Source organism: Ochotona princeps, chromosome 21 (assembly GCF_030435755.1).
Source record: "Ochotona princeps isolate mOchPri1 chromosome 21, mOchPri1.hap1, whole genome shotgun sequence".
In the NCBI taxonomy this organism is placed as follows: Eukaryota; Metazoa; Chordata; class Mammalia; order Lagomorpha; family Ochotonidae; genus Ochotona; species Ochotona princeps.
Genome location: NC_080852.1, coordinates 31,130,096 through 31,418,453, shown reverse-complemented (window position 1 = coordinate 31,418,453; position 288,358 = coordinate 31,130,096). Strand labels below are relative to the sequence as shown.

General features: G+C 44.9%; 1 long non-coding RNA gene and 1 pseudogene across 2 annotated transcripts; both read left to right on the top strand.

Moving 5' to 3' along the window:
• The first annotated feature begins 99,323 nt into the window (after positions 1 to 99,323).
• On the top strand, positions 99,324 to 284,494 carry LOC131482830 (uncharacterized). 2 transcript variants are annotated; one of them, XR_009247334.1, is made up of 6 exons: positions 99,324 to 99,501; positions 111,263 to 111,427; positions 199,107 to 199,168; positions 211,376 to 211,505; positions 281,157 to 281,244; positions 284,410 to 284,494. It is a non-coding gene; the product is annotated as an uncharacterized LOC131482830 (long non-coding RNA). The 2 variants fall into 2 exon arrangements; XR_009247333.1 differs by lacking the exon at positions 99,324 to 99,501 and having other exon boundaries at positions 111,097 to 111,427.
• Positions 129,161 to 130,372, top strand: LOC131482829 (small nuclear ribonucleoprotein E-like; annotated as a pseudogene).
• Positions 284,495 to 288,358: the final 3,864 nt, after the last annotated feature.

The window sequence follows — 288,358 nt, the reverse complement described above, 5'->3', positions numbered from 1 at the left end:
TTATTTGTCCAGTCTTTTGATACGCTAAGCTGTTGTAATTGGAGAGAATATAATAAACAACCATTACATTGCTGTTAGAAGTGTCAGGACCAGTGTAACCTGTAACTCTCTAATAATTAATGAAGATCAGCTGCAACTACAAAGTCATGTAGTGCCCTCAGTCAACTTCATCCAGATCCAGAACCACCCCTAAGGGTCTGTAGGTTTTCAAGCTGGCTGCTTTCGAGATGGGTGATTACTTGGGGTCTTTGATCATTTCCATTAGAGAACAGTGGCTGAATCTCAAATTGGTTCATGGGAAGGCTTTTAACAGTTTAAGGGAAGGTCTTAAAGGAAGATCCAATTGTTGACACCCTAGAAGGGCAGGGGTTTATATAGTCCACAGGCTGTATAAGGTATGTGAGATATTTGGTTTAGTCCTACCAAAGCAACTGCAGGTGGGACTCGAAATTCAATAAATCTATAGTAGGCCTGTTTTTTTTAAAGTTGATACTGTAGTATGGCCTTAAAATGATGTTATGAATATCCAAATGGTCCTTGGCAGAAAAAGTATCCTGTGCTCCTGCTGGTTAGGACTGTGCAGCTTTGGGTAGGGTAGGACCTGTGGTAGGACTTACCTGAGGTGGGATCTGTGCACTGCTCTGTGCTCCTTGCTCCATTCCAGATCAACTACTCAGAGCTGTGGACGTCCTAAGCCAGGCTTTCTTCTCCATACTGGGCTGAAATTGCTGAAACTTGGTGTCTCCACCCCAACTCCCCAATGGGAGAAATAGTGGGAGGAAGGAAGTACTTGGCTGAGCTGCCCCATGCTTGCTAGGGAAGGGAGTGGGTGTGGTGGGCCCGCCAGCTCTTCGAAACGCTGCCTTCTTTTCTAAGAGCCTTCCCTGAGGAAGACCAGTAAACTAACAACAAAAGACACCAGTCAAACCATATGGGGCTATTTACAGGCCAGAGGGAAACTTTCTGGGTGGAAAACAGGAGGACGGCAGTGGAAACTTGACCCATTAGCCCCTCCTGCAGAACTCAGTTTGCAGCACTTCTCACATCCTCCACCCAGCCTTCTAGCTCCATCCAGCTGCCCTGGAGCTTGGCCCCCACCCACCCTGTTCGCCAGATGAACTGCCCTGTCTGTGCATTGACTCGGGCAGGGCCTCTTGGGGATAGAGCTGTGTTTGTCTCCACTGTGTTGAACTTGGCAGGTGCAGGCACATCTCATTCCAAGTCAAACCGCCACCTTTCAGAAGGGAGGGCTGGGCCTGGAATCCCAGGCTTGGGATGGGCCTTGCACACAACCACAGGGAAATGAAAATTGTCCTTCTGCACTGTTTGTGCCAGGTCTACCACTGAGCATGACTGGGAAGGGAGAAAAAAATCAGCCAGACATTCAGGGATGGAGGTAACTTGAGGAGCCTGGAGGGCTGTGGGTATCAAGATGAGGGCTGTGGCATCATGGCCAGGGTTCAAGCATTCTGGGGAAGCAACTGTGGCTTTGGGCAAATGAATGTTTGTTACTCTGACTGATGCCACCTGGGTACACAGCTGAGTGTAAGAGTCAGCGCTAGAATGAGTTCTTGTTTCCCAAGTGCCAGCCTGCCACGCAAAACATTCTGGAAAGACTTTTTGTTTCCATGGCTCTCCCAGCCTTCATGGAATGTGTTGCTGAAGGACTGGAGAGGGCATTGTACAGTTACAGGGACAGAGAGAGCTCCAGCCTCAGGTTCTTAACCTCAGGATCAGGGCCGGAATGAGATCCCTTGCCCACCTGTGTTCATGACGCCCTGGCAGCTCGAAGAGGTCCAGATGTCAGCTGCGTCACATACTGGGCTGTGTGACTGAAGCCAGGAAGTGAGCCATGATCTGCTCACCCAGGAAGCAGGGAGATTGTCTGTCACACAGTGTCGTGAAAGTTCAAGGAGAGGAACTGTGCTGACTTGGCAGACATTTCAGCTCTCCCTTGTTCCGATGTCACAGTAGTTCCACATAGAGTTGATTTCTTGTTTTAGCTTTTTAATAGTCCCAAGAGGTAGGAAGAAGGGTGATGGGAAAGTAATTGCATGTGAAGTTTGGAGGACTGTGCCAATGGAAATGATGGTATTGGCAGACCCGTATCTGGCATGGAGAAATTGATCCCAGCAGTTTTTATTCCCAAGTTGGGTATAGTTTTGCTTTGTCTGGTGAACTTACTGTGACACACAGAACTCCAATTTAGGCAGACAAGGGTGTACATTTTCCAAGACCCTCCAGGACCATCAAGGATGAGTAATCTGGCTTGGAAAAGCAATTCGTCTTTCTATCAGTGCTGTCCAATAAGAACAGAATGTGAACTACATATGTGTTTTAAATTTTCTTGTGACTAAATGGGAAAACATTAAAAATTAAAGCATACAGTTTTAACTATCATATGTGAAAAATATTACTATTTCAACACATGACCAACATAAAAATTATTAATGAGATTCTTTATATTTTTAAATACTAAGTCCTTGAGCTACAGTGTGTGTATTTCACACTTGATAGCATATTTCAATTCCAAGCTAAAAATCATCATTGGAAAATTTTGACATGTAGGTTGGTTTTCACAAACTATGGTTGCCAAAATAGACTCATATATTCAGGTGGTTCCAAATATGCTTAAAAAGTTTCCAATAATGAGTCAGAGTCTTGCTTTTTAAATATGAATTTAAATTAATTACAAAAGAATGAAATGGAACCTTGAACTCGTCAGTTGCAGGAGCCACATTTCAAGTGCAAATACGTGGGCAACCAGGATGGAGTACCTGGCTACCAACTTCATCCGCAACCCTGACTGTTGTGGCCATTTGGAGAGGGAACCAGCAAGCAGATGGAATCTCTTTCTCTCCCTTCTCTCTCCTCCTCTTCTCTCTGCCTTTTAAATAAATAAATAGATAAATAAATAAATAGATACTTTTAGGTAGTGTGATTTCTGTTCTCTCTACTGAACAATGACTGATAAAAACAAGGAATATAAGATCAGGAACACAAAAATTTCTGTTTACCTGTATGCATCCGTACTCTCTCTCACCTGTTAAATTTACAAAAATGAACAGGATCAGTAATGTTCAATGTTGGTGATAATTCGGGAAAAACATACACCTACTCTTGCGTTTCATATTGTGCAGGTTTTTGGAACAGTGTTTGACATTATCTTTTCATATTCAAAATAGATGCATAATTTGCTTAAGCAATTCTATTTCATGGCATGTAGTCAATAGAAGGACTAGCCCCTAGGTGTACAGGCATGCTTTTACATGAGACTCATTGCTACCCTGACTAGAGTGGCATAATGACAGTGCATGATTTATCAAATGATTATTGAAACTATTAATATTTTGGGGGACTGGCATAATGGCTCCATAGGCTAATCCTCCCCTTGCCAAGTGCCTGCATCCAGTATTGGCACTGGTTCGTGTCCCAGCTGTTCCATTTTCCATCCAGCTTCCTGGTTATGGCGTGGGAAAACCATGGAAGATGGCTCTCATGTGAGAGACATGGAAGAAGCTCCCAGGTCCTGACGTTGGGTCAACTCAGTTTTGGCCATTGCAGTCATTAAAGGAGTAAACCAGCAGATGGGAAATCTTTCCCTCCATATCTCCTCTCTGTATGTCTGTCCTTCCAATAAAAAGAGATGAATATTAAGAAATAAACTACTGCATATTTATCACATAAATAGGATTTGTCTATCTGAATTGACTGGGAAGATGTGAAAGACATGGTTGATTATAAACATCAACCTGTTCAACAATGTTGTTGGTATAACCAGTACTTTGAAACACATGTAAGACAAACAATATAAATTCTGGTATGTTACACAACAGCCTCTTTTTTTTTTAAAGATTTATTTACTTTTATTGCAAAGTCAGATATACAGAGAAGAGGAGAGACAGAGAGGAAGATCTTCCGTCCAATGATTCACTCCCCAAATGACCACAACGGCCGGTTCTGTGCCAATCCGAAGCCAGGAGCCAGGAACTTCTTCCAGGTCTCCCACGAGGGTACAGGGTCCCAAGGCCTTGGGCCATCCTCTACTGCTTTCCCAGGCCACAAGCAGGGAGCTGGATGGGAAGTGGAGCCGGGATATGAACTGGCACCCATATGGAATCTTGGTGTGGATGCAAGGCGAGGATTTTAGCCACTAGGCTGCTGCACCGGGCCCTATGGTACATCTTGATTTCGGATACTATTAGTCTTTTACTTTGATATTTGAAAATAGTGTTTTGGTTATTCTGTTCTGTGTTTTGAGGGTTTTTGGGGCACATTCATATAAATTTAACCAGTTTGTCAATATCCACAAAATACTCTTTTGGGGTTAAATTATAGCTATGAGACAAGTTGAACAGAAGTGGCATCTTGTCAGTATTTAGCCTTCCTATCCACATGTGGAATCTCTTTAGTTTTTCATTTTTGAACAGACTTTTTAGTTTTACTTACATGGATCTTGTCTATATTCTATTAAAATAGTGTTTTAAAATATAGAAATGTTTAGAGTCACTAAACCATGCCACTGTGTCCCCTTTTGTCTTAGTCCAGATATAAATCGGAAATGCAAAAAATACACCAAGTAGAACATGTTAGAGGGAAAATAAAACAGGACATTTTTTAAAATCGCAAGAGATGACTTTGCTCAATCCTAATGAAAGGTGTCTGGTCACTTAGAAGAGAAAATTTAAGATTTGTTTATTTTTTCTTGGGAAGGCAGACTTAGAGAAGGAGATAGAAAAAGAAAGATCTCGTGTTTGCTGTTTCACTCCCCAAGTGGCTGCAGCAGCTGGAGCTGAGCTGAACTGAAACCAGGAGCCAGGAGCTTCTTCAGAATCTCCCTACATGGGCACAGGGTCCCAAGGCTTTGGGCCGTCTTATACTGCCTTCCCAGGCCACAAGCAGGGAGCTGGAAGGGAAGTGGAGCAGCTGGGACAGGAACCTGTACCCACATGGAATCCTGGCACATGCAAGGTGAGGATTTAGCCACTGAGCCATCACAGTGGGCCCTGGTGAAATTTTTAATGTTCTAGGAAAATATGCTTTACCAGGATTAATTTGAGAAAAGACAAAATCTTAATAAATTCAAAAAAAGAAATGGAAAATTTGTCAAAGAACTGCCTTCCAAAATGCACCAAGTTCAGATGGTTTCAAGAGAGAATATCCCAAGCATTTCCAGAAGAAAGCCTTTTAGTGCCATTAAAACTATTTTCAGGCCTAGAAAAAGGAGAAAAATCTTCTGTATTATTTTCACAAAGCAAGTACAATATTGATGCCAGTCTCCACATGGTTGCACACCAAAAAAAAGAAAGTCACCAATTCCGTTTTTAGTCATCCAAAGACTTCCTAAAGAAATCTAAGAACATACTGATAGTAAAACTGACACATCCAAGTATAGTCTAGCCCAACAGTACCTGTAGAATTGAATAAGGGCAATGATTTAATAGACGAGTTTACTAATAGGAAATCTTTTTTTTTTTTAATAGAATTTACCTGGAAAATCAGAACTTCACAAAGTTTTAACATGTGCTTTATTAGCCAGTATTTTTAGTTGAGATATGTACTGATGAGACATGTTAGCAGTGTTGGACCTTAGAGCTTCTAAAAGTCTTAATTAGGTTTTAATTTTAGTGAGAAGTTAAGTAGCACTTCAGATTGTGTTGTGCGGGGCTTCTGGGCTCTGGTCCTTGACATCTCTGAGCGCAAGTAATACTGGAGGCTGAGCATGTGAGACAAACCCGACTCAAGGTCCCTGGTGCCCAAGGACTCTGCCTTCCAGTAAGAGTAATCACAGCATTCACTTACCCAGTTGAGGCCTTCAGCACTGTTGAGTCTGGGCTCATCATGGAACTCAAAGAAAACTGTGCCCTGCCTCTCGGGGGGAAATTCTGCAGTGACCAGCCCATAAAAATGACAACTAGTTCCTAGAACACTTAAAATGATAGTTTTTAGATGTCACCAAAGAGCGAGTTGATCTAGAAACGGAGGAAGGAAGGATGGGAAATGGAGCAGCCAGGACACAAACTGGTATCTATAGGGGATGCTGGTGCTTGCAAGCAGAGGATTGGCTAGTTGAGCCACTGCACAAAGCTTCTCTTTAACTCACTGTTTCATGCAATGAATCTGTTGGTTGCTGGTGAGTAGTTTGCTGCAATTGCTGCTGCTCACTGAGGCTGCTTTCTTGGGAACTGCTAGCAGCTGCCTCACACCATGCCAGACTGGCCGGGCCCATTGTGAGAGTTCCCTGTTGGGTGCATGCACTAACCTGTCACTCACAGAAGGGCTGGGCAGAGAGAACACAGACAGATCCGTGTGTGTGTGTGTGTGTGTGTGTGTGTACCCTGCACCAGTGAGTCCTGGGCTATGAATTTGAGTTTCTACCTATTAGCATGCAAGTCATTAACATAAGAAAGTGTAGAAAGTGAGGGGCAGGAGAATGTATTTTTCTGGAAAGTCTACTCTCATGTGAACTTTGTGGAAATCCAGCTCAGAGACAGAGCCCTGGAAGTCACGGAAGCAGCAGCGTGGCAGGCTCTGGTGGCTGTTACCTCTCCCTCCCTGCAGCCACCTGTTCACTCTGGCACAGCCCTCCTGGTCTGGAAGCTTCTCTTTAACTTTTGCAGATATGGGAAGCTTCTCACAGCAAAAATAAACTTTAAAAAAAAAAGATTTATTATTTTTATTGGAAAGTCACATTCACAGAGAGAAGGAGAGCCAGAAAGATCCTCCATCCGCTAGTTCACTCTCCAAGTGGCCTCAACGGCCCAGCTGAAGGTCTGAGGCCAGGATCCAAGAGCATCTTCCAGGTCTCCCACGCTGGTGGCAGGGTCCCTAGGCTTTGGACTGTCCTCTACTGTTGTACCAGGCCACAGGCAGGGAGCTGGATGGGAAGTAGAGCAGCTAAGACACAAAGCAGCACCCACGTGGGACGCAGGTGCTTGAGGGAGATTATTCAATGCAGCTTGGCCTATTTTCTCATTTTAAAGACTGACAGCTTTGTAATTGGGAAATGATGATCTCATTATGGTTTTGTTTCCTGCACCTTTGCTACAGTGGAGTTGAATAGCTTTTTCTATATGCTTATAGTGATCATTTGTATTCATTCTTCTATGATTTAATTCCATATTTCCTTTGCTCTTTTTCTATTGGTGTAATAATATTTTAAGAAAAATTTATGAGTTTTACATGACTTAAATGGCAACCCTTGCTTTAATATTTGTTTTCATATTTCTTTCCCAATTTACAATTTCCTTTTTTGTTATTGTTGGGTCTGATGAATATTTTTAATTTCATGTAGTTAAATCTTTTAAACTGTAATCTTGTGTTTATTCATAAGAATCTTTTTCTCCATTAAGAAGTAACTTGACATTCTTTTTTTATCAAGATTTTATATATATATATATTTTAAAGATTTATTCATTTTTATTGCAAAGTCATATGTACAGAAAGGAGAGACAGAGAGGAAGATCTTCCATCTGATGATTCACTCCCCAAGTGGCCACAATGGCCAGAGCTGAGCTGATCTGAAGGAGCCCGGAGATCCTCCAGGTCTCCCATGCAGAGTGCCGGGTCCCAAGGCCTTGGGCCGTCTTGACTGCTTTCCCAGGCCACAAGCAGGGAGCTGGATGGGAAGCGGGGCTGCCGGGATTAGAACCAGCGCCCAGATGGGATCCTGGTGCATGCAAGGCGAGGACTTTTCTGGGCTACTGCGTTGAGCCCATATTTATTTATTCTTATCGGAAAAGTCAAAGATACAGAGAGGAGGAGGGTCAAACAGGAAGATCTTCCATCTGCTGGTTCACTCCCTAAGTGGACGCAGCATTAGAGATGAGCTAATCTGAAGCCAGAAGCCACGAGCCAGGAGCTTCTGGATCTCCCATGAGGGTGCTGGGTCCCAAGGCCTTGGGCCATCCTCTGCTGCCTTCCCAGGCCGCAGGCAGGGAGCTGGGTGGGAAGTGGAGCAGCTGGAATATGAACCAGTGCCCATATGGGATCTTGGTGCATGAAGGGCGGGGACTTTAGCCATTAGGCTACCGCACAGGTCCCAAGATTTTATATTTTAAAAAAATATTTAGACAGAGGCTGGAATTGTGGTGCACCAGCTTAAGCTGCCTCCTGCAACACCAGCATCCTGTTTGAGTCCTTGTTGCTCCAAAGTTGTATCCTACCAAGCTTCACAGGGGTTATCCTTGTGGATGACTGTTCAAGGGGTCACAATCTGCAGCAATGAGAAACTGTGTCCTGGGACCCTGTCTAATACTCTGTATGCAGTATTAGGAAGGCTGACTCCTATGTGACCAGTCAAACCCCTGGATTCTTGGCCAATCCAGTTTGGGTGGATGGGAAAACCTGTGGGGGGCTATACTGACCTTTTCTGGCTGTTCTGGTAATGAATCAGAGAAAGTAGAGCTTTTACGGAGCCATTCAAACCGGTTAAGCCTGCAGAAACAGACCAAAACTAATTAAACCAGTTAAGCAAGATGGGGAATGGTTACCCCTCCCAAATCTGGTTCTTTCCAGACATCAAGATGTATTACCTCTTCAAAAATCATTCCTAAAATGACTTTACTTCTGGCAACATCATTACGTTTACCTGGTTCTTTTGGACTTTACCAACTCTTTCTTAGGGACGTGCATCTTTTGAAACATCCCAGGTGTGTTTCCTATGCTCACTGTATTTGAGAACCTCTGAGCAGTGCTGGAATGGCTAAAAGGAATCCGCACCCGTTTTTTTCTATCACAGAAACAATTGTGATACTATGAGAGCCCTTCTCTTGTTTCCCTGTATGGGGTGGAGCCGGAGCCATGTGCACTGCTGTCCGGCTGTCTACCTTGCCATCAGTGAATCCCTGTGAAATGAACTGTACGCAAGGCTTCCCCCAGAAAGCAAAGACTGGGCGGAGAGGAGAGATGTGCTTGGTCACTGCGGCATTGGTGCAAGCACAGCAGTTAGGAGCTGAGTTACGCACTGGTGGGCGTAGACCACTCCAGTTTTCCTCTGTTGGGACTTGCACAGGCCAGCTTTGGGACTGGTGCCAGGCTTCCACAGGTAACCAGTGGACGTGTGGAGCCTACAAGATGGTAGAGATTCCGGGTGGGATATTGGACACACTACCTTTTTCAAAAAAGTTGCTGGAAAAAATCCCCCCACCCTCCGAAGCTGAGAGAAGATGACGTTTCATTTATGGTTGCTTTCCAATTACTTGATTTTTGTTTGATGCAAAATTCTCCTCTAGGTAGGCACAGAGCGATCACCAACTAGCAAATGCTGCCGACACCTCCCCACCTTCACTTTACATCAGCCCATGCTTCCGGCATGGCCTCAGGAACAGTTCACCGCAGATTGGGCCCCCTGCATCCCAGAAAAGGTGGAGACTGAGTCCTGGTTCCCTTAGGGAGTGGTCACTACAGGTGCCACTTCTCCCCCACAGCAGTGCCTCTTCCTCTGTGTGCTTGTGTATCTGTTTTCGTAGGCTTCTCATGGCGTGACTTTGTTAGCTGAGGAAACTAAGAGCGGAGCTTGAATTCACAGGGTTAGTGCTGATGCCTGTCGGAGAAGGACCGGCCGGTCGCACAGCTTAGCACGTCAGCCTTGGATACAGGAGCAGGGCAGCATCAGCAGCTTCAGGCCGCACCGATCGATAATGATATGTGCTTGCTCGTAATTTTCGGTTTCCAACTAGCCACACACATACAAAATAGCAGGTGAAACCAGTTTTAACCAACTTCAATAATATAAAATATATAAAAATATTAAAAAATATTTTTACCTTGCTTTGAATTTTCAGTTTATGCTTGAGTTAATTGAAATAATAGGAAGAGACTCCAGTGGTTTGTGGAAGGTGGGATCAAAATATTATTTTATTTTGGTACAAAAAACTTTCAAAATCCATGCTCGTGAGGGGTCTTTTGCAAAATCATGGAAAATATATATTATGGTAAAACTGCATGGATTTTAAGATTTCTTGCCTCCAAATAAATATTTTTTAATTTCATTTTCCAAAGTGGTCCTGTTCCATCACAGTAACCATAGAAGTGCCAGGGCTCAGTGTTTGCAAGGCAAGTGGCTGTTACGCCATGGAATGTGGTCACAGCCTCCACTGCGAGCAGGGTCTTAACACAGCTGCACAGGGAGCTTCCTCATGACCGCCTTGTCTTCTCCTTGAAGAACCTGTCTCTAGAGCTTTCCGTTTCCCTTTGACCTCCTGGTCCCTCCGACTTCCTCCAACCTCCTTTGCTTCTCCCCATTCCCACTGGGCTTCCTGCAATACCTTCTTAGACCGGAAGGAGGAGGAGAAATGGCCTTTGCAGGAAGGTGTAAATGAGGCTTCCAACCCAAATCTCCTTCCCAAATTACCCTATAATTCTTGGAAGGAATTCTGCTGCAGTTTTTCCTTTATCCGGGATATCATCTTCAAGGACTTAGCTTGCAGACGGAGAAATCTGAGCTCCTTCCCCACCCTCCTAAACCCAGGCTGCAGGACCCGGTCATCACAGCTCCTGCTAGTGATTTTTTTAAGCAGCTGCCACAGACGCAGCCTCTCGAGATGATGTCAGATTCAGTCTCCCGATACCCGGAATCCCCGAAATGACCCAGCAATGAGGCTGTCATCATCCTGTTCACATGGAGTGACAGGTGAGGCCAGGGTGGGGAAGTGGTCTGTCTGACTAGGGCTGTGGGCTGTCAGTGTGCCAGCTCAGCCCAACCCCTCAGCTGCCTGGTAGCTGGGGGCAGTGGCCTTAGCAGCAAAGCTGTAGAGACAGGCGGGGTGTGGGTGGCTCCCAGGGAGCTGTAAACCCACCAGATGTCCACAGCAAAGTGCGTGCCACATGCCAAGGGCTGCAACCACTGCTCCCGTTAAGATTCAGTGTTCTGTCTGTGGCTGGTGGAAATGACCCCTCAAATGGTCTGCTCTGTTTCCCATGACGGCTCACTTTGTTGTTGATACCCTCTTATTTCTTTAAAACGGAGATGTAATTAAAGGTCTACACGTTCATGAATTTTGACACTTGCTACTTACTGCCACCTAATTAATCTCAATGGTTATCAATCATTCCATGTCTCTTACCTTTATGCCTCCTTCCAGATAATGTGTCCTGCAGGGGCAGCAACTATTCTTTTTTTTTTTTTTTTTTAAGATTCATTTACTTATTTGAAAAGCAGAGAGGAGAGAGAAGGAGAGTAAGCAAGAGACAGAGTGTCCATCTGCTGGTTACTCTCCAAATGTCTGCCATGGCTGGGACTGGGCTATGCTAACACCAGGAGCCAGGAACTCCATCCGGGCCCCAGTATTTTGATCTTCACCTGCCACCTTCCTAGACATACTAGCAGACACTGGATTAGACACAGAGCATCCAAGGTTCCAACTGGTGCTCTGACAGGGATGCAGGCGCCCCAAGCAACGAGTGAATCAGCTGTGCTGCACCACCAGTCCCAGGCAATGATCCTAACTGTATCCCTGGAGGCTCGTATGCCTTTGTTTGAACTTCATGAAAAGGAATCCTATAGGATGCATTCTTTTCTGTTTGACTTCTGCCCAACATTGTGTTTTAAGAGTGTTTCATGTTATATGAGTAGTTTATTTTTTTTCTTTTGTGACTGAGTGGTATTTCATTAGCAGAAATGTTTTGGTGTATCTTTTTCATTCTTTTGTTGGTGGCTGTTTGGATAATTTCCAGTGCTTTGTCTATTTTAATCGAAGCAGCTGTCTTTTGGGGGACAAAATGCCATCATTCCTTCATAGGGTTCATGCCCAGGAATGTGGTCCATAGGATAGGTGTGGGTTTAAATTCATTAGAAACCGTTGGCTTTCCGAAGTGGTTGTACTTACCTGTAGCATTGTGGTTCCTGATCAGGCAGCTGGCAGGTTCCCCCAGCAACCTGATGATAGTAGCCTGACGGATTGCTTGTTCACTCCAATCTGGATGCAGATCAGCCTAATCCCATCTTGAACCAGCTTAAACCAGGGGACATCGTTGGCAAACAGGCCATGGTGTGAGGCCAAGGGTGTCTGGAGCTTCAGGGTGGCTGCTGAGAGCAGCACAAGGGCACAAAGGGCCGACACAGCCTCTGACTTGACTTTGAATGACATGAGGCCACACAGCGCATCTGAAGAAAATATTAACTCCTTCTGTTTAGTTGTTCCAATGCTTCTCACACACGCAGTGGGAAATTTCACTGTTCTCAGTCACAATGCATAGAGGAATAATATTTGAAATTTTAGCTGAAGTTTCTTTATTCTTGCTACTTCATTTGACTCTATAATCAATTCCTCTAGTAGCGTTAGCCCAGGAGCCAAGGCGTGTCTCCGTGGGAGGTATGGGCCATGTGGAGACTGAAGCAAGCCAGTCCTCAGTTCTGAATTTTGATGATTCTGGTGGAGGCAATGACTTTGTGAGAGAAAACTTTTGAAATTCTAGATTATTTGCATAGCAGAAGTGTAAATAGTAATTTCTGGAGGAGTGCGTCAAGCACTCCTCTATGCAGGAGGCAGCGAGCTTCGTGAGAGCCGTAGGAGGAGGAGAGCGAGTGCAGAAGAGCCAGGCGCTAGAGAGAAGTGTGCGGTGAGCTCTGGGCATGGTGCTGATCTGGGGAGCACCCCGGGGGGTGGGGCCGGAGCATTTGTTTTGAATCTTGATTTTCACCTGCGACTGGGCAATTTGTCTGTTTCTGCACTTGCTAAACTGTAAGATGGAGATAATAATAATAATAATAATAATAATAAATTTTGTTGTTTTTATAAGAAGATGTGAAAAGGGTCTGGCGTGGTAGCCTAGTGGCTAAGTGCTTGCCTTGCATATGCCGGAATTCCATATAGTCGCTGGTTCTAATCTTGGCAGTCCTGCTTTCCATTCAGCTTGTGTTCTGTTAAAGCAGTGGAGGACAGCCCAAAGCCTTGGGACCCTGCACCCTGCACCCTGCATGGGAGACCCAGAAGAAGCTACTGGCTCCTGGTTTCGGATAGGCGAAGCTCTGGCCATTGTGACCACTTGGGGAGTGAATCATTGGATGGAAGATCTTCCTCTCTGTCTCTCCTCCTCTCTGTATATCTGACTTGCAATAAAAGTATAAATAAATCTTTAAAAAAAAGATGTTGAAAATGCTTACAGCAGAGACTGTAATATAACACCTAGCAAATTCTATTATTGATATCTGATAGGAGAAAAATTGATACAGACTTTCATTTTGCCTTTACTCTTTTTTTTTTTAACTTGAGAGGCAGAGCAAGAGAGAGAAAAGGAGGGAGGGAGAGAGGGAGAGAGAGAGAGAGAGAGAGAGAGAGAGAGAGAGAGAGAGAGAGAGAGAGAGAGAGAGAGAGAGAGAAAGAAAGAGAGATTACATCTGCTGATTCACTCCTCAGATTACCACAAAGTCTGGGGCTGGACCAGATCCTGGTCTCCCACACTGGAGGCAGCACGCCCAATCACTTAAGCCATCACTGCTCCCTCCCAGCGTGTGTATTAGAGATTTAGTTTTATTGAAAAGGCAGGTCAGGTTTACAGAGAGGAGAGACAGAAAGATCTTCCATCCGTTGATTCATTCTCCAAACAGCCACAATGGTGGGACCTGAGCCAATATGAAGCCAGGAGCTTTTTCCTTTTATCCCAAATGGGTATAGAGTCACAAACCTGTGGGCAATCTACTACTGATTTCTCAGACCATAAACAGGGTGCTGGATGGGAAGTGGAGCAGCTGGGACAGGAACCCATATGGGATCTTACCACTTGTAAGGTGAGGATTTAGCCATTGAGCCATTGTGCTGGGCCCTCAATATGTGCATTAGCAGGAACTGTGTGGCAGGAGCCAGAGCCAGGAAATTAACCCAGGCACTCTGATGTGGGATCCAGGCATTTTAATTCTCTGATCATTTTTACTTATTAGTATAATCCCTAATGTCTACCATTTTTTCTACATCTTTTCAATCATGTACAATTCATACCTTTCACATTTGAGTTTAATGTGTAAGTAAATACTATTAATTGTATTAAAAAACTCTTTAATTACATAAAGAAACTTCCAGAATATGGCACTTCTTAAAAGCTCTGAGTGTACCACATTGAAATCCAAAATCTGTAAATGATACTTGACATATCTTGTAGAAATTCTAAACTTACATGAAGTCAAAGATATAATCTGATTCTTAGAAGCAGTTGCAAGCCACCTTTCAGCACCCCGACTCTTCCCATGTTAAGAAACCTAGTGCCCAACCATGTGCAGCCATGTGCAGGCCCAGTGGTTTGAGAAAGTATGGAGAAATGTTCCCTCAATGAGACTTGGTGGAAGCACACTTTCAGGAGATTTCCACAAGCACAACATTCATCTAGGTGATTTTAAAAGGATTGGCTTCACGCTGACTTGAAATTGCAATTACAGTTGAGTCTAGTGTGCACTCAAGTGGAAAGGAGAGATGTGGCTTATAGGACAATCCCCAGGGTTTATGTAGAGTGTCCATGCCGCCCTTAATAGCAATGCCATTCTTTTCTGCCCCAATCTCATATATCCGTTTTGGTTGCCATAGTAACTCTCATGGCCAAGTGCCCAATTGAACAAGTCTGCACAGCACTAGGCTCTTCTCTTGTGCTTCTGTATGGTCTGAGATGGATCAAGGAGTGGCCTAAAGCTAGGGGAAGTTGGGAGGACACCCAAAAGAGACCAGACTGACCGACTGTGGGACACCTGTCTTTGGGAATGACTTATCAGCAAAGGGACAAATTGCATGTGGAGGTCCTCTGGGGGGCTCCAAGAGGTGGGCATGGCTCTGGGCAGAGCCCCAGGTGCTTGAACCCAAATGCCCACCTGCCATCCGGGGTGCTTTGTGCCGCGTGGCTTCTGTGGAGCATGAGCTGAATGGAAAGTTTTCATCTATTCCTTTTCAAACAAAATGAAACAGAAAGTCTCTAGCAAGATTCCTGGCAGCAGTAGTTTCTTGTCATCATTTTGTCTGCCAGCTGCCTGTTGCTGATTTGAACCAATATTCAGCCATGAATTCCCTCCACATCCATTGTGTGAATTAGATGCTCAGAGGGATGGGCACAAAATCTAGCTGGGAGATCGTGCCTGAGGCTTGCTGATGTCAAGAGGCCTGTTTAGGGGTGGATTGTCAACATCTTCCAAGAAAAGAGTCATCCTCGCTCCAAGGGTGACAAGGAGAGCTCTGTTAGTTTCACAGAGTCCTTTCCTACAGCAGCTTCTCATCTGAACCTGTGAACATGTTGGCAAGGGCAAGGAAGGTCTTGGGCATATTTGACAGAGGAGCCATACAAACCTTGCACTGAAGCCTAAATGTATAGCATTTGTTAGAACACTGAAAAATAGATGAAGCAAGCCTTCTGTCCAAGAGAATAGAAAAATAGCAAGATCAATCCAAAGAGTAAAAAAATAGGCTGCATATCTTGTCTCTAGTATGAATACCAGCTAAGAGACTTTTGACCAAGTTAATTTACTTCTTAAAACCTCAGTTCCTTCCATTGTAAAATGGATGTTATAATAAAAATGCCTACCCTTCACACAATTAGTGAAATAATAAAATGAGATACTGTATGCAAAATACTTTGCAAGTAACATAAAATATTCTTGTTAGGGATGTTTGTTGACATAAAAAGGCAAAGAATATACTTATAATCTGCATTAAAAAAAATCTGCTCCAAGAACCACCAAAAAAAAATCTCTTCTATATCCGTATCCTCAATAGATAATGAAAAGAGCTAGGTGGAAGGCTCCTCCCACACAGCAATTTAACTCCTCAGATTTTAGCACAGGTTTGCTGAGTATCTCACTGTACTGCATGATTAGCTGTGCTTTTTATAAAAAAAAACAAGTTTTTTTCTCCACATACAAATCAATTTTTATCAGCCCCAATGAAAATTTATCAGATTTCTGCCCTTCTTTTGTATTTTGCTTTCTTTTCTTTGTATTTCTTGTCTTCCTCTTCCTTCTTGTCTTCTAATTCCAAGCAGTTTGTGTTCCATGTGCAATTTAAAATACTGCAATGATTACAAAGCATAAAGATGGTCCCCCGGGTCCTTGCGTAGGCATCAAACGTTAAAGCAAGCTGAAGATTCAGAGGATCCTGAGACCGAACGGCCTGACCTGAATGCCGGCCCCATGTCACTCTCGTGTGGTCTGGGAGGAGTGTGTGTAATCCCCTCTGAACATTACTTATTTGCAAACCAGTGACAGCTGCAACATACCTCTCTAAAAGTGGCTGACATTAAAACCGTGTTCATGGAGCTGGGATTGTGGAGCAGTGCATTAAGCCACCGTCATTGATACAAACATTTCATATGAGTGCCGGTTGGAGTCTTGCTGCTCTGCTCTGATCCAGTTCCCTGCTAATGTGCCTGGAAAAGCAGCCGGAGATGGCCCAAGTGCTCTTGAGTCCCTGACACCCACATGAGAGACTTGCTAGCAGTTCAGGTTCCTGGTTTCACCCTGGCCAACCCCAGGTGAATGACCATTGCAGGAATGAATCAACAGATGCAGCCCTTTCTCTCTCTCTCTCTCTCTCTCTCTCTCTCTCTCTCTCTCTCGGTGTATTCTCTCTGTCTTCTCTGCAGCCATGCCTTAAAATAAACCAAAAATAAGTAAATAAAACCTGTTCTTGCTAGGTTGGTGACAAAGCTCCCTCTAAGAGCTCATAAAATGGAATTCAAAGATAAAATCAGTTTGTTGCAAAATATTTTGAAATCTATTCATACTTTTTAAATAATCTGTATTTTTCATGAACTGTTTGACGACTCCTCATCTTCCCATGGCAGGAGGTGTCACTGAGGTCTTGGGTTAAGTTGCCTGAACCAGAAGGCTGCTGTGATGCGGAGGGTGTTAGACACCACAGCGAACGACAGGACTTACTACACCCCTCTGCATCAAACCACGTGGGCGTTTGTTTGCCTACTACTCTTCCATTCCTCCTCAGCCTTAATTAAAAACCCAATTTCTGCATTACCATAACAATAAACGAAACAGCAACTGATTTGTTTCGCCAAATTAATTCTTCTTTGGGGAACATTATTTATCAGAGCAGCAGACAGAGCTTTAAAAATGGAAACATCTTTGCAAGATGTATGCCAGATTTAGAAAAATGATGTGATTAATATCTCAACGCTTGAAGACCTCTTGGGAAGCTGCTCACGGCTGTGTCCCCGACACCCAGGGCAATAGTGGCGCAGGCGCTCTGAGTTATTGCTTATGGGACGGATGAGTGCACATAGGATCACCAAGATCCACCTTTCTGTGGAGTTCAGCAGTTGCTTACGCAGAGTGCTTGTAAGCAGGAGCAAGAATCTAATTTGTTTTGACATTCCATTAGTTGTTTCATGTATTTTCTCCTGCCAGTAATTAAGAAAGAACAGGTTTTTCCTTTTTTATGCACAAGCAATGTCAACAAACTCATCTTACATCATTCCATCTGCTGGCAATGAACTGCTTCTGGAAAGTTAAAATCAGGATCTCCAATGCAGACCCTGAAGTCTTTCTTTTTTTCAAAGGAAATAGGACTGTAACACTTAAGAAGGAACATGCAAGAAATGATGAACTCACTAAATATTTAAAATTTAATTTCTAATTTATTTGAGAGAGAGAGAGACAGGCAGAGTTTACTTCCATTGGTTCAATCCTCAAACTCCTGTAGTGGCTGGAGCTGTGACAGAGCAAAGCTAAGTACTTGGAACCCAGTTCAGGTCTGCTCTGTGAGTTGAAGGTACCTGACCACTGGAGCCGTCACTGCTGCCTGCCAGAGTCTACGTCAGTTGGAAGTTGGAGTCAGGAACTGGAGCTGGGTATTGAACCCAGGTACTCCAAGTGGGAACTGGGCCTCTTAACCATTAGGCTAAATTCTTACCCCTCAGATAGATATTTTGCTGGTTCAGGGCAGCCTTCCATATATCCTTCTTATCTTTTTAAGAATCAAAAAACTTTACCCTGGCCTTGAAGTTGTACCCATAGTAAGGAAGAATCAGCAATATCTTTCCCAAGATACTGTAAGAATCTCCCAATTTCATCTTCCCTTCTCGTTTTTATGTATTTTAAGGTTTATTTCAAACAATTATTAGATGGAAATGAGGGAAAATTGTACACCATCAATGAAGAACAATTTGCAACTTAGAAATTAGCTTCTACTCAATTTCTTTTATTAGCCACACCCTCCAGAGGGGAAGGAACGAGGGTGGGTGGCAGTGGGACAGTTACAGTGCCTCTTTATGTTGTCTTTGCTGGGTGAATTCAGTAACTCTTATATTTTTGCGATTAGATGTTTCTGTGCTGAAAATTGCTGCTACCAGTTATGTTTGGGCCTTTGTTTCAGGTACTCTTAGGATGTGGTTTAGAAACTATTTCGAGTCCTCATGGGATAATTTAGCATCTAGCACCTGATCACCCAAACCATGTGCTCTGCAGTTCTGTGTTGAAGAATTACAGACTTTCAGTGTCATGAGTTAAACAAGAAATAAGTAAAAAGCTCTCAGAAATCATTGACTGCAATGGCATCTGGACTGGGTATATCAGACCAGACTGTATGGTGGGAATGACAGTTTATAGGCGGATAATGTTGGAAACCCTGCTGATACCCTGGAGCTCTGACCAGCACCTACTGGTGTGCCCCTTTCATACCCCATCTGGGAGCTGCAAGAGCTGGGACTTTGTGCTCCTCCGGAGTGAACCTTAGCCTAGCTCTGGCTGGGGCAGCTCCAAGGTGTGACCCACACTCCAGGGCTCCCCGGAGATGAGGTCGAGGCCAGCCTCTAAGGGTTTCTGCTAGGGATTGACCGTCCTTGGTTTCACGAGCTTCCTTGTGAGTCTCTGCTGTGGGAACGTTTCCTTCATATCTTCCTGGCACACACACTTTTCCATTTCAGGGTCCCTGCTGGGGAACCCTGGCCAAGATGGGGGCCTGACATTAAAAAAGGTGGAGATGCCACAAATTGAGTGTGGGAAAGAAGTTTGCAGGCTCCTATTGTGTCTGGGTGTCTTATTTTCTCCTTTTTCAGCTTCTTACTTTCTCTTCTAGACATGAAAATCAAGGCCGTGGTGGTGGAGCGCAAGTCAGTGGGGAAGAGTGAGCTTTGTTAAGGTTCAGAGTAGAAAGTGCTTGTCCTGGCCCAGGGGGAAAAAAACAACTGGGTCACAGCAGCTCCATTTTTTCAAGTCAGGCCCCTCCCTGCCGTCGTTGGGCTGGATTCTGCAAAAGAGGCCCTGAAATGGAGAAGCGTGGTTGCCAGTGAGAAATGAAGGGACTGCTCCCTGGAGATACTTCTAAAGACGCTGAGGAGTCAGCCAGACCAGCAGGGGAAGGGCACCAAGGAAGGTGTGATCCCAAGCAGCGTCACGCGGAGCTTGGTCTCCGTCTAAGCTCCAGGAAGTTTGCTCATGGTAACAGATGCTTCCAGTCCTGAAGCCATGTCACTCCTTCGAGCCTGAAGGGCAGATCAGCTTCCCTGGTGGTCCCTGACACCCTGATGCCTCCCCGCCCTCTGGCCCCTTTCCTCTCTCCATCTGAGAGCTGGCGTGGCCACAGACATTGCTGGCCCAAACACCCAGAGAAAGTAGAGATGCTAGGGAAGTGAATTTTCCAAGATTGGTCCTCAGCGTGTGCAAGTTCGGAGCTAGTGGGTGGCTCTCCCAGCCATTCCACTCCTTGGTGGCTCAGTATGGAAGACTGCGTTCTACACTGTTTCTCAGAAGGCTCCTGGCTGGATTCAATTCCAGGTACCCAAGTGTCAACCTGCTCTTTCCATCACCCATTCTATGCTTTTCCTCTTTCTTGCTTCTTTTCTGTATTCCTTCTCTATGTGTTCCCATTGATTAATTCCCAAACAAACTGCTTTCACCCAAGTCTTTATTTCATGGCTGGTTTGTGGTGGGAGTCAAAGAAGGCATTTACTTTAGAAATAACAGACAAACAAACAAACCTAGCCAGAGTCTTAAATCAGGGCTCATGTTGTAGAAAAAAAATGTTGTCAAGGGGGAGTGCACCTGTGTGTGCGCCTGGAGATCAGTATGTTTTCAGACAACCTAGCCAGGGCCTGGACAGTCTTGGTTTGGTCAGGAGGAGGTTGTGTTGGTTGACCTAAAGGCAGCAGAGCTGAGCTTGATGCTATCAGCACATGGCTGAGCACCAATGTTCACTGTGGAGCTGGTGATAAGCTCTGGGTGCTCTGCACTGAGCAGAATTGGAGAAGCAAGGAGAGGTCACTGGTGGCTCCATGAATCTCAGGATGTTGGCTTTTCAAAAGGGTGGTCACTGGATGACCACCTCCCGGAGAGGAAATGACGTGAGCACTGGAGCTGGGACAGGGTGGTTCATGCCTGCAGAACAGAGTCGCTAAGGCTTTGCCTGCTGAGTCTGGCTGCATGACCTCATACAGGGAGGGAAAGCCCTTTGGCTGTGGGTGTCAGAAAACTTTGCAGATTGATATCAAACTGTTGCACAACCAGTTGGACCAATGAAAATGGCGCTTGTGTCACTGATCCAAAGGCCCTGTCAGTTTGCCCTGTTTAACCCCACTCCTGCTCCAACTGCAATGGGATCAGTTTCCAAAGAAAGTCCAGCATTGTTCACAGACAGTGGGAGAATTCAGGTGAGCTAAGGCCTTCCAGGTACACAGGAGACTGCCAGTTTCTCCTCTACCACGTTTGGTGTGGTTGCAGGCATGCATTCAGATCACATGATTTTGCCTCTCTCTGTCTGAGCCTGCACTTGGAGCTGGGAACATAAAATAGGAGAGAAGCAGGGGGACGGTGTAGCATAGGGGAGATCCAGATGTCTGAAATTGCTGTTTTCCCATTTGATATGTATATGTAAGGGTGAGGGGACAGAATGGGAGTGGTGAGAGGAAGAAAGAGAAGTGGTGGGGCCTTCCTGCTCTAACGGTAATACTTATTGCTCTCATTTGCAGAGCATTAATTATGGACCTGAAACCGTCTGGAGGGCTTGTCTGGCATTATTTCCCTTAATCCTCATAACAACCCTCTGTGGTGGATATTATCTTGCTTTTACAGAAATGAGAACCAAGGCTTAGCTAGAAAGAGATGCAACTGGGGTTTGAGCTTAGACCCATTTAAACACCAATATACACAGACCTGCAGCAGGCAGTGTTTCTGCCAAACCCTTCAGGCTAAGCCCTCACACAGCATATGACCCATCTCCCCATCTTCAAGCAGAAGCCGAGGGCCAAGTCATAACCTGCCTAACAGATTAAAAAAGAGGGGATTGTCTTTCCAAAGGAGGCCCCAATGTGTGCAGCAGTCCCCATCAACGGAGAGTTTGCTGCCCTGCAGACTGAGTACAAGTGAATTTCTGTTTCTGTGGGATTTCATTTCTCTCAGTTCTCTCACTTACTGAAAGCCATGAGTATGATTCACAGTCAGGGCTCTCCTTTGAGAAGCATAGAACCCTTCACCATGTCTCCAAACCTCCCCTGCAGATCCCACACCCCATTTCACAGATGGGAGAAAGGGAAGCGCAGAGTCGACTCAGCTGATGGCAGTGAACGCAAGCAAACCTGGGCTCTGCCTGAGCACCCCCTGCTGCCTGCCGTCCCCGAGCCAAGTGTTGCACAGGAAGATGCCTCATTTGGAAAGGTTCCTGGAGAGTCTGCACGGCCACGTAGAACAGCTGCCTACTCCTATTAAGCTCCTCAAGAAGTGATTTTCCTGGTGCCCACAGGGCATTTGTTTCTTCCTGGCTCCACACATCTTCCAGCTACTGGCATTTCCAGACAGCATTGAGGAGAAGCCAGGATAAAGCTTGCTCCCAGGCAGCCCATTGGCACTTCCCATGCTTACCTACAGGAAAAATCAAACCTCCAGGGGCCTCGTGTGGACCAGCCAAGAATTCTGATGGATCTCATGCCTGGGAGCATTGCAGGAGTACAACTGGTGCCTGGAATGATTGTGTGGCACAGAAGCTGCTCCCCGAGAGTCGGTTTACATCCTCACTGGCTTGCTGTGCCCCAGGCAGCCAGAAGTGCTAGAAACACTGGGAAGGCTCAGTGGAAATCCCCTCACCAGCGTGCACCTTGTTGGTTGCATCCCATTGAATAAGGGGCCAGTTTGGGGGTAGGGATAGACTTTGTGAATAATGCCACCTTCTATGCTGGAAACCGAATCTGCTCTAGCACTAGAGCTGGCCGGGATGGGTCTCATTAGTGCTTAAAGGAAGCTGAGTAATCTACTTCAAGTCAGGGTAACTCTTCTGGTTGTAGACCTTGCCATTCTTTTGAGCTGCAATGGCATGCCTACCCAGGTGTGGAACATCTTGGTACTTCGTAGCCTCACTCGCCAGGACATGTGCACATATGCCATGTGTTCTTGTGTTGTGTGTGTACTTACATCCTCAGCCTCATCCCATAGTAGAGTCCGTGTACAACAGAGGCATATAGAGTAAGATGGTGAAACATTGCCTAGGATAAAAATTCAGGTCTAGGGAATATAAATGCCATCTCCTTATTTTTTTTCCTGGTTTGTGACCTCTAAAAGTAAGCTTTAACATATACTTTTGGATCATGAGAGTATTGATGAAGCAAGTGGAAAGGTCACCAAGATCTGGTAAGAAGCACTTGGGTATGTGAGGGAATTGAGTCCAAACAATGCTGATGACGAAGCTCTCCACCTGGGTGCTGGACCTGTTCCTCCGATCTGAACTTTGCAGAGTAGTAAGGAAAAGGAGTCCATCATATTGCTTAGTACCATCAAGAGCACAACGTATCTGTTTCTCAGAGAAGTAGAGATGTTAGAACCTGGCTGTAAAAGAAATTTCTTAGAGATTCTAGAGAGGCCTTCCATTGTTAGCGGGGGTCAGAACATAAGACAGTGGAAACAAGGTCATCCCTCTGGTGGCCGAGTTGTGCTCAGAGCTGTCCGAAGCCCTGGAGAAAGTCTGGTTTGCATCCCTGAAAGCCTCTTGTTCTAAAGGTTCCGGGCAGAGGTTCTCAGCAGAGCTAGCAGGTGGAGGCGATGCTCCTCAAGAAGGGCCTGGAGGACTCAGGATGGAAGGACACTTCTGAACACAGTGGCCACCACCATGGGCTGCTGTTGCTTTGTGCCCAAAGCAGGAATACCACTGGGGCAAGAAGGAGGTGGGCTGCATCGCAGGAACTAGTTCAGTTGCTAGGCGAAAACCCTAGCAGCATCCCAAAATGGAGTGATTGGAACAGGGATAGAAGCCACAGCAGCCTCCTCTCTGCCACATCTTCACCACACTGCTGGGTGAGGGATTGCACAGCAGGTCTTGTCTTTCCTGGTGCCGGAGGCAATTCTGCTAGAGCAAGGCTCCAGAGTGACCTCAGAGCAGCAGCAGACAGCATCCTCTTCCCCTCCCATCTGACCTGAGGACTGTCAGTCTCAGTGGACAATGGTCCCTCTGGGGAGGGCATGCTTGCCTAAGGGGCCGAGTCCAGAGCCAGACTAGGAACTCTAAAGCTAAGAGGGGACTGGGAATGAAAACTGTCTGTTCCTTCCCACGTGGACAGTCCATAGACAGTCACAGCCATGCCAGTCGACAGCCACCAGGGGGCAGGAGTGGGGGTTGTTCACAGGGAAGTAGTGTAGGTCATCTGTTAAGAGACCCAATGAGAGAAGTGACAAGAGCAGGAGTAGAATGAATGTAACACATAGAATCATTTAAAATCAGTAGAAATGTATTCTCAGGGAGATCAGGAAGTAGGAATAAATAGCCACGAAGGAAACGAATTAGAGGTAATAGATATGAAAAGGATGATTGTTAAAGAAGGCATTGGACGGATTGGTTGGACAATGTTGGGGACTGAAAGAATGAATTGGTGACAGGGACGTTCAAGTGACTCATTTTACAGAAAGAATTAGAAAGAGGGCTGGGGAGCGTTGGAGAGAACAGTGTGGAAGTCAGAAGTGTTGCTTGAAAAAAAGATTTATTTATTTACTTGACAGAGAGAGAATGCTCCTGTCTGTGGACACACGCATGCATGCACACACGCACACACACACCCTTCTAGACACATCAGACTGACATTTTAAATACATCAAAGACTAGAAGTTGCTAGAGACAGAAAGCAGGTCCCTGCAAAAGCATGAGCTTTAAATAGACAAATGGGCCCTCTCACCTATTCCCTGGAATGCAGGAGGACAATGGAGCCAGAGCTGCAAAGTTTATGAAGAGCTAAATTATCATTTGAATGTGAATAGAACAAAAAGACTGAGATGCTGGGTCCCAGAGCCCTGCTAGATAAAGTCCTTTTCAGAATAGACCTGAGATGGCTCCAGAGGAAACAAGGAGGGGTGTGTGTGTGTGTGGTGGGGGTGGCTAGAGTGAACAAATAACTTGGCATAGCTTATTATTGCCTCTGGAAGCAATCACCTGAAGGCCTACATGCAGCACTGTGGGCTGAAAAACCTCAGCCCACATCAACACTGTGCTCTCAGAGCTGGTCTGTCTGCCCTGTGAAGACTCATTGAGAAGACAGCCACATGTGAACCAGGCCTGGGCCCTCACCAGATGCAGGTGCCTTGATTTTTAACTTCAAGGTCTCCCAAACTGCAGGAAGTAAATGTTTGCTGTTTGAGCCACGGTTACCCATCTGCTGTCCCTGGTGGGACCATCCCCTAACAGCAGCAGTGCCATTCCCCATTCCTGAGTGGAGTTGGTTCCTAGCCGTGTTCCCTAAGTAAGAGATCCTCCAGGACAAATCCTCTTGAAGGACTGGGTAAGTCTCTCTTCTAACTAAGTGGACACACTTTCTCTTCTTGCGTGAGAGCCAGGCCACCCTCTGCTCATCTCTGTTTTGGTTCCCAAGAAGGCTTGGGGCCAAGGAACCATGTCTCACCATGGCTTCATTTTTCTGTACAATTATCTTCTCTCTGTGTCTCAGGTCCTTCTCTTCTCTTTGTTCCTGGACTTCCCTTGTGGAAATAGCTCTCTCACCTGTCTCTGGAAGACATTTGTTGGGAGGCAGAGCTACGCTGACAGTAAAGTGGCTAGGAACTAGGTGGCAGGGTGCACGTGATGTAGCCATGTGGTGCTGGGTGGGTCAGCTCTCTTCCCTGGGATCCTGCACTTAGAAGAAAAGGAGACACTGATAGCAAGGTCGCATGGGTAATCTGAGACCGTGCAAGAAAGGGACTTGCCACAGCGTCTGCAGTGTACGAGGTGCTCCGCGAGTCTTGGTATTTACATCAAGCATGTATTCATTTTCTGTCTCATAGTTTATTTTCCCCTGTGATGACACTAGGATTCTCAAAGAAAATGGTCTGGGCCGTATTTTAGAGAAACATGCACACACACAAAGCACAACAATATTTCAAAGAGTTGATGGAATAAATGGAATTAAAAGATGTTTATGTTGGTGTCAAAAATTTTGGGATCTATGAATATGTTTTTTATCATATGTATCTTCCACGAAATTGTCACAATATCCTCATGAATAAACGCACACTCTATACATGCATTGAAATATTTGATATATGCAAAGTGAGCAAATTTCCTTTAATTTGCAATGCATATTTAGGAACATATTGATACTTCCCATACCCTACCCACCCTCCTCCTTCTTTCCTTTTTACAGTGGCATACTTTCAGTTCACCACACAATCACGGGTTTAACACTCCATTAGGTAAAGAATTTAGTAACTAGCTAGTTGGAAAAAAAAAAAAAAAGAAACCCTACCATTCCTCAAAAGACAAAGGCTACACACACACACAATTTATTTATTTATTTATTTATTTATTTATTTATTTATTTATTTATTTATTTATTGTGTGTGTGTGTGTGGTGGTGGTGGTGGTGGGGACAGGAGCTGGGCTGGCCCCCATGCTTTATGGAAAGGGTTACAAGGACGTATGGGCTGCAGAGATGAGCAGAGCAGTAAGTTCAAAGGTGAGAAGGCAGGCACCTGCAGCTTTGAAGCACAGGACAGTCCACCCAGCAAATGTTCCCTCTCCGCTTGCCAAGCAAGGTTTGCTCAAACATATGGAGACTGCAGTTGGCTGTGTGGCCTGCTTCATGGCCAGTAACTCCTGGCAAGGCCAGACTGGCCTTCAAATTGTGCCAGTTTGACTACCGAATGTCAGCTTGAGGTGCCGCAGGCATCTCCCAGTCTAGCGTGTGCAAGCCTCCCCAGGCCTTGACACCTGTCTGCGAGGCAGATGCTTTTGGCACAGGCATGGGGATGGGGATATTGTTAGTGCTCCCCTAGGCAGTGTTTCCTTGGAGTGGAGATACAGGTGTCCTCGAGAGAGTCTCCATAACCGGACAATTGGCGGCAGTTTGGAGAAAACCAAGGACCATATTGTGAAACCCAGGACAGTGCTGGGAAGGCAGCAGGTGGTTGTAAATAGAATTTGAATGAGTGGAGAGAACGTCATAGAATCTTCTGTTCTTAGCAAGTCTGTCCCATGTGGAGGTCAAGGAGAATCACCACGCTTGCCACTGCTGTGGGGTTGCGGGGGTGCTCCTTTAGCTCCCAGAATCTCTGTTTTCTTTGCAGAACTGCTGTGGGAGCCCTCCTCCCCGAATCCCCCCCCCCACCAGGAAGCACTGCCCCCTCCACTCCCTCATGGCAGCACTTGGGGGTGGACTTGCTGATGAAGGGAAGCAGAGCTCTTTCAGGCCACGATGGTGTGACGTAGACTATAGCCAAGGCTGGATTTGCTTGAGACCAGATGTGTTTGACCCTTCCCCTTTCTTGCCCCACTTGCCTCCCTCGTGTGCATCCTTGGGAGCCCCTCTCAGGCCCTGCTTCTAGGAAAACCCACTGAATCCGCCCTTCCAAGAAACTCCTGCTCTCACCCTGAACTCAGAAATGCTGAGCTGGGAAGGGGCTTTGGAACTCAAAGAGAAAACTGAGGCTCAGGGTTGGGGAGGGACATGAGCCTGGGCTGACTATGTGTACTTGGACATTTGTCCGTTAGTTGGGGCATGGGAGTTCTCACTCAGGCTCTGAAACACATACCTTGGGACTCAGGGCTTGATCTGACCTCATCTCCTTGCTTGGCCCAGGAGGCTCCAACTTCTGTACCAGACAGCCAGAGGGACCCTGTTCAGAGTGAAGTGCCACTGCAGTCAGCACTGTATGCCCACCAACAGGGCTGTTTCTGCTTCTGTTATAACCTCAAGGAGGGAGCCAGGGCCGTCATGGGGCTAACAGCCGTGGGGCTTCATGCTGGAGACTGAGGGGCACCTAGGAGTCCTCTACCTTCCTTTCTCCCTCATTAGTCAAATCTAATTTCCAAGTCCAAGTGTTGTTGCCATCACTGCCCACTGTGGCCTCCTTTCCAGGGTGGTCCCCTTAGTGCCCCAGTCTAGCTAAAGTGTTGCAGGCTCTGAAATCTTCCAGGGCAAATGCAGAAGAGGCTGAAACAAAGTCGCTCTATGTCCCATCACAAGGAATGGGGCACTCTTCACCACGGGACCTGTGACCATGACCCTGTCTGGGTAGAGGGTCTTTGCGGATGTAATTCAGATGTCAGTGAAGATGAGGTCATAAGTGTACTGAAGTCGGGCAGAGTGTTAATCCAGGGTGACTGGTGTCCTTGCAAGAGAGAAGCAGAGAGCTGGGATATAGCTGCCTATGAAGGGATGCCAGGGACACTACCAGAGCCTGGGGATTGGTGGGCACAGCATTTGCAGAGTCTTGAGAATGCTGGTTTCTAACTCAGTACTTTGTTACAGCAGCCATAGGAAGTTATAGCAGGGCTTTCTGGAACTCCAGGTGTCCATGTGTCCCATTAGTCCATACAGAATCAAGACAGTTTACGTTAGCTAACTGACAGTAGAAAAATCCATTAGCCATTGGTTCTACCGTGAATTCCTGGCAAACAAATGTGATGTAGACTTTTTAGAATGAGAACCTAAGAATGAGTCTAGTTCTTACTTCTCCCCATGGGAGTGTTCTTGGTTTTGTTGTGATTGTAGAGGAGAAAAGCAGCGATGGAATGCTGTTTTTGAGCTGTAAATCTGGGCTGTACTACCCCCAGTTAAGAGACTTTGAACAAAACCCTTTACTCTCTGGCCCGCCCTTCTCATTTATAAAATGGGGATTGGATGAGGCATGCTTGTCTACCTTGTTCATTCTGGGCTTGTTTCACTCTGGACTCTGAACCTGGTGTTATTACTTTCTTAGGCCTAACAGGGATACTCCCCTAAACCCCGTATTTTCTAGTCTATCTGAAACAGCTCCTGTCGTGGTTAGGGTTGATGGGATTTGTAGGTGAGAAAAGTCAGACAGATCCCTAGAAGCCTTGAGTTGGTTTCCGAGTACCCATTCTTTTCCTCCCCACTTTGTGTTTTGCTATGGACTTCAGCTCCTTGTATGAGCAGCCTCTCCAGCTAGCTTGCACTTGTGCCTCAATGAAAGACCCTTCAGGGATCCCACACTGCCTGCCACAACCCCTCCTTTTGACCTCTCCCTGCTCTTTGAATTTTATGTAAAGACTTATTGCCTAGTATGCTTGTTAAAATTGATTTAAAACTTTTTCAAGATGATTTGTAAAAATTGTACTTGCTCCAACTAAAGAAGTAATGTCAAGTGACACAAGGCATTCTTATTCTCATTTCTACCTGCTTGCTCCCCATCTCTCCCTTGCATAATAACCTCACTTCCTCACTACTACCTCATGTGAGCTTCATCGCAGTGTAGCAAATTCCATGTTTTAACTAGTGACCTGCTTCCCAGAAAACAAACAAACAAACAAACAAACAAACCTACTATATTTCTCAGCTTCCAGGCAACTCCATATGTCTTTCCTTCTGGATTCTGGCCAATGGAATTGTCTGTCATGGGGGACTTTTCAACAGCCTCTTTTAAACATCCATCCTATTCTTTACATCCTCTTGCCTCCTCAAACAGCCCATGCACAAGCAGTTATCTTGGACCCTGAAGACATGGGCCATACCTTGAGAACAAAGTCCAGAATACAGGAGGAAGAGCCATTTCATAGGACAGTGGAAATGATGACTGGGGAGCTTGTGTCCCTGATGACTTTATGGAGTAACCATATGAAGAAATGAGCCTCTACCATATTGAAGTTGTAATCTCCGTTACTTGCACCCAGACTGACTCTACCTGATAATAAAATTGCCGACCTTGGTATTTCCTTCCATGTATTTCTCCAGACCATGTAAACTGCACAAATACACATTTATACGTGAGATTTTGTTGTCCACTGTTTTAAAAATGGAGTCAGTAATGTCTCTGCTTCTAGTCCTTCTTGAATATGCTTTGATATTGAGGTATATTTAATAGTGAACACAAAGAAAAAATAAGATAAAAATTTGAAGTAAACTTGAAATCATCAACAGGTGACGAGTTGAAATTAATTGTGGCACATTTATACTTTGGAGTATTCTATTTAGATGAGTCAATCGTATCTATATTTATTGATCCTTTAAAGCTTATCTCCCTTGATAAAAAATTGTTTGACCGTTAAGTCTGTAAAAAACTCATCAATTTCCTTTTTTACCCAGAATAACAGGAAGCCCAAAGCTATATTACTACCCAATTCTACTAACTCTTTTTCTTAGTAAGTGAAACAATGATTTTCTTTTTTTTAACCATACAATGCCCACTCTCTTTCTTATCTTTATTGCAGTCTTCACTAACAACTGTATGTACTTTTACCGTAAGTTCTTTCATGTTTTTTGTGGCAGTAGGTGGGACACAAACTATAAGTTAATAATTAATTTTGTCCTTTTTTTTTTCCTGATTCAAGATCTTCAAAACAAGTGCAAAGTAGAATGGGATGTGAGCCTAGGGAGTAGATTGGCTTGCAGCCTTGGGCACCCTTTACCGGGTTCGTCTGTAGCTCAGGAATAGCAGGCACAGTTTCGACTCTTGGATATAGCCAGTCCCGCGGAGTGGTAGTTCTCTACGACAGGATGGAATGTGTACACAAGAGAAGCTTTTAGAAATGCCAGCTGGCCTCACCTGTGGGTCTCCTTTGTATCCAGGCTCTTACCTTGCAGAATGCCATGGTGTAGAAGGCTGACCAGTGGATGAACCACACAGTTTTCAGCCTGCTTCTTGTCCTTTTCTACTTCTTTCTTGTCCTCTTCCATATCCAGGGGCTCCTCCTGCAATTGCACTCAAGATTCAGAAGCAGTTATTGCTCTTGAGTTCTGGCCCCAGAGAGGGTAGTTCTTGGCTTGAATAGGCAGAACTATCTGCTCCTTTGGTTCACATGAACAAAGCACTTGCCAGTTCTCTGGTTGGGTAAAATTTATGGATCAGCAGAGCACCTGAACTTCTGTGTTGACTAAGTCTCCCCCTACCTCTTACCCACTCAAGCTGATGTATGCTTTTCCTAACATCAAGACAGTTGAGTTTGGAGACCTAGTCTTGCTTCTTATTTTCAAAAGGTAAAGATTTAGACCAGACCCTAGAAAAATAAGCAAAGGCTGACAGGAACAAACAAACAAACAAACATTAACACCCTCCAAAACCAAAACAAACAAAAAACCCACATGTGATCAACCAAGGCACGTGTTTGTCTAGTTTAAACTTTTTGTTAAAAAAAAACTTTCTAGTTTAAATTTTTTGAAGAGAGATATGTTTGGCTCCTGGGAAGAAATGAATTTCATCAGCAGGTCTGTTTTCATGGAGGAAAAAAAGATGGATTGAGATAAAAGAAAAGGATCTTAATAGACTGATAGAGTGTTGCAAATGCTTGAATAGTTGGTCAGAGAGCTATCAGGGCTTGAACATTAGCAGTTGCTAACTTGATATGTGACCCAGAGTAAACCACTTCCCATGTAGGCTTCCCTCTGCCCAAAAGTGTACTAGGAGGGTCTCTTGGGACCATTTTGACTTGAATCCTGCTGGGTTGTGAGTAAGCTGGACCTGTTTCAAAATGTAAGGGATCTGGGCAGAGTTCCCAAGTCTGTGAGCTGAGCCATCACTGCTTCTTTTGAGGTTGCTGTACAGATGATTCCTTGGATCTTTCACTGTGGGATCGGCCCAGCTGCCCCTAAGCCGATCCCACAGTGAAAGTCTTGCACAGCAGCTTGAGCTTGTGGGTCAATAAGGAGAAAGAGGCATCATCTTTTTCTATCAGTAATCTGTGTAGGCAGTACTTAGGGCAGAGAACCAGGCAAGTATTTTGAAAGCAGGGTGATATAGGAGCTATCAAGGTATGACAGAGGGGGAGCTGAGAATGCTTAAGCTGTGGTAGGAGATGGTTCAGATTATTAGGTGCTATGCCTTCAATGGACAGGAGATTGGAAGAGAGAGCAAGCAGCATGTTCCGTCTTGGGGTTTTTTGTTTTATGTGGCAGGTCTTGGCTCTTGATGAGATAATTAGGCAAAAGAACTCATCAAGGGGATGGAACTATAGCCAGCCTCATATCACAAAAGTTGACTAAGAAGGATGCCCCTGCTACTGTTAAATGACCTCTGGGTTCTGGATACTGTTCCCATCATCATCAGAAGGAAACATTCTCTCCGCCTCTACTTTGGGTCACAAATTTCCAATTCAGTGTCTGATGTGACCAAGATTAACCCAGCTAGCTGTGCACTACTACATGGTTTGTTGAGTGTATACTGTGGTTAGAGGCAAAATTGATGAAGAAGACCCTAAATAAATAATGGGATAATTACAAACTCCTCTCCTCAAAAGTGAAAAGAACCTACAGTTACTTAATAAGGTTAAATTATTAACATGAAGATCTCAAATCTTCTCAAGGGGAAAAAATGAAGAAAACTCAAAGGAAAAAAAATTGAAGAAGACCTAAGATATAAAACAAGGAAAGGTGATTTTAAGGATCCTTAAGTTTATATATATTAGTGAGTCTTTAAAGATTAAGGCATGAATTCAATCAGCACTTGGTTCGAAGAATGTGAACAAACCTGGTGTCCAGCATAGGTGTCTAGACTAGCAGTTAGGTACCAGTTATGGCCTCCATCTTATCCTACATGTTAGTTAACTGCATTTAATTCCTTATTCTGGCTCTGGATACTAGCTAGCTTCCTATCAATACAGACCTTAGGAGACAGCCACCCACGTGGGAAGCTTGGATTGAATTCCTGGCTCCCAGCTTTGGTCCCATGTCAATGAGAGAGGTTATTGTTGAGTGGATGAATAGGAATGATGGTTCAAATCCTTTGTCCTTCTCTTGGAGTGCTGGCTCAGGAAGGTTTGGCCCTCCCACAATTTATTGAAATGCATTTTGAGGATGTGCTAGCACCCTGGCCCTCCACACCATGATATGAGAAGAAGTGAGACAATAGGTATGCGCGGCAGCATAAAATTTCATGTAGGGGAAATCTCAAGAGTGTCACACAATTACATAAAGTACCTTGAGCTTTCATTGGGTAAGCACGATAACGGCATAGTCTTTACAGAGACAAGGGCTGTGCCAACCGACTGCTACAAATTCAGAACCTTGGTCCTTGCTTTTCTGCTACTTTTCTGTTAAGTGCCATTGCACTGGGATTCCAAGTGCAGAGTGTCCCCACTGGAAGGGAGCCCTGAGTGTTACATAGGAGTGCACGTCCTGGGGTCATGGGTGTTGAGATTTTGCAGCCAACAGCAGCAGAAACAATGAGCACAGATGCACTAGACCCAGTTCTTTCAAAAACATGACACAGAAAGGCAGCAGAGGACAAAGGGATTTTGTTGGCCTACAACCCTGAAAAGTCTAGACTGAAGATTGATTACCAAGTACAAGTGGATCCAGGCATGGATATCTCTAGGAAGCTGCCAACTGCCAAAGGAGAGCTCCTCCTTAATTCCTAGACAGGCCCTCCTTCATGGTGACCCCTGGAAGCTTCAGACTTTTATCCTTCCCACTCCAAGCTCGCCATGAAGAAAGTGGCTCTTTCCCGGTTGCCTTAACAAACATCCCTGGATAAACTCTGATCGGATGTTTCACGTGATGTGCTTATCTCTGAGCTGATCACTACACCAGTGTGATCAAATTAGACTCATCTGGGACCAGGTGGACCTTGGTATCCCAAATCATTGGTAAACAGAATGGGAAGGCATGGAATTTCCAAGGAAAATGGAAACCATGTCTGCCCAATGGGGGTCTGACTGGAAAAGAACTGGTGGATTCCCTCCATATCAGTTTTTCTGAAGCTGATCCCCTGACATCAGCTTCAGAAACTTCTGCTTCCTTCATACCTGAAATCCCAGAATGCCCTTCTCTGTACCCTGGGGAATCCAGCCCAAGCTTACCTTTTATGCTAAGAATCTCAAAGCTCAACCAGCAGAAAGTGGTCATTGCCAGCCCATTCAGAAAAGGGTGGGAGTTAGAACAATTGAGTCTGCCCTAATGCATCATTCTACTCCAAATGAAAAGATTAAGCAGCTTATTATTTTAATTGCATAACCCATTAAAAGAAAATTTTTAGTCTTATAGTTCCCTTTGATTGAGACTAGTGCCTCATTAATGCTCGATACACCTGCCAAGGAAGCGAAGGAAAGTGGTGAGCCTGGTGCCTGCGGACCAGTGGCCTGGGGGCCTCGTCTAGAAGGTCCGTCCTGGAGACCCTGAGGGCATTCAGTGCACACTGCCTGGCACTCCGGGGCAGGAGCCTTCTTGCAGAGAAGCACTGGGCAGGAGCCACAAATGTCATCATCATGCTTTTTCAGAGTCTGGCTCAGCACTGAACATTTTCACTGGCTGTGCTTGAGTGTGGGTATCTTGGACTTAACAGTGAGATTGCAGGGCTTTTCTGGATAAAGAGCCAGGGGATTTTCAACACAGGTGAGCTGTTGGAAATCTGTCAGTTGGGATATGCAGGAAGGGCAGAGTTCACCCGGCTGTGAATGCAAGAGTCGCTGTGCTCCAGGTGTTTTTGGTGCCCCGGTATTCCATTGTTCTTTCCACCTTTCAATCAAAAGACATTGTGACTTTCCACAGAGATACACAGTTCCTTGGGTGTTGCTATGCTATGAACAGGATTTGGCTCCCTAACTCCGGCAGAAATTTAAACCCCTGCGTTACAAGCTAATGGTGTTGAGAAGGCAGAAATTCAATCCATTGATGGTGTCTAGGGAGTGGGCCTGGTGGGAGGTGCATATATCATTGAAGGTGCCGTCGAAGCGTAGTTCTGCAGGTAAGGGTAGTTCTGTAGGGCCTGCTCTTTCTGCTTTCTGGCTCACCATGAAATCCTTCTTTTAATTTGGCTCTTCCCTTTATCACGATGCCATCCTCCTCATACACACGAACAAGTGGGGATGTCATCTTAGACTTGAACCTCCAAAATGTTGAGCTAAATAAGCTTTCTCTCTTATAACATTAAGTATTGTTCAGGCATTTAATGGTAGTGTTGAAAAACTGGTGAATATAAGAGATGGGTTTGGCTCTCTGGGTGCCCCCCTCCCCCCAGCACCCTCTGTTTCCATGTGCTGTGTGGCCTTTTAGTGAGCACCTGGTACTGAAAGCATTCTCTGTGTACCGTGTGAGACATGTGCACAAACTCCTGGATAGTTAACCACCCCCTGGAGCAGTCTCCAGCCAATGAGAGACGAGAATTGTAAGATGGATAGCCAACTCTTCTTCCCTCAGTGAGACCACTAGGAAGAATGTCCATCACTGCTGTTTTTAAAGTGTGGCTCCAGGATTAGCAGTAGCGGCCCATGAGAAATTGGCAAAAATGTAGGATCCATCCACTGTGGACACAACAAATCTGAAACTCTGAGGTTGGGGCCTCGACAGTCTAGGGTGGAATTTGCCTTCCAGAGGATTCTGATGTGCACACATAACTCGTAACTAGAGAAGCTGTTCCTCACAGCCTCCAAGAACTTCCGCTCTGTCTTGGGTGCTTAGGTGATGACCTGCTCACTGCTGTGCCCTGTTTGGTGCCTCCTTTAACAATGCCTGCTGAGATCATCTTCCAACTAAAGTGGTTGCCTTGGAGTAGCTCCTCTGTGTGTATGAAGGACCCCCAAACATACTTGAGGTTTTTCTTTTCCTTTTTGTAACTGCAGGTGGTTCCGAGAACAAAGTGGGATGATGTAAAGTCATGGCAAACACCTTAGGCTCTTCCAGGCTTAGCTTTCTAACCGCAAAGCTGAATTCTCTGGGCTCAGGAGTGAGAGGATGTGTGGGAGTAGTGTCCAGTGTTCGTTCTCCCTCGGCACATCCATTAGTGTCTGGAACCTGAATGATTGCCAGTGAAGCAGGCAAACCCCCCTCCCTAATGTGTTTCTGCGCCCTTCAGTTTCCCAGAAACCATGAACTGGCTCAGAGGAAAGGAACGAGTTATTTGTCACTCATCATCAAGTTTCAAATGAGAATTATGAGAAAGTAAGTGCAGGAGGGCACAGCCGGCCCTCGGAGGGCGGAGATCTCTATCACATGAGCTGGACTCTTTTAAGGACTTCCGGAAGAGGATTGTTGGTTGCAGGTACAGTGTACACCTAGGTCCACCTCCTAGAGGACACATACCCAGCCGAACAGTCCTTTGCAAAAGCAGGGCACAAGCGCCTCAGGCAACGCAGTGGCACAGGCCTCCAGTTCCACATCACAGGAAGTCTGCGCTTGAGCTTCCAGACGTAGGCAGCTCAGCAGTGATGACAGGGCTGGGGCAGCCACTGAAGGACCTGGAGCCGGAGGACAGTGAGAATGTGAGGAGCTGGCAGTTACCAAGCTCAGTGCCAGCTAAAGCTTCTGCTACCCAGTGATGGCAGGGACAAAAACAGTAAGGACTGAGTCTGTATTTTGGAGGAAAATTGATGAGACTTTCAGCTAATAAGTGGATTAAGTTGTAACAATTTACAGTATTTATGTATATGTTATATATATGCTCATGTGTGTTCACATATACACACATTTGTACCTGTGTTTTTATATGCCAGACACTACTGCTATCTGCAGTAGCCAGGAAGACGTACAACCCTCATCGACTAGTGTGGAAACTGAGCATGCTAACCACAGTGCAAGTGCGCAGAGTGGACACTCAATAAACAAAACGTAAAAACCCAGGGGTGCTCTTTAGCAGGGGCTCCTTAAAATATGTCAGAGGTGACCCCTGCAGTGGCAGAGAGGCAGCCACATGAATGCAGGGAGGAGAACAAATGTCCCAGACACATGGGTTTAGGAGTTTCGAGAATTCCCATGAGCAGAGTCTGAGCTCTTGGTCCATCTGCCAGGGCCTCTGTGGTCAGCTTTGTATGCTCTGTTCACAGAGACAGGGATATAAGGGATACTCTGAACTGTGCATCTGGGACGTTGGACCCAGAACTTTGCATTTCAAATGCGGTATCAGTCTGTTTTGGGGAAATAAAGTTCCTGGTGTTAGGTTAATGGACATTGCTGTCAAAACTGAGAAGATGATTTGCCTGCAGCTCCTCAAGCATCATGGCCCCTGAGCCCCTGCAGATACATCCATGATTCTCATCCATACACCAGCGTGAATCTGCTGATCCCCACCAAAGCACCATACCAGCACCCACGTGTGGCCGTGCCACTAAAAAATGCACCGGGGTCACCAAACCACACACATTGCTTCCTTTAGGCAAGAACAACAGAGATTCTCCTTCAGTTTGCCCATACCAATCATATGGAAGAGTTGAATCAGGTGCCACAAAACGGATAGACTCCACATTTGCAGCCATGCAAGCATCACCCTTTAAAAAAAAAGATTTACTTATTTTTATTGGAAAGGCAGATATATAGAGAGGAGGAGAGACAGAGAGGAAGATCTTCTGTCTGATGGTTCACTCCCCAAGCGGCCGCAATGGCTTGAGCAGAGCAAATCCGAAGCCAGGAGCACCTTCCAGGTCTCCCACGTGGGTGCAGGGTCCTAAGGTTTTGGGCCGTCCTCGACTGCTTTCCCAGGCCACAAGCAGGGAGCTGGATGGGAAGTAGAGCCACTGGGATACATGATCAGCCTTCTTGGACCTGCAGGTCATATGTTTTCTAGTACACCTTGATGACCTCTGTGAATGAATCTGATTGGGCTGAAATGCTTTACTCAAGCCTCCTAACTACACAAACTAGATTCCTGTTGATGATACAGGCAGTCACCCTTCAGTGTGCATCAGCCAACAGCTGCCTCCCTGGAGATGCGCACATGCAGCCAGCGAGAACTTTGACTTTGTTCTCGGTTCACAGTGATGCTCCCCGTGGTTCCTCTGGGTTCCAGGTCTGTCTTGGAGCTTTTCATCCAGAAGTCTCCTTCTTGCCCATTCTTCAACTTTTCTACTCCAATTAGGTCCATTGCAACATTTCTCTCATGAACAGTCACCACTCCCATCCTTGAGTTTCCAGTTCTGTTATCTAGATCCCTAGGGTTCAGTTTCCCACATGCACAGGTGACTTACATACCAAACTCAAAAAATCAGTTTCTAAAGTCATTCTGCCATTTCACCTATCCCTCCAGAGTTCACCAATAGTGTCTTCCCTGTTTCCTGGAAAACAGAAGAGTCACAGCTCAAGGGCCTTGAAACCTCTAAAATCACTACTCAACTCGGTAAAATTTTCCATAGGGTTCCATGACCTAGAGTCTCCATGGAACCCTGTACTTTCTTGTCAAGAGCAAGCTACAAGGCGTTTACTGGCAAGCTGGGTTTGGCCCTTGCTTCTGTGACTAACACTCTCCAAAGCTTACACGGGTCCCTTCATCAACTCTGGCATGCTGTTCATGCCTTTGCAAAATAAGTCATGTCAGGATTGGTTGTGATTTTTTTTTTTGGTTATTTTCTATAGCATTTCTCTCCCTCCCCTCCAACCCTGACACATAAAATTCTGTTTCTCTTCACTTAATGTATCTGGATTTTATGTGAGACTTTATTCAAAAAAGAATCCCACTGCTGATAAGAACGGAAAAAACACCGGGTTTGTTGTTGCCTCCAGCTCTAACAAATAATTTAAGACTTTGTAAAAGATTTCTTTCAAAACCAAGCACCATCGTTATGATTGATAGAAAGAAGCACTTGGCTGTCAAGCATCCTACAGCTTTCTTTATAGATGCTGTTTTGGGAATTCACCAGTGGGTGAACCTTTGGAAACTGTAGCAGCAGATAAAGTCACAGACACCATGCATGAACGATGCAACATTTTTCAGCCTTTGCATTCATTCATTTGCTTCAGTTCTTCTTGTCCTCAGTGTTAAGTTGAACAGAGAGCATCTGAAAAGCCTGTATAATGTGCATAACACAGAAAAGCAGAGGTGCTTAGGTGAAACTGCACCAGCATTTAAACCAGGGACCTTGTACATCCTCCAGAATCCAAATGCACGTACTGTCAGCTGTGTGTGTATGCACAACTCCCACAGCAACTCTCCTGGGGTGGAGGGTATTTGTGTGTGTGTGTGTGTGTGTGTGTGTATGAGAGAGAGAGAGAGAGAGAGAGAGAGAGAGAGAGAGAGAGAGAGAGAGAGAGAGAGTAAGTACAAAGGCACTGAGAGACAGAAAAACATCCATAGAGAGATAGAGTTTGAGAGAAACAGACCTGAATCAAATCTGTGGACATGATGATAGATGCAGTTAGAGGGGGAAATAGAAAACAGAAAGAGAGAACAAAGAGGGGCAGTCAGCCTAAAGATAATTTATCAGCCTTAACTTAAAAGGACCCTGTTAGAGTCCAGAGGTGTATTAACAGAACATAATGTGTGGGGCTTGTGTAGGTAGTGATTATTCAAGCTACAGGATCAGATCATGGACTCAATCAAGGAAGTTTGAACACTGGCTTGATAGCACTAAGGAAATATTTCTCACTTCTGAGTGTGTTAATGGGATTGTGATTATGTGTTATAGAGCCTTATCTTGCAGAGACACCTTCTGAACTATTTATGACTGAACTGATATGGCTTCTAGGTTTACTTCAGAAATAGCGCAGGGAGGAGGGGGTGGGAAGCTTGTTGGAGGATGACTTAAGCTGGGTGATGGACGTGTGAAGCTTCCTCATATGGTCCCACGACTTGTGTGTTTGTTTGAAACTTTCCATAATAAGAAGTTAAAAAAAAAGTTTGTTGGATGCCTTCCAGGAGTCGGGCACTCTGAGGGGGAAAGGAGATAGGGCGAAGGAGGCAGAGAGAAACAAACGTGGAGATGGAGGGATGGAGACAAAGGCGGATATAGACAGGAATCCAGAGAGCTAAAGGAAGAGGGAGAGAGGAGGAGAAGGAAAACAGAGGGGTGAGTGCTTGCAAAAGGTAGTTTGCTTCCAAATGATACTGGAATACTAAGAAATATTCTAGCATTATTTGTGTATTTTTAATCTAGTTCATGTAATAGCTTGAACGCCACCAGCCCTGGCAGCAGCTCAACTCTTAGTGAAGAGTCGCTGTTAACTTGCAGGTTAGATTCCTGCAAGTCCTTTGGCAGCTCAAACTCAGGTCTACTCAGCTGCTCCGTGGCTCCGCACACACCTCTGCCTCTTACGCTGACCTCTGTGCTGCCTTTGCTGGGCACTTTCATCTGTCGCTTTCATGGGTTGGTGGGACTTCTGTGAGTCGCCGCTCTCACTTTTAGTGTTTGCACTTGTGCATGAAAAGTCTCTGCATCTTTCCCTCATGCTGGTCACTGTGGCCTGTCCTAGACAAGGTCAGACCTGTTGGTCTTTGCTGGCTCTGTCAGGTTTTGGTTTCATGTTGTTCTATAGCCACCATCATGGCCAGAGAATGCCTAACAGTCTGTGGCAACATGGAGAAGGAGGTGTCTCTGCACTTAGCTCCAAGGGAAGACCAAGAAGAATGGGAACTGCGCTGCCCCCGCTCCAGGGCCTCCCTAGTCACTGTTCACCAGACCTTCTGCTTCCACTTCCAGTCACAGCACCCTGCCTTCCAGGACATGCGTGAATCCGTGGGCTTCGGTGGGGCAGATCCCAGACACAGCCTGCACTGTGCTCACCAGCACTTCCTCCTCATAACCAAGGTCAAGCGTTGCCTGCCTTTTAGGTGGTGTATTGGGGTTCTCCAGAGGCAAAAAACCAAGAGGATAAATGAAGATGCTTCAAAACATCAGTGGAGAAATGGAATCAAACAATGAGTTTATTTTGATCAAAAATTGTTTGAATCAATGCACATTTTTTCATGATATGCATTTTTCAGGAGCTTGGTAGAGACTCCTGGTATACATGGATATACAGAATATCTTCTGCATATTGACATTCCAAATGAGCTTTCTTTTTTTTTTTTTTATTGGGGCATTGTGCAATTTTGGAGGCTACAAAGTTTCACAATCTGCTCTCTGTAGGTTGGAAGCCCAGGAAAAGTCAGCCATGCAACTCCTGTCCAGCTCCAAAGGCTGAAAGCAGGGCAGCCAAGGGTGTCATTCCCACAGTTCTAGAACCAGGAACTCTGACCAGCAGAGCTCTGTACCCCTGAAGACATTTTGTAATGCGTGGATGTGGCTTCCATCCTGGCAGTTCTTTTAAGACTGAGAAGCCTGCAGACTCTATAGACTCTCCCATTCCATTCCATGACTATGTTTGTTTAACTGGGGAGAAGAAGTACAGGGTGTCACTAACTCTTAAGGTCCCATAGCAGGGATGGGGACACTTCTGCCAAGGACCATTTGGATATTTATATCGTCATTTATGGGCCATCCAAAACAATCAACTTAAAAATCAGCTTGCAGGTGGAAAAGGCTGTTGGCCTTCATCCCTGAAGTTCTATCTGTGGTTGCCTTGTCAGGGTCAAACTGAAGGATTTTGTGGGTTCTATGGTGTCCTAAGGCTTGCCTACTCAAAGTGTAGGCCATAGGCCCGTGGGATCAGCACTCCTTGTTAGGCCTCTAGATGTCAGGTGCTGCTCAGATCTGCTGAGTCAGGGCTTACTTTTATCTGTTTATTCACTTACTAACAAGATCTCACATCAGAGTTTGAGAGGTATTGTTAGGATGTCAGGCGCTGCTCAGATCTGCTGAGTCAGGGCATTTATTTAATTATTTATTTATTTACAAGATCTCATTTCAGAGTTTGAGAAGTGTTAAGGCAGTGGTTTCCAAATGTGGCTGTACACTGGAACCATCTGGCGAGCTGCCTTTTTTTTTTTTTTTTAATATATATACCAGCATCTGACCCTACCTCCTGGAGATTCTACTTTCTTGGTCTGGAGGTGACTTGGATAAAGGAGCACTCAAGACCCCAGGGTGATCCCAGTGTGTAGCTGAAGATGAGAACCACTGGTTTCGGGAATGGGCTGACTTGCACTGTGGCTGCTCTGATTGGAGGAGTGGCCAGTGGTGAGTGTCCACTCATTCAGCATGCTGGGGCTGACTGTCTCCCCAGCACTCAGGAGCCATTCCCCCATCCTTGCCTTCTGGCACGAGGAAACAGAGACCTCTTTTTTGTATCAAAAGGGGCTTATCTGCCCTCATTTTAGAAGAGACAGGAGCTGGGGGAGCAAAAATTTCCGGTTGAAGTGCTTTCATTGCCTCAAGGCTGGGTAGCCAGTTCATCTGAAGGTCAGAGGCATTTGAGTACCTTTCCTGAAGGATGGAAAAACCATATAAAAGAGTTAGACTTGGGCTGCTGCCCGGCCTTGCTCTTATGGGAAAACAAGAAGCGTCAGGGCAGATGAAGCACAAGGAGGGGTGTTGCTGACCTTCCTGGCATCCTACAGCTGTGATGGGCAGTGCATGGTTGCACTGGTACAGCGATTATGGGTGGTCTTCTTCCTGCTCCCTTCCAGGGCCTGGCCACCCCCTGGCATCCCTGTAGGGGCACTGGGAATTCACCCATTGTGGAGGCTCCTCCTTAAGGCGGTTTCCTGTGGGCAGTTATTTTGGGAACAGGAACTCAGATGTTTGGGTAGCCAAGGGTCTTTAGGCAGGCGGAATAGAGGGCAGGGCCAGCAATACTGCAGTGGCCCCCATCCCAGGCGGGCAGCCTGCGTAGCCTCTGCTCCTGGCACAAAGACACTGTCACGTGGCCTCTGGGGCTGTGAGTTGAAAGAGCTTCCATTGTCCACTCCAGCCTTAGGTTTCAGGGAACCTGCCACTGGGAGCACTTTTTTTTTTTTAAGGCAACTGTTATTAAGACCAACAGCATTTTCCATTCCGGAAGGGGGTGGGGGAGGGTCTACACATGTCCATGAACCAACAGACTTTTCCAAGTTTGTTTTTCTGACACGTTGGAAACCACACAGTTCAGAGAAAATTCGTCTCACATGCTACAGCCTGCTTTCCCGGAACGTGTCCAGAGACTGCTGTGTCAATGTTGCCAAGCTCAGCGAGCCCCTCTCTCCACGGGATGGTGTGATTTGCCAAGGGAAAAAACAAAACAAAACAAAACAAAACAAAACAAAAAACTCAACCCAGGCCCTCTGGGGGCACAGGGGAGGTGGATTGTATGCACAGTTCAAAGGGAGGGTGGGCTTCCAATTGGACAAGGCACTTGCCTGATTACACAGTTGTCACTGACCCCGCCAAAGGCCACCGCTGCCTCCCCTCAGGTTCCCAGTTCCCAAACCAAGCGTTTGTATGCTCAGCTACTGAACCGCTTGCTCTTAAAGCACCCGAGGTGGGTGTGGAGAGGAAGAGGGGAGGTCAGGCTGAGGATGTTTCAAAGGCTTTCTAATCAATGCTGCCTTGAGGCAGTTTGGCAGGAGAGGAAAGGACTTTGGCATCACCAAGACCAGTATGTAAATCCCCATGCAGAGATCCAAGTGTAACCGCCCCCCGCCCCAGGCAACTGCTAGCACACTAGATGTGTTTTCCTAAGGGGAGGGTGAGAGCTCCCTTCTTACAGACATGTCCTATGGAGAGGAAGGATAAGGGTGGTGAAGATGCCTACTGCAGGGTGGGTGGGGACATGACACATGCTCACTGATGGGACCAGCATTGGGGCACAGCAGGCTAAGCCACCTGCTTGTGGCATTGGCATCCTATATTGGAGCTCCATTTTGATTTCTTGATACTCCGCTTCCAATCTAGCTCCTTGCTGAAGTGGCTATGAGGGCAGTAGAGGATGACCTAAGTGTTTGGGCCCCTGAAATTCAAATGGGAGAGCAGGATAGTGTTCCTGGCTCCTAGCCTTAGTTCCTAGCTTTAGCCTGACCCAGTCCCAGCTGCTGCAGCTACTTGGGGGGGTGAACCAGTAAGTGGATGCTTCCTAGTATGTGTTCACTGTTTATAGTGGATGTAGGACCTGTAGTCCCCTCCATACCGCTACATGGCTGGAGCAATCTGCTCCCCACCTACCTTGCCAGCTCCTCGCCACCCACCCAGATGAAACTACTGTAATCAGAAACTTCCAGAAGAAAAGGCCTTGCTCTTGCCTGACAGTTGTTGTCAAATCTCATGAAGAACCCTTATTTTGTGCTCCTCCCTCTGGTGGATGATGATGTTATCACCTTCTGTGTGACTAAAGTGGAATGCATGACCCTTTCCCCTTGACGTTTCTACTCTGCTTTCCTCCATGCAGGCCAAGAGAAGGTCTGGTTTTGATGTATGGCACCTCTTCACATCAGGTCTGTGTCATTTCGCACTCGGAGTTGTGTTCTTCAGTAGCATTGAAGTCAGAGGTCTTGGCTGTTCATGCTGGGACATCCCTGCTGTAGGGTGCAACCTTCGTTTTAGTTTGCAGTCTCTCAGGAAAGGGGGTTTAATTACCATTTCACATGTCAATCTGCCACAATTACATCATTTTAAGGTTAATTGGTTCTCTCTTAAGGAGTCCACTAAGACATTGGCGATCATCTTTTGGGATCTTTTGGGGTGACTTTGGGTATTCTGCTTCAGAACACTGAACCTCAATTTTCCAAGTCTGGTAAGGCAAACCCTTCCAGTTCTAAACCTCTAACCCATGTGCCTGAGATTCTGGGCAAGCTTCTGCGTGTTGAGTGCTGACGTTCATGTACAGAGAGTCCCCATCGGACTCCGATTTCTCTGGTATTATAGGGAAGGTCTGCTATAGATTAAATATAATCCATTGATAATCCAGCCCTCTCCCCCCTTAGCCTTTGGTTTTGATCTTGAGTATTAGAGTAGTGAACAAGCTACAAAATTGACCAATTTGAATTCCACCTGTCCCTTCCCCTCTATCCTCTCAAAGACATGCTAATTTCATCTGTAATGTGGCCAAAGGGCAGACAGTAGAAGGGAGGAGAAGCCAGAGGCATGAAAAATCCTCAAACTGGATCATCCGCCTACTGGATAAAGGAGGTCTGCCTGAACAGAATGTCCAATGAACACTCGCCTTTTCTCGAGCCAGCCCTGTCCCTGTGCCACAAGAGTTATAATCTCCATAGCAAAATGCATTAAGCCATTGAGTTCCTTAGACACATTCCACCATTCCTATACAATTTACAGACACACCGATTTTTTTTTCCAATTCAGAAACTGGTTAATTGTCATCTGGAAATGGCAATAAATTTAAACCATTTTACCAAAGTGGCAATCTAAGGATCGCAGACTCATATCTTCTGCCAACCATATAAATAAAAGCAAATAGAATCTTGCATAACATTTTCCATGATTGCCTCTTAATTACAGATATCCTTATATGAATACCCTTCAGTGTTAATTCATCCAATTTGTAAATGTTAGTGAAATCCCACATGACTTCCGTTGGCCTCCTTTTATAACCATGATGAGTTTTTAGGGTATTGGAGTTCTTTTCTTTACCAACAGTTATCCTCCAGTGAGTTCAGCATAGTCCTTAAGAAAGACACCACTGTTCTGGATTCACTCTGTCAGGCTGTAGTGGCCAAGACTGCTTTGGGTTCTGCACAGTCTCCTGTTTGTCCAGATGCTTGGTCCAGTTGGCCAGTGTAGCTGTGTACTTCCTCTTCATTTCAATCCACTAAGCCTGCTTCATATCTAAGCTCTTACTTATTCTGTTCTCTCCATGTGGCAATGGTTACTCAATGATTGTTATTGAAGACCAACTATTGGCAAGAACAAGTATCAAGAGGGTCTAGAATTGTTTTATGGGATGACTTCATTTTCCATGGCTGCATAACAGATTACTACAACCTGAACTGTTTAAAATAACGCCTAGGGACCAGTGCTGTCATGTAGTGGGTAGAGCTGCTGCCTGCAGCACCTGCATACATCGTGAGCTCTGTTAAGACCCAAACCAGAGTGCTGAGATTCAAGGGCTGGCTCTTCTTCTTTTTCTTTTCTAAAAGATTTTTAAAGATTTAGTATTTTTATTGGAAAGGCAGATTTACAGGAAAGAAGGAAAGATGGAGAGGAAGATCTTTCATCCACTGATTCACTCCCTAAGTGGCCACAACAGACATAGCTGAGTCGATCTGAAGCCAGAAGCCAAGAGGCAGGAGCATCTTCCGGGTCTCCCACATGGGTGCAGGGTCCCAAAGACTTGGACCGTCCTCCTCTGCTTTCCCAGGCCATAAGCAGGGAGCTGGGTGGGAAGTGGAACAGCCAGGACATGAGCCATTGCCAGTGTGTCATCCCAGTACTTGCAAGAGGATGTATTATCCAGTTGAGCCATCATGTCGGTCCCCTGGCTCTGCTTCTAACTCCAGCTTCCTGCTAATGTGAGTTTTGAGAGGCAGCAGGTGTTGGATGAAGTATTGCTTGGTCCCTGCCATGCACATGGGAGACCTGGATTGAGTTTTGGTCTCCTGGCTTTGGGCTGGCTCAGCTCTGACTGCTGCAAGCACTGGAAAAGTAAACCAGTGGTTAGATCTCTCTGTGTCTGCCTATCTTTCCTTCCTTCTCTGTCTCTATTCTCTCCAAATGAAATGAAAATAAAACAGAATAGCATATGTTGTATTGCTTTTCTGTAGGTCAGAAGTCTCAGTGCATGTTGCTTGGGTCTGCTTCTCAGGGTCTCCCATGCAAGATGTTCTTATCTGGAGGTTCCCGGGAACAAGACCAAGCCTATTGAGGTTGTGGGTAGAATTCCATTCACTGTGGCTGTGATTCTCGCTGGCTCTGGAGGAGGATTTTCTCCAGCTCCTACAGGCCGCCTCCTCTACATGCCAGAGGGACCCTCCTATCCCCCGCTTCAAGTCAGCGCTGGAGACTGCATGAGTTCCTTCTTATACCCCAGTCTCTCGCTTCCTCTGATCTCCAGACTCCAAGTTAAAGGGCTCGTTCCCTTAGGTCAGGCTCACTTGAATAATTTTTCTTTCTGAGCTGTGACACAATACAACCTAAACAGAGGGTGAAATCTCATCTTGACAAAGGAGTACATAGTATGGGTGGAAATCCAGAACATGTTAGAATTCTGCTTGCCATAGTTGGTTTCTCATTCCTCTCTTTAAGACCATATTGCCTAAATTCTACCTTGACGGGTATTGGGTACAACCTTTTCTGACCCTGTTGTGAGATCTGGGGTTGCTGGGCATCAGGCCCTCAGGAATATACTCTAGCCTTGGGCACGGGTGTCTAGCGCAGAGGTGTGCTGGGAGGTCCAACCAAGGGGTCATTTGAAATTGTGGATGCCTTCTCTGTGTGTCTGGAAAGAAGCCACTGCTAGCCTTTTGCACGTAAGTTTTTCTGTCCTTTGTGTTTAACCATTTTCTATGCATGTGGTGATGCAAACATACACATACATATATAGATCCTACATCAGCACAATTGACTAGCACATATATATGTGTGTATATGTACATGACACACACATATCCTTAAATAAAGTGAAAATCACACACACTGTTTATTGTCTAGTGCTTATATCATTTTCTCATATCATGTTAAATCCATCTTATTTATTATCTTTACCCAAATATATGGACTCTGGGGTCAGACTCCCCAAGTTCTTACTAGCTCTAGAACAGTTGATACAACCCTTCTGGCCCTTATATTCTCATCTGTAAAACAGAAATAATAATTTTTGTGGGAATTAAATGAGTCTGTAAAGAAAGTATGGCATTAGTAATGGGTAAACAGTAGGAATTTAGGTTATTTTATTTGTTTTAATTGTTCACTTTTTAGTGCTCACTCTTCTATACTAGATATTCTTTGTCAGTGAAGTTTGTCAGTCACGACTCCCTCTACCCTTACCTTCGGTCTGTGTTGGAGAGGTTACCATTGACAATAGGATAGAATAAATGAAACCAAGACTGGAATGTCCCCGTTTTCTGTGTAATTTGCCACTAGCCACCTAGAGATGAAACAAATGAAGGATGAAAAACTCGGAGTTACTGTTGTTTGGGGAATAGTGAGTTTATTTATTTTTTGCATATATAGACATATACATATATATATATGTATATACTGTTTTATGAATGAACTCTTTAAGTTCTAACTTCTTATCAGTGGGAACTAATTTAACCCCAACAGTTATCTGTTACTATTATTATTGCTGTTATGTAAGTCCTGATTGATGGGCATGCAGTTCATGTCTCATTTGTCATGTTTGTGACTAAGCCTGCGGAGAGTGTTCTTGGACTAACTTTTGTACATATCTGATGTTCTCCATGGAACACATTGCTAAAAGCAGAGCCCTGAGACTAAGGGAGGCGTTCTGTGTATATTGCAAGACATGTGTGCCCAGCCCCACCACCAATGGACGCATGGTTACTACACTGAAAGATGAGGTGGACATATATAAAAGATGAATCTTCCAGGTCTTGTTAGAACTCAGGTGTCACAGTCACTCATGTAGTGTCACAAATAATCTATTAAGGTTAACATTAAAGTCTGCAAATGTTGAGAATGATTTTCTTTTTGAGACAAATGTGCATGGATTCCATTCTTTTCTTAAACCAAAGAGAGTTACAGCTGTACGACCATGGATTTCTTTTGTAATTAAGAAGAAGCACAATGAAGGTTATGTTTCTACAAGGGCCCATGTGTAGGGATTATCCCTAGTCAGTAGAGGAGAAATACCTTCTTCATAGTCCAAAGGTTCTTAGAGACAAGGTCATTCCTAGGTTGTGAGTGAGGGAAGCTGAGGTGGTTAAAATGATATAGTTTCAATACTACCATTAAAACAACAGCAAAAATTCAGTGGGTGTTTGGTCTCATGACTGAATTGTTGACTGAGATTCCCCATCCTATAGTGGAGTGCTTGAGTTCAGTTTCTGGGTGTGGCTTTTGATTTCCGCTTCTGGGAGACAGTAGTAATGGTTCAACTGGTTGTGTTCCTGCTGCTCATGCAAGGAACTTGGATTGAGTTTCTTGTTTCCAGCTTCATCCTGACTCAGTCTTAGCCTTTGTTGGCATTTGGGTAGTGAACCAGTGGGATGGGTTTTCTCTCTTGCTCTCTCTCTCTCTCTCTCTTTCTTGCTTTGTTTTTTCTATCTTTGCCTCAAATAGAAAAAAATGTGTTCTTCTGAGAGAGGAACATCATGGCTGGAGGGACGGAAAGATATCATGAAACTGAGAAATGATGTTTACATTGGAAGCTGGTTTTGTCGTAACTCCAATAAGTATGCTTGTAGCCTATGTAGGGGCAAAGAGCATGAATGCTTGGGCTGATCAAGAGAGGGAGCTGGTTCACAGGTAGAAGGCTGTGGGATGGCATTCTGAAGTATTTTGAGCAATGCTTTCAAGAGAGTGCAGGAGCAGGCTGCATAGAGGGTGAAGATCAGATCAGGCCCAGGTTGAGAAAGACAAGGATGGGGGGCATAAAGGTCTCAACCTCACAAAAGAAAAAAAAGAGTGAGTGTAATGAGGTGCACTCAAATTGTAGATGACTGATGTGCTTAGAAATGGATATAATCAAGGTTCAAATTGCATAGGTCTTAGCATAGACAGGGATTGTGGCATCGATTTGATGCATATGCCATGCATCAAATAAGACAGGAACATCTGTGACTTAAACTATCAGCCAAAACACAGTATAGTTGGGAGGATGGCATCCTTTAGAATAAGTTGTGAGTGGGCAGGTCAAGCTTGGGTGTTCCCACCACCTGCTGAATGAACAGTTTTGGCAATGTGGGTGGTTAGCCTTGACTTCTTAAAGGCAGCGTTTCATTGTAAGACACTTCTATGTGCTAACAATCAGGCTGAACCCAAGCTTTGCTTTCTGCCCTTTTCACCAGTGGGTCCCAGTTCTGTGCCTTCGGACAGAGGCAGTGGTGCTTGCATGCCCCGTACCATGCAGAGACACTGATGAGGAGCAAGCTTTGATATCTGCGTGGTGGCCTTTCTTCATGAGCCCCAAGAGCCTGACTGAACCTGTTCCTTGCCATGTGACTGGCTGCTCACACATGTTGTCAGTGCTGAGGTCCTGGCTCAGATAATGAAGCTAAGAGACAGGGAATCACCTGTCAAGGAATAGAGAGTTGTTTTTGAGTCTTTTCAAGAGGCAGCTGCAAAACAGAAAACGTAATTAGACAGGAAATTTCAATATCCCTAAAGCCTAAACAGCTCATTGAGGCCATAGTGGATACACTTAATCCCCCTCCCCCCCTTTATATAATAAGTGCAGAACTAGTCAAAATAAACATAGCCTCAAGAGCCAAAAATAATTTCTTAAGCAATTTTAACTACATTATCCCATTTAAAGTTTTTTACAACCCTGCAGGACAGATTGCATTGTTTCCATTTTGTTAGGAGTGGGGAGGGGGATTGACCCCCCAGAAGAATGAAATAATCAACTCACTCACTCTAAAACAGGAAGCTCAGCCTCATTCTGGCCCAGCTGGATGCTAGTGTCTATCTACTATGTGTGGAGGAGTTTGAGGGGGAGCCCTGGAGGAGACCTAGGGACAGGGACCTTATTCACACAGATGTGTGTGATTGATTCGGTTGGACATGATCTGTGGCAAGGGCTGTGCTGCAGAGTCCAGGAAGTGGGGTTCCTTGTGCCATCTATTATGGGCTGGGGATACCCTGCCTTTCTCCCTGCCTTGCTGCCTTTGATGCCGGTGGCTATCCCTAGAGACAAGAGAAAAAGGCCTTTGTGTTCTTGACTGGGGAGTAATGAAGTGGCCGTGAGTGCTAGGGGGCTCCTCAAACTATAGCATAGGATGGAATACTGCTGGCTTCTGAGGACATGAGGATTTGAATTGGTAGAGACCTGAAAAGGATTTTGTTCCCACCTCCTTTCCACTGTTGAGACTATATTGCCAACCCTACCCCAGTCCCACTGTCCCCATGCTCGTCTTCTCTGTTTAGGGTCTAAGGAGGTGTTAGCTCACACCTCCTGTGTGAATGGCTGTGAGCTCTGGAGAAATATTGCTCCCACACTGACTCCTGTAGCTCCTCTGCCTCAACTCTCTGAAAGGCACAGAGCAAGGCCTTGGGTTCTCCACCCCACCCCACCCCACCCCACCCCACCCCAGGCAGCCTGGGAAGAGCAGGAGGGCATTGTTCCACCTAGTTTGCCTCATGAACAGCTGGAAAGGTACCTGTATCTGGCACTGGAGCTTCGCTAGTAACATGCACGTACCCAGGGAATTATAGTCCACAGGCTTCCAAGGTCCTTTGCTGCAATTTCAGGAGGTCTGGGCTGTCCTTCCAGATCTGGAAATAACTGATTGACATCTTGAGAACTCATTATTGAAACCCAGTGTTTGCATTTAACCCTCAGTCTTCCCTTCATCCCTTAAAATTATTAGAGAGAAGGCTTTGTTTTGCTTTTGTTGTTGTTGTTGGCTTGTTTTAATTTTTTCTTATCTTCCTAGGAAGGTCTTCCTCAAAATCATTCAAGTGTCGAATGTATCACTTAGACTATACAAGATCAGTTGTGGTGATGGTTCCTCACTCAAAGTTAGAATTTGGATCTTTGAATATTTGAGACAGGCAAAATAATGGCTCCCTAGAGAGGTTCACATAATAATCTTCTACATCTGCAAATCTGTCACCTCATATGGCAAAAAAAAGACTTTGCAATTGGGATTAAGTTGAGGATCTTGAGATGGGGCAATTATCTTGAATTATCTGGATGGATCCAATGCAGTCATAAGAAGGCTAATCATCCAATGCACTCTTCTCTGCCAGTGTGTCAGAGAGAGACATAGAGGGAATGAAGAGAGAGAAAGAGAGAGAGAGAGAGAGAGGGGGAGAGAGAGAGAGAGAGAGAGATGTGAATATGCAGCACTAGGGGTTTTAAGATAGGGGAAGGGCCCAAGTACTGCATTATGTAGGCAGCCTTAAGAAGCAATTAGAGGCAAGGAAATAGATTCTCAATCAAGCCTCCAGCAGGAACACAACTTGCCTGTGTCTTCAGTTTAGCCCAGGAAGACCTCTGATCTATGAATCTGTAAGATAATATATTTGCATTTGTTTTTAAGCCAATAAATCCATGGGCTATTATGGAAACCAATGCAATGTATGACATGGTTCAGATTGCTTGGTCCATACCTAGAGCTGTCATAAACAAATGTCGCATATGGATGTGTTTCTTTGGTTGGGTTTTTGACAAGCAGATCCTGGAACAGATTAGAGGGCAAGTTTTTTTTGTTTTGTTTTGTTTTGTTTTGTTTTGTTTTTTTGTAGAGACATAAACAAGCAAGGCAGGGAGATAGAAAAAGTGTGAGCAAATTACCACTGTAGACTTGGGGGATGAGTCTGGCTGGAGATCTTTGGGAAGCTGTGGAATTGGCCCAGGAAGTGTTCTACTTGAAGGGCAGGGAAGATGGGATTAAAGTCTGTTATTAACTGATGTTTGCCCTAGGGAGCTCCCAGAATGTCTAGACTGTTCCCACATGAACTGATCCAAGTCCTCAAGCCAAGAGTCGCAGGTGCTCGGACTGCAAGATAATAATGTGTGTGTTAGGGCAATATGGTGCATCCTCTAGCATTCCTTAGAGCTGATTTCATTGAAGGCTCTGCCTTCCACAAGATAGGCTGCTTCCATTCCTTAGGATCATGGAGTCCTTGCAGAGTCAGTGTGAATCAATAGTTTTGGTTCTTCTTTTTCTCATCAGACCTAAGGAATAACTGGATGATGCAGATTAAAAATAACTGGGTCTAGCAACCAATGAGGAAAAGGGAGTTTTTAAAACTAAACTTTAGCCTTTGATGGCAGAGGAGGGTCCTACTTGGGCTGACAGAAGAAACAGAATTGTGAAAGAAAGGAGAGACAGATGGTGAGCAGTTGCTTGCTCCACCAAGAGGGAGTTAGACTGGGTTTTGACAGAGGGATGGAGGGAGGAGGGGAAGAAGGAAGGGGAAAAAAATCCCAGGGGAACTCAGAGCAAGCAAAAAAGAGAAGAGGAGTTTCGTAAGGTTAAACATGCAAGTATATTAAATAACTTATCAGAAACACAGCTAGGGAGGCATTGTGTTCAAATGAATAGCAAAAGCATTCACTGTAAACAAGATGGTGCAGAAACTCATGGATTCAACTGGAGAAACATAGTGCAGAATACTCCAGTGGGGCTAAAAGGTGGAAAAAACCATTTGTTCTGCAGTAGGGATTTAGTGATGGGTTAGGGGCTGGAGTGTTAGCTCTCCACGCTTCTGCACCAGCCCCGCTGCAGCAATGGAGCGTGTTTCCAAAGTACCCTGCTGGCAGCTTCAACTTCCATCAAGGCAGAGCATTGTTGAGAGGAGAAAAATGATTTTGGATTGATCCTAACAGCCAGGAAAAAACCTGTGGGTGAAATGAAAGAAGTCAAAGCTTGGCATGAAGTCACCATCCTTCCCTGTGTTCCATAACCCAAGTGAAAGGGGTCCTGGACTTCAGAAGTAAGATGTTTACACAAGATGACCAGAGGATCTGAGTGGTGCTCTGCCACAAGAAAGGATGGAGAGTAGCTGTGAGATCATTGCAATCTGAGACTAAAGCATTTGCAAAGAGAAATGTCTGCGTTCCAATATTTTGCTCTAGGGGACAGAGAAGACAGAAGGACAGGGTAGTCAGGATTAGGATGAAAATGCAGCAAGGGTTAGTAGGGCTTCAGGGAACCCTTGACTATTCAGATACTGAAAATAATCATCATGAGTGGATATGTATCGTAATGCTATATTCCAATCATTGCACCAAAAAACATATTTTTCTATTTGATCTTCATTGCAGTTCTGTCAGATAGGAAAAGGAAATGGAATCTGATAGTAACTAAGTCACTCATCAGAGAGTGAGTCAAACAAAAAAACTATTTACCAGTGAGGAGAACTTGAGCTGGTCCAGCCACCATTCTGAGAGCTGCCGATTCCCGCCTCTGCTTTGCCCTGGATGATGGATTCTGGTCAATTCCCAACGTGCTCTGCCTCTGGCCTGGTGTGGGCTAGCTTTTTATGATTGATCCTAATGTGTTTTGCCAAAACCCAGGAGACACAGAGAAGGAATTTTAACGGTGAACACTCAGAATTATTTCAAAGAATTAGATTTCCTAGGCAAGGGTTAACTGAGATTCATGCACAGGCTGAGGCACCTTCCAGGCAGCTTCCTGGGGTGATGTGTGGTGGAGTGTGGGTCATCCCCAGCCTCGCATGAGGTCACAGGATTGCAGAACCCAGTGCTTGGAGCGCCCACACTGACTAGGTCGCTCCGGCCTGTAATAAGGCAGGCCTGGAGTACGGGGCCTTCCCTGCAGGGCCCCATCTGAGAAGGCTAATCATCGTCTCCTCATGCGCCTGGATTGCACCACCGGGGCCTCGTTGTGTGTCCACTGCTGTGGCCAGCCCGCCTTGCCCACGCCTGCCCCTCGCCCTCCTTTTCAGTGTAAGCTGCTTTGTGAAGCCCCTGAATGTCTCCCATTTGCGGGCCTATGGAGAGAGTTTATCCTGTTTGTAAAGGTGCATGTGAATATGTCACACAGTCTTTTTCTATTTTCTATCGTTTCCAGGATTTGGCTTAGGCAGGGCAGTGCATGATGTTTGGGTAGTCACTGAAATCAGAAGCCATTGCTTAATGACTGCTGCTGAAAATGACAAAGCCTCCGACAGAATCTTCTCAGGAAAACAAAGTGATTTTCTTTTCAGCTCTCGCTCAAAAGGCACACAGAGCGGTTTATGCTCATTGCCAGTGTGACAGCTCACCTTCCCTCTGTGCAGAGACCCACGCCAGTGCCTTCCCAGGTCTGAGACAGCAAGGGCAGGCACAAGTACTTCTTCAGACACTTCCCAGGCCTGTGGCAAACTTTCCTTTGGAAAAATCTCAGGGGAAGATTTGGAGTATCTCCCAGAACAACTGCTTATAGAGTATCTGGTGAGATTATACTAGCTGGAGGCTGCAAAAAAACCAAAACAAACAAACAAACAAACAAAAAAACTATGAGCTGATTTTGGTGATTATCTGTTTAGATTCTTTTTAAATTTAGATTTCGAAATCCACAATTTTTCCACACACTCAATTTGATCAAAACTCACTCTATGTTTTCATATTTCGTTACTTCTTTCTCCTTCCTTTTTTCCCTCCCTCGTTTCTTGTCTTTGCAAGAAAAAAAAGTAGAGAATTAAATTGAACCTTTTAATCTTATTTTACTATCAAGAGTATTTTACGAATTGGTCAGGAAATAATATCCAAATGTGTTTTACAACTAGTAGAACTAGAAAGATTCCCAACGTCCCATTTTATGTTTTGACACAAACCTCAGGAGATTTCTTTTTCTGTAAGACAAAACAACCTTGGAGAGTCAAATTCTCCAGAACCATCCGTGAAGACATTCGAAATACTGCAGGGAGGCTCACAACTGTGAGTAGACAAGGTTACTGTTTGATCCCTGGATCTAAGGTTCTTGATGAACCAGCCTCCTTTCTAAACTTATCTCCCATTTTTTTCTCTTATCCTCACTTTTCCTCATTTACTTCTTTATTCTCTCTAAGCATCTCTCTCTCTCTCTCACACACACACACACAATTCAAAGAACAATTCTAAAAAAAAAAAAAGAACAATTCTACAAATTAGCACTATATATACATCATATTAACCTTATTTATTTCAGAAATTAGCTGAATTTCACAAAGATTTCCAAGCTATTTTCCTTGGTGGTGAGGCTAGAGTTGACAGATAAGACCACGGTTAATGATGCTTGTTTGTATTTTCAAAAAGTATTGTTCATCTGAAATGCAGTTTTCACTGGGCATCCTTGTGTTTGCTGAAATCTGGGAATAGCAATAGGAGTTGTGAATCAGCCAGGATCTTGCCAGAAAAAGAGTTGACATCTAAATTGGATCTTTTGAAGAGGGTTCCAGAAAAGAAAATTATGGGCAAAGTTGAGGAAAATCAGAAGAAACTATGGGGGAGGATATAGTTCTTGGAGTTAGGAGTAGAAAAGTACAGTTACTCCCTAGAAGGGGACAAAAAGAGATAGAGGTTCCCAGGAGCCACTGGCAGGGAGCTTCAGAAACAACTGGACAGTGACTTCGGGGTGAGAGAAGGAACTCAATGAGGCCTCGAGGTGGGAGAACCCACAGATGCGGTGAATGAGAGCGGCTGCCTGGGGCTGAGGGCTTGAGGAGACAAGTAAAGACTGGATCTAAAGAGGCAAATGGAAAATGTCCAGCACCAGACACCTTAGTGGCTCTGGGCCTTTAGATGATGTGGATCTAGCGCAGAGTTAGGCCACAGCAGTCTGCGGGGCAGACACTTCCCTGTCCCGTGCCTGCTTGGAATGGGTCCAGTGGATAAACTGAGGCCAGGTGTGCAGTAGCACCAGTAAGAGGGAAATTGCCTCTTCCAAGGTTCTCTTTTCTTGAATTTACCTTTCCTTTCTTCTCTCAGGTGTAGTACTGAGTGAAAGTTTAAGAAAACATCCCTGGGAGTCCTGTATTTTGGTGCAATGAGCTAAGCCATGAATTATGATACTGGCATCCCATATGAGAGTGCTTGTTTGAGTTGCTCTATTTCCAATCTGTCTCCCTTATAATGTTACTGGGAAAGCAGCAAAAGATGGTACAAGTGTTTGGGTTCCTATCACCCATAGGACTTGAAGGAGTTCCTGGATCCTGGCTTCAGCCTAGCTCAGCGCTTGTTTTTGCAATCATGTGGGGAAGCAGCAGGTGAAATATTATCCTTTTCTTTTTCTGTCTCTCAGTCTACCTTTCAAATAAATAATGTAACTCTGAAAATGAGAAAGCCTTTTGGTGGACATAAAAGGGTACTTCAATAAATATATGCAAAAGTGGAATTGAAAGGCCTTCATTTTGTTGTGAAAAAATCTGAAATTCATGCACTCCTTTTTCATGATACATGTTGTCCGTGAACTTTTTGACGACCCCACCTATGCAATGAATTTCAAAAAAAAATTTTTTTTTGAATTTCAAAAATTTTATTACACCAAAATAAATTACCTTTTGAATTCAGTTTTTCCACAGACTTTCTGAAGTCCACTCCTGTCAGGCAGTAGTCTCTGGAGGGGCAGAACCAACAGGGTACATGGATGTGAGGAGGCTGGCAAGTTCAAAGTCAACAGGGCGGGCTGCAGCTGGAGGCTGAAAAAGAGCTGATGCTGAAGTTCAGGCCTGCAGGTGTCTTGTTCAGGAGAAGAGAGTCTTCCATTCTATTCAAGCTGTCACTACTGCATGAGGTCCCGCAGAAGCATGGAGGGTCATCTGCTTTACTCAGTTCCATGGATTCAAGTGTTGCTCTCATCTAAAGACATCTTTTCTGAAACAGACAAAATATTGTTTAACCAAATATGTGAGTGCTGTTGCCCAGGCTGAAGTGACACATAATCATCATATCCCTTGGCCAGTAACACAAGATTGTCATCATCACTCTATAGCTGAGCCACTAACATTGAATTCATTCTACAATGATTTGGGGACCAAAGCAATAAGAACTTTTCATTTTCCACACCCTGGCCATGCCCGAGGAACTTGCATTAGGTACCAGCAAGAAATTCCGTGACTGTCAGTGAAGGTAAAGCATGAGTCTGGTTGAAGGCCAGAGTGTATGAATAGTGTACGTATGTTACTAGTGCCAGGACATCTTGTTTGATTAAATGTTCAGTCTCTTTTTCAAAGCAAGAGTTCCATTGATTGATTTCAGGGTACTGGTAAAGTCATCATGGGAGGCTTTACACGGAGGAGTGAAGTGTTGCAGGAAGATCTTTCTGAGGGTGTGATAGAACAAGGTTGTAGCAATGATGATTAACAGCCTGGAGATCAGCTGGGGGCCTATTGCACCTGTCCAGAGAATGGAAGATCTCAACTGGGCCAGACCTTGTAGAGTTGGTGAGGAGCCAAGGGCTCTGACCTCGTAGAGTGGTGGCCATGAATCTGAACTCACAGATCTCAAGTTTCAGGGAGAATAATTGACCAAGGGCTCTGTGGTGCTGCTCTAAGGTCCGGCATCACATTTCAGTTGAAATGGTGCTCTCCACGGACTGCCTTCAGCCGATTACTGAGGATGGCAGTAACACGAAGACGGGAATGTTGCTGGGAAACCCTGAGCTCCACTGACCATGGGGTGGAGCCACACAGTCCCACTTCCCTCTCTTGTTTCTTCACTAGGGGTCAGCGCAGCAGGATCTGATAGTGTCCATAACCTTCCCTGCCTTTCCTTCTATTTTCTCTCTTAGGTATTTTCCCTTAATAAACACTCTTGGAGTCGGCATTTGGTGCAGTGTCATGAGCTGCTTACATAACACTGCCACATCCCACCACTCTGTTTCTAATCCAGTTTCCTACTGATACGCATCCTGGGAGGCAGAAGGTGACGGCTCAAGTACTTGAGTGCTTCCACTCATATACATGGAAACCAGAATGAAGTGTCAGGTTCCTGGCTGCCATCTGCTGCTGTGGGCATCTGAGAAATGAAAAATTCTTGCCTGTTCTGTCTCACCATGATGTCTGTGTTTCGGAGAAAACAGACTCACGCAAGAAACAGTTTCAAGCAGATTTTAAAAATGAAATTGATAAAGGAATGAAAGGAAGGCATGAGATGACTGCATGTCTCATGTTTCGACTGGCCACAGGTGGGGTGGTAGCCTTCACAGAGCTGGAGAGCTTAGGTGACGGGCAGCATTTAGTCTTGAGGTCTTCTTTTTTATCTCTCCAATCTGTGTGACAATCAGCAACATCTTCCTTTGCTTCTAAAACATATAAAGGTGTTGCTGCTCCTGGCTTATTCCTCTCCCACAGTGCAGGAACCAGAGCCCCGCTGCCTTTGGTTATTTAGTCTTTGCTCTTCAGGTGCATTCTTCCTCATACTCTTCCTCCAACGCAATCCTATAGATCCATCCACGCTTTTGTGCTTGCTCTGTTCTCAGCCTGGAAGGCTGACTCGCACATCCTCTTTATCTTTTTAAAATAGATAATATTTAAAATTTTAGTTTTCATTACTTTTGAGCAGATCCAACATGATCTGTAGATAACGATTCTAAGAGCGTCATGATATTTCTTTCCTCACACTTCTGTGCTTTGTTCAGGTTGTCTTTTTTTTTTTCCTACAAAGTGCCCATGTGAGAAAATAGGAAAGCCAGGGATTCCAGTCACAAGGTGGTCATTCAAACTCTGGCTCTGCCCGGAAGAAGTGGCTGCGGTGGTTTTAGAGCAGACAGCATGGGGACAGCATGGTCTTGGGCAAGCTGTTCTGCTGTGCACCCCATTGTCTTAATCCTAAAGTGAGAATGTCAGGCAGCCGCCTCGTGGGTCTTTAGAGGAGGAACTAGGTCTTTGATAAATAGCTGCAATCAAGAGCTGATAGATTGGGGCAATAATTCGTTGCATTATTAATTATGGATGTTAGTGTGACTGTGTTAGCTCTGTTGGTACACTAAATGGGTTAGCCAATAGAAATTTATTTTGTCATAGTTCTGAAGGCTGGAAGTTCAAGATCAAGGTGCTGGCACCATCAGTTTCTCCTGAGGCTTCCTTCCTTGGCTTTTAAATGGCCACCTTCTTGCTGTGTCCTCTCCTGGCCTTTCTCCTGTCCACATGTAGAGAGAGAACTCTCAGGTCTCCTCTCATAACGTCACTGCCCTGTTGGGACCCACACTGTCCTTTACCTTAATTACTCCCTTGAAGTCCACAGCTCCAAATACACTCACACTGGAGATTAGGGCTTCAACATACACGTTTGGAGGGAACACAATTCATTCCATACCAGTGATTTTCAGTGGCACCTATAGGCAGTAGGCACCTTGGGCAGTCTTTGAAAGATTAGGTAACCCTGATAATGATAGAGAAAACGTAAACAGCAAAATTACAATAGTTTTTAAAAAATGAGTAGAATAGGATCTCTCAGTTCTCTAGTTCTCATATTTAAAAAACATTGATATGATGCAACTCTTCCATACTGTTTGTTCACAACTTGGAAGTAATAACAAAACCTCTAAACAAAGGAACTTTTAAAAATGAAATCCAAAAGAAAAGAATGCAGACTATAATTAAAACAAAAAGACTAATTAGATGATGTGGCCACATTTATGGAATGGGCCCCATACTTTATCAAATGAGAATCACTACTCCTAAATTCTCTGATTAATAAAGAGACAAAATGAAAATAAATGAGTGCCTGATTCTTTTCAGTAAATCCTATGAAGAACATCAAATGGAGAAAAGAAATTCATGATGATAAAGTATGGAAATTAATTCATTGGAAAGTTATATAACTGATAAATACCTTTAAAGCCTAATTCCAAGGGGACTAGGGGAGCAGTGAAAACACTGTAACAGTGTAAATGACTTAGCATCGTAAATGATTTAAGAAGAGAACACAAACTCATGAAATTATAAATGAATACATTTTTAATATTTATTTATTTGTTTGAACACTAGAGTGACAGAGATGGAGACACAGAGAGATCATTCATAAGCTGGTTCACACCCCAGTGCCGGAAACAGCTGAGGTTGCATCAGGATACGCTGGGAGCCAGGAACTCCATCAAAGTCTTCTGTGTAGTGATGGGAACTCAAGGACATCAGCAAGTCACACTAAGGTGACGCTGGATCAAAAGCAGAGGTGAGACTCAAAGCAGGTACTGATACATATATTTGCAAGTAGCAGCTTAACACACTGGGTCACAATGTCTGCCCAGGGATTATTTCCAAATAAAAATGATCCCAAAGCTAGTTAGAAAATTTGTGACTCTAAATCCACATTTAAATCTATTTATTCATGGAGATGTTAGAATTCTTTCCCAGCGTGTAAATAAGTTGCAATGGATTTATCTGTTCTGTTCATGGGTTTTTAGATTTTTTCCTGTGTTTTTACTATACAAATAATATCACAATGAGAGTTGTTGCACACACATCTTGTGTACATGTGTAAGAGTTCTTCATGAGCACTTATTCTCAAAGTGTGGTCCCTGGATGATCGACATTAACCTGGGAACTGTGTTAACAAGGTAAGTTGTCAGGTTCCAGCACAGGTTACTGACTTAGAAACTGGTTGAGGCTCAGGCCTCATGTTAGCCAGCATTCAAGGTGAGCCTGGTGTCTGTTCCAGTTTATGAAGCATTGCTCTGGTGTCAAAACTCAGATGTGGGATTGTGAACTAAACAATCAAGTGCAACTGGTTTTTAGGATATAGCTAGTATAGTCTTTATTTATTTGTTTATTTAGAAAAAGAGACAGAGAGGAAGAGGGCTGCCATCCACTGGATCCTTCGCTAAATGGTGGCAATGACTGAGGCTGGACCAGCATCAGAGCCAGGAGCTGGGAATACAAACTCAGGTCTCCCACACTGGTGGCAGAAATTAAATAACTTGAGCCATTTCTTCTGCTTCTAAGGGTGTGCACCAGCAGAAAACTCAAGTCAGTAGCAGCTTTGGGAATCAATCCATGTACTCCCAATCTACCTAAGGGTTATACCAATTTACATGTGTATCAGCTGTGCAATAGGATTCTTGATCACCTGGAGTCTTGCAAACAATTGTTATTGAGAAATTTAATGGGGGAAATTGCACTTGTTTTATTTGCATTTCTCTGATAAAGTTACTCACCTACCATAGACCTTTAGTTTTTTCTCTAATTTGCCTGCTCATATGTTTTGCCCATTTCTCTGTTGTGCTGATGATTTCTTCCCCAGTGTCATTCAGAAGTGATTGGTGGATTGCAAACATGTTTGCCCAGTCAATGACTTGTGTTTATATCTTAATGTTGGTGATTGTATGAAAGTTTTATTCTTTAAGTAACAAAAACATTTATCATCTGTTTTCTGATATCTGGGGTTTCTCTCTGTGTGCATAAAGGGGTGGAGGTGGTGTGGCTTTTATTTAGGAAATCCTTCAGGACTTCAGTGCTGTAAGTTAGTCTCTCCCAGCTTTTCTCATGAAATAGAGGCAGCCTGATAATGAATAAGTAAGTAAACACTTAGTAGGGAATAATAGAAACAGTAGGGACCATTCATTGCCCTATGGCTTCCTTGAGTGCTTCTTATAAAGAGAGAGAATTATCTTTTTTTTTTTTTCATCTTAATCTTCCGAAGATTTGTACCCCCTCCCTCTTACTTCTGTAACTCGATCCTTCCACATGCAGGCAGGGAGTGCAAACCTCTGATACTAACTGCCTGTGGAAAGCTGAATATGGTGTTGATGGTAATGTGATGGCGATGGCGATGGCGATTGTGTTGATGGTGATGAAGCTCATAATGGAAATGATGTCATCATCTTCAAGGTAGCAATGCCCACCAGTGAAACTCCATCAGCTGTGTGGATAACAGAAAATAACTTGATGAAAGTTAAAAGGTTCAGAGGACATCACTTCTCTAAAAATGATAGAAGACCCAGAAGAAAAAAATACTGAGGAATGATGTAGCTGCTCCTTGACTGCTAAGTGTGGAGTCTTTAGAAATTGATAGATCAAAGTCATAAAGAAAGAAAAGGCTAACGTGATAAGGCATCAGGAAAGGAAGAAAATAAAGAGAAACAGATGAAAAGTAAGTATTGTATGGAAATCAAAATCTCAGTAACAATCTTGTTTCGGTTCTCAGTGAAAACAGATCTATATCAGGTAGTTGAATGCATATCTTGTTGTTTACAATGGAGACTGAAATTGTAAGTTATGACTAAAAAATTATGTCCAGAGACATATAATTAGTAACATAAAAGAAAGGAATTAAAAGGTGACGCCAAAGAAAAACAAAAAATTACATTCAAAAACTTAGAATGATGTACATAAAAATTATTAGTTTCCTTGAAGAAAACATAAGGACAATGGAATAAAACTGTTAGTTCAGTCATCTCTTCAGCATTTATTTATTGACTAATATGCCATGTGTTATGCACCATGTGAAATGTAGCACAGACTGTGATGAACATGACACGTGATTGCTTTGTTCCTGTAAGTGTGTATCTAACTAGACAAATATTAGAGAAGCAAATACACAAATAGGTATGTATTGCAAATTTGGGCAAGCAATATTGAACAGAACAAAACAATAATTAATGATAGAAAAAACTGAGTCAGTTGGAGAAAGACCTCCAATAAAACTTTAAAGTAACTGTTTGTTATCAAAGTTGATAAAGAGAATTACAGCAGCCAGATGCATACAATTGATTATACTCTGCAAATTGAAAGAGTGAAATAAGAATCCCATCAAAGGTCATGTTGAAAAACACCAAAATTTCTACGAGGCCTCAGCTCTTCAGTGGCCTCAGCTCTTCAGTGGTAAGTGTCAGAAACTTCTGGAACATGTTTCTTGAGTCCCCCACCCAAGCCACCCCCCACAAGTGATTCATGAATTTCATCAGGAAAGCATCTTCTGTGAGCCCAGGGGCGTCTTCATAAGGTGAATGAAATCATCAGAATATCTCCAATCCAGGTGTTTTTCTTACCAGAATCAGTCCAAACAAAAAGATGAAAAACAAAGGCTCAAGTTAAATCACCCAGAAAAGTTTGTCTTTTGTGCTTCTTACCTAGCATATCCTAGCACGCAGCATATTATTGAATGAAGGAAGAAAAATGTTTGGAGGAAACATAGAAGTCCATGCACATCTTTCAAGACAGTTGTCTGTGATCCAAGGCATAGGCAGCAGCCAGTCAGAGCCGGTTCTTACCAGTTAGAAACATGAGGCTACTGAGAAACCAAAAGGCGGCCAGCTAGCATGGCCGAGGTCAGGGCAGTGAGGGACACAGGACGAGAGAGAGTGAGGCTGCACTTGTAGGCTCAGTGCCTCAAATCCTACAGGGCATGCACACTTTGTATGACTTGCTACTGTTCGAAAGAAATGTATCTAATTTCTTCAAAAGCCTTTTATACAACCAGTTGATAAAGAGCACTCAACTTATCCAAGGCTCTTCACATTCTATGAGATACAGGCAAATAATCAAATACAAAATTTCTAGATTAGCTAAGAAAGGAAGGTAAAGATGGAATTAGAACACAAAGTAAACACCATATGTTTCTAACTTATCAGAAAAAGTCTGAAAACAAGGATACTATGAAGCCTGAGCAAGGGCAAGAGAAACGCATATCGTTTTTGCAATGTTGGCAGAAATGAAAACTGGAATGCTTTTGCTGGAAAGCACTTGGGCACTATAGGTCGATTAGCTTGCAATGATGCACACTCTTTTGATTCAATAATTCCACTGTCAGGACTCTTTTCTGTCCTTCATAGTGCTCCTCTTGCTTTTCTTTTCTTTTTAATATTTATTTTTATTGGAAATGCTAATTTACAGAGAGAAGGAAAGACGGGAGGAAAGCTCTTTCATCTGCTGGTACACCCCCTACATGGCCACAATGGCCAGAACTGAGCTGATCTGAAGCCATGAAAACAGGAGTTTCTTCCGGGTCTCTCATATGGGTTTAGGGTCCCAAGGATTTTGGTCATCCTAAATGCTTTCCCAGGCCATAAACAGAGCGCTGGGTTGGAACAGGAGTAGCCAGGACACAAACCGGTGCCCGTATGGGATGCTGGCAGTTGCAGGTAGAGGATTAGCCTGTTGAGCCACTGCACCAGCCTGCTTTTCCTGTTCTTTTAAAAATCTTTTAAAACTTTTTAATTCATTTGCTTTCATTTTTTTAAACGAGGAGAGAGAGAGAGAGAGAGAGAGAGAGAGAGAGAGAGAGAGAGAAAGGAGAGAAAGAAAGAGAGATCTTCTATCTGCTGGTCCATTCTCCAAATTAGTACTTAGGGCTGGGCCAGGCTGAAGTCAGAAGTTAGGAACTCAGTTGTGGTCTTTTAGGTGGGTGGCAGGGACCAAAGCACTTCAGGTTGTGTACTAGTAAGAAGCTGGATTGGAAGCAGAGGAGCCAGAATTCAAACCAGGAACTCTGTTGCAGGATGGAAACACAAAGTTGAATCTCAATCATTGTGCCAAATGACTGCCCCTTTGTTTTTAATTTTTTTTATTCATGTAATCATACTCATATGATTAATGCCTATTTTAATAAGGGTTGAGGTTAACTTTATTTATTTATTTTATTTGAAAGGCAAAGTTGGAAAAAGGGAGAGAGATTGAGAGAGTGAGGTCTTCCATTTTTGCTGAGTCACTCCTTAAATGGCCACAATTGCCAAAAAGAGGATCCAGAAACTTATTTTTTTCACATCTCTCATGTGGATGCAGGGGCCCAAGTCCTTGAGCCTTCTTCCAATGCTTTCCCAGGTCATTAATAGGTAGCTGGATCGGAGGTAGAACAGCCCTGTAGGATTCCAGTGCTGCAGGTGGCAGCTTTACCTGCTAAGGCACAGTGCTGACCTGAAGTTAATTTTTTGTGCACTTGACGTAATATTGTACTCTAGTACCCAACATATTGTTGAACCAATGAATCGTATTTTGCGGCAACATATACCAATCTTACAGTTTTCAGTGAACTGGGGGCATAGGTAGTGTCAGCCAGGAGCTGGATCATACCAGTTTTCTGAATCTTGTTTGTAGTGATGGTTACACAAACCAGTGTATGTGTTAAAATTCATAAAATTTGTCAGTGTTATAATATATAATTCTAAACAAATGAAAAGGAAAGGGGTAACATATAGTAAAAAATTAATCACCTTTCCTTCTTACATTTTCTATGCTCTAAGGTGATTTGTGTGTATTGTAGCTTATGATGAGAATGCTACATGAATGTCTGCTATTGCATATAGTACACTTTGTGCTCAGTGACATCACGTTGGAGGCCTGAAGTTGGTTATGCAGAAGTGTTCAAACCACAGAAAGTGGCAAATGATACAGGGTTAGGGCTTTTCTCTTTGGGGAACAGACCGTTAAACATTTACCAGCTCTCCCTTGTTATGAGCCCCAGCTGTGTAAGCAGATGTGCCATGAGTGTTTGCAATTTGTTTACTGAAAGGGGTGAAAGGGGATGGAAGGACAGGTGGGCAGAGAGAGCCTCCATCTGCATCATTATCCCAGGCCTTGAATATGCACAGGCATAGAAGGGCTGTTTGGGGGGCATATGATAGAGAACTAGCACTTTCTGTTTTCTAGGACAGTTACTACAACTGATTTCAGGAGTCACCTGTTAGAAGAGGGAGAAAGATCCCCATAGTGAACCCTGTGGGTGTAGCTATGCCTGATTGCTGAGATCACTGGCTTCTAGTGGCTCACAAGCTGCCCATTGGACAGAAAATTGCCCTTAAGTGACCAGAAGTTGCTTCACCTAAAAGTTTATGCTGCCTGTTCCTCCCACAGCCAATGACTAACTGGCAGGAAGTTTCCAAGCCTGGGTCCCTTTGTCTCTAATTGGGACCACTCTATGATGCCAGGTCATGTTCCAGAGCTGTCTGTTCAGACTGCCACTGACTCCCATAGAGCCCTCATGCTGGTTTAGCTCCTTCCAGTGCCTTCCTCATTTCTCTTACTACATTATCCCGAGAGCACTCTCCAGTAAACTAATTAATCATGAAAACTTAATTTCAAGCTCCCCATTTCTAGGTTTTCTTGACCTCAGAGCCAAACAGAGATTTCACTAGTAGACATATGTAAAGAACTGACCAACAACTGGGGCTTGCATTATGTTCCAAACATGTCCCAATGCTAAGCCAACATGATTATTCTCATGTCAGGTCCTGTTGCTATGAGCCTGAGATCTGATGTTGAAACACCAGGTCCCTTTGTCCTATGAGATTCCCTCCTCTAAACAAAATACGGACATGAGAGCAAACATCTTCTGTAGCTCTCCAAGACTTACCCATGGAGCGTGGGCAGAGACCAGTGAATGCAGCCTCAGTAGGATTGGCATTACTGTGAAGTCTCTAAATCTAGTAAGTAGTCACAATAAGGTTTAGAATAAGTGGAAATGAGTGGAGGTAGAATCCAGAGGCACCCAGAGCTTTGCATCTTGGCCAGAAGAAACAGTGGATGTGGCAGCAAGAATTAGGAGATGTTGCAATAGTGTTGGTGGTTGCACCTGAGTGGATGATTCCTTCCGACTTTATGGGGGCTCAGTGAAACTTCCACTTCATTGTTGAAGAGTTAGAGACATTAAGGATGATGAAAGAGCCCTCATGGAATCTTGCATATATTCATTCAGCCAGTAGTATTGCTGTGACCATGTGACACTATTTTATATTGTTCTATGTTATGTGCCCTGTGAGAGGCTCACTGGGAGTGGTCTCAGGGATGACACCAGCAGGAGGGAAGGGTAGGAAAGCAGGGTAGGTAGCCCTCAGTCAATCCCACAGACAGCTCTAGAGTGGGAATGGCCCTTTGGGGTTGGACCAAGTTGGGGTAAGCGAGGACTGAGACTTGGTACCCCCAAGCTTGCAGGTCACTGGATGTGAGCTACCTCTTTGGAAGTAATGGAACCGTGGGTCAGAGGCCATTCCTAGGGAAGGAATTCTTAGTGAGCCAGCACCCCAGGCAGGAACAGGTGTATCCGTCTTGAATGTGTGATCAGAGCACAGAACCATGTCATCCACTCCTTAGTTCCTGGGACACAACGCGATCAAAAGAGATAAACACTGATAGGAAATGTGTTCCAATGAAAGGAGAGCTATCGTGAGTGAGTGAGATTCAGATGACAAAGCTAACCCAGTGATCATGTCTGGATGGGTAGATTCATGAGTGTTTTTACATTTTTCTGTTCTTGTTTATGTGCATTTTTCTAAGTCAATAATGTATATATTGTAATGCATATGTTTTATTTGGCTTATGAAAACATGAACACTATTTTCACAATCTTCCAGAGGAATATAGAAGTAAGAATAGTTGAGATGAATTTTGAGTGAGGCAAATTGTGACTGCGGAGTATCACGAAGGAGCTTTTTCCTATCAGTTGTCCAATATGATGCAAGGCTGGTTAGGCAGATCAACAGTCAAACAGAAACTGCAGAAACAGATGGTGCTGATGTGACACTTTGGTCCTTTAGAAACAGCATCGTGCCAGGGTATTAAATGGAAGAAACTGTTTGGAAATCAGAAAGTCACTATTACTGGGCTGTGCTCTTGCTTGACCTCTCTAAGGCTCAGATCCAGAATTACATGGTGCTATGAGGGGTGAGGCAAGGGATGTATGCTAATGTATGTAAAAGGCTTCAGCACAATTCTGGGCATGCAGCAAGCACTGATGAGCAGTAGTGGGGCTGATTATTAATAAAATCATTAATATTCACTTTAGGCTTAATCAGAGATTTTACATACAAAAGAGAAACTATATTGCAGGTAAATTGAACATTTTTGTGTAAAATCTATTGTTATATCCTAAATAACCTTAATGATGAAAAACCCCACACATTACCATTTAAATGTACCTGAACCAAACAATGTAAAGTTATAACCAGATGCATTTTAAGCAAGAGAAAAAAATGTTTTTGATAAATGGAATCTGAGTATGATTAGAAGTCTGCTCACGAAAGCTGGGCTTTTCCTTACAGAATCAATCTGGTACCCTCTACTCTGATAAGTAAAGGCTATGGCTTGTGTTTGGAAATCCCTTCTCAATATCTGTTTAGAATTCTGCCATGGCAGCCAACCCTCTTTCCTCCACTTCCCTTGGTCTCCTGTTCTATATCGGCCAAAGCTCTGCTCCTAGGAGCCATCTCCGGAGACATTGCCTGACCGTTCCACCTGAGCGCTAATAACTTTGAGAGTTCTCAGATGTTTAAGGAGTCAGCCATACCATTATCCAAGGAAATATTTTACCTAGCAATTTACAAAGTCTCACAAAATCATTTTCCCAAACACACACCACCGGTGCTTTGCGAAGATAAGTAAGATAAGTACAGAAAATTACAGGGATGAAGCAAACATCACCAGTGATTTCACAGATGGCACATTACCAGGCCTTCACAAAATCCTGTTTATCTTGCTCAAGCTAAATTAGTTAGAAATGTGCAAAATGGTTTTGATAAAAATACATGTGTTAGGTATATGTTTACTGTGACCTTCAAAAGCACTCCAGGTATTTCTTGTTTTAATATTATGTTTTTACACCAGCTTGTCATGAGCAAATAACATTAAAAATCTTTTTATATTACTATTATTTTAAGAATTGCTTGTACTTCACTTTTTAATTATGATACCTGTGTAATGCAGACTTAATAAAATGGAGGAAAGAGAAAAGAGAGGGAAGACTGATATGAATCTCACAGAACAGATAAAACTTTACTAACATTTTAGAAAATTTATTTCACCTTGTTTTCTCTGTGTATGCAGAGATACAGCAAAAGTAGAATTATGCTGTATAGAGAATTTTACCTTCTTTAAAAATTATATAAGTTGATTTTCAAGTCTTTACATGATATTCAAGAACCTGAGATTATTAAAAGTTCTCTTACACTGAATTATTATAGCTTAGTCACATGGTTTCTTATTTTTGGACATGTAGGTTGTTTACAGTTTTCACTATAATGTAGATATAGGTTCTTTGTGTTCAACAAAAATTTTTTTTACATATTTTTTCAGCATAGATTTCTAGAAATAGAATTACTGGTTAGAAGGCACTAATTTTTTTCATAGGTTGACTTGACCCCTTTGCATCTCAGGTTCCAGATTATAAAATGAGACAATAATGGCACCAACCTCATATGGTCACTGGCGACACTGAGCAAGCTGTGAAGTAGTCTACAGTGTTATCTGTACTCACTCCATCTCATCCCACTGTGATCCATGCCATTCGGTCTCATGGTAGGAAGCTAATGCTAGGATTTTATCCCCTGGAGAATTTGCCAATGTTTTTGCTCCATAGAACCTGTATATAGGTTTGTATAATCAGGAACAGAGCTTCTTGGGGAATGCTAGAAATTTGCCTTATTTCTCCCTCCTGGACCTGATCCAGCTTAGCTCTAAGAAGTCTGATCTCAAGACCTAACTGCTCTGAAGAAATCAGGAAGAATGACTAATAAATATGCAGTTTAATTTTTTAATAGAAAATACAACTTCCTGAATGTCTTGGTAGAGTACGTGTTTTCACCCACGGGAACACAGACTCATGCACGATGAGCATTGTTACCAGGATCCCATTCAGTCATAGGGAGATGGGCCCGGGGTCAGCGGCAGCACCTCCAGGTTCATTTCCAGTGACAGCCCGAGACTGCACAAGGGACCCTGCCACACCAAGCTCACCACCAATCACCTGCAGATTTCCTCTGAAGTCATCGTTAACACATAAGCTCTCTGACCATCAACTGTTGAAGGGATAATAAGTGAGCTTCAGGTTACAAAAGTGAAGCAAATGGCAGAGAAATTCCAGGCGGTTAAATGAAATCGGAGTGACTGGTGGGCTGAGGGACAGCAACGGCTCACAAGGAGACTCTCATTTCGTCTTTCATTTGCATATGGCGAAGATTGATTTTCCATGGCTAATCCAAATTTATGACATATCAGGTGATATTTAAAGGACTCAATGGAGCATTTAATCGCCAAACATTTTTCCTGATTAGTACCCACTTGACCTGGTGACCCAGAGATGAATGCTAATCACCCTCTTCCCCTCCTTCCTGCCAAGTGGCAATGAGCAGAATGGCCGCCAAGCAGGCAGTGTGACAAACAGAGCCAGGCTGTAGCCCATGCTACAAGTGCTCCCAAGTGCTGGAGTGGGCCAGTGTGGAAGAGAATCGATGGGTTGATGTGTCTCCTCTTCAAGAATTACATTATTCGAGGATTTTATAACTTCCACCCTTAGCCTCATTGATATAAAATACCCACAGAGAGATCATCCATTGTATTCCATCATCTTTCCTATACATAATCTTAATAAACAGAGGATCCTAGTTCTGACTGGCAGAAAAGAAACCTGAGTTCCAGAAACGTTAGGTGATTTGCCCAATCACCTGGCTAGGAAGTTGGGGGCGGAGGGGAGCCTGGTTGAAATTCAGTGCAGGGTGACCCCAAAGCTTAGACTCCATCCAGTTCAACACGGGTCATCAAAGACTCAAGGGCCACTGCCTCGGGTGGTGTTTGGATTTGAGCAGAGACTGTCAGAAGTCTGGGTCAAAGCCTGGTGTAAGAAGTATGCAGAGTGAGGTCAGAGGTTTCTGCATAAATGTGGAAGCCAGAGATCAGAGAACTCTGATCATGGTTTGTTTTGTTCGTCACAGCATTGATCTAGGGATTGTGGAAGAGAATTCTTGGATTCTTCCATCTGTGTCCATCTTCCAGCACGAATATCTACTGTTTCATCATCACACACAGGCTGTCAGCAAATGGGCTTCCTCGGGAATGAACTTGTGCAACTTTTACTCTCATAGCAGTGAGGGTGATTTCTTCTACCAAGACAGACTTACTTGTTCCTAAAAAAAAAAAAAAAAAAAAATCCAAGTAGCTGTGAAGTTTTCACAAGTGCACCATTTGTCTGTTGAAGTTCTAACAACCATAATGAGGTTCTAACAATCATAATGCTGTGGGTCGCCTCTTTGGGCTGAAATCAGCTGGGTTGTTCTGCTAGTCTTCCAGTGACACTCAGTGTCATTGCTACCATCTGGCAGCTGCACCACAGCGGATGTTCTATCACAACTTCCTCCTGGGTCTGACTCTGGGGTCTTGACCCTGTCCTGGGCCTCACTTCCTGCAGACACCTTCTCCTGAAGCCAAACTCTCCTGGGCTTGGCGTTGTCAGGGTTCCCGAGAGTAAGAGCACAAGCTATGCAGCCACTTCAGTTCCAGACTTGGAACTTCAACTCCAGGCTTTTGCTGCAGTTTATCATTCAAAGAAGACAGACAGCAGTCAAATTCAAGAAAAGACTCTAAAAGACTCCACTTAATGAGGGAGCAAAAGGACATTAAAAAGGAAGTGGGAGAAATCTGTGACCCTCTCTTACAGCCTTTCATAAAAAGAATCCTATCTGGACAAACCATGTGCTTGAGTCCAGCGTTCTCCAACATCTACCGTATGGGTGAATCGCCTGAGCAGTTGGTTGCAGTGCAGATTCTGATCCAGAGAACTGCAGTGGGGCCGGAGGGTCTGAATTTCCAACAAGCACTCAGGCAATGCTGTTGTAACTAGTCTACAGGACTGCAGTTGGAATTGCAAGGTCCTAATTGACTTGGGCAAATGGTCACCCCCTTTTCATGCAAAACTGGGTTTCTACTGGCATGACTGATAATGTCCTGGTGGACAGATGCCTAATCTGTGCCTTTAGCTTGAGATTCGCAGCCAGTGAACTCCGCTAATGGAAAGTGCCCTTTACCCTGGTGGCCTAATCTGGATCAGGCATCTCCTGGAGGTTTTCAACCCTTCTTGGTAGCTCCATGTCTGTGTTTTCCAGGATGGTTTGATGATGGTCAAATCTCAGTATGAAGATGTTCACTTGAAGTTTTACTATCGTCAATGTCTTTAGTAGGATTATTTAAGTAGATTGAAGCCAGTTTCATATTTCAAGGATTATTCTCTGAGTGGAGAACAGGTCAAGCCCGTGTGATAATTTGCGATCACAGTTCTTTAACATGGTAACTGCTCCCTCATTGCTTGCTGCGCATGAACATTGACTCAGGCAGAGTCTATTTGGATAATAAAAATCCCAGTTAAAGTCTGGGAATCTGGATGTTAAGAATCTAGAGTATATTTCTTTCCCTTGTATGGAAGGACAGTGTAATTTATAATATGGTAAAAGTGAATTTCTGAATACATGCAAATGATTTTTGGCTATTGTGAATAACCAGGCATTTATAAACAAGAGTGGTCAGTAACTACACTTGTTCCTTGGTAGAAAGTCCTCACAAATGCTTATCACCTGAGGCAGTACTTCTAGATTTCCTTAGATAATGAAATGGACAGTTGGGAAAAATGATAACAAGAAACACAGAGGATTTGGCCTCCAGCTTGCTTATCTTTCTCTTTAGATGGAAACAATAAAAATAGGACATCAGGTCAACTCCAAGAGACAGTTGTTTCTCTTTGAATGGCTGCCCAGACTCTTCTCAAAATGAAACATTGGAAAACGTGATATAGTCAGATATAGAGGGGGGAAAAGCTGTTATAAATTAACAGAATGTTAGTATTTAAAAGAGCTGCAGGAGATCAATTGATTCATGCCTGTTATTTTACAGATAGGAAACCGGGGTCCTGGAGAGGTGACGTGACCCCCAGAAAGCCACAAAACTTTTCCCAGTTGTCCTATTTCACTCTGTAGTCTAAGCAAAAAGAAAAAAAAAAAAAAGAAAGAAAAAGATGGTATTTTATATTCTCAGGCAGCTGTTGTGCTATTTGCCTTGCCTCTAAGATTTCTTGCACACTCATTGGGAACTTCTGTTCCCCTCGTTGAGATTTTCCTGATAATTTCTTCAAAATCATGACTCTGGGAAGAAACAACAGCACCATATTTTCCCCTTATGAGCTGTTCCATTCGTCCCTGGAAATTTCTAATTTCACACTGTAACATTTGTATTAAAGTCACTGACAAATGAGGAAAATGAAGCCCTGCTGAGGGTTGCTTTCCACCTTCCTCTCTCTGTGTTCTGTGCTGTATTAAAGACAGAAAGCACACAGGCATCCAAAAATACACTCCTACCACCCGGCAGGCTCTCTGGAATTACACATTAAATTGGCCTCCTCTGTGACAGACCACAAGAGTTCATAGAGAAGGAGCGGGGAGACATTTCATGGATGGTGCCCAGCATTTGGCGTACACAAGCTCATTTCATCTCCATAACAACTTTCTTGTATTTTACTGAGGATAAAATTAAAGCTCAACAAAATATATATATTTTTAAAATCCCATTAAGAAATGGGTAAAGGGCCCCAACAGACAGGCCTGAAAAGAAGCAACGCAACAAATATGTACCAAAAATTCTCCCTAGCCATCAGGGAAATGCAAATCACAGTCCCTGTGAGAAGACAGTGGCACAGGCCCGGGAGGCTGTAGAGAAAAGGCGGCTCCTTTGTGCTGCTGCTGGGAACGTGAGTGCTGCCACTGTGGAAAAGAGTGGAGATTCCAGAGAATGCCATACGATCTAGCAATCCCACTACTGGGTATAGGCTCAAAAGGCATAACATGCCGTATCCAAGAGACACCCGAAGCACCACACGCCATAGCCGAAATATGGGCTCACCACGGTGTCCACCATCAGATGACCGGATTAAGAAAAGGAGTGTGGGTATATGTATATGCACACTAGAGTATTACTCAGCTCCAAAAAGAAACTGCTTCAGCAAAATGGCTGCAACATGCTGAGTAAAATAAGGCAGACACAGAAAAATAAATACCTCATGTCTTTCCTTTGTAGTAGAAGGTAAAATTAAAAAAAAAAAAAGAAGAAATTCCTGTATCAGTTTTCCTGCAAATAGTGTGTTTTAAATCTGTTCAACAATTTTAAAAAAGATTTTATTTATTTTATTACAAAGTCAGATATACAGAGAGGAGGAGAGACAGAGAGGAAGATCTTCCGTCCGATGATTCACTCCCCAAGTGAGCGCAATGGCCGGTGCTGCGCCACTCCGAAGCCGGGAACCTGGAACCTCTTCCGGGTCTCCCACGCAGGTGCAGGGTCCCAAAGCTTTGGGCCGTCCTCAACTGCTTTCCCAGGCCACAAGCAGGGAGCTGGATGGGAAGTGGAGCTGCCGGGATTAGAACCGGCGCCCATATCCCGGGGCATTCAAGGCGAGGACTTTAGTCGCTAGACCACGCCGCCGGGCCCTTGTTCAACAATTTTTTAAGAATAATATGCGACTACAGTTTTAATGAGCAAAGACTAAAGTTTTTAAAGTTTACTGTCTGTGAATGAAAGACATCTATAGTCTTTTTTTTTTTTTTGCTTCTTATAAGAGCATTGAGCTTTTTGTTTAGTGATGTGTTTAACCTTTGACCACAAATTTAAAATATCTCAAAATTGAAAATAAAAAGATCCTCTGTAAAAATTGCCTAAGATGACGCAATTAGTGAGGAGAAGAATCTGGCTCAAAATAGAGGACTCCAAATCCTTTGATCTTTGCTCCAGACCAGTGCTTCTCAAATGTTGTCCAGGTTGTAATAGAATCATCCTGAAGGTCTTCAAAATCCAGCATTATTTCATTAATCTCAGTTGGCATCTAGAAATCCTACTAAATATATTTTATGTCTATTATATTTCTACTTATGTAGCAGTATAGTTTATGAAAGGGATATAATTTGAGAATTTTTGCCATTAGGTGATTTTTTTTTGGTAGTGTGAGCATTGCTGAATGTTCTCATGCAAACCTAAGTGGTATAGATCCATTAATTGATGCTATCAAAATACTGTGAGTATGAACTCTGCGGCTGGTTTGGCATGACATGGATGATTATGTTATAGTTCGGTCAATGCATGTGCAAGTAAGATAGTCATTTCTTACCACCCTGAAGCACTATGTGCTGTGCATAATCACATGTATTATACTTTCATGCAACTTGTGTATGAAATGTGTGTGTGTAATTCATTGTATGGGAATGTTAGGATGTCTGCAATGTCACTAGGCAAGAGGAATTTTCCAGCCCCGTTATATGTGGTCTGTGGTTGACTAGGACATCATTAAATGTTCTGCAACACTGCAAATTAGCACTGAATACATAGTAAGTTGTCCCTGAATTTAGGGCCTGGCGTGATGGCCTAGTGGCTAAAGTCCTCGCCTTGCATACTCCAGGATCCCATTTAGGCGCCAGTTCTAATCCTGGCTGTCCTACTTCCCATCCAGCTCCCTGCTTGTGGCCTGGGAAAGCAGTCGAGGATAGCCCAAAGCCTTGGGACTCCACACCCATGTGGAAAACCCGAAAGAAGCTCCTGGCTCCTGGCTTTGGTCAGTGAATCAATGGACGGAAGATCTTCCTCTCTGTCTCTCCTTTTCTCTGTATATCTGACTTTCCGATAAAATTAAAATAAATCTTTAAAAAATTTCAATGTAAACTTTTATTTAGCTCTTGAGTCAGTTACTAGATAACTTGGGTTGGCTTCAGCTGGGTGGGCTTTCTGCCGGTCTCGTGGGACTCATGCTGCTATGGTCAGTGTTCAGGCTGCCTGGGAGCTAAGATGGCCTGTCAGGAAAGTTGACATTTGCCCAATTTGGTCCCATCATTCAGCAGGCTAACCTAGGCTTTTCTACATGGTGGCAGTGTCAGGTGTCATGAGAGCAGCAAGAGAGGACAAGTCCCAATGCCCAAATACTTGTCAAGTATCTGCTTATATAACCATTTGTTATCGTCCCATTGGCCTCACCAGGCTGAGCCACAAAATCCAGGGACAGTGTGAGGTGAGCGACACAAGAGCATGGACAATCACACTGATCATCTTTGCAACCAACCTGTGTAGGTGCACAAAAGTGTGAGATATTCACTGAACACACACGGAGACAGAAGTTCTTAATGGAATTAAGAGTCGAGACTGGAAAGAGATCTAGCAGTGCGTGTTGTGGCAGAGGCTGGAATTCAGACGTGATGTCTGCAGGGGCGGAGGTCTGATTTGGAGACATGCAGTCAGCGTTCAGGGGATGGCGAGGATCCCCGTGAGGCGGCGTAAGGTGGGGAGTGGTGCCTACCTGGACCTGACAGAAGACTTATCTCTTCGTCTGTGATTTCCTCTTCCACCACCCCTCAGGGTGCAGATATTCATTTCAGGTTCATATCTCACAGCTCCGCTGGACAGATGCAGACAGGTCTGCAATCCTCACACAGTTATGGCAAAAGTTGGATGTATTTGAACATTTTTTTTCTGGCGCAAGACATCTTCACTCAGAATTTTGGTATTTCTTAAATTTTATTTCTTTTATTTGAAATGGAAAATGAGAGTGAAGAAGAGAGAGAGAGAGAGAGAGAGAGAGAGAGAATCTTCCATACACAGGTGCATTATCCAATATCAGGCTGAAGCTGGGAGTGGGGAACTCAGTCCAGGTTTCCTGTGTCCTGTGTGTGACAGGAGCCTAACTACCTGTCCTGCTGCCTTCCAGGCTGCATTCAGCAGGAAGCTGGAAATGAGAGCAGAGCCCGAACGTGAACGCAGACACCATGTGGGATGCTGGCATCCCAGATGGCATCTTCAGCCCTGCACCAAATATCCCATGTTACTCAAACATTTTAAAATGCATGATTCTGAGCAGGGTAAAAAAAAAAAAAAAGCTATAGTCCAATGAAGTTCACCCAATTTGGAAAGAGAGCAGAGGTTGGCAGCCCAAGTCCTCTTTGATCTTCTTGCCCAACTTACCTGGATTCATGCCTGCAAGGATCTGAGGATCTGAGAATGCCACTTTGTTTCCATTGTCTTGTCTGAGTATGTGCTTGATACTGCCACACTGGTTCATTGTTAAAGTAATGCAGAAAAGGGATGCCTAGCTAAACATCCAGAAGATAAGCCCTGCAATTTCTGCATGCAAAAATAGAATCCATATGGTGCAAGCAAATCATTTTAAGAAGTTTCATCAGGAACATATTAAAAGACACTGTACTTGGATAACAACATAATGTTAAAGTATGAAAAGGATTCCATAATATAAGCTCAAGGGCAGTTATCATAAAAGAAAATTATGTAAGGGTTAAAAACTTATGAGCATCAAAAGGTAGTATAAAAGATGTAAAGGCAAATAAAAAGGAAAAATATATGAAACATTTGTGCCAAGAATTAATATAATTAATCTATAAGAATATATCAGTCAGTAGCAAGAGATGAATTCTCCAGTAGACAAATGAGCTATGGTTGTGGACAAAAAGTGTACAAAAGATGAATTACAAAGTGCTAATTAAAACGTGAAAAACTTTCCTTTTACATATAACAGAAGCAAGCAAAAGGAAAAGAATGAGTTTTTTTTTTAAATCTAGAAAAAAATCGACAAAGAAAGCTACAGTAAAGCCAGGTGTACTTTGCTGATGAAGTTTAAACTAAGATCACATATTTTAGAGTGACGATTCCTTTTAGATTATAAACTGTCAAGTAACAAGAGCCCTAAAATATTCTACTTAGGGAAATTGAGTCTCTTAAATAGTCACTTATTTAGGCAAACATGTGAGTTTAAGGATATTTATAGCAATGTTCTTTATAGAATTGGAAAAACAGAAGCATTCCCATATTAATAATTTTATGTTGGTTCAAGAAATCATACCTTATTTACAAGGCAATGCTATAGCTATTACAGATAATTCTGAAGAAATATGTCAATAGATGTACGAATATGGTAACTATATTATTAGGAAGTGCAAGTTTTAGGATCCTTTTCTTATATAGAGAGATACCCAAAACAATGAGCAACTGTGCCGCTGTGTCCTGCAGAAATAGAATGCAAACTACGAGAATATTTGTGAATCTTCCAATAGTCACATTTTCAGAGGTGAAAAGAAACAAATACGGGGCAGTGGCGTTGTGTGTAATTGGTTAATCTGCTGCCTGCGATGCCAGCATCCCACATGGACCCCACAAGGATCTCAGTTCCAGTCAGAGCATGGATGTAACATCATTCGTGCTACTCAAGGGAAGTCCCAGGAAGACTAGCAGATAAGCTGAAGAACTGAGGACCTGATCCGCAGTAGGAGGCTACCGCTCAGCGCACGCTCTGAGTGATTATCAGACACCAGATCCTGCTCTACCTGAGATAGAGTTTGAGATAGTAAAAGGCGAAAGATTTATACGATCTGCAGAGAAACCAGAGTATAGAACAGGGAAGAAACAGGATGAACGTTCCTACTACCCCCCCCCCCCGACTCCATTTTCCCGAGTAAATAATTGATGATGAAACAGGCTGTTCAGTGATAAAACACACTCCAGGCTAGCACTGCTGACAGTCATTGAGAAGTGGAAGCAATCTCAAGGTCCTCAGTGTAATGGGAAAGAAAATGTGCTGTACCTTAGTGCACCTTAGTTGTTCCTGCTGATGTGATGAAGGGCCTCAGGCTAGGTAATTTAGGAGCAGTAGAAATGTACTGTCCATGGTTCTGGAGGCTGGGAGTCCAGGGTCAGGTCAATGGTGTATTTGGCGTCTAGAGAGCATCTCATTCTGCTTCAGACGCCTCATGGCCGTGGCCTCAGGTGGTAGATTGGCCTCTTTCTTGACAGCACTGATCTCATCCAGGGGAGCTCCATCAGGTTATTCCCCCAAGGCTCCACTTGTTGACACAAGCACATTAAATATTAGGTACCAATATAGGAATCTGGGAAGGAGGACCAAAATTTAGACCATAGAGGTTCATCACTGACCCCCAAATCCGTGTCCTTCTTAATGTGCAAACTGTATTCATTCCATCCCAATAGCCTTTTTTTTTTTTTTAAGATTTATTCATTTTATTACAGCCAGATATACACAGAGGAGGAGAGACAGAGAGGAAGATCTTCCGTCCGATGATTCACTCCCCAGGTGAGCTGCAACGGGCCGATGTGCGCCGATCCAAAGCCGGGAACCTGGAACCTCTTCCGGATCTCCCACGTGGGTGCAGTGTCCCAATGCATTGGGCCGTCCTCAACTGCTTTCCCAGGCCACAAGCAGGGAGCTGGATGGGAAGTGGAGCTGCCGGGATTAGAACCGACACCCATATGGGATCCCCGGGCTTTCAAGGCGAGGACTTTAGCCGCTAGGCCACGCCGCCGGGCCCCTCAATAGCCTTTTAAATCTTGACTCATTCAGCATCAACTCCAAAGTCTAAACGTCAGAGTCTCATCTAAATATCACCTAAATCTGGCACAGATGTGTGATTTACCCTTAAGGAAAGCCTCTCCAGCTCCCAGCCTGTGGAACCAAATTAGGTACTACCAAATACAATAGGGGAACTGACACAGGATAAACTCTAGGATAAATTTTAAAGAGAGAAATGGGTGAGAAGAAAGGGATAACAGAGCCAGACCAAATCCAAAATCCAATAGATTAAACATTCCCTTTTAAGCCTCCAGAATAATCTTTTTTGATTCAGTGTCCCACTCTGGGGTAGGGTTTGAGCCACCAGAGCTCCTGGGTTTGCTAGGTGGAGCTCACATGGCAGCTGTCACAGATTCTGGCGTGCCATGCGCTTGAGTATTCTCACAGGTGGCAGCTGGGAGGAGATGGCATAGTTAAGGACGGCGTGGGGAAGATACAAATTGTGCTTGGAACCTCCCCAGATCTTCTCTGTGTTGTCTTTTTCTTTGGTTTATTTTGATTTGTGTCTTTTTGTGATAGTAAAACTATAATCATAATTATGACCCATTTTTGAGTTCTTCGCGCTTTTCTAGAAGTTATCAAACTATGGGAACCCTCAAATTTGTAGCCAGTTGGTCAGGTGGATTGAAGGTGAAGGTGGATTGAGGACTTCCCAACTTTGAGCTGGTGTCTGAATTGAGGGCAGTTATAATTCTTGTGGGAGTATGTTTGTGTCCTTAACCTTGAGTTTGGAAAGCTCACTGCGGCAGTGTAATTAATTATAGTGGTTATTGAACTATAGCACATACATTCCATCACAAATTGTCACTTACTGAACCACAGGTGTGCAAATTATAGCCCATGGGTCTACAGTGGCCCACTGAAACTTCTAACAAAATCTTGTTGGAAAACAGATATATTCATTCTTTTATGCATTGTTAGTGGCTGCTTTAGTGCTGCAGTAGTAAATCAGGGCGGTTGTGAGTGACATGGTTGGGCCCTCAAAGACGTGAGGTGGTAGGCAACCCACACAGTGACTTGGCCGCTTCACCAGACATCCGTCCCAACCCTGATACTTCTACTGAGACTGCAGAGGTTATGTCCATGGGGATAGCCCCATCCCTGAACTCCTGCCTCTTGAACTTTCTCTGTCGACAGCTCCTTTTCCCACCTGTGTATGTTCAGCTCATCCTGGCTCATTATTAAGTGATCCTTCATACTCATTCACTTTTCGACACTCAGGTGAGCACTTTTCAGGTTCAGTAGAATTAGCTAAAAGTTAGGTAAGACAGCAGGACTTGACATGCTGTCTACAGCAACAACTTATAGGGGATTGCTATATAACTGTGGTTCCCAGATTGTGCACCAAGACACCCTGCTATACTGTAGCAAAATTATAGCATATCTATGGAATATATATAAATTTTAAAGGGAAACAAAGTAACATTTAATATATGTTAAACACTGTATGTTTTACTATTTCAAAGTAGTTCACTGTTTCAGCAGTAGATTGCCTTCCATACTTTCAATGCTATCTTTATGAACACAAATGTTCAGGATCGCTGAGATAAAAACCCAGCACCAAGTGACAGTCAATATGGATTAGGAAATAAGGACGGCAGCATCCTATCTTCTTTCAAGGTTGAGAGACATACACATCTAAGAGACATCCATGTGATTAGTAAAATGATTGTAAATTTATATTAACTTTCAACTGTTGCTAATTTGGCTCACTGTTGAATAGAAGAGCTGCCAGGTATTTCTTTTAGCTTAGGGAGTGCCGTGAGGGAGTTCCAGAGACACTGAGGGTGCCATGAACCAGCAAACTTTCAAGAACCACTGTACAGTAATGAATACTGTTGAAAAAGTCACTGACTCATTCTGCCATCTTGGGTCCCATCCCTGTGCCACAGGGCTTGGCATTCTGTTTCCTCTTCTCCGCAGTGATGCTGTTCCCCTAGTCCTGCGTGTTTCTAGGGCACAGTACGTCAGTCACCCAGCCCTTCTGCTTCTTTCCCGCTTTCATTCCGTACTTATCCTTAGGGAGCTCCCTTCCTCTCTGCAGAAACTCATCAAGGTATTGCCCTAAACAAAGATAATTTCCTGCCTGAAGAATCCCTTCCTCAGCATATTTTAAGAACACTTTTTGACAAACTGTTCAACCCATCTGGACAATAAGTAGCTGGACTCCATGCTTGGTATATGTTTACAAGGAAAGAATCTTGATTGAACTTGAACTGTAATGCTGCATCAAGGTGGAGGAATCCACCAGGGGGGAGGGGAGGGGAGGGGTGAGGGGATTCCCAGAGCCTATGAAACTGTCACATAATGCATAACATTAATAAAAAAAAAAAAAAGAACACTTTTTGACTTCTAGAATAAATGGTTTTGATAGGGCACAAGAGGCCTTGTGCCATGAGGGCACTAGCCTTAAGGGTCAAGTCAAAGAAAGGTCAATTCAAAGGCCAGGTTGAGAGATGAAGGAAGAGAATGAGCCTGGGGGAAGGTTGTTTCACAGCTTTGCCCTTAGTCCTGGGGCTCAACACATTTAATCCTGTCCAAATGCAGAGTATGTAACACAAATTCAGTCTCTGCTCATTTCTCCTGGAGACTGCAAAATTGCTTTCTAACCTCAGAAAGTGGGAGCTTATATTACTTTGATGCTTTATTTCATCCTGTGACTAAATATAAAGTAACTTCAAAAAGTTAAGGGTAAAGAAACTGTGGCATGTCTACTCTATGGAATACTACACAATCAAAAAGAATGAAATCCTACCATTTGTAACTAGATGGTCCCACATCAGGAGACCATTATTCTTAGTGAAATAAGGCAGCTCCAAAAGAACAAATGTTCTAAAATAAAGAGGCATGTAGGTGACCAAGTATATACATATATTCTCATAGGTGAACTGTATAACAGAGACCAGCATACCAGGAAGTGAAGATACATTGCAGTATGCATCTCTGCTCCTGAGTAAAAGGAAGACTCCCAATGAAACATAACCTTGGCAGCATGGTACTTGATGTTCTACCTTTGGCTATACCTACAATATCATGAAACACTTTAACAGTAGAAACTTAGACTTGTAACTATTACTAAAAGAACTCTACTACTGTGATAATATGGGGGAAAATGGGGATGGAGGAATCCCTATACATGCAAAACTATATCATGGAAAATAATAATAATGATAAGTTAAAACAAAAGAAAAACGTTCATGAAAAATGGAATTAAAGCATGCATGTAAATTTTGGTGAAAAGATACATGCATACAAAATATCTTTAAGTTTTTTTAAAAAGCATGGTCTGAAAAATTATACCTGAATTTTAAAATTTTTGCATCAACATAAACTCATCTTTCCATTAAATTTTTCCACAAACTTTTTTTAAAAAAAAAGATTTATTTTATTTTTATTGCAAAGTCAGATATACAGAGAGGAGGAGAGACAGAGGGGAAGATCTTCCGTCTGATTATTCACTCCCCATGTGACCGCAACAACCGGAGCTGTACGGAGGCCCTGCTTGTCATGGGGTGAATGCAAACTTAGAGAAATTTGAGAACAGGTGATTCTCTGAAAGGAGCCTGATGCCCAGAGATGCATTGGGCATCACACACACACACACACACACACACACAGTCATCTGGGTGAGTGATTTCTGCTGCTCTCAGGAATGACTCTGTATCTACCATCCTGTGTGTCACTGATGGTTGTGAGCCACGTCAGAGCACATAGGTGTTCCTGACTCAAGCTTCACAATAAATGGCATAGAAAAAGCCGCTTAATTCGGAGTTCAGACCTGCAGTTTCAGGGGCTGACATTGTGTTATAGTAGCCACTGCTTGCAACTCTGAGATCCATATCAGTATCAGAGTGCTGGTTCGGGACAAGCTGCTCAACTTCAATTCAGCTTCCTGCTAATGTGTCTGGGAAAGCAAAAGAAGATGGTGCAAAGACTTGCCCTGTTATTTCTATGGGAAGCCAGGATGGGGTTACTGGTTCATGACTTCTGCCTGCCCCAGACCTGATTGTTGCAGTCATTTGGGGAATGAGCCAGCAGATGAAGATCTCTCTCTCTCTCTCTCCCTCCCTCTCTCTCTCTTTCTGTGTCACTTTACCTTTCAAGTAAACAGGTCTTTAAAAAAAAATCTGTTTTCTTATCCCATCTCCACTTCCACCCAATACTGACAAAATTGTAGAATATTCTTCTCAATTAATGAAATAAATGATAAAGTAAGCAAAGGACTTGGTGTCTATGCTCAAAGCCCAAAAGAGTGGTCAAAAAAAAGTAATTGTTTTTCTATAAATTATTTCGCAGACTATTTTCTGGACCAAATTATCAAGTTTTGCCCCTAAAGTTTTTACTAGTACACAAAAATATTTCAAAAAGTTTGTGGAGGGCCCGGTGCAGTGGCCTAGCGGCTAAAGTCCTTGCCTTGCACGTGCTGAGATCCCATATGGGCGCTGGTTCTAATCCCGGCTGCTCCACTTCCCATCCAGCTCTCTGTTTGTGGGCTGGGAAAGCAGTCAGGGACGGCCCACGCCTTGGGACCCCACACCCATGTAGGAGACCTGGAGGAAGTTCCTGGCTCCTGGCTTGAGGTTGGTGCAGCATCGGCCATTGCAGTCACTTGGGGAGTGAATCATCGGATGGAGAATCTTCCCCTCTGTCTCTCCTCCTCTCTGTATATCTGACTTTGCAATAAAAATAAACAAACAAACAAACAAAGCCCAACTTACTAAATGGAGGGAAAGAAGTGAGAGAGAGAAACCCTAGTGGTCCTACACATCCTAAGTGAGATGTGAGACATGTGGGTGAATAAGTCACTGTGGATGCCTTAACTCCAGTGGATACCACACAGAAGAGAAGAGCTACCCAGCTTAGCCCAACCTAGAGTCTAGCATTTGGAGAAGTCATAAATGATTGTTTTAAGTCATTAAGTCTTAGGATAGTTTGTTTTGTGGTAGTAGATATCCCAAACGGTGCCTAATACCTATTATTTAATATATGTAACAACTAGCCCTATGAAGTATGAGTCACCCCCATGTCACAAATGAGGAAGTAGACATCTTAAGAACTGCATAATGTGCCAAGAGCCGAGGTGCTTCATGCTTGCAGTCTTCCCCATTCCAAAACCTCCTCACTTAACTAAACTAATGCTCACGCCTCTCCACAGGGAGTAAAGATGGCCCTGGTCATGGCCTAGGACTGTGGTGCCTGTTTGTTCAAAGAAAATCTGTTAGAAAGCTTGAATGAGCAGAGCCTGAGAGCTGCTGACCACCCCTTTCCTCGTGTGTCCCTGAAGGAAGCCCCCCAACGTCAGGTATTTAATAAGGATGATCAGTGGCTGTGTGAACTGTGCGTGGGAATGACAGCTGCTGTGGGAGCACAGAGGACAAGAGGACAGCTGGCAAGGGAAGGAGCATTTGTGGAATAGCTGCCCTGTGCTGCTTGCCCTGCCTCAGGACTGCTTCACCCCCAGGCAGCCCGATTACTGTGGCATTGCTGCTGCAAACACTGAGAGGCAGAGAGTCAGGAGCTCGCCCAAAGTCACCTCAAAGGAACAGCAAAAGGTGAGGTTTGAGGTCAGGCCTGTCCAGCTCTAAATTCAGCAATGCTTCTGACCAAATTAAAACCAAAGCCTTTGGCTTATACCAAACATATCCTTTTGAGATTTTTAATATTGGAGGTAAGGAGTTTTAGGTCTTTTTAAAATTAAAGTTTATTTATTTATCTTTATATCTTTGAAAGAGTGAGTGAGAGAGATTTTGCATCTAATGGTTCACTTCCCATATGCCCATAACACCTGGGATCGCACCCAGTTGAAGCAAGAATCTCACAACTGCATCTGAGTCTCCCATGTAGGTGGCGGAGACCCCAATGCCTGAGCGGTTACTGCTTTCTCCCAGGGTGCACATTAGCCCTCTGATATGGGATGCAGGCATCCCAAGCAGTGCCTTAACCACTGTGCTAAATATCCTCCCCTGAGTTTTTAAGTCTTATTTCTCAATGTCCTAATTTTGCCAAAACTTAAAGCCAACCTGGGGATAAAAAGAGAGGTAAAGCAGCAACATATTTCAAAGAAGCACAAATGGGACTTAATTAAAATGGAAATCTCCACGGAAATGCAAAACAGAAACAGAAAAAGCCCCTGAACACAGCTTCCTGAGGTAACCAAGTGTCGGTTCCTTGGAATGCTGCTGAGGGTTTGACATTGGATGCTGGACTGAGCCCAGCACTAGGGTCCCAAGGCCCTGTGCTTACACAGAAGGATACTCAATGCATTTCTCTGTTGCAGTCATGGAGAGCAAAGGCCACAAGCCGCTGTCACAGGTTTCTAAAGAACTTTAGACTGCTTTGAGATGGTCAAACAATCTCTAAAAATTGCCCTGCATGCATTGTAGTCCTTTTGAGGTTCAACCGCAAATATTCCCGAGCCTCCCACCCCATCCCAAACTCCTATGGTTCTGTGCAGTTGGGGGTCATTTCCATCCACTTAAGGAAACTTAGCTCAGTAGCCCACATGTTGGACAGTCTACCTTTGTGAATTCATGCACACAAACACACATATAGGTATGTACACGTGCATTTGTGCTCTTCTGTACACCTGACAAGCCTCCATCAGCAAGCCAAGCACTGCCCTACTTTCCTCTGGATTTTCTAGTTTAGGGGAAAATTTGGATAGGACACATTTTGTGTCCTGACTTCTCTCAAAATGAAGACTGTGGGACCAGCTGAGGGTGGGTTGCCCATTTTGCTCTAGCAGTCCATCTCCTCCTTGGGGTCCCCAGCACATGAGCGATGCAGGCATCTTTGGAATGTTCTCTTTTACCCAAACCAGTAGCAGCGGCAGAGGCTCTGGAGGTCTGCTGTCCATGCTCCCTTGGTGGGCTTGCCTTGGGAGGGGAAGTGTGAACAGCCACCCCCAGCCTGTATCTGCCCTTGTTCAGGGACTGCCTGCCTTCTGGTCTTTAGCTCCTTGGAGCAACAAGGAGTTTGCAACAGGGATTCTTGAGCAGCCCTCTAATCTGTTGCATTCTAAGAAAAGGAGTCTTTCCCTGCCGGCAGATTGTCATGTGGAAAAGGACATGCCATTGCTTACAGGTATTACAGATTGGAAGGAGAGGTCCATGGATGTGTCTGTGAGCTTGTGGGAACTTTACTCTCCATAAGGACTGTCTATCTTGTTAGGTATTAGGAGGAAAGCATGCACACATTAGGGGTTAGGTTTAGGACTAGACACATGGCTGGATGTCTATCTTTTTTTTAGTGATTTTTTTTCTTTGAAAGGTGAAGGCATAAGAAATGAGAGAGAGAGAGAGAGAGAGAGAGAGAGAGAGAGAGAGAAACTTTCCTATCCACCGACTTCACTCTCCAAATTGTAATTTTTGTGGCTGAGCCGGGGTCAAAGCCAGGAATTAGAACTCAGTCTTGGTCTCTCACATTAATTACAAGAACTCAGCTCCTTGGGCTGTCTCCTGCTGGATCCCAAGGTGTGCATTCCCAGGAAGTTGGAGTCAGGAGCCAACGACAGGGACTGAACCAAGATGCTCCAATATGGGACATGGGCACCCCAAGTTAAGTGCCTGCTTGCCTCCTGGCTCTGTTCTTTTGCAAAGCAACTGAAGCCTCTGGTTCACTTCTAGACTGATTCTCCTATTACAAAGTAGGAAAGGGAAAAGAAAGATCTATTAAGCCCTGCACATATACTGATCAAATTACCAAGGAAGTAGGAAAATCCAAGCGTCTGATTTTTGCAATTTTGTTTAAAGCAGAGCAGCAATAAACACCACTTCTAACACCTTCTCCCCAACTCAGAAGTGCTTCTGGAAGCTTTAGCCAACCAGAGCCTTATGAACAAATGACTAGCAATACTTTCATAGCTACAGAGTAATCTATCATGCCACCAGGAGGATTGGATCCCGGACTCCCAGCCCCTTGGCCATATTTAATGCCACATCTTGATTGTGTTTCTTGTATCCCCTGTAGTCCATGACAGTGATCTGTGAATCTGTCTGAAAAGGTTCTCTGGTCCTCAGGGCTAAACAAGGCTCAGGCATACGGCCGGACAGGCAGCCGTGAACTCTGAGATCGAAGTGATGACGTGCAGAAGCCAACACAGAAATAGGATTGGGAACAGGAGTGTGAGTTTGGGAAGTTGGGAAATTTCCCTAAACCTCAGTCTTAAAATCTGCAAAATAAGAATAAGAAGAACAAGCTGGATTCCTGCCTTGCCTATCTTACAGGGTCATTTTAAGTGCAAATAAGATAGATGAAAGTGAGGTGACCCCAGTTGTCTGACAAAAACTCTCAAGGTAAATGTGGAGAAAAGCCTGCTTTGGTGGAGTCAGCTCCACTACTCTTTCAAGAACCCTGGTTGTTTATGGTCTGTCTCAAGGTCAAGGTTGATCTCAGTTCCCTCATCTGTAAGGAGACGACATGGGAGGGCTCATGCATTCCCAGTCATAAGTATGAAAGGCAGAGCAGAGGAGGGACTTCAGGGCTTCAGTCCCTTTGAGGGTGATTCTCACATTGCAGTAGTGATAAGGAAGAAGAGTGTTTTTCCTCATGCACTTTTTCAAGTATCCTTTTTGTTTGGGCAAGACCTAGAAGGACAGATAATCCAGGTAAAAGTCTGGATGATTGACAAGATGTCTTGGCAGGTGGCTGTATGGGAGAGAGACAAAAAAGTTTGGGAATGTCAGAAAGATGGAAGTGGATGGGTGAGAGCCAACACGTCCCTGTAGTAACCAAGGCTGGTGGAGAAAGAAAGCCAAAGCCAACCTGCCAGAAATAGAAAATAAAATAGCAGTATGCTTCCAAAAAACTAAAATATAAATAAACACAAAGGATGTCTCAGTAGAAGGCATGGTATGAGAGATGAACATAAACCCTGAGGGAGTCCAGAGGAATTCCTGGCCTTGAACCCCATTAGTGATCTTAGTATGCAGGAAGGATTGGTCTCAGAGTCTGGAGGAGAGGGGCACAGTAAGTAACTTCAACCACTGCCAAGGGTGAGAAGGCTAAGGGGTCCTGCTCTTCTCTGACTTAGGAAACCCAGATTCTGTTTTATCCAGGAGGAAAGGAGAGGAGGCAAGAAGTCAACTGAATTGTTGCATAAATATTTCTAAAACACTTTTCTTCCAAAACACATTGTTTTTTAACATTAAGAAATAATGACAGGATGATATAAGAGCTAGAGCCCATTTATAATGGAGTGACATAGATTACATAGTCCTAGGGTGGACAAGAAGGATGAGAAGGCAGAGCCCTCTAGATATAGCCCTAGTTGGCAGCTGGAGGAAGACCAAAGCCAGTAGGCTTCCTCCCACTTCTAGTCTACAGCATATTTTTGGAAATGTGTGGTGTTGTTAAATATCCCATTCTTACAAAGATTTGAGCCTTGGAATCTTTAACTTTATTCTCAGCTGGACTTGGGCCCAGGTTGACCATCACTTAAATGATTCCATGCCTTGGGGAGCCTAAGTTAGGGCTTTCATGTTCAAAGGACATGGTCCATTGAAGACTTGGAATATAGACTTGCTCTGATCTTCATAGCCTTCAGTTCTTGGAGCCAACGCAGGCTGACTTTACAAAGGTATTCTCTCACTGTCTTCTCCAACCCCCCACTTCCTGAATGAGAGGAAGATAATGCAGTGCAGGAGGGGAAGAGCTATGACCCGACTTATGAAGTTGAACTCTTGGGCTTCGCAGAGCTTCCTAAGCAAACTCCTTCCAAGGCACCCATTTGTTATGGAAACCAAATCATGTTAGCCAAGCTTTTAAATGGACTTTGAGGACTTGATCTGAGATAAAAGAAAGACAGTTTTGAAGTCCATGTTCAGCCAGCATAGTCTGAAGTTCTAAATTTGCACAAACACAGAGAGGATATGAAGTCTTTTCTTTCACTGGGAAATTGATGTGGGGATGGGTGGTGTTGGTTGTTAGCCATTGTCCCATTTGAATACAATAAGATGAGCTGGTATAGTTTAATCCAAGATTAGATTCTAACATCTGGGGCAGTCAAACTGGGCAAGAGGGAGTCTTCTCTGCAGGGTGAGTAGAAGGCAACTCATAGCAATGGAAGGCAATGTAGCAAGACAGAGCTGCTACATTATCAGTTTGTGTTAGAGAACTTTGTGTGTTATACAAATACTAACAAAACAGAATCAGTCCCACAGCAGCTGAGGAAGTCCTGGGGTGGTGTAGCTAGTACTGATTCTTAAAGTTCACTCCAATGAGAAGGGAGAAGTTCTCTCTGTTGTAGAAAATATCATATTTAGGAGATAAATCTTCCGTCTGCTAGTTAGTTCATGCCCAAATAGCCTCAGTGGCTACGACTGGCTAAAAACAGGAACCAGGATCTTACCCAGGTCTTCCACATGGGTGCGGGAGCTCAAGCACTTGGACCAGACCCAGGCCATTATCAGGGAGCTAGATTGGAAATGGAGCAGGCAGGACTTGAACAGTATCCCATATGGGATACTGGGATTGCAGGTGATTTCTTTACCCACTAAGCCACTATGTCAGCCTCTATAATTCTTGTCTGTAGTGTTGATTCATATGGGTTGGACTTCACTTAAACAGGGTTTTTCTCCTTTGAGAAACTGGCCTTGATAAGGAGGAAAAGGACAATAACATTCAAAGGATTCGGGGAGGCAATGGCCGTTGATCTTCAAAAGAATTCTCTTGCTGTGGTGTAGAGGGTAGTGTCAGTGTATCACTCAGATCATCCTCATCAGTCTGACGTATTCAGCCCTCAGCTGTGATAAGTATTGGCTGCTAGCAGCCCACACATACCCCTCTTCATTCGCCTTGATGCAAGTAAGCATTGGCCTGTGAATCTTCCATTCAATGACCCTAGGAAACTTTTGCCATTATCTGATTGACCCAGAGGTTAGAAAGCCCAGAACCTTTGCTACCAGGTGGGGTCAGATCTGTGGTTCAGTTCATGTTCCAGAGTTCCTTTTGAGGTCAATCAAATCAGGTTCCAGTTGAACCCACATTTTTTTTTTATTAATGCCACCTCTTGCCTACCCTGCTTCCTTCACTCTTCTCCAAAGAGCCATATTCCAATAAAATCACTTGCACAAGAACCTCCATCTCAGGCTCTGCTTCTGGAGAACCGGATTAGGATAATTGGAATTCAAAAGGATTTAATCCATAAGAATTGAATTCATGCTTTAGTCTGAAACATATACAGTATGCTAAACAGAAAACCATAATCTCAGGAGTCCAGAAAATACAACCCATGCCAAGTATTTCAATCAAGCTAACTTTAAAAGGAGGCCTAGTTACAGAGGTGCTGAAAATGGGGCAGATGTGCCAACTAAAGATGATAAGGATTTAACCACCTATAGCACCGGAGGAACAGAATCTAAGCGCTAGATTGCCCAGGTAGATTCAACCTGGGAGTTGGAATATTGGGGAAACTGCCAGGAGAGAATTGCAAGCTGGATACAGTCCCACCTGCTCTTTCTTTCCCATTGATTTATTTCCTTAGCTGGGAACCTAACAAAATCAGAGGACAATGGCTTCTGTTTCCAGGGATATGTGTCATACAGGGCAAAGAGGAAGAGCAGGATTGAAGATCAGAGAAGTAAATGACCAGAACAGTACAGGAAGAAAACCTGTAAATAACACATAGAGCCAATCACAGGGACCTACATGGTAACTCCCCACCTCCTTCCGTGAGTCACCAGAGAAGCCATCAGTGCAGAAGGATCAGGAGACATTTCGGAGGTATTTGCCTTCTCTTCCCTGTGTACGCTGTTAACTTTGATTCCTTTCCTGTGGCTCACACTGGTTTATCACTTCCCATAGCAGGCCTGATTGTTGAAGAGCTGACTAAAGGTCTTCTGTAGTATATTTTCTCAAACTTCTCACTCCAGGATTTGCAGCAGAGCATCTTCATCAACTCTGGATCCATGTATCTTTTTATCTTTGATCCTGCTTGCCACTGCACAGTTTAATAAGAATGTTAGGGTAGGGGCTCGTTTCTGATTTTGTAAGTGCAATTGTAAATAGTTTAGGAGTGTCACCTGCTTTCTGCATCCTGTGGTCAAGTGGGTTGATAGACCTCCAGGTTTTAGGGGGAAAGGGAAATCCTCTATCTGAAGTCTCAGGGGGAAAAATAATACCTTTCCCCATTCATTGCTGTTTGAAATATTCTGTAGTTGACCACTGGTATCATTATCCATCCTATTTTACTCCTCATCAAGCTACTAGGATTGCTATTTTTGCCCTTCCAGGTATGGATTGATAAATGGAAACTAATGGATTAAGCATCAAGTGTGAACCTCTAGTACCTTTTTATATCAATTGGCAAAGCAATGCATCTCTTATTTTTAGGTAAGCTGACTCTCATATATGGATCAAACACTTCTCCTTTCTCATGCCCTCACCACAGAGCAGACTTAGAAGACCTCCTGAACATGCCCTTGGCTCCAGGAATTGGTTTACATCCAACCAATAGCTTCATCTCTGCAGATCACTGGAGATGGTGCCTGACATCCAGAAATATGAGCGTCTCTAAACTGTTAAGCAAAAGTCCTTTTGTATCCTCAACAATTTTGCATGGAGCTCACAGGCTTCTTTGTTTTTAGTATCCTTTGTTCATTTATCACTTGTTTATTGGACACCCACTGTGGGTTTGGTCCTGAGTATGTGACAGTGATGGTAGGAGAAAAGGAGAGAGAACACGCCTGAATTTGGTGGATCTGCTCACAACCATGGTAGGACATCTCAATGAGAGTTTTGCTCAATATTTCTATTCTTTGGGGAAAAAAAACCCAACTTGAGAAAAGACTGCATACTAGGCAAGACGCTAGAATAGGCACATGTGTAATGGTTAATATTTCTTAGGAAAAATATCATCAAATAATTAGTAACAAAACCAAAAAATTGGTTAGCAGCATAGATAGTATTATTTGCCTGTAATTTTTATATCTCTCTTGTGGGTGGCCTTTACTTCCTCTCACATTGACACTGGGTCTGGTTGTGGGACTTGTCTCAGCTCAAGGAACGTGGGCAGTGGCATGGTATGAATTGAGCTGGAGCGTGAAGAGGAATCACCTACTGTCTGTCTCTCATGTAGGAATCTTTCTCTTTGTACTGGGAAGGGTTCTTCTAAGGAAATGGTTGGGCTGTCTAGTGGGGAACCAAGTGAACAACATGAATGCTAGTGCCTGGAGCTGAGCCTTCAAATTACACCTGATTTACATGAGTACCAGGTAAATGCTTTTAATTTAATTTGGAGGTTGTTCATTGCACAACAATATTATAATAAAAATCTAGCTGGATGGTTGTTTTCCACCTGTAAAAGGAAAATACTTGTACTTAGCTCTGTAGATCCTGGCTGCATGACTTTCAAAGGAAATGACATATGTAAAATACTAACCAGAGTGCCTGGTGGTTTTACCATCATCATTAGTACTAATCCATTGGCTTTTTTAATAACTCTGGGATAAACAATCTGTAGATCAGTCTATGATTTTTTTTTTTACAAAAGTCAGTGCTCACATAATGACTGAGTCAACTGGGCTCAGATCATAATTACTCTCCTAGCTGACAACATTTTAGCTCAAGTTTTCCTTAATACATCAAGTGAAGACTGTGTCAATTGCAGGTGTTAAAATCCATTACCAAATCATTCCATTTGAGATCTTCAGGCCAGTGGAACACACTGTCACAATCCCTACCCATCATGAAAGAGCCTGTTTTCTCACGAATATCAGGTGAGAAGAGTAATTTAATAACAGCAATAATAGGCTTCCAAATGAAAATTTGGGTCCTGAGAATTAGGTCATCCTAAATGGAACTCAGAAACTTAGGCCTAAAAATAGACTTAATTCCATGCAGAGTAAGAGAGATGAAATGTTAAAGCCTGTAAAAGGCAAAAAGATAGATCTTTGCATTAAGTCAGGATTCTCAGATATCCCACACTTGCTGAAAGGACCTGATGGTAACTTCCTACATCAACTTGGCTTGGCCATGGTGCCAAGATACTTGGTCAGACATTATTCTGGAGGCTTTTATGAAGTGTTTTGTTTAATTGTTTGTGTTTTTGTATGGGACTATTATTTCCACCAGCAGACTTTGAGTAAAGTGGATTGCACTCCATAATGGGAATTGGCCTTGTCAACCAATTGATGATGTTAGTAGGGGCAGAGTTGATCTCCTTGGAAGAAGAGGGAATCCGGACAGCAGATGGCCTTTGACTCTAATTTCAGCTCTTGCCTGAGTTCTTCAGCCTGCAGTCTTACTCTGCTGATGTCTCACTAGTGAAGCTTCTATACTTACGCAATTTAATTTTTAAAATCTGTGTGAAGGAGACACACACATGCTCTGATTTCTCTCGAGAAACTTGGCCAGGGATAGAACAAAGAAGTCCACTCACCATTAAAGGCCCTTGAGTCTCTCTCTCAACACCTTCTCCAAATGGTAGTCTCCTGAGGTTACTTTGTAGGGATCCTGAGGTTACCTCGGTTCCATTTCCTGTTTCTCTCGGGAGACCCCAAAAAGAAACAAACAGAAAATAATTCTCAGTAACATCTCTGGGGGCATGGAGGAAGAAGCAGAACTAAAATGGGTTGGATTCTTCCTGTCCAATCTAAGCTATCCAGGACAGCCTCAGATAAAGCCCCACCAGTATGGACTCAGCATCTCCACGTGTGCTCACATGCTGGATCCAACCGCCATGCACCGTAGCCAGGAGAATCCACAAACTCCAGACAACAAAAATACCATATCCAGAACTCCAAGTGAATCTGAGAGGTTTCAGAATATCTATAAAGAAGTAGACTTAAAAGATGTTTATTTTAGTGACACCTTCTTTATTTGGAGACATTGCCGAGCTAGTCAGATAATCCCCATACACTAGCTTTTGTACCAGAAGAAGTTACCTCGTTAGTCACTTTGAGTGTAAGCGACATGGCTGCAATGCCAGGGAGGCACTCTTCTTTTACAGTAGGTTGCTGACATCTGCTGCCAACCTAGCATGCACAGGCTTCTCTGCAAGGTGCACCGAGACAAATAATAGGTACTAACTCTAATGTTTGTGGCATTACCTATTCAAAGGAAACAGCACAGGCACGTCATGTCCAAGCCCAGGGAATGATGTTAGCGCAAGTACAGTCAGTCTGGACACATAAACCCACCTCAGGCCTTCTGCACCTGCTCATATTTGCTTCCTACATATATTCTCATTGCCTTGAACTCATTTTACATTATCTTCACATTTCATTAAATTTAACGAAGAAAATCAAATGACACCAAACAAAGGAGAACAATGGAGCCAAGAACAGAAGTGATAGGACAGGCCCAGCTCCTTGCTCGTGGCTCAGTGACAGTCTTCGGCTGATGGATGTTCTTGGGCTCTGACGACTCCACAAACATAACCTAGTGGCTGAGATGTCAACAAATGAAGCAGTCCAACAACTCATTCGGCTCCAGATGACTTTCTGTATCAGTCACCATCTGGTTGTCTTTAGGTTACAGATTCAAGTGATGGTAGCTGGCTGATTTCAAATGAAACCCTTCTGAAATGGATGTTGTCACTGGAGTATTTATAGGGGAGTGGAGTCAAATTCTCGGCTTTGATGCTCCGTTCAGTCATTAACTAATGCAGTGTCTGTCACATGCCAGGCATTGTGCCAGATAATAGTGATGTAGCAGTGAACAAAACAGACGTATCTCCTACCTTCCTGAAGCTCAAAATCTAGAGAAATAATCTAGAAAAATAAATAAATAGTCAGAAGGCTGTCAGGGCTTTTTAAAAGATTATTGATTTGAAAGAGAGGTGGGGGAGATGCAGAGAAAGCGATCTTCCCAAGGTGATGATGCTGGGGGAGTTGGAGGGCAGGGCAATGGTGCTGGGCCAGGATGAATCCAGGAGATCGTGAAATGATGTAAAAGGCAAAACGGTACAAAATAAAAAGTGAATTTCGTCTTCCTCTCAGAGGCCCTTGGTCTCCGTCCTCACACATCCACTGGGTACTGTTGTGATGACGATTTGTGTTGTCCTCATTACCAGTGACATAAATCAGCTTTTCTTGTTCTTCTTTGATGCCATTTGGATGTTCTCTGATGGCTCTGTTCAAGCTGCTTCTTCCTGCTTTTATCTCATTAGGTCCTACGTGATTTTTCTTTCCTTATTATTATTATTATTGCTGTTGTTATTATTTTAATTTGAAAGACAGCCAAGCAGATGGAAAGAGCTTCCATCCACTGGTTCACTCATCATAATGAAGATATTTTCCTGTATTACTTTCTAGGGAATTTATTGTTTTGTTGTCCACATTTACATTTAAAATTCCCTTGGGATTGATTTTGTGTATGGTGTGACATAGGGGTTCAGTTAATTTACTTTTTTCCACAGTGATAGCACTGCAATATTTATTAGAAGTAGTTTTCTGAACCCTCTGCAATGCTGTTCCCTATTATAAATCAAATATCTATGATTATACAGATGTGCTTCCTGGCACCTGTTCTGTATCTTTAGTGTATTTGCTACATTTTTAGCAAGGTATCTACATCCTAATTATAGAGCTTTGTGATAGTTTTTGTTGTCTGAAAGAACAAAGCACTATGCTTTGTTGTCGTCTTTAAGAATGTCTTGATTGGGCCCGGCGGCGAGCCCTAGCGGCTTAAGTCCTCGCCTTTGAATATGCCGGGATCCCATATGGGCGCCGGTTCTAATCCCAGCAGCTCCACTTCCCATCCAGCTCCCTGCTTGTGGCCTGGGAAAGCAATCGAGGATGGCCCAAAGCCTTGGGACCCTGCACCCACGTGGGAGACCCGGAAGAGGTTCCTGGTTCCTGGCTTCGGATCGGCATAGCACCAGCCGTTGCGGTCACTTGGGGAGTGAATCATCGGACGAAAGATCTTCCTCTCTGTCTCTCCTCTCTGTATATCTGACTTTGTAATAAAGAAGTAAATAAAAAAAAGAATGTCTTGATTATTCTTGGTTCTTTGTATTTACATAATAATTCTGGAAAAAAATACTAATAATTTTAAAGAGAAAAATCAGGGGGTAGAGGGAGACATTGTAGAGCAGCAAGTTAGACCACTATCTGGGTGTCTGTATCCTCTCATGGAGTGCCAGCTTGTTGAGTCCTGGCTGTTCTGCACTTTGAATCCAGCTTCCTACTGATGCGCCTGGGTTCCTGTTACCCTCATGGGTAACCTGCATGGAGTCCATAAGGCAGACCCTAGTAGGAAGTCCTCAGGTCATGTGGGTCTAGTGCACAGGAGAGGGTTGTAGAAGTCTCAGTTTGGGCCCAACTGTACTCTCTGCTTCCTGGCTTGCCGTATGACCCTTCTTTCACACACACGCTCCACCATTGCCATCCTCCATCCCCACCTGAAGCCTAACCACTAGGTCTCCTAACCTTGGACTGGAACCTATAGAATGGTGAACCAAATAAACCTTTTCTCTTTATAAAGTTAGTTGTCTCAGACATTCCATTGTAGTATCAAAAAGCTGATCAGCACACCTTGTATTTGCAGCTAGGACTGGACCAGGCAAAAGACAGGAGTTTGGAATTCCATCCAGAGCTCCCACGTAGGTGCAGGGATCCAAGCACTTGGATTGTCTTCCGTTGTTTTCCCAGGCGCATTAGCAGGGAGCTGGATTAGAAATGGAGCAGCTAGAAATGAAATAGGTGCTCATAGGTGACACTGGTGTCAGGCCACAACTTAATCTGCTGTGCCACAACTCCACACCCTGTTTTTATATTTCTGTACTAAATCTACAGTTTATGAAGTCATTGTTTTGTATGTGTATGACTGGATTACGTTTGCTTTCAGGGGGAAATTTCATGTAAAATCATGGTAAAATTGACTTTTTTTTCATCTCATATTTTGGTCTTGTTAGGTTTTGGTAGTAAGTTATACTAGCATCTTAAGAGGAATTGAAACTTGTTCTGCAATTTTCCATTTTCTGAAAGAGTTTAAGGCTGGAATGATTTCTTTCTTAAATTTTGTTACAGTTGAACTATGACACAATGGGACCTGTGGTTGTTTTGGTATGGTTTTTATTTTTCATTATAGATTACATGTTCAATATTTATAGCTATTTAAGTGCCTAAAAATGTCTCCTTGTGTCACTTTTTGTAAATTTTATTTTTCTAGGATTTTGTCCATTTCACTCAATGCATTTAATTTTCAAAGTTATTGACATTTTTTGAAGATTATTTATCGTTATTGGGAAGTCAGGTGTAGACAAGAGGAGAGACAGAAAAGGAAGATCTTCTGTCCATTGAGTCACTCCCCAAGTGGCCACAATGGCCAGAGCTGAGCTGATCTGAAGCCAGGAGCCTCTTCCAGGTCTCCTGTGCAGGTGCAGGGTCCCAAGGCTTTGGGCCGTCCTTGGCTGCTTTCTCAGGCTACAATGGGATCCTGGTGCGTGCAAGATGAGGACTGTAGCTGCTAGGCTACAGTGCCTGGCCCTGACATATTTTTAATACTCCTTTATTATCATTTTGATGTCTGTGGAATCTGGTTATATTGTTTATCTGTGTGGATTTTTTCTAATCAATTTTAACAGAGCTTTATCAATTTCATTAGTCTTTACCAAGGACCAACTTTGTTGGCCTTGTTGATTTTTGTCTTTCATATATTATTTAATATGTTTATGGTGTTTTTTGGGGGGGATATTATTTCTTTCCTCCAACTTTTTTTCAAAATTTTTTGCTTCCTTTTTGTAATTACCTGAGTTGAATAAAACCTGGCTATCTAGAATTGTCAAGCTGAGTTGATTCACAGATTCATGTGCACTCATATGCAGGTATAATCGATGCGTGGTGTGACTGCAAGCAGCAGGCATGCACCTCTGCATAACAGAAGCACAAAATGATCACTTACCAAGTGGACGGCAGAGCTGAGCAGGAAGGTTTCGAAGAGAATAGGAGCTGATCCGCTCCATGGATCTGGGAAGCAGAACAACCGCTTTCAATTAGTCCTGTGCAGAGGTCAGATCCCCAGGAACAAGCAGCTTGACTTGTGCGAAGCGCCCGCCTCCCGGCCAGAGGCAGACTGCACGCAGCGAGGAGGACTGGTTCCTCCAAAACCAATTCAGAGGCTGTTGTGAAAATGCTCGGGAATGGATGCTGAGCAGACAAAAATAGCAGATGTCCATTCTAAAAGGAAAAAGAGCAATAGAGCAAGAGAGACCCAGGAGCCAGCAAGCAGAAGAGAGAGAAAGAAAAAAGCAAGGAAATAGGGAACAGGGGGAGGGGTGGTTCAGACCAGTGTGAATCGTCTCAAGAGACAGAAAGGGCCAGCAACCAAGAAGAATATCTGCAGCTTGTGTTAGCATCTATCATTCCCTTGCCCATCTTCCAAGTGACAATACTGCCAACACTTTGCCAGGGCTGACTCCATTTCTCCACTGGGCTAACGGACACTATGTAATGGGAACTGTGTAAATGTCCCAGCTCTTCACCGTCCACTTCCCAGGAACTTCATTGAATCTCAGAGGATCTGAATATGGTTGACATGCAGTCCCCTAAAGTGGTACCTTGATTGATAGTTCACTTTCTATTAGATCCCTGTCACTGGGTTTCCCTTCCCCACTCCCATATCAGTGTTTTCTACCCTCTGCTGCCAGCTAAGCTACCTGCACTCAAATCTTTGTCTCAGAGTCTGATGCTGGGAGAGCCCTAAACTGAGATACTCTGCGTGAGACTGGCCCGATGGATGAGGAGGCAGAACTCCCTGAACAACCACCTGCAAAGGGATGGCGCTTTCACTCTGCAGAGAGATGAAGAACAAACTCCCTAATGATTCCTTACAGAGAAGCTACCTAGTGGAGAGGGGGCAGTTCGGCGTAGGATATTTTCTTGGCTCTCCATTGTGAGAATGTTATTCCAGAGCTTTTTCTGGTTGTCAGACTTTCTTAACTTGGGCATTTTCTCCTGTTTCGATTTCCAATGAAACCTTAAGTACCGGCCAAAGAATGATGGACTCTTTAATTTCGTCAAAGCTAGGTGAAATCCTTCTTCTTAGTGTTTTTGCTGATGGAACCACTTAATTCACATGAACCACCACCAGCAGGGCAAAGCGCTTTGACAATATTAAATGGTTATGGAAAGACTAATTCATATTAATCGTCTGAGTTATGTTTTCATTTGCTTTACTGTGGTAGATGTGGCAAAGGAAGCAATAGGCCTCATGACTGACCTTCAGAATGAAAAGTTTAAAGCAATGTATATTTTTGGAAAATCACTTTTCTATAACACTCTTAGAGTTCTTTTAAAGACACTTTACCTACAAAGAACTTCAAGTGAAAAGTCATTATTTATTTTATGATCCAAGGCAGAGAGTGCTTGGGAACCCTGGGAGAGAAGAAATCTAGAGAATTCATCAGTAGAACTTTGGAACAAATGTGTCTTGTTCTTTCTTTTTAAAATAGATTTCCTGGTTTGACCCACATTGATACATCTCTAAATTTCCTCTGCAGTGTCTCTGAGAGGTCAGATCACAAACAGCACAACGATCAACAGCATGAAGTTCAAACTCAGAAATGCTTGAGTTCAAATCCTAGCTTAACCTCCTCCATGTGGCCTTGGACTGGTTACCAACCTTCTTCACCCTGGTGGTCGCATATGAATAATTAAACCTACTTTGTTAATCGATGAGCTTAGTATTAGGATATAAAGATGATAAAAATGACTAACATGCACTATGTATACTATATATATTCCATCCTAAATAGTATTATGCTAAATAATATATGATTAAGTGTACTGCATTGTCCTAAACTCTAACGTACTGTTGGATCAACTGATCCTTTTGTTTCTTGTTCTTAGCCAACAGCCATCTTAGCCTGAGTCTCTTTACAGTTTGCGAGGGTTTTTGTGTCCATGGCCTTCACACTTACGGCACTAACTACTGGCCACTTCATGTGATAGTCATCAATGTCTTTGTTCCCCAGGGAGAGCTGCCAGGCAGAGCAGGCAGTGCACACTGAGAAGGCCCAGGAGAAGGTCTCTGCGCGTCTCCTCATTGAGGAGTTGGATGACAAGGGTGAGTCTCATTACCTCTTGAATCTCAGTAGAGACCTCTGTAAAATGAGGACAAAGTAATGTGTTGAGTGCTGAGGAGAGTGCAGTGAGGCAGCCACAGGTGTGGTTTCATACACTTCACAGGGCTGTGTAGATAAAATCTTATACAACTTAACAGTGCTTAACCCAGGGCCTGGCACCTGCCACAGATGTTCATTGTTGATGTTTGCAAAGACAATGAGACATGATGCTGTGAAATTCCAAAGCCAGATCCCTCACATAAAAATGACAGGAAAACGATTAAGAACTTGTTCCATAACTCCCAACTCCCTTTTCACTCACTCTGAGAATACAAAAGTAGATGAGAGAGAAAAAATTTTTAAGAGAGTGCTGATGCCATTCCATGAGATTTCTGACTCCATCTAGAGAGAAGGGGAGTAGGTAGTGCTACCTTTTCCTGACTCACCACAGGGGTTTCCAAGGTCCACCGAAGAGGCTGTGAACTGTGTGGCCTGCATGTGGGAGTGTGGAAGGCAAGATGGGGGTCTGGCTGCGCACTGATAGTGACAAAGTGGCCCAGGACATTCAGGAGAGGAGTAGATAGAGATGGCCCTGCAGAACAGTGGGGTCATCTTGGACTTCTGCAGCTGAGGGACTGCTGGATCTCTTGGACCTCAGCTCCAACAAACACCTGACCATGTGGTGGGAACTCCCCATGAAGGACTGGCAGGAAGCTTTCAAGGATTCCCCCAAAGAACTCCCTGAGAAGAACAGTCAGCTACAACACCTGCCAGTCAAATAGAGGTCAGATGCAGCTCTGTTCACAACCTAGCAGGATATTTTTCCCTGTCCCTGCTTCTTCTTCATTCTCTCAGTATCTGCCACCCAGAGGATCCAGAACTGACGAGCACACTGGCCTCTGAATAGAATGATTGTCCTTGGATTGCAAATACACACTTTCCAGAGACACTAAGTACAGACAGGTGCTGTGGTGTCCACAGAATTCACCAGAATCCAGAGTCAAAGAGACCCCAAGGAAATTTCACTTCCCCTTCACCTCTTGGCAGACAACCCTGAATAATTCTGTTTTTTAAAAAATATTTATTTATTTTTATTAGAAAGTCAGATATACATAGAGAAAGAGAGATAGAAAAATCTTCCAACTGCTGGTTTACTCCCCAAGTGGCTACAACAGCTGGAGCTGAGCCAATCCAAAGCCGGGAGCCAGGGGCCATGAGCCCATTCTGGGTCTTCCACACAGGTGCAGGGTTCCAAGGCTTTGGGCCATTATCTACTGCTTTCCCAGGCCACAAGCAGGGAGCTGGATGGGAAGTAGAGCTGCCGGGATTAGAACCAGCACCCATATGGGATCCTGGTACGTGCAAGGCAAGAGCTTTAGCCACAAGGCTACCACGCCGGGTTCTTTTTCTAAACTTAAAATGTATTTTCATTTTATTTGGAAAGTTTGAGAGGGAGAGAGCAAGAAAGAAAGAGAATCTTCCAGTCATTGTTTCATACCCCTGGTGCCTGTAACAGCCAGGGCTGGATCAGATTGACAGCCAGGAGGGAGGCCAAGTACTTGAGCCATCATCTATTGCCTCCTAGGGTGCCCATTAGCAGAATGCAAGATTGGACAGGGAGCAGCTGCTTCTGAAATTAGGCATGCTGTTATGGGAAGTGTGCATCCCAAATGCTGATGTCACTACTGCCGCAAATTCCCGTCCCTGAATCATTCTTGGTGCATGACCCCAAAGAGGACAAGCTCCATAATTTGTGTGATGTAAGGCAAGATGAAAAGGCAAAGATCCTCATTTAGAATTTGTTAAGCTTTTCAAGAGTGGATGGAACACTAAAGCAAACATGGGACCCTTATAAGTGTGGGATCCGTGTGTAACTGCACAGGTCACATGCCCATGAAGCTGACCCTATCTCTAAATTACTTTCTCCACTGGCAATACCAATAGGGGAAATTGAAATCTGGAGCATGGGTGGCACCAGTTGTCTGACCTGGAGTCAAGGGGACTCATGGGCCACCTATTGCCCTGGTAGGGAGGGCAACCAACACTGTCAGCTGCTAGGGGATGAGTGTAGCAGCCAGGCTCCGTTAGACCACCCACTCTTACTGTTGCCCCAACAGGGCAAGCCTGAACAGATGGTCTCCTAGGATGTTAACTCCAAGATGTTGCAGAAGCCAAGATTGGGTCTGCTAGCCTGAGCCACGTTCGTGGCCTTAGGGTAGCTGACGCTTTCCCAGGGATCACAGAATGTGTCCTTTGTTTTCCATTTGGCTGCTGGTCCTTTTGAACATAGAGGGCTCTGTCGGGGACCCGGGGGTGGGGAAGCAGGGAGTTGGAGGATTACCCAAACCTTGCCCTTGTTGCCTGTTAGACTCACCGCTGTGGGAAGTGGGAAGTGTGTGACACAGAGGAATCAAAGGGACTTATGGTCTCAGCTGAGAGATGCCAATAGCAGACATCCTGGATTTGGATTACATCTGCATTGAAATGCAAACGCTAGGGCTGGCATAGTGGCACAGAGGAATAAGCTGCTACTTACAATTCAGGCATCCCATTGTGTATCACTAGTTCAAGTCCTGGCTGCTCTGCTTCCAAACCAACTCCCTGCTGATACACCTGGGAAGGAAGTCGAAGATGGCCCAAGTGCTTGAGCCTCTGCCTCCCACATAGGAGACCCAGAGTTCAGCCAGGATTGCACCCAGTTGGGAAGGGGGGCAACAAGTAGAAGAACTCTCTCTGTCTCCTTCTCTATCTCTCTCTGTCTTTCAAAGAAACAAATCAATGAAACTTAAAAGCAAGCAAGATGCAAGCCCTGCATTTCATCTACAAAGCTTCACCTCCTCTTGTCCTCCTCTCCCACCTCATCTCTGCTTGGCTGCTCTCTTAGAGCACTCCAGCAGCCCAGCAAGCAACTAGGTTTCTGTTCCCTGCACTGGAAAATGTTTTTCCCTTGGTCACCCTCCTGGAGAAGCCCGCGGTGCTCACTCTGCTCAGGGTGTTCACAGCCCTGATCTGTCATCAGCAAGCCCATCCCTTCCTCATTTGTGACTTGTTTAGGACCTTCTCCCACCCAACTCCGCCTCTGCAAGGCAAGCTCCATGAGAGCAATAGATCTCGGTGGACTTATTCTGGGCTGTCACTCCAGCGACTGCGACAGGAAAGGCAGCAAAGAGAGCTGTTGCAGAGTGAAGGAGGAGGCAGAATCATGTGCTGTATTTGGTGGGAGTAGAGTTTGATGATCCAGTGAAATATGTGGATGGAATGCTCGGGAGACAGCTGGAGAGGTCTGGCTAGACCCAAGGGAGACTTTGAGCCTGGGATGTGTATTTCAGAGTCCTTCCCATGAAGTCCCGGGTGTGGATGAGAAGACAGCTCAGCGCAGAGCCTTAGGCAATGCCTCCTCTCTGGAGATTGAGTTTATCACCTTGCCTAGGATGCTCTTCCAGCTCCCACGAAGGACCCCCCTCCCTCAGAGCTAAAGTTGCAACTACAGAACCACTCCCCTGTTTCCTTGCCTTGATACCCACTGTCCCACTGCACGTACCAAACAGTCACCCAAGCCCTTTCAGGAAACAGCCCTCTGCCTTTTGGCAGGCTGCCGCAGGCTCTCAGGCCAGGCCGGTCTCTTGGCTGCTCTGCATATGGAAGCTCAATTACCGACATTGGGAGGCCCATCTGCAGGGTGAGGGCAGAATACACAATGGAGATTGGTGCACCAGATAGGAGCCCAGATCAAAGAGGAACCCAGGGTTTGTGAAGTCCTTTCATCCTCCCTGATGAAAGGTGAGACATGAAGGTAAAATTATCATGATTATTTCATTGGGTTCCAATTGGAGGTGGGCTCTATCTCCCCAGTGTGGACAATAGCTAGCAGCCTGTGTGAAGGCTTCCGTAATACGTATGGACAGGCTGTACACAAGTTCTAATGCAGATGGATGCATGTGTGTGTGTTCATCAATGGCATTACTTAAGTACTTTTCAGTGTCAGGGAAGCCTCACAGAGGATCACAGACTTGAGCTCCCTGCGCCCTATAGATACAAACATACCATGAATATACATATTTTGTAAATGTATATATGGGAAAAGCCGTAAAGTAAGGGGCAAAAGAAAGCATAAGGACATTTGGATTTGTCATGGACTCTCTAGAGAGAGCCCCGAGGATATACCATTCTTAGAATAAAGCTTTCATTTCACAGTGCATCAGTGGGAAAATTAACAAGCTCCGCTCGTGCTGTTCCATAATTCATTCTCTTTGTTTTAGCTATTGAGCTGGGCTGGTGACTCAAAACCATGAGAAATAGCTTTTAAAGACAGATCTGGGCCTGGCAGTTTTGCCTTGCTAGTGACAGACGACCAACTTGTCCCATCATTAGGGAGATGGACATCATGTCACTTTGTCATTCAAATTCCTTCTCAATTTCACTCCGCGTCCTTCAGTGGCATTGGCTGCGGCACTGCACAGAGGATGTGGCTTCCAGGCTGGACATTTTCCTGCCTTCCCAGGGTTGCTATTGTGGCCGGATTTAGAGGTCCTTAGCTTGGGGCGAGGATAATACTCCTGCATGGTAAGGGGGAGGGGAGAGCTTTCTCTGGCCACATCTGGGTTTACCTGACCTTGCACACAGCCTTTTCTTTCTCTGGGAGAGCTTACTGTTGTTTTTTTTTTTTTTTTGGCAGCTCTGCATGCCTGGGGAAAGTGGAAAGCTACAGGACGGTGACAGCTGAGGCAGAGCTCTAACCAGTAGGTCCCCAGGGTGGGTCATTTATTGGGTTGACAATCCAGTTGATGCTTGCTTGGATTGGGGCCTTGCACTAATTTGGATGCTGACAGCAGGAGATGGGGAGCAGATAGGGGACCTTGAGACACTCCCCCTAACTGTCAGTTGACTTGTTTTGTGACCTCAGGCCCCAAGGTACAGGTCTTCTTCCCTTGGTGGGATACTGAGGTGACAGTGACTCTGTAGGTTGCTTAGGGACATTTCCATTGGGAGCTGGTGGCCACAGTGTCAGACGAGACAGGTTGCTTCCATGTCACAGGGCTTTGCCCAACTGGGTCTGGATGTGCATCAGCCTAGATTTCATTTTTCCTATTTGCTTTTGTATTCCAGTAGTAATAGAAGGCTTTACCTCGGAGCCATGCACAAGAGACATAGCTCAGAGGTGATCCCTCTCAAAGGACACATCAGGTTCTGGAAGAGAGTATAACGGATTTAAATGGGTCAGATGCCATGACTCAGCAGCTTCTCCTTGATCCTTTAATCTCACATCTGAAGCACAAGACCCTTCCAGGCTACCCAGGGCAACACTGGCCTGGGACTATCAGGGCTTCTAGTGCAGACGGTCGAATAAGCTGTCTGCTGCACCATTTCATATTTTAGTTCGGTTCAAGACTCTTTTTGAGGCACTGTTTTCAGATCCACCAAGGTCATGCCAGAGAAATGCTGTCCTCTGGGCAGACAGCCACAGTGACCAGGCCACTGAAAAGCTACATGAACGTCAAGAACTCTATGCGAGGAAAGAGGCACCTCCAAGGGATGTGGGAGGGAGTTTTACCTCCAGTTGCCAGCATCTGCCACATATGCAGCCTTCCAAAAATACTGGCATCCTGAAAGAAGAGACAGCTGTCTCCCCAGTCCCTCATTTTTCACCTGCTTGCTGGCCTAAGACTGATAAGACAAATTCAGATCAAATTACCTGGCAGCTGGGAGAGCAGTGAGATAAGGACAGGCAGGCTCAGGAGGAGCTAGGCAGAGCAGCACAAATCCAATTGTGTATTAAATTTTCTAGGTGCTAAAACCACATGTGTGCTCCCCTCCACACACAGAAGGGAGGCACCTGAAGTCAGCCAGCAGCAAATGAGGTTCCTTGGAGAAAAACAACACCTTCTGCCTCTCTTAGGGACCTGAGATAACAGAAGCCTACAGTCCATTCTCACTAAATCTGATGATGGGAAAGTGAAGAGAGCAGAGATGAGCATTGTTAAAGGAGAGAAGGGACCAAGAGCCAGAGAAACTGCCTGAAGAAAGGAACACACCTGACTGACATTGGACCCCTCCTTCCGGTCTCCTCTTTCCCATTTGCAAATGAATTTTAATCCCTCTGGATTTTTTTCATCTTCAGCTTTTGGCCAGTTTAGTTCATTTCCTCCTTCTTTTCTTCCTTCTTTCCTTCCTCATTCCCTCCCCGCCCGGCTGCTTGCCTTTCTTCCTTCCTTCCTTAATTCTCTATTTCTCTTGGGTTTATTGTATTATTTCAAAGGCAGAGTTAGAGAGATCAGGAGAGACTGAGAGAAATTGTCCACCTGCTAGTTCACACCCCAAATGGCTGCAGCAGCCGGGGCTAGACCAGACTGAAACAACAGTGAGGGTTGGGCCAGGCCAAAGCCAGGAGCCTAGAACTTCCTCCTGGTCTCCAGTGCTGATGGCAGGGCTTCAAGTACTAGAGTCATCTTCAATTGTTTTGAGTGACACATTAGCAGGGAGTTAAATCAGAAATCAACTGGAGCTTAAATAAGCATCCATATGGGATGCTGACATCACAGAAGACAGCTTAACTCACTTTGCCACATTGTTTGCCCCTGTAGATTTTGTTTCTTGTGTGAAATGCCAGGGTAAGGATTCCTTAAAGCTGCAAACTCTTTCACAGCTTGAAGCCTTTAAATTTCTTACTACCGAAGTCTACAATAAGCCATTCCCTCCGAGGGCTTATTCTTGGGCCCTTCCATTTTACTTATCAAAATCAAAACCTCATCGTTAGGTTATCAAATCCTCCAGAGGTATTGTTTTTAATCAAGCGCCACCTGCTGTGTCTGGGAATAGCATCTAGACATGAGCTCTCAAATATCAGGAACCTGAAAGAGTTCAGAAAGTGATGGGACTACGCTGTTGCTTGCTTCAGTGGTGCTAATTACAAAGATGTATGCGCATGTTCAAACTTATAGAACTGTGCACCACCAAAAGCAAGATTTTCTCCTTGTAACTTTTAAGAATAAAGGGAAAAGTTGTCAGTGATCCATCAGTGTTAACCGAGCAAAACTCTCCATCAAATGGGCTCTCCTCTTTTACGCCAGAAGCAAAGGAAGAATATCGGTGTGATAGAGCGGTCACTTGGGGAGTGAATCAATTGACCAAGATCTTCCTATCCATCCTCCTCTCTGTATATCTGACTTTACAATAAAAGTAAATAAAAATCTTTAAAAAGAAGTGAAAAATCAAAATGAAAAGTCTTAAGCTTCCTGGTAAATGAGAGAATTTTTATATTCCAGCTAATAAGTTGTTTTCTTTTTAGAATTCTATTATGTATTTATCACAAAGTGAAAATGGTCTAAGATCCTGGGCCTTGCCCTATGCATTGATCCACGCCCTAGGTCTCCAATACTCCCCTAGGTTGGGTTTGAGAAAATGAGACATCAAGACCCATATGTGTGACCTAGACTTGATGGAATCCAGATAATTAGACGTCAGGTGCTAGCAAAGTTACACTTGATGGTTAGAGACGAATTGATAGAATCAGAGAATGAAGACCTGTAGCATCTCAGAGGGGTAAGGGCCTTGAGTGATCAAAATCCCTTCAACAATGGGTGACTTGGATGACATCCCTTCTCTTGTTCATCAGGAACGAGACCCAGGCCCTTTCTCCCACTCCCACCTCTGTGGGGACTTGGTAGCGGGACTTGAAGGACATTTTTTTGTGAAAAGCAGCATTTAGTGTGCAGAAAAAAATGGAATTGATTAAAAACTAAGTATATTTTGATGCAAAAATCTTTGAAATCCTTGCAGATAACAGATCTGCAAGATATTCATAGAAAATGTATACTATACAAAAACAATGCTTGAATTTTAAAAGTTTATTCATCAGAATAAACTTATATTTTAGTTCCATTTTCCCTAGAACTTTGAAATTATTGTATTTTACCTAGGTGAAAGGCAGAGTAACAGAAAAGGAGGGGAGAGGCAGAAAAATAGAGAGACCTTTCATCTTTTGGTTCACTCCTCCCACACCCACAACAGCCAGGACTGGGCCAGTACTAAAGTCTGGTTTCCCACGTTGGGGTCAGGGATACAACTGCTTGAGCCCTAACCCACTGCCTTGCAGGGTGCACTTTAGCAGGAAACAGGAATCAGCAATGGAGTCAGAACTCAAACCTGGGCATTCTAAGTGGTGTCTTACTTGCTATGCTAAATGCCTGCCCCAAGAACCCTTTGACTTCCCCTCAGGTTTCAGGGAAAATGAACTCTTCCTGAATTTTCAGCATTTTTCACATCTATGCAATCACACTTTGGGACCAAAAATAACATAGCAGCTGAAATAGAGTTACTGAATTGTAACCAGGAGAAAGTCTCCATACTGGGCATCAAACAGTTTTGGCAATTGACATTATAGCTCAGGCAGCAGCAAATGCTCAACTCGAGGTGGCTTCATTTGGGAAGAGGCTCTTCATGGAGCATTGAGGCTATGAGACGAGGATGAGGCTCTTCATGGAGCGTTGAGGCTGTGAGATGAGCATGAGGCCGGGACAACAGGAGAAGTGAAGGTCTCGGACAATGCAGCCATTCATTAGGAAGGAAAGATGTGAGGAGCCACTACACCCTGGGGGCTATACCTGCGGAGATATTTTGTCAGCCATTTACATTCATCTGTGCATTTTAATCAGGATGTAATTGTGAACTTAATATATGCATTTAAGCAGAGCTTTCTGGAAGGCGATGCTTTGTTAACTCCTAATTAGCAGTGTCGATGGCTAAGAAATTCAAGCACAGGGGCCCACATTGTGGCACAACAGGTCAAAATGCTACTTGAGACCCTGATATCTCATTGTTAGAGTGCTAGTTTAGGTCCTGGCTGCTCTGTGTGGTAAGGAAGGCAGCAGATGACAGCCCAGTTACGTGCTCTCCTGCCACTCACGTGGGAAGCCCGAATGGAGTCCCTGCTCCTGGCCCAGCTCTGCTCTTTGTGGCCATTTGGAGAGTGACCCAGCACGTGGGTGATCTCTCTGTCCCTGTCACTATCTCTGTCATTCTGATTTTCAAATAAATAAACCGATCTTTAAAAAGGAAGAAAAAGAAATTCGAGTGCAGCAAAGGGGCCTTTTGGAAGGAGACCTGGGGAGATGGTAGTGCCCTGCACAGCTCTTGCTGCCGTCTCAAGGCTGCAGCCGCGGAAGGCTCAGTCTGCGCAGCCTCCTGCAGACTGCAGATGGGATTAGTTTGCTGAGATTGCCAACCTCGTATTCCAGAGAATTTGACTTTCAATCACAAAGGATGCTATGAGGAGGCCCTGTGCCAAGGTGAGAAGGGCCTGCAAGCCAGGCATTAGTGTGAGGGGCAAGGTCTCTGGTGGCCACCTGCCGAGTGAACATTCATTCCACCAGGCCAACTCAGGGCTCTAGCCTGGGACAGGGACTCCTGTGCATTGACCTTGGCTGGAGCTCCACCTCAGCTTACGCCTGCCCCCCCCCCCATGTCTCTTAGTCACAAGGCCAGGCATCTAGAAAGCTCCCTCCTTGTTTTATCTGGCGGAACATTGGGACAATAATTGGACTGGGTTCAACTGGCCAGGAAACCAAAGCCCAGCAGAAAAATGCCTCATGAGTCCTGCCAACCTCCTGCTCCTTGCCAATCCCAGTGCGGGACAAACAGCCCTGCCAGAGTGCGGATTTGTGAGGGGGGAAGTAAATTCTGTATGTGGAAGCCACAGAACGGAAGTTATGTGCTTTTGGTCGAGGATGGGGGTGCACAAGCAAGCACAGTGCTGAATCCATTCTGTGGCTCATGGATGAATTTTCACTCCCACACACACCCTCCTCTCTCCAGGCCTGGAAGGGAGTTGGTCCGGCTTGCAACAAAGGCGTTTGCCCCTGTGGCTTTGTGAAAAAGAATGTGTGTGCTTGTCAAAAGAGAACTTCTCTGCGTGCTTGGAAGGGTGAGCCTGTCTGCCTGCCAGAAAGGAGCAAGGCTTCGTCTGGTTGAAAAAGAGAAAAATTCCACTAAGCAGCCCCATTAGCCACTGCACAGGCCAGCCTCCCTTCCCTCAAAGACATTGGTTTGCTGCTGCCAATCTAGCTTCCCTAGCTGTCTCCTTTTGCCGCCCTGAGACAGAGAGATGCCCTTAGGGGTCCAGGTCTTCCCATCACAGAAAGGTAAACAAAACTTTTTTTTGAAAGTAGGCAGGGTAGGGAGTGTTTCAGGGCTCCAGGACTTGTGAGCAATATGTTGGGAAACAAACACTCTTTGCTCTCCAATCATTTTTGGAAAAACTGAGATGCAAAAGATAACCTGCCCCACTACCTGGAGCAGGTGTGGTGTTAATCAGGTGATGGCTGTTAGGTTTGGAGGTGATTACGATTCAGAGAGGCCTTCAGTTCAGGCATAGAGTTTCACTAGTAAGAGACAGTCTGAGGAACTACTCCTGGCGGGAGGTGGGCCAGGACCACTTCCCCATGGCTAACTGACCACATGAGGAAAATGACTGCTCAGCACATACAGCACTGGGCTTTTATAGTCTTAGGTGTGGGGGGTTGGAGAAGACAGCAGCTCCTCGGTTGGCTCGTGTGTGTGACATATAGCCTGGGATACTCATCATGGCGCATGCTGACCTTCGGTGCAGAGACAAAGTTAGGGTGATTTAGCATTGCAAACATTTCTGGATGGAAGTGTTGGCTTGACTGGCAGAGTGGTGGAGTCACTTTTGATCTACCCAAGCTATCAGTGGTGATGATAGGACCCTCTTCTGGAAGTCTGCTCGGGATTGAACCTCCCATCCCAGCAGCACGTTCATCTAAAGCAAGGCCCAGGCTTCCGATCAGACACGAATTTGCGAGGACAGTAAACAACACAAATTTATTCTACAAAGACCATTCAACTTTGATATAATTGGCAAACATTGCCTTTCTCTCTTTCTCTCTCTCTCTCTCCTTTTATTTGGATTTTATGGTACAATTCCATAGGGTCTGGAATCCCACTGCCCCCTCAATTCCCACTCCTGACTGATTTACCCCATATTATTACAATAGTATAATCCTTCAAAAGGAGTCATAATTCCACCAGTCTATTAAGTGTGCCCCGACATGACTGGTACAGTGTCAAACAGTCCAGCATTCTATTGTCTAGGTATGTCCAGCAGTTTCATTGGGAGTCCGTCTTTGAAACATCGCCTTTCATGGCTTTGGATTACCATGGAGATCTTCCTAAGACTCAGAATTACACTTGGGACAGACCATCGCCCTTTCCTCGTGGCTGCATCAGGCTTCTGTGGGACAGGTTGGGACAGTAGGCCATTTCAGGTTGCAGGTGGATTCTGAGCCCCTGATAGTAACACCTTCATCCATTTAATGTGAGTTTGAGTTAGTGTTTCCAAAATTATTGAAAATTCCCCCACCCCACTGCCCAACCCCCCACTGTTGGGTGGGAAGAAAGAAGGCAGATAGACATACTTATCTCATATTTGCTTTGCTCTTTCAATTATGGAAGCACCAGGCTTTGAGACTGCCTAAACTTCACCAAAGTTAGAGTCAGCAGAATGGAGAACCTTTTTTCCAGATCTGATTCCTAAAACTGTCCCTGTGAGTTCCCGGACAGTAATGAAATAGCACTGCAGTTGGGAATGGCAATCAGTTCAAGGCAAACTTGTTTAGACGTAGCCGAGAGAGTTTATTGGTTTCTTAGTTAGCAGTTGTGAACTGGTTGTTTTGTTTGTAAGTCACACCTGGAGCTCTGAGAAGGCAAGCAGGAGGTTGCAGACTCTGCTGTCTATTTCATTCCCAACAGAACTTCATCTCTGCTTGAGAGGTTAAAGGTCAGGAACCTGGTGTAAAGATATATTGGGACAATGGATGAGACTTCAGGAGTGGTCTCCTCCCTGAACCTGCAGATTTCCAAGAGGAGTTTGCTGCTTGGATTAGTAGGCCTCGCATGACATTCCTGGACTAAAAGGTAAGCTCAATTGGCAAGATCCAGGCTGTGATTCAATGCAAGTATACTAAGAAAACCAACAGCAAGCATTTACTGAGGTTATGAGCTGAGATGTTGCTACGGGCATGATCTAGAACATTCACTGAGAAAGATTCTTGCCAGAAATAATTAGATCTGGACTTAGGTCTATATGCCTAGTGACCACTTTATAGGAAACATAGGAAACAGGAATATGTTCAGTGATATTATATGAAAGAAAGAAGCCACTTCTGTGGGCTAGAAGGCTTGCTCCTTCCAATATATAAATGATATTGAAAACATTGGTGAGAAGAAACTTATCAATTAAAAGCAACAAAACTCATTTGAATCCTGAATCAGTCAGTCCATTCCTGAAAAACTTTTTTAAGATAATCTGGGGAGTTTGAACAAAGGCAAGATATTGGAAGGTCTTAAGAGATATTATGTTATGAATATTTTAAAGATAAAATTCTTATCTTTATACAGAAATGAATTGCTGATATTTGCTTTTTAAATATTTTAGTGAGGAAAGTGAGATGTTGATTAAAAGGAAAAAAAAAAAGATTAGTTGAGCATTGATGTTTAGGTGAGATATTGATGAGATTTCAATATAGTTTTCTCTGCTTTTGTAAACGATATGAATTTCCAGACTCTGGTTGGTTCTGTGAGGCTGCTGTGGGAGGCACAGCCTTTCAGACAAGGAAATCTTCAAAACATGCCGCCTCCCTCCTTTGTAGGGGGAGGAGGGGTTGTTCCAGGCCGCAGGGTACAAACTCAGAGCTTGGGGAGGGGGAATGCTCGCCTGGAAGATTCTGGCCTCGGTCAGTACTTTACAGAGGCTAGTCAGTACTTTGAGCATAGAACCATCTCAGCTGTGCCTACTACACTCATCCTCCTGTCTCAGCTCTCACCTGTCTTCCATCCAACCTCACACCTATGCTGACCACCCAATATGTTGCTTCTTTGGGAAACAGAAGAAGAAATCAGTGTCCCACTTTTGAGGTGAATCCACTCTAAATACACAGAGAATAGACAAGTGAGTTACACTATGCATTCTTTTTTATTTAAACGAGATTTATCTATTTATTTGAAAGGAAAACGATAGGGGAGGAAAAGAGAGAGAGAGAGATTCTGTCTCTCTGATTTTCTGTCTGCAGGGTTCATTTTCCAAATGGCCACAATGCAGGCCATTTGGTGCAGGCCAAAAGCAGGGGCCCCAGCACTCCATCCCAGTCTCCCAAGTGGGTGGCAAGGCCGCAGCAACCCAAGCCATCCTCTGCTGCTCTCCCAGCTACACTAGCATGGAGCTAGAGCAGAAGCAGAGCAGCTGGGACAAGAACTGACAGTCTAATATAGGATGTTAGTGTCAAATGGTGGCTTAACTCACTGCATCATAACACTGCCTCCCCACTAAGCATTCTGGATCCTACAATCAGGCTTCCCAGGGCAGGTAATCATTGCTCAATCATGGCAGTCACACAACAGTCTTAAATGGTCTGATGAATTTGGTCACAGGTGGATGCTTCTGAGTGCCTGTCAGGGTTCCCTGATCCTTCCACTAGGATCAGAACAGCCAGCCTCTTTGCTGCCTAGCAGTGTAGCAAGGGTACCTGATCCGAGCATGCGCGTGCAGGAGCTATGCCTCCTCGCTGCAGGCACTTCTCTGCTGACTTGGTTCTCTAGCCCTGAGGCCATGTCTCCTAGGACCACCACCTCCAGGAGGCACACGGCCAGGAATGCTGGCAGCTGTCCTTGCTGGCAGCATTGTCCCCACCTTTCTGGTTGGCTCAGGCTGTTTGAGCACACAGCATATTGGGTCCTGGGACAGTGGTTTCACAGGTCTCAATTCCATGCACCACCGTTTCCTTCCCACACAACAGTCACTTTGCCGCTCTTCTCTGGGAACATTCTGTCACAGTCTCTCCCATCCTCCTCCACCGTTGCTTTATTTAGGGAATTCCAAACAGTTGTTTGGACTAATTGAAAAAGGATATTTGAACAAGAGCAAGTCTCTGGTGAGTGGAAAACCATGATTAGGGAATGTTTTGTTCTGAAACAATCTCGTCTCTGTGCTGCATGCGCTCTTCCCCTAACTGTTCATTAAACAGTTTCACACATACACAGGTCAAGTTGATGGCTTTGAATCTAGCATCCTTGACATCCCAAGTCTCGCGGAAGTCCTTGAGGGGCTGACACTGGTGGCAGAAGAGGAATGGAATGGTAATGGGACAGAAACCAGTAGCGTCCCACCCCCACCGCACCTCAAAGAACTCCCCTTTTGTTGGCTACAGTTATCAGAGTTATGAAAAAGACTTAGTAAAAAGAAAAAAAAATCCCTGTCTAAAAAATGTATACACACACTCAAAGTTAAACAAACAAAACAGCTGCTTTGGTAAATACTCTAACCCGTTGTGAATTTACATCAGTCTTTGCTCAAAGTATTGAAAATGACCCCTTAAGTTCCCAGAATCTGCTACTAGCATTTTTGTTTGTTCTGATTGTTTTGTTAGCAAGCCTTTCCTTTGTGGCTGTCACAGAGGGACACCAGTGCAGCCTAATGTGATCTCACAGTCTGGGGAATCAGGGGAGTTCAGTGTCACCCAGCAGTCAGCATTCCATTACACTAACGCCCTGTGGCCCCTTGTGCCCACCCCAGATCCCATTGGATGCTTAGGGAATAACAGGGATCAGCAGTTGCTCACAGAACATGAAATCTGAGCGGTTTGTTGCCTAACAAGCCAAGTCAATAAATCTGAGTTGCCTGGGCCACACCCCTTCTCATTCGGCTACACCAATAATCCTCTCAACCCGGGCCGAGCAACACTTGACAGTGGTTACCCCACTCAGAGCAGCCCCAGGAGCTCACCTTTGCTTTTTTGTCACGATTTCCAACCAAAAATGGCAAAGTCACCACTTGCTAACAGAGAAGAAACCTCATCTGTTCAGAGCACAATGAGGAGGACAGTGTCTCTTCCAGGAGATTCTTCGAGGCTCGAGAGAGAGTGCGTTAAACGGAGGAGGGCACACACTGGGGTAGGGGAAGGCAGGGAGTCGGATTCAGACAGCTGTTATATTCTCTGCTAAAAAAACAGAAAACCCATTCCCTGGCCCACAGCTGGGGATAGGGCATGTCTGTTGGTGAAAACTCCAAGCAATCTGTTGTTAATTCACTACAAGAGATGCGATTATGGCACAGGTGTGGTCCTGTGCCCAAAGAGCTTGCAGTATAGCCAGGCAGCCAGGATGTGTTCCAGCATCTAGAAAAATACATAGCATATATGGTGATGCAGTGAGGGATATGGGCACCAAGGAAGTGCTGCGGATGGCGCACAACCCCAAAGCCTAGACTGGGGGGTTGTGAGCTGCTCTACTTCTGCCTTTGACTTGGGAGGTACTGCTGAATGCTCCCGGCCAATCTGCAGCCCCTTCCATGCAGACAGTGCTTCGCGGCAGAGGGGATCCCTTTTAGTCACTGTAGGACCTCATGGAGACTATATCAAGGCTGGTATGTTGGTGCCAGAAAGTGCAAAAAGGATGAATGGCACTTTAACACAAAGGGATGAAGAGTGACTAACTCTACTTGGTATGATGTTAAAATCAGAGACATTCTTTATTTCAAAACTATCACTGGTTGACACTCTTCTAAAACAGAAGCTCTTTTTGTTGCTGCTATTGTAAAAAAAGGGGGGTGTTGATAAAGAGCCAGCGGCACATGCACATCCACAGATGTGCTGGACTGGCAGGTTGCATAAGAAGAAAGAGGAACCCGGGGCTCCAGCTTCTCTGTGCTTCTGCCTCAGGGGAATTTCTGGTCCTTGGCTTCTCCTGTTCCTTCATGCACTAACCCATTTGGCTAAGGACTGGATGCACACTCCTGAGAATACTACTTTAAAGCCAGAAATGCTCTGCTCCTCAAATCACAAGTCTGCCTGCATCTGCCCCCTCCCTTTCTCCTTCTTCCTTGTAAAATGAAGGAGCAGCTCTTCTCCCACCTTCCAAGGGGGCCCCTCTTCTCAGTTACCTGCTACTCTGTTCTGCTGGTTCCTTCCCACCAGTATCAAAAGCATACTAGATCTCTACCCTGTGGAAAAAAAATAAAACTTTTCACAACCCACACTGTTTCCAGCCAATCTCCTGAGCCTGACTCTGAAAAAGCTTGTCACTCCGTGTTCTCCACTTCCTCACTTCCCATCATTCCTCCACCCAGGCCAAGCAACCTCTGTCCTGGTCACATTGCCGAACATGCACCATTTCCACTGCCATTGCCTACCATGCTCCTTAACTGAAAATCCATATCCCGCTCTTCAGGTCTTGTGCTAGAACACTGTCTTAGCTCTGAAGACCAGCTTGCAAGCCTCAGTTTGTACTTCTGCAGCATTTGACATTTTCTCTTACCTTAGACTTGATGGTACTGATTTCCAATGGTCCATTAACTTGCTCTAATTAAAAAGGTTATTTTAAAATTTATTTGCTTTATTTGAAAGCTGGGTAGAATGACAGAAAGAAGGGAGAGGTAGAGAAGAGATGTTTTCCATCCACTGTTTCATTTCCCAAATGCCCATAAGAGCCGAGCTGTGCCAGGCCAAAGCCAGGAGCCAGGACTCAAAACCTTTACCCAGATTTCGCCTGTGGGCGGCAGGGCCAACCAGGTGAGCTGTTGTCCTTTTCTTCCAGGCACCCTAGCAGGAATCTGGACCAGAAGTTCCAAGTAATCAGGACTCACACTGGCACTCTGATATGGGATGTGGGCATCCCAAGAAATGGCTTAACCCATTGTACCACCACACTTGTCCTTTGTTTGGCTGTTTTGTTTCTGTTTATTTTGCTAGAATAGGGATTCCACTGAATGGCACACTGTGGGGAACATAGAAAAGCATACAAAGTTATCGAGTGAGTGATGGATGCTATTGTGACTCAACCCTTACCAGGAATGAGTTCTGCCACTACTTAGCCAAACAAAGGTTTCTCAGGGCCCAGGGCCTGTCAAGCTCTCAGGTTCACCCTCATCACCTAAGCATCTTGTTCAAAAGCAGGTTCCGAATAAGGAGGTGCGAGGTCTGTGTGCCTGACACCCTTCCAGCTGAGGCTAATGCTGCCACTGCACAGGCCACCCTTAAAAGCAAAGAAAGCAGAACAGTTTAATAAACTTCAGTAGAGAAAGAGGGTCATCTGGTATAAGCTCAGACCCCAAAGACCGTGTGAGGGGACTGCAGAGGGGCTCCCCTGTCCCTCTATTCTTCCTCTCCCCTTCTCCACCAGCTTCAGCACATCTGCTCCCCAAGGGCCGCTGAGCAATGAGATTCCTTCCAAAGCAGCTGTGCAGCTGTGCTAGCTTGCACTGCAGCTCCTGATGGCACTTCTCACTCTAGGAACTGTTCCAATTTGACAGTGGAAGGTGAGATAAACCCCGAGTTATCAAATCATATTTCCTGGATCTGTCTAAACAAATTCCCTAAAAATCCCCTGAGGAAATGGTTCTGCTATTTCCCAGGGTAATCTGGGTAGTGTTGATGCCATTCAAAAACTCAGTGATCACTCAGGGCTGTTCCCACCCTTGCACCCTCCCAACCCCCACCCCCGCACCCTCCCAACCCCCACCCCCTCCACTCTCCATCCCCTCCCTACCAGCTGCCATTTTTTAGGAACCTAACTCAGAGAGCTTCGTGCTTTAGATGCTTTATTTGTAATACATTCAAGAGCCAGGGCACATGGGCCAACTAGTCAGGGGACAGCTGATCTATGGTTGGCTCAGGCAGCCAGAGGTGACAGAGCACTGCCATGTGCCTGGCATCACAGATATTGACCACTGGCCACACTGAGCACACACAGCTCCCTGTTGCTTACAGAATAAGGCATCTCCTTATCCCTCCTATCCAACCTTGCAGGCCCTGTCGCTTTACTCTACCACACCTGGACTTTGGTAATATTGCCCTGGTTTATTTATCCGTGGCTTAATAATGCAGTACCAATGACCCAAAAACGAGAGTAAAACTAGAGGAACTAAGTCAGAACTAGGTCAGCAGAACCTTGGTGGACTTTAACTCCCATATAGGCTTCTCTCACTGTTTCAGTGTAGTCTAGAAAAGTCAAACCATAGCCACCTGACCTGCAAAATGTTTTAATGTTCAGAGGAGACAATTTAGACTTTCACTTCCCTCAAGAAAGCCTTCCTTGTGTGTTTTCAAGATGACAATCAGGTTAATGCAGGCTACTTTTTGCTAATTGTACCTGCTTCTCTGTTTTTTCACCCAAAAATGTTTCTCACTCTACCTGTTTAAACCTCAATCATTCTTCCACATCACTTAATACCTAATACCCCTAGTGACCCTGTGCATAGATGCTTTGGCTAAAAAGTACTAATAATTTTTTTCTCTCTATCCACACCCCCTCTACACTGCGATTCCACTGCTCTTCCCATCAGTAAGTGGTAGGCTTTTTCCCACTCCCACAGTCTAATCTGGTCATATGCCTTCCTTGGACTAGTAAGATGTGGCAGAACTAATAATGTGGGAGTTCCAAGTGTCAATCCGGGAAAGCCTTGTATGCTTTAGTCCCTCTCTGGGATCCTGCCTTCTGCCTCATGGCACAAGCCCAAGAGAGCCTGTGAGATGAGGAAAACGTGAGGCAGAATCAGTTCAGTCATCCCAGATCCCAGTGCAGGCCCACCAGGTGGAGCCTTGCCGAGTTGGGCAAAGCCAACTGCAGTTAGCAAGGTTGAACAAACACCTACCCCAAATTCACAACTATTCTGATGGCGTTTCAGTGTGTATATTCGCCAGATTATGCTCATGCAAAATAAAAGGGCAATGGGGCTGTGAGATTCCCAAGAGAATCCCTGAATTTAGAAATAAGTTTAATTTTTATACTGATGAGCCATAAGATAAATAATCACACACAAATGCTCTTCAACTTATGCTGATGTTTTATCTTTTCTTTTTTGAAAAAAAAGTTTTTGTATTTATTTAAAAGGCAGAGTTACAGAGAGAGAGGGAGAAAGAGACAATGGTCTTCCATCCACTGGTTTTCCACCAAAATGGCTGTAATGGTGAGGACTGGACCAAACAGAAGTCAGGAGCCTAGAACCCCATCAGAGTTTCCCACTTCGATGGCAAGGATCCTAAGCACGGGCTCTTCTCCACTGCGTTCCCAGGCACATTAGCAGGGAGCTGAATCAGAAGTGAGTAACCAGGACTCCAATTATTGCTCATATGGGATGCTGGAGTTGCAGGTGGCAGCTTAACCCTCTGCATCATAATGCTGACTCCAATGAGTACATCTTAATAAATAAATTTTATCTTAAAAAATCTTAGATCAGAAATACATAATCTGCCTAACTTAGTAACACCCTGGCGTGGTCGCAGAGGCGTCTGTAGAGCAGCAGTTGTGTTTTCTTGTGATATAAAGCTTGGCTGCCACTGCCGTGCATCTAGAGAGAGGACCGGAGCACTAGCAATATCACTGGCTGGAGGAAAAAAAATCAAAATTCAAAACCTGAAGTTTGATTTCTACCCGATTCCCATTGCTTTTACAACAGCAAAAAACTGAGAAATTGTATTTGGGATCATTGGTAGTGAGTGTGTCGCTCCGGTCACAAATGAGTGGCAAGGGACATAGGGCTCACTTGGCCATCCTCCATCCTCCCCCTACATTCACAACATGCCCTGTGCTTAGCACAGAGCTCAACACACACTGAGCCTTCCACGTAGACAGGATAAATACATCTTCTGCACCTGTCTTGGCAAAAACTGGAATGGCTGTTTAATGAATCAGAAGATCAAGGCTGAGAATTCTATGTGGGATGACTCCTCCCCCAAGCCATATGGGACAGGGCAGATTAGGACAGCTAATATTTTGCTGCCTGTGAGCCAGGAGTTCTCAACTCCTGCTGGTGCTGCACCTCCTCCTGGGTCACGCACTGTCCACAGAGGACACGGGCTCACTGCAGAGCTGGACAGGGTTCTCCTCCCACCGAAGGTGAAGCTGCATCTCAGAGCAACAGTACACACTGCATGCCAAGGCAGGTGATGTGTTTCCAGGCTTCCCCAGCTGACAGGCCTTGCTCAGTGTTGCTTCTAACCACACATGGCTACTTCAATTTAAAATTAATGAGCAAGATAAACCCTGCTCCCTGATAGGGCAGCAAGTGATAACGGCTTGTGAACTTCCCAGAGCACATTTCCTGTGCAGGAAGTGCAGTTGATAATGCGGTTAAGGTCAATTCATTAGCTCCTTTTCTTACTGAGCTCTCTGTAGCCGCCACAGCCTAAGAGGAGATCATTCTGTTTTCTTTCATCTTTTTTTTTCTTAAATATTTATTTATTTATTTTTGAAAGACACACAGAGAGAGAGAGAACGTGCACACACACACACACACACACACACACACTTCCATCTGATGGTTCATTTCCCAAATGGGCACAACCTCTGGGGCTCAGCCAGGCCAAAACCAGGAGCCAGGAACTCCATCCAGGCCACCAGTTAAATGGCAGTGAGCTCACTGTCTTCCCAGCAGTAGTGGAAGCTGGAATTGGAAGCAGAGCAGTTGGGGCTCGACCCTGTGCTCAAAGGGGACTCTGGCATCACGGATGGTGGCTTAACCCACTGTACCTAATGCCAGCCCCAAATCATTCTGTTTTCCAATCTTCAGTTCAGACCTTTTTCTCTGTCACTGTGCTTGTGTTTCCCATCGCTGCCTGGTGCACCTTCCCCACCTCCTCTTGCAGTTCATAAACGGCCCTCAGTATGTTCCCCCAGGCCCTGGCAATAGGCCTCAATATTTTTCTTTCTTCAAGAGCACACTCCAAACCTACATTTGCATTTAAATGAAAGCCCTACTTCAACCAGACAGAGGGATGCCTAGAAATAAATCCATATATTTCAGGCAGGGGAGTTATCTTCATTCTTGTAAGGTAACCTATCTGGACTCCATTGAAAATGATTATGAATCCAGAGTGCCCCGTGCCTCCAGCAAAAGAGTGCTGATTTGACCTCTTAGCAAGGAATTCAGTTGCAAAACCTTTGCTGATGGCTAACTTCTTTCTTGGGCTGTGCTATATCTGAAACAGGAAATAGCAGTTTAAAGTTAAGCAAATGTCTTTTAAAATATTTTCTCTCACTGGGATAGGTGTGGTGTCATTTCAGGCTAATCTTCCACCCTATGTCACCAGCATCCCGTATGGCCTCCAGTTCAAGCCATGGCTGCTCCATTTCAGATCCAGCTCCCTGCTTATGTGTGGCCTGAGAAAAAAGCAAAGAAATGGCTCAAATCCTTTTGCTCCTATATCCACATGGAAGATCCAGAGAAAGCTTCTGGCTTCTCCTGGCTCCCGGCTTGGGATCAGCTCAATTCTGTCCATGTGGCCATTTGGGAAATGAACCAGTGGATAGAAGAGCTGTCTCAGTCTCTCCTTCTTATTCTGTGTGTATGCCTTTCAAATAAAAATAAATAGATCTTTAAATGATAATTTTTTTCTTTTTAAAATATCGTATTTATTTGAAAGGCAGAGTGGCAAAGGGTGGGAAAGAGAGTGAGAAGAGAAAAGAGAGACTATTTCGTGCATGGACTCACTCTCCAAATGTCCCCAAAAGCTAAGGCTCAAGCGGGTTGGAGCCAGGAGCCTGGAACTCTGTCCAGTCCCCATGTGGATTACAGGGTGTGCAGCCTTTCCAAGCACATTAGCAGAAAGCTTGATTGGAAGGCTACATAGCTGGGACTCAAACCAGCGCTCCAGTATGTGATGTGGGCATCTCAAGTGGTTGTTTAACCTGTGTTATGACACCATGTCTGCCCTACCCAGTAAGTCTTGTTGCCATTGGTCGCTGAGCAGAGAAAGCAGACCTTGAGCTGTGAAGGGAAGTATGTTTATTAAAGGGGAGTTCCCTTTGGCCTCTCAGTAGTCTGTTGTGGCCAAATATTTCCAAAACTCAGAAGAAGCATGCTGTTCTCTCTCTCTCTCTGCCTCTGAGAGGTCCCATTCATCTCAAGCAAACAGCATACATGCCTGCCAGAAACGCGAGAGGCACGGGGTGAAATCCCAGAAACATGAGAGGCAGGGGGTGAAATAAATGTTCGTGGAAATGTGAAGAGTTATTAAGAGTACCCCCAGCTTGTTCTGGAAACAGACACCAATGAGAAGATTTTTAGTTCTAGTAGGTTTTGTGGAAAGTGATTCCTGGAAGCACCCAGCTTGGGGTGAGAAGTGAGAGAAGGGAGGGAAGCCAGCTGCTCCCCTCCTGCACACTCTCTGCCAGGGTGCCTGCTGCTGTGCTGTGAGGCTCCCCGGGAGACATGAGGGACTGTGTACGCTTCCATGTTGGTAGGATGAGGGAGCTGGGGCACTGATGGTCTAACTCCCCAGGGATGTTGGCTGATGGATGTTCCCGAGGACATAGAAAACCCCTATTTCTGGTCTATCCCATGAGCAAGCCAAATCTAACTGTGTGGTGAGAGGAAGCCCTCAGAAGATATGCCAGTGTCATCAGCACACAGGAATGACACCACCCAGGAGTCATGGTATGGTGCCAACGGTTTTGGAGGTCACACCCCTTCCCTTGCTTTTTGCTGGACCAGAATTTCATCCATTTCCTCAAGTGAACAGGAACTTGGTTATTATATCACCAGAATGATTATTAAAAAATCTCTCCCAGTAGTGCTACACAGTGATAGTCATATCCTATCATTCCGTCTCGTAGAGTTTATAAGTCAGCCTGTTGCAGTGGGTACTCCGTGGACTTCTGCCATGTCGGCCGGCTCAACGTTCTTCATCCAAGCCTCTGTAATTCTGATGGGGGAGATTTTCTTGTCTTCTGGCTTCAGGAGTGGCTACATGGTCCGTCCCAGGCCCATCACAGCTCTCTTTATAGCGTTACATCATGGGGCAGTTACCTGTGTCAAAGCAGGGCCACTTGGAGTTCTTCTGTGAGACCTTATGTGTGGGTGCTGGGGTTACAAATGTCTCTGGAATCACTACTCTGACTTACATACAGCTTGGTTCCCGAAGGTATATTTGCTGAAAGCTTGATCCCAGTGCTGAAAAGTGGTGGGGCCTTTAAGAGGCAGATCCTAGAGGAAGGTGTTTGGGTGATGGCCACCCTCAGGAAGGGTTGAAGGCTGGTCTCATAGGGCGCGTGTTTCTGTGAGAGCAGGCTGTATTCAAAAGGTAAATCTGGCCCATCCTTGGTCTCATTCTTCTCTTGGGTTCACTTTCCAAACTCTGCTCACCTCAGGTGTGCCTTCCTGTCATGTTGTCTTCAGCCATGTTGTGAGGCAGCCAGGCTGGCACCGTACTGTTTGGGCTTTCTAGCCACCAGACTCCTGAACCAAGTAAATACCCTTTCATACATGATCCAGCTTCAGGTGTCTTTTGCCAGCAACACAGCATAAATAATGACAACTTTGGAAGTCTGAGGCCTTCCATTCAAAAGAAAGAAGTCACTAGGAGGAAAGTAGGGCCAAGGACTGTATCCTGGTGAAAACTTATGTACGGCTGGCACTGGATTTGTCTGAAGTTAGTCCACTCCTAATTTTTAGCACACACAATGCTTCTATTTGCTAAGGTTAGTGTGGGTTGGGTTCCTGCCACTTACTTGAGGAGTTTTATCCAGGTAATGGATTTCAGAATACAGTGTATTACGTTGTGTTGTTTGCTTCAGTTGTCAGACTATGTGGAGAGAAAAGCAGTCACCACCCACTGGGAGGTCAGTGTTACCAGGGCACACAAGGCCTTTGTTCTGAGGTCTATGGGGAAAGACTGTGTTTGCCCGAGCAACAGCTTTGCTTTTGTTTCTTGGGCATTGAGTTGTACTAATTGGTTTTCCTCTTCCAGTTGGCTGCTAGGAGGTCCTGGGGGGAAATTTTGTTCTACTCTTTTCTCCCTCCTGTTGCCCAATTTCTTGACATCTTTTATCTCTTATATTGTAGTGTATACCACTACAACTCTTTTTTTTTCTTACTCCCCCCCCCCCCCCGCTTTTTTTCCAATGCAGAGACTTCTGGCAGATGACCCTCCAGCTTCACTTTGTGACTAATGCAAATGATAGCATCTCAATTTCAACCTTTCCTCCATTTTTCTGTCTCAGAGCTTTTCCCAAATCTCCAAAGGCTTGCTCAGTCCACATAAATATAGCTTTGAATGATGGATGAGTTCACATGTCCCCAAGAGAGACCCTGCATCAAAGAGGGGTGGGCAGAAGTATATAAATTCCCAGCGCCCTATATGCCAGGAGGACAATTTTGAGGAACACTCTGTATAAGAGCCTGCTATGATTTGCTTCTGTAACTCACCCTTTATTGAAATTATTTTTTTTTCTTGTCTCAGTCTCCTTTGTTCTTCACTTCTGTTCCTTGGAGTTTCCTTTTCAAGTGGCTACCTGCGCCTACTTCGTTGCTTCTGATTCTGTCTTGAGAGAATCTAAACAAAGAGGTGGTGGTTGCTCATCCTGGGTCCTGGGACGTGTGGAAAGTCATGAGTTGCTTTCCCCCTTTGTATTTCCCCTTCACCCAGGAACAACAAGAAGAAATAGCAAATTTGGAAGCAATGAGCTCACCCAATTTTCCCTAAACCTTGATCCTTCCCACCCTGGTCAACCATGTAATCATTATTAAAAACAAAAAATTTATTTAAAAAATAAATAAACCAAGGGACAAACAAAAATTAATTAAGAAAGTTAACAACCAGCTTTTTTTTTTTTGCCCCATCTTAGAAAGTGCTAAGTGACACAGCATTGTTAAATCCATCATGTTTGGTTGTAACAATGGCATAAGGAGGGTCCAAGGAGGTCCCTGTGGGAGAGATGGATATTTGGCACCCTGGTGAGGATGTCACTTGGTGCTCCGAGATCTGAATTGTCCCCTGCTTCTCAACTGGCTGCTTGCTCATGTGCACTCTGGGAGGCTGCGGTGGTGTCTAAAGTAGCTGGGCTCCTGCCTCCAAGTAGGAGACTTGGATGCAATTTCCGGCTCCTGGCCCAGACATTTGAAGAATGAACCAATAGATTCAAGATCTCTTTTAGTCTTTTTCTGTGTCTCTATGCCTTTTCAAATAAGTGGAACAAATAAGTACTAAAAACAAAAACATAAACAAAAACAAAAAATCAAGAGAATCCCCACAGGAAGCTGAGGGTGGCTCATATCCCCCTAGCAGTGAGGGGCAGGGAGAAATTCTGGAGAGGAGATCAAGCAGGCATAAGGCAGAGTTGGATATGTCCCTGCTTCCCAGTTGCAGAATAAAAGGAGAACAGCCAAGTGGTGGCTCTTCCAAACCGCAGGCTCTGTGACCCATTTATAGATACACCACATCATTACACTACAGAGAATACCATTAGAATAAAAGGGAAATGAACGTGAAACCCAAGACTTAAAAGAAATTAGATAATTATTTCCACATCTAACCATTTGGTACAAATGTCAGGCAGGATGTAGTATTCTCCTTTATTTTGTCAAGAAAATGTCCACAGCAATGATTCCCAACAGTGTAATGCATTTCCTGTTGTGATTTGTGAGCTGTTCACAGCACACTGGAGGTTTGCTTCCACCACAGCTCCCCTCTGCACCAGGCAGAAAAGCTGATGCTTTCCAGGACAGGTGGGTGGTCCTCTGGAAGCCTGAGAGCAGTGCATCCCCGACACCTTGACAAGCCCTGGTTCAGGCAGCTAGTCTGTGGGAGTCCCAGCGAATTCAGGAAGCGCACAGAGGTCTCCCAGCAGAACACCTACAGCAGAAGCTGCAAATGGGTCTTCAGGAGCTAGCCCCAAATTCTCTAGGCTACCAAACCAGGACAGCCTGCAAGCAGGAAGTGAATACAGATTAAATATAGCCCCAGGGGCAAGAGGTGATTTCACCTCCATCTCTTTACACACAAACAGAAACCAGAATGGAGGGAGAGAAAGGAAGTGGAAGAAGGAGTGCAGGCACTTCAGAGGGCTGGTGCGTGGCAGGTGGGAAAGCCGTGGCCTCTGTGTCTTCCTCTGTCAGCAGGGTCTGCACTAGCTCCCTGCAGCTCTGGTCATGGAAGGATTCCCTCTGGCCCAAAGAGTTTGTATGATGGTTACTGAGCAACCATCCTTCGTACTATGACATGTAGATTAGCTGGATCCAGGGTCACTGAAGAGTCAAGTCTAAGATGCTAGCCATGATAGGCCCAGGGCTACCACTCTACATTCCTTGGAACAGGTGAGCCTCAAGGTCCCTTATGAAAGTCCCCTAGTAGTGGTTGCCATTATCCCTGGCCAACTCCACCCAGCTTTCCCCTAGATTCCCTCGGGAAAGATCTGCCTCAGCAAGCTCGTGGGAAAGCCTGGCCTTGTAGAGGGCTCAATGAAGGACTGAAAGATCCAAGAACCTGCTCCCTGCAGCAGCAGCTGCAGAGAGATTGATGCAAACTGCTAGAGACTGGCTCTTCATGCCTTTCTTCCTCTCAGGCCCAGCCTTGTGTGCCCTGAGGAAGGATTCTGGCTGGGCCTACGCTCCCATCCTGTAGTTGTAGCCAACTGGGTGGGCGATCATGACTTGTAGAGCCACCTGAGCCATAGCCGTTTACCTAACTGAGATCACAACAGTCCAAGAAAAAACAGGCTAGTCCTCTTTTCCTCCACAGGCTGGAGAGCTTGGGTGCTGGCGTCATGCTGAAGCAGGTTCAAATTCAGGTTGTAAGGGGGTCCTGGGCGTCTTGCCCCACCCCAACCCCTTTGGGCTGCATTGAAGGTTTTGTAAATCAGAAGGACTAAAGGGCATGGTTTCCAGGGCTTAAGAGCAAGGGTGCACATGTCCTGGTTTTCTTAGACTAGCCAAGAGCAGCTGCTTCTTATACTTGTTGAACTCTGAGGCATCCGTGGTGGCTGGTACAGGGAAGAAGCTCTACAGATGAAGTCAGTATAGCTCCCAAGGGTGTCAGTCTCCTGGAAACTGCTACCTTGTGTCCTGGGAGAGAGAAAGGAAGGATATTTTGGGGGTAGAGATGCTCCAATTCTGCCTTGCTCCACCTGTCTGGCTTTCATTGTGTTTCCATCTGATCATCCAAATGACTGGGAAATAAGTAGGTGGTTTTTTTGTTTGTTTTTTCCCCTGACTCAGGCCATAGCTAGAAGAAGGAAGGAGATTCTAAGCCTCTCTAGGGCCCTTCCTTGAGGTAGCTTGTGACGGTTGGAGGCTCCAGAGATAAGGGTGGCCTGGATTGGAGTCCTGTCTCTATCAATATCCACCTTTGATGGCCTTGAGACTCAAAGATCTGTGGAATGGAAATAGTTATTTGTCACTCTGGGCTCACTAGAAGGAATACATGAGATCAGTCTGGTGTTGCTCCTGGGAGATTTTTAATGCACTTTGTTTTCCTGCTGTGTGAAGAATAGCTCCATGAAATCTCTTTCTCCTTTTCTGATTGTGCTTTTTATCATATTTGATTTCACCTCTGCACAGAATCAATTGCCAGTCTTCTAAATCAAAGATCAACCTGTTATTCTGTTTGGCCAGCCCTGCTCTGCCCAAATGGCACCCACACACCCTCCCCCCAAACCTGGTCAAAAGAGGATTTGCCTCTTCCAGCAGCAGTGCCGGTTCTAGCAACTGTCGTGAGAACTGTCAGTGAAATCTCAGCATCCTGTCTAGGACCGTGCTCTCTAATTGGACCCTGAACCTTTCTGCCCAGCACTTGGACTGCCAAAGGATGAGTCACTCCCTGCTAGGCTGCTGTCCTGTGGAGCCCCTATGGGCTGTCTCTGACAAGTCCCTGTGGAAAACATCGGGTCACAGACAACACCTTCTGGGTGGAAGAGGAGTTCCAAACCGCAGGGACTGCAGTTATTAGAACCTACCTCTTGGATTATATATGCATAATGTCAGCAACCACCTCAACTCCTATTTCAGGAAATCCCCAGCCCAGGTCACTCAAGGCAGTCCATGCCGCCAGCCCATGGAGACAGCCCCACTGGAGTCAGTCCACGCACATCCATCCATCACTTGCTCAACAAACACTCAGTGGAGTAGCACCAAATGAGCCCTGTCATTCTCTCCTGTCTGCCTAGCAGCCTTGTGGCTACCTTCCAAGCCCAGCACATCATTGCCTCTTATTGTCTGTGACAACAGTACCCTGAAAGGTCACTGCCTCACCCCACCCAGTGGCCTTTGCAGAGTTGCCTGGTTTCTTGCATCTGAACATCGTCGCTGGGGTCTCCTTTTGGGTTCACAGAGTACCAGTGCACCTAAAACCACTTGCATTTTTCACAGTTTCTCCACCTATAGTAACCTTTCAGCCTCTGCACCCCACTGTCACCTGCCTAGACAATTAGAATTTGTTTAAAATTTACTTCAAAGCTTCACCTCTTTTAGGAACCTCCTAATAACCCTGAGAGAATGACTCACCCTTTCCTGTAGGTTGCCACTGTGCCTTTGTCACTTTCCAGCATAAACAAGGCTTGTCCCCACTTGTCTTCCCCACCTACTCTGAGCTACCAGAAGCCAGAACTTAGCCTTTGTCATCCTTGTGGACCTGGCACGGAGCAGGGATCCCAAAACAAGGTGTGATGGAGTGTCTTAGTTACACAGCACTGCATAACAAATGACTCCAAAGAGGTTGGGGTCTACATAGCAGCATTCACTCACCATCTCTCACTGTCCCCTCCTGGGGATGTGGAAGTGGCTTGGCTCAGTGGTTCTAAACTGGCAGTTCTTGGAGAGGCAGGCTTTGGTCAAGCTGTCAGTCACAGCTGCACATCGCCTGGATGCTGGTCTGAGGCTGGTCTGAGGCTGGAGGAGACACTTCCTGGATGATTCACTCACACACCTGTGGTGTGAGGTGGTGTGGCTGGCTTTCAGGCAGCAGGGCTGATTTTAATTTCCATGTGGTAGGGATTTCCAGAGTGATATGAGGACACTCAGTTAAACTTGGATTTCAGATGAACCAGGAAGAATACTTTCTGTATCAGCTATGTCCCACTCTATATTTTTCTTGGCTAAATCTGGCAACCCCAGACAGGATACACTCTGCAGGTCTCATGGGCCATCTCTACAACATGGGGGTGGGGTGGAATTGGGGGACAGCTTCCCCTTACTCCCAAGGCAGAAGCTGCAGTGCCTCCGCTTCAGAAGGCATAGGTGTCACTTTTCTCATCACCTGTTGTTGGTCATGAAGTATGGGGAGGGAATATACAAGGGCACCCATACCAGAGGGTGAAGTTCTGGGGGCCAACCTGAGGTTGGTGTCCACCATGTGAGATAAACTCTCCCATTGCTGGATTCCATGCCTGGTATCTCCTTTGGTTCTCAGGATGCTCTTGGAAGCATCCAGGGTCCCAGAGCTGTTTCTCCCAGGTTCTCCTCTTGGGTCATATTGTTGAAGATCTGAACCAGCTGTTCTCCATTGCCTGCATGAGGGGTGGCAGTTAAGGCTTTAAGTGATAGCAAAAGCAAGCAGACGATCTAAAACCTCCCACTGTTTATACCGATTGCAAATCCAAATGCATACAAAGCCTTTCTCTGCTTCTCTAGTCCATAGATTTCTCAGTCACCCCCTCCCCTTCTACTATCAGAGACCATTTTTACTCCTCAAACAAACACTGACTACCTAAAGGCATAGAGGCCCATTCAGATAACAGTTGCAATGACAAGGTGGCCCCTAAGGTGTCTGTCAGTGTTGGAAGTAACCTTAGAATTGGTTGTATAGATGGAGTTCAAAAGTCAAGGCCTCCAATTTTCAGGATCCCTGAGACATATTTGACCTGGTATTTTTATTTGTCATCAGAACATTTGAGATATTACTTTTTCATTGAATAAAAGAGTCAAAGACACTTGCCTCCCATCTCAGCCCCAATACCACACTGTTTCTGTCTTAGCCAGAGTTCTCTGGGGCCAGGATTATGAAGCACATGGTTTGTTTGGGAGGTGAGCACCCAGAAAGCGGAAGTGACAACAAGGGGAAAGTGAGGTAGGGGAGGAGGAAAAGTCAATGGGGGAGGGGTATATCTCAGAGTGAGAGACCCTTGCAGTTAGGGTTCCACTCCACTCAGCCCTCCTTGGAGTCATAAAAGAGTAGCCCCTCAAACTATCCAACCAAAGGGCAGGACTTGGTTGTTTAGCCACCAGCTTCTTAACTGCTGTGGTTTGCCCTTGATGGGATAACCAGACATTCAAGCTCAGGCAGACATGGAGCCTGGCATTGGAGAGGTCTGAGCTGGGTCAAGATGCTGTTGGCTCAAGTGAGTCTGAGCTTGTTCAGAGCTTTATCACTGGAGAAGTGTCCTGGTAGTGTGGCATGGACCACCAGAGGCATTCACTGCAATTTCTCTCAGCAACTTGTTTCTATTTAAAGGCAGAGTCTAAATCTCAGTCTTATGCTTGTCACTTCAGTGAGGCCACACAGCCAGCTCATTGCTAAATGCCACAGGAAGAGCCAGAATTTCCTTCTATGTTTAGCTGACTCATGTTTGCTTTCATTTCTCAGAGGTGTGTAAGGGTTGACCTTTTCTTTACCTTGAGATTTACCCACTGTATGGACAGAAGATTTTTATTCCTGTAGGAGATTTTTTTTTAGCAGAGGATACAAGATGAATGATGAGGGCATAGGATATAGGATATTTCCACCTACTTTGAGAAACACGATTTGCATTTGTGTTATTTCCACAGGAGTCTCAGCTGGAGACCTCACCATGGCATACTGTGGTCAGGGCCAATACAGAAGGTTAGGGTGTAGCCCCTCAGGCTCGTCCTCAGACACTTGCAAAATAGGTCTGGCATTCAGATGTGGCCCTGTGCACAGGTGAATATGTGAATATAGAAGGCTGTATCATTTGTTTTGATGAATATGTGAACCTTGTAATTAGATGATGCAAAAGAGATTCATTCTGAAAAAAGTTAAGACAACAACAACTGGGTTGGGTTATGCTAAAAGGAGAGAATATTACTTTGCTACCAAATGTCCCCAACCATAAATGATCAACAAAGTAAGAAACTATTGAAAAGGTAATACAGTGTCTTTTGGTTTGCCTTTTGGGTGTCCTTTTATTGGAAGTATACTTCTTAAACATGTGTTCATATTGTTCTGATTACCCTTATGTGATTGCAAGAAGATAGTAAATGTTGTAGGATATTTATTTACAAAAAAAAAAAAAAAAAAAAAAAAGCCAAACGATGACAGCAAAAATCTGGGTGAATGGAGACTTGAGGTTGGCTAGGTTATGCAATGGGCATTGAGAGGGCTGCATCAGCCTGGACTGGTGAAATCGAAAGCATCGCAGAACTTTCCAATCCACTTGGGCAGAACCCTCAGAGCATGCACACGTCAGGACCCCATTCCTGGGTACTAGGACATTTGGGAGGCTGGGTGTGACATTACCTGTTATCTCTTCCCCCAGGAACAAGAAGAACAAATAGCAAATTTATTTTTTTATTTTTTTTAAAGATTTATTTTTATTACAAAGTCAGATATACAGAGAGAGGAGGAGAGACAGAGAGGAAGATCTTCCATCCGATGATTCACTCCCCAAGTGAGCCGCAACGGCTGGTGTGCGCCAATCCAATGCTGGGAACCAGGAACCTGTTCCAGGTCTCCCACATGGGTGCAGGGTCCCAATGCTTTGGGCCTTCCTCTCCTGCTTTCCCAGGCCACAAGCAGGGAGCTGGATGGGAAGTGGAGCTGCCGGGATTAGAACCCGTGCCCATATGGGATCCCAGGGCTTTCAAGGCGAGGACTTAAGCCGCTAGGCCACGCCGCTGGGCCCACAAATAGCAAATTTAAAAAACAATGTTTTCACCCACTTTTCCTAACCCTTGATCCTTCCCACCATGATCAACCATGTAATCATTATGAAAAAAAAAGGTCTCAGCTGACATCGCCCTAGATAGGGGCGATGGCTTTGGGATGGTCTTCATCCCTATCCCTCCCCAGTCCAAGTCAATAGCCACAGAAGTCAGACCAACTCACGCACTTCTACCGAGGCACAAGGCACGGGAAGTTATGTTGTCTGAGTTCTGCTACCCTGTTGGCTCTATCCATGAGTGCTTTACAGCACATTAATCCCAATGAGAAACTCAACCAAGGATCACATGCAGCATGTGTAAACTTGGTGAATTTTGCTCACAGTTGAGGGAGGGGAGCTTTCAAGAAGGAGCTCTTATGTCCACAGAATTCAGACACAACACTGATATCTTCTCTCCCTCATCCCAGTCACCTTTTATCAATATTTATAATTTTTTCAGTGCCTGGGGATATCAGGAGCTTGGGAAACTTTACCATATGTTCTTATGAAGGTTTATAATTTTAGAAATGCATTAAAATATGTTTTTAGGTAGTCAGTTCTCAAGAGGAGTTTTGTGCCAGTTACTAAGCTAATTCTACATTGCCCACCTCATTACCAATGTACAACCAATGTGTTATCTGAAATTTTATGCCAGTTGCTAAGACAACCCCACCTTCTCCACTTCATTATAGACACTCAGGCAATGCATTGCCTAGCTTATTTACCAGTTCTCCCTGCAGGCACATGCCTTGCCTGACTATGGACAACTGCCCATACTGTTCACATTGTATGTGACCCAAAGGGCATGGCTATGGGAAAATAATAGGAGCATTAACTAATAGCAATAGGAGCCATTAACTAATACATGTTGAGGATGTACTGGAACAATACTAAGGTAGAACATGGACTCCAAGAAATAGGGAAGCCATTAGCCCCAAGAAGATTGAGATTAAACCTGATAGAACTCAGATCTGTGGAAGTGTGGAGTTTGAACCAGCAAAGTGTCTGCCTTTAATGTGACTTGGCCAAACCACTGAACTCATCTGCAGACATTCAGCAGGAGCCTGGATCACACTCATATGGAAGGACCCTTAACTCTGAGATGGACTTTTTTAGTTTTTTTTGTTGTTGTTAAGTTTTTGATTAACATGTAACACTTATTTTATGGGATACAATGCAATATTTTGAGAAGCATTTATAGCATGAATTGATCAAATTAAGCAATTAGCACTTCCATTTCTGTATCTGTTGGCTTTGTTTGCAGTCTGAGAGCTCTTTTCTTCCATTTCTACATACAGTGCAGAATACTGGATTGTGAACTACAGTCAGCCTACTGTGCTGTGGAACACTAAAACCTATTTCTTCTGTTCTGTTATTGGTTATCAAACGTCCCTCTTCCCACCCTTCTCAGACTCTGGTAATCACTGTCCAAGTTTAGATAGACTTTAATTATTTTACTTGACTTCATCTTATTTGAAGGAGAGAGAGAATCTTTCATTCATTGGTTTACTCCCTCAAAAATGCCTGCTATAACCAGGGCTGGGCCAGACTAAAGCCAGCAACCAGAAACTCCATCCAGATTTCTCATGTGCAGGTACTCAAACTATGCTCTGCTGCCTCCCAGTATTGCCCATTAGCAGGAAGCTTGTTCGGATGGGAGCAGCTTGGACTTGAACCAGGTACCACAAATGGGATGTAGACATCCCACGTGGTGCCTTAACTGCCACACCAAATGCACACCCTAGAAAGGCTTCTTTCAGACTTTCACATATGACATGAAACTTGTGCTGTTGCCATGCTGTGCAGCCCAGCCCTTCAGTAAAGCCAGTGATTGTAGCCTTAGCCATGTAGATTTCGGGGTGTTCTGATTTCAGGCCCTAACTGCTGGTTGAGCATTAGGAAGTATATGTTATAATTATTGGAGGTGTTCATCAGCGACTTATGTGGTGAACAACCTGCTGAGCTCTTTACATGGTACATTCGTTTTCTGGAACTACCGTAACAAGTAGTCACAAATGTGGTGGCTTGAAACACCAGAACACATTCTTGCTCTGTTCTGGAGAAGTTCAAAATCCAGATGTTAGCAAGGTTGTCTCTTTTTTTTTGCTGAAGGTTTTTGGGGGAGGACCCTTCTTCACTTCTTCCAGCTTCTGGGGGTTTTGTAATCTTGTAGGGTGTGGAACCTAAGTCCAATTTGGGGTCTGTCTTGATGGGATCTTCTCTGTGTCCTCCCTTCTTCTTGTAAGTACATTGGTCACTGGATTTAGGATCTACCTTAATCTAGTGAGATCTCATCAGGACCATCAACCCACTGTGTTTGCAAAGATGCTCTTTCCTCATAAGCTCAAGTTCTGAGGTTCTGGGTAGACATGAAGCTAGGGAACGAATAAGATATTGAATCTACTGTAAGTAGGAGAGGTTAAAATCATGGCTGCCATTTCACTAAAGGAGAGCTGAGGCCCAGAAGGGAAGGAACACACCTTGTCACTAAACTGCCCTGCCAGTCAACTGGAAGAGTTAGGTTGTAGACTCAGCTCAGTCTGATGCCAATCCTATTTCATCTCTGGCATATACTATGCTGCCTCTAAAAAGCTGTGTTGCAAACTCAAGCCTGGAAAGTAACGGCATCAACAGCTATCCACCCACTGACCTCCAAACCGTACTACTCAGAAACAAAAGCACAGAGCAGGCCTCTGAGGACTTGGCTTTGTTTTGGATATAATGTTAGATCAAAGCTCATGGTGAGCTCATCATGGTTTTATAAATCAGAGTTGTCGTACCATGTATTGCAATTCTCTCTCCAAATCCTCATATGATGGTAGGGACACCAAGACCGTCTTCTCTGGGATCCCACATCTAACGAGCCAGATGAACTTCAAAAAGTCACTTTTCTGGGTTTGGGTCTCTGTAAGAGGGAAATAGCATTGGCCAATGTTTTGCAACTGTGAGTATATACAACATACTTGTATAGTTACGGGAAAGTGTCCTTGCTCATGTATGTTAATATTTGCTGGAGAGCAGGTAGGGTAGTACAAAGAATGTGTTCACTGTTGACTTTTCACCTCCATGTTAATAGTTAACTCTGTCTCTCTGTTGAACTATGCAGCTTGTGGGCTTTGGTCAGAAAGAAAATTCTGAAACACAGATTGTGGAAGTGTGTTAATATTTGTCTTTCTTCTCCTTTACTTGATGTGGTTTATTTCTGTCAAGTTAGGTCAGGCAGGATAGCTTTTTAAAAACATGATATTTCAAAAATGCCATACTATTTACTGCCATACTATTTATTACATAAATGTGTGAGCAGATGTTAAGTGTCCGAAATAGAAGTATTTCATTTATATGCTCGTGGTGTATTTAAAGGTTAGAGGGCATCTATTGTAGCAGTCCAGAAAATCATTCTTTGCAGGTTGCTCAGTAAAGCAAAGACCTGTGACAGTACCAAGTGATGGGAACGGCATGAACTCTGTGGTCCCACAGACCTTGGTTCAGGTTCGAATCCTGTGACCCTCTAACCATGCCACCTTGGGCAAGTCTCCTCAGATACTTCACAAGATACTGAGACTTTTGGATGAACCTGTGGCACCTGGTAGGAACTCAGTCATTTCACCCTCCTCGCTCCTTTCGTCAGGGAGTTTTTTCTGAGTCGAGAGACCATCATGAATATGTTGTGATAGCTCATCATCGATTCCCCTTCCTCTCCAAGTCTACCAGTGAAATGGAAAAGTGAAGCTACTTTTCTGATTTTCATTAGGTGTCAGGACAGTTTCTGGAGGGAACCCAAGCAGCACAGAATGTTTCTTCCCCATGAAAGGAAGCAGCTGCCTGCAACCCAGGAACTGTATTAATGTGCTGTTGTGCCTCACCAGTGGGTTTTTACCGATGTTGCCTCTGCAACAAGAGGACGGTTTGAAGCAACACAGTGAAACTGGCAGAGAGATCACTGGATAAATCACTGTTGAAACTGTGGGGATTTCTGCTATGGAAGTAACAAGCATCCATGGCCTGCTTTGGTGCCCAGCCCAGAAAAAACGGGGCCTGTGCCTGGTTCCAAATTATTTACTGTTCAGCACTGTGGGCACATTTCCTGCTGGCCCTGTATAGAAATGATGGATGCCCATAATGTGAACTAGGCCTCAGCCTGTCAGAGGGATTGTTTAGAAGGGATTTAGAAGGGAAAACCATCATGAGAGTAAGGTGGGGAGGGCAAGGTGGCTGTGTACTGAATCCCATCAATGGGGGCAGATGCGAGAGAATGGAGCAGCTTGCCTTGGCAAGCCTTCCCAGTCCCAGCAGCAAACGCATCACAGCCTTCCTGTTCTGTTCTTGTGTGTTTCCAGCAGAAGTGATGAGGACAAACGAGGAAGAGCTTATCTGCCTCCCAGAGCCTATCGGGCCAGAGGCAGTCTGTTAACTACCTGATGCAATCGGGCAGGGTCTCTGCAGCCCACAGCCTGGATTCAAATCTTGTCTGTACTGTTTCCCAGCTCTGTGAACTTGAGCAAGGTGTCTGACCTCGGGCAAGGTGTTTGACCTCATGGGACCCCTGTGTGTCCTCGTCTGTGAAATGGGAACAATACTGAGAAGGATGAGAGCATTTCTGCATTGTCTGCTACATGGGAGGCATTTCAGCATTAGCCAAACATAATTCTCAAAGAATCCATTCTCATTACAAGCTGAGATAGAGGCCACAATTCCCAAACTGAACACGGGGGTACCTGAATACATCTGCTGAGCTCTCCTGGTGTGCAGGTGCACATTTATGTACATTGACACGCTGGGGTTTAACAGAGGGAATCTGAGTGTCTGCTGTTAGCACCTGGGCTGCTCTGGCTCTAAGTCCTTTGTAGCAAGTGCTTCCAGGGAGCTGAGTATCTTGCCAAGAGCTAGAAGCAGCATCAGGTTGTCAGCAAATCCCCTGGAGTGCAAGTAAGAACAGGGAGGGGAAGAGCTGCATCTTGGGAATACAGCTCAAAGTCCCAGCATTGCAGAGAGAGCCAGTGAGGGAAGAAACACATGCTTTCCCAGCCAACTGTCCCAGCTGCCCTGTAAGTCTGCTCCCCATTCCCAACACCTCCCTGCTTCTGTCCTACCTTCTGCAACCTCCCCATAGCAAAGGACATGCTCTGAACGTCAGTGTGTGTAGATTGTGAGCATACACACATGTGCCCAGCCTTGTCAACATCCCACCACATACTCACACTCAAAGGGCTATCTTCCTAAGCATTCTTGACGCTGAGGAAATGGCCTTGTTTCTAACTGGACCTGTACAAGCCCTCAGCAATGTGTTCACCTGACCACATGCTGACCCTCTCAGCATGTCCTCATTTCTAGCCCAACACTCTCCTCTCTGAATTGGAAAGAACATTTAGCCCTCAGGGCTCCAGGAGACACAGCCTACAGACACCCTCTGGCTGCCTGCTGCAACCTGACTGAACCAGTTGCAGTTGCTGGGACCCACCCAGTGTGGATATAGATGGCCAGAGAGGCCACAGCACCTGTCCCGGTGAAAGGGTGGGACTCCACCCTTCATCACTGCAGCCTCTCCTGGCTCACCACCTCCAGCCGTTGTTCTTTGAGCACAGCCAGGGAGGCACTGTGGGAGAATGCACTGGAGCGAGAATGGGCTGTGAGCCGTTAAGACTTCCATTTGTAATATCCTGGTAGAGGGAGGAGAAGAGCACCATAGGACCCCAGGTTCAGTGGCCCCCTCCCATGTTGGTTTAAATATCCCAGTTTGCAAAACTTTTAAAGAGATTTATTTTATTTTTATTGGAAAGGTAGATGTTTACAGAGGGAAGGAAAAAACAAAGATCCCAGTTTGCAAATTTTTAAGTGAAATAATTCTTCACTGTCCTTTTTCTTCCTGTTTCCTCTCCACCCTTGTCCCTTAAATTTTTCTTCTCTTCTTTTTTAAAGATGAGAGGGAGAGCACACTTTGATCTGGTTGTTCACTTCCAAGATGACTGCGATGGCTAGAGCTGAGCCAGGCAGAAGCCAAGAGCTAGGAGCCATCTGGGTCTCCCACATGGATAACAGGGGCCAAATACTCGAGTCACCTTTCACTGCTTTCCCAACACATTAGCAGGTAGTTAGATCACAAATTGAGCATCCACAACATGAACTGGCTCCGATATGGGATGTCTAATGTTACAGGCAGCAGCTTTACCACCTACATCACAACACTGGCCTCTCTTCCTCTTTTCCTCCGTACCAGAGCCAATATTTGCATTCATTGTCTAGTACTCTTGGCCATATATCCTGGCTAAAGATTCCAACATGACAGGGTTGTCTGAGCAATTAAAGGTTGCAACTATTAGGACTATAAGGGTTTTCAAGAGCAAGACTGCACCAACCTCCCAATCCTCATCCCAGGTTCTGGTTGAATGAATAAATAAACAAAAGAATGGCTACTTAATGCAACGAGTTGCCCTGGGCTAACCAGGCCCGGACTCCAGACCCATCTGGTAGCTTGGATCACTGCAGGATTCCATGAAGATGAACTCTACAGCAGAGACTGGTGGAGACAGGAGCTGATATTCCACTGAAGTCTCCTTTTTTCTCCACCACTCATTCTTCATCCTCAGTGCACCTGTCCGCTCCAGGCTCTCCCCAGAATTCTCTGTCTTGTTACGTGGGTGCTCAAGTGAGATCCTGAGAGTTAACACTCTGTCTGTCTCCCTCCCTTGTTGATCACCACTGAGTCCTAGTGATCTCCCACACCAGAACGTCTCTCGTATTCATTCATAGTCAGTTGCATCTCTTGTCTGATTTAGAATTCTGAACCTCCCAATCTTCCACCAGTTTGTTTAGTCAGCATAACAGTCCATAGGAAATCGGGTCATGTCATTTCCTGGCTTAAACTCGTTCAGTGACTTCTCATTACACTCAGAGTAAAATAGAACTGAACATTTTGAGAACATCAGGACAACTTAATATAATGTTATAGTGAGAGTAATGTTAGCTGCTGTAACAAACAGAACAAAAATATATAGAGGCTGAAGCACAGTGGGATACTATTTCCTGGTAATATGACTGTTGGGGGTGAGTGGGCATAATCAGCAAGGGGGTCCAAACCTGAGCTTAGGAAGGAACCAAAGCCCCCTGGATCCTTCAACTTAACCGTCTTTGGGCTGGATAAGTGGGAAAGAGCTCATGAGAATAGAAACCTGTTTCTTACAAATCTTGGCCTTAAAACAATATGTATTCTTTCAGTTACTACATAGCAGCTACATTAAAAAAACAAACAAACAAAAACAAGAAGGATGGGAATTTGGCTCCTGATTGGAAAGCTATTTTGTCTTTTTTTTTTTTTAAGATTTATTTTTATTGGAACATCCGATATATAGAGAGGAGGAGATACAGAGAGGAAAATCTTTCATCTGATGATTTACTCCCCAAGCAGCCACCAACAGCCTGAGCTGAGCGAATCTGAAGCCAGGAGCCTCTTTCAGGTCTCCAATGCAGGTACAGGGTCCCAAGGCTTTGGGCTGTCCTCGACTACTTTCCCAGGCCACAAGCATGGAACTGGATGGGAAACAGGGCGGCTGGGTTACGAACCGGTGCCCCTATGGGATCCCCGGTATGTGCAAGGTGAGGACTTTAGCTGCTACGCCAGGCTAGAAAGCTACTTCTCAGAAGCAGCTTGCCTGATTTGGGATAGGAGCCAATCATCTCTACAACATGTGGTACTGAAGGCCGTGTGTGATCTGTCCTAACCATTCCACATCACTCGAGGACACTGGAAGTATCTCTCACTCTGAGTGGGCAACTGTATTTCCCACAGGATCTCACTTTAGCTCCTGTGAAACCGTCCAGCCACCCCACCAACCTTTCAATTTCTAGAGCCCACTAAGCTCTCTCCATGCCTTGGGACCTTCATACAACTTCATCTTGTACTCCACGGTTCTCTGCCACCTGCCTCCACTCATCTGGTTCTTCTGGGCTACCTCTGAATAATTTCTTCTTTCCAACTTAAACAGATCCTCATTAGAGATGCTTCTCCCGACCTGCTCCACATACAGCCTCCAATACCTGATCCTTCACCGCTTCTATGTGCAACACACCAACTAACCCTGACCTACCTCCTGCACATGCCATCTGACACCTGATCCCTGACCTCTTCCGTATGCAACCTATCAACTTCTGTTTTATCCTCGTATGGGACATGTATTTTTTCTTCCTAAAGCACATATAATTAAATATTTCTTTGTGTGTAGCTCTGGGAGTGCCTCTCCCACCAGACTCTATGAGGAAAAGATTCATTAAGTTTTTTATCACTACATACTCTGGGCCCAATTCAGTGCTATGTATATGTTTGTTCAGTTCATGGATGTATGTATGAATGGATGCCTTGCTTTCAGTATTTGTGAAATACAATTAAGTAAGATCAGGAGACCAAGTGATATTGTTTTTGCTTAGCATGTGTTAGGTACCATTACTTAGTTAAAACCTTTATATATCTTATCTAGTTTAATATTCAGATCAGCTTAAATTTTGAAAAATTATCTTTTTGAAAGACACAGACATTTCTGGAGGAAGAAAAACAGAGAGGCAGAGTTAGAGCTCCCGTCCAGTGGTTCACACCCCAAAGTCCTGTAATGGTTGGGGCTGGGCTAAGACCAAAGACAGGAACAGATACAATCTAGGTCTTCCACGTGGGTATCAGGGCCCCAACTACTGAAGTGTCACCTCCTACCACCCAGGGTACATCTTAACAGGAAGCTAGAGTTCTGAGTAGAGTTAGAACTAGAACCTAGGCACTCTGAGCTGAGACTAACCACTCCAAGCACCATCTGAATCACGGTGCCACATGCACACCCTCCAGGTCAACTTTTTAAGATAAGTCTTTTTCCTCTCCCTTTCTCCAAGAGAAATCTGAAGCTCGCGGTTCCTAAGCATTTGGCCATGGTTCAGACAGAAAGCACTGAAGGCAGAATTCCTACCTGTAATGCACGCTTTCAAAGCCTAGCTCTCACTAGGGTTTGAGATAAAGGAAGAAAATCTGGCCAGCAGGAAGAACAGCTTAAGCAGACTGTTGTAAGACCACACTTTTTAATTCATTCCTGGCCTGCTTATCTGCAAGGACACTCAGAAGTTCACAGGCAAATGAAATGAAAAGTTGTTTATTTTCAAATAAAATTTTGAAATACATGAACACAAGGGATCATCAAAAAGTCCATGAGAGGGACCAGCATTTTGGTGCATCAGATGAAGCCACTATTTTTTCTCTTCTTTTTTTTCGTTTCTTTATTATTATTATTACTATTATTATCATATTATTATGATTTTATTATGCAGCTCCATAGGCCCTGGGATTTCCCCAACCCCTTCACTAATCCCCTCTGCCCACTGAGTTCTCCCATATTATTACAACAGCGTAGTTCCTCATAGACAGTCATAAGTCCATCATTGAGGGCATAAACAATGGCAGAGAATCCAGCATTCCATTGTCAAGACACATCCAACAATTTCACTGTAGGGCAGGTTTGGAAGAGGTGTATTCTTTTAACTTTTTTTTTATTGTGGAAGAATTTTATTTCATTTTCAAAGACAGAGGAAAGCTTTGCTAGGTACATTATTCTGGGTGAACAATTTTTTTGCTTTTAGAATCTGGTGTATGTCACTTCATTCTCTTCTCAACTATAGAGTTTCCTGTGTGAGATCAGCTGTGAATTTAATTGGCATTCCTCTGTGTGTCAGTTGATTTTTTTATGAACACATTTAAGGATCTTTTTCTTATGTTCAATTGAAGAGAGCTTAATAATCATGTGTCGTAGTGAAGATTACTTTTGGTCAACCCTGTTGGGAGTTCTGTGCCCCTCCTGGATCTTGTTTCCCAATTCTTTCTCCAGATTAGGGAAGTTTTCATTTATTATTTCATTAACTACCTTTTTAAACCCAGCTTCTCTCTCTGCACCCTCTGGAATTCTCATAACTCTTATATTTGGTCTTTTAATCATGTCTTTCAATTCTTGAATGCTTTTTTTTTTTAGCTCTGCTTCCAGCTTTTTTGTTTGCTTCCCCCTGGTGACAGGAAATATCTTCCAATTCTGAGATTCTTTCTCCTGCCTCCTTTGTTCTATTTTGGAGACACTCCACTGTACTTTTAGTTTGTTCCACTGTATTCTTCATTTCTGATATATCAGCTTTCATTTGATTTCTTGTGTTATATTCTTAAATTCTTCAATGCCTGCTTTATGTGTTTCTGATTGCTGATAAGAAACTTTATAACAAGTGTTTTGAATTCTGTATCCCCCATTTTCTCAATGTTTTCCTCAGTTAACTATAAGGTTGGCAAAGGGTTTTGCTCCTTTGCAGGGGAGTCTTCAGTAATATTCATTGTGCGTTTGTCGCTTCTTTTGTTCTTGGTCATTTTACTACTGGTTAGCAGAGCCTTCTCCTTGGGGCAGGTTTCTAAGCTGTGTCACCCACAGGTCTATAGTTTGATTTTACTTATTGCAATTGGTACACAACTCTTTGCTTGCAGCCAATTGTGCCACTCCCTCCAGCAAGTTCCAGGTCTGGACCTATTTTGGGTGAAACCTGAACGTTGCTATGTCATTGCAATTCACTGAGTCCGAAATGAATTTGCTCCCAGCTTAGTGTATGCACAGTCCTGTCCCACAAGCCATTGCCTCCCTACACAAGATGGTGCCCAGTTCAGCTGCAGTGGGGGTTTGGGCTGTGAAATCCACCCTATTTCCGTACCACCTATTTGGGATCTGCTGCTCTGTCTTTGCTCCTGGTTAAATCAAACAAACCAGCAGGACAGGCAGTTCTTTGTCTGGGCTCAGCTCCTTTGTCCCCAGTGAACTTGCCTTCCTACCTGGTTGCTGGTGGAGTTCTGGCTGCCGGTGGAGTTCAGATTGCCACTTGCTGAATGCCACTGGCATATAGTATCACTGCAGCACAAGCCAGTGCTGTGGACAAGCAGTGAGTAGAAGGGAATTCATTTTCGCTGCCCAATTTGCAGTTTCCAACATTATCACCCTGTCACAGGAATGACCTTAGTCAAAGCCCCAAGTGAACCCTTAAATTAACACCCCATGAACTGAACTCTGCTTGCTTGAAATCTAAGACAGTTTACAATTTCAAACACCATTCTTGGGGAGGAAATTTAAAGGCAGGTTTGTCTGGAATTCTCCACATTGCTTTCTGGGGTCACCCAACTGATTGGCATACTCTGACGTCTTAAATATTTTGCCCTGTTTGTGGTGAAAATGAAGTGTCTTTGAAACTGGAATCCCACTTGTACAAGGCACCACATTCTGGGTCACCATTAAAGATGAGGTCGACCATCGCACAGGGTTTTCACTGAAGCAGTGAAAGGCTGAAACACAAGTCCAAAGAAGGTTCAAATGCCTATTCCCTTGGGTTCGCAGCACTGGGATTTTCATACCCTGCATTAAGTTTTAAGAATCATATCCCTTGACCGTGAGGCTTGTTCTCACTAGGAGTAAATACAGTCAGCACCAACATCACTCAGTGATGGACCATTGGCTAGACTTGGAGTTAGAGGCCAGAGCCTATACTCTCCCTGTCCTTGTCCCAGTGTGTATCCAGCCTGTGACATTAAGACAGTTAGTTCCCTTCCACCGCCCCCCACATTGTTCTTGGAAAGTATCCCCCTACTGTTCTTGGAGAGTCTAGCATTACATCACCCATCTGAGCCAACTTCACTCAGCCCCATGTTTTTGTGCCCCTGTTCCATGCTGGGCATTAGCTTGTGACCCTCAGAGCCCACCTGTGCTCCACTCCATGTCAGAGATGCCACCCCCCCCATACACACCAAAACAAAAACAGAAACAAAAACACTTTCTAGTTGTTTTTGTCTATGGATTTCTGCTTGGGTTGGGTGAATTAAAGACATGAATAAGAGGTCACAGGGTGGAAAGAAAGAGGGGAGAAACCATGTTTCTCTTTTTCTATCTCTGTCCCTGACTCAGGCAGAGGTGGAACCTTCACAGACCTAGTTTTTATCTTCTGAGCCCCATTGGTATTACATGCATGTTATTCCTCCATCCATCCCAGCCTTTGCTGATCTCTGTCCTGTGTCAGATTTTGTACTACCTCTCTAGTCAGCTGCACCAAACCCTTGGCATGGATTCTGTCTTCCTGATAATACACTGGCTCTCCTCTGTAACTTAAATGGGGTAGACTACTTTGCACTTTCTGTATTTCTTTGGGAAGATCCCAAACACCCCCTACACTTGCAAACAGGAAATGTCATCTTCATGAGCCTGGGAAACCCAGAGCCATCTGGACTTGGGATTTCTAGAAAGATGAGGGTCTCTTGACCAAGCAAGCAAGGCCCCAGAGCTTGAGTCCAAGGTTGCATGAAGCCAACTCATTTCTACCTTATTAAATCCTGAAAAAGCCCAGAGAGGTAGACACTTGCACAAGAGGTCGCTGCTCAATTCAATCAAACCACATTGTGGTGCACGGCTGGGAATAGCCTTCAGTCAAGATTTCCTGCATGTTTTTTTTTCTTCCCTTGGATAACAGTGATATTTGTTGCAAACATCTAATAGAGCTTGAAATTACCCTGGCATGTTGTTTACTTTTCTTGAGAGTGGTGGTAGGCACTGAGCAGCGTTTATCTTGTACTGTCATTATTTTTATTAAGTAAGCCCTTGCACTCCCAAAGTGTGCTGTAAGCACAGTAAATATTTTATTAGCCTTTGTGATTCATCGGTGTATCTCTCGGCCCTGCTGGGAAGTGGGTCACTGTGACAGCCCCCATTTTACCACCATCACAAAGGAGAGAAATGGGGGACCAGCTTGCATCCGAGAGCAGAGGATGCAGCCCTTCGTTCCAGGGATCCAATCATCCAGATGCAAAATGGAACGGTAGTTCCCCTACACAGGACTGGGCTTGGAATTATATGTAATGGCACATGGAAGCTTCCAGAACAACAGTAGGTGCTTGATGATACTGGTTCCCTTTTCCCCCCTGCTGGCTCTCCCTCCCTTTACTATACCAAGGCTTAATGAATTCCTCCCCCAGAGTGGGGAAATAGAGGGACAAAGGCAATTTGTGAGGGATGTGGTCTAAAAGTATTGCCTGTAAAAGCTCTTATGGGAAGAAGGTATTTAAGTTTTCTTTGTGGTCAAGCAGATGATAATTTTTAAATCTGTGTTGAGGGTGGAAAAATCATCTAGAGCTTTTTTCCCCTCAATTTCCCAAACTTTATTAAAGAAAAAAGCAGTGGTGGTACATCTAGAACAATTTCCTGGGCCTCTTCCCATTTCACGTAGTTATTGTCAGATCCTTTCTGCGTTGCTTATGTTTAACTTCTTAATATACCAAAGAACAAAAGAGATTGTATCAGCATCTCCTTGTATTTCTAAAAAACCCTAGAGATTTTTCTCCTATGAATTTTGATTTTTATGTTTTCCTTCCTTCGCCTGTCACTGAGAAGGGAACTTGAAAATAAAAATTACCTGCTTGTTATTTTCTTGTCCCTTCAACGTCCAGTTTTGCTGTAGCTGCCTATAATTGTACATTATAAACCATCAGTTTTCCTCCCCAAGTATTTAAAAAAAAATTCCACCATTGCACCTGGTACTTCCTTGCTGTAGTATCAACCTCTGCTTATTTTTTTCAAAATAGGTTAATTCATTTTCTTTCTGATTTTGTTTAAACATTTTTAAAATTTCAGTCTTACCTTGGATTTTACAGCCTGAGACCAAAGCCTCCTTGGGAACATGATCCAGGGGTCAGGAGAGTAAGGCAGAGAAGCAACTAATGCAAGGGACATTATGGCTGGGCCATCACAGCTACAGGTGGAGGTCGCTCTGTCCTGAAGTCAGCTGTGAACCCTGTCTTGAATTATCCATCAGCTCAAGACCCCCATTGGTCAAAGGTTTGCCTTAGAAAGTGCCCACATCCATGCACTTTCAGGACTTACATGTACTGGTGAAATGAGCAGATTCCTACTGTGGCTCTAGCCTGGGACTTCACAAAGTAGCCCAAGGGCAGGAAGTAAGAAGCACATGGCTCATGCCGGAGGCAAGATCCTGACAGGCTGCACCTGCGGGAAGCTGGTTAAAGCTTGTGTAGAACTGGTTACCACTGCTCAAGTTCTAACCACACAAAGGAAGCAAAGACTCGCAGAAGTGAGGCACAGAGGGCGTTTGCTACAAGGTGCCAGCAATAAAGCAGTGTTGAAGATTTAGACGGGTGGGTGTCTAACCTAGTGGTTAAACTGCCTTTCGGACTGCATGGCTCTCATACCAAGATGCCAGGGCCTGAATCCTGCTGCACTCCCTTCTTCAACTTCCCCACCAATGCAGATCCTGGGGTTCAGCTCAAAAATTGGGAAACCTGACACCTCCATGAAAGATACAGAAGGGGTTTCTGGTCCCTGGCTTTGTCCTGACCCATCTCAACTGTTGCAGGAGTTTGGGGAGTGAACCGGAACCAACACATGGAATCTCTGTCTCTGCCTGCCTCTCTCTCTTTCTTTTTAAGTAAATACAAATTTTTACTAAGAAAAAAAAGGTTTAAAGAATGCACCCCCTTCTCTCCGACACTCCTAGTCTCCACACCTGCTGCAAGTGGTGTGCCTCTTTGAACTATTTTCTTCTGATGTTAACCTACATATTTCTAAATATGTTTCATATCACCAACTTTGAAATCTATTCAGTTCTTGTTAAAATAATGCAAAAATTTTTGTTTCAATACCATCAAGACTCCCCTCCCTGTTCTCATATTCCTGAACATTTTCATGTACTAGTTGTTGTTCAATACAAACCATTTTTTTTTTACAGCATTGTAGTTTTTAAATAGTGTTCTTTGCAGTGGAAAAGAGACGATTATATATATATTTTTCTTATATAGTTTTAATTTTCCTGAAATTAATGGCCACTTGAGTGACTCATTCACTTGGTTTTAGGTACCTATAGATTTTCCTACTCGTTGCATCTAATTCACCATGTGCCTATATGTGCTTTCTTCTGGAACTCTCCATCATATCAGGTAAGCTGTGAGCAAACAGCTCCACTTGACTGCCGTTCAGTCTCTCCTTTGGAGCTTTCATTTCTCTCCAGTCTTGCTGGGGTTGGCTGGTTGTTGCTGCTCCAGGTTCAGCCAGAGTTTTCCTCTGCTCTTCTCTGTTGGAAACCATCTCCAGGGCCCCACATTTCCCCCTCTCTTGGTTTACTTCCTTAACTTGCTGCTGTGCAGCTAACAATATCTTTCACATGAAAGGATGCCTTGTATGTTCTCAATACTTTATTCCTACTTTATACTTAAATAATTCTATAATGCTGCTAGAATTCTAGGTTGCACTTTTTCTCTTCAAAAATTTCAAGTGGTTCTTTCCTTTGTCTTCTAACATCCAACATTGGTCTAAGAAAGATCTTCCCATACCAGCCTGATTTTTAATCTTCCTATTTTCTTTCTTTTGAGAAGGGTTTAGAAATTGGTCTCTAATGCTCTGAAATCTTGTGGTTTCTTGTTAGAGAGGAAACTTGTTAATTTATTACATCAAATCCTTTTTTTGGTCTTTTTAAGGAAGAAATGTGTATTTTCAATTTTTTAACATTTGCTTTCAACCATCTTCTCATTTTCATTTTGCTATCAAAATCTTAAATTTATTCCCAAGGTCTTTTATCCTTTTCCAAAAATTTTTCTCATCTCTTCATAATGTTCCATTCCTGTTTTATAGATGTCACATTTTCTTTCATCTCTTCTCTTGTCTAGCTTTTATAATAGGCACTTAAAGGGCACTCTATAAATACTACTTAAATAAAATTCTTCCCTTTCTATTATTTTGGAACTCCAGGTTCTGTTCTTTGGGAGTTTTGTCTGATGTCGTTCCTCTTGTACAAAGTTGAGCTCCTTCCAGTCGGGTCTGGGCGAAGCCTCAGGAAGCAACCCGGAGTGATTCAATGACACAGAGTGTGTGCCTCTCACACAGCAGAACGGCTGAAGGCCCTGCATCCTCACCAGGAAGACATCACACTTCAGACCCCTTCTGACTGCCAGCTGCACTTCATAGGCTTTTTGTCTGCAGGCGCTAAGGCAGCTGCTTCTCTCCACACGTGCACATTACAGCAGGGAAAGGGAGGGCGGGGAGGAAAGCGTGCAGGACAAAATGTACATGCAGTTGAATCTGTACTTCCAATAAAGCTTTTCTGAAAGCCCTAAAAGGGCACAGAAATTTGCTTTTACACTCCTAACAGTATGCCCTTGCCAACAAGAATGTCTTTGGAGGGAGCCTGGGTCCCTTGCAGCCCAGACAGCACAAGTGCTGTTCCCACATGAAAGACGGGAGAATAAATCTCGGCACCCGGCGTTGTCCCGAGATCATTTGCTGTGGGCAGGTATAGAAAAACAAGACGCTGATTGTCTGGCTGTTCCTGGGTGCAGCAGTTGTCAACCGGAGGATTTCTCTGAAAGATGAGCTGGAGATTTGGCGGTTCTGATAGCGTCTGCAGAAGGTCCGCAAGCTGCTGCCTGATTTTTAGTATCCTCAAGGGTGGTTCCTAGTCACAGGAAACATTGTTTGCAGGGTTTTTTTTTTTTTCATGTTTTTAAAAGATGTGTGTTTTCAAAGGCTGGGTGAAAGAGATCTCCCCACCCCCACCCAGCCTGCCCCTGTTGATTTCAGTCCTTACATATGGTCAGTGATCAAAGCCAGGAGCCCAGAACTCTGTCCTGGTCTTCCACGTGGGTGGCAGGGACTCAAGTATTTAGGCCACCTTCTGTCACCTTGTTAGGTACATTAGAAGGAAGATGGATGGGACGTGTAGGAGCGAGGACCCAAACCAGTACTCTGAGAGCAGATGCTCCTTGAGCGCATAAGTAATTCTTATGTGGCTAAAATAAGTAGGAACCATATTAATATTTACAAATATTTACATATATGAATAATACACACTGTTAATGGCCAATGTGAATAATGTATCAAAATATAAACAATATGTAAACAACATAAATCATCTAAATCTATCTTAAATCTTCTCATTCAGTCCAGAATTGTTGTCTACAGTGAATACTGAATACACACCCCTTAAATTTGAAATTAAAGCTTTCATTTATAGCTAAATGCTAGCATTATAAACATCTAAAAATCTCAAATATTAGCAAAAATATATTAATGTATTGATTTTGTTTTCTTAAGTCTTTCCTTAATTCTAAATCATGTGACTGGCACTATGCTGCAGTGGGTTAAACTACTGCTTGCTCACTTGTTTCCATATCAGAGCACTGGTTCACGGCCTGGCTGCTCTGTTTCTGATCCAGTTCCCTGCTGATGCACTGGCGGACCAGCAGGAGGTGGCCCCTGCGGCCCATGTGGAAGACCTAGGCTGCAGCCGCCTGACCCAGCCCCAGGCTTTGCAACCATTTGGGAAATGAGTAGCAAATGGCAATTCTCTGTTTGTGCTTCTTTCTCTCTCACTTTAACTTTCAAATACATAAATATTGTAAAGAAAAACATTCTAAGTCTCCCTGTGATTTAAACATGCCTACCCACTCAAGAAGCTGAATTCGGCTTCCTGTTGGAGATGGTCCAAAGAGGTGAGACCTAAGCCACAGAAACCCAGAATGATTCTTCCCTCTACCTTCCCTGCCATGCTGAGCCTCTCTTTAGCGGATTGAATGATTTAAAATGGACATTTTTATAGCACAGAGAATTTTCAAATCTTGGTTCATAATCAAGACACTTTATCATTGGTTGCACAAAACACACAGTAGGCAGTATTGTATACTCAAAGCCCTCATTACCTGATTTCTAGACCCCAGAGTTCTTAATAAATTTCTAAATGATGTAAGAGGGACCAATTTTGTGATGCAGTAGGTTAAACTACCACTTGCGACCCACAGGGTCCAGTATCAGAGCGCCAGTTTGAGTCCCAGCTGCTTTGGTTCTGATCTAGCTTGTCGCTGATGAGACCACGAAGGTGGCAGAAGATGGTCCAGTAACTGAGCCTCTGAAATTGAGTTCTGGGATGTGAATAGAGTTCCTGAATCCTGGTTTTGTTCCAGCCCAGACCTGGCTGCTGGTGGCCATGTAGGGAGTGAACCAGTTGGTGAAAGATCTCTTTCTCTTTCTCCTCTCCCTGTCTCTATTTTTCCTTTCAAATAAATAAATATTTTTATACAGATTTATTTATTTTTATTGGACTGGCAGATATACAGAGAGAAGGAGAGATGGAGAAATCTCTCCACTGATTCACTCCCCAAGTGTCTGCCACGGCTGGAGCTGAGCCAATGCAAACCCAGGAGTCATGAGCTTCTTCTGGGTCTCCCACATGGGTGTAGACTCCCAAGGTTCTGGGCTGTCCTCTACTGCTTTCCCAAAATACAAACGGGGAGCTGAATGGGAAGTAGAGCAGCTCGGATACGAACCAGTGCCCACATGGGATCTGGCCACATGCAAGGAGAGGATTTAGCCACTAGGCTATTGTGCTGGGCCCTCAAATAATTAAATAAATCTTTAAACCAAACCAAAAAGATGGCATTAGAGTGTATTTGTACTATCTTTATGAAGGTCATTTTCAGAATGCTATCTTACTTTCTTCTTCTCTTGACCAAGTGTCAAATAACACCTTAGAACTTGATTAGATGCTAATTTCTGTGTTCTTAACTGGTGCAATGCATGTGTTGCTAATACCCATGTGATAACAAGGTCCCCTGTATCCTTTCATCTGGGGATGTTTATCCTCTTTAGAGGTTAGTACCATGGTTAATATTTTTCTGGGGTGTGCAGCCTGACCACAAGCCTTTGTCGCTGAGGGTTAGGAAGGCCAGGTTTTTCACTTTATCACTCTCTAAAAGGCTTGCATCATCACCTGCTATCCCGTTGACTGGGTCTGGTGTCCTCTACCTTCTAAGGACCATCTGCCAGGCCTCCCCCTGTGATGAGGCAGGTGCGCAGCAATGCAGGATGAAGGAGTGGATGGTGCTGTCCCTGTCTTCCATTGGCTGCACACGCTGCCCGGCCCTGTGTGCATCGGGTGCTTTTGAATCCATGTTCTCTCGAGTGAAGGCGCCCTGCCAGGCTCCTCTCACTCTTGCGTTTCCCAATACGTATTGAACTCTCAGCTGTTGCTGTCTCTTCTATCTCTCTGACCTTGAGGGTTTTTTCTTTTCTAGAAGTCTCCTGGGTCACAGGACAGAGTAGTGGTAAATGTGTGACTCACACCTGGAATCCCATCCGTTCAGAGGATACTTTGTGCATGAAATAAATTTTACTCACTGCTATTTCTAATCTTCAGATTTCTGAGCTTACTTGGTTTTCATTTGGTGCACTCATTGATTAAATGAATTCTCCTTAGGATGACTGGGCTACTGACCTTTGAGTCCCTCTGTGTTTCTGCTCTGAGATTGTAATTTTTTTAAACTAAGAATAAAATAAAAATGAGCAGAGAAGTAAGACTTATTTAAAGCAAAGGTGCAAACTCCAGCTCTGGGGTGAAAGAGCCACCATGCCCACCTTTCATTAAGTTGATTTGTTACTATCCTTTTCTCCTGATAGGCTTCCTTTGGAAGCTGGAAATCTGGTCCTTATCTTCAGCGAAGGAGCTTTCTGTGATTCTCCCTGTCCTAGATGGTGACAAGATTAGCACTCGGAGCCTGAACCTCCACAACCCAGGGAGCTCCCAACTCCTGGCCAAGAAGAGAAGCAGAGGCCAAGCGACCCTTGGTTTGCTCTCTCCTGCACTCTTGTCCTGTGCTCATGGTTGAAGTTGCGAGCTCCAGAGAGCTTTCCCATTTCACATCTGGGAAACATGGGATTAGAGATGCCCTTGGACTGGCCTATTCAAGGGCAAAAAATCTATTAAGCCACTGCTCATGATGTGACATGGCCTTAGCAAGTTTGTTCCAATCTATAGCTTCAGAAATTAAACCCTTCTCATCTGAAACTTAGCTTTTGACCTCTGACAAAGAGAATACATAAGTGAAGTCAGACAGCACAGGCACTGCCCAGAGTCACAGAAGCCCAGCCCAGCATTTTAACAATTAGGTATGCTTGTCTGTGAACCACTTAAAAATCCATTTAGACTGTCCAAGTCAGTTCAAGCTCTTTAATCTTAGATAAAGTAAACAAGACTGTTTTTAAGTTGCCTTTTTTTTTCTACTTAAAGCAAGGATATTGGGAGAGAAAAAAAAAATAAGGACGTTCAAGGCCAGACCTTTGAACCCCAAGTAATGTGTAACAGCTGCACTCACTGGTCAGTCATTTCAGGGGTATTTTCATTCTGCCAATGCCAGCTCACCCTTTTGTAGACTGGAAACAGCAAACACACCCCTTGAAGTATACTTTGCATCTGGAGCTTGTACATTCCTTAAGGGCAGAGCTCCGGCGTTGTTCTGCACCTGACAAAGCACAGCTCAGCCCATGGGCTCTCGGCAAATGCCTACTCATTGGAAGCAGCAGACTGTTGCCTTCCCAAGAGGCAACCTCACCACTGCCCACGGCCCCCCTTCTCTCCAGGCAAAGCAGTTCACTTCCCAGCATGGAAAGCTCCAAGCTCCTCCTCGCCTTCATGCTTCAACCACATTGGTCTTGCATTCAAGGCTCATTTCTGTCCTTCTGCCCCTACCCCATGTCCCTTGGCTGAGGGACATCTCAGAGCAGCTTGCCCTAACCTTCTTGGCACTTCCCTTGCTTATTTTTCTGCTACTGGTCTCTTGGCACTGAGTTCTGGAAGGCTGGGCTGCTACATATTTCTCTGTTTATTTGCTCAATCTCTGTTTTCTCCACCAAACTCTGGGAAGGCAGGAACAAGTGCCTTATTCACTGCTGTGCCTCCAGCGTCCAGCACAAGGCCTGCCAGTGTGGATACTGAGTAGTGCTGAATAACTTAGATCTCAAGAGAACCAGGCTAAACAAAACTCAAGCTATTGTTCCTGACACTTCAAGATCTTAAGGGATAACATGCCCTTTCACCAATATGGCTCAGCCAACTGATTACTCATCAAGGCCACAAAACTCCTCAGTTTAGTGGGTGTGACGCTCTGAAGTGTGGCTCGCAGGGGCCAGAGGAGAAACACTGGCTGGGTTTCTATCTGAACAATGTGCACCTTCAATAGAATTCCTGAGAACAGGATGTGGAATGCGGCCAAGAGCTAGACAGCAGTGCCTGTTTCCTGTTCAATGAAGCCGCAATCATTCCTTCACTCCCTTTAGTTCTCACTCAATGGGAAACTGTCCTCTTACATGGGGGATTTCCTGAATGTCCTGGTCACATTGCCTGACGATGTGGCAAGGTGAGTTCGCAAGAGGCCAGCAGGCAGCAGGCGTGTGTGTGTGTGTGTGTGTGTGTGTGTGTGTGTGTGTGTGTGTGTGTATGCTGACAGGGGTGATACTTTTAGGCCACAGAATGCTGAACTTGGCACCCCCAAGAGACCAAACACTTCAAAGCTGTTGGAGACCGAGGAATTCAAACAAATGCATTTAATCTTGAGACCCTGACACTTCCTTACTCAAGTTAAAAAAAAATGCCACCCAGTTACCCCACTCCATTTTTCAGCTCAGGACAGAAGAGGCCACAAACATGCAGGAAAGCTCATGAGCATCAGTTGCTTTAGTTCTTTTTTTTTTTTTTTTCAGTCTCATCTCCTATTAAATTTGGATGGAGTTTTTCTTTCATTTTCTGTTTAAACTCACAAAGAGAGTACAAAGACGTGCTGGGCGAGCTCTGCTCATTTTTGCTACAGCTGCATCTTCCATGATTGCAGTACAGCCCCCAAACCAGGAAGGTAGTGCTGGTACCCAGGGGTGAGCCGAGTTCAATGTGTTTTCATCCTGTGTAGGGCCCAGGAGCCACCAGCACAGTCCCAGTTGAGGACCGTTCCCTGTCTGTGAAGCTCTCCGTCATACCAGCTCTGCATTTACACTCACAGCCAGTCCCTGCACCACACCCTCACTAACCCCTGGAAACAGCTAACCTGGTTTCCATCTTCAGGATGTTCTTTCAAAGAATACTACCTAAATGGGATCATGCAGGGTGTACTATCATGCAGGATGTAATGTTTTGAGATTGGTGTTTTTTTTTTCCCCACTGAGCATAATACTCTTGAGATTCATCACACTTTTGTGTGAATTAATATTTTATTCCTTCCCATTGGTTGGTGAGTTTATTATGGTGAGGTACTACAGTTTATGTACTCACTTATGAAGGACATTTTATTTGTTCCTGTGTGAGGTTATTGTGAATAAGCTGTTCTGAGGAGTCAGTGTGTGGACATGGGTTTCCATCTCCCTAGGAGTGTAGTTCTTGCATCCTACTGTAAACATATATGTAGTTTTCATAAGACACTGTTAAACTGTCTACCAGAGGTGACAATGCTGTTTTACATCCCCATAAGCAACGTATGCGATCTGATTTCTCCACATCTCTGCTAGTATTTCAATTGTCATTATTTTCTTATTTTAGTTGTTTTAATCTCAGCATCATGTTCTAATATACATTTCTCTAATAATTAGAGATTTTAATACTTTTCATGTGGTTATTTGCCACCAGATACTCTCTTTGATGAAATATCCCTTCATGTCTTTGGTCCATTTTCAATTGGATTGTGTTTCATGACTGATAGGCGAGACCGATCTCACATAGTCCAGATAAGAAGCCTTTGTCAAATCAGCAGTTCACAAATGCATGCTCCCCGTCTGTGGCCCAGCTTTTCATCCTCTTCCCTGGCACTTCATAGAGCAAGAGTTTTTAAGCTTTATATAGACCAATTAAACAATTTTCTTTTCTCTAATAGCTAGCTCAATGCTTTTGGTGGTTTCTCTAATAATTCTTCACTAAGACCTGGGTCTCGCAAGTTTTACTTATTTTATCATCAGAAAGTTCCATCCTTTCCTATTTTATAGCTTCATATATGATTGATTTGGAGTTACTTTTTGCCACAGTGTGAAGTTAAAGCAAGATCCATGCTTGTCTCTGGATGCTTAATTGATACAATGTCATTTGTCAGAATGAATGGCTTTTCCTCCATTGAGCTAATTTTGCTCTGGTCCAACTCTGATTCCCCTGCTTGCATGGGACTATTTCTAGGCTTCATTTTCAGCTCCATTGATTCACATATCATCATTTCATCGATAACACTTAGTCGTTAGACAGTGAATCTGGGAACTGATAGAGTGATTCATTCCATTCTACCCAACCCACACCCCCAAATTCTAGTTCTTTTGCTATTCCATGTAAACTTTAGCATATTCTTGTCTGTAGCCAGGAAAAAAAATCTTGTTAGCAGTTTGATAGATAAACCTGTGTTTGAGGGAAATTGCGCATCTTTATTGTGTTGAGATGTCATTTATTTAGATGTCTAATGAATGTGTCATGTCTCATCATTTATCTAGACCCTAGTTTCCTTTTACCATTATTTGGTATTTGTAACAAAGAATTCTTTTGTGTTTTAGCAGATTTGTAGTAAAATATTTCAGTGTTTTGAGTAATGTAAATGATATTGAATTTTTAATTTTGATGTCTGTGAATTCCTTACTAGTATAGCAAAATATTGATTTTTACATCATCTTCTTATATCTTGAGGATTTACTAAATTCATTTCCAGCCCAGAATTGTCTTATAAATTCCTTGGAAGTGTCCTTGTAGATAATCATGTTTTCTGCAAATAGGAACAGTCTGATTTCCTCCTTTCTCATTTGTTCATTAAAAAAAATTTTTTTTTGTTTGTTTGAAAGGCAGAGTTACAGAGAGAAGGAGAGACAGAGAGATCTTCCATCCACTGGCTCATTTATTTAGACCCATTCCCAAATGACCACCATGGCTGGAGCTGGGCCCATCTGAACCCAGAATCCAGGAGCTTCAGCCAAGTCTCTCACAAGGGTTCAGGGGCCCAAGGCCTTCAGCCATTTGCTGCTGTTTTCCCAGGCCATGAGCAGGGAAGTGGAGCAGCCAGGACAGAAAGCAACAACCATATGGGATGCAGGCACTGCAGGTTAAGGCTTATCTTACTACACCATAGCAATGGCTCATTAGTTTTCTTTCCTTACTATGTTGAGTTGAACTTCCAATTCTATGCTGAACAGCCATGGTAAGTGTGGCGATCTCTGTCACATGACCTCAGAAAAAGAGCTTTTAGTATTTGATTAATAAGACGTTGGGCTGTAGTTGAGTAGATGTTGTTAAGTTGAGGACATTTCCCCATTATTTCTAAGTTTCTGGAGTTTTTATTGTAATAGTTGTTAATTATGATCAAATTTCTTTTCTGTAGCAATTAGTATAACCTTCTTATATTGTGGGTTATACTGAATGATTTTCTAATATTCAGCCAGCCCATCATCCATGGAATAAACACCTAGTCATGGTGTATAATTCCTGTTTCAGAAAGCTTGTCTGTTATACTAATAATTTCAAAGAAGTAGGATTTGGTTTCTTTGATCTTGTTTATTGCTTTTCTGATTACGATTTCATCGATTTTTGGTCATATTTCCTTCTACTTTTGTTTTCACTTAGTTCTTTGTTTCTTGATGTGAGAGCTTAAATTATTGATTGCAGTTATGTTTAATCTTAGCATTTAGGGTTATAAATTCATTTCTTTCACAGTTTTGCCTGCCAAAAAACTTTTCCTTGTGGTTGGTTTTTTAACCTATTCATTAGAGATTATTTTATTTTATTTTCAAGTGTTTGGAGAGTTTCCTTGTTATTTTATGCTGTTGATAGGAAATTTGTTTCATTGAGGTCAGAAAATGAGCTATATATTTTGAGATTGAACAGTGTTTTGACCCATGGTGTGATGTTTCTGGCACATGTTTATGACCCACCGTGTGATGTCTTGCTACGTGCATTCTGTGCACTTGTTTAGGATACACATTCAATTGTTCCTGGGCAGAGTGTTTCATGCATGTCCACAAATCGTGCAAATTGGCGGGGATGTTGAGTCCCGTGTGTTTGCTGATTTTCTGTGTACTTATTGCATCAACATTAAGAATATTGAATTCTCCAACAGTAATTGTACAGTTGTCTATTTTCCCTTTAGTTCTATACATATTGCTTCACATATTCTAGAACTTATTATATGATTTGTAATGCCTATTAGATAAAATCCCATTTTATTAATCCATTCATAAGCAATTAAATTATTCTCATAGCTTAGCTTTTGTGAATAATGCTACAGTGAACATGGGAGCTCAAGTAGATATTTCCTTCAACCGATTTCGTCTCCTTTGGATGTATGTTCAGAAGTGAAATGACTAGATATTATAAGAATTACAATACTTAAGACATTGTGTAGAATCCTTCATAATAATTTCCATAATAGCTTTACAGATGTACTCTCCTGGTAACATTATGCAAAGCTTTCCTATTTTCCATATCCTCACCAACATTTCTTTTGTATTTAAAAAATTATTTATTATTTATTTTCGTTTGTTTGAAACATTGTCTGTAAAGATCAATTTATTTATGGAAAGGCAGAATTGCAAAGAGAGTAAAAAGCACAGACAGAAAGTTCTTCATTGACTAATTTACTTCCCAGATGGCTGCAGCGGCTGGAGCTGAGCAAGCCAGAGCCAGAGCCAGGAGCCTAGAGTGTCATCTGTGTCTCCCATGTGGGTTCCAGGGCCCAACTGAGCCATGCTCCACTGCTTTCCCAGGTGCATTAGCAGAGAGCTGGATTGGAAGTAGAGCAGCCAGGATCTGACACAGTACCTATATGGAATGTCAGCGCTGTGAGAGGTGGCTTAATCATAATGTTGACTCCTTGAACATTTCTCTCTTTTTTTTTTTTGAGATTTATTTACTTTTGGCCCAGCACGATGGCTCAGTGGCTAAATCCTTGCCTTGTATGCACTGGGATCCCATATGGGATAAATAAAATAAAAGATTTATTCATTTTTATTGGGAAGACAGATTTGGAAATTTGGAAAGATAGATTGAAAAGGAGATACCGAGAGAAAGGTCTGTCTGCTGGTTCACTCCCCAAGTGTTCTCAACAGCCAGAGCTGAGCTAACCTGAAACCAGGAGCCAGGAGCTCCTTCTGGGTCTCCCACATGAGTGCAGAGTCCCTACTGCTTTCCCAGGCTACAATCAGGGAACTGGATGGGAGGTGGAGCAGCTGGGTTATGAACCAGCACACCCATACGGGGCACTGGTGCTTGTAGATGGAGAGTTAGGCAGTTGAACCATTGCACGACTCCCCCTGTCCCCCACCAGCTCTCTTGCTTTGAACATTTTTGAAGGTGGAGATTTTTAGATGTGTGTTCCTGCTCTAAATGGTTTTCAATATTTTGTCAATAACTCCTGATAATGTCATTTCTGCTTCTGGTAGTTAAATTGTATTCTCTTGGCACTACTTTGCCTCCAATATTAACATAGTTACCTCTTCCCCCTCAACCTTCCTATTTCCCAGTGCACCACTAATACAGTGCTGAATGAGTAATGGGGTTCTGAAGGTCTGAGTGTCAGGAAGGGGAGTTACTTACATAAGACAAAAAGCAATGAAGCTGATCATCTTCACTGTGGGTGTATCTTAGCAACTAACTGTGGAGCGCAGTGGGGCAAATCCAGACTCTCTCAATATTAATTTGTCTAAGCAGTGTAGTTTCTCTCATTTCGTCCTAAAAAGGTCTAGAAATTTTACTTGTAACCGAAGAGTCTATTAAAACGTTTCATTAACAAAAAAACAATATTTGCTAATCTGAGAATAAATCTTACTTAGCAAATACAAATTTGACTTCAATCAATTTTGAACTGCATTTACCCCAATCTTTTAAAATGATGTTCTTACTTAATGCAAAAACATTATGTTGCTGTATACATTTTTTAATATATGAAAAATCCATACACTGCCTTCCAAGGCTTTAGAATTAAATCAGATTGTACTGCATGCTCATCAAGCTTCAGTTTCTTCTTCTATAGAGCCATGGATAATTTTTTTAGAAGATTTCTTTATTTTTATTGAAAAGTCAGATACACAGAGAAGAGAATCTTCCATCTGCTGATTTGCTCCCCAAGTGGCTGCAACAGCCTGAGCTGAGCTGATCCGAAGTCAGGAGCCAGGAGCTTCTTCTGGGTCTCCCTCGTGGGTGCAGGGTCCCAAGCTTTGGGCCGTCCTCGACTGCTTTCCCAGGCCACAAACAGGGAGCTGGATGGGAGGCAAGGCTGCTGGGACACAAACTGGCACCCACATGGGATCCTGGCACACGCAAGGCAAGGACTTTAACTGCTAGGCTACCACAGCAGGCCTGAGCCATGGACGATCTTACCAACCTTACAGAAGTATTGTGTAGAAATGGGTTGAAGAATACATGAGTACCTATGAAGACCCAGCCTTGTTCCCAGCACACAGGGCATGCCCAGCATGTTAGCCGGCTCCGTAATGAGAAGAGTATAAGTAAATAGAAAGCAGGAGTGTCCAAGGAATTGTCACATCTTTCCCAGCACAGGAGTCTCTCTCCCTTGTGGTTTATTTACTTTCTTTTAAAAATTGCTCAGAGGGCCCAGGGGCCTTGAGAATGCCCCTTCATGGCCAGCTTTCTCTTTCCTATATCACCCGTCATTAGACATGATGTTGAAATTGAAGACAAGAAAGCATTGTCCATTAGCTCGTATTTTCAAGTTTGAGGTTTAAAGCTCCATTTTTTTTTCATGTGCTTTTGTGGATGTAAAAATATCTTAGTTCTCTATACATCTCTAATCTTTTTTCAGTCATTAAGCTTCCTAGTAGGGCCTTTATTAACAAAAAGGATAATGACGCTACCAGGGGAAGGCTAATGTCCAGTAGCTTCTCCCTGGGTTGGACTAGAATGCTTTTTCACATGCTAAATTGAGTCACCCCATCAGGACCTGATCAGGCCCCCTGAGCTTTCCACAATGCTTAGTTCTTTGTGTAGCTTGATTCCGGGATAGCCTTATTCCTGAGGCGGGCAGAGAACTTTCAAAGCGGTGCCTGGAACTTTCCTCTAGTTCAGGTATAAATGGCGATTCCAAAAGGTAAGAGAGGCTGATAGCAGACCTTCAAATAACTTTTGGTGCTAATCATATTCTTGTCTTGACTTGGGATCCTCAGAAGCAGCCTGAGGCAAGAGCCTGACTAAGGTGGTTCATTTGGAAGGAGACCCAAGAAAGTCGGGATGAAGGGGAAGAGGGAGTATGGGACCAAGAAGGAGGAAAATGCACTCCAAACATGAGCCATGACAATCACTGCTGCAGGCGGTGTCATGACCTCTGGACTATGTCTTCTAGAATGTTCTATCCAGAATATGAGAAGCTAGACACTTGTCTACTGGCTCTCATACAGTACTGGTTCAAGATAGCTCCTAAGGAGTCACCTTGGTGTATTTCCAAGTTGACTTGCCTGAGGGGTAAAGGGTTGCCCACCTTCGAAGACAGTGCTGAAGTAGAAAAACTGGAATGTTTGCTTTATGCTCAAGCAGGACATTGTTGTATGAAGCTGCACTGAATTTTCTATGAGCTCTATGGCAGAAATCATAGATGGGCTAAGGTGTTATGTCAATACCAAAAACACTGGCTGCAAACACAGTGTCCTTTCTGAACCTGCTCTTCCCCACTGTTTCTGTGGGACACTCCCCAGCCAGTGGGCCATCCAGCTGTTGACAGTGTGTTCTGCAACACCCGGACTTGGAAGTCGCAGCAGTTAGCAGTTAGCTGACTGGTGTTCAGGCTCTGAGCAAAGACCCTCAGTACTTTCCTCATCTTCCTTCTGACACACCATTTAACCCACACACTCTCACTTCTTCTGAGCATTCCCATGCCTGAGAAGAGCTCTGGAACCTCAATTGGTCCCAGGGAAACTGGCATTTAAGAAAGTATTTCAACTGGCCACAGTGGAAAGTGGCTGAGAATCGTATGATCCTGCCTAGTTAGCTCCCCTGCCCACCTTGCCTGGCTCGCTCACACACATCTTCTGTACCCAACTTGTCAGACTTTCTTAGACATTTTTACTGGCCAGAGCTCTGCATGCATCAGGAACTTGCTAAGGACCAATCCTTGTCTCATTTCCATGCCCAGGATTCCATGTTGTACCTGGTACACAGGGAGTTCTCTGCAAATCCTGCTAGAAACAGTGAAATTATATCATAAAATTCAAAATTAAAAATAAAAATTAAAAAAAAAAAAGGGAGAGATCGTGTCAAGGGGGCAGAAGGCTGGTTGCTAGGAAATGAAATGATTTGTTTCTATCACAGTTGCCAAAGATAAGTCATCTGGCACAAGGAAGAAATTCCCAGCACTGACCCATTAAAGCAATACTTTGCTGAAATCTATTGCAAAATGCTGTACTTACTTAGTCACCTACTTTTTGTCTTTCTCATTGTTTAAGAAAGAGATCTTCCAAGGGTCAGTGTCTCAGACCACCAGGTGACTTGGCTGTGTTTTCCTCTGAGTCAGGCCTCCCAGACAGCTGAGGACAGAGGTGAACAGGAAACGGGTGAGAGAAAACCAGGCTCCTCAGACGTCGTGAGGGCTTCCGGCCAGCTCTCTCAGGCCTAGGCACAGACGAACCATGAACTTCCTGGCACTGTTTCCCAAGTGCGTGATGCAGCCGCACACACTGTCTCTGAAATGGGGCACATGGGGAGAATGGCTAGCAGACGTCCTGCAGTTAGTGCTGCTTCCTCCTCCAGTGGTTCCTGGCCCAGGGAGGAGCAGGAAGGTTAGGCAAGGAAGAAAAAAAAATGGACTGCTTTTCTTATTTATTTGTTTGGGCAAAGAGAGGCCAAACAAGAGGCGAGCATGCATGCCTTTCCCTCCTGACATCTTCACAAGCCTAACTTCCGCCTGTTACATTGCATACACACCCACGGCCCCTCATCTTCCTATGAATCAGCAGAAAGAAGAAGAAAAGCTTACAATACATAACAACATAAGAGTACAAGGCATCTTTGCACAAAAACTATAACCCTGTGCCTCCCAACAGTTGCCCTAACCCTTGGGACATTTGTGAGCTAAAGTGACCAGGGGAAACAGCATTGTAGGAGACTCTAATTACCCAAATTGCCGAGTGTTCTGCACAGGAAATAATGTTTTGTGATTATGGTTTTACTCACACTGTATACAAAGCACTTTCCCCATATATTCCCTGTAAGCTAACAACAACCTGAAATGATTACTATTTATAGATACAGAAACTGAAGTACACAGAGGGTTAGCGGCATGCCGTGAGTCACAAGGCTAATTCCATGCTGGAGCCTGATGTTGAACTGGAGTTGTTGGGGCTTAACCCAAATGCTGACTCCATGGCCCCAACAGCAATCTTCCCCCACAGCAGAGAACTGCCGCCCAACTGTGGCATCTTTCCCTCACCTGAGCCAGGTATTTGCAGCATTCCCGTGACTACAGTAGGATGCTACATCTCACAAACCATAATATTTCAGCCACATCCCCAAAATGAGCCTGATTCTGCTAACTCTAAGTAACTTCTCAAAGAAAGACAGTGAACAGGTGAGGTGAATGTTAAGGTGACATTGGAACTGTTTTGGGAGTTGAGTATTTGCTAAAGGTCATTGAGCATGCAATGCTGAAACTGGGAGTCCAGCGAGGGGCACTGAGGAGCTCCCAGGAGGGCAGGAGCCCAGGAGCCAAGCCACAAGGTCTTAGAACCAGAGCAGAGAGAGCACACAGACAGCCTGGTGTGCTACCCTGGCAACACCATCCTGACAGGCCTGATTCTTCACCTTGTCTCCAACTCTCATGGACTGCACTCAGAACCAGGGCCTTTCCATCACAGTGCTCTGGTGCCACTCTCACTGGTCTGCCCCTGCCACCACAAGACAGCACAAGACAGAGAAAAGGATGCCTGTTACACTCTGAGAGGCAGCCACAGGGCAGTCACACAGGGGCAGGGCTTGCTGTGAGACACTGTCAAGATTCTAGGCAGATCGATCCAAAAAAGAAAGATTTGGGATGGGAGTTTGGTAGAGGCCTGGCCACTGTGCTGTTCCTTTGATTTTTTTTTTAAAGATTTATTCATTTTATTACAGCCAGATATACAGAGAGGAGGAGAGACAGAGAGGAAGATCCTCCGTCCGATGATTCACTCCCCAAGTGAGCCGCAACGGGCCTATGCGCGCCGATCCAAAGCCGGGAACCTGGAACCTCCTCCGGGTCTCCCACGCGGGTGCAGTGTCCCAATGCATTGGGCCGTCCTCTCCTGCTTTCCCAGGCCACAAGCAGGGAGCTGGATGGGAAGCGGAGCTGCCGGGATCAGAACCGGTGCCCATATGGGATCCTGGGGCTTTCAAGGCGAGGACCTCAGCCACTAGGCCACACCACCGGGCCCTGTTCCTTTGATTTTAAACACAGTGCAGAGGCTGACCACTCTCAGAGGTGTGGGTCCAGCACAGACCTCACTTCCTAGCTCAAGGCTCATGAGGTCATATCCCACTCTTGGAATTGTCACAGAGTCTCACGCTTATGTGTCACACGGCAACCCACTCCTCTCATCCAATATCTGCAGGTTACTTAAGCCAGACTTAAAGGTTTTACCCAAGTCTCTCTCTCCTTCTCGCACCCACATTCAGACCATGACCGCATCCATCCACTTTTGCTCTCCAAGGCCATCTTCCTAGTCTTAGCTCCCTCCACTTCCAACTTACACCATTGGACTCACGTCCATAAAGACTCCTAAGTACAAGAGGGCCTATACGACCTTGCACAGAACATAATACAGCTCATCAACCCTTGGCCCCAAGCTCCTTCATTGGCTTCAGAATAGAATCTCATAGTGCCAGCAAACCACTGCAAAGTAGCCATGCATAGGTTTTCTGTAATATCAATGACCCATGATTTTTACAGAAGACTCCCTGGTGTGCCTGTATTTAAAAAAATCTTGGACCAATGTACACATCTTTTTAATTCTGTTTCCTAGGAACTTTTTGAAGGCATCTGGAGCAGGAAGCAACAGATGAAGGGCCTTGAATGGTCAATAAGCAGCTGCTGGATGAGAGAATACATAAATTTTAAATGAACAAGCCAATTTTTAAAAACATTTATTTATTTTAAAATTTTTATTGCAAAGTCAGGTATACAGAGAGGAGGAGACACAGAGAGGAAGTGACCACAATGGCTGGTGCTCCGCTGAACTGAAGCCAGGAGCCAGGAGCTTCCTCCAGGTCTCCCACATGGGTGCAAGGTCCCAAGGCTTTGGGCTGTCCTCGGCTGCTTTCCCAGGCCACAAGCAGGGAACTGGATGGACAGTGGAGCTGCCGGGATTAGAACCAGCTCCCATATGGGATCCTGGCACTTTCAAGGCGAGGACTTTAGTCACTAGGCCACCGCGTCGGGCCCGAACAAGCCAATTTTGAAAGCAAAGCAAGCTAGCTTGTGATTTGTTCTCTCAAGAGAACACAGCCTGCCTTCCTCCCCACTCTCCCATCTCTAATTCTTGTCTGTCCACCACTGACTCTGAGCAGCCCTTCCAACTCAATGCTGTGTCAGGACAGGGTATAGTCAGGAAGCTCAGAGAGAAGCAAGCCAAGTGCCTCCCTTGAACCACGAGCCATAATCCTTCCCTTTACTGCGCTTTATTTAGCAGTCTTCCGCAACCCCTGGGAGAAGGGAGAGTCGGAGCTCACATCCACTGGTTCACTCCCAGTGCTTACAGATGGCCAAAGTGTGGTCAGAGTCAAGGTCAGGAGCTGGGAACTCATTCCAGGTCTCCCACCTTGGTGGCAAACACCCAGTTACCTGAGCCATCACTGCTGACTGTAAGGGTGTGGATTACCAGCAGGCTGAAGTCAGTACCCAGAGGCCGACCTTAAATCTAGGTGCTCTGATGTAGAATGTGGGCATGTTATTTGCTGGGAGCGCCCTGTTGAGATTTTTCTCTTTTAATCCTCTAATAGAACCCAAGGGTGTGATTGCAAGTATGTGTTCTGTTTTTTGCAGGAGATAAAATGAAGCCTTGATGGGTTGGGTGACTTTTCACTAGGTAAAATGTTAGTAACAAACACAGCCACAACATCTGGTTAATGCTCTGAGGCTCAAGTTTCAGCCAGTGGGTCACGCTGTTTCCTGAACATGTACTGCCGTTCAGTAGACTGTAAGACTGAGCCCACCACTGTGCAATTCCAACCTAGGAGCCGAGAACCGTGCCAAGCGTTTCCTTTCCCACAATAAAGCGTGGGAGGTGGGTCTTTGTTCTCCTTTCGTGGCTTTGCCGCAGACCCCTTCCTCCGAGGCCATCGCCTACTCTGTTCCTGCGTGTTTTGTTGCTCCACCCAGATAAGAAAGGGCCCAGGGGAAGCAGGCCCTGTCCACACACGTGCCATGATCAGTGGGGGCGTGGCCTCTGTTCTATAAACTCTTCCACCTTGACTGTGGCTCTGGTAAGCCAAGGGAGCAAGAGAGGGTTAGGAAATCAGAGTAAATCAGACGTCCGTCACTTCTCAGCGTTGCCCCTCGCCAGCCAGTGATCTTGTGCAGTCTATTCGGCTCTCTGAGCCTATGCTGCGCCCCCCACCCCCCAAGAACGTGGGGGTCTCGGCACCAACACCAGGGAGATTTTGTAAGGATTAAGTAAGATCACAGAACGGAAGCCCTGACCATGGGGGTCAGCCCATGACAGGCCACTGTTACCCAGTGGGTGTTTTTAACTTCCTGCCCACCGGATTCTCAGGCCGGGGAGTTGGACACTATAATTAGGCTATTCTGCTGTGGAATTCCTCAGAGTCCATGCCTCTCTTTTTTCCTCCAATTGTCTCTCCCTTCCTTCCCCACCCACGATTTGAAGCTGACTATTCTGTCTGCAGGAAATGTGTTAAATGAGGCCCCGCTTGTGTTGGTGCCTCATTCTGCGAGCTCTGTTGGCCTGTGCCTCTCTTGTGGTGCTCGGGGATGTGTGAAAGGTGACCAGGTGGGCCTGCTGGCAGCCTCGCAGGCACGGGGAACGGGTAGCGGACAAGGAATCGCATTAGCGGAAAATACTATGAGAATGGTGTATTCATGCAGGCACAGATTTTTGAGTTGCAGATGTAGGTCCATGTCCCAGCCCTGTTCCTGGCTGTGTGCCCAGAGCCATGTTAGCATTGTCTCCAAATGTCAGTATCCTCATCCACAAAAGCTTGCAGGATTCTCATTAGGACCATGCCAGGTGTATTGTAGGTGCCTGATAAGCACACTAATTTTTAGAGTATCTAACAGAGTGCTTGCATCTAAAAACAGGGATTAGCAAACTACATCTGACCAACAGGCCAAATCCAGATCAGCCTGTGTTTTTAATGAATAAAGTTTTATCAAGACCTAGCCATGAGCATTTGTTTACGTTCTCTGTGTGGTTGTAGAAGTGAGAAGCTACAACAGAGCCCACATGGCCAAAAATGCCTAATGTATTTACTATCCCGCCTCTTTCAGGGAATACTTTCTGATGCCCGACCTAAACCGTACTTTATAAATGCCTGCTGTATCATTGATGCTTAATGAATGCTGCTTCTGCTTGAGTGGAGTCTACCCCGTTGTCCTCCTACGAGGCACAGTGTAGTAGCCACCTGTGAACGCCGTAATTCATGGCAGCCATCTCACCCCAAACCACAGATGCCCCTCACACACCTTTCTGGCTGTCGATGTGGGCCTTCTTCATCATCTTTGGGCAAGGGTTCTTGGAGCTTGTACTCAGCCCTGGGCACATAGTAGGTGATTATCAAGGGATCTCCTGGATCCCCACAGCTCAGATCTCAGAGCTTCATAAAAAAGTGACAAGAAGGGGCTGGTGCAGTGGCATGACAAGCTACTCCTCTGCCTGTGGCATGCACTGGCATCCCATATGGGTGTCTGTTCTAGTCCCAAGTGCTCCACTTCCAGTGTAGCTTCCTGCTTGTAGCCTGGAAGAGCAGCGGAGGATAGCACCCACACGAGAGACCTGGAGGAAACTCCTGGCCTCAGATTGACTCAGTTCTGGGCATGGTACCCATTTGGGGAGTGAACCAGCAGATGGAAGAATTATCTCTCTCTTTATCTCTCCTTCTGTCACTGTAAAATCTTCCAAATATTTTTTTTTTTTTGAGAAGAGAGAGGAAACAGAAGAAAGCCGTGAGCTTTGCATTGGTAGCGTGTCACTTCTTTGTAAAGTCTTGCTGACTTTGGCTTTCCAGCTCTCCTTTCTTTAGCCAACAAATCTCTGACATTTTCTCTTTCAGTTTGTCTTCCTCATCCATCCTGATTGCTGCTGGTGACAAGCTGGCGACCTCTGGACATTCCAGAATATAATGGCCACTAGGGTCATGATCCTCTTAGCAGCTGTTGATTCGCATGTCAGTCAGGAACAAGTTAGACTATATAAACAGCAATTCAAAATAATAGGTTAAGCATGGGAGAAGCTTATTCTTCTCTCATTTGACTCTGGAGGTGGGCCTCCTCACCCCTGCTACACACAGCCTTGTGCTGGGGGTCCTTCATTTTGCCACTCTTCCTCCATAGGTGGAAGCCTTCATCTCCACATCCAAGATTGCAGTTGAAGTGCTAGCCATGACCTTCACAATCTAGGTATGTGGATTAATGAAAAGAGGAAGAACAGGGGCCATGAGCCTGCGCCAACTGCTCTTGAGGATTGTTCCCAGTACTTGCCACATGGCACACCTGCTAATGGGTTACATAAACACATGTTGTAAGAACATCTGAGAAACAGAACATTGACCCATTGGTCCTTTGTCTCTTTGCTAAGAAAGATAAGGAGAATAGATGTTGGGGGAAACCAGTGGATATTTAACCCTAAGGATTCTTTTTAAACAGATAGCAAAATCTGAGTCTTCAATGTGTTTCAGCCACTAAGATTTTTATTCTTTAATTATAAAGAAGTCCAGAAACAGACTGAGTAGGGCATTGTGTCATGAAGGATCAAAGTGTTCACTCTGATTTTTCAATGTGCTGGCTTCATTTCTACTTCCTCTAGTCTTTTGTGATAATTTGGATGCTGCAGCTTCCGGAATTGCATCTTCATGCTGTGCTTTGAAAGTGGATGGAAGAGGTGGTGGAGGAGCTGCCGTGTTTTTGATGCTGTTTTTTTGTGTATACCCTAAGAAATCTTAGAACATTCCCCTTCCATCTTCTTGTTCAGCCCTGCCCTCATGCCCCTAGATCAGTCATAAGCAGAAGTGACTGTGGCTCACATCACTTAGGACTTGAACAAAATGAGGACTGTGTTGGCAAGTGGGAAACAGGAAACAAGTTATGAATATGCAATGAAATGGTTCAGTATCATCTGGAAGGGGAGCAAGCAACAATTGTTCCCCTAACCCCTTGTCTCCAGGAGTAGGAGAGTTAGATCCTTCCTGGATAAAAGGCCAGGGGTAAATCGCATTTGGATCGTATTCTCAAGTTTCTTAGAGCTGTAATTTGTTATCCGTATGTTTTGTATCAATATGAAGTTCAGAATGAGAGGTAAAATCTGCCCATGAATCTTGAGGCCTGAGCCTTCAGTTGAGGACTCTGTCAGGTGCCGCCTCCACAGCATTCAGAGCTGTTTGCAGGTGAATGTTCTGGGCAGGAAAATCAACTTCTAAAAATACTTTTGTAGTAGCCATCATACATTTCCCTCAAAGCGATGCACCTTATCTTGTTGATAGGGTTTACAGTCCTACAGCAGGGTCATCAGCTTGCAGTAATGAGATGAAATTCCCCTTGGCTGAAACTGTTCCTCGTCATTCCATCAGAACCCAAACAGCACTTGTTGGCATGGTTACCCATCCAAGAATGACGTGTGAGCAGTTGCAGGGAGCAAACCTCATGCTGGTTTGCACTGTAGAGCTGAAAGTTCGGTGTAGCAGGCAACTTAATTTACATGCGGTTTACCCAAATTCTTGTTCTGGAAGGAAGAGAGGGGGAAATGACATCCTTTTGGTCTCTACCACGTGATGGGTATTTGATGTCAGTTGTTTATGAATGCTTCACAATGGGAAGTCAAGTTTGTCTACTTCCTGTCTGAAATTTCCTTCACCAACTGTACAGGAATGGGCAGAATGGTTGGATTTGGGACTTGAAATTTGGGGTTGGTGACTCTAAATTTAGTCATCAGAAATCAGAAGATCTAAAAGTTGTACACAAGACAGCTTTTCCAATGAATGCCAAGGGTTTAAGTCTAAGAACTCAAAAGTTCTGCAGGGAATGAGAGAAGAGAATTCTAACAAGTGTAAGTGTCTACTAGGTTTTGATAGGTAAAGTTCATAGTGTACATGGAACAGGAGTAGACTTAACATTTTGGTTGGGGGCAGAAGGAGTACAATATTGTGGTGCATAAAGTTAAGTTTCTGTTTGAAACTCTGGCATCCAATGTGAGTCCCAGTCCAGTCCACTTCCCATCCAGCTCCCTGCCAACGCACCCGGGAAAGCAGTGGAAGATGGAACAAGTGCTTGGGTTGCGGCCACTCAAGTGGGACATCTGGATATACAGGTGTGGACTCTTGGCTCAGGTCTGACCAAGCCCCAGCCATTGTGGTCTTTTGGGTAGTAAGCTTGTGGATGAAAGATAGTCTCTGTCTCTCTTCCTCCTTCCCTCTCTGTAAGTAAGCCTTTCAAGTAAAAAAAAAAGCAACATTTTGGTTAGGGAAATTATTATACCAGCCTCAAAAGGAGCACCTGAGGATTAGGTAGGCCAAAGTCATTATCTCAGCTGACACCATGAGCAGGCAGGAGAGCTGACATCTGGTCCCAAATCACTGCCGCAGAAGGAATCCTAGACAGCACATAGGAGAAAAGTTTGCACTAGCAAGAGGTAGCACACAGCAAAAAGATTACAGCCCTCCCAAAGTTCAGGTAATAAAACAGCATTCTGGAAGGAAATAATTCATATGTGTGTTAAGATTATGAGACTTATAAAAGGATAATGTAAAACTCTGAGTTTAAGACACAGTGATACAAAGAACGCAAACATTTGAAAGAGAAAGTGAAGAGTTTTAAAAACAATTCTTTTGAGATAAAATTGATGCACAACAAATTATACGCGAATAAATGACAATCTGCTGTTTTTGTTATATTTATGCACCAGTAAAACAATCCCCATATTCAAGATAATGAACTGACACACCACCCCTGAAACTTCCCACTACTCCTCACCCTTCTCACCACTAGGCAATCCAGAAGAACTCATCTTTTCTTTCTTTGTTTCTTTGTTCTTCCTTTTTTTTTTTTTACTTTTTGACAGTATTGTAAACAATGTTTTTAATTTGAATTTCCATTTATTTCTTGCTAGCGTAAGGACTTGTAATTGATTTCCTATATTAATATTGTACCATGTCAATGTGATAAACCCCAATCACTGGTTTCAGTGGGTGTTTTTGGAGATTCTATGCAAACAAGCATACAGTCTGTGCATGAAGATAATCTTATTTCCTCCTTTCTAATTCACATATCTTTCGTTCTTCCTTCTGGCTTTTTGCATTAACTGAAATCTCTAGCACACTGCTAACTACAAGTGGTAAGGACAGACGTTCTTGCCTTAATCCTATTCAGGGGAAATGGATTTATTTCTTTGCATCAACTATGATGTCACCTTCAAGTTTTATAGTTTGCTGAGAGCTGTTTTTTTATTGCAAATCAATATTGAATATTATTGAATGCATTTTTTACTATATCTACTGGGAGGATTATCTTTAACCTGTCAATGTGAGAAGTTATATTGTTTGGTTTTTGCTATTGATAAATGGTTTTGTGTAATAACCAGGAGCAAAATAAATATCTCTTGGTTGTGTTTTATGTTTTTTTTTTTTGTATGTTGCTGGAATCATTTTGCTAGCATTCTGTTAAAGATTTTTTTGCTTCTATGTTCATGAGAGATATTGGTCTGTGGTTTACTTTGCTTGAAAGTTTTTGTCTCACTTTGGTTTCTGGCTAAGGTTGACTTGATAAAAGAAATTGTGAATTCTTGCATTATCGTAAGTTTTGCATTTGTGCAGAATGGCACTATTTCTTCCTTGCCTGGGTCAGAGAATGATTGGTGAATCATCAGAGCCAGGAATTTTCTTTGTGGAAATTTGTTAGCTGCAAAACAATTTTTAAAAAAGATTTATTATTTTCATTGGAAAGTGAGATATACAGAAAGGAGAAACAGAGAAGATCTTTTGTCCAATGATTCACTCCCCAAGTGGCTGCAATGGCTGGAGCTGAGCTGATCTGAAGCCAGGAGCCTGGAGCTTCTTTCTGGGTCTCCCTCATGGGTGCAGGGTCCCAAGGCTTTGGGCTGTCCTCGACTGCTTTCCCAGGCCACAAGCAGGGAACTGGATGGCAAGTGGAGCTGCCAAGATTAGAACCGGCACCCATATGGGATCCTGGCACATGCAAGGCAAGGACTTCAGCTGCTAGGCCACTGTACGGCGACCCTACAAAACCAGTCTTTAAAAATGCATTGAGCTATTAAGGTTATGTTGTTTCTTCTTGAGAAGGTTTTATCTTTAGAGGGATTTGTTCAGTTCATTTAAGTTGCCACATTTATTGACCTAAAGTCAGTTATTCTTTATTCTGCTTACTTTGGGTTCAGTTTTCTTTTATGTTTCTAGTCATATAAGGTGGATGCTAAGATGATCAGTTAAGCCCTTTCTTCTATTTAAATTTAGGCATTGGGTGTTCAAATGTGTTTCTGAGCACAACTTTAATTGGAAAGGCAGATTTATATAGACAAGGAGGTACAGAGAGAAAGATCTTCTATCTACTGACTTACTACCCAAGTAGCCACAATGACTGGAGCTACGGAGCAAGGAGTATCTTCCTGATCTTCTACATGGGTGCAGGGTCCCAAGGCCTTGGGACGTCCTCAACTGCTTTCCCAGGCGAGAGGCAGGGAGCTGGATGGGAAGTGGAGCATCCAGGGCATGAACTGGTGCCCATATGGGATCCCTGTACATGCAAGGTGAGAATCTAACTACTGTGCCATCATGCAGCAGCCCACCACAGAGTTTTTACGTGTTAGTTTTTCATTGAAATAAAAATATTAACTCTTCTTTTTGATTATTTTTTTGCTGTATGTTGTTTAAAAGTGAGTCACTTAATTTCCAAATATTTGTGAATTTTACAAATATCTGGCATTTTGACTTCTAATTTCAAGTTTAGGTATGATTCAGAAGACAGTTTATATGTTTGAAACCTTTTGAATTTAATGAAACTCACCCGTGTTGTTGTCCATATTAATAATCCCAGTGCACTGGGAAAAATATGCATCTTCATTGTTGAATGGCATGTTCTTTAAACACTGATTGAATTAGTTGTGCAGTTTAAGTCTCAATATCCCTAGTAATTTTTCTGTTTGTTTATCTATTAGTGACAGAATTACTGAAATCTTCAGTTATTATTGGAGATTTTGTCCTTAATATCCTTGAAATTCTGTGTTTGTTTTATATGTTCACAGTCCTAAGGTTTGCAATCATTTAGATTGGTGGATGACCGTCATAAATGACCACTTTTTCATTATGATATATCCTTTGTTCTAAAGTCACTTCGTGTAATATTTAATATGCTCATTTTAGCCTTTTATTTTCACTTATTTCCTTCCCTTTTTAAAGTTTTAAAGCTCTAATGTGTCTCCATTTTATTTGAAAGAGAGACAGAGAGAAGCAACAGCAAGAAACTGGACTAGAGGCTATTTGCAAATACCTTTGCATTTTAAATGCATGTATTTGAAGAAGCATTTAGCTGTATTTTGTTCTTTTTATCCACTATGACAATCTCTGCTGGAATTATTTGGGCCGTTTACTTTATTTGGTTGCCATTATCATTGGTTTTAAATTAGTCATCGTATCGTTTTCTCTTTATCCTATTTTTTATTTGTTCCCTTTCTTTAATTTTCTTTTAGTCTTTTTTTTAGTGTTCTCACTTTATTTCATTTCTGGTGTCTATGCTTTACATCTGTCAGCTATTATGGTCAAACTTCAAGTCATAGGACTTCATAATAGTTTGCTTCAGTTTCTCTCCTGCCGGCCTTGATGCCAGCGTTGTCCTGCATTTTCCAGTGTTGCTGGCAAGAATAGGCACTAACCCCAACCCAAGTGAGTACAGAGAATGCTTTATCTCTTTCCAAGTATTTGTCCTCCCAGCCTTGGTTATGTTCCTCACACTTTTAAAATCTTAACTTACTTCATTTGTGTAAAGTGAACAAATGTCATGTATGTCACAATAAAAATTAGGAGCAACCTATCCTCCCTCATTCTCATGTTCCCTTCCCACCCTCCTCCTTCCTTATTTTTTTAGTTAGTTTTTACAGTGGCATACTTTCAGTCCACTTTGCAGTAAAATACTTAACACTCCATTAGGTAAGGAATTCAACAACTAGTAGGTGGAAAAGCAACGCAACATAAAACAAAACAAAACACCCTGTTCCTCGAGACTATAGACAAAGACCGTACACATGACCCAATCTCCAAATGTCAGTCTTGCTTGCAAAGATGGCCTGTTTTGTGCTCTGTGTTTTGGGGACCACAGAACAGAGAAAACTTGCTATTTGTCTTTTTTCAGACAGGCTTATTTCACTAAGCATTGTGTTTTCCAGTTGCATTCATTTTGTTGTAAGAGTCAGCATTTCCTTCTTTTTATGGCTAAGTAGTGTTCCATAGTGTGTGTGTGTGTGTGTGTGTGTGTGTGTGTGTGTGCGCACGCGCGCACGTGTGTGTGTGTGCATCACATTTTCTTTACCCATTTACCTGTTGATGAACATCTGGTTTGATTCCATATCTTAGCTATTGTGTGAGCTTCAATAAACATGGGAATACAAATAACTCTTTCATATGCTGATCTCATTTCATTTTTGGATAGCCCCAGTAGTGAGATGGCTAGGTCATATGGTAGATCTATTTTTCGAATCTCTGAGGAATCTCCAAACTGTCGTTCATAATGGTTGTATTAGTTCACATACCCACCAGTCATGGATTCGGGTATCTTTTCCCCGCATTTAAGCACTGACTGATAGTCTACTGAACATTCAAGAGGGACCTTCCAGTGAAAGAATTGAGAATGTCCTAACAGTAAGATGACTCTCTTACAATGTCTCTGCCTAGATTGTCAGGAAACACTTTAATAACAGCATGATGGGCCTGTGACTGTTCATGAAGGACATCCATTTTAATCCTAGAGGGGAAATTAATGGGGCGGGGGGAAGGGAGAAACCTTGGGGAAGGGCACGGGCAATCCCAAAGATCTCTTAGGGTTTTCTTTTTGTGCATATCTTGCCTCTCCTCAGTCCTCTATCTTGCCTACTCCAGACACTTTGGTCTACCTGGACTCAGCTTCAGCTCCTCAATTCAAGGAAATGCCAGGTTCCCTCTTGCTTCCTCTCCCTGCCCTGAAGAAACTCTCTTCAGGTACAAAACAGGGCTCACCTCCTTCATTTTCTGCCCCTCTTGGATCGCCGCCCATCATTACCTGATGTCCGAGTTCTTACACTGTCTGGTTTTCATAAGTTTTGTCTGTATATGTGTTTTAGTTTATTCAGTCAGACAGGCAAATCTGGTCTCCGCTCCTTTATTTGAACTAGAAGCAGAAGTCCAGTATTCACGTGGAATTTTTAAATTAAAAAGTAGCACAATTGAAATAAAAACCCAAAAGATATATTAAAGATCAGATGATAAATCGCTAGCTAGAGTATTAGTTGTCTAGAAGATGGATGTAAGGCAAATACTTACCTGTAGTGCAGAAATATAAAAATGTTAACAATATGAAGGGGTGCTAAAAGATTCTGAGGACAAAATTAGAACATTACCTATTTATCTCAAAGAAATTCCAAAGAGAAAATTAGAAGACTGATGGAAATACAATTAAGAACAATTTAAGACATGAATTCTCAGAAGTTTCCACACAGGATAAGTAAATCCACACGTACCAGGTTGTTGTAAAACTATATAACACCAAAAACAAAGAACAGCAACCAAAGCATTTTCCAAGAGAATTTTATCCAGGCAATGGACTTTGTTAGAACAGCAAGAGATTGGTGTGCTGTGATAGACTAACCAAGCAAAAATTCACTGTTCATCTAAAATTCTTTACTCAGCTAGATATCATTCAACAATACAGCAAAATAAAGAAATTTTCAGACCTAAAAAAAAAATGGGGAGAATCTACTCGATGAAGATTTTTTTCTTGCATGAGCTAAGGATTATTTTAGGTTAAAGAAAAATATAATCCCGAAGGAAGAAATGAGACATATTTTGCACGTGTGAAATATTTTCATGCAAAGAGAAAAGAATCTAGACACTTAAGGCATCATGGAAGTCAAAGCAGAGTGGGATCAACACTTGAAAAACTGCTGAGGAGCTAAGGAGAGTCTGGACAGGAAATCACCTTCAGTATGGCGGAATGAAAGCCACTAATGAGCTCAACAACAACAGGTCAGTGGAATGGCTGGGACAAATCCAGTCTGGCCAATGACTGATGAGTCAATGGAGTATCAGGTAATAGTCCAGGGAGCAGCCTGTTAAGCATCATTATCTGGCCAGAAATAGTGAAGCCTCTGTGAGATACGTAGTTATAAACTGGCCACATCACTCATCACTCACTAAATTTGTCACCATGAGGCAACATATTTATAGTCATTCTGTGGCTACTCTTTGCCTGAAATACAAAGGTTAAGTATCCTAGTTTCACACATCATCTGGGATCTGACTCCTGCCCATCCTAGGAGAATGAATGGAGACCCGTGTGTCTAAATTGATCTCCTGTGTTGGAAATGCACCTTGCATGCTCGGGCCTCCCAAGGCCTTGAATGTCTCGATGCTTACCTCAGCTCCTGCCCTGGCTGTGTGCACTTCCATCTATTTAGCCTGGATCTCCTTATATTAAAAATGGTTCTTCTCATGATTCATTTAAATTCAACCCTGTTATCTTTTCCAGATATAACCTACCTTTATACTTAGGATGCTTTTTCGTACACAGACTGTATTCCATATGTCTTTGATGTTTTCCTGAGTCTAAAATGTGATGTTCCTGGCACATTTCCAGTCTGGTAAAGCAGTGTCTTACGGTTATTTATTCAGTGATTGTTGAATTTCTACAACAGAAATGTGGTCCCTAACCTAAAGGAGTCATGCTCCTCTAGGTACAACTCTAGTTGATAAGATAATCTTATTTTGAGAAAAGTGAACCTGTCTTCTCCCCTGTACCTCCGATGTTCTGGTCCTAAGTTCTAGAATAATAGCAATCCTGATTCTTGAAATTAGAATACTACAGATATAATGTGTATCCTGCTGAATTCACATCTCACTTCCAAAGATTTGAGCTACCACTTTGAACTTCAGTTAAGAGACTCAGAAAAGTTGAGACATCTCCAAAAATCACAAAAGCTTCTAGTTCTTTGAAACCCCAAGTGCTTTCTGCAAATCCTGATGGCTTTGGGGAATGGTGCAGAACTTCTAAAGTATTTTATATGGAAATGACAATGACATTGGTGTAGACAGTATTTTTTGCCAGATATGTGATCAGTCACGCTCATGGAGGAAATTTCCTCCTATTTCTAATTTCTGTTCCTCTGTGGGGAAGGGTCTCATTCTTGGATAGAGATGGCTAAATTAATGAGTAGAGCTGGAATCCACTTGCAAAAAAATCAAAAGTCAATTCCGATCATCCCGGTGGTTGGTCCTCAATACTATAGGTCGCAATTGGGAAATCACTCCCCTTGGTACCAAGAAGAAAGGTAAAGAAAAATCTGAGACTCTATTCAGAGCATGTTTACTCATCAGGGAGAACATTTTAAAAAATGATTTATTTGTTTTTTTATTGGAAAGTCAGATGCACACAAAGGAGTAGAGACAGAGAGGAAGATCTTCTGTCCACTAATTCACCCCTTAAGTGGTTGCTATGGCCTGAATTCAGCTGATCTGGAGCCAGGAGCCTGGAGCTTCTTTCTGGTTCTCCCACACGGGTGCAGGGTCCCAAGGCTTTGGGTCACCCTTGACTGCTTTCCCACGGGCCACAAGCAGCAAGCTGGATGGACAGTGGGGCATCCAGGATACGAACTGGTGCCTATATGGGATCCCGGTGTGTGCAAGATGGGGATTTTAGCCACTAGGCTACTACACTGGACCCTGGGGAGAACATTTTGAACCTAGGTCAGAAGATAAGCGAAAGCGCCTGAAATCAGACATTACTGAGTCTAAAACAAGGTTGATAGGCTGGCCCAGAGGTCCAGGCTTTGAGGTCATCTGTGTTTTCACATCAAAGCAACCCTTCCTTGGGGTGGACATTTAGCCTAGTGGTGAAAGCCCTTGTCCCACATTTGTGTGCCAGGATTTGAGTTTCTCTGCTACTGATCCCAGCGTTCCTCCAGTGCAGAGTCTGGGACACATCAGTGATGGTTCAAGTGGCTGGGCACCAGTTCCCAACCTGGGAGACGTGGATTCAGCTCTCAATCCTTGCCTTCCAGCCTCAGTCACTGTGGGAACCTGCGGAATAAACTCTAGTAAGTGAAAGCTCTCTCTCTCTCGCTCTCTCTCTCTCTCTCTCTCTCTCTCTCTTTCTCAGATCAGTGATTTTCAACCAGGGGTGAGTTTTGTCCCAGAGGACATCTGCCACTGTCTGAAAACATATTTGATTATCACAACTCGAGAGGACAGTGGAAACACTACTGGCATCCGTTGAGTCAAGGCCAGCGATGCTCCTAAATATTCTAAAATGAACATGAATCTCAGGAAGAAGGACCTTTATTTATTTCTTTTAAAATGTTTACTTTTGATGATGCTTGCATAGTTGAGAAGGACCTTTATTTAAGTGAAGAACTCCAGTGTCTAAAAAGCTTTACTGTAGCTTCACAGGTTTTCACACAGCTCAATGGGAATACTCATTAGCAGGTGCCCCAGAAGCAGAATGTTAACATGAAACTGTTCCACAGAAGTAGAAGCTAAGATGAGAATCTGATAATGGAGTAGAAGACAGAGAAAGGCGCCATCCCGGACAAGGTCCCACAAAAGACAGTCTGAGCCTGGTCCCACAGGAAACTTGGGGCGTAATGACACCCCAGAAGAGACAATGCACTGGAATCCCCCTCTCCCATGTGTCATTGCTGTGGAGGAGGAAGTTCCCAGGAACCTCCAGCCTTGCCTGCAGGTGGGCTCCAGCATTGCTAGGGGAGAGGATTCTCCATGCAAATACCACAGGCTCCAGCTGCTGGACAATGCTAGAGTTTGTAAATTAGTTTGGATGTTGGGTGTCCCTCAAAAGGCCCATGTTTCAAATGTTTGGTCCCCCAAGTTTGATATGAACGATACTAGCAGAGCATAAGTGTAACGCAATGCTGGTATCTGGGGGTGGGCCCTTTGGTAGGTGATTGGATGGAGCTGTCAGGGTAGAGCCTCCATGACTCAGTCCTGGAGACTTTATCAGCAACCCCACAGACATAGACACATGTACTCCTCTTGCTCCTCTTGCCATGTGATGCTCCGCTCTGCCTTGGAACTCTGACAAGAGAACAACCAGCACCAGAGGCTGCACCAATCAATGGTGCCTGCCCTGATCTGGGCTGTGAACAACCTCCTAAACTATGAGTTTCCACCCCGACCAAAAAACAACAAAAAATTTTTAAATATTGAGTTCCTTTAAATATTTCATTATAACATCAACAAGCTAACACAGGAGTGAAAGTGTACAAAAACAGGGAGTCCACACACATATGCATGTTTAATTTTTGGAGGATCTGAGTGGATCTGGTTTGATAACTGACATGTCTTCTATAGGAGGTGGTTCCACCCTCAACATCAGCCATTTATGGAGTGTCCCTGCATGTCCCCAGCACAGCTGCCACTTTTTAAAACCTGTGGTTTTTTACCCCACCGTGCCCTAGTATGAATCTTGGTTTTGCTAGCCTACAGCCTGCATTTGTTACATTCCAGGCCTCAATTTGTGCCCTAGTCTGGTTTGTGTGTCTCCCCAGTCCCCAGTAGAGCACATTCACTGGGATAACCAAGCTTCAGCAGATGCATGGCAAACCCTCAAATCCATGCCCTAGGAAAAATCATACAGGCCTCCTTAGAATTGCAGCAATTGCCGGGAGCTTCCTTAGGTCCCCTCTGCATCTGGGGTTGGCTTTAAATATTGTACTCTCCATCAAATTGAGCATGAAATCAGGCTCCTTCACCCATACCCGCAAAAAACCCACTGGTGTCCAGGGTTGGCAGGGTTTGTGCTGACCCAGCTGAAATTGCAGGGCGCAGGGCGTGGCCAGCCAGCAGCATCTTGCTGACTCCGTGTCTTCTCTATCTGCTTTTCTCTGGAGATCTAGGTCTCATCTAACAGGTTAAAAAGCATCTTCTGGGGCTTACAACTGCTCTTGGATTTCCATCATTAGCCCAAGAGTTAATGTTTCCTCCACACAGAGTGTTCTTGCTGACAGCCATGGTGGGAATGACAGGATTCTTTTCACTGTCATTTCTTTCTTTTCTTTCTTTCTTTTTTTTTTTTTAAGGAATACATATGTGTGTCTTCATGCATGTGTGAATGTACCCAGCCTGGTATACTTAAACACTTCCTTATTTGTTTATTTGCTTACCCAACACACTTAATTCTTTGCCATTGTTTTAGATAGAGATTTTATAAATCATCTGTGTTTGGATCCATTCTGAGAATCTATGCTTTTATCTTACTCATTATCACATCTATTGTGAAGATTGACACATCTGATCTTGCTCTCTGTATAGTTTATTCATTATTTGTTTCCTTGGCCTCTTGCTTTCTTTTCTTCCTATCTTTTGCCAGGTATCTTTGTTTTATTTGTTCCCTTTACCCAAGTGATTTGCAAGTTGTGTATTCCATTTTTACTGGGCTAACAGTGACCCTTATACTTCAAAATATATTTGATCTTCTATTCTTTTGTACAGGATTTGCTGACACTCTGTGGGAAATGAAAGATGCAGACACATTTCAGTTCTTTCCCGCTTAAGTCCAGCTCCTATTCCTCAAGATTTTCCAGTATAATCTTCAATTTTCAATGCAAGCAAATAATGTTTTCACATTATGAATCTTTTTCTGTCCGTAATTATTTTTACATGGCATCGTTTCCTTACTCAATGAGGCAAAATTGCTGACATGATAATTCTAAGGTACAACATTGTTTATCCCATTTCTTTTATATCATATTTCCTCATACTTGAGTTCTATTTTCTGAGATCACTGAACTAATTTTTGGGAAAATGGAATTAAGAAAGGAAGGTGAGTTACATCCTTTTATAGACCTGTCCTGTTGTGATGTTCTCCTCTCCTTGCTTTCCCCACAATTGTTCTGGTGCCATTTGTAATATTGTTCCATTTTCCTCAGATTTTATATGCTTCTTTAAGATTTTTTTAAATTGGAAAGGCAGCTATACAGAGAGAAGGAGAGACAGGAAAAGATTTTCTGCCTCTGGTTCGCTCCCCAAGTAGGTGCAATGGTCAGAGCTGTGCCAATCCAAAACCTAGACGCCAGGAGCTTCTGGGACTCCCACATGGTACAGTGTTCCAAGGCTTTGAGTCATTCTCTACTGCTTTCCCAGGCCACAAACAGGAAGCTGGATGGGAAGTGAAGCAACCAGGACATGAACTAATACCCGTATGGGATCTCAGTGCATGCAAGCTGAGGATTTTTCTACTGAGTCATGGCGCTGGGCCCTTATATGTTTAATTAATCAATTTATGAGAGAGGAAGAAAGAGAGAAAGAGAGAAAGTACAAAAGCTCTCACTTGCAGGTTTACTCTCCGAATGACATCACCAACCAACAGGCCTTAGCTGGGAGCCAGGTGTTCAATATCCAGGTTTCTGAAGTGGGCGGTGAGAGCCCACCACTTGACCTGCTGCCTCCCAGGGCCACATTAGCAGACAGCCGTCAAGATCTGGAGTCAGGAATGCTGGTGGCTTCACCTGATCTTAATCACTAAGCCAAACTCTTACCCCTTCCTCTGATTTTAGAATTATAGGACTGGGCCCTGCGTGGTAGCCTTGTGGCTAGGTTTCTCGGTTTGGGCACACCAGGATCCCATATGGGCACCTGTCCTAATCCTGGCAGCTCCACTTCCCATCTAGCTCCCTGCTTGTGGCCTGGGAAAGTAGCCGAGGATGGGCTAGAGTCTTAGAACCCTGCACCCGTGTGGGAGACCTGGAAGAAGCTCCTGGCTCCTGGCTTCGGATTGGCTCAGCTCTGGCTGTTGTGGCTGCTTGGGGAGTGAATCAACGGATGGAGGATCTTTCTGTCTCTCCTCCTCTCTATATATTTGACTTTGCAACAAAAATAAATAAATCTTAAAAAAAAAGAATTGTAAGATTGTTGGTTTGATTATTTTATTTATGATGTATACATGGTTACTTATAATTTTTTTCATATTCCTTAAACTACATTAAATTTGACAGGATATTAGAGGATATTAATTTCTCTGAGTCTTGGAAAGCTCTTTTAATCTGAAGATTGCATTCTTTAAAAAAAGTCTGGGAAAATGGCTTTTACTACCCCAACTGAATCCTTTGTGTATGACTCTGTATCTTCTACTCATGATCTCACTCTTCTTACACTATAGGATATCTTTTTTGATTTCTGAATTATCAGACAATTTATCAAATTATCCTTCAGAATCAATGAATCCATTTCTACCTTATTCACAGCACTATTCATACCGTCCAGAATGGTTTTCTAAATTGAGGAATTCATGTTTTTCCTCAGAAGGCAATCTATCCTAATCTCAGATTTCTTTCATCAGCTCAGTGACCGCTTTTACTCAGTCTTACCAAGAATACCAATTAGAGGGTTTTGTTTCCTGAGAGGTAACTTCCAGGCTGCCCCCAAGGTTGTAACTTGTCCTAGAACTGGCCAGAATCTAGTCCCTGCCACAGACATGGAAATTCTAGTGTCAGTCAAGGCCACCGCTATCCCCCAGAGATGGTTTAACCGGGGCAGAAAGAACCACACAAGAGAGAGACTTCTGGTGAGCTAGAAACTTCTCATGCTGAGCAATCCCAAGTTTTATGGAGGTTTTTTAGAATTGTCTTAGTGGCAATTCCAGGCAATTCCAGGCAAACCTTGTTCATTCCCTGTGTTGGCCAAGCCATATGAGAGCTGATGGTTACCACTGTGACTGCTCAGCACACATAAACATGCAAAGAAGGGACTTGAGGAATGGAATTTGACCTAGCAGCTAAGATCTCAGTTTGGGACACATACATGCTACACTGGAGTATTGAGCATGTGTCACAAATTGCTCCTAGTTCCAGGTTCATGCTAATGCAGGCGCTGGGACACAGCAGGGATGGGTCAAGGAGTTGGGTCCCTATCATCCACCTGGGAGACCTGAATTACATTTCTGATCCTGACTTCAGTCTAACCCAGAACTCGCCATTGTGAACATCTGGGGATTGGCCTCCTATCTCTGTTTGTGTTTCTGCCTCAAACATAAAAAAAATTCAATTTTGAAAATATGTAATTTTAAAAGAAAACAATTTAAATTTTTTTGCAAAGAAGATACATCAAAGAGCTCATGGACGTAAAATTTAAAAATGAAGTTTATTTTGGTGCAGACAAATCTTGAAACTCATATTAAGATAATCAAAATGTCAATAGACAAAGTCAATTATCTGGCCCACATTTTGGTGTAGCAGGTAAAGCCTCAATGCCAGCATCCCATATGAGCACTGATTCCAACTGTCGGCTGCTCCTCTTCTCATCCATCTCCCTGCTATGTATGTGGGAAGCAGCAGAGGATGACCCAAGTGTTTGGACGCCTGCACTCATGTGAGAGACCTGGAAGAAGCTCCTGGCCCTGGCCTTTAGACTGCTCAACTCCTGCCATTGTGGCCATTTGGAGAGTGAACCAACAGATTGAAGATTTCCCTCTATGTTTCTCCCTCTTTGAAATTCTGTCCTTCAAAGAAATGAATAAATCCTTTAAAAGTGTGTATTATGAAAAATTGTGAATGGATTTAAAAAATGTTTACAGAAAAGTAAACTTACCCTCCAGTTCCATTTCCCCTTGAAATTTATAAAATAATTTTATAGTTTGTCCATTTATTTGTTTATTGATGCACTTGGCGAATTTTTTTCTGAGCATCTCTTTGCCCCAAGACTGGTTCTACACATTGAAGACATGATGGCAAATCTAGTTCTGTTCAAGTAGATGATGGCATACCAATGAACACCGATGTGAAGGGGAAAAAAAAGAAAACAATAAAATTGATGGAGAAGCCAGAGAAATATAAGGTGCTGTTTTAGTAAAAATGATCTAGAAAGACCTTTCTTCGAAGGTTTGTTGGCGTAGGAACAGGAGTAAGGTAAGGGGTTTGGCTGAGCAAGCATCTGTGTGCTGAGCAGAAGAGAGAGTGGGGGCAGTTGAGGCAGGAAAATCAGAGGGGCAGAGCAGGCATTCTCAGGGTCACCCTAGCTTGTGCCAGCTTCAACAGGCAACCCTATGTGTACCAGGGGCTTCTGGTGAGCAGACCGTGTGGCATGAGCCACACATTTTAAATGACGCGGTCTGAATGTCACTTGCTTTCCATCCAAAGTCTGGGTCACCCTGGAAGGTCCCTGCCCTAGGGCTCTGTCCTTTAGCTCAGTCCTGACTCTTGACTTTCTTCTCCAGCAAACCTATGTTTTTGAGGTTTTCATGCATCTCATGCCAAGTTCATCTAGAGTTTTACAAAGGACACCTGCCACTCTCACCCTGCTCTGTGTCTGGGCTAGACGCTGTAAAGGGATGAGATCACTCCTAGATTTCTTTTTATAAGCAAAGAAACTTGTAATTAGCAGCCAGGGGGGAACAAAAGGTTGGTTTTCAAAGGAGAGTTACTAGTATTGGGCAACTGCTTGTTGCATTCTATCCAAGCAGACCCAGCCACTGTGACCTTTCTTGAATGCCAAAATCTTTCCCAAAGTTTAGGTTTATTTAACACAGAGACCCTGCATATCTTTGTACCTTTTAATTCTAATATTTACTTGACCCAAATGTTAACAAGAACCTACATCCTTTCTCAGTATAAGCTCATATGCCTTAGTCCATTTTGTGCTACTGGACCATTTACAAACCACGGGCTTACCATCTGGAGGCTTGCAGGTCTAAGATCCAGGGACTGCATCCGACAAGAGCCTTCTTGCTGTGTCATTCCACAGCAGAAGGTGGAAGGGCAAAAAAGGAAGAGAAGACAGAAATCGTTTATACAACAGACACACTCTGTGATGATAACCGTTCAGCCAACAGGTGACCAAATCTCCACCTTAAGGTGCTGCTCCCCAGCATTGCTGCCCTGGGGATTGAATTTCCAGTTCTTATGCGTGGGGGACACATTCAAACCATAACAGACTTCAGTGCATATGCATTGATATCAAGAGATTCTTCCCTTGCGTCCACTCTGCAGGAACTTATGTGGTTTCTCATCCAAATCTTTCGATTAGTTAGGTTAAAATCAGAATCTAGCCCTGATGCCCTGGAATTAGATGAGCAAGTATAGAGTTCTCCTTTAAATGTTATCAAGGGAAAACAAGTCATTTGTACAGCCTACTAAAAAGCCAAACTGCTGACACAAGTTTCATTTCTTGGACCCTCCTACCCGTACAAAGGGACTTGTTGATTGACAAAGTCGGCAGTGTCAAGCCACACCACTAACTGGCCATCCTTTGGCTGTATCTTAGAGAAATCAGCCCAATGTGATGTAAGATGAGCACAGCAGGTGGGTCAGCATCATCTGATTGAGCCAGAACTACATGACCTCTAATATGCCTTTCAGCCAATGGTCAGAAGTCAGCATGCTTGCAAAGATTACAAAATGTCTTCCAGGACTGCAATAACCTTGTATCACTTTCCATAAAAAAATGATCTTTTCACTGAATTCAGTTGGTATTGAACCGATCTAGTAACCATTGCCATCCGTGAAAGAGCGCTATCAATCAATGGGCTTTAAAATGTCTCATGTTTGGATTTGGTCCTCTAAGGACACTGAAGAAATTTTAACTGTGGTATTATGAATAAATTCTTCTTTGGCCAGGTAACTTTACAAGATGAATTGACCCAGGATGTTTTAAAATTCACAACCTAAGCAGCAATTTCTCAAATCTCTTTTTGAGTTGTAGAAGGGGCACAAATTATTAATACCCAACTTAAACAGCTGTAGTTCGTAGGCTGCAGATTCCATCAGATTTAAATCTCTGCACAGTGATGGATGGTGCTTGGGCAAAGTGCACCTTCAGGAATCCCACACAGTCAACTGTCTTCATCTTCTTGGAGCAGGACTGTGAGTAACTCCAACATGGCATGCGTCTGTGTCCCACCGACCAGCAAGATAAGCAAAGTGGGGTCCCACTGGTAGCACTGATTTCCGTCTCAGTAGCACAAGCTCATGCCTCATGCTAATCCCGCTCACTGCTGCTCCTACAGACTGCAAGGGGCCCATGTGTGCAAATCAAGTCATCTTGTCCTCTTCTCTGTCTCCATGGGATTTTTTGCTCACGTATGAGGAAGTCACTTCAACACAGTACCCACCATTGGGAGGACTTCCAGGAGGACTCAGTTGTCTCAGTTCAGTTTCCATGGAGGCAGACCTCAAGACCAGGATTCAAGAAACATTTATCTTCCTGAAGATATCATTGTGAGAAGAGAGGATCAGTTAGGAACATGAAGGAAGCAAATAGCGTGTTAAGCTGATCATCATCTTTGGTGGCTGGGCTTCATATCCATGAAGGACTCATGGGAAGGCACATCTCAGCGCTGGCTCTCTCAGAGCTCTTGCCCTGCAACCGCCATCAGACATGATTTGAGACCTGCTGGGGGGCCAGAGAAAGCCACCAAGCATCTGCAAAGCCAGTGAATGTGTCTGAGCGAAGTGGCCATAGAATGAGGTCAGAAACAGCCCCTGGCAGCCAGAAGGCTGTAGGAGGTGCTCTGCAGTACTAAAACCCAGAAGGTGTGAGTGGGGTGCCTGGGTGCCTGCCTCACCAACACCCACAGCAGGGAGGACACATCCTGGCTGTCCCAGTCTGAGGGGAACTGTACTAACCTGGAAGTCTTCCTATACCAAATGCACATATTTGAGGATGTCTGTAAAAGTCATTCTTAGAATTGCCACCTTAAGAACCTCCCACCAACTGATGCTCTGGCTGACCCTGTGTCTTGGTTTCCCTTTTCCTTGTTTGGGATGATACTGGTGTTTTCTTATACAATGAGGTTTGTTATTCTATAGTCTTCATCTTTTCTTTTTTGTTGTTGTTGTTGTTGTTGTTACATGCGAGTGATGGAATTCATTCATTTTATTGAGCCATTCTGTGAGCTTTTAAGCATTCAAGTATGGCTACCCAAATGTGGCATAATGCCACTTGAGATTCATTCATTGCTGGTGTGTGTATCAATAGCCCACTCCTTTTTATTACTGATTTGAAGGATGATAGTTTATTCACTGAAGAACATGCACATTCCTTCCACTTTTTAATAACCGTGAATAAGCATCTGCGTGTGGTCTTTTGTGTTGACCTAGTTTTCATTTCATTTGAGTAAATGATATTGTTGATGCCTTCAGTCACTGTATTTTACTTCATAAGAAACTACCAAACTGTTTCCCAAAGTGGCTGTCATCGTTTTGCACACTCACAAAAATACCAGTTTCCATTATCCCCCAGCCTCACCACCACTTGGTGTATTTGTTTTGTTTTTGTTTTTCTCAGCCACTCTGTTTATAGAAAGAAGCTATGCTGTTTATTTGCATGTCTCACATGCCTAGCTATGTACTGTACTTACTATCTGTACATCTTTTGTATAAAGCATCTGTCCAATTTTTACTTGTTTTTAGAGTTTGAGAGTTTATAATACATAGTTAAGATACTTTAAAAGGTTTGCAGAAATTAAAATTTAAAGAAGTTTATTATGATGCAAAAATATTCAAAATCATCACAGTTTTCCAAAAGTTTTTAAAAATGAGTGTTTTGAAAAATGCATGAATTCTGAAAAATGTTTGAACAAAAATAAACATCTTGTAATTCCACTTTTCATGAAATTTTGGAAGTACCCTACTATAAGTATATATCAGATAGGTAATTTGCAAATATTTTGTCCAAGTATATAGTTTGTCTTTTAGTTCCCTGATATAATATCTTTCAAAAAGTAGAAGTTCTTAATTCTATGGAAGCATTATTTTTTGTTTTGTGGATGTTGTTTCTGATATTGTAGTTATGAAATATTTCCTTAATCCTCGCAAAGATTTCATCCTGCATTTTATTTTTGAAGTCTTACAGCTTTAGGCTTTACATGTGGATTTGTGATCAGTTTTTAGTTACTTTGTGGTTGCAACTATGGGACAGTTTTTGTTTGTGTATGGTTATACATTTGTTGAAAAAAACTAGCCTTAGTCCATTAAATTGCCTTTGCAATTATTTTTTTGGAAATCAATCAAGCATATAAATGTAAATCTATATCTGGACTTTCCATTTCACTGAGCTCACACACACACATAACTCTATCACTGTGGCTTTCTAATAAGTCTGAAACCTGGGAGTGTGAGTCCCTTCAAACTCATTATACTTCAAATTTGTGGTTCTTTCAGTTTGTGTACATTTCTATAAATGACAAGTCTCTGAAAAATTAATAGAAAACACACATTCTTTAAAATTCCATTTCCCATGGATGTTTTTACATGCCAACATGTAAAGTTATTGTATTATTGCCTACCAAGATGCCTGCTGAAACTTTCATTAGAATTACACCATATGGGCTTGGCGGCGTGGCCTAGCGGCTAAGGTCCTCGCCTTGATCCCATATGGCCGCTGGTTCTAATCCCGGCAGCTCCACTTCCTCTCTATCTCTCCTCCTCTCAGTATATCTGACTTTGTAATGAAAATAAAATAAATCTTTAAAAAAAAAAAAAAAAAAAAAAAAAAAAAAGAATTACACCATATGTATAGATCAGCTTAGATATAGTGGGCATATAAAATCCTATACTCTCTTTCAAATTCATGACCACAATGTATTTCTATTTATTTAAACTATCTTTCGTTTCCTTGATTAATGCTGTCTAGTTTTCTGCACACCTATCCTGCAATATTTGATAAAGTGTGTATCTAAGTCTGTTATATTTGATGCTTTTAAAATGTTTTTAAAATTATTTTATTATTATTATTATCATCATCATCATTTTATGATACAGTTCCATAGGCTCCTGGTATTTCCCTTATCCCAGCCTCAATATCCCCCTCCACCTACTTCCTCTATATCATTACTATAGTTCTTCATACACAGTCATGTCCATCACCGCAGGCATGGACAATCGCGGAGAGTCCAGCGTCCTATTGTCAAGATATAGTAAATAGTATCAAGTATCATTTGGAGGGCAGGTTTGGAAGAGGCTTGATGTGTTCATGGACCAGAAGAATCAACATAATCAAAATTTCCATATTATCAAAAGTAATCTACAAATTCAATGTGATCCCAATCAAATGTCCAATGGCATTCTTCTCAGAGCTAAAAAAGATGATGCAGAAATACATAAGGAAACACAAGAGACCCCAAGTAGCCAAAACCATCTTAAAAATTAAAAACAAAGCTGGAGAAGTCACAATAACAGATTTCAAAACATACTACAGGGTGGTAATCAAAATGGACTGGTATTGTTACAATAGCAGGGAAGCTCAATGAAATAGAAAAGAAACCTCAGAAATGAGCCCAATCTTCAACAAGAGAATTGAGAACAATCCAGGCAGAAGTGATGGTCTCTTCAACAAATGCTGTGGAAAATTAGATATCTGCAGAAGCAGCAAGACCCCCACCTTTCACCTTATGTAAAAATCACCTCTGCATGGATCAAGGATCTAAACTTATGCGCAGACACCATCGGGAACACCCTTACAAGGGATAGGTGTAGACAAAGACTTGGAAAAGACACCGAAAGCACAGGCAGTTAAGGCCATAATAAACAAATGGAACCACATCAAACTGAGAAGCTTATGTGCAATAAGATTGATCTTTTTCAAGAGTGATGAGTTATTTATTTATTAAAGACTTATTTAGTTTAATTGGAGAGGCAGATTTACAGAGAAGGAGATAGAGACAGATCATCCACTGATTCACGCCCCAAATGGCTGCAAAAGCCAGAACTAAGCCAATCCAAAGCCAAGAGCTAGGAGCCTCTTCTAGGTCTTCCACATGGGTGCCGTGTATCAAGGCTTTGGGCCATCTTCTGTTGCTTGCTCAGGTTATAAATAGAGAGCTGGATGGGAAGTGGAGCAGCCAGGACATGAACTGGCACCCATATAGGATCCCAGTGTGTTCAGGGCAAGCATTTAGTCACTGGGCCACCATATTTATTTATTTATTATTTTTAAATATAGTTTTATTTTAAATTTTGAGTTATGTGGTTTAATTTCATATAGGCTGGGATTCCCCCCCAACACCATATTTATTTTTAAAGTCCAAAGGAGAAGGAGAAGGATAGCTTCCGTTTACTGATTCACTCCCCAAATAGCCATAAGAGCCATACTTAGGCCAGGTGAAAGTTGAGCTTCATCCAGTTCTCCCATGTGTGTGGCAGGGGCTCAAATATTAGGCCATCTTTTGCTGATTTTCTCAGGCCATCAACAGGGAGCTGGATCAAAAGCAAAGCAGTCTGGATTCGAATTGGCATCCATATGAGATGCCAGCATTGCAGGCAGCAGCCAAACCCTGGTCCTGATGATTAAATTTGATGTACTGAATTGGTATCCTGCAATATTAAAAAGCCCTCCTCAATTCCTCTTTTTAAAAACCATTAGTTATTTGAAAGTCAGAGTGCAAAGAAGGAGAGAAATAGGGAGAGAGGGAGGGAGGAACAGAGAGAGAACGAGAGCACACACTAGTTTACACCTGCCGATTCCTTTCTCAAGTGGTTGCAACACTCGGGGCTATGCCAGGCTGAAACCAGAAGCCAGGAGCTTCTTGCAGGTCTCCCATGTTGTTTATAGGGGCCCAAGCACTTGGGCCATGCTTTGCTGCTTTCTCAGGTGCATTAGCATGGAACTGGATCAAAAGTGGAGCAGCTAGGACTCAAACCAGGGCCCATGTGGGATGCCACAAGCAGTGGTTTTGCCAGCTGCACTACAACCCCACCCTCCAAACATTGTTTTACTAAGACACTTCTGTGTTTCAACTCAATATCCTTGCATTTTTGTTGTTAGATTTCACCTCTTAATCCTCACAGGGATATTTTTGTGTATAGTGTGGTGTGAAAGTGTACTATCATTTCCTCTAATACTTCTTCTGGGGACCGCTCCAATCTTTTCTCCACTCTTCAGTAAATCCCATTACAGAGCGATCCTAACAAACGTGTGTACCACATACAGTGAGTCCCTGAAGATGAATTACTTACACACTGCTCTGAAAACATACTCCCTCTATAAGTGCTGAGGAGAGCCAACACATAACTGACACTGTGAAGTATCTCTTCATTTATTCCCCCACCTTACTTCATACTAGATCGTGCACAGAACTGTTGCATTCTCTTAGTATCAAAAGTGATGAGTGGAAAGCACCAGATGGGTTGTGTCCTTCCTTGGCAGATTTTGGTGTCCTTGGAGAGGCTTTCTTCAAGGACAGAAGATCTTCCTCTCAAATTGGTGGACAGGCTCCCCCTGCAGGGGCTCTGGTTGGCTTCTTCATGTATCCTGTAGGTGTATGGAATAGTCAAACATGTGTCCTGACCTGCTGCTGTTGGGTCAAGTGCACAGGAGAAGGCCAAAGGAGGGGAACTGAACAATTTCCATTTTACTACATGGAGATTTAAGGGACACAAAGGGAAGGCAGCTCTCAGAGCAAGTCACCCTGACCCAAACAGAGAAGACAGAGCAGAGCATGAGGCTGGCCGTGGGTGCTGGCCATGGGTGCTGGGGGACCAGGGAGTGCTTTCCCATCTGGGGCAGGTGGCACCTGCTGCATTCGGGATCTGTCTGCTTGAGCAGTGCCTCTGCATCTTCACCAAGGGAAAACCCTGGCAGTTCCACCCACTTTTTCAATGTTAGCATGGTTAAGACCCTGCCATTAGCCATGGCATCTCTCAGGAGCCTCCAACCACTTCCCACCCAATCTCCAAATCTGTGCTTTCTGGAAACTCATGAAACGCTACATTCTCTGAGAGGGTGGCAGATGACAACTCCCAAGGAATTAGGGCTCCACAGAACAGCCCAGCCTACCACAAGTGAGAGCTGTGACCCCAGCTTGCACACTCCTGCAGTGGGGTAACCCGGCTCCCCAGAGCTCCTCTCAGGGTTGAGCCCCACGCACCTACAGAGAGAACGTGGTTTTTGGTGTTTTCCCTTCCCTACTTCACTGCCCCACATTCCCAAGATGCTTCCAGCATTTCCCAAATCACAGCCAAATCTTTGCCTTGGGCTGTGCTTTGGGAAAAACCCAGATTAAAAGGTGATAACTCCAAGGACAGATATAAAATAGCTCTATAAGAGGACATTTTAAAAAAAGACCTCATCTTAGTCATCACTTGAACCCTGATTCAGTAATGCCTGAGGCCATTCATTGACTTTCTTCGTTGTTTTCTTTTTTTGTTTTCTTCTTTTGTTTAAAATCAGCTAGGCTACAATTAATAAGGAGATTGCCTATTGCACAGCAGCCACGGGGTGACACCTAGACTGCATTTTGCATCCTTCTCTGTGGTCCCAGCTGTCACTTCTCCAGTGTTCAGCCCTCCGCCTTACACACCGAGAGAGAGAAGCCAAACCGGGTTCCATGTCGACCTCTGGAACACCCCATGCACCTCTGTCCCTGCCAGCCCTACACACTCCCACACCTGTTCACTCCCCTTCTGTTGGACCTCATGCCATCCGTCTGCACGACCCAGTTCCAAGGCTTTGCTCCCCTAAGCCAGACCCAATTCTCTTTTGTGTTCAGGCAAAGTCTCTGCTCCCACCCCCACTGTGACATTCTGGATGCTTCTGTCATTGCTTTTGACAATAGGAAGAAACGCGTTCTAGTAAAATGAGCACCTGTCTCCTGAGGCCAGAGGCTGTGGGATGTTATTCAGGTTTTCTCAGTCTGGCGACTGGGTAACACAGCTGTGTTCCTCCTGTGAAGTCACTGGTGTGTGCTCTCTCTGCATGTGTACATTACATGTCAGCACAGCAGTCTGCCGAAAGATAAACCGCCAGTTGTGGCCCAAAGTTCTCATACCAAACAGAGTCCTTTTTTTTTTCTTTGCATTTTTCTTCTGAGCACTGTGATACACGTGGTTTTAACTTCAGGTCGAATTGCATGTCTCGACAAAGAAGCAGCGGAGTTTCCCAGGGCGGGGACGAGTTGAACCGCCACTCACTGATGGTGCTGCGGCAGCCCGGGGAGCTATGAACAGCAAGCTTGGCACTGGGGCTTTTATTCCTGCACTGTGGGACAGAGGCTCAGTTCCGTGCATGTGTCCACCGATCCAGAACAAAATGTTAGTGCGCTCGATTCGGGAACTGATAGGGAAGAGCCCCAAGTGGGGATGAGCTCTGAGAACCAGGCTTTACAGGGCCAAGAATATGGGTGCTAAAACCAAGATTAGTGCCTACCAGAAGACATTGCGGGAGGGTAATCCAAGCTGTCTCATAAAGACCTCTTTCTCCTTTGGTGGTGATGAGTTTCCTGAGGTCAAAAGCAGCACAACTGGGTGGGTAAGGAGAGTGAGAGAGAGACAGAGCTGCTCATGCAGGGAGAAGCACGCGCATGCGTGTGTGCGCGCGTGCGCGCACACACACACACACACACACACACATACAGACACACACACACACACATACAGACACACACACACAGTCCTTGCTCCTGTTCTCTTCCCTTGGCTCTGAGCATGAATAAGGTACTCCGTCAGCATGAATTAGTTAAATGGGGGAAAGGAATGAGGGACTTTGGGCTTCTGATAAAGCCGGGAGCCCTCCTAATGTGAACCAGCTCATAGGTGTAAAGAAAATGGAATTTCTGGTAGAAGAGCTACGTTAAAATCTATCTCAGCGCTTGCTAGTTATGTGACTGTGGGCAAGCCTCTTTGAACTTGAGTCTCTTCACCTATTAAATAGGTGTCTGTGGAAAGCATTTTATACACTGTAAAGGGTGTGTGTGTATGTTTCTGTTTCTAGGTTGAGAGTGCTGTCTTGGGGGTCAGCAGTAGAGGTTGGCAGAGCTGATCTGAACTGTGTGACTTCCCTGTGCACCAAGGCCTGTCCCAGGGATCCCTGCACAGCTCAGAGTCCTCCAAGAACATAGAAATGCAAATCGTCATTGATTTACATTCACACAGAGGTGTCCCTGGGATAGTGGGTAGATTCAGTCCAGAAAGAGCAAAGGGGGAGGGGGTTTGGTGGGAATTTCAATGGGGGTGAGAAGAGGGTCCACAAAGTGACTGGGGGTCTTGGGTGGCCTTGTTTCAAGTGCTATCAAGAAGAGACCCTTGTCCCTCTCATGCTGTGTTGTGTTGCAACATTGAGCTGTGTGCTGCTACCCTATTGAAGTGAGCAGATGTTATATGAACTTGGCAAGGAACAAACCAGTTGTGGAATGTGCCTTCTCAGAAGTAAAGCCTGCAGGACGTGCACCTGGGCCCCCCTCCTCCAAGCACCTCACACTGAGTGGGGTGGAGGGGAGGTGATGTTTGCCAGGTACAACATCCACTCCCCCTTCATCCCTGGAGGGTCCTACCCAGTAGTGGGTGCCACAGCTCCCCCAAGGACCAGGGCTTCCAACTGCTACATGGCTAAGAATCCTCTGGGAGTTTTGTTGAACTGCAGGCTGTGGCTCAGCAGGCCTGGGGTAGGCCTGAGGTTCTGCTCTGTGACAAGTTCTTCCCAGTGGCACTCATGTCACTGGCCCATGAGCTATAAAGGTGGAAGAGTAAAGCTGCAGAAGCTGGTTACCTAACCTATGGACAAATAATTAAACACATGAATAATGAGCCAAATTAATTGGTTAAATTCCATCATGTATCTCATCAACTCAGGCTCTTTTATCTACTAAGAAACTTACCTGTCTGCCCCTCCCAGGAAATTGCAGCCCGTTATTCCCAGCCAACTGTCTGACAGAAAGCCAAGATCTGCCTGTGGCCTACCTCTGCTTTGGAGCAGCAGCTGCCTACCCCTGGGCTCCCTCCCCGCACTGCCCCTCCCCCAAAGTCTGTGCCCTGTAACTCACCAGGTAGCATTTGATGTGAAGATGAAAGAAACAGCACACCTGGGTGTCTGCCTTGCTCCTCAAGCTCCACTTCCTGGACATCAATCATTCCAACCTTCTCACAGATCCAAATTAAAAGCTAAGATACCTAGCTCCTGCTGGAACAAATTCCAGTTCACAGCAAGCCCCAAGGCCAATCCTGCCCAACTCCAAGAGGAGGTAGTGGGGCCAACCAAGTGGTCACTTCTCTTGTCTAACTTCTGGGGACCCAGTCCAGTCCAGCTGACTTACCATCTTCTTCCTAACCTCCAAGGTACTGGGCTGGACACTTTCTGGGAAGAGATTGGACACAGAGCATCCTCAGGGTGTACCTAGCAGCACACAGCCGGAACATCTATCTGCTGATTCACTCCCCAAATGGCTGCTGGAGCTCAGCCGATCCAAATCAGGAGTTAGGAGCTTCTTCTGGGTTTCCTGTGTGGGTGCAGGGTCCCAGGACTTTGGGCCATCCTTGACTGCTTTGCCAGACCACAAATAGGGAGCTGGATGGGAAGTGAAACAGTCAGGACAGGAACTGACACCCATATGGGATCATGGCACTTGCAAGGTGAGGAGTTAGCCATTGAGCCATCACACCAAGCCCCAAAATAGACAATTTTTTAAAGAGTTATTAAACAATAGGGTTTAGTATTGCAACCATACAGGGGATCTGTATGAAACTCTTACTGTTTTTTCTGGGATGTGTCCATTTAGTTACTTAGTTCAGTTTTGCCAAACTGAAAGAAACGCCATATGAAAATTTATGTTCAAATACTTTAGTGGGATTTGCTGTGAATGGGAACAGAGAAGTGTGTTGGTGGGGAAGGCAGCGAACTGTGTAAGGCAATGTCAGGACAAGGAAGCAACTTTCATTGAAGATTAAGACTTAGGTGTGTGTTTAATGAGAATAATCTAAAGGGAGAAAGTATGTAGTGCAGAGCAGGAAGAGTGTACGTGCAGTAGGACACGTGTGCTCAGAAGGAATGGAACCAGGGTAAACGGTAGGCCCCAGAAGAAGGTAACCCATCCCTTCCCCTGTAACTTCGTAGTACAAATGTGGGCCCAGGGTTAGACTGCTACCATCTCCCCCCTCCAGATCTGTGTTTTGGAGGCCCAGTCCCCAGGGTAAGTGCATTGGGCAATGTGCCCTTTGGGACTGACTGATTGTATGAGCTCTTCTGCTGAATGGATCAGTGCCTTTTAGGAAAGAGTTAGATGAGTCAGTTTTCCTCCCCTTGGCTCTTCTATGTTCTACAATGTGAGGATGTAGAATTCTCTAGAGGAAGAGATCCAAGCAAGCCAGAGTCCCTCACCAGACACCAATCATATTAGGGCCTGGATCTTGGATTTCTACTCATTTAAATATGTAATAAATATAAATTTCTGTTCTCTGTAAGTTACTTAACCTCAAGTATCCTTTACAATAGCACAAAGACTAAGACACAGATCAAAAACTTGATAGATAAAATAATTTCTCATCTCGTTAATTTTCCCTATGAAGTTGACATTGAGAAATGAGTATCCAGTGGAGTCTTGGGGAAAGAATATGAAAAATAGCTCCTTGGGAAGGCAGGAAAGTAAACTTACTTGGGGAAGAATAGTAGGAATATCCAGAGGATTGAATGTTCGTTTGAAATTCAAGTTCATAAATTTGAAATAAATTATGTAATTTTCCTGCAGTAGTACTCAGCTTCATGGCTAAAAACAGCAGAAGCAGAAAATTGGATTTAGAAAGAGTGGAAGGTGAGAAGAGCCAAAGTATAATGTTATAAGGGGATGACTAGACTGTGTTGTCCTTGTAGGCTAAAGAGAGTAGGGAAAGAAACAGATAGACAAGGATCATGCTAAGTAAGGCATACAGAGAGAGCCAGAGTAGTGAGGTAGATGAAAAGGCAGCCATCAGATAGGGGGGGTCCCTGCAATGCAGAAGTAGGTCACAATTCATTTATTACAGACGAGGAAGTCTAGACCAGAAAAATGACCTCATGTGGTGGGTATCTGAAGCTCAGGAAGCGTGATGACAACGAAATCAACGAGATTCATAGCACAAAAAGGTGTATACTAAAAAATTAATCATTGAAGATAAAATGGATCAGATGTTGTGGCACAATCGATGAAGCCCCTGCTCGGGAGGCCTGTGTTCCCTAGCAGGGTGCCCAGAATTAAGGCCTGCCCCTGCTTCTCGTCCAGCTTCTGCTAACGCACATGCTGGGAGGTAGAAGGTGATGGCCTTGGGTTGCTCCCGCCCGCCTGGGAGACCCACATGGAGTCCTGACTCCTCGCCCCAGCATTTGTGAGCATTTGGGGAGTGAACAATTGGACGGAAAACATTTTCTTTTGTCTCTCCTCACTCTTTCTCTATCCCTCTCTCTGTCAGTCTGCCTTTCGAATAAGTAATAAAATTTAGGACACTGAAAGAAAGTTGTTTAGATGCAGTTAAGTATAAAAGGCTGCCACTAGAAAGCAAAATGTAGTCTGTAATTTCACCAATCATTAAGAAGGAACAGGATAAAAGAAAATGCAATTGATTCACTAAAAGGAAAGCATGAGGGAAGAAGAACATGAAAACATAATAAAAATAAAATGTACAGTTAATACAAATAATTCCATTCAATAAATGTAAATATGAGAGGAGGAAGGAGCTTGGAAAGTTCTTTAGTCAAAAAGGACAATAAAGCGGAACAAAATTGTAGTAAGTGATCAATGAAAGACTATGGAGGTTGACTACACAATAAATTGATGATTGTCAAGTAAATTTAAAAGGGCTGGAGAAGGAATAGAAAATATGAATGGATTTTAAAGAACAGAGAGATCAAGTTAGTAATTGATGATTTTCTCACCAAAAAAAAAAAAAAAAAAAAAAGTACAGGACCAGATATATGGATTTACTAGCTAATCCCAAAGAAGCTTTTAAAGAAAATTGCTATCTATAAACCCATGGGAGGAGTCCTGTGAAACCCTTTTCACCAAGATGGCGCCCAAGGCAAAGAAGGAAGCTCCTGCCCCTCCCAGAGCCGAAGCCCAAGGAAGGCTCTGAAGGCCAAGAAGGTAGTGCTGAAAGGCGTCCACAGCCACAAAAAGATCCGCGCATCATCCACCACCCTGTGGCCCAAGACGCAGCACCTGTGCCTGCAGCCCAAATACCCTCGGAAGAGCGCCCCTAGGAGGAACAAGCTTGACCACTATGCCATCATCAAGCTCGCCCATCACAGAGCCGGCTAGGAAGAAGACAGAAGACAACAACACGCTCGTGTTCATTGTGGATGTCAAGGCCAGCAAGCACCAGACCAAACAAGCCGTGAAGAAGCTCTAGGACACGGTTGTGGCCCAAGTCAATGCCCTGACCAGGCCTGATGGAGGAAAGAAGGGGTCATGTGCGCCTGGCTCCTGATGATGAGGCTCTGGATGCCACCAACAAGACTGGGATCATCTAATCTGCATCCAGCTGCCTAATTCTAAATATATGATTTTCACCATTAAAAAAATTGATATCAATTATTCACCAAATCTATAGATAATACAACATTCATCAAAATCTCCCATAAAAGCTTTTTGGGAGGAAATTATTAAATTGAATCTGAGTATTTTATAGGTGTACCAATGACTCAGAATAACCCAAAAGATCTTGAAGAAGAGTAAAAGTAAGACTTACATGTTCTGATTTCAAAACTTACTATAACACTAAAGTAACCAAAATAGTAAAGTACAAGCATAAGAGTAGACACAATTGGGCATCCAAAAAATGAGCCCTTACATTTATGGCAACCAGATACAGAAGAAATGTTTTGAGGCAGCTCAGTGGGTGATGTTTTTAAACACGTGTTTCTCAGATAATTTGACATTCACATGCATGATTTTGGACTATTATCCCACACCATAAACCCTGATCTTTTTAATAGATCTTGTATCCTGCAACCTTCTCAAATTTGCTCTTCAACGCTCATAGTTTCTTGGGTATACATTTGTATATCATCATTTGTGGTTAGAATCAAGTCCCTGGGGTTTACCCAGAAAGATAATTTTGTTCCTTTCATTCCAGTCTGGATGCCTTCCCTTCCTTATTCCACAATTGCCCTGGCTAGGACAATACAGAGTAGAACTGGCCACAGTTCTATGTCGTGCTGCTGGTTTTACAGGACACATTTTCACCCTTTCATATGCAATGCTTTTAGTTGTGAGTTTTCACAGTTGTCTTTTAGCAGGCTAAGGGAATTCCCTTCCATTCCTACTTCTGTGTAGCCATTTTTGTGTGTTTGGTGCTGTTGTTAATCACAAAAGGACACTGAATTTTTTTTATTGCCTTTATTGTATCTGTTGAGGTGATCATTTGGCTTTTGACTTATAGGCCATTGACATAGTACATTGCATGAATACATTTTCAGATGTTAAGACATTCTTGCGTTTCCAGGATAAACCCTACTTGATCACAGTGTGTAAATCTTTTCATGTATACTGCTAGATTCAGCTTGCTGAGGATTCACTGAGGATCCTTGGGTCTATATGATTCAGAGATATTGATTGATAGTTTTCTTGAGAGATGGTTCTACAGTTTAGATCCCAGGGTAACACTGGCCTCATAGAAGAAGTTATAAAGTGTTCAACCTCATTTTAAAATGACAAAATATTTTATCGTTTCCATTCTGTGAAGACAAAGTGGGATTTCATTGTGATTTTCATTAGTACTTCCATAATAACATCTTTATATGAATGTGTATTGGCTGTTTAAATATAGTCTTTGTTAAAACAAAAATTAAACTATTCTACCTAGTCTTAATTGAATTATTAAGAAGATTAGCATACTAAATGTTGGAAAGAAAGTGAGAATCTGGGTATGAAACAGTGGGAAAAAACTGGGAAAAATTTTGGTAGTTTCTTAAAAAGTCAAATATAAACTACACTGTAGAACCCAGCAATAGTAGTCCTAGAAAATCTACACAAAAATAAACACCTGACCACGTGCATGTTTATATTCAAACATTTGTAACATCAAAAAAGTGTAAATAATCCACTTTGAATGAACCTCAAAATATTATGCTAAGTAAAACAACTCATGCACAAAAGCTTATATATTATAAGATTCCTTTTTGAGAGATTTCCAGAAAAAGTGAATCTGTAGAGACAGATAGTACATTAGTCGCCTGCAAGTGGGAAGGTATTCACAGTGGGTACAAGAGTTGTTTTGGCAGTGACGAAAATGTTCTACATTCAGAATAAGATGAAGAAATTGCACAACTATATATTTACTGAAAAGCAATTAATTGCTTTGAAGTGAGCTTGAAGTGAATGAATTTTTAAACTGTTTAAAACACTGGAAATATGTATGTGCTAAACCTATCTCTTATACATATTCAATACTCAGATTTATTTTTAAGCATCCATCTATATGTGGGGTCTTCCAAAAGTTTGTAGAAATGCATATTATGAAAAAAAACTAACCATAAACTTCTTTTTCTTGTACCAAAATTATCTTACTTTTTTTGTTGTTGTATCTTAATTTTTTTGTTGTTGTTGTTAATATGATGACACAGGGAGAAATGGAGCAGGGAGAGCTTTCATGCTCTGGTTCACTTTTTCAGACTGGTGGTCTGAGCTGGGAGTTGGATTTCAATCCAGGTCTCCCATGTGGGTGTGAGGAATCTGATGCCATAGGCCATGCTGGCTGCCTCCTGGGGTGCACAGGTGCAGGACACTGGAATCAGAAGCTGACATAAGGAAGCAGACTCACGCACTTTGATGTGGGACATGGGCATCCTAACCGGAGGATCCTAACCTGGTCGTAGACACTAGGGCAAACCCTTGCCCACAAATTTACCTTTTAAATACATTTCCCACAAATTTTTCTAATTGTTTCAGATGAAACACATAAAAGAACAATAATTATTTCTAATGTCCATTCATTACTTGTTTTGTGCTGTTTAATTCCTACAGTAAGTTCATGAAACAGGCTTAACATGAATTCTCATTTTCCAGAAACGGAGGTGCAAAGAGATCACATTACTTGTTGAAGATTTCAGAGTTGGATGGTGACACGGGTAAGCTCTGAACCCCAACCATTGGTTTATTATTGCTTTGCATACATGGAGATGTTTACAATGAATGAACAGAAAAGATAATCCAAGAAAACTGTAATCAAGAATCATAGAAACGACACATAAGTAAAAGTGAAGGGATAGATACCAAATGGGAAGTAGTTGCTAATGATAAAAAAACTCAGACTGCCAGACACCTTTATACTTACAGTGTGAGGGGCAGGGAGGAAGATGACAGAAATTCTAGGGGATAGGAAATCTACAAACACACCAAAATATTTGCTTATCTTGCTCAAAAGTTAGGAAAGACCTTACACATGGAGAATTTGAATGCTGTAGTAACCCACTTGGTGTGAAAGAGTGACAAAATAAGCTCTCTTTTCAAACACTCATGAAGCTTTCTTGTGTCAAGCCACTAACACAGATACATACGTGCACATACCGCAGTCATACACAAATCACAAAAAGCTTTTTCCAGAGTAAAAATTTTATCAGCCATGTGCTTTGATCGCAGAATCCACATTAAAAGCATATCCCTTATCCCCCAAAATCTGTCATTATATATATGTATAGTTACTTATTTATAAAGCAGTTTTATATATAAAATTTGGACTAAATTTAACATGAGAGTTATTATTATTATTAACACTGTGGAAACATGAGGATACTGTACATCAAAATCAGTTCTTAAAGGAAAAAGATGTAACTTTACATTAATTCTTTAAAAAAAGATACTAGGGCCTGGTGTGGTAGCCTGGTGGTTAAAGTCCTCACCTTGCATGCACCAGGATCCCATATGGGCACCTGTCCTAATCCTGGCAACTCCACTTCCCATCCTGCTCCCTGCTTGCAGCCTGGGAAAGTAGTCGAGGATGGGCTAGAGTCTTGGGACCCTGCACCCGTGTGGGAGACCTGGAAGAAGCTCCTGGCTCCTGGCGTCGCATTGGCTCAGCTCAGGCTGTTGTGGCTGCTTGGGGAGTGAATCAACAGATGGAAGCTCTTCCTCTGTTTCTCTTCCTCTCTGTATATCTGACTTTCTAATAAAAATAAATAAATCTTTACAAAAAAAGAGATACTAAATAAAAAAAGAAAAAAGACACTAGTAAGTCTAAATGAACTAAGTCATATCCAGAAAAATTATATAAAAAATCTTCAGTATATTCCCAAAGAAGTAGGAAAATATAATAATAATAATAAAAGCCATTACTAAGCTTAAACAGAATAATCAATAAATCTGTTTTTAAAAAGATCTATAGATATAGAGAGCTCAAGAAAAATGTAAAAGAAACAAATATTAATAACAATACTGGAACATGAATCCAAGATACTTTTATAAATTAAAATACATTATTTAAAACATAATTATCAGCAAGTGTGAAAATCTATAGATCATGAGTGATTTCCTGAGGAAAAAAAATTAAAATTTGTAAATCAATTAGGTAAGCAAAATTTGAGTAGACCATCAACTGCCAAAAATAAAAAAAAGGCAGTTAAATACTTTCCTATGGCAGACACCAAGTGGAGATGATTTAAAGCAAATTGTGTCAAGCCTTAGAAATACATAGGCCCTTTATTTTAGGAATGCTGTTTCCAGGAATCTAGCTATAAAGACATCACGATATTCAAAGAGTTACCACCAACATGGTTCTTACTCCAAGATCTATAAAAGGCAAAGAAATGGAAGCCATCTTTATCTCCCCTGAAGAGCAGACTGTGGGCACAGGCGTTTGGTATAGTGGCAATGATGCCACTCAGGATGCCCTCATTCCACTTCAGAGTGTCTGATGGGGGCCCTAACTCTGCTCCCTGAGTCCCACTTCGTGTTATTGGAAGAAGACAGCAGGTGAGGGCTTAAGTACCTAGGTCATTGCCAACCCACGTGGGAGACTTGGGTTGAATCCCAGGGCTTCCGAGTGACCCAGTACCAAGTGCTGTAAGCAGTGAGCATGTGTCTGTCTGTCTGTCTGTTCCCTTACCTTTCAAATGAAAGTTTTGAATGGAATAGTTAATAGAGCATGGCTATTCCCATGAATGAAATAGTCTGCGACTTAATGGATCTGAATTCTCTGAGCGGACCCAGAAAGATCTCTTCAAGATCGTGTTCGGCAAGAAAATTTAAGAACAAGATACTCAGTGTGATCCGATCATAGAGCGATAGAAACACAACTGTTTCTGTCCAACTCAATGTGAATAATAAGTAGGAGGGAAACTGGAAGGATGCCCGCTGCCTCCGACCACTACCTGCTTACGACTGGAGGACAAGGGCCCCTGGCACCAAGAGGGCAGGTGTCTCCTTCTACTTCACACCAAGGAGACATCCAGGCATTACCTGTGTGATCAAAACAGTAACTATAAAAATAAATGGAAGCACTTAAGTGAAGGTAAGATTTCCCACAAGAAAATATTGAAGACCCATTCCAGGTCTGAAATTCTCATGTACACCAGCCAGGAAGGCTTGCAAACCAGAGCACTGCAAGGTGAATACTTAGTTAACACTCTGCCCCCTGAGCTAAGTCAGAGCCAATAATAGCTTTCCCTTCTTTGTCCTTCGGAGCTGGAAGGCAAACAGCACCCCTGAGTGGGTTCACTCCAAAGACACCTTCCTTGTCTCATTGTTCCCATCTGACCCCTTAAACTGCACACTTGAAACACTGCTGTAATAAGACTCAGCCCTGCCTTGTGAGAATTTCTTGTGAGAATTCCTTTCTGGCTGCAAATCAAAATCCTGTTTGCTGTTTTGTCTAGAATAGACACCTTGGTTGGAAGGTCCTGGGATGACAGTGGGATTGGTAGTTAAGCTGCGGCAGAGAGTGCTTGTTGAGAGGGCAGGGAGCAAGGAAGAAAAGCATCAAACACAGAGCTCCAGGGAACATAAACACCTAATGGGGCCAGAGGAAATGCGAGCTGGAAAGGTAAGAGGACCACAGGGAGGCAGTGGCCATCGGTGTCATCTGCTGCTGCGAAGCCAGGAAGATAAGCCTGAAACAGTCACTGTGTTTGCTGTCTGAAGGTCACCCTCCATGACGTCAGTGGGAGCTTCCAGAGTCAGATAGGGCTCAGGGTGCAGGAAGATAAGAGTTAAGAGGGAGGTCAAAACGCAGAGACAGCTGCTGGAGATGATACCCTGGAATCGTGGTGTAGACATAATGGGAGGCATATGACATGACGTGGAGGGGCATATGGTCTAGAGAGAGCCGTGCTTTAAATAAAGGAGGCGTAATTATGTTTAAATGACACCAGGAAAGGGAATAATGATACTACCCTCATAGGACTATCATAAGGACTGAACTAGCACATGAATGTAAAATGTTCAGCAAAGTGCCTGGAATGTAGTGAGTTCCCAGTAAAGATGGCTATAAAAATGATATTCTTGATAATGGCAACAAAGGTTGAATGCAAAACACCAGAGGAAGGCAGGTTGATGACACAACCCGAATAAGGAAGAACCGATGACGCGGGAAGGCTAGAAAGGAAGGGAAGGGACCCAGAATGCAGGTCAGTGGACTAACTATATTCACCCATTCCACAACACGCATCAAACACTGCCTCTGTGCTGGGCACTCTGCTAGGTGTTAAGAAATGGAAAAGAGAACAAGAAAAGCACTGTCAGTGACCATGGGAGCTCACGGCCTAGGAAGAGGTGCACAGGACATCACATCACAGTCCATTGTGACGGGACAGAGTTTAAAGTTGTCAGGAAACCCAGAGGGGGATCCTAGCATGGTGTTTGCTGGATAAGCTAGAAGGGTTTTGGGGCAGACTTTCTAGAAGAAGTGATTTCCAGCCTTATACCTGGTTTCCCTAGGCAGGGGAAAGGCTGGAAGTTAGTAAATGAGGGAAGAAGGGAGATGATATACAATGAAGTTTGTAATAAGTGAGATTAAAAAGTGGAGGAATTCTGCCAGGGACTTCTGGTGCTTATATATGATTTGGTACAGTTGCAATGAAGAAACAAAAAAAATGAGACACACACACACACACACACACTGAGGAGCATCCAGGACTCGGGTGATGATGCTGGGATGCCTTAGAGCACCCTGAAGCTGGACAAGAATGGAGAAGATGGACCCGTTTTGCGGAGCAGGGACTACGGACTGAGGCGCAGTGAAATGAGAGTACTGACTAAAGAGAAGATGACATGTTGTCTCCTAAGACAAAGGGAGAAGCAAAGCCAAGGGGGAGACTGGCAAATAGAGAAGACACATGCGCATGAGAGCACAAAGAAGTCACAGAATAGATGTGGTGGAGGTTGGGAAATAAGAGCCTAGGTGGGCAAGCTCAGAGTAGCAGATCCGGAGTCCAGAGCAGTGCTGAGGTTGACAGCACAGGAGCCCCTGGCATAGAAGAGAGAACCAAACAGGCCAAGAAGCTGTAGGGTGTTAGGACAACTACCTGTCAGCTCCCAGAGGCTGGCAGGGTGGAATGGAGAAGACAGGAGAGATCCAGTCCCCATCACCACGGCGTGTGAGGAAGGAGAGCTTGAATATAAGCCCACTTACCAACAAGACCAACCCATTCTGGATTTAGAGTTATTCCCTTCATGGGGACCACCAAGACATGGTATTTTGTAGCCTCGCTTCTTGATGTAAAAAAAAAAATGCAGTCTGTGAATATGAAGAGTGGCCTATTTTATTCAGTCTCTAAATTGCAGTCTCATGTTCGCTCCAGGGCTGCTCCCCTGTGGCCAAGTGGGCACGGCCAGTGAGTACAAGCATACCACTTGAGGACAGCGCAGTGATTGTTTTCGAACAGCCTTATTCAGTGACTTCAAATCCTTCTGATCTGTTTTCCTTCAAGCTCAACAAGCAGGCAAGTAGATAGGTGATGTCAGAACGGTATATGAAACAATACAGCAGGAGTCTGTGGAAGCATCCAGAAGGGGCTCTTACCCAATCTTGGTTAGGGGCCAAGAAAGACTTTTGGCACTCGAAGGTAATGTTTGCTGCCTCTCTCTCTCTCTCTCTCTCTCTCTCTCTCTCTGTCTCTCTCTGTCTCTTTCTGCCTAATCCAGGGAGAAATGCATATGAGAAGTTAACCTCTTAAAGATGAGGAAAGACATAAAACCTTAAGGAAAAGCCATTCCCTGCCATGCTCTTTGGCATAAGGAGAGATGTGGAGAGAGTGCTGGCCTTAATTTGGATTCATCAAGCAACCTATTCATCAAAAGCTTGAACGGCATATTCCCAAAGTTCTAATGAGCATCTAATTTTGAGCAGGGGACATGGCCACATGAAAGGAGAGGAACGTGAGCTCTCCAAGCTGACAGAGCCAGAGAAGCTGCCCCTCTACTCCTCAGGAGAGGCCCTGCCTGTCTCCCCAGGCTCCTAGCCCCAAGTTTCCAAGACAATAACGAATCTGATGAGTCAAACATTGGCTTCCTCGAAGCAGAGAAAATGGCTGTAGGCCCAACCACCCAGTTGCCTGGAACCCAAAAGGCCCTGGTGAGTGGGTCCATTTGTGCCTGATGACTTAGGATTGCCTCAAGCAAGACCCACATAGGCAGAGTCCCTTTCATCGCGATCCCACAGGGAAACTCTGAAGTCTAGGCTGGAGCTCAAGGTTGTCTCTAAGAGACAGGAGCTGGAGTCTGGTGCCCCTTCCCTAGCCTATCAGCAGTCACTAGCTGCCCTCGGAGGAGGTCGGTTCTGTGGCCTTCCCAGCTTCTCAAGGCTTCCAAGAGCTGAAGGGCAGTGTAGCTAGGGAGAGGCATACAGCTCTGGGAAGGGATCTGAATGGATTGGGGCACAGCACAAGGTTCACACCAGTTACAAATCATTGTCTACAAAGCAAAGGAGCCATCCATGGCAACCTTCTGGGTTTGAACCAGATTCTTCCACGGGAACTTGGCATCTGGAGAACCCTCCAGCGGGGAGAGGGCAGAGAGGCTCAGCATGCCAGGACCTCCACGGAGAGCTACACCGCTTCCTTTGTTCAGCTGTTGCTCTTCCAGGATCAATGTCAGATCATCAAAGTCTTCGCCAGCTAATAAGTTTGCAAACCGTGCTACAAGGGCTTTCTTTTTTTTTTTTTTAAAGTGCTTATTTATTTATTCAAGAGGTATAGTTTAGTGGGTGGGGAAGGGACAGAGAGAGAAAAAGAGAGTAAGAAAGAGAGAGAGCTTCCATCCACTGGTTTCTTCCCCAAGTGACTACAAGAGCCAGGGGTAGGCCAGGCTAAAACCTTCAATCAGGAACTCCATCCAGGTCTCCCCCCTTGGTGGTGGGGCTCAAACACTTAGGGCATCTTCCGCTGCTTTTCTGGGCTCATTAATAGGGACAGAAACTTCAACCACATGGGATTCGGGTGTCACAGGCAATGGCTTAACTGACTAAACCACAATGTGGGTCCAGATCTTTTTCTGTTACACTTTTATTTATTTGCTTTCTTTTTTATTTTGTTTGAAAGGTAGAGAGAGAGAGAGAGAGTGATGGAGATATAGTCTGTGGGTCTCACTTGTGGGTGGCAGGGGCCCAAATGCTTGAGCCATTGCCTACTGCATCCCAGCGTGCACTCTATCAAGAAGCTGGGATCAGAATGGAGTCTGGGCTTAAACCCAGGCACTCAGCTGTGTGGGATGAAGGCAACCTAGGCCGCATCTTAACCACTGAGTCAAATGCCTGCCCCCTCTAATAGTGCTTTATCCCCTCCAAGGTGGGTAGAGTAACTCAAGATGCTAATTGGTCATGGTGGCCCTTTGGAGAAACCATCTCCCCTATACCAGGACAGCATTCATAATAACTGTTGATGAGCACCCTCCTGTTCTTCTTGCACTCCCTCAAAGCTAGAGCCTCAGAGCCCTCAACAGCCCCAGCTCTGAATTATGTGGGAGGTGCTAAGAAAAAATACATATGAAACATACTAGATTTTTCAGTGTGTAACAAAAGAAAAAATATGCACTAAACACAGTTGATTTTTCAGTGTGTAACAATGAGATCTCGCCCAAACACATACAAAGGAACAGAGGCGGAGAGAGGGGGAGATTTGGAGTTGGTTAACAGAGCCCTTGCAAGTGAAAAATGAAGCCTCAGTGATAAAAGAGGACGGCAGGGAGATTCGTGGTGCCAGAGAAGACTGGCTCTCCATCTGGTTGAACAGGTTGCTGAAAAATAGCTTTAATTTCACTCCAAGAAGGAAGACACAACCTGAGAGGGTTACTGGGTGAAGGAAGTCCTTAGATTCCTAACGGGGATTATTCAACAAATACCAGGAGCCAGGAAGCCCACTGGTTACCTGCCCTCACAAAAAGGGATGGGGCAGGCCACAGTGAGCTGAAATCAAAGATGACCCCGACAGAAACAAACCTGGGGAAACTGAAAAAGGAAATGTTTAATGCAGGCCACTGGAATTCCGAAGTGCCAGCCTCTATGTTACCAACCTGTAAAACTACAGTGTGCTTGAGAAAGACTCCAGCAGCGTTGAAGTGACCTAGCAGGTTACAAACTGCAGAATGCCCTAAGTCTGAAGCACTAACTTGCTGGGTGGGTTCATTGGCGTAGGTTGACAGGATCCTGAGACTGGCAGGCTTCACCTATGAACTTTGACATCTGTGTTTCTTGCTTTGCTTGGCTTTGTTTTATTTTCCTGAAAATCTCTTGAGAGTATTGTGCCCAAGATCCTAAAAATAATAGCAAACAATGGGCTCCTTCAACCACAGAACTCATTTCTCTGTGTCACCTGTGCCTATGCAGATGTCTTGATGAACTTGGTGTCACTTGAGCTGATAAGCCGACCCTCCTGTTGATGCTGTCTCCTTTTCTCAGTTATTTGTTTGCTTACTGTCCTTTTATTTGAAAGAGCAGAGAGACAAGGAACATACATGGAGATATTCTATTTCGTCTGATTTTTCAGTGTGTAACAATGAGATCGTGCCCAAACACATACAAAGGGAGATATTCCATCCACTGGTTCACTTTTCAGATGCCCACAATATCCAGAACTGGACCAGGCCAAAGTCAGGCACTCAAAGCATGGGTGGCAGGCACCTAAGTACTTGAGCCATCCATCTGCTGCCTCCAAGGCATATCAGCAGGAAGCTGGATGAACAAGGACTTGAACAAAAGCCTCCAGTATGGGATGTGGGCACCCAAACCATGCTTTTTACCCTAGCACCCAGCCCAGCAGTTCTCTTTCTTTACTTTTGCCATCTCCGTCTTTTTCAGAATTTCCTCATGTCTTTACACCAGGCCCCATTATCAGGTACCTAACTCAACTAAACATAAGCCAGATTGGCTTGCAATGAGCATGGAAACACTGAATTTTAGTTAACCAGGAGGTACAAGTGAATAACATTAAAAAGAGGTGATATCCCTAGGTCCATTGGCTGAGCACAGATCTACGTTCTTCACATGTGCTAATCCTTTAATTCTCACAGTAGCACTGTAAGATACATCATGCTGCCACCTGCATTTTACTGATGGATTTCACAAGTCATAAAGCTATGATTGGAACAATTGAGTCCTTTTTGAGTTTTGGAGAATTAAGGTAGTAGAAGCAAACTACGGTCTGAAAAAAGGCTGAGAATCAAATGTTTTTTATTCAATTAAGTCACACTAGAAGGCCTGGCAGGGGGCACACCTAAGTGGTTGGGAGGATGTGCAGAGTGTGAGAACCAGAGTGGATTCCAGGAAAGGGACAACTCCAGACTAGAAATACTCTTGCTTGGGGGAAATGGGGAGGGAGACACTTGGAGCTTGAGAAGCAGTATCAGAAATGTGGCTTCATGAAAGCAGGCCTTGATGGTCCAAGCCAGGTAGTCAGATATTGACAACAGCGAATGCTCACTGAGTTGGCTTTCCTGGGTTCCACACGGGGTCCCAAGAACTAAGCATCTATTAACTCTATACTAGGAGGTATGTGCCATGGTTATCCTCATTATGCACATGGGGAAACTGAGGAACACAGAGAGATTTAGTAATGAGTCTGTGTCACAATTAGCAATAAGAAGTGCTGGGACTGAGCCCCGTGGTTTGTTTGCAGAGTCTGTAATCATCTGGCTAACTGCCAGCAATGCAAACAATGGTTTAGGTAAAGAATTGTGGTGCAGGTATCAGGAGCCTTTGAACAAACAAGGTCAGAGGTCCAACAGAAAGGTTGACCTCCAAGGCGGAAATTCCTTGTCCATCCCAGACCTGTCAGGGTGTATAGGAAATGCAGGCTCTCCCATCCTACATGGTAAGAGCCATTGTATACCATCCTTTGAGAGGACATTTTACCCAGAATTGATGAATTCTTAACAGGTATCTTTAGAGTCAGCAATTTCTTCTCTCTGTATTTACCTTATCAGCACCAGCTATGGAAGGTTGACCAGAAGTCCTTTTCAAGGGTGCTAAACATCACATTATTCATGGTAGCAAAATAGCTTGAGTGTTTCTTGGGAACAAATAAGTGTGATAAACCCATACTTGGGAATACACTCCAACAACAACAACAACAACAAAATAGCATACCTTACACAAAAAGAACCCCAGATCTAAGAGGAAGCTTTGGCCTTCAGTTGCTCTCCAAGGAAGAACTTGACTCTTGCAGCTAACTGACTCCCTCCAGTTTCAGCTCCTTTACAGCAGTTGAATTGAGGCCATGCTTTTCCAGGTAGTCCCCCATCCAGTGCTGATCATGGCTTGGGTATTAAGGCCTGGCGATTTCTGCATAGTGAGCTGCTCCTTCAAGGCACAATGTCAACACTGAGCTCCCCACAGAGCTGGTCAGGTCTGTTGCACACGGTTCTGTTTCCCAGCTCATGCCTGCTGCCTCCCCTCTGTCTCTCCTTGGCCTCACCCCCAGGAGGTGGCTACACTCCTACCTCCTGTGCCTTGCACATGACCCCCAACCTGGTACAGCCCTTGATGATGAAAACAACAAATTACAGCACCAGATACATATTATAGAGAGACCATTGCAAAGGCAACCGAAAATCTACTGATTAAGTCCTTTTTAAATGTGGAAAAAGAAAGGAAAGAGAGGAAGGGGGGAGGAAGAGAGGAAAGGGAAGAAGCAACTTCACACACACATGAACATGTTTTTCTTACATTCACACATATACATGTATGTATCAAAAAGTACTGGGGAAAATCTCATGCAAAAGGTGGCAGTGGTAAGTGTGGTGGTAAGGCACAAGCAGGGCTTCAAATGGTCTGTATTGCTTTGATTTCCTTTCTATAAGAAGAAAACATTCCAGCATGACTTATGTAACTAAAAACTTCTAAAAGCACACTGGTCTCTGGGGATCCAGTTCTCTGGAGCCATAACTATATTGATTCAAGGAGGATCCCAAACCTGCCTGCTTGAGTTGGGGGGCCCCAATAGAAGACCATGTGGAAGTGCTGCATCTTGCAAAGTTCTGTGTACCTCTAGCTTACCCCCCTTCCTTCCTTCCCTCATTAGAATAGCCAACAACCACAATGATCTATCGGAAGGTGTCCAGAAAGATCTATGGGGTGGGTTAAATTGTAAACCACTTTCCTGGCCTCCCCTGGTGACACTTGGCAGAGACACTATAACTCCAAGAACTGCACTTGTAAATATTCCCTCATGTGTCATTTAGCGCTTCAGAGAATGTTCTAGACAATGTTAAATCTAATCAACTGCATTGGTAGTTCACGCAATATGACCTATCTGCTGGAGGGCCACCTTTTTTACATTTATGCAGTCAGGGTTTGAGTCTCTCTCTCTCTCTTTTTCTCTTTCTCTCCATTTCTCCTTTTACACTCTCTCCCTTCTCCTCAACCAATGTCAGAGGGGCAGACCAAAGAAGGGAAGACCTCCAAGTTCTGAGATGAAGCTGGGTATAGGCTGGCGACTTCCTTGAGCTGCTGGCCTGTGTCATCCTCCTAGGGGTTGTGCTGACACTACAGGCTGGCAATGGGTCAGAGGTTTGCAATCTAGATGTGGCGTGTATGGCTTTTCCTGGCATGCCCAGGGGAAGAATTCTAGCTGCCTATGCTGAGGCTATAAACTGTTTGGGAAATTACTGTCAGTTTTATTTTTAGACACCAATAAAAATGACATCTGGGACCAAGTCAGATGATGGTTTCATTTCTATGGAACTAGAAGTTTGAGTTATAGTTGGGATTGTTCCAGCCAAGTGTGGCCAGAGAGGGGCACTTATGGAATAGAGCCCAAACTTGAAAATGAATTGGAAGCAGAAGTTCTGCAGGTTTCAAAATTGTCATCTTGAGCCATTCTGAAACTCCCAGTGTCCAACCAGGGCACCTTAGGTGAGATGCCATCTTCCAAGTATTATGTTAGAACCACCTGACTGTACACTCACAGTAGCTTTGTAAGGAGGATGCTCTTACCTGCATTCATCAAATGGGAAGGTCAGTAATACATGTCAAGTCACCAGCAGGTGGGTATCTGAGCTGGATGTGACGCCAGATCCTTGGAAATGTGTTGTCCTTGGCCCAATGCCAAGGCCTTACCCTAAGTGATACTTGCCCCACCCAGAGCTTCAGACCAGTCAGTTCTTTGTCCTAGCAGATGGACATGGAGAGAGAATAAAACAGTCTTTTGGATTAGCACTAATCTTCACAAACACTCCAGGATCAACTCTCTGAAAAGGCTAAGATGTAAGATTGTGCTAAAGGGAAGGTAGTTTAGATTCTTGCCCCATCACTTCTTCAGTTAATTTTTATTAAAGTTCATATTTTCTGGGTTTTTACCTGTGACCATTTTCTTCTATCCCAGAATCCTATCTAGAACTACCACATTATGTTTAGCTGCGTCTCCTCAAGTGTCTTCATGACCGTGACAGTTTCTCAGATTTACCTTGTTCTGGGTGACCTCAGCATTTGAAAGGAGTCCTGGTTAAGTATTTCAGACAGTTCCCTTCGGCTGTAGTACTTTTGACCCAAGATACCCTAGTAGAAGGGAGAATTCAGGCAGCATCACAGGAATCACAACTTTATAACCAGAGAATAACTCCAAGATATCAGGAAGACGAGTTTCAGATTCATTCTGTAATGCATTCATTCCATCACCCATTGCTAAGCTCTTACTAGAAAGCATCAGAGGAAGTGAAAGGAGGGCACAAGGGAGGCAGGGCCACATGCCAGCCGGAACCTGTGCATACTGCAGGTAGTTCTCCCTAATTCCTCCTCCAGCTGTGAATGAACATTTACACCAGACCAGTGTTTCCCAGGGTAAGGCAGAGGCCACATGTACAAGAAGCCCAAAGGTGCCCGTTAAAAAGGCAAATTCTCATCTTTATTTCAGATGCACTGGTCAGGAACCTAAGCTGGGGGAAACAAAAGACTACAGTTGATTCTGAGGCTCAAGCAAATAGGAAGGCTGCCATGAAAGATAATTTTGGATGCTCTACACTGCTCTGGTGGCACATGTACAGGTAAATACAATGGCAGACAGATGAGAGCAGGTAGGTGACGGTGTAATGAATTCCAGAAGAAATGGTGAAGACAATGGGGACCCATGGAAAGGAACTGTGATCCAGGTGGCTGTGCTTGGCATCTGGGGACAGGAAAAGCAGTCCCAAGACCTGAAGTACATGTTTGTACAAAGGAGCTTTCATTCTGGTGAGGGGATAGTAGCAGCTTGGGGGTTTAGGATGGGGAACCTGGAACCCAAGGTGGCTCATAGACTTCCACATGGATGCCCAAGAAAACAGTGTTCTTCCTAGAAAGTAGGGAATCTTGGCGTGAAGCAGGGAGATGGAAAGAAGAGTTTGGTTTTAGACCTGTCCTATTCAAGGTCTTAAAGAAGTACAGAAATCAACATGTTCTGTCCAAACCTGAATTTCAAGTGAGTGGAGGGGTGTTCTATACACTCGTGGGCTTTGGCCTCATAGTGGAGCCAGGTTTGATCTACGCTATGTAATCTTCTTCCAGTGGGGTAAACTTCAGCCATGCTAGTAGACTCCAGTCTACTCTGTTTTTCTCCTTTATGAAACAAGTGAGTGCACCATTGACCTTCATAGTTACATAGAGGATTTAACGAGGTACTGTGTGTTAACTCTTCAGGCAAATTCTCAGACAAATCAACATTAAATTGCATCTAGTCTCAAAGTTGAAGCTGAAACCCTAAGTAAACTTTAAGGGAAAGGGCATGTAGTAGAAAAAAAGAGATTAAGGTCTGACTCTTAGGAAGAATAACAGAAGACAGAAAAGGGAACAAGAGCCCGAAGCAGAGACAACCTGGAGATGAGAAGTGAAGCACTAGTGGCATACAGTGGAAGGCAATGCTGACCTTGCAGAGACTCAAGTTATAGTCCCCACTCTTCCACTGAGCAGCTGAGAACAGGGATTTGTAGTAATCATTTCCTCAGCTGTAATTTGCGGAGGAAAATACCTACCAGGTCTGGTTGTTATAGTGAAGACTTAGGATATTCTATCAAAAGCCTGGTGTCCCCTAGAAGAAACCCAGTAAATGTTAACTGCTGTTACACTTACCACACAGGCAGGACTAACAAGTGTTTTGCAGCAGGGGCAGCAAACAGTATCCAGTGATGCAGAGACATTAATAAAAATTATCAATTAAGAAAAAAAGAATGGATTTGTGATTTCAATGAGCAGATCCAGGCAGAACCCAGTTGGCAGGTCTCTAATAATGAAGACAACTGGTATGGACTCCTGCCTCACTGCCTGCCAAACTTCCATGTCACAGCATTAGAGAGAAAAGCTTCATTTTTGTATAACACATTAGGGTGAACCATTGAGGCTGCCCCAAAACCAGAAAAGATCATCTTGGGAATTCCAGCTGCCCCTCAAAGTCCTGTCCAGTCCCCTGATTGGATCACCTGATATGATCACATGGACCCTAACCCATGTCAGGGCGTTCCAAGTACTGACTAGGATAAATCAGAATCCCTCTCGGACTTAGAGGTTGGGGAAAGTGTAAATAAAACTACAACTTGGTGGGAAAGAGGGAAAAAGGGCCATGGAACGTGGGTCTATCATCATGTCATCTGCCACAGTGAGTATCGTCGCCCCCATTTCACAGACTGAGTCTCAAAGGAGTTGAGTCTCAGGCCACAGGAGACCCATGGGATAGGGCAGATCAATCTTAGGGCCCTTCTTAACACAGTCTGTGTCACTGCCCACTCGCCATCCTGCCACATGGCAGGTGCCACCTGGCAAACCAGGTACTTGGTATCATTCAGCAGCACCCTGTCCCAGTCACCCCAGTAGTCACTGTCTCATTCCTAATGAGTGTTAGTCAGTAAGGTGTGCCTGCACAAACTTGCTCTGATCATCTCTCTCTGGGCAAGCAACTTTCTGTTATCCATTTTACAGGACCCATTTTGCTGCTTTTCTTTCCACAATCTCTCCTTTTATGTGAAATATATGATTTTTATCTTCAGAAGGGGGATTATCTCGTAGCAGAATTGGCAAAGTTAAACGCTATCTATAAACCACGTTCGGCTGCACCATGAAATGAATGACATATTATATCAGTCATCTACCTGGCTTTCAAAAACTCGCAAACGCTTTTCTGTTTAGTATGGGTGGATATTTTATATTTTACCTCCTTTCCCATGAAGGTAGAAATGACCTTGGCTCTTTGGAAGTGAAGATATATTGAATGGGTTAGGAACAACACAGTTCCATTTCATTTAGCCTCCACTAAAATTGCAAGGAGTGAAAATAGAGATTGAATTTATTTTACTATATATTGCTTCATTTGAACTTTAGTAAGGCATTAGCTTCTAAAGAAAACCCTCCCCCTTCCATAATCTTTTATTGATAGCATGTTAAGGAGATTGCCTTAACTTTATGGATTCTGAGCTTGAGGTACCACATACCCGCAGGTGTGTTAACTGAGCAAGCATGCTAGGCTGGCTACTGCTGCAGAGGTGCAACTTACTGACTGTGCAGCACTTTGGCCCTGCCCAGCCTTCTTGGCTCTGCTTCCCAAAAGAGCAAGCTGACAGATTGCCAAGTGCATGGGAGCCTGGCTGCCACTGTCTCCCTTTCAGAGAGCAAGCCGTGGGAGGGGAGGAGCCCCATGTTTTAGAGAGACAGCAGGATGAGCCACATGGCCGGCCAAGCCCTGCTCTTCTACATCTCCACGTTCCTCAATGGACCGAGGGTGATGGGAACTCCCTTCAGAAGCCTCTCCGTGTGATTCCCAAATCACATCCAGCAAGGCAGCCTAACGGAGCCTCAGCATTCCCACCTATACCCCGTGTAGAATGGGGTAAAAAGGCACCATTTTGGCTGGCGCTAATATCCCTCTAACATAGTTATTTAAGAAAGGACTGTAATGGGCTACTGTGAGTGGGCGGGCCAGGGTGATTTCCCAGAGAATGGTCTTCAAGGAAACCAGAGAAGGTGCTTGTGACCCTGCCCTGCCTCAGCAATGAATAAGGGGGAGGAGAGAATAAGATGAGCAGCTTCTAGCTAACATGCCCCACTCCTGGGACCTTGGCACCTGCTAGCGAGCAGACCCCAAAAAGTAGCCAGCAGTCACAGCTACACATCTGAGAAAGCCGCTTCCAACCAGTGACCCTCGCCCCACCATGGGAATTGAGTCAAAAACTTCTGTAGTTCCCCAAGTCCACGGGTGCTCATGTCCCATCTACTAAATGACATAGTATTTCTGTCTCTCCAGTGGATGTCTTCCCTGAGGCTTTAAACCCTCTCTAGATGGCCAGTGGTGCCTAACACAATGTAAATGCCTTGAAAGTTGTTGATTAGGCAATAATGACAAGAAAAATACATTGCACAGATTCAATACGGGTATAAGTTTTTATCCAAATGTTTTCTATTTACAGTTGTTTAACTGCAATATGGAACCCACAAAAATCGAAGGTTCATTGTGTGTGTGTGTGTGTGTGTGTGTGTGTGTATGTTCTGGGCTCCATGTGGACAACAGTCAGACCCCAGTGATTCCCCAGCTCACAAGCTATATGGTCAAAGATGCACTCAGAAATACACACCTCAGTTGATGACCAACTGACCCAATGGATACCTTCCTCCCCCGAATGATATTTTCCTTTGTAAATAAAAGCACAGCCTAAACTAAAGGAACTGCATAACAGGTCAAGAGTCTGGCACCTGTGAGGCAATGTGTAGGACAAAGTGTTTGAGGTCCACAACGCACAGACTGCCTGCTGATGGAGGAAGATGGGTTGTCCCTATCACCTGCTGATGTCCTCAGAGCCTGGCACCCAGAAGATCCTCAGATCTCAAATAATCCCAGGCTAAGAGGACACTGGTTGCTGAAAGAGGAGCTTGTCTGTTCTGATGAACCCCCATACACACATTCACACCATAGACAAAAGCCTGCTCAGTCCTAACTGAAAGGCACTGCCCCTTGCTTCCCCTTGCTTCCTGAATGTGGTCATGAGGTCACTTTTTCAAGAGTGCAATCTAAAGGTTAAACCTCTTTGTGGCAGATGCTAACTGACTCGCACGGCTGTGGTTTTGAGCCTTGCACTTAGGTCTGGTCATTTTTTTTTTTGCCTCTATCTTAGGATAAAGTGGCAGGGGTCGAGGTGAGGTGGGAAGGGAATCATGAGGGGCAAGGAGAGAAGAATGCTATAAGGGCAGTGATAAGTCCCACTGTTGGGCAACTGTGTGTTGAATGAGCTGCAACTCAAGGTGATGCTAGGCATTAGGCAGGTCGCAGGGCAATGGCTCAGATGCCTCCAGGTGGAAATTTGTGAAGCAGAGAAGAAGGTAATGAGAGGCCATGACTCCCACGAGGACTCATGCCCTGTCTGTGAATTTGGCCTCTCTTCAGCTCCAGGCAGTTACTGCCAAGCAGGCATGGGAGTCCCCCTTGAGGGGATCTTCTTATGATTTCGCCCCAGAAAAGCTAGAAATGTGGATTTTCATGGAAAAGAAAATCTGCTTTAAAACATTGGAAACCAGTTCAAACAATTTCAAACACTTTAAGAGTCAACAAAAATGCATTTGGGGCTGGGTGTTCAGTGCAGTGGTAAAGACCCCATATGGGACACTGCCTCCTATGTCTACATTGTCATTGAATTCCCACGGTGTTGCTTAACTGAGACAAAACTAACAGGCATGTCTTACATTGAACATGTATGTTCATGCACTGGGGGAAGGCCACCCAAGGCAGGATGTCATGGCAAACAAGTATAAGAAGCTAAGTAAGGCAGCCATAGGCCAGCGTTTCAAGTCTGGTGGGTTCCACTGGAGAAACATACAGCTCCTCCGATTGACCAGAGAAGCCTCCAGGACAGACCCTCACAGGTGAAAAATTGCATCAGTCCTGCCAAGATCCTGCTTTTGGAAGTCTGATGGTGGTGCTCAGGCTTCCAAAATTACTCATCTCTTATCTCTTTACACACTCTCTACGTGCAGTTAGCTCAAATTTAGGGAACTCTTTCAGGCTAAGGTCTTTACCCTTTTCAATTGGATCCTGTGGAATCGCTCCTAATCCACCTCAAACCCACTTTTCACGTCTGGAATCCAGGAAACCTTGGACTTGGCACACCCATAAATGGCCTTGCCCACTGTCTGGAAAATGCAGATAATGATAACTGAGCACCAAGTTGACCAATGGCCTCTAAGTTCTTTGCCACCACAAGTAGCTCTGTGAACTCTCTGGCTTGATCTTGTTCTACCTAAGTGTTCTAGTTTCCCATGTGGTGAAACTCTAGACAGTGACCCCAGAAAGGACAGAAGGGGAGAAATTTTAATGTAGATGAAGGGACAAGGATCAAGGATGAACAAATATACATTTGAAAGGAATCAGCTCTGAGTATAGTTCATTTGGGTACAGTCATGGCCTCCTATCCCTGGACCTTCTTTAAGTCCAAAAAGCTTTTCAGTTGTAAAAATTGTCTAGGAACAGAGCCATAGAGAAGCTTACCACAATCTCATACCCAGGCCTGGGTGCCATATCAGAGGTAGAAGGGCAGAGGCAGTGAGACTAGAAAGAAGAGGACCTGGTCCAAGATTTTTTTTCACCTGTCTGTATCCAGCCTACAAATTATCCTCCTTAAGGCTCAGTCTGCTCATCTGTACAATGGGATGACAAGCACTCATTTCATACTATCTCTATGGATGTGTGTATTTGTTCATCATTGACTCACAGAATGGTTGGTACCCAGCGGAATCTCCGTGTGTGTGCCTCTATCTCAGGTGGAGTTCCCTAGAGGCGGGGCCCAAGACAGGGAGTTGAGTACATGTGGCTTATTGGGGACATACCTGCAAGAGCAAGGACAGGGCCAGGGGAAAAGGAGAGACTTGCACAACTGACTTGACTCCTTTTAGAGGACAAAGATGATCATTGTCCCAGAGTAGAAAAGGGGGGGGGGCGGTGCTTCTCTTTGGGGAAGAAGCAGCTGCTGTCGGCTGAAGGCACCTGTCTGAAGGAAGAGGCATCCAGGAACCCTTTGTAGCATCAGTTGTGGCAACTGGTGATGGAGACCCCTTGGTGCAAGAGATCTGCTGTTTTGATTCCCACACTTCCAGTACCAGGGGTTAACTGTGGTCTGAACCACTGACCTCGTCATTGCAAGAAGGGACAAGCAGGTTAATTGGCCGCTTGCGATGCTGGCTTCCCAGTTCAGGGTGTTGTTCAGAGTTCCAGTTGCCCTGCTTCTGGTCCAGTTTTCTGCTGATGTGCTTTGGAAAGCATTACAAGAAGGCCCATGTGCTTGGGTGCCTGCCACCTATATGGGAGACCTGGATAGAGTTTCTGGCTCCTGGCTTCTAGATTCTTCCTGGTCTAGACCTGGCTCTTATAGTTACTTGGGGAGTGGACCAAGAGATGAAGGATTCTCTGTCTCTCTCTGTTCTGTGTGTGTATATGTGCACATATTCCCCATCACTCTACCTTTCAAATAAATAAAATCAATCTTAAAAAAAGGGTGACCTCGGTACAATGAAATGTTGAGAGAGGGAGAAGAGGGAGAAACTGTATCCACATCACTTTTATTCATCTTATTATTTTTTCTATTATTGTTCATCCTTTGCTGTGCAGTATTTATCAAATGGACTGTATCATGGGGGTGGACTGGGAGGACAAACACAGCCAATGTATCAAGTTCAGTGCCGCTCATGCCTTTAGGCATCCATCAGGAGTCTGGAGATATATCCCTCCTGGATAAGAGGAATAAACTTTTCTCCCAGCAATTAACCCCCTTATTCTGTTGGCACAGGAACCTACCTGCCTTGTCTTGACTCTCTCTCTGTCCTGAGCTGTACCGTAGCGAGATAATGACTGGCACGCTCACAGCTGTGTCACCACAGTGCTCTGTGGGTGCAGGGACAGTGCTGCTGATTTCGACAGAAGCAGCTGCACAAGGGGTTGCAGAGTGATGGCTTCCCACTGAGTAGCCATGCCCTTGTCATTCTAATCAGGTGGCTCTTCTCAAAGGCTGAGAGTGCTGCCAAAGCCCATACAACAGAGCTTTGCTCTTCCAAGAGAGTGAGTAAGGGCAGCTGAAGGAGCCAGCAGGCAGAGCAGCCATGTGGTCATCATCAGGACAGTTCTTGGAAATGCAGACACAAAGGCCCACCCAGAACTGCTGACTCAGAGAGGCCATGTCATGAGACCCCAGGGGACGCCCGTGCACGCCAAAGCAGGAGAATCGCTGCTGGCGCAGGGCTGCACTTTCATGGTGCCTTGGTGTTGAACTCTCCAGATGCCTGCACTGCCCAGAGCTAGACTGAAGCTAAAACTGGGAGCCAGGAATTCACTACAGGTCTCCAGTTGGGGGGCAGAAACCCAAGTGCCTGATCTATCCTGACTTCTCTCTAGGAAGCAGGAAGCCAGAGCCAGGGACTGGGAGCCAAGAATCACACCCAGATATGCTGATGTGGAATGCAGGCATCCTATAGGCATCTTTACCATCAGCCTCAACACCTACTCCCATGACACCAGGACAATGCCTGTCACATTGGTTGCATTTTTTTTTGTTTTAATTTAACATGACTATGTCTAATGAAAGGAAACCAGGAAGTCAACAGGGAAGTGTGAAGACCCAAACATCAGACTTGAGACCCGGCTGTGTTACAGCGGGTTAGGCAGCCTTGGGCAAGTAAGTGCCATTACCACTACAGGAAAGAAGAAGAGGATAATTTTTGCCTTACAAAGTTGTCACGAGACAAAGTATTTAAGATACTTAGCTCTATGCCAAAAACACAGTAGGAATGTAAGATAATAAAATAACAAATTTAACTATAATAACAAAACCCTCTCAGGTCTAGCTCAGTGGTTGAAATGAACTCTTCTTGGGGAAATTTACTTGAAATGAACTGAGTTGAAGCAGGCTGATTTTCAGCTTCCAAGGAAACAGAACATCTGCGTGGAGGAGGAGGGATTTCAGTGACTTTGATCTCCCTGCCCGCTCTGTTCTTCTAGCCCTTGATGATTCTCCCAGCGTGTCATCAGCTATCACACATGGAAGGATTTGTCCCTGCCTACACAGTCTTTGCTGAAGGATGGATGGAGACCAGCAGGGACAGAGGCTGCAGCATGGCCTTGGCATTCGGAACACCCAGGCCACCCTCCAGACTTCAAAGCACATGCAAGCAAACCAGTGTGGTCTGTACCCAGTTCCGTCTCCTGTTTTGTTTGGCCTGTACAGGTCTTCATTTTATTTTTAATTACTTGAAGACAGTTAAACATCAGGAGAATTTTATGGAAGAAAATCTGGCTTCCTGGCTTCTATTTAAAAAAACGTTGATGTCACTGAAACCCCATTCCTGCCTGGTAGCAGCTTGTGGAAGCTGAGAACAGCTGCTCCTTCTGGCAGGACTTCCACTCACCATTCTGCTGTAGTCCACACCACTCCCTCTTGTCACACTTGCCCTACACACATTACCTGTCTTTCTGGCTTCTCCTTGACTGATCCCTGGAGGAACCGAAAACTGCAGGGAGTCTGGGAAAGGCCTAGGCTCTCTGTATCACACAGGCGGGTACCACACAGTCCCAGTTTTCAGAGGAGAAAGGTGATGCTGAGAAAGATAAATCTGTTGCACATGATCACACAGGAGCCAGTGGCAGAGCTGGGACTTGAACATGCATGTGGTAGGTTCCCAGTCTTCCTCAATCCCTGGCTGTAGGTTTAGCTTCAGATGCATGCACACAGGAGCTGCAGCAGTAAACCATCATACAGTAAAAAGAAGCAACAATTTCTATCATTGAAAACCAGAGGGAAGATTAGGCAAGTCAGTCATGTGTCAGATGTTGTTGGATAACTACCCTTTCACGAGCCCATCAGTGAGCATCACATTTCCTGGGGCAGATGCCCTTCCTGATGTGCAGGTGGATGTTAAAAAAAAAAAAAAAGGTTCTCTAAGGTTCTCTAAGACTCACTCCCTACCCTGCAGCAAGCAAAGCAAAGCAAAGGAGTTGACTGGGTCTCTGAGCTGCATCCACCTCTTCAAATGAGGCTGTCCTTGCTGACTAGCTGCTCTTCCCATGGTCCTGCTGGGCCACGGGAGCAGCGGGGACCCCCTTGTCAACCAACTCTGATGCCTCCTCTTGGTCACACTCTTGGCTCACACTTGGAATTCTTCCCCCTACCTCCTCTCTCTGGGATTACTCCAAGTACGCAGAGTGACAAGACCAACGAAGCTCCAAAGCTGGTCTCCAGTGGTAGCCTTATGTTGTATTATCTCCCTAAAACTGTGGCTGTTCTTCAGAGATGCCTTTCTGTCTGCTGTGGAGTCTCTCTGAGTCTCTAACTGATAGACAGTGAACACCAGAGAAAGCTCCATTTCTCCGTTTGTATCCATCCGTCTCCACCTACGAGGATTCCATTTTTAGCGCCCCTGACAGAATGGTGATGCAGTCTATACTTACACCCTTGGATATGTAAGATTTATCACCTCAGGGGGCCATTCTGTTCCATGTTTCGGGGCTCTGAGTTTTAACAAGCCCTTCCTTGAGCCTCCCTGAAAATCTGCTTCATTTTTATACCATTCATCCATCAGGAAACCTGTGTGGCCTGCTGACTCAATTATGACCTAATATTATAAGTGACAGAAAACCCACTGAAATCTACCCCCATGAAAGGCATGATTGGAAGCCAAAACAACCTCAAAGGAAAATTGTCCCAGAGTTCACAAACACTACAAAAGACCCTGTGGCACTCCCTTTCCTCTGTCTCCCATGTTGCCTTCCTCCTCACCCTTAAGCTCTCCTGGGCCAACTTCAGGGTCAGAGAAATAGCTACCACTGCTCCAGGCCCCTTATCTCATCCTCCAGGGGAAACCAAAGCAAACTCTTTTCTTAGTTCTTCTCACAAGTGCTGAGATAGCCTTATTAGTTCAAATGTGACTCCAAGTGCTCATCTCTGAACCAACCATTGCAGTGGGAAGGCTAGGACACAAACCCGGGCAGGGGGACGCTGTCTACCCCACCTGCACCAAAAGAGCTGAGCTCAGAGCTGAATACATTTCTAAACGAAAACAAGAACACTGCTGGAGGAACAAGGGAGGACTGGATATCAAGAAGGGACCCATAAATTTCTCCTGAAATTCTCTGTTTCTTGACAGCCATTATGATAGTAACTCGTGCCTGGAGAAGTTGATGGCTTGGTAGGAACACTCATTGTTACTCTACAGGGTTCTCAGAAGTTTGGTGCTGCATTCTGTAGTGACCTTCTTCTACAAACGTGCCTTCCCAGTGCATGGAGACACCTTAGTCGTGTCTTCAAAATCTTCTTCCCCAAGTGCAACACCCCTAGGTCATGCAGTTGGAAGTGCCTGGACTTGGTGTACAAGTCTCCAACTATTACAGATAGCATGGACACTAGGCCCAGGTTGGACTGCATCCCAGAAGGAAGGGAACTCCTGGACCTGAGGCTGGAATTAAGGAGTTGGTGAGGAAAGGGAGATCTCAGCAGATCCTGTAGGGTAGGTAGGGGAGATGACCGCAATCAAGTGGTCAATGAGCAGGTGATCACTGTGAACAACCAGATTCACTCCCACCAGGGGAATTTTGGGAGGCCACCTGGAATATGCAGAGAGCAGTCCCACTCAGGAGAAAGGAGGCTGGGTAGGTGACCCCCAACTCCCTTATATGTGCTCCATTGAGGCTAATCCTGGGGTAACGCTCCAGCAGACTGGGAGCCACCAGTAGACAGGTGCTTGCAGTGAGATAAGCCAGCTATAAGGGACAGTGAGTGCAGAGCAGTTATGGAAGCTCACTGACAGCACTGGCTTCCATCTTTTCCCCTTGGGCAGGGCACTGACTTGACTTCTATGTCAGACCACAGCTTTTTTTTTTTAAATAATCTTACTTAGTTGATTAGGGTACAAAGGGTGAAAGGCTACAGGAAAGTGGGTAATACCATTGTTTCCACACTTATATCGTCATTTTCCTCCCTGTATCTGGGGTTAGGGGAGAAACAAAGGGAGAAGCCCCACCCAGCCTCCCACCCATCCTAGGTCCCTGATGAGGCACGCTCCGAGGGTCCTGCTCAAGTAGTTTTGATAGTTCAACAGTCTGAATTACTGCCAATCTCTCCATTCCAATCCCAAGGAAATCTCTTCAGAATCCACTGACTGACATAGTTTCTTCATGGTTGGGGTTCTGAGATCAGCAGTTCAGTTGGAGGGGTCTCCAAAGAAACTTTGTCTGAGGTGATCCCAGACCTGATTCTTGTGTGTTCATGCCAGTACAGGATCCGGCACAGTCCGTCGCCCCAATCAGCTTATGCACATGCTGGTCATTGCAATTGCTGGGTCAGTTCTGTTTCCAGCCCTGTCTTGCACTTGAACCAATGGGTGTTGTAGTCCACCCTGATCCTGCCCACTTCATACTCGGCCCTCACGCAAACCAGTGGGAGCTGCAGCCTAGTTGGGGCGACTCCCCATAATCCCACCATGGCTGCCCCCTACCCTGGTTCCCATGCTTGCCACTATGTACCGCAGACTTGTTCAGTCAGTCCCACATCCCATTTAGCTCTCGTACTTGTCAATGGGCATTGAAGCCTAGTTCAACGCAACCAACCTACTATCCAATCCACAACATACTGGTGGGTGCCTTTCTGTCTAGCCGCCCCTGCCCCTGTCCTGGTTTTTTTGCTCTCCAGTGGGAATGGTAACCCAAGAGGGCGGTGCCTACTATCTCCCTACTAGGCCACTCCCACTCCCGGATTATGCACTCTCCAGGTGGTTCTGGAGTTTAACTTGACAGATTAAGCCCCCAGTGCCAGCCTCTACCTGCTGATGCTGCGGCAAAGCCCATCCAACCCTCACCCATTCTAATTTTTACTTGTACCAGTCAGAACAGTCAGCCCAACCTGGCCTTTCCCTGATCTAGCTTACATGAGGCGCACAGGTGTTGTAGCCCTGCCTGGTCTGCAGACCACAGTTTTGATGATGTTAGCAGCCACACAACTCTAAAGCTAAAACCGATGAAACACAAAGGGCTCATTCTAAGGAGGCTCCTCTAACCAGGTCTTCCCAAACCCTTCTCCCTGCATTTGTGCCCCAGGGTTCTGCAGTGAATGCTTCATTTTGAGTTCTCCTTGGAAATGCTCTTTGAGTTCTAACTTATGACCTCAACTTTTGAAATCATCTGACCTCTTGACTGTAGATTATCTGTGGCACCACTCTGCCTCCGGGCTTCTTTCATGAACAGACCTAGAATATGGCCTTTGTCTTCTTGTTTTCCTCAGTTTTTTGTTTCTTTTAAAGCCTTATTTATTTGAAAGGCAGAATTACTGAGAGGGAGAGAGACAGTGAGGTCTTGTATCCACTGGTTCACTCCCCAAATGGCTGCAGTGACCAGGCTAGGTCAGGCCAAAGCTAGGAGCCTGAAATTTCTTCTGGGTCTCCCACATGGATGCAGGTGCCCAAACACTTGGGCAATCTGCTGCTGCATCTCTAGACACATTGGTAGGGAACTGGATTAGAAGTGGAGAAGCCAGGACTCAAGCATCCATAGTGTTTATAAGTTTCAAAATTCACTGTGATAACATCATATAGATTTTATTCTAATATGAGCATCTTCTCTCAAACTGAATTGTTTCAGGGTTAAATTTTCATACACAGTGACCCATCTATATAACTATCCTTGGAGTTGAAATGCTCATTAACCACATCACTATCAGAGTTGTATGGCAGGATGTTGATGCTATCACACCTGATAGGAGGGAACTTGCACTAAGACTATGGGGAATGGAATCCTTCATTTACAGCTAAGTGTATCTGGTAAATGCGAGAAACTTCCTAGGATATGTTCCATATCTTATTCCTCCTCTTTGTGTTCATTGCTGGGCAATGGTGTTGGTTAGGCGAGATCTCTTCTCCTCTTCTGTGCTGCTTTCAGCAGCTGTGAGGCTTCCCTCTGGGCTCACAACAGCCCCCAAGAACTTCTGGTGCTTTCAGGAGATGGAGAGCCCCTATTGCAAGATTGACAGGGAAGACTCTCCATGGGCATTCCTAAATGGCCCTACTTTCGCTGAACTGTTGATTCACAGACACAAGCAAAACATTACCAATAATGGCTCAAGTCAGCCTTCAAAAGCAGCTTATTGATTTCAACAGCCTCAGAGTGGATTATTCTTGAAAGAAAGAAAGAAAGAAAGAAAGAAAGAAAGAAAGAAAGAAAGAAAGAAAGAAAGAAAGAAATGGAAATGGAAAGGGAAAGGAAAGGAAAGGAAAGGAAAGGAAAGAAAAGAAAAGAAAAGAAAAGAAAAGAAAAAAGAAAAGAAAAGAAAAGAAAAGAAAAGAAAAGAAAAGAAAAGAAAAGAAAAGAACCCATCCATATCCAGGATATCGCATCTTCAATAATCCAATATCCAAAGCTAATGGAACGTCCCCACTGGCTAGCGAGACTTTAATTCCACGTTGGTTCTCCTATAAATCCTCAGGATGGAGATTTTTTACGTTGTTCTTGCCTTAACTCAAAACTGTATTGACTGGTCTCCTCCAGTATCCAAGGCTGTTACTAAGCAACACTGATTTTTTTTTTCTCCTCTCTTTCGTCTTATGTTGAGCATGACAACAAAGTAAGGCAGGGGGCTAAGGAATAGAGGCATTCCAGGAGATTCTCCACTAAATTGTCTGTGAAGCACCTTCAAAAAGTTGGTGGAAAATTGAATTAAAAGACATTTTGGTGCTAAAAGGTTTTTTTTTTTTTGAGATTCATGTATGATTTTTTTCCATAATATGCATTTTCAAGGAACTTTTGAAGTTTCTTCATTTTGATATCCATGATGTCACTCAAAGCTGTGTAGACCCTAAATCCTATTTTTACCCTCACAAAACTCTGGAATTTAGGCAATATGAAAAAGGAAATTCATCTAGAGTCTCCACTTTATTGTTGTTTGATGGTATATGGGGATGAATTTGAAAACAAGACCATTTCCCAGGAATTAAACTGAAGAATTTCAAACACAATGGCTGACCAACTTGTAAACATCCTATCAAGCAGTCTAGGAACACACTAATGTCCATTAGAGAATCTTGGGTATCTCCTGAAAGACAGATGCAATAATTTGCTGGATGGAACCCATGTACACTGGATATGCTATGTACAGCCCATGTGGAAAATTAACGTACCAGAGGGTGCCCAGCTTGAGAGAGCCACGATGTCCATCTCTCCCCATGGTGACTTGAAATCAGACAAATGTTACAATGCAGGGCTTCCCCAACCCCACAAAATCCATTTATTAAACATTCACTAGTATATCCCTGAAACATAAGCAGGATTGCTACCCAGAGCCTGACAGGCTGAGTTGAATGAAAAGCACATTGGGAATAGTGTGGGGCAGGCATTTGGTATCACCATTAAGATAGTTCTTGGGTTGCCCACATTCCATTCTAGTCTGTCTGGGTTCGAATCTGATCTTCTATTCCTGATTCTGGATTCCAGCTCCTGCTAATGCACACTGAGGGGCAGAAGATGATGGCTCAGGAACTTGGGGTAGCTAAGACATGTGTGGAAGACCTGAACCAAGTCCCTAGCTCCTGGCTTTGGCCTGGCCAGCCCGGCTGTGCAGGCATGTTAAATTGCATCCCCAAGGCTCCAAATTTGCCCATTCTCTCCCCATTACCTAGCCAGGGAGAAGAGAACCAGCCCTTTTGGACAGACACAAGCCCTTGTCCTGGTGCCAGGCATATCCTGTCTGTTACCTATTTCAGACTCCCTCAGGGACCTCCCAGTAATGTGTGGCTTCACACGTTTTGGATTTAGACTGTCGAGCTGCTTCGTTTCTCATTGTAATTTCATTAACCTGCATTCCATGCTTACCATCTGTCTAGAGAGCAAATACTTCCCAATGTGGTAGCTGCATGCCTAGGTGTCAAAGGGAGTTAGAGAAATTCAGGATTTGAACCATTGGCCCATGCCCATGTCACCTAGTGTGTGATGCTTAGCCCCTGCACATCCTCACCCTCATCCTCACAGCACAGCCTTCACCAGCTCCATTACGGGCTTTGCTGCGCTAGCACACACAGATTCCACCCTTCCCTAAACCGTTTTGCTTTATCTCTAGTCTTGCCTCCACCAGCTCAATGTTATGAGGCTTGAAGGCCAGAATGATGTGTTAGATGACTTATTCCCAGGAAGATCTGACTTCATGATGCCAATGTGATAGGGGCTCAATACAAGTCCATCGTGAAGTTTCCTAATTAACAGAGATTCTTGGGGGTCTTCAGTCGGAGGGCAAGACATGTGTCACATCAGTCCATTAAAGATACCCAGATGCCCAGATGCCCAGATGCCAGTTGATGCTAGCTGAGACTCTGCTGCCCCACATCAGAATATCCGAGTTAGAGGTCCAGCTTCCCTGTTGATCATTGCTTCCTGTCAGTGTGTACCCTGGGAGGCAGCAGGTGATGGCTCAGGTATTTAGATCCCTGAATCCACGCAAGAGACTGAGGCTGAGTTCTGGGCTGCTGGCTTCAGTGTGGCCCAACCCCAGCTATTAAGCATGTAGGGTGTGAACTAGTAGAGGAAAGCTCTCATTTCCTTTCTTCCTCTCTCCTGCCTCTTTCTCCCCCTCTCTATGATCATCACTCTCACTCTCTGTCTTCTTAGAAAAACATAAACCTTTCTCAGACACACACACACACACACCCCTTCTCATGTCTCATTGTTCAGGTGTGGACCAGGTACCATTTACTTAATTTCAGGCAAGGAAAATGGAATTATGATCTACATGACTGGTCATATGGAGTGGGATGACTGCAAAAGAATGTATCTCAAAGACGCCCGCAGGGGCTTTGCCCTCTTACAAGCTCTACCCTTACTCTTTGGCTGATGTCATCTGCTCCACCTGCACAAAGAAACTAATGCTTAGATGACCAAAAATCAATTTCCTTCTCCCATTGGGAGCTCATAGTTAACTCACAGCCTAATATCTTCTTGAAAGAGCAGTAGGCAGTCTGTATCCTTGAGACAATGATGTTGTACATCTGCTTTGGATTATTACCAATTCAGCAGCCCCACTGGAATTTTTTTTAGATTTATTTATTTTCATTAGAAAAGTAGATTTACACAGAGAAGGAGAAGCACAGAAAGACCTTCCATTTGTTGGGTCACTCCCCAAGTGGCTGCAATGGCCAGAGCTCAGCCGGTCCAAAGCCAGGTCCTCCACATGGGTACAGGGTCTCAAGGCTTTGGGCCATTTTCTGCTGCTTTCCCAGACCACAAGCAGTGAACTGGATGGGAAGTGGAGCAGCCAGCATGTAAACCGGCACCCATATGGGATCCTGGCACCTGCAAGGTGAGAATTTAGCCATTGAGCCATCATACTGGGCCCAGGAGATTTCTATCTGAAGTGTGGTGTGAAACTCTTACACTGATGTCCTACTTCTCTATTAATGGTTAATAAGAATGTGTTATCAATAAGAGGGCTTGCTAATGTGTAAGAGGAGAGAACGAGGCCAAAGCGTGTGTGGCTGTGGGGTGCTCAAAGGCAGCAGGGATTCACCTCATAGCTTCCTGTTTGTCAGCTCTGCTTTCAAACAGGCATCCAGACCCAATGGCTGTCAGATAAATTTTCTACTCAGGGACTTCAGAAAACCAAAGGAGGCAAATGCCCTCTGACCCCATGCATGTGGGGACTGTTTTCCTCTCTTCCTCCCCTCCTAAAAGGGAAGATGGGGAACAGCCAACCTTTGCACTCCCTGTCATGCTTTATAATAGTTGCAATGATTTTTAACCACTTATCATGTCTCAGAGTCCTTAACACACATATCTCTGCTCATTTCTAGCCTAACTTTGTGACATTGGTATTTAAAAAGCGGAGCTAAGCTGGGAACCAGGTCTTTTGATGCAGTGTCTCACTTCATCCTTTATTATTGCCCCTTTTTACAGATGAGGGAAGTGGGGCCTAGAGGGATAACATGTATTGATCAGGGGTCAGTAAGTTGCAGGTGGCAAAGCTAGGACTTAGACTCACATCAAAGTGAATCAAAATTTACCTTTTCACTCACCCAAATCTTTGACCATTAATCCCTCCCCTCCTTGTCCTCCCCGCACCCAGCATCTCCTCATGACTCTATGAAAAACCTGTAAAATTCCTCCAAGCGTCAGGACGGGAACTCACTGTGCAAGCTGGCGCTCTCAGGAGCAAGGCATGGACAAAGGGCTGGCAAACTGGTCTTCCCTGGGGTCATGTTGGATGTCTTCACATATGTGAGGTTCTAGGAGTCCCTGCTTTTGAGCCCTTCCCACCAATGCCTAAGTCACTTATCTCCTTGGAGCTGGAAGGAAATTAAGAAATCTGATCTTAACTCTAGAACCAAAGTCAGAGAGAAACGCCAGAACTAGAATTTGTAGAGACAGCCAGGGAGCCAGATCCTGCCCACAGATCATGGCTCACATGCTCAACATGGGATTTACAGTTATAGCTGGAAAAGAAAATCAGAAAAAGAATGATATTTTATGACACATGCAAAGTATATGAGATTCAAATCTCAGTGTCCATAAATAAAATAGCACTGGAGCACAGCCAGACTCAGCTCATTTCTAGGTTGTCTCGAACTGTTTCTTGCTTCAGTGGAAGGACTAAATCATTACAACAGAGACAGCAGGTCCCATAAAGCCTATGATACTCAGAAGTGAAAAGTTTGACAACTTCTATTCCAGTGGGACTTGGAGCCAGAAAGCAACTGTAGTGTCACCCACCTACCCACCCATCAGGGCACACCTGGCACTTCTGGTTCTACTTAGAAACCCAGGGGAGCTCAAGCTGAGTCCACTTGCAATGCCCACCAATTTCCCCTTGGCCATTCTTGCCCCGTTGAGGACATTTGCAGGGTCCTGAATCTCTAAGGTTCTAAAGAGAATCATGGCAGATGCTATCAGTACCTGCCAGTGCATCTTGGATCTTTCTCTTGTAATTGATGATTATCAACTTTAAAGCCCAGTGTCTACATCCTTGTGCTAGAGGCTGTCACCCCAAGAAGCTCCATGCATCACCCTCCCAGCCCCCGTGAGTCTCAGGAGGTGGTGTGTAGGCACCTCCAGCTCTCACACCTCAGGAGACAGCTGTGCTGTTTTCCCAGTTTCCTCCCAAGGGATCAAGCTCCAACCACTCTCTAGCTCTGTCTTCCATTGCTGTTGCCCTCACCTTGGGACTCTCATCTCAAGGTCTGCTTCCGGGAAGAACCCAGAGTTCACAGTGTGTGTACAACCCTGCTCACCACTCCTGCTCAGATCTGGGACATCTCTCAGGGCACTGGAATCATCTGTGGTGTTGGGACTAGTGTCTAGCCTAGCAATTAAGACACTTGCTAAGACACCTATGCTCTATATCAGACTTCTCAGGTTTAATTCCTGGTTCCAGCTCCTGACTCCAGTCTCCTGTTAATGCTGACCCTAAGAGGTCGCAGTAATCAACTCAACTGTTGGATTTCTGCCACCGATGTGGGAGACCTGGATTGAGTTCCTGACTCCCAGTCTCAGCCCAGTCCAGCTTAGCCCCAACCACTGTGGGCATTGGGGGAGTGAACCAGTGGATTGCAGTGCTCTCTATGTGTGTCTCTTTCTGTGGGTTGTGTGTGTGTGTGCATGTATGCTCATGCCTTTCAAATAAATCAAAGTTTCTAAAAGATAACTTGTCTTTTTAATCTTTTAAATGATCTCTCTGTCTGGGTCAGAGACACTGTGTTCCAAGCATTCCCTTTGTCCTTTTCATCCCAGAATCAGGCCCAGGAGCACAGAGCTGAGAGCAGAACAAGCTGACCTCTCCTTAGTGGTTCAAGTGGCAGACTTCTCTTTAATTAGCTGAGGGGCGCAATAGTCTTATACATTTTAGCAGCTGTGGCATTATGGTAAAACAAAACAAAACAAAACAAAACAAAACAAAAAACCAACCACACAAGAAGGAGTTTTTTTTTTTTTTTAAAGATTGGAAAGGCTGATTTATAGATGAAAAGAGAGACACAGAAAGATCTCCCATCTTCTACTAGTTCACTCCCCAAGTGGCCACAATGGCCGAAGCTGAGCCAATCCAAAGCCAGAAGCTTTTTCTGGGTCTTCCACATGGATGTGGGTTCCCAAGGATTTGGGCCATCCTCTGTTGCTTTCCCAGCCCACAAGCATGGAGCTGGATGGGAAATGGAGCAGCCAGGATATGAAGCTACATCCGTATGGGATCACGGCACTAGCAAGGGTGGTCGTATTAGTTGCGTGAGCCATGGGTGCTGGGCCCAGAAGAAGGACAAGCTGAGACAGGGCATGGGGAAACAAGAAAAGAAGAAATGGGGAAAATAGACCCAGGAACACCTGTCAAATGGCCCAATCTTTCAGAAGTAGTTTAGCTCCTTGGGCCCAGGGAAGATGTTTAATTCATTGGTGTGGATTACTGGGAGTAAAATTTTCCTTTTAGTAGGAGGGATGGCAAAATATTTGTCCCTAAAGTCAGGCTCCAATTGTCCTGGAGAACCCAGGGACATTTAACTCAGGCACAAGCTGTGCACAGCAACACCCGCTGAGGGTACGTCTCCCAAGTCCCAAGCCGTGTTTGAGATGACCTTATAGCAGGCCTCATTCCCTCATCTGCAACCCTTGCGGCCAGGTGTGTTTCCAGGTTAGAAAGGTGATGTGGCCCACGTCTCACCCAGCTAGTTTCTGGGTCATTTCACGATCAATGGCATTCACACTTTTGAAGCAGCATGAATCCATGAGCACACCAACCAAGATCAATAAAGGCTATAAATAGCCTTCCATAAGGCAGATGTTGCTGTTAAACAAAATTGGTCAGTTTACTGCCAATTAGATTATAAGAACTCACTTTGGGCTTTCGTCACAGCATTGTATTGAGATTGAGGGTAAGGCAATGTGGACCTGGAAGGTCGTATGCTTTTATAGCAATGTCATGTACTCTGGAGGAGTGGGAGGGTTGGCCGTCCTGGTTTGGGTCCTGCTTCTGGCTGTGCAGGATGAGCATGTCTAGGCTGGATTTGCCTCCAGAAGCCGCCAGTACAAAGGTGTGCGTCAGGTCTGGTCTCAAGGCTCTCATTCTCCCCCATGTGAAAGAATCAGTTCATCAGCTTAGCTGAGGGCAGGCCAGCCCCCAGGGGCCAGGAGAGCCATTTCTGCTGCCTGATCCTCTCTCTTGTTGGCATGTCTGGAAGGTGGTTCTCTCACCCCTCAGGCTGCTGTCTTCTGTCCATCTATTATGTAAAAGCCCTCTGACTTTGGCTTGTAATTATTTTTTTTAGCTTCCTAGCAGGGTATAATTTAAAAAATGGTCAACTTGGGGTTTTGATTATGTCACACGCGGGATTGACACCTTAATTCTTGAACACCTGGTTCAGGGTCCTGAAGGGGAGGCAACATCTGGGCAGGTGTCCTGGAGACACTGACAAGAACCACCATGTGGCAACAGTGTCAGTAATCAGGGTTATGACACACAAACAAGCCCTGTTTTGTGAGCTGAAAGTACCAGGCACACCGCATTGGACAGACACACAAACACACACACACACACACCAGGCACAACGCATTGGACGGACACATGCACACACACACACACACCAGGCACAACGCATTGGACGGACACACGCACACACACACACACACACACACACACACACACACACACTCTCTTCCTGAGAGCAGGTGCTGCTTCAGGTGTTTCACATAGCTCAGCAAATCCTAGCAGCCTCAGGAACAAGTGTACATTCTTCAGTGCCTTGTCATGGCATTTTTGTCCTGCCCTTGGTATCAGCCCAACTGCTATGGGGCCCGTTCCCTCCCTGGACAGTGGTCTCCTTGTGTAGGCCCAGGGATTGTTCTGTGTCCACCTGGAGAACCCCAACTCAGCCCTCTGAGGACCCTCCCCAGGAAACTCCCTGTTGAGCAAGCTGTGAATAGTGCCCTGCCTCCTTGCCTTCAGCAGGCCAGTCCTCTTCACAGCCCGGAGGTCCCACTGCCTCCAACAGGACCAGTGACACATCCTCGTGTTGCCTTTCCCTTGTTCCTGCTTTCTGGGCTCACTCCCTAAGCAAGAGGCCTGCAGCAGAGGCCTTGCCTCCGGTCAGCCTGAAGGGAAGCCTATAGACAGCTAGACAGGTCAAACAGTTGCTCTTCCAGTTTTCCAAAAGGTGCATCCACAGTGAGTGTTTGATGTGGATGCAGTGGGTTAATGAATGTGAGATAGGACTAGGCAGAGGCAACTGTCAAAAAGCAAGGCAGGATATTAAAGGGAAGCAGAAGAGAGAGAATTCCTGGCCAGTGCTTTCCTGCCCCTGGGCCTCAAGGTTACTTCTTGGCATTGCTGTGCTGAAGGGCTATGAAGCCCCATGGCAGAAGTGGCCTTGGCTGCCAATAAGACAGGAGGCTCTGGGCACCCAAGTGGCCTTGCTAAAACAAGGTCTTTTCTCATCCAGGGCAACCCAGGAAGCTGACCTTCTGTCCACACTGGGCAGCCAGGGTGCATGGGGACCAAGAATATCCATGACATGAGTGAGTTGCAGAGAGTCAATGCATAAGGCCCCTCCCAAGGGCTGGCCCTGGAGGACCTCATCTAAGGCTGGCAGCGGTGGCAGATGGTGTCACAAAGGTGACTAGGTCGGGAGGTAGGTTGTGGGAGAAAGCTCTGGTGAGGCGAAAAGAGTGTCCTCACCTCTCTGGAGTGTTCCCCTTGTATAGTGTCCACACTAGGAATTTCGCAGCATGCCCAGAATCCTGCACAGTAAGCCTGGGCCTGCCAGAGGAAGAGGACAGCAGAGTGACCTCTGATAACCTGGAGAGACCTGTAAACCAATACAAGCTCCTCTTGAGACTCCTAGAAACATCTCTAGATGTGATTTTCAAAAGCCAGAAGTTCTTGCTAACAACCAATATGACACAATTTGTCCCCATGGTTGGCAATGCCTAGAGATGTCTGGATTCAGTGCTGTAGCTTAGAGAAGCCCACCTGGAGCTCCTGGCACAGCCTTCAACTGAGGAAAGGTGAGTGCAGACTCAGAAGGCAGACCCCTTACGCTGAAATCTCAGCCACCTGCCTGGTGTGTGCATGAAGGGGGCGGGGAGGGGTGGGATGGTTCACAAATCGATTGACTCCCTTGTAGAATAGGTAGAATATTAGTCAAGGCCTCAGAGATTTGTTCACAGGGCTGAGACCCGTTAGGCTAAAGCACTCACACCATCAGTGCCTAACACCACCCCCAGCTGATTCTTAGCAAAGGCCATCTGGGACCTGAACACCCTTTGCGTTTGGGCCTTCCTAGGCTTCCTCCCCTGTGGTGCCTGCATCCCATGCCAGATGCTGAAAATGGCTTCGGATTGGCTAAGCTCTGGCCATTGCAGCCATTTAGGGAGTGAGCCAGTGGATGCAAGATCTTTGTCTCTCCTTCTCTCTGTAAATATGACTTTCCAATAAAAATAAATAAATCTTAAAAAAAAAAAAAGAATTCAAGTGTCTATGGACAAAGGTATCTTTCTATCCATTGCATTCCAAGTTATCTACAATAAATAACCTGATATACTCCCAAGTACTGTGCCTATAATCTTGATTTATTCCATCCCAGGACCAATTTTGTTTCCTTTGCTTCTCTCTCCCTTCCTCTCTTCTCATGCTGATCTCTCCTGTAGGCAATGACTGGGAATATTTTCCAGAGAGCATAGAATTAGGCAGTGTTAGATCCCTCCCAGGGTGGCTTACTTTCAGCTTCAGCTTATTGAAAATGGTGTCATGGGTACTTGTTTTTACAGAGTTGATATTGGGATGATGATGCTAGTACTCTTAAAGATATTCGGGCCTGGCGGCGTGGCCTAGCGGCTAAAGTCCTCGCCCTGAACGCGCCGGGATCCCATATAGGCGCCGGTTCTAATCCCGGCAGCTCCACTTCCCGTCCAGCTCCCTGCTTGTGGCCTGGGAAAGCAGTCGAGGACGGCCCAAAGCTTTGGGACCCTGCACCCGCGTGGGAGACCTGGAGGAGGTTCCAGGTCCCCGGCATCGGTTTGGCACGTACCGGCCCGTTGCGGCTCACTTGGGGAGTGAAACATCGGATGGAAGATCTTCCTCTCTGTCTCTCCTCCTCTCTGTATATCCGGCTTTTCAGTAATAATAAAATCTTTAAAAAAAAAAAAAAAGATATCCTGCAAAGATTTATCCTCCCCTCCCCTCCCGCCCCTCTCCTCTGCTCTCCTCCCCTCCCCTCTGCTCCCTTCCACTCCACTCCACTCTCCTCCCCTCCCCTCTCCTCCCCTCCTCTCCCCTCCCCTCTCCTCTCTTCTCCTTTGCTCCTGGCAGCCCAAGAGCCTAAGACCCACACAGGACATGATTGGTGACAGCAGCCCAGGAAGGGTGAGTACAGTGAGTAAAAAAGTAAAGAGAGGGGAGCCAATGAACTGGTCAAGACGTCAGGGCTGAGAAATGATAGAGCTGTTTAGCAGAAGCAAGTGATTCTTCCAGGCTTGGGGAAGAGGTCCCTGGGTCATGCCTGCCAGGAAGTATCAGGAAACCATCAATCCACATCCAAGCAATCAATTCCTTATTCTCTGAGTGCTTAAATCATAAATATAATCAATACCACCCTCTAAATATTGCAGCAGTTCCTCATCCAGAGACTCCTGGGGGTACCACAAATAAAACTCATTGCCAGTGAGCTGCTGCAGACCCCAGATCACTCCTGGAGAAGTCCAGTTGCATTCTGGGCCTCAAGGACCAAAGACGTACCCACAAATGATCTCCTTTCTTGTAGAGGTGTCAGAGTGGGACTGTGATCAAAAAGGATTCTTAAAAGCACCCCCACCTTCTTGTCCACTGTTCTGGGGCTGAATGTTGGTGGGGAAACATCATCAAGAATGAGACCTGCTGTGCCCAGCTTTTCACGTCTTGGTAGGGGTGGAGTAGGATCTCTAGTGGTAGCTCTGCTATTGATTCCACCAGAGCACACAGGATGGGCCTCGTGTACCTGTGGATGGAGCAGTCATCACAGGGGAGCATGCAGGAGTTCAGGATGCGCCAGGGCTGGTCGTATCTTCAAATAAATGTTCTTTCAATATGAGTTCAAGATGTATGTAGATGAAGCTTGGAGCATCCCTCTCTTCTTTTAGCTTTATTGTTGAAGTGTAACCAACATACAGAAATGGCACATCCTATGAGTACTCAGTGGATTTTCCCAAACTAAACATGCATTGTTACCAGCACCTATGTGTTTTTAAAAAATAACATCACAAATATCTCAGAATTGCCCTTCCTGTTCACTTTCTTGCCTCCTCCCAAGGGTAACTCCTATCTTGACTCTGTATCAGTTTTTGTTCTTTTTTTGTGGACTGTATCATGTGAATACATCCCATTGAGTCTCATGTTGCTTTTGGCTTGACATCGGATGAGATCTGTCCACTCTACTGCATGGAGTGGAAAACCATTCATACACTTCACTGATTGTGGTGCACGAGATAAACATGCCACAATCTATTTATTGATCCTACTATTGTTGGGCACTGGAACGGCTTCTGGCTCTTGCTAGGATGGCTAGTACTACTAGGAACAATCTGTAAATATCCTTTGGTGAACATATGTAGATATTTCTGTTGGAGAGCCACACAGGTGAAGATAGATATAGACAGAAATAGAGCAATGTGCTGGGTCATGAGAACTGAATGTGTTTTTCATTAGTAGACGCTCCCATGTAGCTCTGCAAAGTGACTCTAACAGCTACACTCCCAGGAGTGCTTCAGAGTGCCAGTTGCTCTATATCCTCATCAACACATTGTTTTCTGCCCTTTTTGGGTCTGTCTTTAATATAAAAAGCCTCCCTGATGAGGTCTACCACTCATACTCCTCCATCTCTGAACGGTGTCTGTACCATTTGACTTCTTGGAAGTGAAGTTTGCTTTCTTTTGTTACGTTTTGGTGATATTACTTGGTTGCCTCTGAAGACTGGCATTCCAGCCCAGTGTACCCCTTCCTCCCTCACCTATTTGTAGAAAACAGACTCCTTTGGAGGAAGCCAAAATATTCCCATCAGAATCATTCCCTCCTTTTCTCAACCTCAAAAAAAGCATGTCAGTGCAAGCAAGTAAAAAGCTGGATTATCATGGGAATTGTTGCAAATTCATCCCACCTTTTTTGTCAAGTATTTTGAAGCTTCAGTTTTTCATGATCCCTGTGAATCAACTTTCAGGTTATACCGCACTGACACCACAGGTTTGCCAACAACTACCTATGTGATTCCAAACAATTTCCTTCCCTTAGCAGCACACTCAGACCAGGCAAATCAATAGGGCCACTGCTTTCATCCCTGTTCTTTGTTCTATCGCTACCTCCACATCCATTCCAACCCTTCCCAGAGCCACCACCACCACCACCTCCAGCCCCTATGTTTGTCTGCCCTCAAGGCACTCCTAAGAACGCCTTAGTGCTGGGAACCAGCCAGGGCCAGCCTTACTATGTGCGTGGGGCATCCTGAGCATGCTGCAGGACCCATGTGGGTTCCAACCTCCATTTCTCCTCTTTGCAGGCATTGCTGTCTTCCCTCCAGCCTCCTGAAGAGCTCTGGTATTCATGCTTTGGAAGCTGTCTTGGTCCCCGTCCCTGATGACCAGAATATTCCTTCTTGCTAGTATACTGTTTCTTTAAATAAATTACACATCTGGACTACCAGATGGTGTCGATATTGATATTGGTGTCTTGTGTTACATTAGATACAGACTGAGAACAGGCTCTGAGCCAACAGTTTTCTGCCAATCCTTGGCCTTGGCTCTGAGCATGGGCCCTCAGATTGGTTCTCACCTAATCGTGTTCTGTTTGTAGAACCACCTCCAGTATGTTCCTGCTGTTGGGACAGCAGGAATATTTTACTCTGTTTACCCCCTCCTCCAGGCACCCAGGATACTCCTCATACTTCAGCTACAGGCTCTGCTCTTCTGCAGCAGAATTGGCTGCATTTATCTCTTCCAAGGGCTTTCAAGACTGTTCCTCCATAAATCTGTGAGACTGTTGGAATCCCCTTCCATCAATGTGGTGACATCATGTTCTCTCAGGTCAGTCTTAAGGCAGGCTAAACAAGAAATATCACTAATTACTCCATTCTTGGTTCTCAGCCTGTCTATTGGTATGGAAGGCAAGGGTACAATCAACCTGGAAAGTAATCACAGCTCAGAAATGCAGTGACTGCAGCCTAACAAGTTCAGAGAAGGCATGGTTGAAAATGTATTGTGTCAAAGAATTCCACACAGGGAGTTTAACAAGATTCAAACATGAAGTCTCCTTCAAGTTTTTTTTTTCGACATACTATGGTAAGACTAGCATGTGCAGTGGTGATAGGAAGTTTCATGTACCAACTTGACCTGGCTGCAGTCCTCAGTTATTCAATAAAACACCAACCAGGTGTTGTGGACATGGTCAACACGTACAGTCAGCAGAGCTTGGCCTCAGCTCTGCTGATTCAATCAATGAAGAACAGAGTCAGGACTTTCCTCAAGAGGAAGCCCCATCTCTAGATGCAGCTTTAGCTCCACTCCAGAGTCTTAACCCACCCATCCCGACAGCCTGCCCTGTGCAGCTCAGGCTTCCCTGACCTGCCCCATGGTCACTTAGGCCAATACCTTGTATATATACATATCCCATTGGCCCTGTTTTCTCTAACTGACCCTGACTGGTACGGTGCTCATCACGAGTGGAGCATAGTAACAACCTGTGGGCAAGTCCCTGGAAACCATTATTCATAGGGGGCAGGGTACATGATGCAACGTCATGAGTGACGATAAGGCCAGCATTAAATGTACACCCTAGGAACCTACAGAAGCAAGGAAATCTATTTTATTTCAATACAAAAGATTTGAAAGAATTGTGATATTGTGACTGTGGCTCCCTTTTTTCTCACAGTGGGAGATAAGAAACTTCCTCACAATAGTGCATTTCACATCAAGGACAGGAAAAGAAGGTTCTTGAAGCTGAAAAGGGAGAGACAGAACCTGGATCTCATGAGGAAACTTCTGGTGCACCGATAAGACAAAAACAAACACATAAATACTTCTTTTCTACTCGTTGTTTGGCTTAGAGGAATTCATGAATCTTTTAATAGATTTATTAATCAGACCCTCCATATAGGTAAGGGCCATGCAAAAGGTATTTTCTCAGGGCTTACATGCTATAAGGGGCTCATGGATTTTGCTGCTACATATGTTCCCAGTGGTAGTGAAGAGTCTAACTGGTTCTTCCTCATGGTTCCTTCTGCCTCTGGTATTCCGGTTCTTTCCCCTGGGCATTCAAAGCACCTTTCATCTATAGATAAAACAAATTTCTACTAAGTGGATGTGGGGGAGGGGCTGTTATTATGGCTAAAGTGAATCCTGCATTCTCTTGTCCACTCAGATCCATCTGTTTCCATCCAGAGAGGACTTCAACTGCTCCCTGCACAGTTCAAGAGCCTCCTCCTTGGGTCATCACCCAGTGCACCCTCATGGGAGGTTAAGGAGCCACATCAAGAGAGGCTTGGGTTGAAGCAGGAGGCTCAGATCTGCACTTTGTCGCACAAGGATTCTCACTCAGGAGGCTGTGCAGGCAAACACTGTCCAGTCCCCTCTTTGGTGCCTGAACACAGCCACATTGCCTACACTTGGCCTTGAGGCACTGGGACCTGCTGTAAGCATTTCTGGCCCTCGACTTATATGGCTGGCTCTATAGTGATAGGACTGCTTGACTAGGAATCAAGGTCCCCCAAGTACAGTCCCCATTATTTAGCTCAGCAAAACTAGTTCGACGTTTTCTCTCTGCAGTCCCCAATTTCTTCACCTATAAAAAGGGTGAATTGGATTAAAACACTGAGGTTGCTTTTGCTGCTATACACATTTCTTTTAATAAGTAAAAGAAGCATGAAATGATAAAACAAAGGATAATATATCACATTCTTGTGATTCTGTGGGTGGAGGGTAAGGGTGTATGTAGCTTTAGAATTTGTATAAGTGATCTGTTCATTTTCCTTTCCAAATAATAAAGAAATGAAATCAAACATTGACACCTAGAGAGCTACACTAAGCAGGACACAGTGTCACCTGGCGTAACACACCCTCCTTGACACCCAGAGGAACACCTGAATCAGCTGTTCCAAAATAACAACTCTGTCTTTTGAAAAGTACAAATGCTGATCCCCTTCAATGGGGGCATGCCCTGGGGACCTGGTTCCATTGTAGCATCTCTTGCCCTGATTCCCTATTCATTCATATTTGTGTGTGTATCCCACCAAGCTATCAAAAGCATTTGAGTTTATGAATATAAATGTATAATGACTACCTGGAAAAAGAAATAATAAGTATTTCTTATCTTAATCCATTTCACTCCTACTGTGCCTCCCAAGGTAATGACCTGGGCAGTAAGGACAGAGTCGTTTATGCTTCCTGCTGCGGATCCTGATGAAACACAGGAAGAACATGATTCAGAATGGGCACAATGGGGTCCAGATTGCAGCTCTTGCATTTGTTTCGTGATCCAGGGCATCCAACTCTTGTACCTTCCAGAGCTTCTGCACTCAGCAGCAAAAGCATCTGGCATGGAGGAGAACACCGTGGGCACTTGATAAACGCCAATTCTTTCTCTCATCCTCCTGCTGAATCAGCCTGAAACTCGCTCTGTGGTCTTCTCTAGGGAAAGGTGGTGCACACAGCCTGGTCTGTGGCATGCAGTTCCTCAGGAAGAGAGGCGAGCAGCCCAGAAATCAGGGAAGTTGAAGTAATAGAAGGACATAGGGCAGGGCTTCTCGTTTGTTCCTGCAATCACTCTTAACAATAAAGAGCGCTGTGCGCAGGGAAAAGGTGCAGTAACATTGGTCAAATGCAAACTGCCTTCCAGAAAACTGCCTAAGGCAGCACAGCTTTTAGTTGTCTTTTCTCTCCTTAATCAAGGCAAAGATTTCTCAAAAAAAAAAAGTTACATAGCGATGAAAGCCAAAGGAATGTCGGGGCCTATCCATAGAAGCCACATACATCTATTTTTGGTTCCCAGCAAAGCCCCATACACTGTAATTAGTATAATGATATACTCTCTTCTAGAAAGACAGATGACATGGTTGAGCCCTGTCCTATTTGGACGCAGGACGTGTGCTGTGTGGGTTGTTTTGTCAGCTGTGGGCTTGGATTACTTGCCGGTATTCCCTCATCCAGATTGGATTGGATCCAGGCATTTGCAGGAAGATCAGATGAGTGTGGAGTCAGCTGGTTGTCTGAAGAAAGAACTGGTGGGATGTGGAGTCTGGATGCGTTGTTGGTGGACTTAGTGTGGAATTCTGCTCAAATCATTTTGGTGGAGACCAACTGGCCCCTGACAACTTGAAGGAACAAATCTTCACCTGGGTCTCTCTCATCCCAGCAGATACACTCAGTTCAATGTTCCTGCTGGGCCACTTCCGAGTCTTGGGGGCATCAAATACATGCTGTCATGCCAGCCTCTTTGAACATGACAACATCCAACTGCTCACAAGTCAAGAGTCACAGAATGCATTGTGCACAGAAAGAAATATAAGAACATGTGAGGAAAGGACACCAAGTTGTCTCGGATAGCAAAATATTCTGGGTAACCCCTCGAAGGCAGCATGGTCCGCCCACCTGGAGCACTTTCTTCCTGTTCCCTCCGGAAGTTGACTTCTCAAGCTTCAGTCTGCTCCCCTTGCTAGTCTAGACTGGCTTCATCTCACTGGGTAACTCCAGCATTCCAGTATTTCCTTCCAACATTGTGGTTTTGTTGGTCCCTGCCTACTACTAAACAACATCTTCACTCATTTGTAACATGTAGATGATCTCTTTTGGTCTGGAAATCCTAGTCCCAAGAATGGCTTGATGGCTTGTCCAGCCACTTGATAGGACCCCATTGTTGTTGACTGTGTGTGTGTGTATGGTTGTGGTTGCATAAGACAAGTAGAAACAGGCATGTTTATATACTGAGAGTCATCTTTACTAAATCATTACAACTTATGATTATAAAGACCTTACTCATGGACATTGTGACATTTGGTCCTCACAATAAACTCTAATACAGACAAAGCAGCTGTTACCACTCAAGTGCAGATCTGACTTCAGACAGGAGCTTTCTCTGTTACTCTTCTCTGAAAAGGCACTGGGGATCCAGATGGCTGAGAGAAGATGGGCAAATGGGGGGCCTCACCCCCAAGTATAAGGCTGCAGTTAAGGTCAGGCTGTGACCTGAAGCTCTTCCATTTAGTAGCTGTGTACTTCTTAATGAGCTACTCAGTTTCTCTGAGCACCATTCCTATACTCTGTAAAATGATGGAATCAATAATGTATGCATCGCATTAGAGTTGCAAAGATCAAAGGAAGTAGTTCGTGGAAGTACTTAGCACAGATCTAATGCAAAAAACCCCGATAAATAGTAACATTATTTATATCAATATTGTATATGAGATTACATTGATCCTCGAGGTTTTTCTGTCACACCTATTTAAAATAGTCCTAAGTTTGAAACACACCAATCCTCCACTCCTAGTGCAGAGATGGAATGAAAAGTGAGGTCAGATAAGCAGGTTTAGAAGGGACATTCAAGAAACTTGATGGAAGGAAAGACACCAGCTCTGGTAAAGTTTGTGGCCTTCCAGACGGTCAGAATCATCAGTGACTCATTGGAGCCAGCATGAAGAATCATGCATTAATAAACAGAGCTGCCCACAAGAGACCGTCAACGGGTCTCCTTAAAGCAGCAGCTCCAGTCCCATAAAAGGTCAAGGTAAGAATAAGCAATAGCAAGAACCTTGGCTCTCAATTCAGGACACATCCCCCACATGGGGTCTACTCAGAAACCTTGAACACCCAGCTGGGAATAACATCAAGCAGAAGTAGGGGTCCACAGCCAGGTCAGCCCAAACCACCTTCCATGCTGTGAGTTAACTCTTCTGCAGTTAGCAGGTCCAAGGTGAATTCTGTCCCATATCCCAGTGAGCCAGCTGCTGCCCAGGCATGGCTCTTACACTGACGCTTTCCCAAGGCCAGATTGAACAAAACATCTGGTGTGGACAACCAAAAGGTACCCAAGATCACATGCAATAGAATCGACTTCTCCAACAAACCCACAGAAGGATCTCACTCCACTGTGTCTGTGTGTTTTAAGGGATTGCTCCCACAGCTTCTGGAACCCTCTCACTCAGAGCATCTGGTCCTCCGACCAAGTTTCAACTTTTAGATGCACACAAGAGAGTGGAGGCATAAGCACATCAGGAGCAAACCCCAGGAAATGCAGAACAGAACCGAATGAAGAGTTCTGGTCTGAAGCCTGAGAGCCCTGAGTTCTGCTTCTGCCTCTTACCACACTGAACTTGGCTCGGGACACTGAGCAAGGCTGCCCCTCCACTTGTGGACACACTGGGGGAAACACTAGCCTCCAAGGTGAGGCAGGCAGCAACATGCTTCTGAACTTTCTACCCTGAGATTTTACTTCCCACTCTTTGTCAATGACAGCCTTATTGAGATATGACTCATTAACTCAGAAGTTCGTCCTTTTAAAGTATACAGTTCAATGATTTCAATATAGTCACACATTGTCTATCTGTCACCCTTTTGAGTATATAAGCTAGCTGCTGCCTCACTTCCCCCAAAGACCCTCAACAGCCAAGGCTGAGCCAGGCTGAAGCCAGGAACCTAAAACGCCATCCAGGTCTCCCTCATGGGTAGTGGGAACCCAAGTACTTTTGCCATTCTATGCTACCTCCAGAATGTGCACCGGCAGGAAGTGGGATTGTAAGCAGAAGCAGGACTGAATTCTAGAAACTGATGTGCTTGGTACAGAACTTAGGCACCATGTCACCCTGATGCACCATAGCTCCCATACCTTGCTTCCTTATTATTGTTTGTTTGTTTTATTTTGTAGTTAATATTTCTCTAGGAAATACTTTATTTGAAAGGCAGAGTTACACAGAGAAGGAGAAATGGAGAGATAGCTTCCATTTGTTGATTCACTTACCAACTGGCCACAATGGACCAATCTGAAGCCAGGAGCCAGGGCTAATCTGAACTGGAGCTGGACCAATCTGAAGGGAGTCTCTACATGGGTGCAGGGTCCCAAGGACTTGGGCCATACTCTACTGCTTTGTCCAGGTCATAGGCAGGGAGCTAGATTGGAAGTGGAGCAGCCGGGACACAAACCAGCACCCATATGGGTTGCTTGGCACCACTGTCAGAGGCTTAGGTCATTATACCACAGCATCAGCCCCTTGTTTCACTTTTTGATAATATCCATTCTAACTGGAGTGAGATGGTGTCTCTGTGGTTCTTATTTGCACTTCCCTGATGGCTAGTGATACTCAACATTCTGTCATGTGTATTTTGGCCTATTGTGTTTCTTCTGGGTCTTGGTTTCTTAATGTTAAATGGTGCTTGGGCAGGCCTTTCTAGAGCATGCATTCTTGGTGGGAGTGACGTCACTGAATCTTTTTGAAGCCTAAGTGGTCACCAGATAGCCTATGTCTGCAGCCAAACTCTGGCCCTAAGTCAGAGTAAGGTCGTAAGCCACAAGTTGGGTTGGGTTGTGGTTCCCACATTGGAGGCTTCAGTCCTCAGACTCAGGGTGCTGGGAAGTGGAAGACCTTTAAAGGAAGAGCTTCATGAGATGTCGCAGGGGGCACTGTCCCTGGAAGAGACTGAGGCAGCTCCTGTGGGACCCTCTATTAGTACACACAGGTGGTTGTTCTAGAAAGAATAAGGATGGTCCCTTTTCAGCCACTCTGGTTGTTGTCCTTGTTGTACACTCCCTCCCTCTCACACATGCTGCCACCATACTGTGATGGGGCCAGAGGACCTTCATCAGAACCCCTGAACCCCCAAAACTGGGAGCTAAATAAAATCTTTCCTTTGTAAAGCACCTGACTGCAGGTACTTCATTAACATAAAACGGACCAACATACCTGCAGTTTTTATAACATGCCTGTGTCACTAACTACCCTGGTGGTTCTTTCTGACTCTAGAGCTGAGACTCAGATCTATCTGTGGCAAACTGTAGTGGAAACCATTCGCCATGAGACAAGCAGGTTAACTGTGGGAAGAGATGCCTAGTCTCTCCTGGGCAGAATTCTACAAGGCTAGTCTTTTCTATAACAGGACCTTATACTTAAGGTAATCAACTGGCTTATCCCAAAATAGGGGTGCCTCTGAGAGTGAAGGAAGATTCTGTTTATGAAAAATACCCAACCAATGAAAGTTGCTGTCCCAGGGGACTGTTCTGTCCTGGGACTGTTTCAGGTAGACTTAAATACAACTGTATCAATGAAGGAAAGTCGTAAGATAATTGGATCAGCAGCATCCAAGATCAAGGAGATATGGCACATTTGGGCCATGCAGGGGGTCAATCCAGTTATCACTTAGACCTATAGGCACTCCTGGCATTGAGGTGTTGCAACTCAGAAATGCTAATATCCCTGAAATGTACAAAATCACTCCAGGAAATGAGCAGCCATCTGACCCAGACTGGCCAAAATTTCTCCATTGAGATGTATTGATACAGTAAGATAGAAATTGTAACAATAACACAAAACTTAGAAATGACAGCTTCAGTGTCTCCAGGTACAGCCAGGGATATGCCAGCATAAATGTCCGTCCTTAAGATGTTCAAATGTAGATCTTTAAAAACATTGTCGGGGTGACTACAGAGGTGAAGACACCATCTGGGATGCCCGCACCCCATGTGCGACTGGGAAGTTTTCAGTTCCAGCTTCCTGCTGATGTGCACGCTGAAAGATAATGGCTCAAACATCTGGGCTTCTGCTACCCATTGTATGAGGGCCGAGTTGAGTTCTGGGCTCCCGGCTTCAGCCTGGCCTAACACTGGCTGTTACAGGTATGTGGAGGTGAACCAGAAAATGGCACATCTACTCTTTCAAATACTTAAACAAAAATTTTAAATTAAAAAATTAAGTTTATTATTTTTAATTAATAAAAATTCTAAATTTAAAAACATTTAAAAATTTTTAAGAAAGATCAATCCCATATTCATTGACTTTGTAATAAAATTTACTGATCAAAAAAGATGTTTATGATATAGTCAATGAAAAACAATAATCAGCATGATTCCAATTGATATGTATATATTCTGTTTTTATATAGGCAGAGGATCCATCATATATATACACACATATGTGTATGTTTCAATGTGTATGCATGTGCGGAAATTCTGGAAGACTATGGGATGATGAGGGAGTTGAGAAAAAGTATGGCCAAAGCTGAAATGTCTTTCCCTTTAAGGTTTTATGAGCCTTGGGGGAATGTGAACTTTCACAGCAGATGCTGGCGACTGCTGAGGGCGGTGGCCTCCTGGGGACAGTCTATGAAAAGCAACAGCAGCCACAATTCCAGGTCTCTGCCTGTGATTGTCATCATGTCCCCCCCATGAGCTTCCCAACCCTCAATCAGGCTTCTGATGGTCGCAGATCCACGCCCCAGGGCTGGGGGAACTGACCACAGGAATCAGAGCAATGTCAAGGGGTGGGGGCCAGGAGGAAACCCTGTGCAACATAGCCAACTCTCCTCCCCTGGCATGTCCCGTGAGGAAGATGCGTGCCCTGGCCACCAGAATGATCACTTCTGGGCTCAAAATCAGGGACATGGTCACCAAGCACTGCATTGCCAGCACCAGGAACAAGGAGGTGTGTCACGTACGTGGCCTTGTCTCAAGAAGACATCAACTAAGCCTTCTGCACAGGATTCATGGCCAGCTTCATGACTCCTGAAGGCAGACCTGCTCGTCCTGGCTCTCCTCTGAGGGCCCTGAGACAATGCTCAGGCCAGAGCCATCAATGGCTCATCGCCACGCCACCGTCTCCCCAGTCACAGGGTAGGAATCAGCTTTCTCTGAGCTCCCTGGCCATTTGAGAATCCGCCCCCTCTTCACACCAATCCTACAGTGAAGGCAGCCCTGCCACTCACTTTCTCAGTTAATCCTAGCCAGGGTCCTGTGGAGCAAACACCCTGCCCCATTTTACTGACAGGAAAACTGAAATTGTACAGCTACTCAGTGTCAAGCTTCCAGCCTAGATCTGCCTGTGCCACAGTCTTTTTTTTTTCTTTGTTTCCTTCTATTCTTTTTGTCTAACTTGAGAAGCAGACGCAGGCAGACACAGCTCCCTTCTCCTGCTTCACCCTCCAAAAAGGCCTGTGAACTGAAAGCTGGGAGTGGAGATTCAACCCAGTTCTCCCACATGGATGCTAAGGACTCAGTTAAGCCATCCCCACTGCTTTCCAGGGTATTCATTGGCAGGAAGTTGGACTCAGGAGCCAGAACTTGTACTCAAACCCAAGTACTTCAATGCGGGATGCAAGCGGCTCAAGAACCCACTGGGCCAAATGCCTGCTCCAAGGGCCACAGTCATCAACCACTGGTGCTTCCCCACAGTTGTGTGCCTCCACGGGATGGCAGGGGAAGCTAAGTGGTCTTCTGTGGATAATGCCCTAAGGACATGGGACCCTGGAACTAGGCCTTCTGGAGAAAATCAGAATAAAACCAAGGTGCTCATCCTGACCCTCCTCACAATGCCTGTCTTTACTTCTACCAATGAGAACACTGGTCCTGACATCATGAGCCTGCACATTGATGGAGCAGGACACTGTGCAGGAACAGCCTGTGCAGAGTGTTGGCGTAAAAGCCAAAGCACAAGAGACTAAGGCACATCGGGAAGAGGGTGTGGGAAGGGAATGAACCCAAGCAGTGCCCCCATAGAGTGACAAAGTGTGGGCAAGCCAAGAGAAGGGGTGCAGGCAGGGATCCCACCGGCACAGACTCGGCCGAAGAGCCACAGAGAAGACAGAAGTCTACTGCCACTCCCTCCTCGTGTATACCCGGGCAGGCCCCTGGAGTATGGCTCCCTTCCTCCTGCCAGCCATGCCCTCTTAGCCTTCAAAGCACTGTTCAAGGAACAATTCTTTTTTTTTTTTTTTTTTTTTTATATAATCCATTTTATTGTATTGTTGTTGACAATCTTTACATAGTTAACTATAGTTGAAGGAAAATCAAGAAAGAGAAGGAAAAAAAAAAAAAAAGGTTCAGGGGGATAGGGAGGTGGGCAATGCTATTATGTCCATATTGTTTCCATCATGTATCTGAGGTAAAAGGGGATATTGAGGGAGAAGCCCCACCCGGTTTCCCGCCCACCCCAAGTCCCATATGTGGGGCATGCTCTGAGATATGTGCTCAAGTGGAGTTAATAGTTCTCCAGTTATGAGTCACTGCCAGTTTCGCTCGATGAGGTGGTCCACTGATTGATATGGTCCATCATGAAGTCTCCATTTGTCCCATATTTCGCTGCCAACATGTAGCTGAGATGAATGATTGTCCTATTCTGTCTTCTGTCTTTTCTTGGTTAGAATTCTGAGTCCAGCAGTTCAAGTGGGGAGATCTCCAAAGATACTTTGAGGTATTCCCAGACCAGATTCTTGTATGTTCTAGCAAGCACAGGGCCCGGCACAGTCCATCACCCTGATCAGCTGGTGGTTGCAATTGCTGTGTTGGTTCTGTTTTCAGTCCCGAGTTGCACTGGAACCAATGGGTATTGCAGTCCAGTCTGGTTCGGCCCTTACATCAACCAGTGGGAGCTGCAGCCTAGTCGGGGCGACCCACAATAACCCCCACCAAGCCTGCCCCCTACCCTGGTTTGCCAATTTGTGTAGCAGAAGACCAATCTGTCCCCCATCCCATTTGGCTCTGGTACTTGTCAATGGGTATTAAAGCTTAGTTCTATCTAATCGACTCAACCATCCAGCCCTCACAGATGTTGTTGAGTGCCTCTGTCTAGCCATCCCAGCCCCCGTCCTAGTTTTCATGCCCTCCCACGGGAATAGTGACCCAAGAAGGGGGAACCCACTTTTTCCCTCCCAGGTCTCTCTGTCCCGGTTTATGCACTCTTTAGGTGGTCCTGTGATTTGACTCGACAGAATTAGTCCCCAGTGCCAGCTTCTGCCAGCTGATGCTGTGGCCCTGATCTTGTCCACATGCAGCGCACAGGTGTTGTAGCCTTGCTTAGTCGTGTCTGTCTCTATCCCAGCCAACACTCTCCAGTGGGAGTGGTTGTCCAGCGAGGGGACCAGCCCCTTAACCCCCCCGCCAGCTCTGCCCCTCCCTTCCTGGATCTCACGTGTGCTGGATGGGTGTTGCATTCATATCCAGTACAGGCAACCACGCCCTGGCGTTCCAGAATGTGTACTGGTTTTGTCGCAACCAAACCCGGCCCATTCCACACTCTGTTCTGGTGATCGGATTTGCCAGAGGATGACATGAACTGATTCAGCCTGGCCTGCTCCTGACCCATGCCGAATGCATGCCAGTGGGAAACTTTCCATGGCCTATTCTGGGCTGTTTCCAATCATGCTTCTCGCGCTTACCTGCAGGGACTGTGTCCTGCCAGAGGAGTTGCCCAGGCTCCTCCATCAGAACCCCTCCCAATGCCAGATTTTGTCAAGGAACAATTCTACTGCTTCCTCCAATTGCCAGACAATAGCAGGTCCTTAAAGGAAGTAAGGAGATACATGTTGACTCTCTGGAGGTATTCACCCGGTGCGCCAATTTGTATTCATTGTGATTCAGCAATTATTTACTGCATTCCCACGGGTGCCATGCCAGCTGGAGTTCAACCGGGTAAGCATTTTCCCACCTTATCCTCAGCAATTACCTTCCAGCTGATGGTACGTACACGAATATAAATTGTTCACCAATAAATGTGTCCCTTAAGAGCCTTATTTATCTTTTGGAAGCTTCATGAAATAATCAGAGAGATCCATCATGCCATAGTCTGCCCTTAGACTGTATAGGGGATTTCCCCATTGCCTTTCATGGGGAAGGTGGTCAGGTGCCTTTGTCCCCCTCCCTTGGCTGAGATGAAGGTCAGGGCATGGCCAATAGAAGACGCATTTTTCTTTTCTTTCTTTCTTTCTTTCTTTTTTTTTTAAGATTTATTTATTTGTATTGGAAAGGTAGATATACAGAGAGGAGGAGAGACAAAGATTAAGATCCTCCATCCGATGGTCTACTCCCCAAGCGGCTGTAACAGCTGGAGCCAAGCTAATCCGAAACCAGGAGCCAGGAGCCTCCTCCGGGTATTCCACACAGGCGCAGGGTCTCAGGGCCTTGGGCCATCCTCAACTGCATTCCCAGGCCCAGGCTGGATGGTAAGTGGGGCCGCAGGGACCAGAACCAGCGCCCGCATGCGATCCCGGCGTGCCCAAGGTGAGGCCCTAACCGCTACGCCATCGTGCCAGGCCCATAAGAAGATGCATATTTCAAAAGACTTTCTGGGTTATTCCCCATCCTCATCATCAGTGAATGTGAGAGTATCTTATCCCAGATGATTTTTTAATGCTTTGCCTTCTCCATAGTGGACCCATTTGCCCTATAAGCACACCCCAAGGTCCTTACCACCTCCCTCACTTCCCAGCACAGGTTGATCTCATACAGGGAAAGTCTAACCTTTATTTTACCTGATGCCTTTCTACTCACTGTTACCAATATAAATCTATGTCTGTGAATCCCACCTCAAAATCATAGACAGAATTTCCGTAGGTGCTGCTAAGTCCTTGATCTGCATTTCATACTCAGCTGAAAATTCTCAATCCTTCAAGCTTCATTTCTTAGTTGGAACATGTCACTTTCTACTTGTGATCTGTTTGATCATTTGGCTTTTGTATTAGAGTAAGAGTTAAGCTTGCAGTAATGCAAAAAGGACCCTCGAAAAAACATGGCTTTAAACATATTTTGTTTCCTGAGGAGGGCATTTAACCTCCACAGGAAGATGAAAATGGCAGTTCAGAACTATCAAAGCACCTTGATTCAATTTCCAGCCCTGGCTGCTAATTCGAGCTTCCTGCCAATGCAGATCCTGGGAGGCAGCAAGGATGGCCCAAGTGATTGTACTCCATCCACATAGGAGATCTGGGTAAAGTTCCCAGATCTTGGCTTCAGCCCAGCCCAACTCCAGCCATTGTAACCATTTGAGAAGTGAAGTGAACTAGTGGACACTATCTCCCCCACCCTGTGTGTGTGTGTATGCGCGCACGCACATGCACGCATGCGCACACCTAGGTCTCTGTCTTTCAAAAAAAAAAAGTAGTACTGTGTATCCCACATTTCATTTCTGAGAACAAGCATGTTTATCCCAAACCTTGGTTCCTCCAGCTGTTACTCTGTAGTCCTCAGCTTTATGGTCAAAGCTGTCATAGACACATCTGACATTGGTGCTTGAGACAATGAGATAAGAATAGATGAATCCCAGAGGGGGAAAAATGATCTATCCTCCATGAAATAATCACTTGCAGCTGAAATACCCTTACACTTGCCCTTGACCCACATGTGGGCCAATGGAATAACCTAGCTGCCCCATGCCCAAGCCACACTACACCACTGTGTCTGGGAAGAGGGACTCTCGGAGGAATCTAGCAGCTTGGCCCAGAGTTGGACCTAGTTGACTTCTTCAGAACTGAACTGCTCAGGATAAAATTTGTGCAGAATGAAGCATAAACCAACCACACAGCTGGGCTGTGGACTGTACTACCATGTCTCAAATCTTCCTGAATGAAAAGAGTTTTTTTAAAGTGACTATTAGAAAAGGAGTCATTCCTGGTTTCCTTCCCCCACCCTGAACATCTGCTGCATCAGAAACTGCTCTGGGTCAAAGTCTGACCATCTTTCAATACCTCTTCCACCAATCCCAGCAACCATCAAGTCTTCTTGAATTACTCTAGAAACTCTCTAATGATTGGAATTTGGCTTCCTACAATTCTGCTCTCTCTCAGCACAGCAGCATGGATCCTTTTAAAACATAAATCAGAATCTGTATCTTCTCAACTCAGCATTCTTCGGTGGAGGGTAGGCATTTGGCAGGGCAGTTAAAATGTCACATGAGAAGCTCATGTTGTGGCCCAGTGAGTTAAGCCCTCACCTGTGATGTTGGCATCTCATGTAAACACAGGTTCTGGTGCTGCACTTCCCATGCAGCTCCCTCCTGAAGTGCCTGGGAAAGCATTGGAAGATAGCCCAAGTGCCGGGATCCCTGTCACCAGCATGGGAGAACTAGATGCAGTTTCTGGCTTCTTGCCTTGGCAGAGCCCTGGCACAGCCCTGGCACAGCCCTGGCTCTTGTAGCCATTTGGGGAGTGAACCAGTTGTGTGTGTATGTGTGTGTGTGAACGCCTTTCAAATACATAAAATACATCTTTTAAAGAAAGAGAACGGTTTCGGGATTAGGCTGGGTTTGGGGGGCCATCTTAGAAGGCTAGCAGAGTTTAGTGGATTGTAGGTTCCTGACTTCATGGGAACCAGTAGCAAGGAGATAGCAATAAACCAAGAAATGCAATTACAGCATTGTGAGAGTACTGTTTCGTCTACAAAACTGAATAATACACAATTTAATGACAATAACCAATGTGAGAAAAGTTGGGAAAGAAATGGCCCCATCACACATGGCTGGTAGTTTTGCCAATCAGAATAAAAATATCTGTTCCTTTCAACTCAGTAAACATATCTCTTGGATTTGTTGCAAGGGAGGAATTTAATAGAAGAAACTGACCATAAATACCAAGGCATTCATGTAGCAATCACCATCACAGCCAAAGGTGGAAAATGATCTAAATGTGTTTTAACAGGGGATGATTAAATAAATGATGGGATGGTAGCTCAATAGAGTGCTGTCATAAATCCCTAAAAATAACCATGAAAGCCACACAGCAGCATGAATGAAGCTGTATGACATAATGTGGAGTGAAAACCAAGCCTACGATTTGTAGACTTTCAATTATGTATCTTTAAAAGCATGTTCATAGCTTGGCTAATGTTAAATGAGAGTGGGTCCCTGAGAAGGCAGGTTTTATCCCCCCCTTTTGTAAAATGCACTGGATTTAATTGCAGAAGTTTTCATGTCAAGCTTTTGAGCATTTAAAGTTGTTTTCACATGATAACATGGGGCTGGTGGCTAAAGAGAACCAACCTGCTGCTCTTGGTGGCTGGTCAGCTAGAAAGGCCCCATGAGCTTGGGGACCTAGGCTTCCTTCCTCGAGCCCCAGATAGCCTGCCTATCATGAGCACTCCCTAAAGCCACACACCTAAAACCACCAGGACTTCCATAGAGGGAGCTCTCCGTGTTCTAGGAGCTACGCTGCCTATTCTACCTCTGACACAGAAACAGCAGAATCAGTGAAATTCGGGAGGCGACTTCCTGCCGTCCTGGTTAAACACAGAGCGGTAGCCCTGCACTCCCACCGCAATGTGAAAAAGACCCTGCTGAGGACCGTTCTGTGGCTGTGATGAAGCTGGGGCCATCTGGCCATTTTCCCATCAGTCTGAGCCATCGACCTCCCAAAGCCTCCAGAGGGCAAGCATGAGAAGGGGGATAATTGCTTCCTTTCAAAGTTGTTCTTGGTGACTAACTCCCTTTGCCAGGCTCTTCCTGCAGGTGAAGCCTGTGCAGGCGAGCTCATCTGCTCCCCCGACTCTAACCAAGGCAACATTTCAAGGTGCCCCTCCATAACAACAGTTGTCAGCCCCAGCCTGATTCTCATCCCACAGAAAAGGGCCGGCCATCCTTCCATTGGCTGTGGCCTGCTACAACACAAAGTGGTATCCTGTGGCTCCACCCCTCTGCCAGTCCTACATCCCAGTCGCCTTCTCCTGCTCTCTTCCTCCCTGCAGCGCACCAAGTGGCTGCACCTCAGAATCCTCCCCGCCTACCCTCCTGTTTATTGCGTCCTTACGTTATCCCCAACACTGCACTAAACTTGGTTCATCATTTTCAGTTCTAGGCAGGAGATACCATTTATACCCTTATCTTAGGGATAAGGAAGCTTGGATGGAGGAGAACTGAATGATTTTCTCAAGATCACATGGTAAGGGGCACAACCAGGAACTGGACCACCAGTAAGTCAGGTGGCTAGGGTGTCAGTGAGGACACTTGTGGCTCGTATTGGAATCTCTTCCATCTCCGGACTCCTGCTTCCTGCTGTGCATACGCCAGGGAGCAACAGGTGATGCTTAAACAGTTAGATGGTAGTTGTCCACACGTGGGAGGCCTGGCTTTGCTCCACTCACAGCCCAGATTTTTCAGGTATTGGGGCAGTGACCAGTAAATAGGATATCTGTGTGTGTGTGTGTCTGCCTGTCTGTCTCACAAACAGATAAATCTTTGACATACTAAAAAACAAACAGTTATTTTCTCATTGTGTTAGTGGAGAATTGATTCCAAAGCAGCCATCTAACCCACAGATGCCCAAATCTGAGGAAAACCAAATCTCTTACATAAAATGGCATAGTATTTGCATGTAACTAATTTACACCCTGCAAAACGTTTCAAATTATCTTCAGATTACTTTTTTTTTAAGATTTATTTATTTTAGGGCCTGTCGTGGTGGCCTAGAGGCTAAAGCCCTTGCCTTGCATCTGCCAGGATCCCATATTGGTGCCAGTTCTAATCCCTGCTTCCCATCCAGCACCCTGCTTGCAGCCTGGGAAAGCAGTAGAGGAATGGCCCAATGCTTTGGGACCCTGCACCCACGTGGGTGACCTGGAAGAAGCTCCTGGCTTCTGGCTTTGCATTGGCTCAGCTCTGGCCATTTCAATCACCTGGGGGAGTGAATCAGCAGAAGGAAAATCTTTCTCTCTGTCACTCTTCCTCTCTGTAGATCTGATTTTCCAATAAAAAAAAATCTTAAAAAAAATATTTTTGGCGAAGTGTCATGATGTAGTGGGCTGGACTTCCACTTGTAGCACTGGCATCCCATAAGGGTGCTAGTTTGAGTTCTGGCTGTTTCACTTCCCATCCAGCTCTCTGCTAATGGCATAGGAAAGCAGCAGAGGATGGTTCAAGTCCTTGGACCCTTACACCGATGTGGGAGACCCAAAAAAGGCTCGTGGTTCCTGTCTTCAGATCAGCTTAGTTCTGGCCATTTGGAGAGTGAACAGTGGTTCTCTCCTTATCTCTGGAAACCTGCCTTTCAAATAAAAATCAACAATGTTTTACTTCAAAGGAAAAAAAATATTTTACTTTCAAGAGTTACAGACAGAGAGGAAGAGGAGACAGAGAGAGATCTTCCATCTGCTCGTTCACTCCCCAAATGGCTACAATGGCCAGAGCTAGGCTGGGCTAGGTTGGGAGTCAGGAACTTGGCCTGAGTCTCCCACGTGATTACAGGGACCCAAGCACCTGGGAAATCTTCCACTGCTCTCCCAGGCCATGAACGGGGAGCTAGGTTAGAAGGGGAACAGCCAGGATTAGGACTGCCCACATGGGCAGCAAGTGAAAGATGAGCTTGTTATGCTACCATGCTGACCCCCAGATCACTTCTAATATCCAATATGATGTTATGGCTAGGGCAATAGTTATACTATCTTATCTAGGGAATGGTGGCAAGAAAAAAAGTTCATACACGTTGAGTGTATTTTATTTTGTTTTGCTTTCAATCCATATTATAGAGGACCGACTATACTGCAGTTTGATTCTAGAACCCATCCATTTCCACTATGTCTCTTGCCTCACTCTGCGTAGTTACTGATACTAAAGAAGAGAGGCATGGGGCTGGCGTTGCGGTTCAGAGCATGAAGTCTCCACCTGCAATGCCAGCATCCCGAAAGGGTGCAGGCTCAAGTCCCAGTTGCTCTACTTCTGATCCGGCTTCCTGCTAATGTATCTACCATCTATATGGCAAACAAGGAGGGATTTTCTGGCTTTGGCTTCTGCCTGGCCCAGCCCTGGCAGGTGAAGCCATCTGGGAAGTGAACCAATGGATAGAAGATCTTTTTCTCTCACTCTAACTATACATTTCAAATAAATAGAGATTTAAGAAGGAGAAAGGCAAAGCATTCACCATAAAAACTCTTTTAGAATCCATTGTGCTTCCTAATACATTTCTGATTTTCTGGGCATTTGCTTGAACACAAACCATAAGTTTGTGTAGGTAACCTGACATGGCAAAGTGTCACAAGCTTCCAACAGGAGAGCAAGCCTGAAAAGGGTTCCTTAAAAACAAGCTTTGGATCATCCCTGGGCTCCGGGTCTCCAACCACAGAAGTCTAACAAAATCCTGTGACACATGTAAGCCTGAGCAACTGGTCTGTGACGTTTAACACTCATCTTGTTGATCGGACACAGCATTATCCAGCCTGCTGGCTTAAGGGTCTATACATGATAATAGCTCTGGAGTCCAGAGCTGCGAAAAGAGCTGATAGGAATGGGTTGAGAAAGATGAGAGAGCAGGAGAGGATGCAGAGAAGCAGCTCCCACACCAGCAGAAGGGAGGGGAGCACAGGGGTCTGCATGCAGGGTGGGGAGCAGGGAGAAGGGGTTAAACAGCAGGCTGAGCCCTGCATGGCCTGGCAGCAGGTGCCCCACCTTCCACGCCCCAACCCTGCCCAACCCTCCCTGAGATGGCCTAGTTGAGTTGCAGTCCTTAAAGAAGACTGGTTTTGTGCAGTTCAGCCCATGGGAGGGGCAGACGAAGTCAGAACAAATCAGGGCCTCACTACCAGTGCAACTTCAGGAACAGGCTGGTGAGGAAGGAAGGAAGAATACGCAGTTCCAGCCCTGCAAAGCCAACACACAGCTTCCTGCTCCAAACCCCTTGCAACTCCCCCAGAAACCTGCAGGCTAAAGCTCTGGCTCCTCCCCTGGGCACGCAGGGCCCCTGTTAATCTGACTGCCGCCTCCCTCCACTGTCCTAGCCCCTAGGGCTGCTGCATCAGACTAGGGCACAGGACTCCTTCTAAACACACTGCTTCTTCTGCCCCGTGCCCACACTGCACCCTCTAGAATGTGCCCTTTCCTTTCCCAAGACCCATTTCCCCTTCTATCTCTCTGTTCCCTCTGCTATTTGTCATTTGCTTTGGGCTCTAAAATGCAGTATTTGGCGCTGCTTAAACACTCACTGCATGGTCGTATTACTGCTGCTTGCAGTACATGGGTGCCTTATTCTACAGCAAGCAGGCAGCACACAGCCACACCTCCTTCATCTTGCTCTCTCTTTTTGCTGAGGCTCCAGAGTCTAATGTTACTACCGCAGGCAGATGATTCTTAAGTCAATAAGTTGGGAAATGCTATCTCCAGCTGACTAGAGGAGTCTTCTAGATACCTACCTAGCACTAGATCTCTTGGGAAGGCAAGGCTCAAAATATTATGTGCTCATTATCCAAATGCAGGTGACTCGTGAAACTAACCAATATGATATACCTGCAGTTGAGTGGGTAGTCCATGAATGCTAGCTGAAATCTGGTTTTTCATTGGCCAGAATTCCTTGTGTCCTATAGACAGATTGGTTTACTGGAGCTGGCATTGTGGTACAACAGGTAAAGCTGCTACCTGCAACACCGGCATCCAATATGGGTACCACTTTGTGTCCCAGCTGCTCCATTTATGATCCAGCTTCCTGCTAATGGCCTGGAAAGAGCAGAGGAAGATGGCCCAGTGGTTGGGCAGCTGGATGAATCTTCTGGCTCCTGGTTTTGGCCTGGCTGAGTCCGGATCATTGCAGCCATCTGGGGAGTGAACCAGCAGGTGGAAGATCTCCTTATCTCTCCCCTTTCAGTAACTGTGCCTTTCAAATAAATCATCTTTTTGAAAAAATGGTTATCCTTTTCCAGAAAGACTATCAGAATTGCCCCCAAGAATCACTCATGGGAAAGTTCCATCCAGCATAAAGGCTAGTTTTTATTTGTTTGTTTAAAAAAATTGGAAATATTAACCGAGCAAGATGTCAGTGTCACTGTGTCCCCATCCTTGCCTGGTGCACACGGACCACCCTCCTGTCTTCCTTCCTTCTCCGCATCCATCAACACACACAACCCTCCCTCTCTCCCAGCACTCCAGCCGCGCTGGCCCAGGCTGGTTTCCAGCTGGTTCTCTCCCCGGCCCCCTGCCTGTTCTCACCCTCCCCTGCCATGCTCATTTACGAAGCTGTTTGTCTCAGCCTCCCGGCCACATGACAAAGCACAGCGTTCATGGCAGCAGCAGTTTCTGTGATGCCAGACGCTCCGCTGAGTCATCTGTCAGTGTGTCGTTAGGCACACCGAAGTCGGAGCCCTGGCTTCCCGAAGTGTCGCTGGCATTGCCGACTTCCAAGAGGCTCCTCTTGTGGATCTATTTTAGGGTAGATCCAGGATTATTTGGGCCTTCTGGCTGAAAAAGCCTATCTGTATTTTAAAGGGGTTTTCACACTGACACCTTAAGAAACAAGATGGGAACGGACTTTTTCCATCTATTCCAAAAGATTGGACTTCTTGTAAATGAATTCATGCCTGGAAATGAGCCAGGAGACCCCCAAGCCACCATTTCCTGTGACTTCCAGGATAAACACGAGGATTACCTGTCCTGGGACTAGAATTCCTGCTCTGGGAGTGGGGGGACCAGACTTGGCTCCACCCCAGTGCTGGGCACCAGGGAACCCCCAGCACTGTGGCAGACTTAGATGCAATGCCACAAGCTCCTTCTTGCGTCCTGGCACAAGCTCCACCTGGAGAAAGAGCAAAGATGGGGCAGTTACAGGCCTTCTCTCCTTGCCAGGCCTGACTGCAGGATGCCACTCCTTCAGACAAACAGCACCAGCAGGTCCACGCACGGGTTTGGCCCAGGGCCTTGGAGCATGTTTTGTCCAAAGCCCCAGAGCCACTATTGGCTGACCCCAGCACAGACCACCTTCCCAGGATTTCTGGAAAGCACTTGGGTTCCCTGTAGGAATCAGGACTTTGAGTAGATGCTCTGAGGTGACGTCTGGCCTGCAGTGAGAGGCAGAGCGTGTGGAAACTCCCCCGCACCCGAGTCCCTTAGCACACAGTTCTCTGGCAATGTCCAGTTCTGTGATTGGATACACTCTCATTTCTAGAGCACTAGTTGCTCTTCCTGGGAATTCCCTTGGAATGAATGTGGGTTTCAGCCTACCTAGCACTTTGGTGTAAAAGGAGAATTAGCTCTAAGTTGTTCCCCAGGATCCAGAGCCGTGTACCTGGGAAGACCCTGGAGCCATCTGACTGGCAGCGCTATGGCTGAGGAAGATGTGGTGAGCAGCCAGACAAGTCACATGATGCAGAAATGAGCAGAAGCAAGACTGCCCAGTCCCAGGCCAGGCTCTGAAGTGAACCTGGCATCTAGAGCTGAGTCCCCGGCTCTGAGTCACTACAGGGGGTTAGACAGCAGCATGTGAGCACAGGGAAAGGGCAGCCCAGAGCCAGTGCAGGTGCAGCCACACAGTAAGGTCCAGGGACAATGCAGGGACCCCTCCAAGCTGCGGGAGTAAAGGAACTTCCATCACTTTCCTGAAGCTTCTGAATTTCCCATAGGCTGGAACAGAATTTTGATGGAAAGTTGGGGGTCTGCAGGAAAGTGAAAAAGGCCCCGTCATCACAGACAGAAGAGCTTCCTCTGATCCTGTTGGAGGAGGGAACCAGCCCTTGTGCAGAACAGCAGAATAGCAAGTGGTGCTGCCCTACACCTATCTACTCTCTGGAACCTGAATGGCCCCGAGGCGTTTGAAGTCTCCAGGGGTCCTTTGTGGAGAGGAGCCTGTTCATCAGAGACCTTTCCTGTTCCGGTGGACTTTTATTTATTTAAATATTTATTTTAGATTTGTTTATTTTTATTGGAAAGGTAGATTCACAGAAAGATCTTCCATCCGCTGATTCACTCCCGAAGCGGCCTCAACGGCCAGAGCTGAGCTGATCAGGAGCCAGGAGCTCCTTCAGGGTCTCCCATGTGGATGCAGGGTCCCAAGGCTTTAGGCCATCCTCCACTGCTTTCCCAGGCCACAAGCAAGGAGCTGGGTGGGAAGTAGAGCAGCCGGGACAAAAACCAGGACCCAAATGGGATCCTGGCAGATGCAGGGGGAGAATTAGCCAACTGAACCATCATCCCAGGCCCCACTCTGGTCTTTTTGTTTTGTTTTGTTTTGTTTTAAAGCTTGTTTTATTTTTTATTGGAAAAGTAGATCTACAGAGAGAGGGAGATACGGAGAGAAAGATCCTCCATCCACTCCCCAAGTGGCCACAATGGCCAGAGCTGAGCCAATCAGAAGACAGGAGCCAGATGTCTCCTCCGGATCTCCCATGCAGGTGCAGGGTCCCAAGGCTTTGGGCCATCCTCCACTACTATTCCCAGGCCACAAGCAGGGAGATGGATGAAAGGTGGAGCAGCTAGGGCACATACCAGAGCCCAAATGGGATCCTGGCAGATGCAAGGTGAGGATTTAGCCACTACTCTATTGTTCCCAGCCCTCCACTTTGGTCTTCAAAAGGTTAAGTTTCTAAGGCTTTCAGATTTACAGGACGAATACTACCCGAGGTGTAAACTTAGCCAGTGGCCTTTGGTCCATTTTCTCTTTCCCCAGGAATATCTTATTCAACATTCCAGGTGTTTAAGGTCACAGAGCTGCTGCACTCAGATGACCTCTGTCCAACCCCGCTCGTCCACTCCCCGAAGCATTACATGTCTTGTGCCCTGGTGATGCCATTGCTGGGGATGCTTTGAAACACCTCCCATGGAGGCCTCCGGGGACCATTTACAAGGCACCAAAAGAGAGTGTAGTATCACCATTGTAAAAGCACTCCTTCCTTCTGCCCATGAGTCAGGACCGTGATTCAAACTCCAAATCAAACTGGTTTTCCTGTGCTTTGTTTTGTAAAATGTTAATAGTTTTATGTTTTTAAAAGATTTATTTATGTTTATTTGAAAGGTAGAGTTTACAGAGAGGGAGATCTTCCATCCACTGGCTCACTTCGTATATGGCCACAACAGCCAAAGCTGAGCTGATCTGCAGCTGGGAGTCAGCAGCTTCCTCTAGGATCCAACTTGGGTGCCAAGTCCCAAGGACCTGGGTCATCCTCTGCTTCTTTCCCAGGCCATAAGCAGAGAGCAGGATGGGAAATGGAGCATCCAGGACGCAAACAGACACCTGTAAGGGATGCTGGTGCCATAGGGCTGAGGATCAGGCTGTTGTACCACCGCACCAGCCCCTGTTTTACGTTTCATATTCAAGTTTCTGATCTGTTTAACAATTTTTTTCTCAAATCAGGTAAGACTTAGAGTAGGATTCTCTTATTTACTTATTTTTTATTTAACTACTTATTTATTGCCAACAGAGGTCCAGGACCATTTGTGAAAAAGCATGCCTACCTTCCGTTGAATTGCCTTTGCACCTCTCTCCATATGTGTTGGGCGGTCACTTCCTGAGTTCTCTGCTTTGTTCCGTGGATGCTTGTGCCTCTTCCACCATCCGTGCAAAGTACTGATCACTATAGCTGCGTAATGAACCTTGATGTTCGTTCCTACCCACAGTTATTTCAGGAAGCAAAACATCTTGAATTGTTTTTTTTTCATATTTATTCTAATTATTCTTATTCCTTTACCTTTTCATATACATTTGAGCGTAATCTATGTATCAAAAAAAGAGCATTCTTAGATTTTTAATAAGTGCATTAAACCTATATGTCCACCTGGGGAGAAGAGCCAGACATCGTGGTGTAGTAGGTTAAGTCGCCACCTGGGATGCCTGCGGTCCATGTCAGAGTGCCTGCTTCCTGTCCTAGATATTCCCACTGCTGTGCCAACTCTCTGCTCATGTGCACCCTGGGGAGCAACAGGTGGTGGCTCAGGTACCTGAGTCTCTGCCGCTCACATGGACACTCAGATGGAGTCTGAGATTCATGGCCTCAGTCCGGCTGAGCCCTGGCTATTGCAGAAGCTTAGGAGTTTATTCCTAGAAAATCTCCATCTCCCTCTCTGCCTTCCCCCTACCTTTCATATGTGTGTGTGTGTATATATATATGTATATATATATATAAACTTGCAAGACAAGTAACATTTTTATCGTTTCTGAGTCTAAAAACAGTCTGTCTCTCCATTTATTTATATTTCCTTTATTTCATTAGTGTTTTATGGCTTTCAGCATATAAGCCTTATACATGTTTGACTAAATTTACATAGTCCCATGTGTTTAAAATATTTGAGCATCTTCAGTGTATATAGTTCTATTTTTTATAAATTTAGCATTCTAATGTAAATGTGATCCTTCATGGTAATATTCTGCCACTTTGATATCTAGTAATTTCTTCATCATTTCCTTCCTAACCCCCTGAGTTGTTTCCAGCATCTTACTGTGAAGTTCCCCTTGCCCTTCTCTGAGTGAACATGTGGCTTGTTCCCAAGAGCCTACTGGTGTCATTGGCAACGCTGTAACTAACACCTTTGTGCATAAAACTTTATTTTTTTATTTCAAAGTTATTTTTCAGTATAAATTCCCAGAATTGGAATTTCAGAATTGAAAGCTATATGACACATTGTATGTATGTATGTATGTATGTATATATATATATACGTGTGTGTATATATGTATATGTATATATATTTAAGTTTTATTTATTTATTTCCATTTTCTTTGAAAAGAAGAAAGGCAGGGATAGGAATTCCATGTGCTGTTTCACTCCTCCACAGGCCTGGGCCATCCCAAACTCCACCTGGGGTTCCCGCGTGGGTGCGGGGATCCAAGCCCTTGACACGTCACAACTGCTTCCTTCCTGCTTCCTCCTCAGACGGAGCTGGATCACAAGTAGAGTAACTGGGACCTAATACAGGCATCCTTGACCCGGGACTCCTAAGCAGCAATTTAATTGCTGTGCCAAACACCGACTTCACATTGGGTATTTTTTAAAGGCTGTTTTATAATGTGTCTGCAAGATACACCCATTGGGGCTTGCTTGTAGCATCTGGATTCAAAGGGGCCCAAACACTTTCACTGTGCTTCCCTTGGAGACAGAGCATCCCCAGCCTAACTGAAACTCACGGTGGTCCCCTGAAATCCCACTGAACTTCCGAAATCCTGGAGAGCATTTGGGTCTTCACATGATACTTCAAAAAAGGCTCATCAAGTCCTTTGTTTGCCAGGTTTCTTGGCTTCCTCAGGGTGCACATCCCAGCAGTGTCATGTTAGCACATTCATGGGTGCCATGGTGGCAGTTTTGGGAACTCCTGTAAGTCACTACAAAAGGAGGGCTATGCAGATCAGCAGTCACTAGCCACATTGTGGCACTCTACAGTTCAGTGAATTCAAATGCAACTTCTTGAGCCAGGCCTGTGGCTGTAACAGCTGCTTCAGGACACCTGCATTCCATAGCAGAGTGCATGCAATCAAGGCCCCACCTCTCCCCTCACAGCCCCTCCCTGACCCCCCGGCCCGTGCCTCCGGGGACAGCAGGGGACAGCGCAGCATGCTGGGTCCCCGCCACCCACATGGGCCTTCAGGAAGTGCACCACCAGACGGGAGACCTCTGTTTGCTGCTCTGCTTTTCAAATTATTTTTTAAATGCACATTTAGAAATCAAAACTGACAACTGCGGTCATTGCAGCTCTCCCTTGCTCCCTCTACACTCTCAGTGGTCAGCAGACACTCGGTGGCCCGTTGGTTGCACAGCAAGGATTCAAATCTTTGCCGCAGTTACCCAGCGTTCCATGGGCTAGTGATGCTGAGACCATTCCTTTACTCCTGGGACCCAGCTGTCACCGAGAGCCATGGTTTTATAATTACCTCCTCACAGATCAATTCAGATTTGAAATGAAGTACATCCTGCTTCTGACAGAAGACTTTAAGGAGCACCCAGTCCTCGGAGGCTGACAGTAATCACCATCACAAACAGTCACGGAGGATGCGCCAGGTGCCAGGCACTCCACTGAGCACAGTGCTGCCCATCCCCCAGGATGCAGACACTATTTCACATGTGAAAGAATTAAGACTGTCTGCTGGAGACAATTCTTCTTAAAGATTTATTTCATTTTTATTGGAAAGGCAGATTTAGAGAGAGAATCTTCCATCCACTGGCTAACTCCCCAAACGGCCACAATAGGCAGAGGTGAGCCCATCCGAAATCAGGAGCCAGGAGCTTCTTCTGGATCTCCCATGCATGAGCAGGGGCCCAAATACTTGAGCCATCCTCCTCTGTTTTCACAAGCCATTATCAGAGCTGGTTCAGAAATGGAACAGCCAAGACTTGAACTGGCACTCCTATGGGATGCCTGTGCCACAGGTAGAGGCTTAGGCCCCAGTTCTTATTCCATTCAGTAGCTGGAAGGAATGTTTCCCCAGGCTGCTCAGGGTAGAGTGTTAGACTCCAAAGTTATGCCCACGGAACTGCCCCCTAATGATGTTTCTCGGAAGGGAAGTAGAGAAAGGCATTGTGAGGAGGACGTAGGCATGGAGCACACACGGAGCTCCTCAATCGTTTTGAGAAGTTTCGTGTGATGTAGGAAGGACTCTGGCCCTTCCTCTCCAATCAGATCTAGGGCAGCCTTGCAAGGAAAGAGGGGAGGAGGAGATGGTGGTGATGTGGCCTGGTGTCTCCCACTGGACACCCAGAAAGACATGATAGTTCAGTCCTAGGTTTTACCTCGTAGCGGCTGTGAGAGCTTGTTCAAGCCTCATTCTTCCCACCTGCAGGATGGGGATAACCCTGCCTAACATGGGCCTTTGCTTGAAGTCTGAATTGAAGGAGATACAGGAGCTTCCTAGTGTTGCCTCCTGACTCACAGGGCCCTTCGGGGCTGTGTGTCCCCCTGGTCTGCAGAGACATGTGGTACTCTCCCTTCATAGCCCCTTCCTGACCCCCTGGCCCAGAGCTGGCAGCCCACCCCAGGCAGCTGGAGGAGCAAACAATATGAAGTGAGTCAGAGCTTTTGGTGCCCGCCCTCCTCCTTACATCCCACCCCAGGATCCTGCTCCCATGGCCCCTGAACAGAGCAGATGATGGACACTTGCAAGTTCCACAGACTGCTCGATGCCACCATGAAGCAGCCAGCTGCAGCATCTTTGCCATTTTGTACTCTGCAGGGTGGGAGTCCCAGCACTCCCTGAGATATTGGGCTTTAAACCTGTCACAGGAAATAGTCAGGAATTAAAACAGCAACTCCCAGGCTCTGGCAGTGCAATTTGCCACCTAAATTGTTACCTTCCCTGGAACGGTACATGAACATGATGAGCAGGTTGCAGGAATTCTCAGCAGATGTGATGCCCATGGGCAACTGGTTCTGCCCTGAGAGGAATGAAGGGGAGTTGGCATCCCACACACTCTCGTGTGTGCCAGGCAGGGAGCCAGGCAGCTAGCAGGCACGGACTCTTTTATCTACACAGTCCCCTGCAAGGGAGGGACTGCCATCACATCGTGCCATTGAGCGAAGTGAAGCCTGGAATCATTTACCCAAGGCCACAAAGTGGGTAAGGACAAGAGCCACCCTTGGTCTTCAGGAACTGCCCTGCTGCCTACAGATCCAAGAGAAAATCAACCCAAGGCACATGCTGGTCAGTAGTGACTTGGCACAGGGGACTCTACCCAGTCCCCAGGTCATGCCTACTCTACTTCCTGGCCACATCCCTCACCCCTCCAGCTGCCACAGTCCTCTGCTGCTGACGGTGATACTTGCCCCCTCGCTGGTGACACTGATGACAGTTAAGGGCAAAGTAGCCACTCTGCTGTCCTGAGCCAAGGGTGGGGGCATCTGTATACATCTTCCCAGGTGGCCCTTACCCACAGACTGACCACATGGGTATACAAAGTCACGATGAACTCACCAGCACATCTGAACCAACCTGATCTCTGGCTCCCAGCAGTTTAGGGTACAAGCAACCATGCCCCCATTGGTTCTTCACTCACCTCTCCACCCAGGAGGTCTGTTAAAGGGCTGAGCTTGTTCCCCACACCCCAAAATTCACAGGCAGAATTACTACCCCCCTAGGACCTCAAAATGTGACAGTGCCTAGAGACAGGACCTTGAAGGAGATAACTTAGGTGAAAGAAAATCATAGGTAGGTTCTAATCCAGTAAGATTGGTGCTTCCATAAGGGGAGATTGCAACACAGACAGCCACGGAGGGAAAACCGTGGAAAGACATGGGGACAAGAGAGGCAGCCAAAGAGAAAGCGACCCCAGCAGCTTCCTGGCCTTGGCCTTGGAGCTGCAGTGACTGAGGAGATGGATCCCAGGTGCTTAGGCTGCTCAGTCATCCCAGAAAAGAAATCCAAAACCCTGCACAGACCTCCCTCCCATCACCCTGCCGCCAGCCCTGCCTCTCGGGCGGCCCTAGGGAGGTTTGTTCACCAGAGTGGATTCGCCTCCTCATCTTACCATTTTTATACCAAAAATGGGAGCCATTCTCATGTTCAGGGTGACTTCCTGCAGCCTCCAGCCAGACAAGGGATGCACAGCCTCTTCTAGCACCACAGTTTCATGACCATAATCAAAGCCACCAGCAGCAGCAGAACGCCCCAATCCAGATCCAAGAGGTTTTATTTTTGCTTTGCATGGTGATGCAAGCACAGGTCCTCCCCATGCTAGAGCAAGGTAATGGCCCCACTTATTGTTCTGTTTCTCCCTCTAGAATCAGTTGGGGAATCTATGGAATGTTAGTTTAAAAAAAAGCTACTTGGCAGAAAGTCACTATTCTCACACATGGACAATAACATGAATATCATCTCCCGCACATGCAGAGCTATCCTGAACGCCTAAGGGACTCCCGAGAGAGCCAAAGCCACACTGAACCCCGAGAAGGGAGTCACCGCTAATTTCGTTCCCCAGGTCACACAGAAATAGAAGGAGGAAGCTTGGGGAGAGAGAGGCCAGTCTGCTCGCTCGCCTCCCAGGACTGGTGTACACTTTACATTTCCCAAAGGCCGTAATTATTTCCTGGAGAAGAAATTCAAATGACCCAGATAGTTAATTCAGTGAGATTGGCCCAAAAAGTATTTACCTAAAAGGCAGTTTTGTCGAAAAGAACATCACAACATAGTCGGGGCTTGCTCTTGTTGCCTGAGACGCAGGTGCCAGATCCGAAGCTGATGTCTCATCTAATTAGAGGGGCCGGGGGATTGGGAGCTGGAGGGCAGAGAGAACGAGGGAGAGGGAGGAGAAAAAGAAGGGAGAGAGGAAGAGATATGACAAATACATAACATATAGACGAGAGAGAGAGAGATGCTATTTTCTTGAGTCACCAGTGCATGGAGCAGATGGGGGTTGTCCATAGCCCCCTTCTCCTCTGGACTCCCCTCTGTATGCAAAGGATCAGCAGAAAAGCCGGTATTTAGCTGCTTCCAACTCCCTTCCTGAACAGCTACAACCAATTCTCCTTCCTCCAAGACCCCAGGCTCCCCTGCCTCCATGACTGAACCTTCATCCCACCAGTGGTCCCCATCCACTGTCCCTAATCCATTAGCCCTTAGGGCAAGAAACTCAGCTTGATCACAAGGGAAGTCACAGGTGAATTAGTGCACAGCCACAGCGCCTGGCTGCTCAGCACCACACTTAGGGCTAGACGTGAGCTGAGTACATCACTGGACAAGAAAGAGAATGGAGTGGAGTATGCTCTATAAAAGCGAGATTACTGCAGCGTAGGGCATCAGTCGGATATAATAAGAGCTAATAGTCACTAGCAGTTACAACAGGCCAGCCTCTGTGCCCAACTCATTGTTAAAAAATTATTTCATCTAATCCATACCAAAAACCCAATAAGTGTAATTATTACCTCTAGTTTATAGATAAGGAAACTGGGAAAGGAGCCAGGATTTGGACCCAGCTCTTAATCACAATGCCCTTAAGAAGCCATGCCCTTAATTACCATATGACAAAGATGCCAGTGTAGTGAGGTCCCTTTGTCTACTCACTCAGCCCCGCCTCAGCAGAGACCCATCCCAGCTGGCCTTCAACCCTGAACTCACTCCAGACCTCCAAGTCAGCCCAAGAGGAGTTCTATGGCCAGGGAAGTGGGTGTGCTTACGGACAGTGGGCTGCCTGCCCTGTGTGTGACCGGGATGTGGGTTTCATTGCTGGGGAAGGGGATTTAGCGACATAAGAACCCTGGCCTGCCCCCCTCCCACCCTCTGAACCTGGCAGTCTTTTGTGATTGGGTGAGGTTGTAAAAAGCTACTGAAAAGCACCTGCTCTCTCTCGGGCCTTACAATGAAGGACTAGCTGGAGTTTTCTGGCTCTTGGCTTGAGCCTGGCCCTGTGGGCATCTGAGGAGTGAAAGCAGTAGATAGAAGATGCCTCTCTGGCCCTGCCTTTCAAATAAGCAAATAAAACCTAAAACACACATATGTGCATTCTACTGCCTCATTGTTTGAGGCACTCTATTTCTTTTTTTTTTTTTTAAGGATTTATGTATTTATTTTATTGGAAAGTCAGATATACAAAGAGGAAGGGAGAGAGAAAGATCTTACGCCTGATGATTGACTCCCCAAATGGCTGCCATGAAGAGCTGAGCCGATTCAAAACCAGAAGCCCGTAGCTTCTTCTGGGTCTCCCACAAGGATGCAGGGTCCCAAGGCTTTGGGCCGTCCTCCACTGCTTTCTCCGGCCACACGCAGGGAGCTGGCTAGGAAGTGGAGCAGCCAGGATTAGAACTGCTGCCTATGTGGGATCCTGGCACTTGCAAGGCGAGGACTTTAGCTGCTAGGCTACCATGCTGGGCCCAGGACTCTATTTCTTTGCCAACAAAAGTTCACATGAATATCCAGTTAAGTACCTGTGACACGATTGGTAGTCACATAAGAATTGAGTGTGAGTAGAAATATTTCGTTTTGTAGACTTTAGAGTCTATTTCTGTAGTATTTAGAGGGTCCTGCTTCCCTGGGCTGGCATCTTTACATATCCAGGAAGAGAACTGAGTCTGTCAGCATCTTGCACAAGCTGAACGAGTGTCGTCCCTTCTATGGGACCTTCAGAATTGGGGCTGAGACCCGCATAGGATGGAAGGTCAAAGCTCTCTGTGATGACTGGGTGTGCAGTTCACCTCATCCAGTCTCAGTGTTCTCCTCTGCAAAGGAGAGTTCCATACTGGGGCTGATTGACAAGTGCAAACATTTTGTGGATGTTTGCTTTCTTGGTTCAAAGTCCGAGGCCAGTGCCATGGCGCAGTGCTTTGAGCCACTGCCTGTGACACTGGCTTCCCAGATGAGAGAATCCAGTAGAGCTCTGGCCGCCCTACCTCTGATCCAGCTCCTTGCTAATGTGCTTGGGAAAACTACAGCAAAGGTCCAAATATCCAGGCCTCTTGCCTGATGGAGTGCCTGGATTTTAGCTTCAGCCGTAGCTTCGGATGCCATTTAGGGAGTGAGCCAACAACTGGAAGATCTCTTTCTCCATCTCTCCCCTTCTCTGTCACTCTGCCTTTCAAATAAATAAAATAATTTTTTCAAAAATAACAACCAAAAAGATGGGACTGAAGCTATGGATGGCAGGGGAAATCAGGTAAAGGGGGAGCCTGGGGCCATTTGAGGCCTTGGGAGATGGACTGCTACTGGGGGGAAAGTCCATGGCCAAAACAAAAATGCTTGCATGGTCTGCTCCAGATTCCCAGAGTTCATCCTGCCACGGGGAGGGAGACTAGAGCCTGGACCTCGCCACACAGCCAAGCATTAAAAACATGCCTTGGGGGCTCAACAAGATCCCCCCCCCCCAGTTTCCTGTGCGTTGTTCCAGTCTTCCCAGTGAGAACATAAGCTCCTTGTCTCACATAGGGTGTCTCTGTGCACCCCGCAGACCCAAGCCCAGAGCAGACCCTGGGTAAATATTTACAGATTGTCTGCCCAGATTGAGGAAGCCTGACCCTGGCCAGCTGCAACACAGACCTCCTGCCACCGCTTGGCCTGAGGCCCTTTGGACCTCCACAGCACCCTCTGCGAGTGGATGGAGGGTTCCTCTCCTCAGGGACCTGAAGGGGACAGAAAGCCAAGATGAAGGATTGTGGAAGGCTGCAAATGCCACAGCCAGATATTCCACATGAAAGTCACTGGGTTGGAGTGTTCTGGTTGCATGTTGGCGGGGGCCAGGTGAAAGCTGGCTTTCCTGGCTGGCCAGGGCCAGTGTCACCCGGGCCTATACAGTGAGGGCCAGAAGAGAACGAACAGATTTGGAGGGCAGTAAGTCACCACAGAGCCCTGCAGCCTGCGGGGACGCGGCGCCCTGGCACGCCTGGCCACCCAGCAACTCCAGCAAGGAGACAACTTCCTTTTGTGGTCTGAGCCTGGCAGGCCGCCAGGACTTCAACAAGAGCCTTGTGATGTGCACTTTTGAAATGTGTTGGTGGCACAGAATGGCATGTCTAACTCGTGTTTAATGCCCGTCAGCGTTTACGTCTCTTTCCCACACCCACAGATACAGACGGGCTGCCTGTTGGGAGCTGGGGGGGTGGGCATGCCTGCCCATGCACGCGGCCAGAGCTTATAGGACTCTCCTCTGACCCTAGACCCAGCTACTGTGAGGGCCCAGGATGTGACTGTCTTGGAGGATGATAAGGAGAGAAGGAAGGGAATCTTGATGACGCATTAACATTATCCATGTTCTTCACAAGACTTCTGCAGGGTATTATAAGCCCTGTCTCACACGTGGAGCAGCCGAAGCTCCAAGAGGTCAACTCTTGGGCTCAAGGTAGCACGACTGGAACATGGTGCAGCAGGGACTCCACCCAGCTTTCCAATACCACCTTCCTTGTAAGACTTACGTTCCACCTTTATTTTGCCTTCAACACTTCCTGGATGACCATCAGCAATCAGCATCTGAGAGAGGCCAAAGGAGGCCGGGGTCAGCTCACTCCACACTCACCAGCCCAATGCAGCTTGTGAATTCTCAAAGCACCTGCCAGAGCAAGGCAGTGGCTGTACTTGTTCCTTTTCCTTCTGTTCTCTTCTTTTCCTGTCCTGTTAGTTCAGGCAGCTCCTGTCCAGCAGGCCTGGTGGAGACACATCTGGGCTCTAACAGGTTCACTTGGGTGATCTCTAACAAAGCCAGACCAGAACTGCCACCCCAATCGCCAACAATGAGCAACCCATCACATAGATATTTCTTTCTACCTATCGTGGGACCACAGCCCTTAGCATTCACTTCTCTCATGGGAGTGCTCCAGCCACAACCGCCCCTGTCTTGGGCTGGGTCCTCACAATGGATTAGCATCCAAGGGTACAGTTTACCTGGCAAGAGATCCCAGGAAGGCCTCATAGTGCAGTGGAGGAAATGAGAGAGGGGAGGGGAGGACGATGATAGGGACGATGTTCATGAGCACGTCACTTATGTGGGCAACAGTGGCTCATTTCCAAGATGGTTCTCGGGTAACCTGTGCAGAATGTGCCTTAGCTGTACCAAGGGCACAGGACAAGGACACTGGAGCATCATTCCTCTGGTCACCCATCTGGGACTACACCTCCACAGGTCAAACACGCAGTATTCTAAGGCCCCTGGTAGAGAGGCCTGTGCTTGGACTCAGACCCTGTTCGCACCAATGGGAAGGTGGAACCAGTGAATTATGGTTGGGCTGCCACGCTGGACATCAGGAATACAGGACAAGTCTCTTGCCCTCTGCGCCCTCTCTTCTCATTGGCTTAATCTGAGAGATGCTTATAGCAAGGGTTCTAAGCGACCATGTCTATCTGCATGCAGGGAAGAGGGAATCAGAGTAATTGAGGAAAGAAGAACAGGGCGGACCCCCTGAGGAGCCTTTCTGTGCTGGGTCCATCTGCTAGTGCATCAGTGGCCACCAGCCAAGCTGAAGGACTGCAGCCTGAGCCTGCAACCCTTGGGGCACTGGCACACTCCTCCTGGGATTCACCTGTTGGAAGCAGGAAGGGTCAAAAAGCATAATCAAATCTGACTCTTTATGTAGGCACAGGATGGAACTGGCACTTAGGAAGGATAGGTCCCGCACAGCTTGCAGTGGGCGCTGCACCCCACTCTCTCTGCATGTCTAATCATGCTGCCTTCTTCTCCTCCCATGGCTGGTCCTCCTCCCTCCTGCTTCTGTGTCCCTCTGGGCTTCCCCTGCATGTGCCTGCAAGCCTCCCATGTCTCCATCTGTTCTCTGTCTCCGCCCCCTCCCCATCACCTGTCCTCCTTGTTTTATTCCTTTCTGGACCACACCATCTCTCAGGTACCTTGGCCAGGGGGTTCCTGTCTCACTCCTTGCTCTTCACCTCTTTCTCCGCACTCATGGGCTTCCAAAGACTCCTTCCCCACCCTCACCCGCCCCATTCAGAGACTTGTGTTCACCTCCTCCATGCAGGTTGGAGTTCCCCGCTGAAGAAGCTGCAAACATCATTAGTGGAAGGGAACAAGAGCCCATGTGCCCCCATGGCACGCTGCCTGCGTAGGCCGCAGATGGAGGCCTGGCTGGCTCGGGTGTCAGGCACCAGCAGCTCTCATTCTACCGCCCCCTTTTAGCCACGATCAACATTTCAAAAGAGGACTGCACAAGGCCTACAGAAGGCGGCTCTGATTCACCCACGGGTTGCCGCCTGCCGCTGGGAGGCAAGTGCATGCGTCTCTGAGTGAGCTATTTTTACAAGCTCTCCCCCTCGTTTCCAGTTTCCATTTCAGCCTGAGCGAGCGCTGAATTAGGTTCTTTCTTCGTGTTGCAGGCTCCCTCTCTCTCTCTCTCTCTTTCTGTGTTATTATATAAAACCATTTCAGCCCTGAAGGAGTTGGCATCTGACATCCACTGCCTCTGAATCCCCAGAACAGAGAAGGGAAGGGATAAATAGAAGGGAGGGAAAGAAGTGTTCTGTTTCCGCCTCAGCAACATGAATCGTCAGAGAGTTAAATAGCAACAAAGTATTTGGTGTTAATCTTTAATATTCCCAGGAACTTGTCACCTCCTTCCTCAATCCCAGAGCTGCCTTCTGCAAGTGACTCCCGCGCCTCTCACAAGATATCACACCTTCCATTATGCTAAGAGAAAAAGAAAGACCCACCGGAGGGGAGTTCTAAGTGATTACGCTGTCCAAAAAAAAAGAGAGAGAAAATAGGGAGAGAATGTTATTTTACCAGAAAAGACTGAAAAGGGGGGAGCTCTGGTTTCCTTCCAGCAGTCCTTGTGGTGTTGACAAAGCCCGCCCGAGCTCTCTGTGTAGGATGTGAGCACTCCAGGGTCAGGGAATGGCATCTGGCATGGTGATGGCATTCAAAAGTGGGCAAAGGAAAGAGGCTGGGTGCCCACTGCCCTGTCTGAGGATTGCTTCCCCTCTCAGCACATGCAAGTCCTAGGATGACCCAGGCACTGCCCATCAGGGCAAACTCTCTGGAGGAAGTGACCAGCTCTAAGACACTGTGTGGCTGCTGACCATTTGAAAGGGCCTGAGCTAGCAAAGAATAAATAGTGATCATAATCGATTATAAACCGTTATGCAGAATGAATAAGCAAAAATCCACTCCGATCTAAGTAGATAGTGGAAGTAAACAAGTAAATTTATAAATGGCAAAAAAGGAGTTTTTCCTTACAGAGTTTGCAATTCATAAATGTGCAAGGAATAGGGGGAATAGAAAAGTCACCATTTGGCAACCACTAGATCAGCAATGGATGTGGTTGACAACCCAGAGCTAATGTTAAAATTAGCAAACTCCTGAGCGCTGAGACCAAGATCTTGGTAGATTTTGAAGCATCTCCCTACAAAGAGAGAGGTAGAAGATTTGTAGTGCAGATACATAACAGACACCACTGAATCAAGCTGACAAAGTTAACCTCACACGATAAGACATGCTCATATCATGTCTTATAAGACTATATTAGGAAACATTCTACAAAGTGACTGGCTGGCACTCTTTCAAAGCACCAGAGTTAAGAAAAGGTGCATTTTATAAAATACCTTCCCCAAAGGATAGGCAGCTTGGGAGACATGGTAACAGAAAAGCAAGATGGGATCCTGCATGATTAACTTTGGGGGCAGATTGAGGAAATTGAGAAAACATAAAAATGTCCATAGATTGATTAATAGAGCTGTAAAGATGTGTTGTTATCATTGCATTCTGGCCACCTAAGACATTAACACACAAGGAAATTGAGCAAACCATACACAAAACTCTATATCATTTTAACTGTTTCATAAATCTGAAATTTTTTTAAAGATTTATTTTATGAAATTATTTTTAAATAATAAGCAAAGAGCCCCATCTTGTATGATCAAGGGAAACCTTTTTTTAAAATTTATTTCTAATCCCACAAAACGGCAAGCCTCTCCAGGAACAGCCTGGATCCGTTTAGGGTTCCTGCGATGCTGGGCATGAAGGATTCTAACTCGTCAGCCACCTCCACACACTCTTCTTTTCCAAGGGAAACTGTTGCTTGGAGGTACAAAGTGAGTCTGTGGGAAAATTCTGAACTTAAAACTCCTCCTTGAACACCACCAAGCCTTTTATGATGACAAACAGCCCCACAAAGGCAGCAGGGCAGGCAGACTGCAAAACCAGGCACCCTTCTCCACTCCACTTCTGCCAGCCTCGCTCCTTTTCAAGGTCACCTTTCCACACTCTCCCTCTGCCTTTTGAATCTGTCCTGCCGATCCAGGCAGGAGCAAATCTGTACTGGTGTTTCAAGCCTAGGCAATAAGCCTTGCATGCTTCTACAAATCCCCACTAGACTGTTCACTCACTAGTCAAAGAAACCTGAGCTGATTGCTGGAAGATGAGCAGTCACATAGCACTTGGGGAACTCAGCAACCAGACAACTAGAAAGCCTATGATGCAATACTTGGTGAGTAGACTCGCCAACTGACCACAGATTCATGAGTGAGCCCAGCGAAGACCAAAAGAACCACCCAGCTGGGCCCATCCCAAATTGTGGACTCCAAGCACCATGAACTAAATAAATGGCTTTTTAGCAGCCAAGTCTTAGGCACTGTTTGTTGCATAACAATAAATAAGTGGCACAAGGAACAGGGCTCCTGCAACTGTATGCCCTGTAGCTCTGGATAAGGCACCAATAACGATTACCCTTAAATAGGTAATAGAAAGACACAGATCCCTGAGTTTTAAAAGACAAGAGGGGGTAACTATTCTATCAGTTAAAATACTGACTAGTAGGACTGTGTCCCACATCTTAGGAGCTGATTCAATTCCCACCTTCAGCTGCTGATCCAGCTTCCCACCAGTGTAGACACTGGCTGACAGAACATGATGACTCAAGCAGTTGGCTTCTTGCCACCCACATGGGAGAAACCTGGATTGAGTCCCAGTCTCTGCCTCAGCCCCAGCCCATAGCCAGCTCTGGCCATTGTAGACATTTGAAGAATGAATCAATAGATAGAGTTTTTATCTCATCCTCTCTCTCTCTCTCTCTCTCTTTCTCTCTCTCTCTCTCTCTCTATTTCTCTTTCTTCCCTTCTTCCTCTCTTTCTCCTTCCCTCCTTTTCAAATAAATAATATATAAAATAATAATAATAAAGTGACAAGATACAATCAAAATCATACCACAGGAAGCCTCTGCTTGTTAGTGAGATTATTTTGATGTCTGCCCTCCCAAATGAAAGGAAAACCTTGTAGTGGACAAGGAAGCAAACATAAGCAAGGGCAACCAGATAGCTCCCCGGGAGAAGAATCTCAGCTCATCGGGAACTGCTGCATGAAAGGGAGGAAGAAGGGGCTGCACCCTCTCCCTGCACAAACCCCGTCTCCACCTTTGCCCCCGGAGGATGGACAGCAGCCTTCTGAGATCCAGGTTACAAGGCAAAATGCCTCACTGGACTGCATGAAGTCAGAGGTTGGCCAGTCAAGGGTAACCCACCAGATCATCCCAAATGACTGTCAGAGAGAACAGGCCAGCAGGGAACATGGTTAGCTCCAGGGTTAGCGAGGCTGAGGCACAAGGGCAGGGGACATAGACTCAGCAGCCACCAGCCTAAGCTGGAGACGCCTTCCAGAGAGAGAAGCCAGATGGGGGAACAAGAAGAACAACTCTCCCAGGAGAAGGGATTGCAAAGAAACTGCCAGGGTATCTCCCAGCCTGCATTGCTTTGCTCAGGCTGAAGGTTCCCAAAGAGTCTGTTCTCAGGTTCTGAGGCTCATCTGAGGCAAAGCCCAAGGACCAGTGAGCACAGTGCAAAGGGTGATTGTGGGATTGGAGTACAGAGTCCTAGGAGGGCACACATCCTCCTCAAATGAAAGGCTCAGGCACAGCATCCAAGCCAAGCTGGAGACTGCCTCTGTGCTGCCTCCCTAGTCAGACTCCCGCACTGATCCCTGATGAGCCATCTCATCCTTCCCTGTCTGACAACAAGGTGGCAGCTTGCCCCACAGGCAGGAGGGCCCTGCTTTTTCCTGGAATTGGATGTTATCTGGCCACTGAGCTGAGAGCCACTCAATCCAACTTACCCAAATCATAAAAAAAAAAAAAAAAAGAATGCTCCCCTCATTGGCAGAAGTGGAGTGCAGAATGATGCCTAGTTTTTCAGTCTACCTGCCACGCTGCCTCAGTATTAGAACTGAGAACTCAGGGCTGGCACAGCAGGTTAAGTCACTGCTTGTAACACTGGGATCCCCAAAGATTGCACATTCGAGTCCAAGATGCTCCACTTCTAATGCACCTCCCTGCTAACAGACCTGGGAAAGTAATAAAGGATGGCTCACATGCATGGGTTCCCGCCAGCCGCCTGGATGACCTGGATGGAGTTCCACGTTCCTGGTTTCAGCCTGGCCCAACCCCTGATGTTGCCAGCATTTGGGGAATGAACCAGAGGATGGAAAATCTGTCACTCTTGCTCTCTCTGTTACTCTGCCTTAGAAATAAAGAAGTAAATCTTAAAAAAATAAATCTGAGGACTTATTTACTCCCATTTTTCACAGGGAGGAAGAATAGGCAGAAGAAGGAAGGAACAAAACAAAAGAAATACAATAGTCAATTCAAGGAGACTGATAAGTTCATGAGGAAAAGTAGAATTCAAAGTAAATTTATTTGTGTGCCAAAAAAAACCCCTTTGAAATTAGTGGCTAGTTTTTTTTCACAATACTTGCTGAAGATTTCTCATCTTTCTTACTGGTAGGCGAGCAACAGACCACACAGGAAGATGAATCCTTCCTGGGCCCATCACAGGGGAGGAATCACTCACCCACACCCCTCACCTGGGAGCCCTCCCCCCCCCCCCGACTTCAGGCCAGCCTCCATCATGCCACCAGCCATGCTCCCCAGAACGCACTTGGCTGAAGACTAAACTTGGGTTCGTTCCAGGGCAGTTCAGCTCTTTTCTGTTTTTCCCTTCCACACAGAAAGCAGCTATTAATAAACAGCAGGGCTCCGCCACACACACACACACACACACACACACACACACACACACACACACGCCTTGTTCATTCCCATGATTAACCCTGAAGAAGCCAATAAAGGATAATCCTGGGATGAATTTATTTTATAATGGTCTTCCCCTCCCAAACCAAAATGATCCTTTTGCTGCTGGGAGTGGTTATGTGTTGAGGGGGTGGAAGGCTGGAGCATTGAGGACTGCAGTCCCTGGGAGACCCATCTGCCTTTGGAGATTGCCAGTGGATGGGTGGGCGTGGGGGTTGCCGGGGCTGAGCCCTGGCAGAAGGAGAAGATGTTCAGGCCAAATTGCATGTGGACCAAGCATCATCATCATCATCATCATCATCATACTTTGGAGCAGAGCCTCCTGTGCTGGCTACAGGCCTCATGAGGGCATGGGCTGAGCTGCCAGCTGCACCTCCCACACAAGACCACATCACAAACACCCATTGGTTCAGAAACACCCAGGCAGTAGCCTCTTGCACCTGAAATCCACTTGTGGCCGTCGTTCACAGGGAGACAGGACTTCCTCAAAACCACCATTTGTAACAGGAGTCCTCTGAGGAGCAGAGAAGCATCCACCAGGGCTGTGGCACAGGAGCAGACCCAAGAAGCAGGCCCTGAGGCAGGGAGTCAAGTGCAAGCAGTTTCAGCAACAACGGGAGAGTGAGGAAGTTAGGGAAGAAAGGGAAGACAGCCAACAACGGGTGCACTGTGCACCCCGACCACCGTGGGTCCTGGAGCTCAGCCTCCTGGGAAAAGTGGAGAGCTGCGTGGAGCGCAGACTCTGTATTTATTCTCATATTAGCCTGGGCACTTTTATAGCAGTTCCCACAGTCTTTGGCTGAGAGTAAGCACAGTGGTGGAGGTAGCAGCATTGGGGAGCAGAGTTCAGTCCTTCACATGGAGGGGGCTTCAACCAGAGAGCCTGAAAGTCAGGCGAGCATACCCCCGGGGAGTGATGCGCAGGGGTCTGAGCATGGACTCCCCAGCGTCTACCAGAGGTCCCGCTAGGATCTAAGTTGCTTCCTCTAGCAAGATTGGGTCTAGGTGCTGCACTGTTGGGAGGTAGGGCTAAAAGGAGGTATTTGTGATCTAAGGGTGGGGGTGGGGGTGGGGCAGGGGGCTCTTCCCAGACAAATGAATGGATGGCTGAGCAGATGCTGGGTGAGGTATGTGTTCCTTGCCACCCATGTGGAGACCTCGATGGAATTCCATGTTCCTGGTTTTGGCTTGGCCCGACTCTGGCTGTGCTAGGCATCTGGGAAGGGAATCAGCAGATGGAAGATCTCTGTCTTCCTAACAACACGAAAATTAAATCTAAAGTTAATTTTTAAATGTTCTAAAAATAATTTGAAAATATTTTTATAGAAAATGTAAGATGTCATGAATAATGTTTGCATTAATTGCATGATAAAGTGACATTTTGCATATATTAGGTTAAATTAAATTCCTCTTCATTTTACTTAATTTTAAAGCCATAACTCAGAACATAAATTTGTATATATTTATAGGTATAAGTATATATATATGTGTGTGTGTGTGTGTGTGTTGCATTGCATGACATTTTGATTGGCTAGCATTACTCTAGGAGTTTCTCAAAGAATTCTTAGTTTCTTCATCATACTTGGTAAGCTGACTCCTCCTTCGATCTTTCTCACATTACTAAATGGCCCCGGATATGTGTGTGTGCACACACTCACAGTTACATAGCCCCAAGTCAGCTTCTTAATGCCATATTTCTGTATTAGAAAGAACTGCAAGAATGCAGACATTCGAAGAAAGAACATGCAAGATAAAGACCAAACCACACACAAAAAGAAAAGAACCCATAAAATGAAGCAAAGAAAATGGAAAAAAACAAAGAAAAATTTCAAACTCTGCAATTAGTATTCTCATATATATATATATATATGTGTGTGTGTGTGTAATATCCATGAAATCACAAAACACTATGGAGAAAGGATAAACAATGAATAGAGCTCATGGGAATAACAAAATTGATAGCCAACACTGTTAGTTCAGGAGAAATGGTCGGAAGAACGTAAAACAAGAAGTTAAAGAAACAAATAGTAAAATATCAAGGGGAGGAAAATTAAGCAGTCAGCAGCACTGTGTAAACTTTTTTTTTTTTTACGGTGACTCATTGTAATAAATGTCTCTCCTATTGCATTGTAACCCAGCGCACATCGAGTCCTGCACGTAATCCTAATACTTGTTACGTGATCTGCTGTATGAGTCAGGGTACTTCAGGAAAACAGAATCGATGGAACACAGATTTGTACGAGGGTTCCTATTACGGGCACCAGTTCGCATTCATACGAGGGTGCCTATTATGGGACCCAGCTCACACAGTGACAGGGACTAGGAAGTCCCATGACCTGAGATCTGAAAAAAAAGAAAAGCCAGCTGTGTCAGCCTTCCCAGGCCAAAGTGTCAAGATTCAAAGGAACCAGTGGGACAGCTCCCAGTCCAAACCCCTCAGCCTGAAGACTGGAGGGATGAGGAACGCAGGACTTGGAGTCCAGAGGCCCACAAAGCAGAGGCTTCCACGTCAGAACAAGACTTAGGGCCCAGCTCAAGCAGAGAGGCTGGGAATTCACCTATCCTCCACGTTTCACTCTCTTGAGACCCTCAAAAGACAGGATAGTGCCTGCTGCATGGGTAAGGGCAGATCTCCTTTTATTCAGTTTAATGATTCAAATACCAACACCTTCCAGAAACATTCATACAGATACACTCAGAGATAGTGTTTTACCACCTATTGAGCAACCTTTAACTCATTCAAATGGCTACCAAAAAAAAAAAAAAAAGCAAGCAAAGAAAAGTTAACCATCATCTACAAGGACAAAATATGCACCAATTTTATTCTGTTTAAAATTTTAAGAAAGCTCATTACAACCTGCTAAATGGCTCTTTTTTATCATTTGATAAAACACAAACTATAGTGTGAATCACTGTGGTCTAAAAGATGCAACTGCTTAATATTTGGAAGGAAATAAAAAAGAGCATAACTTACTAAGAAGAGTCAGCAACAGTCCCAGGAAAACAGATCTGACTGTACCTTTTCTAGGAAGAAGTCAGTGCAGATGGGCAGAGAAAGACAGGGGGACATCCGGGAGGTCGCGAGCAAGGGGAGAGAGGCTATTTGATGTTCTCCACAACAAGTGTTGAAAGAAGATTGGTAGACTTGCAAAAAAGTCTTGCCTGCAGATTGGGAAATAAAGAAATACCTTGCACACATTAAAAACTAAGCAAAGAAATAAAACACAAAAAGGAAAAAGTGAAACACTCTTCCAAAGAGCAGAATGACACCACACTACCTGACTCAATCATGAACGGCATTGTGGAACAGGGGTTTAATTCAGTCCCTAGGATACCTTGCAGTCCATGTGGGACCGGCTGGGTTCACTTCCAAGCTCCAGCTCCCGACTCCAGCTTCCTGGTAGTGCAGATCCTGGGAAGCAGCAGTGATATCTAGAGAAATTGGGTCCCTGCCAATTTGGGTCCCCCCCACACATGGGGGACCTGGATTGAGTTTCTGGATTCTGGCTTTGGCCCCAGCCCATCTCTAGAATCAGCAGACAGAAGTGATCTCTCTCTGCCCACCCCCATCTCTTCCTCCCTCTAAAATAAATGTATTTTTTAGAATGTGAGCAGTATTTTCAATCTTAATAATAGAAACCTAGAGGTTATTGACCAATAGTTATGATGTGGCTATACTGAAATGACTGAGCGGGACAATGGAAGTAGCAGTCAGATTAATACATTAAGAAACAGCATTTAATAATAATACTGTGTGTATTATTAAGGAGAAGGCAAGCAGCAGGGGATTAGAATTGTCTTGGGTGTTTTAGAGCAAGGCAGGGACAGCATTGGAGGGAAACTTTAAGCCTTTATCGTCTTGTTTCATTTTTCCCCAGTCTATTGGAGTTTTTTTCAACATGTAGAGTTTACCCTGAGAGAAAATTTTATTTCTTTATGAAGAAGAGCTATGGAAAAACAGGAAATATTTTTGTTGGATTTCTTCAAACTATTGGTTTAACAGCAATGAATAAATAAACACATCTTTTTTTGTGTAAAAGTTCTTATTACTGGAATAGTATCAGTTTCTCCTTACCCCTCCATATAGACATTGAGCAGATCCTAAAAACTGTTGAACTTCAAGGCTGTTACTAGGGTTCTGCTTCAGCAAGTAAAGGCTACTTGTATCTGGAGAGAGGGGACTACAAGGTAGAACAAGAATCCAGAAGAACTGTGGTATCTCATAGACAAGGGTGGGGCTGGACTTTCCGCTGTCCCCCAACTCCTGTCCTTGCCCAGCTCTCCCTGGTGCACCTTAGAGTGTCTTTTTCTTATGTATCTTATGGTAGTCTTGGGCCCAGGGGGGTCTTGGAGAGCACGCACTTGGGTGGGAGCTGTAGAGAAGGCTCATCACTCATGCTAGAACGTTCTATGTCCCTGCGAGGGGTTGGGAGGGGAGTGACCACCTGGCTAGGCCTTCCCATCAGGCCCAGGGTTAACGCCCTAATGACAATCAGGTGGGTAGGATTCAGGTAACCTAACCCAGCTGCAGCTAGCAGAGAAACCAAGAGGTGGGAGCTGGGGAGACTACAACACCCAGCTGTTCTGACTACAAATCAACTGTGCTTATTTAGGCTGCACTGCACCAGGCTGTGTGCTGCCGTCAGGCAGGGCAGATGGCTGTGTCCTGACTACGCCCCATCAGTCCCTGTGTGAGCAAAGGTAAGGTCTCCAGTGTGATTTTTTTTTGGTATGGGGAGAGGGGGGTGGAATTAACATTCAATGGGATTCCTTAGGTTTGGGCTTAGAGTTCCCATTGGGTGATGGGAGCCCCTCCTCAAAAGCAGAGAGGTACTGACACTTGTATCACAGATGCCTGAAGGAGGAAGCTCTTGCCAAGAGTTATTGAAAAGGCAGACATGATGCTCTTATCCTCAAGACAACACATCCGTCTCTGAGAATGCGTTACTTAGCAGGTGCGGGGGCTTTTTAGACAAAGTGGGACAGCTGCTGGGTGAAGGTGCTTGGAAAAGATGACAGAAATTGGAATTGAGTGATTTTGGTACAAATGGATTGGAATTTGTGCATACCTTTCCATAGTCTGTTTCCTAAGTGTTTGAAAGATGTTTTGCATGCATAGACATCAAACTGATATTTTAATTCCATTTTTTTTCATGATGTGTAGCGTCCTGGTGTGAGCAAAAGGGCCCTAAAAATAGCTGCATTCTTCCCCAGGATGCCAGGGTAACAAAGGGCTACCACATTAGACAAACCTGCAGACACATGGCCAGGCCACCCCAGTTTGGATCCCAGGTGCATTTCATGGGGCAAGAGTGAGAGTACCCGTGTTGCTAAGCAGCGTGCAGAGGGTGAAGTGGACTCAGAGAGGCCTAGAGAAATAGCCCTTTTGCTGCCTAGGTTTTTTTTTTCCTTTCCTTTTGCTTGACTGAACTGTGGAATTGAGAGTAAAATTCTTACATATGTTTCATATCCAATTATCACTCTTAATTGGGCTGCTGCTACAATGTGTAATAATACTTTGCATGATTATATTGCTGTACAAAACCCCCACGCACATTAATTCACTTGACCCGAAAAACTACCCAAGGAAGTCAGCAAGGCATTTTATAGAAAAATGAGGTAGAGTGAATAGAACGCCTGTCCTGGGAACAGCCCAGCCTGTAAGTGTTAGAGAAGAGACTGTGTTATTTCTGCCCAGCTTTCCCCAGAAAGGGAACAAAGCTCATATTACTAAGTGCATATCATAACATAATGCTGCACAACAGAAAGAGGAAAAAGTAGAAATTACAATTGGATACATGTGCTGGGGATGGGAGAGGGGTGGGTCTCAACAAATTCTTGTTGATTGTCTATCATTTAAAATACCCTGACAATCTAAGCAAAAACAAAAAAAAGTCACATATTTGTAATGAAAGACGATAAGTTGAATTCAAACTATGCTTAGAAAACCCTGGATCCTTTTTCAACCCAAGGAGTATCCTGTTCAATTCGGCATCACTCAGCAACCACCAGCTAACAATTCCCAAACGTTCACAGTCCTGTCACTGTCTCAGCCCAGGTTCTGTAGAGGTTCTAGATTTCCTGACAGGAGCCTCACAAGAGGCAGCTCTCACAAAAGTGAACTTAATACAGCCTCCTAGACAGAATTGCTTCCAAGGTCTCTGAGAAGAGTGTGGAAAGTTAAGTTCTCTTGGTTACCGATCAATCAAGAATTCCCCTTGGGACTCTACATGTGCCTTATTGATGTCTGAAATTTTGGGCTCACCGTCTGCTAGTAGGAAGCTCTTCAATGAATGCTCTTCCAACAAGCCAAAGGGGAAGTGGTTGAGTTGCTCTAGATGTGCTTGGGAAAACCCTCACAGGCCATCTCTGGCTTCCCAGCGTTTTTTTGTTCATAGGGGTCAGATAGGTCAAGATGAACCAGAAGATAGGAATATGGCTCAACTGAGACATTTGAGATTCTTCCGAAATTAGAATTTTTTGGTGGAGAGGCATCTGAAAGTCCAAACGAGATAGCTCACCAGACTTCAACTGAGATTTTCACGGTACTCGCCGTTCCCACATCTCTAGCCCAGGGGAAAACAATTTTTTGTCATTTGTTTCTTTCTGATTCTATCCACTATTCAATAAATTGAATAAATTCTGATAAATTCCTTTTAAAAAAAGATCCCAATTTCCACTGCTAACTACCAAAGAATCTTAACAGTTACATAGAATGGACATGGTACTTTGAAAAGTTCATGGAAAAGACATATATGGACTTCAAAATCTTTTGCATCAGACATTACCTTTTAGACAGAGCACTCTTCCACCTGCTGGCTCATTCCCTACATGTCCACAACAGCTAAGGTTGGGACAGCTAGGGTTCGAGCTGGGAACCCCATCCAAACATTGTAAGTGGTGGCAGGGACCCCAATTACTGGAAATATTTCCTACTGACTCCCAGAATATATCTTAGCAGGAAGCTGGAATTGGGAGCAGATCTGGATGGTCCACAGGCAGTCCAAATGTGTCCTAATGTCTAGGTAAACCATCTACTGATAAGTTTATCTGTTAATCTCATTTTTCCATAAACCTTCAGAAGTACCCTCATACATGAGGCAGCAAACTTTTTGTGACATGTCTTACCATAGGTCAGTGTAACATGAACAAGTCAGGATCTCCTGTCATGAAAATTTGACTTTACCCTTTTCTCAATTCTGCCATACACAAGAGGAAATCTACACTCCTACCTGTAAATGTATAATCCTTGAGGTGTGTCTACAATGCTAAAGAATTCATGCAAAAAATCCTTAAGAAAATAGGAAACTCCATCCCTTGATGTCCACCTGCTAAGTCATGACCACTTCTTGAAGTGGTTCCTGAAAAGAAAAGAAAAGAAAAGAAAAGAAAAGAAAAGAAAAGAAAAGAAAAGAAAAAAGACAAGACAAGACTCAAGACACTGAGGTATTTGGGTGGATCAAACCAACTTAATTTGTATCCTAAAGAAGAGAAGCAATGTCTGTGCTTTCTGTGTAGAAACTGGGGTTTGGAGACCAAGAAGGGGACTATTGTACATCCAAGCCACTCAGAATTTTTATGCAGGTGTAATAAACTTTTGTCAAAGTGGCCACAAGATGGTTTGATAGGAGATGGATGACTGTAACTCCATGTTTGCTGCTAGAAACCAAAGCTTTGTGTGAAATCTTGAATTTATGGAGCGGGAGGGTAGGAAAGCTTGTGTCTATTCTTTCAAGGTTCCCCTAACTCCTGAACTGCAGGACACTAATCCTCCTTTGGGCTTTGGTGACCCCCATCACTGGGGGTGTGTTTATTGGAAGGTTGATTTTTATTGTACTTAGTACTTCCTTTTCCATTTTCTAACAGATTTGTAACAACATATGTTTATTCTCCCCACCCCCTCCTCACCTTGGAAAATTACAGTGAATAAGCTAGAAGAACAAACAAACAAAGCTGAAGAGCATTAACCACAAAATCGACATGACCAGGACATTGAAGAAAATTAGAAACCACTTTTGAGCCTCCCACTCAGTGCTGTTTACAGAGGTCTGTGCTGACTGCTTTTACACCAGGATTGCTGAGAACAATCTACACAGATTGTGCACAGCCCAATACAGTCCCTACAGAGTGTGGCATGAGTGGTACCCCTGGAGTTGCCAGAGTGTGTTGGTTACATTGAGTTTCATTTCTGGAGGTTCACTTGGTCGTCTTCTCCTCATGGGTATTCATGAGGAAAGCCAAGGGCTCCTGCTTCAAGTCCTCCATAGGTCGTGGCCTCATATTCTCCACTAGGTTTGCAGACAAAGGGTTGAGCTGCAGGTTCATGGGTAGAGCTACACTTTGATGGGGAACCTAAGACTTGGAATACGTTCATTCTGAACCACTAATTCCCTCACTCATCATCTTCTTTCCAAGACCTGGATGTCAGGATTCTAGAAAGACATGAGCTAGCACTGTCTCTACCAGTGAAAAGTGCAAGGAAAAGTTGGCCATGGCTTTGGAAGGAAAAGAGAAACAGTGAGCCCCATTTTCTCACACCTAAGCCTTTTGAATCTGTCAATGACAGGCATGAAAGAGCAAAGAAAGGCTCTTTCTGTGATCATTTCCTTGCCTGACTGTTTATTGTCTGGGTTATCAACATGTCCACTGGTGAGGATTAAAGGAAGCACACTCCAACACAGGATTATGTTCATCTTTACTGGTCCCCAAGAACCTCACCTTGAACCCCTTCCTACCATGTCATTCCTGTCTGTTGGCTCACCCTTTCTGATCACATCCTTGACTAGATATCCAACAGCCACTCAAAATTGAATTCGTTTTGTTCCCACCCAGGACCCAAGCCAGAGAGATGGCAGCATGAGCAGGTGGCCAGCCCGGATTGATTGCCTGGCACATGTAGCAACAGCTGAGTTTGGGGTAAGTCTCCACACTGTTGGGGTTTGGACCTGAGAATGCTATGAAATTGCTAGCATCTCACACCCAATGCTAAAGAAACTCTTGAATGCAGAGGTGTGAATTTCACAAATCCAGTTTTAGAAGGCAAGCAGCTAATCAGGCAGACTTGCTAATCAGCTGAGTTGTGGAGGGAGTAACATCTGAACATCTTGCTGGGACAGCAAGCAGAGAAATAATGCAAAAAACACAGCCACTCTCTCTCTCTTAGCCCTTTCTGGGTACCAAGCGCCACCATATCTTCAAAGTGCCATAACCTAATAGCAGCTCACAACATTGGTGCCCCCACCTCATCCCTTCAAAACTGCTCTCAGATAAGTTCATCTAGGTAGGTACACACCTCTTTACTGAATCCTTTGACCTCCAGGAGAATCTCCTTATAACAAGTCTTCCATGCTTCTTCTTCTTTGGAACAGATCGCCATGGTCTGAATGTGTGTGTCTCCTCTTCCCCTCTACCCCAAACTCATATGTTGAAATCCTTGACCCCAAGGTAATGGTACTAGGTGGGGCTTTCTGGAAGGTGATTAGGTTCCATGGTGTGTAGCCCTCATGAATAGGACAAGTGCCCTCAAACAGTAAGCTCAAGGGAGCTTGTTCTTGCCTTCCTTTCAAGAACTGCGAGGTGGTTTGGGCTACCATAACAAGTACCACAGCGTGGATCATTTCAACATCAGAACTTGCCATAGTTCTTGAAGCCCCAGATCTAGTTGCTGATTGATTTGGCTCCTATTGCAGGACCACCTCTTTCTGGTTTGCAGACAGCTATCGTCTTATATCGTCACATGGTGTCGAAAGAGGGGAAGCAATTTCGTCTCTCTGTAAGGTCACAGATCTCCATCCTTAAGCCCTAATTACCTCCAAAGAATTCAACCATGTTCCAGTACCTATGCTTTGGATATTTTCAACACAGACATATGGCAGGGACATACATTTTAAGTGCATAACAACATCCAAAAGGTTTGACTTGCTCAGCTGGTAGATAGTGGTGGTTGGTGGCTGAGGAACTCAAGTCGGGCTGCTCGCTGGGATACCTCAAAGTGTTCTCTCCATTTGCCTTGGGGTTCTCACCCCCTGGAGGCTAGGTTCCAAGGAAGGGTGCCCCAAGTGACCCAGGTGGAAGCTTCTGGGCTTAGGTAACCCAGTCTTAGACCATCACTCTGCTGTATTCTGCTAGTGAAGCAAGTCATTAAGGTCAGTCCACATTCAAGGGAGGGAAAAGAGGCTCTTCCTTCCTGGGTGAGGAACAAAATGCTTCCCCTGACTTAGGTGGTTTAGGGAAGGGATGAGGAAGTGACAATTGCTCACTAGCACGGCCTAGGGCATTATTGTGTTTCAAACTCAAGGCTACTCCATAGGGCAGGTCCTGGGAACCCCATTTTATGCAAGAAACAAAACCAACATAAATGGGAGCAGCTAGGCGCAAGAGCAGGCTATCTGAGTACAGAACCAACTACAAGGTTCTGAAATCACACTTAGATCAAGGTAAGACTAAGCAACTGCAGCAAAAGGCCACCTCTCACTGCAAATTGTGCTTTGGACCACCTGGGGCACACAGTCTTCAATTTCCTTTTAATCTTTTATAGAACGACACCCGACAGAGTGCACCAAGCTGCCATGGAAGATGTGGCAAGGCTCAAGTCCTTTTATTCTCAGGGGAAATGCCAAGGGCTTTGACCTCCACTGAAAGCCATGGTTCTCATTGTGGGAAGGGCTTGGAGACAGCCCCCGTGGGACACTGAGCAAAGTCAACAGGTTGAGTTGTCACAGAGGGCACGGCGCTTGCTATTGACATCCAGTGAGGAAAGGCCAGGAATGCTACTAAACAACAGGGCCGAGTTGAGAGACCCTAGTTTTTGTTTTGTTTTGTTTTGTTTTTCAGTTATTTTGATTGATTGGAGATTCAGCAAGAGCAGGCTCCGACCCAGTTGTTCACTCCACAGTGCCTGTAGTAGCTGAGACTGGGTCAGGCTGCATTAGGGGGCCCAGAAGTCAATGGTAATGTCCTCCATCGGTGCCAGGGACAAAATCATTTGCACCTCATCTGCTGCCTGCCAGGGTGTACGTTAGTAGGAAGTTAGAGTCAGGAGTTAGATGTATTGTCAAATCCAAGTACTCCAATGTGGGGATCCAAAGCAATGTCCTAACCCATGGGCTAAATGGTTCCCCCACCTGGATTTAAAGAAAGGAGAGAGTGTGACCCGTCTGAACATGAAGGAAAGTGAAGGGAAGAGGAACAGTTGTCCCACCTACTTTCACATGGCCCAAAATCTCTGTGATGTTAAAACATGAGTTTCAATGGGTTGGTTTTTATCTCCAGGATGTTCAGGTAGCTTTTTTTTTTTTTAATTTTTAGTACAGGAACTAATTGCAGTTCCTGAGTTCTACAATCTGAAATTTCTGACAATCCGCTGACTTAGGCCAAAGAATAGATTTATGTGCCTTTTTTTTTAGAGGACACATCACAGAAACTTTAAAAACCAGAAAATGGGTAGCAGAATATGCTCCCAAGATGTTTTGTGTTCAGCACTTGCTGGTCTGTAACATAGAAGGGAGAAGACAGTGATATGTCCCAGCATTTGGAAATATGTTCATTTATAGGTGAATTGTGGCCATAATTTCACATGATTGATCATAGAAATGCGCTTAAACATCCAAACAAGTGTTTTCTTTTGAAGACATTACCTTGGGAGGATGTTCACTTGTTTTAACAAATCTTCCACTGCTCAAGATATATTTGCCCTTCATCCCTTGGAATTGCTTTCCACTTCAGCTCAGAACAACAAAAGGAAAAAACTCATTACCTCAGAGTCGTAGACCTTATTTATGATCTAGAAAAGTATTTCTCACTTTGAGAAACAACT